General features: G+C 39.8%; 2 protein-coding genes and 1 long non-coding RNA gene across 5 annotated transcripts; 2 read left to right on the forward strand and 1 right to left on the reverse strand.

Annotated features, from left to right (window-relative positions):
* Positions 1 to 10,570: 10,570 nt before the first annotated feature.
* CDK19 (cyclin dependent kinase 19) lies at positions 10,571 to 181,003 on the reverse strand. 2 transcript variants are annotated; one of them, XM_047733062.1, is made up of 14 exons: positions 180,624 to 180,745; positions 136,315 to 136,376; positions 115,096 to 115,171; positions 60,357 to 60,467; positions 58,044 to 58,184; positions 36,745 to 36,802; positions 31,710 to 31,841; positions 27,389 to 27,532; positions 27,150 to 27,219; positions 22,689 to 22,761; positions 22,185 to 22,282; positions 20,976 to 21,054; positions 20,017 to 20,283; positions 10,571 to 14,924 (listed from the first exon to the last, which is right to left on the reverse strand). In XM_047733062.1, exons 3-14 carry the CDS (start codon positions 115,117 to 115,119, stop codon positions 14,793 to 14,795), a joined length of 1,329 nt encoding a protein of 442 aa, XP_047589018.1. In that variant the 5' UTR covers positions 115,120 to 115,171; positions 136,315 to 136,376; positions 180,624 to 180,745; the 3' UTR covers positions 10,571 to 14,792. The 2 variants fall into 2 exon arrangements, with proteins under 2 accessions (XP_047589018.1, XP_047589017.1); XM_047733061.1 differs by lacking the exon at positions 136,315 to 136,376 and having other exon boundaries at positions 180,624 to 181,003.
* Positions 181,004 to 181,254: 251 nt separating this feature from the next.
* LOC125102689 (uncharacterized) lies at positions 181,255 to 231,407 on the forward strand. The gene is made up of 3 exons (XR_007128172.1): positions 181,255 to 181,355; positions 201,676 to 201,802; positions 231,231 to 231,407. It is a non-coding gene; the product is annotated as an uncharacterized LOC125102689 (long non-coding RNA).
* A 2,687-nt stretch (positions 231,408 to 234,094) lies between these two features.
* AMD1 (adenosylmethionine decarboxylase 1) lies at positions 234,095 to 255,407 on the forward strand. 2 transcript variants are annotated; one of them, XM_047733585.1, is made up of 9 exons: positions 234,095 to 234,549; positions 247,812 to 247,898; positions 248,863 to 248,989; positions 250,018 to 250,120; positions 251,209 to 251,251; positions 251,357 to 251,501; positions 251,609 to 251,701; positions 251,781 to 251,936; positions 252,333 to 255,407. In XM_047733585.1, exons 1-9 carry the CDS (start codon positions 234,440 to 234,442, stop codon positions 252,471 to 252,473), a joined length of 1,005 nt encoding a protein of 334 aa, XP_047589541.1. In that variant the 5' UTR covers positions 234,095 to 234,439; the 3' UTR covers positions 252,474 to 255,407. The 2 variants fall into 2 exon arrangements, with proteins under 2 accessions (XP_047589541.1, XP_047589542.1); XM_047733586.1 differs by lacking the exon at positions 234,095 to 234,549 and adding an exon at positions 234,863 to 234,951.
* Positions 255,408 to 282,958: the final 27,551 nt, after the last annotated feature.

Here is a 282,958-nt window from a genome sequence, read left to right on the forward strand (position 1 = left end):
CCAGGGATTTCTAAATTGGTTTCCACAGAGCATTCTTTGGAGGTGCAAGAAATAAGAGGTCTTTGGTCAATTAAGTGTGGGATGGGGTGCATTAAATCATCTTCCTGGGAATTCACAATGTCATCAGTATATTAAAGGCTCTGAGAAAACCTGTAGTTCATGTTAAACCCAGAATTTCCAGATGTGTGTAAACTTTTGTTTGTGAAAACCAGTGAACAACCCAACAGGAGTAGTGTTTCATGAAACGCCTGTTTGTGAGACACTGGGTTGGCTATTGGACCCTTGTTCAGCTTTTGTAATATTTTAAGCTGGATTTAGGTGTTAATAAGTTTTATGTGTCAATGCACTTATAAGAAAATTTTAGACAGTTTTATTTTAGAATGTTTTGCTACTTTTTTAAAAGGCCTTAAAAATGTTGCAGAATTCATTTGTTCCCTTCTCCAAATTAGAAAGGGTGTGGTGGTGGTGGTAGGCTGGAGACCAACTTGTTTGCTGAAACTAGATCTGGTGTAAAGATCTAGATTCTAGATCTATTGTTTTCATTCTTAGCCTCTGGAGCAAACAAAAGTTAATTCTGTTGGCCAGGGTAAGCTCCAGATAAGCTGCCCAGCCCTTCTGATATTTTGTTTTCCCACAGAACACAGGGTCAGGAATAATCCAAAGAGACTATCCAAGTCACATGGTAATAGCCCACTCCAAGGGCAATACAATGGTTAATAGTTTCCAAAATGAGGGTATGTGGCCCCGCTTAGGTTCACTAACCACTTAGAACAGTTTCAAACTTAGGAAGTTGCTCTATATGCTCAACCTGATTCTTTACAGCTCACTCACAAATGCAACTGAATGTTGACTATGTGTGTAAGGCCCTGGGAATTTCCAAGGTGAACAAAACCAGAAGCATGGTCCTTGCTTTAACAAGTGCACTATCGGGGCGCCTGGGTGGCTCAGTCAATTAAGCATACGACTCTTGGCTTCAGCTCAGGCCATGATCTCATGGTTGTGAGATCGAGCCCCACGTGGGGCTTTGAGCTCAGCACGGATTCTGCTTGAAATCCTCTCTCCCCCTCTGTCCCTCCTGCTCGTGCTCTCTCTCTCCCTTTGAAATAAATGAATAAATGTTCAAAACAAGAACAAAACAACAAACAAGTGCACTATTTAGTTGATGTCAAGATACAAGTCCAAATGTTAACATGATACCAGGATAGCTAAATGATGCAGGCAACTTCACCAGAGAAGTCACCAGAGAATACTAATTAAGACTACAGGAGACACACCCTGAATTGCTGTCTAAAAACTTATTTTCCTTTGTCCAATTTTCACTGGAAATAAAGAATGTGTTTCAACAAATTGGACAAGAATTTTCACATAATTTCGTTGTTGGAAACCCCCACTTAACTAGTTCTTTGGATCATTTTCCTATGAAAGTTCCTATGAATTACAAATGAGTAATTACATATGAAAACTATGTACACACATATATTACAATCAAAGCTAAGCTCTTTTATCATCATATGGATGGGGAAACAAATATAAACCTATTCCTTGTTTATACAGAAAGAAGTACGTGGGATTTTTTAAGCTACTGGAAAATCAAGAAAGTGGTTTTTGAAAAGATTTTTTAGATGCATGTGTACAACTGAAGTGCTCATGATTAAGAGAGCTTAATACATTTCTACAAATACCTTAGGGGGAAAATGCCTTTGGATTTTCTGGACCCATCTCCTCTGCTCCATGCCCTATTTTCATTTGGACCTTCTCTTTCCTTTTACAATGTAGCCTAGGCCCTGCTCAATTTGGATGTTGATGGCTTTCTAGAAGGGAACTTTGTTTTATTGGTTTGGAGTTTGGGCTCAGATCGCTCCCACTCCAGCAGGCCTTTCCTCCATGTCACTCCCCAGCAGACTGGAGTCTCACCTGCTAAGGGCTGCTCTTCTCAGTGGGACCCCTCATGTTGTCTAGGTACAGAGAGAGGATCTCTTTCCCTTTCTTTCTTCCCTCCTGCCCCTTGAGTGCCTCATACCATCCAAACTCAGCCTATAAGGGCTAAAGGGAAAAACCCAAGAGCTGTTTTTATTCCTGGTGATCTTTCTCCAATGAGTGATACAAAAGTGTTGGTAGTGGAGGGGTTTTGCCAGTCTCTGGACTGTGTCTTTGTGAGACGTGATGATTGGGGAATTGGAAGTACAAATGGTAACTTATAAGAACCACAGTGAGGAACTGGAGGAACTATGTTCTCTTTGGCCCTAGATTTTGTGGTTGGCTTTTGCTTCATGTTGCAATTTCATTTCCAGAAAAGATAGTTGCTCTCATTGGTGTAATCATAGCTACAGATGGTATAGAAACAGTATCTAATGCATTTATTCTCTCCTTTTTAAGTTTTTATTTGTTTCTTTAAGATTTATTTATTTTAGAGAGTGTGTGAGTGCATGAGAAGGAGGAGGGGCAGAGGGAGAGAGAACCCTCAAGCAGACTCCCTGCTGAGCATGGAGCAGGTCACAGGTCTTGGTCCCAGGACCCCAAGATCAGGACCTAAGCCAGAACTAACTGAGCCACCCAGGGACCCCTAAATTTTTTATTTCAATTCCAGTTAGTTAACACAGAGTATAATATGAATTTCAGGTGCACACTGTAGGGAAATGTGGGAAAGCAAGAGAAAAGGTGATAGGTAATGCCATCAAAATACAGTGAAAGAGTCCCTCATCTTTTGATGGTGTTTCCATAACGAATGAACCCAGATGCTTGTTATAGAGCCCCCTGCTTCTAAGAGTGCTCCTTGGCACAATGGGTGGTGTCTTTGGCATTCAAATAGCTGACCAGTAATCTGTGCAGATATAGACGTCATTCTCTGTACAAAGAGAGAGCATCAAATAAAGAAGATGAAGGGTAGTAAACTTCCTATTTATACTAGAAACACATTCAAGCACATAGAAATTTCAGAGGAAGGAGAAAACCAACAGAATCCACATTTACTGAGAGCCTACTATGGGGCAGGCATTCTTCTGGGCACAACACATATTAAATGATTTAATTCTTAAACTCTATGAGGTAGATGATTTTTTGCATCTAAGATCAGAGAGGTTCAGTAACTTATCCAAGGCCACATAGCTCAAAAGAAGAAGTGCTGGGTTTCAAGCCTAAATTTGTCTTCAAAACTCATGTTCTTTCTCTCATGCCATGTTGATATGACTGATTATCACAACTCAGTAATCATTAGAGACTATAAATGGAAATTATCCCAGTAATTTTTAAAGTAATCTTTATGCCCAACATGAGGCTCAAACTCATGACTCTGAGATCAAGAATCCCATGCTCTACCAACGGAGCCATGCAGGTGCCCTAGCCCTGTGATATTTAACCAGCTCAGTTTTTATGGGGTCTTTTCTGCAATGTGGTGAAAATATAATGGGAAACACCATGAAATCAAATCATGGGGACCTTTGGTGAATTGAGGTTTTTCTGTTCTTGACATGAAAAATATATTCCCTTCCCCTGAAATGTCAAGATCAGGGATTAGGTTCCCCCAAACACTTCTGAAGCTGTCACATGGGGTGACTACGAATCTCTTTGCTCCTACACCTACTGTCCTCATTGATATTCAGTGCACTGGCACCACAATTGCACAGAATTTCAAGGAAAATACACATTTTAAAAAAGGACTGTCATTAACAAAAGCTGAAGAAGACTTTGTATTTCATGCTCAGGAAACAAAAAAAGATTTTTATATTTATGTAAGATAACCTATTTGCTTCTCCCTACTCCTAAAGAATGAGGTTCATTTAGTACTCAAGCACCACATGGTTTCCTGGCAAGGTTAGAAGCCGTTAGACTTGAGAACCCCAAAAAGGAAGGTCAAAGGAGTCAAAGGCCATGCAGAAGACAAGAGGCCCAAGCAGAGCAAGAGAGGCAAGAGAAACTGACTCATTGGAAAGAGAACCAAAATACCTTTTTTTAAGGAACGAGACAGGGGTGCCTGGGTGGCTCAGTCAGTTAAGCATTCAAGTCTTGATTTCAGCTCAGGTCATGATCTCAGGGTCCAAGATCAGTAGGGAATCTGTTTGAAGATTCCCTCCCTCTGCGCTCTTTCTCTCTCTCTCAAATAAATGTTTTAAATTTTATTTATTTATTTATTTATTTATTTATTTGTAAAAGGAGTCAAGACACTATTTTTTGCCTATCAGATTGATACATAATTTAAAGACTGCTCATAATGAATTTTGGTAAGGCTAAGGGACAGGGGCACTCACACAAATTACTGGTGAAAATAAATTAATCTAGCCTTTTTAGAAGGCAATTCAGGAGTATATGTAAGAAGAGTATGGTACAAGTCTGGAGTTCTCAAACTCTAGCACGCATCAGAATCACCTGGAGGTTCATTACAACCAAATTGCTGGGCCCCACCCCCAGATTCAGAAGTATGGGGGAGAGTCAGAGAATTTGCTTTTCTAACAAGTTCCCCCATGATGCTAATGCAGCTGGTCTAGGGAATACACTTAGAGAACTACTGGTGTAGATGACTGGGAATTTGGCTCTGATGTTTGTCAGTTTTGTGACCTACACAAGTTACTTAACCTCTCTCAGTTTTTTGTTTTTTGTTTTTTCATTTATTAAAAATGGGGATGACAGGGTACCTGGCTGGCTCAGTCAGTGGAGAGTGCAACTCTTGATCTTGGGATGGTGAGTTTGAGCTCCACGTTGGGTGTAGAGATTACTTAAAAATAAAATCTTTTAAAAAAAAATGGGGGTAATAAATAGTGCCTACTTCAGAGAGTTGTGAGAATTAAAAGTTAATAAATGTAAAGTGCATGTGGGAAGTACTCACACTAAATGTTAGCTCAATAAATGTTTTAATTTTGGGGGCACCTGGGTGGCTCAGTGGGTTGAGCCTCTGCCTTGGGCTCAGGTCATGGTCTCAGGGTCCTGGGATCAAGCCCCACATTGGGCTCTCTGCTCAGCAGGGAGCCTGCTTCCCCCCGCCCCCCATCTCTATGCCTGCCTCTCTGCCTACTTGTGCTCTCTCTCTGTGCCAAATAAATAAAATCTTTAAAAAAATAAAATAAATGTTTTAATTTTTTATTAAGATTTTATTTGTTTGAGAGAGAGAGAGAGTGCATGTATGTGCACAAGCGCACACGTGCACCAGCAGGGAGGTGGGGCAGAGGGAGACTCCGGAGGAGCAGTGTGCCTGATGTGGGATTCTATTCCAGGACTATGACATCAAGACCTGAGCCAAAGGCAGACGCTTAGCTGACTGAGGCGCCCAGGTGTCCTTCAATATGTTTTCTTAATTAAAAAGTTCATTCTTTTTGATTTGACAATTCCATGTCTAAGTATATATCTCCAGAGAAATATTTATATTACAACCTAGATGAAATAAATTCATTTAAAAATATAGCTTAATAAAATATTCTTGACTCAAGAAGAGAAAATCTGTATAGCTCTATAAATTTTAGAGTAATCCAACTTATAATGAAAATGTTTCTCATAAAGAAAACACTGGAAGTCCTCACTGGTGTCTTCTACCAAACTGTTTAAGGAAGAAATGATATAAGTATTGTACAAACTCTCTCAGACAACAGAAGAAGATAAAACATTTCCCAAATCATCTTATGCGTCCTGCATAACGTTGACACTAAACTTGACCAGGACATCACAAGATAATTAGAGACCAATATCCTTCATGAATATAGATAGAAAAATTCTTTCTTTAAATACAAAAATTCTTAACAAAATATTAGCAAATCTGTTGTCAAAAACCGACCTTTGTGCTCTGGAGCCAAAATATGTAATGCAAAGACAGAGTTTGGGTATAAGGAGGAACAATAGCTTTATTGCTTTGCCAGGCAAAGGAGGTTGCCTTCAAAACTGCAAACCCGCCCAGAGGAAGGGGCTGGGAGTTTTACAGAGAAATACAGGATCTAGCCAGTTTGGGTAGGAATTGTGTACGTGTTGGCAGCCTCCCTTGCCATGTCTTCAGGGTGGGATCAGGTTCCCGAAACAAAAGGCTAAGATGGGAGGGGAGGTTTGCAGAAGAGAGGGAAAAGGTTATTTAAAGGCTTATGCATTTCTTTGAGAGAGAGAGTGTGCACGCACACATGTGCAAGTAGCAGGGAGGAGCAGAATCTTTCTTTTTTTTTTTTTAAGATTTTATTTATTTATTTGACAGACAGAGATCACAAGTGGCAGAGAGGCAGGCAGAGAGAGAGAGAGAGAGGAGGAAGCAGGCTCCCTGCTGAGTAGACAGCCCTATGTGGGGCTTGATCCCAGGACTCTGGGATCATGACGTGAGCCAAAGGCAGAGGCTTTAACCCACTGAGCCACCCAGGTGCCCCAGGAGCAGAATCTTTCAAGCAGACTCTCCAATGAGTGTGGAGCCCCACTCAGGGTGCTTGATCTCACAACCATAAGATCATGATCCTGAGATCTCGACCTGAGCTGAAACCAAGAGTAGGATGCTTAACCAACTGAGCTACCCAAGCACCTGGGGTGACTTTAAAATCGAGCTTTGCTGAAGCCTGAGTGTAGCCATTTTGATTTTGTTCCACTTTATGCTTTTAAGCAGTTTCAAATCAAACCTAGCAAATTAGAAAAAATGGTAATACACCGTGACCAAAATCTGTATTGGTTTCCAATGTTTGTTGTAACAAATTACCACAAACTTGGGAGCTTAAAACAACAGAAACGTATTCTTTCCCAGTTCTAGAGGCCAGAAGTCTGAAATCAGTGATGGCAAGGCCACATATCCTCCAGAGATGAAAAGACAATTCATCCTTGCCTCCTCTAGTTTCTGGTGACTGACAGCATTCCCTGGCTTGTGGCTACATCACTCCAGTCTCTGCTTCCATCTTCACATCACCTTCTCTTTGTGTCGATCCCAGGAACGCAAGGCTGTTTTAACATCTAACAAACAGTCCATGTCCACATCCTGCATAATTCCCCTCACTTGGTCAGGGCTTGTGGAAAGGATGGAATAGTCATATTGGTGATTACATTAGATTATATAAAATCCCACTGCAACAGACAAAGAGGAATTTTCCTGGTGGCCCTAAAGAAGCCAACCACTATGTTTTTGAGAAGGCCACATGGCAAAGTACAGTCTCTAGGAGCTAAGAATGACTCTCCACAGACAGATCCTACAACCACAGGAGCTGAATTCTGCCAAAAACCAGTGATCTTAGAAGACAACCCTAACCTTAGATGAGCTCAAAATCCCAGTTGCCACCTTAAAATCTGGTGAGACCCTGAGCAGAGGACCCAGTCAACATAGGACCACACTCCTTACCCACAGAAACAGTGAGATCATAAACTTGTGTTGTGCTAAGCCAAAAAAAATTTTTTAAGTTTATTTATTTATTTATTTAAGTAATTTCTCCGCCCAACATGGGGCTCAAACTCACAACCCCAAGGTCAAGAGTTGCATGCTCTTCTGACTGAGCCAGCCAGGAGCCCTTGGCCAAACATATCTTTTAATGTAATTCATCATATTAACAGCATAAAGGAGGAAAATCATATAATCATCTCATATGCAGGAAAGGCATTTAACAAAATTCAGCACCTGTTTGTGATTAAAACTCTTGTCAAAACAGAAGTAGAGGGCGCCTGGGTGGCTCAGTGGGTTAAGCCGCTGCCTTCGGCTCAGGTCATGATCCCAGGGTCCTGGGATCGAGTCCCGCATCGGGCTCTCTGCTCAGCAGGGAGCCTGCTTCCCTCTCTCTCTCTGCCTGCCTCTCTGTCTGCTTGTGATCTCTGTCAAATAAATAAATAAAATCTTTAAAAAAAAAAAAAAAAAAAAAAAACAGAAGTAGAAGGAAACTTCCTCCATTTGATTTTGGGCATCTATGAGAAACCTTTATCTAACATCATACCTAGTGATGAAATATAGCATAGTTTCTAAGACTGAGAACGTTACAAGGTATTCACTCATACCAGTTCCAATCAACATTGTATGGGACCTGCTATCCCATGCATTTAGGCAAGAAAAATAAATAAAATTCCTTTAAGTCAGGGAGGAAGCAGTCCAACTGTCTTTATTCACAGATGACATGATTGTATATGTAGAAAATTGAAGGGAATCCTCTCATATTAGAACAGTGAATTTGGCAATGTTGCAACAGGATATCAAGGCAATATGCAAAAACCGATTGTATTTCTCTATATAGCAACAAATAATTACAAAGTGAAATTTCACCCCTCCAAAATTCTACCTTCCATAGAACACTAGAGAACAATTGGCCATGTTCTTTGCAACTTTGTAACAAGGATTGCCTTTTCTCCAGTTTCCAATTACCTGTTCCTCATTTCCATCTGAGATCTCATCAGAATGGCCTTTATGTCCATATTTCTACAAACATTCTGTTCATGATTACTGATGTGTTCTCCAAGATGGAAGCTCTCTCTCCCGCTCTCCTTTTTTCTTTCTTTTTTTTTTTTTTTAAAGATTTTATTTATTTATTTGACAGAGAGAGATCACAAGTAGACGGAGAGGCAGGCAGAGAGAGAGAGAGAGAGGGAAGCAGGCTCCCTGCTGAGCAGAGAGCCCGATGCGGGCCTCGATCCCAGGACTCTGAGATCATGACCTGAGCCGAAGGCAGCGGCTTAACCCACTGAGCCACCCAGGCGCCCTCCTTTTTTCTTTCTGAGCCCTCACCCAAATTGCCTCTAACATTTCTCATTTCTACCATGCACCTCAGACTCCTCCAGCCTCCTGTTATCCCCCGGTTTCAAAGCTGCTGCCACGCTTTTAGGTACTTGGTACAGCAGCAGCCCATTTCTTGGTACCAAAACCTGTATTAGTCTGCATGAACTGCTGTGACAAAATACCGTAGACTGGGTGACTTCAACAACAGAAATTTATTTTCTCACGGTTCTAGGAGGCTGGGAAGTCCATGATCAAGGGCTGGCAGGGTTTGGTTTCTGGTGAAGGCTATCTTCCTGGCTTGCAGATGACAACCCTTTTTCTGTGTCCTCACATGGTAGGGAGAGAAGGCTGTGGGGAGAAGGAAGAGAAAGTCGGGGAGGGAGGGCGCAAGGTAAAAAGGAGAGGGAAAAAGCTCTCTGGTATCTTTTCTTACAAGGAAATTAATATGATTAGATCAGGGTTCTGTCCTCCCCCCACCAACCACCGTCTTATCCTTATGACTTCATTTAACTATAATTACTTTGATAAAGGCCATGTCCAAATACAGCCATAAATACGGAGGATAAGGGCTTCAACATAAGAATTTTGAAGGGACACATTCGGTTCATAATAGCACCTTGATGTGAAAAAATTCAGTAGTATTTTCTGAGAAAAAAAAATCTAAGCAGCAGAAAAAGTCTGAAAAAGCAGAATGTACTTAATACATCTTAATGTTGTAAGTCAGTATTTTCATCTCTTTCCCTTATATTCTCTCATTTATAACAAATGAACAAATGTTTCTGATGGGCATATGTTTTGCTGGTCCAAGATGGCTTTCTACTGCCTGAGAGATAAAATGATGCTATTTGAGGTGTTAAAATGGAATATGATCCAGGAATTCTATGCCAAGGTAAAAAAAAAAAAAAAAATGATGCAAATGACTTGCCCTATTAATTGTTCTGTGTCGGGTATCATGACAGGTGCTGGGAGTGCAGGAGGAGTAAAACCCAGGGGGCTGCCCACAAAAAACTTACAGTTGGCCAAGGACACAGACCTGTCCTTTCAAAGTGATTTCCCCGGGAGTGGTAAGGGGCTTGTACAGTCTTCCACATTCTCTTAGTCAGGTGGCTGGTAAGAAAGGCACCTATGGTCAAAGAATAGTCTTCCAAGGGAAGCTCTACTCTCCAAATAGCACCATATTGAATATACATATGGTCTGTGCCAAGCTGTGAAGCCTGGACATGTGCAGTATCTATTTTATTTATTTATTTATTTATTTTTAAGATTTTATTTATTTGACAGAGAGAGAGATCACAAGTAGGTAGAGAGGCAGGCAGAGAGAGAGGAGGATGCAGGCTCTCCGCTGAGCAGAGAGCCCGATGCGGGCCTCGATCCCAGGACCCTGGGATCATGACCTGAGCCGAAGGCAGAGGCTTTAACCCACTGAGCCACCCAGGCGCCCTGCAGTATCTATTTTAAATAGAAATGCAAGTTTTGTGTTTGTGCCCCTTAAACATTCTTCAGTTAACTCCATGATGTCCTTGACTTTTGGAGTAACCATGTTAGGTTCATCAAATAAATTATAAGGGGCAGCCCGGTAAAACAGAGTGTTCTTGTAAAAAGAAGTAGAACCCACTGCCACTCTACTCACAAAATGCCGTGTATTTGTTTTTTTTTTCTAAAAGGCCATTCTCATCTTCCTTTTTTAATAAAAAGGATGTTTTCCCGAGAAATGTTTTAAAAACTGTGATTTTGGTTCAGAGGCATATGTAAGCAGTGTGTCTGTGGTTTTGTGACATCATAAGCATCCTGAATAAAATAACATATTGCAACTTCCAGGGAGACTTTGCATCTCTGCAGGACGAGTTTCATCTGAAAAGCTTCTAGGCATGCAGATAAAATTTTGACACAAAACTTATTCACAGTTGTCCTAGACTCAAAAAATCCACCAAGAAACAAAGTCAATTAAATTTTATTCCAACCAAGAATATAAAATAAATGCAATGTAATTTATTTTAGCTTTAACAGTCATCTCAAGAAGGGTGTGAGGACAACTCAAATGCGGGGAAACACTCTGGACTCCAAAGTGGCCGCTCTCCTGCCCCCCACGGAGCTCACTTGCTGGGGGGACAGCTGGCTCTGAGTGCACACCTCGCCGCAGAGTGTGGGAAGCGTACACGGTCATCTCTATAATCATAGAAAGAGGGGTGCGTGCAGAAAATGCCTGAAAGAAGAGATAAGACAGGCACACTTCACAAACAGGAATTATGGGCGTTACACACTAGGCAGCTGAGAAAGGATATACTACATAACATATATAAAAAGTACTTTAAATTGCTGTTAAAAAGGACATCTTCAGTCCAGATTTTGTGTAATACTTTTAGTGTCTACACAGACAAATCTTTAAAAAAATTAAATAGTATTAATTTACTAAATATTTAGGAGATAACAGTGCATTAAGGATTTTTTTCAATATAATACATACATATCACTCCTTTGCAGTGATAGCATAGAAGAGTAAGTATGGCCTTAGGTACAACACATTTCTTTAAAAAATCCTAAAACAATGAACTTTGCTTTATGGTATCTGTGACTACTCTTGAAGATGATGGGGGCCTAAACTGCTAGGTTTGATATAAAACATTACTTAATCCTTGAATCCTTCGAGCCTCCTTCAGGCTAACTGCTGTCTTATTGCCTTTCTCCATTCCCTTGAAAGATATCGCCGGAGAGTTAAGGATTTCCAATTTTCCTAGAATTTTTCCTTCATTGTATAGCTTCTGCCACATCGTTTTATTCAAAAGCAGATTAAGCTGCAAATCTTTTTGTCCGACGATTTTTTCCTATTCCCTGGAGCAGAGAGAACAGCTTCGTTTCAGAGGCATACACCCAGCAGCGGCTTCACCATGAGTGAGGCAATGAACATGGAGGTAAACGTCGTCCCTTTCCATTCTTCAATGTCAATTAGGTTCACAAGAGCGAAAGAGTAGTGCAGAAGGCCAAAATTCTAAGTACTAAAGTTTTAAAACCACACAGATATAAAAATATACATGCCCTTGGTTTTCATATGTTACTGCACGACCTACTATCATCACAAAGATTGCTTCAGCCTCGTAGAAACAGCCCTGCCACCAGACTACCTTACCCTGGAGCTGGCTCTCCTGAAACTAGAAACCCTTTTCCCAAACACACAGCTCACCAGAAAGCTAATTGGAAACTGATTTGTAATATGGAGGGCAGAGTACCTTCACTTGTATTCCTTCCTTCCTTTCAAATAACCTCCCTCAGTTTGGGTATTCTCATGGGCTTGGGGAGGGGGGCTCCCTGCGTTCTCAGGGAATAAGACAGTAATGCGTCTTCAAAGAGAAATGAGGTCATTTGGGGACCACAAAGGTAAATTTTAACCTCAAAAGGCGTCATAGAGCTCCCTCGAGGTCCCACAGTTTAGGGTCCATAAGAATGTTAAAGGCTTTGTTCCCCTTTGCAGGGAAAAGGAAATCATGAGTCTTAATTATTTCAAGGGTACTGGGCCCAACTGGCACCCCCAACTCCGAGGCAAGAATGAGAAGAAAAGGGCCAGTACCAGCACAGTGACCAGAATAATGCGGGCATCTGCCTGTATCCTGGAGAACACCATGGACTAGAAAAACGGGTGGTATCCCCTCAGGGTTTCTGCATCAGTTCTGCCAATAAAATTAGCCATCTGCAAGGAAAGCAGGGTACTCCTGTGATTACATAAGCACGTATCACAAGAACAGTATATCAAAGTTGCTTATAAAGTATGAAGGGGCGTGGTATTTTGGTCTACGCCCGTAGGTGGGCTTTCCTCTTATTAACTCTAAGTGCCCCCCCCACCCGCCCAGGGCAGCCACGGAGCTTCTGTTTTCCCTGTAATTTCCCACAACCACTTCAGAAGTGCATTCTGTTTATAATGCCACCAACTGGTGTTGAGAGGCTGCTGTGAACATTTCAAAGCCGCATTAATGCCTGTTGTGATATTAATCACTGGCCTTCTCTAAGGTCGATAGAAACCTCTCGATAACACTGTCTATCACACAGCAGCTTTGGAAATGATAACTATCCAAGTGAGTTTAGAAGTAAACAAAAGGACCCTCGTACTCTTACGAGCCAGTCCTCTCATCCCAGGAGAACTTGTGGTCGTGGAATGGATCCTAAGCTCCTTAAGGACAGGAAGTATGTCTTGCCCTTTGAGTCTCGCAGCCGGAATGGCCCTGGGCACGTGGTCATGGTGCAGTGAGCAGCTGATGGCCAATAACTCTGGACAGTGAGGCTTCAGGGCACAGGAAAGAATTTTATACAGGCAGCTATGTTATGCAAAGGGCTATTAATTTCCCATTAAAAAAAAAAATGGAAGGGGTGAATTACCATTGAGACAATCAGAAATTCCTTCCAATGGAGCATGCCAACTGCTTCATTTTCCATGTTCATGAGTGTCACTATATAGCTTCTATTATTAATAAGCATTATTATGCTGAGATCAGTAAGGTCCTTGCTGGCTACAGTATCACATTAATAGTGCAAAATGTATACTGGCTTCTGTCTAAAATCTTATTTGTGTATGGACCCAGAGTATCATAACCAGGTAGATAAGTTCACAAATAGTTTTAAAAAAATGCATATAGCTTGCATATACAACAATCAGCTATTTCTTCTAGCTCAAGAAAACATTTAAAACAAGGCTGGTGCTGCTAGTAGCATTCAGAAGAACACAAATTTCTTGCCCCTTACATTACAATGGGAGCTCTAAGTCTTTACATTTCCTGTGACTCTGGGAAGTGAGGGGCTCCTTTCCCTGGCTGAGAAAGAACTCAGCCTCTAATTCATAGATCCTGGAAATGTATAGTCGTGTATACTATCTGCCCATAGTTTTTTAGGCACAATTATTAAGTTTTCTCCTAGGGGCAAAGAAAGCATTCAGTGCAATGAAAAGATTCTTGATAGAATTAAGTTTCAGTTAACAACAGCAAAATTATGCATACATAATACATCCTCGAAACATGAATAAAACCTAAATTTTTAACATGCTTTAAAAATAGTCACTCTATGTCTAATGCAAATATGAATGGAGAACACTGCTCTTTATTTTAAAAGCAGGTTAAGTTGCAAATTAATTTGCAGGCTTCTGTTTGAGTACTCTTGATTATGTAAGAAAGTTACTCAAGCTAATCCCCGACGTGAAGAAACCAACAGTTCTTTAGAGAAGCCAACTTTATGTACAATACACACCAAAAGCTTTTCCTTCAAAGGTAAGTAACACATCCTTTGATCGACGTTACTCCTTAAAGAAACCCTAGTGCAGTTAATACTCTCTTCTGCTTTCTGGTGTGGGGCACCAGAGGGCTGCAGTTCCTCAAAGCTCTTGAAACCCTTTTTAAGGTAGACTTAGCTACGTGACGGTTAAGTGAGAATTCTTCAGTACTGAATACTCTTCAGAACAAGGTGATTCTGGGAACTACGTTCCATATGAGTGATTGATTATATAAAAACTAGCACATACTTCAGTTCTTCGTAGCATAAAGCATAGTAACTGTAAAGATCTAGGCTGTTTTTGGTTGTAGGTTCCCTCTGTCCCACCATTTGTCTTTTTTTTTTTTTAAGACCTTCCCTGAAACTAGATAAATAAAAATGTAATAGTAAAGTACTTTGGGACAGTAATAGTTCCTGTTTAAGACTTCCATGAGCAAAACAGTCATATTCTGTGAAAACAACGTAGTGCTTTAAAAGGTGCATTTTTACCTGTGTCGCTAGATCAGTTCATGACGTATAAAACTATACACCGCTGGAGTCCTGTTTCTAAAACATTAAAATCCTATTAAAAGAGCTTTGAAAAGATAAATCATAGTGATTGCTACAGCATGAGAAAGGTGCACCAGGAAATCCTTCCAAAAAAATGCTGAAGGTTACAGAAGTGAAGTGCTAGGATTAGATCAGACGCTGGATGAGAGTCGCAATGGAACACATGCGGGGACAGAGTGCTGGGGAAACTTCACAAAAATCTTCTTGAAGTCCATAAAGAAGACACATCAGTTAGTCCTGCAAAAGTCAGGATGGAGTCTTCCTCCTAAGTGGAGGAGTTTGAGATGGCATCGTAGTTTGCATTTTTTGGTTCTTTTCAACGCGGACATCATATTGCTGGAGTCTGCGCCCTGGGCTGCGGTCAGTAGCGGTGGCCCGGGTGAGACGGGTGGTACTGCGCGCTCTGCTGGGACGAGGATGAGTAGCCGAGGGTACTCTGGGACTGAGAGGATCCCTGAACGCTGCTTTGGTAATTCAGGCGAGAACTGGAGTGCTGGGGGAAGGAAAGGGAGAAAGTGAATCACTGGGGGAGGCACGGAATGGCTGAGGTGTTCATCCCGACAGCACGGGCTCCTGGTTCAGATCCATGGTAGCGGACAGCAGACGTAAGCTCGTTAATACATTTTGCGTATTTGAACCCACGGCCTGCCACCACTGGGACAACATGTTTTGGCAGGCGTGAAGCGTGGCTGGATTTCTTTGGGGCATAAACCGCAGTGGCAAAGAAAGGCAGAGGGGAAACGCAGGCTGACCCCTGCTCTTGATACTAACTATGCTCAGACTGAGATTTGCAAACAAGAATGATCAATCTGGCACTGAATTAGTGGTATTCGTAATGTATCTGGATGTGCTGTTAATGTCCTCATAAGAAACAAGAAAGTGATGATTAAGAAGTCATTTCTAGGGACGCTTGGGTGGCTCAGTTGGTTAAGCAGCTGCCTTCAGCTGGGGTCATGATCCCGGTATCCTGGGATCGAGTCCCACATCGGGCTCCTTGCTTGGCAGGGAGCCTGCTTCTCCCTCTGCCTCTGCCTGCCACTCTGTCTGCCTGGGCTCGCTCTCGCTGCTCTCTCTCTGACAAATAAATAAAATCTTAAAAAAAAAAAAAAAAAAAGTCATTTCTAGAGGCACCTGGGTGGCTCAGTCGTTAAGCGGCTGCCTTCGGCTCAGGTCCTGATCTCAGGGTCCTGGGATCGAGCCCCACATCAGGCTCCCTGCTCGGCGGGAAGCCTGCTTCTTTTTCTCCCACTCCTCCTCTTGTCTTCCCTCTCTCACTGTCTCTCTCTCTCTCTCTGTCCAATAAATAAAGAAAATCTTAAAAAAAAAAAAAGTCATGTCTAGAGAAGAGAATTTGCAGAGGTGGCGGCTACAGTGGCCTCAGCAGCACCACCCATAGGACAAAACACAGCAGGGTGGGCGGGACGGGCAGCAAGAAGTGCATTGTATAAACCTCAGGTAACATTCATTTAGAATGAAAAAAAAAAGTTCATGCATGAGAATGCCCTCAAGAGAAAGCAGAAACAAATGTATTTCAATTCAATGTTTTTTTATTACCTTAAATGAAACATTCATCTTCATGGTACCAAGAGCAAATACGAAAGATACGTTTAAAAAACCATCTATAGGGGCGCCTGGGTGGCTCAGTGGGTTAAGCCACTGCCTTCGGCTCAGGTCATGATCCCAGGTCCTGGGTTCGAGCCCCATATAGGGCTTTCTGCTCAGCAGGGAGCCTGCTTCCTCCTCTCTCTCTGCCTGCCTCTCTGCTTACGTGTGATTTCTCTCTGTCAAATAAATAAATAAAATCTTAAAAAAAAAAAAAAACCCATCTATAAAGGCACCTGGGTGGCTCAGTCAGTTAAGTGGCTGCCTTCAGCTCAGGTCATGATCCCAGGGTCCTGGGATGGAGCCCTGAGTTGGACTCCCTGCTCCACGGAGAGCCAGCTTCTCCGTCTCCCCCTGCCTGCTGCTCTGCCTATTTGTGCTCTCCCTCTATCTCTCTGCCAAATAAATAAATAAAAACCTTTAAAATAAAAAATAAAAAATCCTCTATAGAATAAGAACACCTGTCTAGTTAAAGATACGCATAGCTGGAACCAGTGTCTTTAGCTAAGCTCGGAAGGCTGGTTTTTCCCATGAGCAAAGTGTGAAAGAGCTTACTAATAAAACCATTACTCAGAGTAAAAAATGTAAATGACCTTGTGGTGGCACTGAGGGTTTAAGGAAGGACATATCAGCAGGGTCCCCCCGCTCAGTGTGCAAAGGCTGCCAAACCGAACTTGGAACATCTGGTCTAAGACAGCAGGGCCAGAAGATAGTCTTGGTGAAAAACAGCTCTGCCTGGCTTCTTCCCTGTTACAGAACTCTGGCTAATTGCAGAGAGCAAGATGGAGTCACTCATGTCAAGCAGCCACTAAGGGGCCGCAGCTACCAGATATTGCCGAAACCAGCACCAGCTGATAACACTGCAGAACTCATAGATCACCAGATGCAGGGGAGGCTGGCAGGGGCCCAAGACTCACTAAATCCCTCTAAAAGGGGAGAATTTCTACAGCACACTGTCCCACTCCTCAGACACCTACCCCTCTATGCCCAACCACTTCAAAAAGACACCTGCATCCGAAGGCTCTGCCCAACTGATCTCTGAACAAAACTGAGTGCCGAGCGCGCACCCCGACTGGACCGAGACCTCATCTCCGCGCCCCCAGAACTGACCTCTGGTTTGGTTCGGTAACTTCCTACCCTCTATTCTACCTCGTTTGTTGTGTGACTTGTCTTACGTTCTGCTCTGTGTGCCGTGTGAGGAGCCAAGGTAATCATGCGGTGAAAAGTCACCAAGTCTGGAATCCTGCATCTGATTTACAATCATGTGAGTGAATAAAGCCGACATCGTGGAAAGACGCCTTCCTGGCGTGCTCGTCACACTAGATGTGTTAGTGTAAGCCTTTCAGGCTTCCAGATTCCCATGTTTTATTTTTAAGTTTATTATGAAAAACATGTTCTTTCCACTCACAATTGCTAGGCTGGCTATGATCACTTTACTTTAGCAGATTAGATTCAGCACGAAGGTTCCTCCACACTCGGCAAAGAACAAACATGTTGAAATGTGAGTCATGCGTAGGTGCAAGGGGCCCTCCCACCTCCACATCGCACAACCTCTCCAGCTGAGGCACTGCAGTATCTACCCATTCCATAGATCACGCTGTTTTATTTTTAAGTGGATAGCATAGTATGGGAGAAAGAAAAGCAGCTTAAAGAATTCTTGGATTTAAAAGGAATACAGTAGGGTAGTAATCTGTCCGTAATGGACTATTCTCAGGTGAATATAATACAGTCAGAGACACAAAGATGAACCAGTTTATAATAAAGTTTTGGTGCTCCCATAATAGGAATAAACTACTGTTGGGGCAAAACAGAATTTATAATAAAATTCAAATATGTTCATGACTACTACCCAAATAGCAAGCTGTTTTCAGTACATCAAAATGAAGCCTTGATTAGTTTCATTGTGTTTAGAGAAGAAAACCACAGGCTCAAATGGCGTCACTTAGGCCAAATCACCAAACCAGAGCTTAATACCAAATCTAATTGCAATTTCAACTTTCCCCAGAAGTGTAGTTTACCAGGTCAGCCAGGAAATTTTCTGATGGGTGCCAAAGAGTCTGCCACCTGGGCCCTCTCTATTCCCCCCAAAGGAACAGGAGGTAATTTGCATGTAAGACCCCTGGTCTCTCCCCCTAAGGGAAAGTGATCCAGCCTGGAACAATCTTTTCTACTCTTTAGCTACTCACTTTCTTACCCAGCTTTCCTTCCTAGAAAAACCTTCCATTTTATATAACTCCTAGGAGCTCCTCTCGACTTGCTAGATGGGATGCTGCCAAATTCACAGATCATTTAATAAAGCCAATTTGATCTTCAAACGTACTCTGTGGAATTTTGGTTTTTAGCCTGTGGAACCAGTGTCAGTGCTAGTGTGTACACCCCTGCTTGCACGGACTCTTCCAAAAGAAGTTTTCGGAGAAGACGTTGTGTGATAACACATTTGAGGGAGCTACTTATTATGTCTTTCTCATTAATGTTTCTCTTGATTCCCATTCCTTATCAGTGAGTTTATGGCTCCCTTGCCTGAGGGTTTTGTTTTTGTTTTTTTTTTTTAATCTCCATCCTCTTTCTCCTCTTCTACCAGAACCCTGAGAGTCTTTTTTTTTTTTTTTAAGTTTTAAGGGTGTTTTTTTTCTCCCCACCCCCACCCCCAACTTCCTAGATCTTAGCTGGTTACTCTCCTTGAAAATGAGGACTTTAAAAAAAAATAAAGAAAATGAGGGTTTTGTGGGTTTTTTGTTTTTCATTTTTGCAGTATTCCCTATGGTTTTCACAGGTATTTTTACCTCCCTCTTCCCAAATACTAATTATCCTTAGACTTTTTTTCCTTTAATTTCCCAAATTAGTAGTACCATCTGTAGAGGCCACTTTTAGAGAATAGGCTTGAGCAATGGGAACTTGATCAAGGCAAAAGGGCCCACAGCAACCCACTGGCTGAACACAGGCCCCTCAGGGGACCCACCTCAAGGATCCACAGACCCCAACTGATCAGTGCGCTACTTACAACCAGGCACAGTTAGCGGAAAAAAGGAGAATTCCATAGTCACCATACCTCCTCACCTTCCCACTTTTAACTACACCCCCTGACCCACCGCCTCCTGGCACACAGCCTCTCCTGTGCTGTCCTCCACGGCTCCCTGGTGGTATACTCAGTAAACTTCTATCTCCTTTGTTACCCTTCCACCGCCAGGACCACCAGCTGCCACTGGTTTCCACCCATCCCTGCCCCACACTTGGGAGCCCCCCTCCCATCGAGAGAGACACCACATTTAGACAGATACCACACAACTGTAGGGTGTTTTTCATCTTAATAGTAAAAAGTATCTTCAATTCTCAAGAATACTTCCAGTGTGACTTAACAGTGATTCTGAAAAGTCTCAATCTTAATACCTTTCTATGTTTACATGGCTACTTACTGATTATCTCCTCTCAGTGAGAGCAAATCTTTCTCAAGTATGCAGCTTATTTTGTCCAAAATAAGCCACCGCTCCTCTCTCTCAGTTGCTTATCTAGTTATCTTTTTCTGACCCAAAGCTGACAGGCAGCTAGAAGGATAATAGGAGAGATTTTCTTTGAGGAGGGAGATGCCTATCTCACCTTCGAGGGAAGGCAGGGAAAACAAGGCAAGAATGAAATGTTTTGCAATTACATGAAATATGATCAAAAAGTTCATTTTCATATAATGACCTAGAAATAGGATTGTAGCATTTGTACAGTCGAACTTTAGAGTTAGGTACTACGTAAGTCTAAACTGACCTCTGGGTTGCCTGGGTGGCTCAGTCCGCTGAGTGTCAGCCTTGGCCTCAGGTCCACATTCTGGAGTCCTGCGATCCAGCCCTTCTGTGGGGTTTCCCACCTGCTTCTCCCTCTCCCTCTGCCTCTCCCCATTGCTCGGGTTCTCACTTGCGCTCGCTCTTTAAAAAAAAATCCGACTTCCCATTTCACAAAATGTATGGCCATTAACAAGAAAAAACCAAGTTGAGTACCTGATAATCTGAGGGCAGAACAGGCCCGCCTGAGTTTGCGCCCGAGGGCCCCAGGCGGGGCTTCTTGTTCGCAGGCACCTGACTGAGGCCGGAGTCCTGACTGTGCTGCAGGCCGGGCCCCGCACCCCCGGTGCCCGTCCCAGTCCCGCCCGCAGTCCCATTGGTCTGCGTGCTGTTCTGCTGTGGTGGGGGTGCCTGTGGGGGGGCTGCCGCCTGCTGGGGGGGCGCTGTGGGCTGCTGATGTTGGTTCTGCTGCTGCTGCTGATTCTTGGAAGAAAGAGAAACAGGTCAACTCGGTATGGAACCACATGAACAGGACGGTGCTTTCTTTTCCTTTTCCTTTTCTTTGTAACAGGACACCACTTTGAGAACTTGATAACGCACACCTGACTGCCCACCGAGCTGGACTAGGTGGGCCACGCAAGTACTGTAGCTGGGGAACGCAGCATCCCCAAAGGCCAAGAGTCCCGAGTGGGATTCAGTCTCTGAAGTTCGTTTAGGATTGCGCAGTCATCTTCCACCCCAGTCCCAGACACCCCGCTGGAGAGCATGCGGCACCCAGGAAGCAGTTCTGCACTCTTGGAGCGGTAATGGTCTCCATCATGAGTATGGAAAAGCAGAGGAATAGGGGGAAGGCCTGATATATTCAATTACCAGCTAAGAGAAAGATGCTTTGAAAGCAGGTGGCACAAAGTGATGGTGATGACATCCAACAAACAAAATGCACAATTAAGAATTGGGGAATAAAACAGGCTCTAAAACAAATCAGAGGTTCATTTATCTGTAAACTTATTATATTTCAAATCACAAAGTACAGCTGCAATCACTTAATTAAAGTGATTTAATTAATACTTAATTAAAGGCAGTTAAATACACAGGAATCATTAAATTATACTTCCCTAAATTCTTTCTGCCTCCTTTACTCTCTGGACGTGAAGCATATACTGTGTAGCTTATACCTTGTCACCTTTCTCTTCAGGTTCATCTTCATTAAGGAATTCTCGTTTGGGGTATGGAATCTGGCAGCCAGCAAACACACTACAAAATCATTTAAAAAAAAAAAGAAAAGAATATACATCATGGCCTAAAGTCTACAATATCAGTGATCTTGTTAACTTGAAATTCCACTTTTTTTCTTAACATATTTCCCACTCTTCATCTATAACTACTATTTGCTAGATGCCTACCAAGACAACTCAATTCAAGCAAATCAGAAAAGAATTTGGGGTGTGCCTGGGTGGCTCAGTCAGTTAAGCTCCAACTTTTCATTTTGGCTCAGGTCATGATCTCAGGGTCGTGGGGTTGAGCCCTGTATTGGGCTCCGACCACGCTGGGCATAGAGCCTGCTTAAGATTCTCTCTCTCCTTCCGGCCCTTCCTCCCCTCTCTCTCTCTCTCTTTTTTTTTTTTTTTTTTAGATTTTTTTTTTAATTTATTTATTTGACAGACAGAGATCACAGTAGGCAGAGAGGCAGGCAGAGAGAGAGAGCAGGAAGCAGGCTCCCCACTGAGCAGAGAGCCTGATGCGGGGCTCGATCCCAGGACCCTGGGATCATGACCTGAGCCGAAGGCAGAGGCTTAACCCACTGAGCCACCCAGGTGCCCCCTCTCTCTCCCTCTCTTAAAAAACAAAACAAAACAAAAAAAGACTTCATTGCCTACATTTTTAAAATATTTTATTTATTTGAGAGAGACAGAGATAGTGAGAGCGAGCATAAGTTGGAGGAGGAGGAGAACCAGGCTCCACACTGAGCAAGGAACCAGATATGGGGCTCGATCTCAGGACACCGAGATCACGACCCGAGCCAAAGACAGATGCTTAACCGACTGAGCCATCCAGGTGCCCCTGTTGTCTACGTTTTATGCCCAATTGTATAAAATCATCTGGCTGAACTCATCTGGCTGACTGATCTAAAAGTCCCACCTGTTCTCAGCTTGAGCTTTTTTCTGTAATACCAAATAACGGTGATCCTAAAACACTTGTTTTCACTCACACCTCTCTATCGCTTTGCCTGTTTCAGAATACACGCCCTTTCTCTTGAGGACTTTTTCTCCAAGGCAGTATTCATGGAGAACTTCCGTAAGGCTGCGGTAAAGTTCTCTGACCTTCAGCCACCATCAAACACCCCCAACCTGGAGCAGAGGACACAGAAAATGTAGGATACATACTCTAATGTTGGCAAGGGGTCCTCCTGAAAATAGGGATCCTGCAGAGCCTGTTCTGAGGTAATTCTCTTGGTGGGATCCATAGTAAGGAGTTTCTGAAGCTAGAGTAACACATAAGAAATTGATAGCAAGTGGAAAGATCACTTATAAGTCAATGTGTTGACTTTTGTATAAATGTTTAGCAGGATAAATATCAAACACCATTTTGTGGAGCTCACCACGCTATTAATACACTACATGCATGTATGTGAGATTGGCAGAAATCATTAGTGTTAAAGCCCTTTAAGAATGTAATTTTTTTTTTCCTGCTGATAAATCGCTGGGAAAAATTAAGTCTAGAAGTCAAGGGGGACATCTCAAAAGAAATAATGTTTAACTTTGCCTCAGCATCCACCAATTTCTTTTTTTTCTAAAGAGGAGGAGTAGCTAAGACAATTCCGTGGTGAATGGAACAAGGCGGGCCTGTGCCATGGACCCAAAGTCCCCATCGGGAAGACAGGCACCTACCAAGAGGAACACTTTGCTGTCAGGCTTGACCTTGTGTTTCTCCATGTACTTTATGAGGCTACTGTTGGCGTACCTGCAAAGACATGACAATCACACATCACTGGGAACACTCACACATTTCATAAAATGTTTATTACTGAAGTACAGTTTACACAATTTGTATTTTTTAATGGAAAGCTCCCAGATGGGTTTTCCTATAAGGCACATGTTTAGACCATTGTTTTTTTCTGATTAATCAAAGAACACATTGGTTATGTGTGAAGAAGCAGAAATTGTTAAACAGCCCACGTAAGAGTTTCTATTGTTAATGATGGCTTTGGAAAACAATTATACATTAACCATTAGAGTTGAAAATGTGAACGAACTAAAATCTAGCAATTCCTCTCCTAGGTACATACTCTAAGAGATTCCTTTGTGCATGGATATCACAGGATACATGAAAAAGAATGTTCTTAGCAGCATATCTATAGCAGAAAACACTGTAAATAACACAAATGTCTACCAACTAAAGAATGGCTACATTGTTTCATATTCACAGAATGGAATGTTACACAATAGTAAAAATGAATACAGAGGCTGAGTGGGGAATAAAAGCAAATAAAAACAGACTATAATATAATTTATATAAAGTTCAAAGGTATCTTAAACTGGAACAATAATCCATTTAGAGATACAAACATCTGTGGCAAAACCAGAATAAAAAACATGGAATGAACAGGAAGGCAGGGCAGAGGGTACACAGAGCACTTCGGTAATCTTAGTAATGTTCTAATTCTTCTGTTGAAGGGTGAGTAGAGGACTATTTGTTTTATTATTCTAAAAAGACTATGTATCATATTTTTGTCACATATGTTCTTTCCTAAATATGAAATATTTCATATTAAAAAGGTAAAAAATAAGTAATATATATGTTTATGGTAGAAAACTTAGAAAATAAAGTATAGAGAAGAAAACTGAAATCACTCATGGTCCAGCCATTCAGTGATTTAAAAAAAAAAAAAAAAAAAAAAACACAAAAAAACCACTGTTGAGATTTTGCTAATTTTCCTGTCATTTTGGCTACATATCTATATATGATACAAACACAGCAGGGGTTTGTTTTATTTTTATAAAATTGGGATCATACTAAACAAACTCTCCTACCTCTTTTCACTTAATAATAATAATGTTTCATAAACATTTTTCCTTGTCTAACGCTACCTAAACTACTAATCTGCAATGGTTTTACATTCCTACTGTTATTGATGTTGTTTGTTTCACAACAGTTAAGATATATGGGTCCTTGTAGGTTAATCTGATCGGCATAATAGGAGACAGTGCTGCACAGCCTGTGAGAATCAGAGACCCCTTCCAGACCCTGACTCTGGCATTTACCAGCTGTGTGATCATGGGCAGTTCATTAACCCCTGTGAAAGCCTTAGGTTCCTCCTCTGGAAACTGAGGATTACAATCATACCTATCTTACAGGGTTGTCGTGAAGACCATATGAGAAAATGTAGGTAATGGCTTAGCACCAAGCCTGACACATAGTAAGGACTTAGCCAGGCGTGGCTGCTCTGATTGCTTCCATAGGAAAAATTCTTGGATTTATTAGGTCAAAGGATACGTACAGTTCAAAGTCATTTGTATGTGCTCTAGAACCTTGCTACACAAATCCGGCCCTCAGATCAGCAGCATGGGCCCCTGAGAGCCTGCATTTTTAACAAGGGCTCCAGGTGATTTGTATGTACATTAAAGTTCGAGAAACACTGAGAAACAAGGAAGCATGCCCATTTTATCATACCCTTGCCAACCCTAGGTATGTTCATTTTCAAAATCTCTGCCATGTACATTAATTTAAAATTTTCTCAGGGTGCCTGGCTGGCTCAGTCAGTAGAGCATGTGACTCTTGATCTCAGGGTTATTAAGTTCAAGCTCCATCGATCATTATAGAGACTGCTTAAAGATAAAATAAAATAAATTTTTTTTTACATTTTTGCTCCAACCCCAGAAATGTTTTTATTAGCAAGGTAAACACTAAGTTTGTTAATGGGAAGAAATTTTAAAGTTTATATAGAAATGGAGTTTGTCTACATACACATCTTTGGACTTTATGTTAAATCAACTGATTTCCTGGGTTAACTCCAGATTCTAAGTTATTTGTTTCTATCATAATATCGGGCCATGCTTACTGGAACATTCAATTTGAAAGTCAGCTTAGAGATTTCCTTTTAGTTCCACTTTCACCTTGCCTTCTACTGAGCTAATAATCCTGAATAGATTACAGAAAAAGTCCTATTCACTATCCTTCTCAATTCACTGAAGAGTAATTTTTTGGTTCTTTTCATCTGATATAATGAAAGCAAGTTATATTACTTTTTATGTCATTTCAAGTCATGTTTTCTGGAATTTTTAAATTATATTTTACTTTAGTGACTTGTATGTACTCCATTAGATTTAGCTAATTTTTAATATATTCCTTTCATCATATGTATCAGCAGTCTGCTTTCCCTGGGGTAGAACCATTTGCGTTAGACATATGGGCTCTTATCACTGAGCTTTTCCTATTACTTTTCCAACTGAATTTCATTTATCTTTTAAAACGTCTCTCCTTTTATTTCTGGTTACTGTAAACACTATCATTTTATGCGAAAATTTTCCTTTGGTCTTTAAACACTAAGTAAATGTTAAGTGCTTACATTAATTTTCTCCATCTTTGATGCTATTAGCGTGTCTTCAATTACTTGTGCCACTTCCATTAATACCCATTTGACAAGTAACTAATGAGCATGAACTATGTGCCAGGCCCCGGGGATACATAGAACAGTGTATAAAGTAGACACAAGCCATACCATCTAGAGGGAAAGGCAGGTGAGCATTGAAAAGTGAACTGTAGGGCAAAGTCATCAGTGCCGAAAGAACAGCAAGGATGCTACGGGAGTACCAAGGGGAAGTACCTAACTCAGTCACAGAAGGTCAAGGGAGACCTCCACAGGCAAGCGATGCCTAAGCCAAGACCTAAAGGATAAGGAGAAAGGAAAAACAGGAGTTAATCCGAGGAGTTAAAATGAGTGGGAGGAAAGTACATCCTCGACTGAAGGAACAGCGTGTATAAAAACCCAGAGGTCAAAAAAATGCTCTGGGTTTTTCAGATTCTTAAAGAAATGAATGATGTCCAGATTACAGAATACAAAGTGGACAGTGGTTTAGTAGATGAATTAAACGAGCCTTAAGAATTGAGAGCAGCGGTGAATTAAGAGCAACTAGGAGACCAACATGATCCAATTTGCTTTTGGCAATGACTGCAGTGTAGACAATGAGTTGGAATAAAGATTGGAGGTAGAAATACCACTTGGAAGGCCACAGCAGGATCCTACGTGAGAGACGGGGGTGGTCTGGACTGTAATAGTGGCAGAGTAGATGGAGAGAAATACAAAGAACTGACTAAACTTAGTAACTGTTTCTATCCCACAAGGTCGATTGGGAGAGAATGGGATAAGAGAAGGAGCAGGGATATCTCAGGTCTTGGGCTTGAACAACTGGGTGAATCATGGAGTCATTTCCTAAGATAGGAAATATAGCGGGAGGACAATGTGGGATGATAGAGGATGAGTTCAATTTTGGACATGTAACTGAAGTATTTATGGAACATTCAAGTTGGGATTCCATAAGGCAATTAGACAAGTGGGTCTGGAACTTGGAAAAGAGATCTGACTCGGATGCATAAACTGGGAGTTACCAGCATAATCAATGGTAAATTGTGGCCAATAAAATCAGAGAAACTGCCCGAGGAAAACGTCCAGAGTGAGAAGAGAGCCCAAGAAAGAACCTTGAGCAATACACGTGTTATTTTTAGGAGACAGATAGAGGAAAAACACCCCACCGGGACCATTTACAAGAACCGCCAAAAATGAGGACTGCCATTTCCTGCTTTGCTTTATCAGGTCTGCTTTTGTTCCTACAAGCCATCCTGTCCTGAAATCTTCCTATTCAGTTGAGAGAACCTCTTTCGCCTTTTCCTCCAGGCATGTGCATTGATAACAAACTCCTCTCATGCTGTCACCTTTATTCTCTCATTTCTGCTCAGTATACACCAGTGTGTTCTACTTAGCTTCTGGGCCATGCGTTTGTCCTTCTGCTATCCTTCCAGGTGGCCTCACCCAGCATTTCCGTCACAGTCATTATTCAGATAAAGATAAAATCACAGTTGCGGCCTTGAACTCAACCCTCATTACGCTAAAATAGGAGAGATGTTTAAACACTATATTGACCCTTAAAATTCTTAAAGGTTTGTAAAATACTACAGCCTAAGCCTGACATGTACATTTGCAACATCTGGGACATCATCTTTCAATCAAAAGCATAATTAATATATTAAAATCTAAATTTCTGGTTTAAATGCTAATCTATATGTTTTTTAAAAGGATTAATTTAAATATTCCCACTGAAGTTACTACTTATATTTAATATGAAATTACTTACGTTGTTCTTCTAAAGTCTTTCTGAAGTGTGGGGTATTCTGGCATCTTTCTAATATCTTCCCAATCTTTATCTTACAAAAAAAAAAATCGAATATTATTATAGAACATAAGGTTACTTACATAAAATAATCTACTTATTTGAGCTTAAAAAATACATAAAAATACTCAAAATATGCTTTTGAAAATGAATTAGTTATGAAATATTACTCCAATATTATTTTGAAAAGAAAAATAAATTACCTGCAGGAAACCCCATGACACTAAATATCCGATCTAGTTGATCATGATGAAAGGGATTGCTTGTTTTTATATCTTCCTGACGACAGTGAAAAATAGGTTCTGAAGTCAACAATTCAGCAAATATGCAACCTATTGCCCATATATCTATGAAGGCAGGAAAACATTTATTATATTTCTTGGGTTATAATTCCTGAGTATAATCACAACCTACATATAAAAATACTTTTCAGTGATGGAATATACACAGTTTGACAACTATATTAAATATATATATATATATATACATATATATACATATGACATGAAATAGCTGTATCATCACATAACAGATTAAAAGCCAAATAAAAAACATTTACTTATAAATTTCCTAAAGAAGATACACTTGGGAAACTCAATTCACATTTACATGAATTTACATTTAGGCAAAAGCCTTTCTAACAACTATTAATAATGTAGTCACTAAAGCATTCAACTGATCATCTAGTACAGGGTTAAATACTCATGACCTGATAGACTAAAACAATATCAGCATCAGGTTTAGTGATATATTCCTTCTTAAAAATATATTCCTTTAAAACAATCAAATGAATAATGATAGAGCATAATTTCTGATTTGTGAGTAGAGACAGTACAGACCATAAAAAATGATTTGGAAAAACTCAACTTTTGTATGAAAGACTACCAACTTCAACATTTTCAACAAATTGTAAGATCTAGAAGCTGATAAACACAAGTATCTACAGACACAACATGACACCCATAGAGATCTATTTCATTTTAATATATTCACTTGGATTAAGCTGCTCCAACCCTCCAACACTCCAGGACAAAGTTAGGCATCTTTAAAAGTTCAACTATTTTAAATCACCAGTTACAGATTATTCTATTTGGATTTTACACGTTGAAAACTGTAATTTCAATTCTGACTATAATATTATATTCACAACGTTTTGCCAAATATACAAGCGAATTAATTTCTGTAAGATATATATTCATACTTGCCCACTTAAATAAATGCTATTTAACATTTTTTTTTAAATGCACAGACCATGGTATAGGATAGAAAAGCACAGTGTTCAGTAGCCTACTAAATGTAGAGGCTACATACTGTAGAGAAGCTAAATAAGAAAAAAGTCTGATTATGTCCATTAGCTAGAATTAAAGTTGGTATGCTATTTCATAAAACAAACTTCCAAATGACAAAAAAAAAAAACCCATAGAGTAATGTCTTACATAGCTGACTCCATTCAGAAGCGGCTTCCTTTCATGTAAGGTAGACTTCTGGATAATGGAAACATACCCCTTCAATAATCGTTTTTTATTACACTATTAGCCGCCATCTTAAGAGGCTATAAAATATAATTTAATCTTTCTTAATGACTCAGAAGCGTCCTCCTCAATATCCATCATGAAAGAGTAGAGTACTATTACTCTATAGTACTCTATTAGTACTCTTCAGTGTCTACTTTTAAATTGTTCTCTCTCTCCCACATCGCTTTGTTGTCACTCTTGCCCCTGAGGTAGCTCCCTCTGACACAGTCCCATCTCTCCTCCTGCTGGCTGCCTCTGCTATGCAGTCAACTGGGACTGGTACTGCATGTTCCTGGTTATGCCAGTTCCTGGGTTGCCTTCCATTTAAAGGACGGAAGCCAGGATCTAGATTCCCCTGAGCACTGCTAAGAGAAGGAACCTCAGGGTAGCAGGTAATGTTGAGTTCTAGGGTTTCTTGCTTCATATTAGCCTCTAATTTTAAATGGTCATCTGGCTCTTGTATCATCTATAACATTTCTCAGCTCTCCCTCCTTTGTCAATGACTTGTTCCTCCCTCCCTCTACACACACACACACACACACACACACACTCACACACACACAATTGTTGTCACTCCCCTCCCCCTCTAAATGTTACTCCATAAAATTTCACTGATATCAAATCATCAAACTCTTATAGTCTCTGAATAGAAATAATATTCTGACATGAACCAGGTATGGAGGAGAGTAAGAAGAAGTGAATGCATACATATTTATTATATTTATAATGTCTGCTATGACTATATTTGAAATCTAAAAATAACTGATTTGGGGATTTTTTTTTTATCTTTTTTCCTAATTTCTACCCAGAATGGATAATAGCAACTTGACTAAAATTGGAAGTTAGTGATTATATTTTTAATCTTTATCTGTAAGTTGCAAACTGGTTTAAATTCAATTTCGGTTGTCCTTGCTCTGAGGAAACAGGAAATTCAGTTGATTTCCAATTCATACCCAATTATCTTTATTCCCCCCCCCAAAAAACATCTAGTTTTATTTCAAGAGTAGAACAGTTAATCAGAAAATATTCATAGAACTATGCTTCTCAAAGTGTGGACAAAGTGTATGGACCACATACACAGAATCATATAATGGCACTAATCAAAAATGGGACTTACTACCATGTGTTTGCTCTATAAGAATCTCTGACAGTAGGACAGACTTTGGTGGGGAGTCATTTAGTTCAATGGAAGGTTTTGGCAGAATGTGCCTTTTCTTACTGGAAATCTCTCTTTTGGCTATAGACTCTATGGAGCTTGGTAGGAGCCCAGCGCATGTGGATTTCTACTGTTACCATGTCCTCTATCCCTGCCTTGTGTCCTGGGTTATCTCATCATCAGGTCTGTTCTGAGGCACTGCCTGTTACTTCCCGGCTAATACCCCCTTTCTCTGGCATATTTTCAGTCTCTTCCGATCCCCTTGTTGCCTTCTGAGATTGTCTAAGAGATTTCACTGTTCATGACTGAGAGATCTAACAGAAAATATAGACATAATTTTAACAGTTGCAAAGATATAGCTCCCCAGTGAAAATCACTCACTAGAATGTAAGCAGAGTCAGGTTCTGATTTTAACCCCTCACTTGAGAGCACTCCATTCCTTCCCTCTGCTTGTGTGGTTCTCCCCACTCCAGCCTTCACAGACAGCTGCCATGGACCGGCCCAACACCAAGAGCATGGCCTTGGTGGCCTCCGAATGGGCCTTACTCTGGGCTCAGCTGCTCACAAAAGGGTTGAGGGTCGGTCTCACACTGTCAAACACTCATAGGCTTTTTCACGAATCTAATAAAATCTTTCAGCAATATTCATAAAGTATAACAAAATGCCAGCACCATCCCGGCATCTCAACCCTTGGACAAAGGATAAATGTGTGCTGGGCGTCAGAATTCTGCAGAAATCAAATCTCCTGATGAACAAGGCCATCGCTATAGTTTAATCTTTGTTACTCCTTTTGCCCACAAATAGGTTAATGATCGGTCTAATCTTTTTCAAACGTAGGAACTACCTTTGTCGTTCTTTGCATGCCATCAGGCTTTTTATAAATTTAACAGAGAGGCTTGTGCTCATCTATTTTTCATAATTTTAAAGTGCCTTAATTCAATAGAACTTAACCAGAGCAGCTAAACATAGTAAAAAATGATACTAGTCTAATACGAGTAAATGGAAAATTCAACAAAAGGGAAATTTCAAGAAATACAACCTGGCAGATTTCGGTACCTTATAGAACTAGCCCATCACAGTGAGAGAACTATCTACCCTTCTCTGTCCTCTCTTTTTAACCTCATTTAAAGAAATCTCAAGGTTTGAGGAGAGCTCGCTCTTCCTGACTTCCCCCAGTTCATAGCTGGGCCCTCCCGCGGACACTGGAGTGATCAGGTAGCAAAATCCCCGCTGTCACTGTTCGGAAGCAGACTTTAAATCCTACAGAGGGTGTGTTTGTAACAGGTTTTCTTACTCCATTTTTTCACTTAGTGAAATGGCAAGATGCTGAGCACAGCTAATGCACCCAGACTCTATTTCCTGCTGTAATGGGGAAACCGCCATTCTGATAACAGTAATGGCAGGAGAGAAATATTAGTCGCATTATTTCTTGTTGAGGGAAGGACTGACTGATTTTTCCCCAGACAGAAGGGGTTCTCTTCCACACCACACTCTGCCTGGTTTCTGTTTTTCCTTCTGTGGAGAAAACAATTCTAAACCTCTCTCCAGTTCTTCTGATCAATGGCAGGTAAGTGCAAAATAAAATTAGCGCATTATCATCTCCATAGCAACTCAACAGGATCAGATAACTCTATTCTCTAACAGAAAATACTTTCTTCTTTTTAAAGAACCATTTCTCCTATAAAGTTAAAAATCCTAATCTACCAGAAAATAATATCTAGGAATACGGAAAACAATGGGACTTTTGAAAGAAGTATAAAAGTGGTTTTTACAAAGCAGCTTCGTTATTATTATACCATTTGGTGTTCATGATAATTCGATGCTACGACAGTACATCATTTTAGACTAACTTACCAATGGCCTTTGTGTAATGCCTTGCACCAAGCAGAAGTTCAGGAGCCCGATACCAAAAAGTCACAACTACTGGATCCAAATCTGCCAGTGGCTTTAGAGGAGAATTGAATAATCTGGCAAAACCCATGTCAGCTAAAAAAATGGAAAAATTAAGATAAAACTCAGTTTGGCATGCTACTAGAACCATGCAAGGTTGAGGACAATAGCCACTAGCCTTATAAAAACAATCCTTTTCCTCCCTTTTCAACCAGGGGTCTGCACCAGGCACCAGATCCCCCCTTCGGAGGTAGGTATTACTACTGTGCCTATTTTACTGAAAAGGAAACTTGGGCTTAAAGATAGTCTGACTTGCCCAAGGTCATAGAGCTAGTAAATGACACAGAGTCATAATGAGACTCCAGGTCTGACTTCAGACCCCTGGCTTTCAGAAACATTGCAATAATCTTAAATTATTTTATAAAATCGAAATAGTCTACAAGTTTCCAGGATTAATTACGACCCCTGTATGCCTGTGCATCTAAAGACTGACTGTATCTTAGTTTGGTGTGAGCTGGAGTTGTCTCATGGGCACATGAGAGCCAATGTGCACACATTTCTTCCCAATTCTGAATTCACTGATGTCATGCTGGTGACTGGAAATTGGCTATGATGGAATATCTGCATCCTGAAAAACAGCAAATGCTACAAACTGGGACTTTTTAACCTCAGAGAGTCACTGCTGTATAATTACCAGCACTTCATAAACATGTTTCCAAGAACATTCCATAGAATATGTAAGACATAATTTGTTATAATCCAGGATTTAACAAAGGTCTCTATCAAAGCTAATGGATTTAGATTAGAGATGTACACAAGTAGTAAAAAGAATAGTTATTACTATAGTAAGTTCCTGGAGACTATCTAATTTTCTTAATATTTCATAAAAAACAAATACCTTTTATCTATCAAGCACTTCAGAGTTTAAAGATGGTTTTCACATATATCATCTATCACTTCATCTGATCCTCATACAAATGCTGGCTTAGTAAGTATTTTGTTCACCACCTCTGAGATGAAGTTCTAAAGCCCATGGCAGTGAAATGACTTGTCCCAGGTCACAGGGATAGACAGTAAAAACGTACTCAAACCATGTTATAATTTAGCACCTATATTCTTAATCATTGATCTGACATCCAACAGACACGCCCATGTCACAAAGGTAAAATCATGAGAACAAAAGACCTCTATGACTTGAAATACATAATACACACAGTATATTTTGATTGCATAAGGAATAATGTACATTCTTTAATAGCACATTAAGGTTTCAACTATAGAAATCATTTAATCTAAAACTAACATGCTATGATATACATGACAATTTTAACTTAGAGTGATTTTGTTTTTTTTGGAGTTTTAATAGTTTACAAGGCTTTCTGAAAATGCTTTGGAGAACACAGGTCATAAAACAGAAAGCTATCCAAGGAAGACTGTGCTAATGCCTGCTCTTTCTTAACTAAATTGTCCTAGAGCAAACAAAAACATTCAAAATCATTCTACCAATATTACGCCTACTTAAAGCACCGCCTTATGTATTTAATAGATGCTGATTGTTACTGATGGCAAAGTTATATGAAAAGCACGTATTTTTAAGTAAAAGCTGTATTTCTCCCCTTATTCTCTATCTTCTTAGTTTTATATAAGCCTCATCGATTCGCTGTCAGATGAAATTAAGTCCAAAGGAAACAATAAGCATTTTTCGAAAATAATTTTTGTTTATCATTTGGACTTTAAAGGAGTTTCAAACCCTTTCTCAAATAATCAGTACTTTAGGGGTGCCTGGGTGGCTCAGTGGGTTAAGCCTCTGCCTGCAGCTCAGGTCATGGTCTCAGGGTCCTGGGATCAAGCCCCACATCGGGCTCTCTACTCAGCAGGGAGCCTGCTTCCCCCCCCACCCCGCCTACCTGTGATCTCTGTGTATCAAATAAATAAAATCTTAAAAAAATAATAATAATTAGTACTTTAGACATAAGTAACCAGCCCAAACATTATTACTAACAGTTGCTTCCCTAAAATTAGATATGAGTGAAACTGTCCAATTCAATGGACTGCAGAAATAACATTCTGGTGTGAATGCTAATTAGATAGTATCAAATGAAGGAGAAAAACAGGAAAAGGCAGTGTCTACCACTAAGGGACTTACAGGAGGCTGAGGTGACAAAATACACGGAGGAGATAAAAACAAAAAAGGGTAAGGGCTGTAAAGCTAAAGGCGAGTTGCCATGGCTTCTACTAGACTCAATGTCCTTTGACGGGAGGGCTCACGTCTCCTTCCTGGCTTTAACTGGAACAGTGTTTGGCAAACCTCTGCAGCGCTGAGTCCCACACTGAACGTGGGACTTGAGCTGTATTTCTAAAGGGTGAGCCACTGTGAGCAGTAAAGGGAGCAAGCAAGCATTTCAGGTGAGGCCTGAAGTCTTTAGGCTGCTGGGGCAGGGGCAGCTCAGGTGCAGCAAAGGGCCCCATGCATTTTCCATTGCACTTTTCAAGTCCTTTTCAAAAAAGGACTATATTAAAATGTTAAGCATAGGCATCCATTTCTAAATAAAATTTAGAAACAATTAAATCAACCAGATTGTTGACTGGACTGTTGGCATTGCTTATTGCTTATTTTAACCCTGACTTTATCCCTAATCTTGGATAGAATTACAATCCTAAAACTCTTAACAGGAGGGCAACTGATGGGCCTGGCTGGAGTACAGAATTTATGCTGAGGAGAACTAGAGAACCCTAGGAGTGGTGAGAAGACAGCAAGTGCGGTGGATGAGGATAAACGAGACAACTGATACAAACAAGGGAGAGTACGGGATGGTGATGATGAATTTGGTTTGAAACAAAGGAGGAGAGGTTGCCAGCAACAAATAAAAGTAAAGATAATATCAAAGTAAGGATTTCGGCTAGGGTGAGAGAAGAGAATCTGAGATTCAGATTGTAAAATGATTTGTAGAGAATCCATGATTTTAAGGGCACAACTTAGCAGTTCCTTAAAGAAGTAATTGTAGAGGGAGGCCATGCCCCAAGCCAGTGCCTAGGGGATCTTGAAACAAAGGCTAATAGGAGTAAAAACGAATAATAAATAAAGTGCAGAAGAAAGAGCAAAAAGAGTAAATAGAAAAATAGAATTCTGTGATGCCACAGACCAAGGGAAAAGACAGTCCTGAAGTCAGACTAGTCAGAGGAAGGAATGACTAAGGCAATACAGGAAAATGGTGACTCACTATGGGCCACTGGCTCTGGTGAGACAGAGGTCATAGGTGACTGTTGGGAGAGCAGTTTTGACAGAGGGATGGAATTAGAGGACAGATTATAACAAATTAGGGTGAGTGGAACCCATGGGTGAACACTGTGTGTTCTAGAAGTAGAGAAACAAGGGGGAGAAAAATGAACACATGGTAGAGAAAACACAATGGATATGAGAAGATTTATTCTAGCATTGGGAATAGGGTTATCAATGTTGAAAGGTGACAAGGAGAAACCTGGGAAGCGGAGAGTGGAGACACAGCAGTGTGAGAACTTAACTACAGCAGGAAGATATTTAGAACCTGGGGGTGGGAAGGGGAGGTCACCAGCCTGCACTCAGGAGGGGAGAGTCCTCTGATGGAGACCCTTTCAAAGGCTGACAGAAGTGGTTGGTAAGGGTAGAGCAGACATCTTTGATATGGCTGAGCAGCAGCGCTGGTAGGGAAAGAGACGCCAGCCAGATGTGGAATTCAAGTTCTCAGAGAGGCTGCATAAGCTGCAACCTCTCTAAAGCCAGCTCCCTTACTCGCTCACATCCACCAGGCGGGGGGGTTGAGTAAAGTAAGTGAGGTAACATGTCTTGGCATTTACTACTGGATGGTGAACTGTCTACGTCACTGTCCCTCACAGGGAAGGCTACCATCACTACCCTTTCCCTTTCACCAATGTCTAGCAAAAGGTAAGGACTCAAGTACCTATAAGAAAAAAGTGTGAACATGAAACAGGAGCAAGTGAGAAGTGGTGGAAAGGGGGTGGGAGTGGGTATAAGGGGGGAAGGGAAGGAAAGCAGCTACTTGGTTCTTAGTGACCACAGACAATGTTTTTTAGGACTATGAATCTCAGTAAACTCAGTGTAGAGGTATAAAGAAAGGGAAGTTGGTTTAAAACAGCTTTTTCTGGAACTGGGCTAGCAAACTAATTGAAGAAGGAGAAAACCAAGGAGCAGGCAGGCTCGGTTGCAGTAGGACAGGATGGATAGGTAGCAGGTCAAGTTAGCACGATTTCACATCACCCCTAGTATGGTATATTCGAACAGCAAAGAAAGCAGGTTGATGAAACAAAATTTCTTTTAAAATCTTCCTAAAAACCATTGAACATTTAACAAATGTAATTTCTATTTAAAAAAAATCAGAATAAAGCATTTTTTTAGCTCATTTTTTTCCCCAATATGTCATGGGTATGAATGATGCCAATTTCTTTTAGAACAACCTTCAGGGTTGCAAAGGAAATTTTAATATATAGATAGGATTCCTGCTGGTGCCTTAACCTAAGACCACCACCAAGTAAGAGTCTATAACGATATGTATTCATTTGGAAAAAATATGTTGGTACCTGGCCCAGGGATGCAGGGGGCGGGGGACAGGTATCTGGGAAGATGTGTGTATTAGGTCAGGTGGCAGAGGCATTCAGGAAAAGAACACTGGTGAAGGTGAGACAAAAGCAAGACTTAGCAGATTATGTTTAGGGTAATGTGCAGAACAGTAATCACAGCATAAACACAAGCTTAGGTACTGTATGGGCATGAAGTTTTCGTTTTGGGCTTGCTTGACTGAGCTTAGAATCACAGAACCTTCTTTGGGGAATAAACTTAAGGAGTTTTATAAATTAGTTCTCTACATTCCCCAACATATTTCCTAAAAATATGATGAGGAAGTCATGTGAAAATTAGCTACTTAAACAAGAGTCTTAAAAGGGGGACACCACCATTGCAGCCGCTTCAGTTTCTTAACAAATTATTTTAGAAATAATTACCTACCTATTTTGACTCTCCCCCTTTCAGGACCTTCTCCCATTACTAGGATATTTGCTGGTTTCTAGAAATAAAAATAGAGCATTCAAATTACTATGTTTATTCTTTTGACATGCTCTAAAATGGAAAGAAGTTCTTAAAATAGGAAAATACCATTTCTATATTTGCATCAAAATCATAAGAGAATATTAAGTACCCTCTATATAAAAGCATTTGACATACTTGAAGTTAGCACTGAACTTCTATAAACATCGCTGCTTTGAAAACATCTTATTTTCAAAATTATATCATACAACTAATTATAAAGAAATTGAAGCTATCATTTCTGTTTACTCCGTGGAAGTACCAAGTAATAATAATTTTTTTAAAAACCTACAAAGATTATAAATTGCTACCCATAACAGAGAGTTTTTGTGGTTGAAAATTTTTATGTAAAATTTCCACCCACAACATCACTGCCTTCATTTAAATGATTCAAATGGAATATTCCTTGCTCAATATTTCTAAACTACTAGAGGGAAGCATGATCAACATTCATGAGACTCCATTAAAATCTGTATGCAAAGTGAGAAATTCCAAATAGAATTTCAAGATGTAGGAAAATAAAAACCAGGGCTAATACAGAGCTATATAAAGAAAAGAATGAGCTGCAAATGTATCCACCGTTTTTTAAGTCATCCTCATTTGTAAATCTTTGGAAACAGAGGAACTGTGGAAACAGGCTTTTGGGCAAGTCAGTCTCCTCTGAGAAAATTTATGATTTTCTCATAGGGAGAAAATTTATGATTCATTCATTCAATCAATGAATATATTTTTAGCATCTTCTAGGGAGAAAAAAAATATTAACAATTAAAAGGAAACACAAGCGCAATGATGAACCAAATTTCTAACCTCCAAATGCTCATTACATAAGTAGAAAGAAAAAACAAGAGCTCTGTATCTTAAAAGCTAATGTCATTTATGAGTTACAGACAGAAGTGAGGTCTTGGGTTAGAGGTTAAACCAGATTACTTTAAATCCCCTCCAATTTGCTGGCTCTTTTCGAAGTTTCAATGAAAACAATAAGCACTTAAAAAAAAAAAAAAAAAACAAAACAGCTCAAAGTCGGAAGTGACTAACCAGAGTTTCCATTGTTGAAGGAAATATTCATTGGAGGTGAGGGCAAGGGTGCTTTCCATTATCCAGATCCTGAAAAATGAACAGGAACTAGCATGGTAGAGTAGAAAGGCAAAAAAAGGATAGGAGGTGAAAAAGGCTATGAATGAGGTAGGCTTAGGAGACAGTAACCTGGACAGAACTCTGGACAGAAACCAAAGGACTCATGTTGGGGGTAGTAAAGTGAACCTAGACTTGGGACAGTTCTAAATGCCAGCTGAAGTAATCCGACCTTTATGTGACAGGCGTGAGGTGATAGGAAAGGGGGTATTATCAGAACTAGGCTATGTCCAAGGTCTTCTCGGCTGAAACCGAGTAGAGGGTGTGGAGCTGAGGAGTAACACTGTGAAGGAGAAATTAGCAGGACTTTGCATCTAGTTGAAGTCAGAAGACTAAGACAAAGGGTGATAAAAAAATTTTCAGCAAGGTTTTCAGTTTCTGCAACTGGAAGCATGATGGTGCCTTTATTATGGAAAAGCCATGAGAGGTCCTGGTTAGGGAGGGGAAAACAATGTGAGATGCCCAAGTCCCACTAGCCAGGGGAATGGAAATAGGAAGGTTTGGATTTGAAAGTCACTGTCACTGGAGTATGATGACTGAAGACGACATGAGACAAAATTAGTTTATCACAGCCAAAATAGAAAATAGCACTCGATGAAACCCAAACCCGCAAGGTTCAAGTTTGACAACAACTTATCAACGATCCATTATAGATAAAACACAGTACTGCAGACTTTCTGGGAAGAAAGAAAAATAAAACGTGACGCTCTTAATTTCAAAGAGCTTTCAAATCTAGTAGGGAAAGACAGACAAACTGCTTTTTAGAATATCAGGCAGGTTACAAAAAGTACCAAAATAAACCAAAAGTAAGTAGAAGTAAAAAGATAATGGTACGGGCAGAAATCTATGAACAAGACGGTGTTTATGAAGCCTCTAGGACAACTACTTCAAGAGAAGAGAAGGTACAAATAAACATTACAAATTACAGGAGTGGCCATAAAAACAGGTCCAATGGAGGTTAAAAGGATAAAAGAACCCCACAAAGAACTTTATATCGACTAATTTTAAAATGTGTACAAAACAGACCAAATGAAGAAAATGTAACAAACAAATTGACTCAAAATGAATTATAAAAGCTTAAGAAACCAATATGTGCTAAATAAATTTAAAGTTAAAAATCTTCCTACCAAGAAAACACTGGACCTCAAATCATCACAAAAGCAAGTTCTCCAAATTTTCGATGAACAGATTGTTCAATCTATTCAAACATTTGCAGAGAATAGAAAAAGAGGGAATGCTCCCATTACATTCTAGAAGGCCAATATAATCTTGGTAGAAAACCCAAAGTATGAGAAAGAAAAATTTCAGGCCAACTTCATAAATATAAATACAAAAATACTCATGACTATAGATATAAAAATATTAAACAAAATATTGTTAAGTCAAAAGCTACTAACAGGAATTCCAGGATGGCTTAATGTGAGAAAACCTATATATGTCCTTCACCCTATTAGCATATTAAAAAAGAAAAATAATATAATTATCTTGATAGAGGCTCAAAAAGCACTTGACAAAACACCCATTCGTGATAAAAATCTCTCAGCAAGTTAGACTAGAAAAGTACCTCCTTAACCTGATAATGGGTATGTATCAAAAACTAAGAAGAAGCATGGGAAGCATTCCCTTTAAAATTGGGACTAATGCAGAGATACCTACCATCACCACTTCCAAAATCAACATCACAATGTAAGTCTAGTGCTATAAAGCATTAATTAAAAGAATATGGATTGGAAAGGCAGTAACAAAATTATTCTCTGAGGATGATATAATTATTTACATAAAAAATTAAAAGTATTTACATACAAATTATTAGCAATAGTAAGAGAGTTTAGTAGGATGTTTGTCTAACTGAACAATATGAAAAAGCCAACCGTATTTCTATATATCAGCAAAAAAAAAAAAAAAAAAAAGGTAGGAGGGGCGCCTGGGTGTGTCTGTGGGTTAAAGCCTCTGCTTTTGTCCCAGGGTCCTGGTGTCGAGCCCCACATCAGGCTCTCTGCTCAGTAGGGAGCCTGCTTCCCCCGCTCTTTCTCTGCCCGCCTCTCTGCCTACTTGTGATCTCTGTCAAATAAATAAATAAAATCTTAAAAAAAAAAAAAAAGGTAGGAAATAAAATTTTTGAAAGGGAGCACTTCTATAGTAATAAAAAACTATAAGGTTCCTAAGAATAAATACACTAAAGGAGGTACAAGATTTTTATACAGAAAATCTTGAAACTCGTTCTTAAATGATATTAGTAAGTCCTAAGTAAATTAAGAGGCCAGCTTATAGATAAGAGGACTCCATAAAGACATCAATTTTCCCCATACTTATCTGTAAATTCAATGCAATTTCAATTCTAATTCCATCTAAGGGGTGTGTGTGTGTGTGTGTGTGTGTGTGTAAACATGAAAACTGATTTTAAAATGCGGAAAATAAAATGTAGGATTAAGAGCAAAGACCTAAGGTTGGCCAAGACAGTCATGAAGTGCTAGAGGAAACAGGATATCACAATTTATTTTAAAGCCAGCGACTAAGACGGTGTTATACTGGTAGAGAGAGAAAGAGAGACATATAGATCAATGGGATAGAATGGAGAGCCCAGACAGAACCATGATACTGGGAGAAGAGGAACTTCAGGTCAGTGAGGAAAGGGGAACAATTTATTAAATGGTATTGGCACAACAGGTCATCCAAGTGGGGAAAAAATAAATAAAATGAAAGCTCACCTCATACCACACACACAATTTCAGGCAGATTAAGGATTTAAACATGAAAAACAAAATTTTAAAACTGTTGGAGGGTAAGAGAGAATATCTTTCTGACATAGGAAAGAAAGATATTTCTTTCATGTAGGAAAGAATTCCTTAAACAAGATTAAAAAAATAATCATAAAAGAAAAGACTGATAAATCTGGCTATTAAAAATAACTTTCGGGGGCGCCTGGGTGGCTCAGTGGGTTAGGCCTCTGCTTTCAGTTTGGGTCATGGTCTCGGGGTCCTGGGATTGAGCCCTACATCAGGCTCTCTGCTTGGTGGAGAATCTGCTTCCCCCTCTCTCTCTGCCTGCCTCTACCTACTTGTGATCTCTCTCTCTCTGTCAAATAAATAAATAAAATCTAATAAATAAATAAATAAAAATAAAAATAAATAACTTCCATGGTGCCTGGGTGGTTCAGTGGGTTAAGCCTCTGCCTTCAGCTCAGGTCACGATCCCGGGGTCCTGGGATCAAGCCCCGCATTGGGCTCTCTGCTCAGTGGGGAGCCTGCTTCCCCCTCTCTCTCTGCTGCCTCTCTGCCTACTTGTGATCTCTGTCAAATAAATAAAATCTTTAAAAAATTTAAAAAATAACTTTTAACCATCAAAAATAAAGAAAATAAAAAAACAAAGCACAAACTGCCAGAAGTATTTGCAATACACATCAGTAACAAAAATTTTGTGTCCAGAATAAAGAACTCCCACAAGTCAATATAAAAACAACCTAATAGAAAAATAAGCAAAATATCCGAACAGGCATTTAACAAAAGAAGAAATATTTTACCCGTAAGCATATGAAGATGCTCAACCTCATCAATCACGAGGGAAATGCAATTAAAATCACAGTGAGATACCATTTTACACCTAATATATGGGTTAAAAATTAAGAACTATTGAGTAGGAAGCGGGTCAGGGGGAACTCCAATACATTGTTGGTAAGAGAATAACTTGGTACAACTTCTTTGGAAAGCAATTTGGCATCATCCTGCAAACCTGAACAATTACATACCCTTTGACTCAGTAATTCCATTTTTAGATACACCAGAGAATGTTCATAGCAGCATAGATTGTAACACACACACACACAAAAAATCTGGACACAACCCAAATTTCTAGCTAATAGAAAAATGGAGAAATTAATTTTGGTAGAATCATACAATGAATTTTAAAATAGCAGTGAAAATTTGGCAGTTACTAATAAGGTAAAAAAAAAAAGTCTGAATCTTGGAAGCATAATGTTGAGTAAAAAAAGCAAGTTTAGAAGACTATATACAGCAGAATGCCATTTTCATAAACCTTAAAAACCAAGCAAAGCTAAAGAATATACTGTACAGGAACACATACAAACGGGATAAACCTATTTTTAAAAAAGGAGTGAATAATGGATTCAAAACTTAGGATATTTGTTAACGTCTTCAGGAGACAGGAGGTTGGGATGGGGGGAAGCATAAACAGAAGCAAGCTATCAGTAATGTCCCAGTTATTGGGGTAAGTGACAAGTTCTCAACTGTTATGCTTTTGTAAGGTACATAACGTTCCAAATACTCTTTTGTATATATCATAGATTAGGACGATAATGAAGAGAAAAAACAAAGCGAGGAATGGGGATATGCATTGCTGGGAGGGTGTCATTTTCAAGAGTAATAAGCACTATTTAAAATGGCTCAGAGAATGCCTCCTTTTGAGAAGGGAACTTTTGGGATAAGACCTGAAGAAAGTAGAGTAATAAGCTGCTGTAATCTAAGGGAAGAGCCGTCTAGGTAGAGGGAAGGGGAAACTGAATGGTTAGAGACAGGAGCTTGCCTGGTGAACTAGAGACCTGCTAGGGAGAACAGTGGGCATCAGGAAGCACAGGATAAGGCATTGATGATTCTAGAAAAATCTGGAAAGCCAACAGAAGGCTTGCTTGCTGTTCCTGATGGTTCTGCTTTTGGCACAAGTCATCGGAATACCAGAATTCGGTAAGTTCTTGAGCACCGTCTGGTACATGCTCTGAGAGTAGGTGAGGGCTCCCACAAGATTTGCAGAAGGGCAAGGTCATGGTGTAGAGCAGTGAGGAGAAGCCTTGGTGAGCTTGCAGGCTGGCTAACTGGAGAAAGAGCGAAGAGGTCAATGTGGCTGGAGTCAATGAGACAGTAGGAGAGTTAGCACAGGAGAACCAGTGGAGAGATACAGTGAAGCTTATCAGTCATACAGAATGACACAGGAACTTGGAAAGACAAGGTTTTACATGACTAGAATTCACATCATTCTATTCTATATTACCTTTTGTCCTACCCATAATTCTCATAGGTTGTATAATATGGATTTTGCCATTTTGCCAAATCTCTGATTGAAGGATATGGAGAGACTATCACTTTCTATAACACATATTTCTATAATGTTTGACTATGTATTTTTTGGTATACATTAGAGAAACAGTTTTTATTATTTTTTTAAAGATTTCATTTATTTGACAGACAGAGATCACAAGTAGGTGGAGAGGCAGGCAGGGAGAGAGAGAAAGAGAGGAGGAAGCAGGGTCCCTGCTGAGCAGAGAGCCTGATGTGGGGCTTGATTCCAGGACCCTGAGATCATGACCTGAGCCAAAGGCAGAGGCTTAACCCACTGAGCCACACAGGTGCCCTGAGAAACAGTATTTTTTAATAAAAAAATAAATAATGCTGAGAGAAATAAAAGGTGCTTTGAGGAAAACAAGCAAATGGAAAACCCTGTGAAGGAGCAACTAAGGTAAGAAAATAGCATTAGGGTTCTAGAAGCTAAGAGAGTTTGAAAAGGAAGAGGTGGTCTTTAGGTGCAATAGAATGAAAGATGGGAAGAGACAACTTCTGCCCATTTACAGACACCATAAATGAGACCCTAATAAGCAGAAAGAAGGTAAAGGCAGAATGAGAGTATACTGTTGAAGGCCTTAGTAAGAATAGACTCTCCGGGATATAAAAATTCTTCGGGGGTCTGGCTGGCTCAGTCAGAAGGGCATGCAACTCTTGATCTTGGAGTCATGAGTTCAAGCCCCACATTGGGTACAAAGATTACTTAAATTAATAAAACTTAAAAATTATCAAATTATCAAATAAACCACCTTACATACCCTTTGCTACATTATTTGTAATTCCTAAATTTTGAGCTTAAACCTTTCAAAATAAATCTGTAAGATAAAAACACAAAGTATGTGATGTGGAAGCAAAGCTGCTTCACATAAGAAATGAAAATATATTATGAGCCTTCGAATGGGAGAAAAGCAGGAAGCTGGTCTCCGATCACTGCCAGCTAACTCTCAGAAGTTTGTGCAGTCATGCTCTATAGAAACAGAGAATATGAGCACCACAATGGAATGAGGTTACAGAGAGAGACAGAGAAAAGAGGATTCTAGCTGGTACCGAAGTTTGTGAGGAATACCTTTTATAGAAGATACTTGAAGCCTATGGAAGCTCTAAGTGTGGAGTCCCCCCGTAGAGTGTGAGCTGAGGGCAGAGGCAATGACGTGGTTGCGGGGAGCAGTGGCTATAAGTTCTTTTGTACAACCTAAGAAAGGAACCCAGGGCTTGGCAGTATCCACGGAGAAGGACTGCCATAGTCAAGTTAAGACCCAGAATTGCACAGGAAGTCATTTTTAAATACATACCCCTTAACTGGGATTACATGCCCCCCCCAGAACAAGTAAATAAATATTCAGGTCACAAGATATGTGATTCTTTCAAAATAACAATGATAACAACAAAATAAATATTATAAGCATCATTAAAATGCATTTACATTTTCAAAGCATTTTCATATCAATCATTTCCTTGAAATACTCAAGGGGCTCCAGGTCTGGGGCAAGTCTCAGAGCCTCCACCTGATCCTCAAGGTTCCAAACCAAGTCACATTTACAGATATTATGCTTCATTTTCAAAAGACTAACTTTAATAGTGATTACTTTAAGTGAAAGTATATGCTTTAAAAAAAAAAAATTAAGCCAACTGCAACTCAAGCGCACGCACCCACACCCACGCACAACCTGAAAGAACGAAGAGAGGATACCAAAGTTGTTCTGACCTACTTACATCCCAATTAACACAGACTACGCTTTACTAAAACTCCTCTTACTGTGAACACAAAATGCCAGCTGTGAAAGAAAGTGATACTGCTGGGTTTGCACACTTTTGTTACCATAGCAACAGCAGAAATGGCAGGAGTTGGATGTCCCGCATTTAAGTTATCAGCAATAAAATCGGATAGACAAATCAAGGCTACAGGGTTCGTTTCGGTTAAATTGTACTTTAAAGGCAAAAGTCAGGGAGATCATGTGACAATGTGATTACTTAGAAACTATTCTCGAAATAATCAGCATTTTAGCAAAATTTGGCTAATTCTGAAGTTACATGCAGGATGCTTTGCATGTACTTTGGATTTGCTTTCTCCTTCTATAGAATCAATTTTCTCCCCACAGGTTTAAATTTATTTTAGTTAATTGGCACCTCATAAAAGAACAGCCTAAAGATACACAATTATCCTTTACTATATTTTCTTTGTACTCCCCACCCCAGGACATTTGCAACAAAAAATATGAAGCCACAAGATGACTCTTACCAGGACCAATAAAGAAGATAGGAAAACACAAACACAATTGTCTACAATCCTGAATAATAGGGACAAAACCAATCAGAGTATCAGTCAGGCTCATTTCTGAACAATGAATACCGCGGGCTTCATATGGATGGCTAGAACTATTCTTTTACTTCAATATACTAGTGGCACCACTCTCCTTACATTTGATATGGAAGTACATTCCCGGGAGAAAACCTTCCATTTATGTTCTTTATACCGTTTTCCATTGTTCACCCTGAACAAGAAAGATTCTGTGTTGTAACAAATTGCGCAAAGAATGAGTGAGATATATGTGCTTTGTTTCCTTAGCAAAGACAACAGTCATTTGCTAAGAGCCTCGGTTTATCATAACTGTTTATGCCTTAAAATAACCTTCTTGATAGTATAAAAAAAGCAATACCTGCTTTTTCTAACTGAAAGAAATACGAAGATTTCGCTTTTACAAAAAAAGGTGAGAAGCGAAGATCGTGACCAGCTTTGTTGCACAGGAGCCCTCGTGGTGGCCGTGGGTCCCGCGCAGGGAGAACGGCTTGCCAACTCCTTTCCCCACGCAGCACTCAGCATCAACCTGCCATCGCTTGCAACTATAAGCATCTGGGCTTTCTCTGGATTTATTGTGTGTATCTGGTAGCAAGATGTGTCCTAAGGTATCAGAAATGCCTGAGGGAGGTTATTTCTTGGGCCTAGGAAAGCTCAAAAACGTCCATAAAAATTAATGGTTACCATTTCTTTACTCCATTTCAGCCTACAAAAGATTTCATAGGAACACTCTACTTTGGGATACTGGTAAAAACCCATAGAGGTTTTTTAAAAAATCCCAATTTTAGTTTATTTTAGAGTTTTGGCAACCATGCATATGCTAATGACACTCAAATCTATAACCACAGGTCTCTAAACGTCGATATAGCTTAGAGTTAGGTCAATGGTAGGTTGGCTGTCTCCAAAGTCATCTCCACTTGTTCAGATTTTTTACTGCCTCTTTTTCTGGTATTCTTTTCTCAGTCAACAAAAGCAGAAGTCTGAACACCCTGTCCTTTATCCCTCAAATCAAAATCTCAGATCTGATTATCTCACTTTCTAAATATTCAGCTACTATTTCCGCTCCTGTCTACCTTGATTACCTCTGCCAGGTCTTCGTCACCTCACCACCACCTGATTATGTATCTGCCATCCCGGCACCCTCACACCAATTCTCCAAATCCCTGTCTGAGTGGTCTCTCTTAAGCAAAAACCTGACCAGCTCGGCTCCAAGCGGTCACAGGTGAAGTCCACACTTCTGAACATGATGGTGAAGAATCACCACAGTCAGGTCCTTACTCTTCCTTTCTGCTTCATCGTTCACTACTTCTCGCTTCGTTCCAATGATACCAACATGCTTGCAGTTTCTTACCCCATTCTCTTACTCCTGCTGTCTCCTCTACCTGGAATGCTGCCCTGCGTCTCTCCCCTTTCATTTTATAAATTTCTATCCCTCCATTAGAGTCAGCTCAGTGTGAGTCCTCTCAGACCACTCCCATCCCAAATGGTCAGACATCCTCCTGTGTTCACTACCTTACGCATAGCAGATTCCGTGACTATTTCTCATAATGTCTTTTTTTTTTTTTTAAAGATTTTATTTATTTATTTATTTGAGAGAGAGAGCACGTGCATGGGTGAGTGGGGGGAAAGTAGAGGAAGAGGAAGAAGCAGATTCCTGCTTGAGACAGGAGCCCAACACAGAGCTGGATCCCAGGACCTGGAGATCAAGACCTGAGCCGAAGGCAGACACTTAACCAACCCAGGCCCCTCCATCATGTTTTTAAGCCTTGTTGTTATGTGATGATCCATCTGTGTTTCTTCCCCACCCTGCCTTCACTGAGGGAGGGGACTGTATTTCATTTATCTGCGTAGTCCCAGCGCCCAGCATAATTCCTGGTACATATTAGAAGATCAAAATCTGTCTGTAAAGCAAATATTCTGAGTCTGTAAGCCACCACTTCCCCCACAGAAATTCAGTTATAAATGAACCATCTACTTACAATGACAATTAGGTTCCATAGTTCTATAAGCGTCCCACTTTAGCTATATTGTGGGTGAAACAGGCCTTTGTATTCAAAGAACCTAACCACTGTTCGAACTGCTGTTTCTAAGCAAAAATGCCTTCCCAGTTCAAAATTATTTATCTACAACGAGATGCAGGCTATCTGTAGCTCAGGAGCCGTCTGCAATATCAAATGCTGTGATTCATTTCATTTTGCCTTAAAATGGTCTGGAGGCATCTGTAATAGGTTAATCTGAATAACCTCTGTTCATCAAACCTTGGTGTTCACAGTAAACAATGCCTGCCAACCCAGCCAGCACAACAGTTAACAATGCACTTCTTTGTTTTTGCCTTTTAGGAGTGGTTACAGGCCTGGACAGCAGAGATAAGGTTTTCTTTTCTCTAACAAGAACCAATAAAAAGCAGCCATTATGAAAAGCTTAAGGCAAGACAAACAACAGGTATCTAGAAGACTACTTAGCTAACTGCAAGGTCACTAAGAGTACAATCAAGATAAATCCTACATTGATGGCAATGCCAGGACTAATGCTGCAAAGACACTCAGATGCTATCCTTCTCATTAACGAGTACAGTCTGTCCTCACAGGAGCCATGCCGGTAGGAAGAAGTTTTCTATGTACATCTGTGGCATTCATATTTAAATCAAATAATTCAGTCTTACTCTCATGAGACACTAAGAATGGCAAAGGCCCCGCTCCTCGCTCCGTTTCTCCGCCATGGTGGTATGTGCAGTTGACTGTTCCTGGCCGTGTCTTCTCACCAGACTTTCAGGATCAAGCGCTTCCTAGCCGCGGAGCAAAAGCGGAGTCGTCCCACGCCCCATGGCATTTGGATGAAAACTGGTGATAAAATCTGGTGCAGCTCCAAGAGTAGACATGAGAGAAGAGCCAAGCTGGGTCTAGAAGGGACGGCACATGAGACAGCACGTGCTCACGCTGCACGCAGGTCACGTGTTCACGCTGCACGCAGGTCACGTGCTCACGCTGCACGCAGGTCACGTGCTCCCATCCTCTCACTCTGTAAACATCACGCCTACCTCACAATAGACATGTTTTATAGGGGAGGGTGGATGACTGTTCTCTGCTGGTTCAGCAATAAATAGGGGCAGCCTTTGGTTTGGGGGGGGAAAAAAGGTCAGAGGTAGAAATTATGAAACTGAGCCCTCTCTTGTGACTCATGAAGGCACGCAGGTGAAAGACCTACGGCCTTACCCAAGTCCTATGTCTCCCTGACACTGGCAGACCCAGGCAGGATCAGAACTCAAGTCTCTCAGAAATGCACCACAGACTGGGGTTATGAGAACAAAACCACATCTGGAAAATGTACAACACTTGATTTATGGCCCTCACCTCTAGAAGCCTTCTACTAAGATGAGTGCTTAGTTGAGAATATGGTCACCCAAAATAATCATCATATGCAGTCTCCCAATGAAATAAATCAGCAGTCCGTGCATGTCAGATCCCCTTTTGATGAAAACACCATCACTCTCAATGAGGGATCCTGAATGACCCCAGAGTGCTAGTCACATAGGATGCCTGTGGTAGTGATTACCTTGGTATACACATTTGTCCAAAGTGATCAATTTCTAACTAAAATGGATACACGTTATTATTTGTGAATGTTACCTCAGTAATACTAATTTAATGAAATAAGATACCTGAAATGATGCTTCAGTTTTAAACACAGGCCTCAAAGTGTTGGGGCTCCTGTCTGTAGCTCTTGGTTCTTAACCAGTCCCTTCCATTCCTGCCACTGTGGAACATATCTTGACTATTGCCTCTCGGCGACTTTGGAGTTAGTTTGGCAAACCACTCTCTAGATACACGTGTTTATCAGTACAAGCTACTAAAACTTCACGTAGAAGTCAGGGATCATCACAGGAGCCTGTCCATGAGCTGAACCTGAAGAGGTCTCAACCCCTATGAAGTGGGCCCTCTTGGAAGTGTGATTCTTAGTGTGTATCACCTGTCTATGGAACAGATGGTGCAGCATTTCACTCCAGCTCACACCGACAGATGTGTAGGACTGTGCAGAAAGCTCCTGTGACTGGGGTATGGGTGTGCATGACAGAAAAACCAGTCATGCCCCCCCCCAAAAAAAAAAATCACAGCCCGGAGGTGCTTGGGTAGCTCAGCCGGCCAAATGTCCAACTCTTGATTTTAGCTCAGGTTATGATCTCAGGGTTGTGAGATCGAGCCCCATGTCCGGCTCCATGCTAGGCATGGAACCTGCTTAATATTCTCTCTCTCTCTCCCTCTGCCCCCTACCCTACTCATACACACTCTAAAAAAAAAAAAAAAAAAGAAAGAAAAGACAATCAGAGCCCATATCTAGAAAACACCTCAATAATACTTTCTCACATTTTAAGGTATCCAGAGCACCCTAAGAAACATTATCTCGCCTCGTCTTCATAAGGCCTTACGTACAGGCAGAATGGGAGTCACTGCACAGGGGAGACATCACTACCATCAAAGGCCTTCGGGCTGTAGACATGAATTGCTAAGCTACAGACTCTCGAGGACCCAGCCCCAAGAACCAAAGTTCACCAGCAGGATCCCCAATATGACTCACCAGCATGACAAGATCTGCAATCGTCCAAAGTCACCTAAAATCGCAAGTCAGAAAATAACCAAGCCATATTTTCCTTTTTCATTGTTAGCTCTGCATTCTAAAAGAAATTACGGTGATTAAGTCATATTAAAATAAATGCTACTTTCTGCCATAATTCTTCAAAGTAGCATGTTAACTTAATAAACCAAATAAAAAATAATAAAAGAAAGTCATTCAATCAGCATGATCATTAGAAGGAAAAGTAAGTTATTTGAGGCTCTTACTCATTTTGATTTCACTTAAGCAACTGTTTTTAACTGATATTTTTAAATATGAAGACTCGGCAAAAAATATTAGCACTGTTTAAATATAAACAGGGTGAAACACAGTTTACTTTTTTTTTTTTTTTTTAAAGAATAACACCAGGAAGCATGTTCACATGTTTCTAATAGGGCTCTACACTGTAAAGCAGAAGGGGCTAGAGTTTTAGGCTAACGGAATTATGGCAAAGAACGCAGTTAAAAGAAAGGGCATCCTTGGATTACTGATGGGATCCAGAAGCTTCTACAGAGGGAAATTAGGAGGAATTCAGGAATTCTTGTGCTAAGACTGGGAGACCAACAATTGTACAAAGTACCTATCATTATTCTCATTTTATAAATGAGTAAGCTAGGGCTTACCGATCAAGATTAGCTATCTTAGAAATAAATTTTTTTAAGTCTAAGATCTCAAAGTTCCCATTTCATAAAAACTAAGCAAGGCTAAACTCTAAAACATTACTAAAATTCTTCAAAATGCCAGCATGATAGCTGCAATGAGATTTTAAGGGGGTTCATTGTGGTATAAAACATTCACCTTGTCAAGCCCTGTTTAGCACAGACAAAATTAAAAGACTTGATGTATCTCCTTGTCAGACAAGGTATGAAGAGAAGCTGTGCTGCATACAGAGATTTCTAGAAAATTCTCCAACCACCGAGCACTTATTTTAATCAAACCTTCACAAAGATGAACAGTACAATACTTCTTCTCCAGCTGAGTGGAAACAGAGGCCATCTTTTACTTTTGTACATTGGTCTTTCATACAGCAATGTTCCTAAGTGCCTTCAAATGCTCTCTCTTAGTTAAAGGACTATAGTATTTCATGCCTCCACATGGTGTCCTTTTACTGCTTCTCAGCCACCTATTACAACTCAGCAGCACTACCAAATTTTGGTACTGGGAAATTTAAATTTTTCTTTGCATTTTTGCCTTCATTTGACACAAATGCATGAAAAATAGAAATAAGAAAGTAGTAGTGATAAGCATAGGCCTCAGACTGTATAACAAAGATGGGATCTCTAGGTACATTCAAAGTGAAGAAATCCTGGATCTCAGTTGAACACATCATCCAGATTTAAACAGACTAGACCTGTGCTTCAATAATGGGGAATGGAATGGAGGGGACAGGAGAGGAGGCGAAATGTAAGGAATATATACCAAATGCTCAAAACAAATCACTGAAGAATGTTTGTAAAGGGGAAGGGATAACTAGTACATTATAATATCTTTTAGCTCTTTAGAACCAGAACTATCCCCAAACTCTTGCTACTCAAGCCACTTTTCAACATGGAGAAAACGATATATGAAAGAAGGGACTTCCTGCACTTTCTTATGTTTCCACTAAATAAACAGAGTAGTAACAGGATCCAAATACCATGTAAAAGACTCTTAGAGAATAGCACAGAGGACATTGGGAGAAAGAAGGGGAAAATGAAGCGGGGATATCGGAGGGGGAGATGAACCATGAGAGACTGTGGATTCCAAGAAACAAACTGAGGGTTTCAGAGGGGTGGGGGTAGGAGGATTGGTGAGCCTGGTGATGGGTATTAAGGAGGGCACAGATTGCATGGAACACTGGGTGTTATATGCAAACAATGAATCAGGGAACATTACATCAAAAACTAATGATATACTGTATGGTCACTAACATAACATAACATAACATAACATAACATAACATAACATAACTAATATAAAAGCCTTAGAGGTCATGGTAAGCAGCATTGGACATGGTTCCCAATATACACTCCCCCCCAACACCGCCACACAGCACACACACCCTTGTGTAATCACTCCCCCCCATCCCGAGTGTGGGCTGCACAGATGACTTCTAGTGAACAAGAGACGGCAACAGTAATGGGATGTCCCTTCCATGATTCACTAACAGAACACTATGACTTCCGTCTTGCTAACACACACTCTCTTGCCTTTTTGTTGGCTCACTCTGGTGAAGAAAACTGCCATGTGCAGAAGCCTACAAGGCAAAGAACCAAGGGAAGCCTCCACCTATCAGCTCATGAGGAAATGAATCCTGCCAACAACCACATGGACAAGATGCTTCCCAGTCGAGGCTTGAGATGATGGCAATCTTTTTTTTTTTTAAAGATTTTATTATTTATTTGAGAGAGAGACAGTGAGAGAGAGCATGAGCGAGGAGAAGGTCAGAGGGAGAACCAGACTCCCCATGGAGCTGGGAGCCCGATGCGGGACTCGATTCCGGGACTCCAGGATCATGACCTGAGCCGAAGGCAGTCGTCCAACCAACTGAGCCACCCAGGCGTCCCTGATGGCAATCTTTTAAGGAGACTCTGAAACAAAGGATCCAAATAAGCCACACGGAGATTCCTGAACCACAGAAGCTGTGAGATGATAAATGTTGTTTAAACATATTTAAAGCAACTAAGTTTGGGGCAATTTGTCATACAGCAGTCGGTAACTGATACAGACTTAAAACATACACAGCCAACAGGTCATAAACAATCAAAAATGCTGTTGAAAATCAAGTATTCTGCCTGAACAAGCTGGTGTCACAAGGAAAAAAGTACCAAACCAAAACTATATAGCTCTCTGTCAGTTAGTATGACAAAGTATCCAGAGTCATATATTACACATTTCTCTGTAGCTAGAATATATATGATACCATTTTCTTTAATCAACTGAACTATATCTGACTCTAAGTATTGGCAAGCTTATTATAATTATTATTATTATTATTACTATTAACCTCTAATAGAACAAATAAGTCGTTAAGTCTGTAACCGAAGTGACTTTTTGACAATCCTAAAATATTTAGTAGATGTTAACCAATAACTAAACTCAAAAGATTACTGGATACAAAATTATCTTCTCCTACAACTAGATCTTACAAAATTTCCATGTACCATGTTTGCAGATAATATAGTTACTTGTGTCCATAGACTTCAAAAGAGTACAAATTCACCCACTACTGTGAATGATAACTACCATTCAAACCCGAAGTTACAGAGTTTTAGGATGGGGCGCCCACAAATATTTTTTTAAGATTTTATTTATTTATTTGGCAGACAGAGATCACAAGTAGGCAGAGAGGCAGGCAGAGAGAGAGGGGGAAGCAGGCTCCCTGCAGAGCAGAGAGCTCGATGCGGGACTCCATCCCAGGACCCTGAGATCATGACCTGAGCTGAAGGCAGAGGCTTTAACCCACTGAGCCACCCAGGTGCCTCCACAAATATTTTTTAAAAGACAGAGCAGGTCAGGTCCCTGGGGGGGTTTACTTAGATCTTTCATTCCGTAAAGACATAGCCTTTATCATGTGTTAGGTACTGAGATATGAAAGTGACAGAGATAGTTTAACTTAGAGTCAGTTTATGCCACTGATCCAGTAGCAATACTGAGAACTAAGGAGCCATAAATCCTAACCACACTATAACTTAGCTAGTATTTCCTCTCTTTGATAAAGAATAATAAGCAATTGCCAGATGCTTTGCTGAAATGCAATTCAAGTAACTTAAAACACAAACAATACACCAACACTAGGAATATAAAAATTAGTAAGATATGATCCTTGCTCCCCAGAAGCTCATAATTTTGAAAAAGGGATAAACTGTATCTTGGCATCCTTCCAGCCTACCAGAATAGTCATCTAATAAAAGTGAGTCATCCTATATTTCATCTTCTTACTCTTAGCTATATCCTGCTGTAAAATTAAAATACATCTTTCTTCCCTTGGTGTTTACAAGTTCCAAATATTTATAGACTCATGTCTCTACTTCGCTGTCTCTCAGCCAAGATGAATATCTTTAGCTCCTCTCCTCCTTTCCTTTTAAAGCAATTCCTTAATATAAGTAATCTTTTTAGTGACTTATTTAATTCTCTATTTCTGTTTTAAATTCTGGGATCCAAATGACACAACTAAATACTATTTCAGATATGTAATCAATCACAATAAAAACCCCAATCTTCTTTGATGATATAATGCCTATGTTGTAGAGTCCAAAACACTGATTTTTTTTATTTACTTTTTAAATTTGGGGGGTTATACCATTACATTGCAAATTTGTATTGACTCTAATGCCTTTGATTGTATGGATCTTGCAGGTTTCTCACATCAAATGAAAATTTAGAGATGGTACATACTCTGAAACAGTTGTAACCAACACATAGTATAAGGCAAAATTTCTTACAATAGGAAATGAAGCATTAAAAAAAAAAAAACAACACTCCTGACTAAAACACAACTCTATTAAAATAGGTTCACACACACAGAAATTTTCCAAATGTCCCCATCATGTTTCTTTTTTTTAAAGATTTTATTTATTTATTTGACAGAGAGAGATCACAAGTAGGCAGAGAGGCAGGCAGAGAGAGATGGGGGAAGCAGACTCCCTGCTGAGCAGAGAGCCCGACCCATCATGTTTTTAAAAACCACATTCATATTTGATATACTTCATATTTCTATACTGACTTCAGAATACATCTAAAGTAAACATACAATTTAAATCTTCTACTCCTAAAAATACTTCGGCAGAACCATGACAATACGGTCCAAGTATCAGGATTCACGATCACTGACAAGAACCGAGCAGGCTGACACGGGGCAGAGTCCTACTGATTCAGAGTTTCCAATATTATTAGTTACTTACTTGAAGAAAAGAGGCATTCAGTGAATGCAAATTATGAATATGCTATACAAGGTCAGAACCACATTCAGAATATATTTTTTTCAACATCATGCTATGGTTGAGGTAATAATAAGAGTGGCTTCCATAATGGGAAAAAAATTTTCATTCTGGGAAAAAAATGTTCATTCTGTTGTTCCCAATTTTTTTTTAGTTAACTCTACACCACATGCAAGGCTTGAACTTGCAACCCTGAGATCAAGAGTTGCATGCACTACCCACTGAGCCAGCCAGGCACCCCTGCTGCTTGCAAACTTTTAGCACTTAAGAACAAACAAACTCCCAGGGTGCCTGGGAGGCTCAGTTGGTTAAGCATCTGCCTTTGGCTGAGGTCATGCATGATCCCAGGGTCCTGGGATCGAGCCTCACGTCAGCCTCCCTGCTCAGGCAGGGAGCCTACTTCTCCTCCTGCTTGCACTCTCTCTCTCTCTCTCTCTTTGTGTCAAATAAATCAGTCAGTCTTGAAAAATAAATAAATAAAATCTCCCTAGCCTGGTATCTTTGGCTTCCTTGATCAGGTTCTAACCAATATCTTTCTGGTCTTAACCACATACTACCACAATTTACTTACCCATATTGGAATCAGACAGAACTCCATACTCTTTCTGGGACAATTCAAGAGCTTTCTCCCCTCAAAAGATTTTACACCCAACACTCCCTTAGGTTACCCTCCTTTCTCAAATCTCTTTATAGCTGAGAGAGGTCTTAGGTGCCAGACTCAAGCTTCACTTCCTCAAGTCTCTATTTCGATTCTACTTATCCTTCAATGTCTAGCTCACGTGGCAGTTCTGTGAAGCTTTCCTTTCTCCTTCTGCCCCTCATAGCCTCTTCTAACCTTGAGGAGCATTTAGTCTGTGCCTGTCACATAGCCACGATCACGTTCTTTCTCATCTAGTTTACAGCACAGCTGTTTGTGCCCATGGCAGATTTCTTCTCTCAGAGTAAAGTCCTGAGGAGAAGCTCTTCCACGCAGTTATCTCTGTACTGTCCCCATCCCTCATGCTTTAAATATACAAGGTAATAATAAGTGTTTATTATAGACAGTGTGTTGAAATATATAAATATGTTACTTGATCCAAAAGCATACCATAATAATCAGTATTCTTACTCACATTCACTCACTGAGGAAATATTTACTCAGTACCTGTTGTGTACTCAGGTACTACTAGCGTGCCAAAATGAATCATAGACCCCGCTCTCTCAAGAAGTATATGGTCTAGAAGATGTTCTAGGGTACCTATATATACTGCTACCATACTAACAGATAAGTATCATAAGAGAAGTAAAGAAGTACAACAGCAACCAGCAAGAAGGAAAGATTATTTCCAAGTAGGAATGGATACGAGGATAATTTTTAACATTTGTCCAAGTCCTCAAAGACAGGTAGTATTTGAATATGAAGAGATGGGGTAATAAGTAAAGGCCATTCAAGCAGGAAATTTCCGGACACAGGAAACAATCAATAGTTTAATGGTACAGTGTAAATGAAAGATGATAGGGATAAAGAAAAATTCTAAAGGCAGTTAGGGCTATATCTGTTATAACCTTGAAAGCCCAATAAGGAATTAGAGCTTCAGTCTGTAAGCAATGAGGAACTATCAAAGTTCTTGAACAGGGGCTGTGTAGTTATTTAGATGGTCCAAACCGGATGGAAGGGAAAGAGACTGCAAGGAGACAAGTTGAGAGGCTAGTACTATCCTTCAAGGAAGAGATAATAAAGGCCTGAACTGAGAATGAGGCACTAGGGATGGAAATGGCCAAATGGAAGAGATATTTTAGAGGTGAAACCAACAACACTAGGCAAGGTCTAGATGTATAGTGCAAGGGTCTGCAAGGGGTAAAAGAACCTTCTAGGTTGAAAGGAGGGTGATCCCATAAAGAAGATAGACATGAAAGCAGCAAACCGACTAGGAGAAAACCGAGTCCTAGTCATACTGAGTTTTCGTACAGGTGGATACTCATGTGACAAGATCAGAAATAAAATCTGTTAATCTATGCTATTCAGAATAAAATATACAACTTTGTGAAAAAAGAGAAGAGCTGAAATTAATCTTCAATAAAATATTCTGATCAATGATTCAAACATGATCATGAACTCAAAAATAATTCACATCAGTTATATTAAGCACACAGCAAATTAATATTTAAAAAAACCATTTATGAAGAAGGTTTTGAACTGGAATGACCTCATGTACCCATGTAAAAATGTGCTGATTCTGTGGTTTATAGTAAAATGACCAGGTGAAAGTCTTTGGGAACAGTTCGAAATTATGAGGTGAAATGCATCTACTGAATTGGGAAGTCCATCTTTGTGGTTACCTTTATTGGGCTTCAACTTAACTTCAATGTCACAGCAAGAGATGGTAAAGTCAGACAGCAAGGGGTACTAACTAGATGTCCTTTTGTATTCATTCCTCTCTATAACAAATACTTCTCCTCAATTAGTAAAACTGAGTCGACCTAGATTTATCCCTACCATATCCCTAGAATTGCCAAAAGCCTAAGAAATAATGATCATGGAACCACTTTTCTGAGGAGAGTTGGGGAATAAAATTTCCAATTATAAACTCTCATGGGTATTACTATTCAGTAACTATTCAGTAACCATGTTTCCTCTCGAACCAAAAAGATCTCCCCAACACAAACTAACGTGACAATAATGCAAAGATAACCAGAATTTAACATTAATAAATGTTTGTTACATGTGTACTGAAAAAAAGGTATAATCAAACATTTGATTTGTTGATAATACTGATAACATTTCTTGATAATACTGATAACATTCTGTTTACTGGATGCAATGTCATTATTTCAATTTAGCTCTTAAGAAAAAAAAAACAATGAGAACTCAACCTTTAATTATTAATGTTTTTACTAATAATGAGCAATAATACAAAAAAATGGATTGAAAGGTACTTATTTCACATATGACTATTCCATTAAGATTATACCAATCGTTTGTTGAAAACCACACATTTTATAGCTATGCATAAATACAATGGAAGAACATATACCAAATGTTCATAATGGTAATCTTTTAACTGTAGGCTTATGGGTGATTTTATTTCCTTCCCTTTTGCTTATATGTGTTTTCAAAATTTTCTACAATAATGTTTATAATAATTGCACTAAGAGGAAAAAATATTTTTTAAGAGAAGGTAAAAAATCGTATTGATGATTTAAAAGAAACATACTTACCAGATCTCTGTGAAGCACCCAATTTGCATGGAGGTAATGGATACCATCAAGAATCTGGTAAAGTAATGATTTAACCATAGATCTTGGCAACTGCATGGGCTTTTTATTTGCTTTTGATGCACGGTGAAACTTAATAATATGCTAAAAATTTAAAAAAAAGCATTCAAAATAATATATAGTATTTGCTAATATTTATATCAATAAAAACAAGTCTACAATAAACTCTCTACATTTAAAAATTACTTATTAAATGCCAATAATGACGCAAAGAAAAATAATTTGAATACTAAGGTCAACCAAATAGAACCTATATTTGTGGTCAGTCAACGTGACAATGTTATTGAGGGTATAATGACTAGATTAATGAAACCACAAGATTTTCATTAAATAAAACTAAAGGATAAAAAGCATTGATACTTAAAAGCCTACATAAAAATAGCACTAGTTGTATTCTCTATTGACAGAATGAAAGACTAAAAAAAAAAAGAAGACCCTGTGAATCTTTACTGTCCTTTTTTTTTTTTTAAAAGGAAACTCCATGCCACACATGGGGCTGGAACTCACAACCCCGAGATCAAGAGCTGTATGCTCTACTGACTGAGCCACCCAAATGCCTCTATATCTTTACCATACTATATAAAGTTAGCACTTAGAGCATTTGTGTAATGTCACTGACTATACATTTGAATTATTAGAAAGTTCTACCTTCTTTGGCACAGTGTGAAATTAGGTTACATTCCTAGTAGTTAATATTAAATAGGAAATCACTAGGAAGGAGGAGGGAGAGAAAAATGGGAAATCCAATCCCACTGAAATAAATACAACTGCATCAACATATTCATATGTTTATGTCCATATGCTATTTTGTAGGTCATGAAAACATTATAATGATAGGGAAGAAATGCTACCTGTCCCCCAAACTTGCATCTACATCTCTACCTCACCCCAATGCAAAACATGACATAATGGGTATTAAAGGCCATTTAAACCCCTATTAAACAACAATGGAAACATTGCTCCACTAACTTTAAAATGGTCAGATGGCATGGAAAAATTTTAAGCTATTTACATTGCTTTCTTATTTTTTTTTTATAAACTGTTCAACAATATATACTTTATTTAAAGAACTAATAGAAAATTAAGGATTATACTATAGCAACAGTGTCCAAAATATATATATACAGTATGAACTTTCAACTTTCAACTTTTTATAGCCACATCAAAAAAAAAAAAACCAAGTAAAATTAACGTAATGTATTTTAACTAACACAGCATATTAAAAACATGATCATGCCAACATACAGTCAATATAAAACATATTAATGAGATTTTTTCATTTTTTTCCTACTAAGTCTCCAAAAGTCAGTATGTATTTATATTTATAGCGTATCTCAATTTAGACCAGCTACACTTCCAGTGCTCAACAGGCACATGCAGCTGGGGACCGCCATGTTACAAACAACAGGCCTACAGGACCTGATACTCCAACATGCTACATGTTTTTTCCTCACATCACTGATATTCAAAATGAATGTTATCAAATAAACCTTGGGAAATATAAAGGATACAGAGAAATGGAGAAAACATAATTCTTATGATCAGCTATGAGAAAAATTCACTGGACATTCTTGTCAATATCCTATAATAGCATAATTCTTAAAGTTCCTTCAAGACCTGTAAGTCTGTTAAGTTTCTCCAAAACAGATGTGCCATTATTTAGAAATCACACACCACACTGTTAAGTCAAAACTTAACTACCAAAAATTTGGACTTACTGCCAAGTCTGAATATTTTATACTTTTAGCAACTCCTTGGGTAAAATGTTTAAATATCCTGATTTCTAACATAAAAAATTTGGAATTAGAGTTTTTGGCTAATATTCATAAAACTATACATATATACTTCTATATAATTGGCAAAATGCTGCAAGAGACTGACCTTAACTTAGAAAGGGAAATTATTCACAAGTACATAACTGGTGAAATTTGAACTAGTGTGTGTACCACAAAAGAAAGCAATTTTCACTACACATTATCAGTAAACTGTCTTTGATGACTTGCCTAAAATTAGTCTCACACACATTAACACTTTTGAAGTGACATTTCTGAATGTTACAAATACCATCTTCTCAGTATATGACAGCGTTTATTGCTTGAGTTCTCTTAAATCTGCATTTGCATTTAATACTTATTTTAAACTCTGGTCAACAAAGCAAGTTTTCCTTCATGTGCATTAGCAATATGCAGCATTACATACATCTGTTTCTCCGTACCTAGATGAAGAGTCCTAAAAATAAAGCAAGTTTAGACTTACCCACAAATCATGTTCCGCATAATCAAAGAGCAGCCACACCTTCCTGTCACTGTGAGAAAGGAACACCTTCTGCAAGGCGATCACGTTAGGGTGCTTCAATTCTCGCAAAAGCTGAATGCAAGAGGAAGAGAGGGAGTCACTCTCCTGTTCGCAAGCAGGGGGAAAATGACGCATTTTCTAGTGAAATCTTTGAAAATTTAGACAATCCAAATAAGCAAAATGAAAGAAAAAAAAATACCCCTCCTCTGAGATAAGCTCTGCCCCCTCTCGGTACATACCCTTCAAATTCTTTTTCCACATGTATGTGTGTGTTTTCAAAATGGGATCATTTTAAACAGTAAATGTAAAACAGTAAACAAAAGTAAATATCGTATCATGAAGTAATTAAATATAATTTGGAATGTGCTTTTTTTTTTTTAAACTATTGAGGGGCAGGAATCATGTATTAATTTGGTTTTTTCTACCCTAGCACAGTAGGTACTCAGTAAATATGTGACAAAAGAAGGGAAGAAATTTAACAATCTCTATACTTACCCACGCCTAGAATACATGTTTGAGGTTTTTTAGAAAAGCAGTGAGTATAAGGTAATGACTCTCATTCCCACTGATTTAAAAAAAAAAAAAAAATGGTGTGGAGAAGAGGTCCCATAAATATAGAGAATAAGGAATAGGCCCTCACAGAGTAGAAGCTGGACCCTGATAATAAGAAGAAAATCATAAGAAGACAGACCAGATCTGCAAGTGAAACCTTAGCCCCTGGCACGTACCAGGCTGCTGCTTGATAAATTACTTAGCAACAACTTTCGCTGTTGGAGGGCAAAGCCTTATAAACACGCTTGCCTCGGGTGTTCCTTAACCAGGGTTCAGATTTAACACTAACATGCTCAACTTGCTATTTTGAATGTCTTTTACACTTAAAACTCTGTGGGAGATACAGAAAGAGGGAACAAAATTTCTACTGAATACTTTTTGCATGTGGGAAGATTAGATATACATGCTTCTCTCCTTTAAACCTTCTAACAACCCTCTGATCCACATGGAACCTGAGGGCCAGTGTTATAAAAAATAACTTGACCAAAACCAAACATCTAGAAAGAACAGCAGTTTGCATTTAAAGAGATCTGCCTAACTCCAAAGTCCACGCTTTGTGGACTATGGCTAAAGCCCTTGTCTTCATTTCCTACAGTGTAACAGGCAAGACAGACATACAAATTTGATCAATGAGGCAAGAGAAAAATTGTTTATCCATCTTAATAACTTTATTATTTTTTTCCTAAGTGCCTGAGCTGGAATCCTGTTAAAAAAAAAAAAAAAAAATTGTATGGGACGCCTGGGTGGCTCAGTGGGTTAAGCCTCTGGCTTCGGCGCAGGTCATGATCTCAGGGTCCTGGGATCGAGCCCCGCATCGGGCTCTCTGCTCAGCAGGGAGCCTGCTTCCCCTCTCTCTGCCTGCCTCTGCCTACTTGTGACCTCTCTCTGTGTGTCAAATAAATAAACAAAATCTTTCCCAAAAAAATCATGTGAATTCCATCTCTGGAAGTTTTATAAATTACTTCCCAGTTGCTAAATTCTTTACTACTTTCAATGCTGTTTCCCAGTCCTTCAATTCTCTCAGTTTGGTTCTGTCCTTCAGCTTTTTCTCTTGGCCTGCCCTTTGACCACCTTGCTGGAAGGTGGCGCTCTACCAGGTATAATTTGGGCATGGTTCCCGGATAGGACTCCCTGGGTTCTCCCTCAAGCCACCTGCCCCAGAACACAGCTAAGAAGCAAGAGTTAGGATGGGCCGGGCTGCCCTGAGACACCCTTCTACTTTGCACAGTCTGCCTCAGGGTTCTATGCACATTTCCTATTAGATCTAGGTAGGAAAGGAGAGCTGGAAAGAAGTGTCCAGGGAAGACATAAAGTCCTACTCCCTTGGTGAGCAGGGAGGGCAGGGGCCGTTAGGCGAGTGCTCAGCTATCGGCTGCTGCCTCTACTCCCACTGCCTAAGAAAGGTGAAACAATCCCGCCTCTTGCTTCAGATGCATATGTTAGACATGATACGCCCCTAATCAGTGACTGTATCAGAGAAAGTGGGGGGATGCAGAACTATACCCAGACAGTTTTCCTGTTTGTGAATGGTTTAGGCTCCTAGACTCAGTGGGTTAATTTAATGACCCTATTTGCCATGGTCAACCTTCAAGCACTTGGACCCTGGTGAGAGGCCCTCCTGCAGAAGCAATGTCTTATCCCCTCTCTGACTCTTGGTATTAATGAACTTAGAGAGTTTGGCTTGATGAAGTCTCTACCCAAACTACGTTCTCTTTGTTACCTGCAAGTGGAAGGGAGGTGAAACTCACTTCTGCGTCTACACCAGGCTCTGACTCGTCCGAGGGGAAGGGAGATCACATGCAGCAATATTTCATCCATATCTCTAAAAATTTAAGTTTTCTGTGACTACAAATTGGTGATCCCTCTACAATGCAACCAATTTAGCTCCCATGTTTAAACATTATTTTGAATAGGTAATATATTTACATGGTCCAGAAATCAAAAGTACATAAAAGGATATACGCTGAGATGTCTCATTACCATGCCTGGCCCTGCTGACCATAGTCCTCTTTACCTGCCAGAACTAACAACTTTTATTAGTTAATCCTTCCAGTGTTTCTTTATGCCAATAAAAGCAAATATGAATATATATTTTTATCTGTCCTTATTTACTCAAAAGATAGCACTTAACTTTCTTTCAATACAATCTATCCTAGAAATTCCCTCAACTATCAGTATACAGTATTAGTAGGTAGAAATCTTTCTTTTTCTTTATCACAGCAGCAATGTATTTCTAAGTCTTTTCTTTTCTAGTTCTTTTTTTTTATTGTGGTCAAGTGTGCATAACATAAATTTACCATTTTAACCATTTTTAAGTGTACTGTTATCCTTTGATACTCATTTTGCAGAAATATCTCGCTTGTGCTAACATGAAGCTGTTACAGTCTTTATTCATTCAAGTAAGGCAAGGGGTACGGCAAAGGCCAAGTAATGGTGAGCCTTGTAAGCCATGCGGAAGTGTCCCCAGCAAAGGTCTCTAATATCACTGGAAGTTTGCTAGGCACAGGGGGTAAGTGAAGAAGCCAGCGGATATTAAAGGTCCCACACTTTGACTATCCTGTGCGTGTCTCATGGTCAGGTCAACCAAATGAGGAAGTCTAAGGGTGATAGAATTTAAGACAACTCCCAGATTTGGCTTCACGGAATCATCTGTATTTCAGGTGTATTTATACTGGTATATTTTTATACTGCTTTAACTGTTTAAACTGCCCCCCATTAAACCTCGAGAACAATGTTTAATGTATCCCTGTATCCCCAGGGATGAACGCAGAGCCCGGCACATAGAAGAAGCCCTGTTTTTAGAAATCTCATCTAGCTGGAGGGCTTTCAATGTCACTGGTGTGCAGGAACTCCCAAATGTTTTTCTCTCGCCTGCACATCTTCCCTGAACTCCAACGATGTGTATCCAACTGCAACATCTCCACTTGAATGTCTAAGGACCCAAACTGAGGTGGTGCTCTCCACCTCCCCTGTCCTCTGCCCCAACTGTTCTTCCCCGGGCTCAGTACTTAGCAGCCTCATCATTCCAGGACTCAGGTAAACAACTTCATCTACTTTAACTCTCTTCACAATGGCCCCTTCTCAGCGAGTCTTTCCTGGTTCTTCTATTTGAAATTATAACCGCCCTCTGCACCTTTATTTTTCTGCAAAGCACTATCACTGTCGGAAATATTACAGCTCTATATTCCTTATCTATAATTCTAAAGAGCTCAGAAAACAAAGGCTTCTAGGAACTCATGTAGGAAAAAAAAAATTAACGTCAATGAAAAAAAAATACACTGGCAAGGGCACACCCTTTCGGGTTATCAGATTCTGATTCTACAACTCTGTACGTTAGAGACAACTGATAACAATGCAGGATAATACTTGTCTATACATGTGCAAACTGTCCTGTCCAGGAGAGGTTCACTGACTTCCCTCTCCCATTATGGAAAAGGTGAGTTCTGCCTCAATTTGCCCATCATTTTAATATTCCTGGTCTATAAATATGTCTAAGAATTCTCCTTTGAATGGGCTATACCATCTACTGGTTTCCTTCATTTAACAAGTTAAAGAAAATCTTCAAATATGTTCCCTTTATATCTGTATCATATCATAATTCTACCTTTTTGGAAAACTATCCTTTGATACTCGTTTTGCAGAAATATCTCACTTACACTAATGTGAAGCTGTTACAGTCTTTATTTATCCAAGTGTGAATGATCATACTTCTATACTAAAGAATATTAACAGGTTTGATTACTGCTTCCCTGGGTGCTAGGTAACATAATATATATACCATATTATCTTTCTAAAATCTTTTTAAATTTTTTGACTCTAAAACACATCTGGTTCCTAAGGCTTCATTTAAGGAATTGGGGGCCTAGGTATTGTTTGTTTATTTTATCTTGTTTATTGTCTCTCTCCATTAACCTATAAACCCCATGAAGGCAAAGTTTTTGCTGGTTTTATACCTCCCGTGCTTAAAAATGGTGCCTGGCACATAGTAAGCACTCAATAAATATTTGTCACAAGAATTAATCTACTGAACTTACTGAACTTACCTAGTTCCTACAGAATAAACCAGTAAATAGCTTGGGATATTATAAAACTTCAATATCCTTCCAAAGGTGTTTTTTTGGGGGTTTTTTTTGGGGGGGGGTTTTTAAAATTTATTTATTTGAGAGAGAGAGAGATCACAAGTAGGCAGGGAGGCAGGCAGAGAGAGGGGGGGAAGCAGGCTCCCTGCTGAGCAGGGAGCCTGATGCGGGACTCGATCCCAAGACCCCGAGATCATGACCCGGGCCGAAGGCAGAGGCTTAAGCCACTGAGCCACCCAGGCGCCCCCCCAAAGGTGTTTTGAATGCTTTTGTTTTTAAAAAATTGAACAGACTATGTCTAATATGGTTTTTCTAAGGATACTGACTTTCTGCAAGCTACATCTATTTTAAGCTTAAGAAGGAATAGTTCTCTCTACTAGTGCCCACACTACCGAAGCAGAAGAGAGCTGCCTTGATGTGAAGAGCAGACACATAGCTCTTAATAGCTCAGGGTGAGGTATTTCAGCAGCACAGAACCTGAAACGGAAAAGAGTGCTACGAGAGTGTTTCCTGAAAGGACTACGAATGAAATAAGTGCTACAAAATTCTGAAGAAAATGCACACAGGAAAAGGGGACGGGGGGACACACCTGAGGAACAAAACAGAGATGAATCCCATCACTGGTTAATTTCAAGGCTAGTTTGCTAACAGAAGGCTAGACCTTAAGTAAGTGCCACACAAGAGTATATTCTCTACCCCGATTTACTGAAGCCGACAAATGAAAAAAAGGGAACTTCTCTACCACTCATTACTGAAGAAACAAATGTCCAATAATAAAATAATAAGAAAGCTAATAAGTGAATTACAGTATATCCACATATTGTAGCCTCTTACGCATATGCCAAGAATTTTTAAATACATGAGAAAAGACTTACACTATAATATTGTCATGTAATATAAAAAGACTGCAAAATATTGAATGTCTATAAAATGGGAACTACATCAAAACATTAATATAGTATCAGGGTGGTAAGATTAGGTGTGATTTTTACTTCTATTTTTCTATTTTACAAGTTTTCTATAGTGAACTCCCATAATTTAAAAACTTACTCTTATCATTTAAAAACTCACATAAAAAAATAATAAAAATAAAAATAGGGGTGCCTGGGTGGCTCAGTGGGTTAAGGCCTCTGCCTTAGGCTCAGATCATGATCCCAGGGTCCTGGGATTGAGCCCCGCATCGGGCTCTCTGCTCAGCGGGGAGCCTGCTTTTCCCTCTCTCTCTGCCTGCCTCTCTGCCTACTTGTGATCTGTCAAATAAATAAAATCTTAAAAAAAATTTTTTAAATAAAAATAAAAACTCACACACATGTATACACACACACACCCCCTAGAGACAGTCCTTTCTCTCCAGAAAGATATGTCCTGCTAAGATACTATCAAATTATCACAGTTTCTTATGTGATTGATCTGTAAAGGGAGTCAAAGAAAGAAGGAGATGGTCATACTTGTACTTTCCTTCATTCTTGGCAATATCACATTTTACCAATGGACTTGGATTTCTTGTCACACAAATATTTGTTCAACATGACATCATGCAACTACAGATATGCTTTAATCGTATCTAAATAACAGTTAAGCATAATGTGATTTTCCTGTGAAAATTCCAAACTAAATGATAACACCTCCTGTGCAGATACTCGGAGTACTAACATTATCTCAAAGGAGCCTAATGAAGAATGTACAATGAACATCCCAAGATTTTATCTGATCTTCCTTCAAGGGCATATTAGTGACTATAAAAAGTATCCAATTTTCACTATCCCAAACATATAATAATTCAAAGTTATAATCCTAATCTTTTTTCTCTAAGGCACTATTTAGGATCCTGACTCACTTTGGGGAGGCTTGGGCTAAACTACCAATTACAGAACCCATCCTTACTTTTATACACACATCCTTCTTCCCCTCTTACCCCTCTTTCTGTTCTCCAAGTCTCTGATGCCCCCATGGTTCCAGATTCCTCTTTTAGGGTATCTGAGTGGAAAGGGTCCTCTTATACTTCAATAACTCACTTATCTCAAAGTAGATTCAATTTTTAATTCTTTTTCTTTTTAAGAGAGGGAGAGAGAGAGGTGGGGGATGGGGCGGAGAGAGAGAGAATCATAAGCAGGCTCCATGCCCAGTGCAGAGTCCAACACAGGGCTCAATCTCACAACCCTGAGATCCTGACCTGAGCCGAAATCAAGAATCGGACACTTAACTAACTGAGCCACCATTTTGCTATTCTTATTTGCTATTCTTATTTGATCCATTGAAAGTAACTATATGATTTATTTGACTCTCGATCTTTCCCATGGTGAAAATGGCTTTACTTTAGGAAACACTGAGTGTATTATTTTTTTTTAAGGGTATGACCCCCACCCCACATACACAAAAAAGGAAGATAAATAAAGCAGTTTATCTTTATGGCAAAGAGGGGACTCTAAAGTGCCGCAGTATTCCTAAACTGAAATCTAAGAGTTAGCATTTTGAAATCTGCCATGTCCACATCTGTGACAGCAGCCCTTTCGGAAGCCAGTCCTTCCAAGAGCGTGGATGCATTATAACCTTCCAGCAGGTGGCACTCATACTCTGAAAAGGGGTCTACAAAACAGCAGCCCAGCTCTGGTTCCAGGTGGCCCTAAATTATTTGGCTTCATTTTACTCTAGGGACGCTGCATTACCAGTCATAAGCTTCAGGAAGGTCAGTGCTCCCACTGCCACAAAGCAGAGGTGACAGTGAAGCAACAGGCCTACGCAAAAAGTACGGGTTTTAGGATTCTGAGATCTGAGTTTGAGTCCTGATTTATAAATGTATGATATAAAGCAAGTTAATTTCAAAACCCCTCCGGGCCTCATGGAATAATGATATCTACTACGCCAAACAACACAGGATCTGTAAGAATTAAATGAATAAGTACATTGACTGTAACACAATGCATAGGACATATTAAGTACTTGATATAGTTATTACTCTTATTAATTACCTCTTATTAACAAGAATGTGATGTGGACTAAATGACATAATATATGCAGAATGCCTCCTGGCATCTAAGTTCTTGGTGAATAATAGCTGTTATTGCTCGTATGCCTAAGTGGAAGCGATCAATCAGTCTGGACAGTCAGAGAACCTGATTAAAAGGAGATGTGGTGCTAGGGCGCCTGGGTGGCTCCTTAGGTTAAGTGCCTGCCTTTGACTTAGGTCATGATCCCAGGGTCCTGGGATCAAGCCCTGCTTCAGGCTCCTGTCTCAGAAGCAGACTGTCCCCTGAGCAGGGAGCCTGATGCCAGGCGGTATCCCAGGACCCCGGGATCATGACCTGAACTGAAAGCAGATGACTATGAGTGTTTTATAAGCACTGCGAATAGAAAAAGTTTAAGTATGAAAAACAAAACCAATGCAAGTCAAAATAAAGAGTTTACAAAGTAAAACCTATGGGAACTGGAATTACAAGGGCTTTCTGATTCAATGAGGGGTAATCAGAAAATCTTTTCTTGTTTCAATGCTCCTAGTTGAAAATCTTCCCAACCTCCACAATTACTGAAACTAAATTTGTCTTTGACTCTGGACATTGTTTTAGAGTCTTGGGGTTTCAACAAATAAACTAACAAATATTTATTTTCTTCTCATCTACCCTTCTGTTTTTGTCCTAGAAGTAAAAGGAGGAAGGGGGAAAATCTAATTTAAAAACTCCTTATTTAGATCCTTGCTTAAAAAGAAAAAGAAAAAAAAAAAAGAACTTATTCTCATAATTCTATCTCTGGTTCTCTTTTCCTTCTCTATTCTGCAGTCCCTCTCGACATCTTACTCATGTGTCTGAGGTTAGCTACTACTTTATGGAGAATCCCAAATCTTAATCTCTATCTCTAATCTTGCCCCTAAACTCTGATATAAATTTCCAACTATGCATACATACATACACATGAAATCCCACTGCACCTAAAAATCCACAGATCCAAGACAGAACATCACTTGCCCACCTCTACCTCTTAGTGTGTCCACTATTCCTACAGTTACATTAATATTTCCTCACCAATAAGGTAGACTCAAAACTTATAATCAATCAGTGTTCAGCCACTGAACAAGTAAGTGCTACATACTCTGCCTTTCCCATATCACTCATGAATTCTCATCTTTACACATGTGCTCCTGTCTCTGCCTGGAAAGATCTTCCCTATCCTCTTTGTCTGATGAACGCCTACTTACCGTTTTAGAAAGGCAGAGTCCTTTGTAAAGGACAAAGGAGGAGTTTATCACTGCTTCTAAGAAGTCTTCCCAGAAACTCCTAGTCAGAACTGGGGTATCTCTCTTCTGTTTCCATCTATCCTGTATTTCTTGTTAACACACACTAATGAAATAAATCATGATGTAGTTTAATTCTCTATCTCCCTTAATAGATTTAGGTCCTGGAGTACAGGACAATGTCTTCTATCTCCGTCTACATTTCCATTGTCTTGAACAAGCCAGACACATGTAGGTGTTCCATAATGCTGGATGAATTAATGAATGATGATGTAATGCCTATCTCTTCTATTTTTTTATAAGATCTTTTTACTTATTTGAGAGAGAAAGAAAAGCACACGAGTAGGAAGAGGAAGAGCAGAGGGAGAAGCAGACTCCCCGCCAAGCAGGGAGCCCAATGCAGGGCTGGATCCCAGGACCCTGGGATCATGACCTGAGCCAAACGTAGACCGCTTAACCGACTGAGCCACCCAGGCGTCCCTCTCCTATTTCTTCTAATACATTCTATGCACTGACATCAGAATATCTTCCTAAAATAAAATGTCTGATAATGTTAACATCTCCCATTCCAAAATCTTAAATGACTTCAAAGTTAAAACTCCTAAACACAACATTCAAAACCAATCCACAACAAACGGGGGATGGAGTGCCGGGGGAGCTGAGACTCAAGAAAAAAACTGCATTGTAAATGAGGCAGGTGGATAAGATCCAAATTAAGGAACAGCCAGCTTTTACCTGGTAAGGGAGTATGATCACTGCCATATGTTGCGGCCTTCACCATAAGGATATTCCCTATGCCATCATCACGAATGGGCTCCAAGGTCTCAGAATTCATCCCATTACCCCATACCTCCCACAAAGCCCTTGCCCTAGACATGCAGATGAGGCAGAAGTATGATAGAAAATACCCGGCAGCTAGCAATGACAAAGAAAGAAAAAAAGTCAAAATTCCTTAAGAAACATGAGTGCCTAGCCTGCTGCAGGCACAGGGAGCCTCCGGTTAAGTTTACCATGTTATAGAGACCAAAGAGGAGAAAGAGTAAAGAAATAATTTTTAAATTGTAATTATGATGAAGCTACTAAGAAAAATACAGAATATGCATACACAGCAAAGCTCACCTGCTCTGGAAGTCAGAGAAGGTGCTCCTAAGGCATGCTTGTTGGAAAGAGAACTGAGAAGTCAGAGTCTCCACCAGCCAGCAAGTGCACCATGTCATGAAGACACCAACTCTAAGAACTCCTTCCCCAAGGCACATGGGTGGTTCAGTGGGTTAAGCCTCTGCCTTCAGCTTAGGTCATGATCTCAGGGTCCTAGGATCGAGCCCTGCATCGGGCTCTCTACTCAGCAGGGAGCCTGCTCCCCTCCTCTCTCTGCCTGCCTCTCTGCCTACTCATGATCTCTCTTTCTGTCAAGTAAATAAATAAAATCTTCCAAAAAAAAAAAAAAGAACTCCTTCACCATTCATCTTTTAGGAGCACATATCAAACGAAACTCCAACTTTATTCTAAATTTGCCATAGTAGACTTCTATCACTGTGTAACAGAGATGTGTCTTTTCTTTCCAGATGAAATATTTATAAAACCACCTAGCCCAGGACCTGGCACAAAGCAGACATTCGCAAGTTTTGTCGAATGAAAAAAAAACAAAAGCAATAGTACATGAACTGGTTTTCAAATATGTTGGTTAAATCACATTATTCCACATGGAAAAAATAATATTTTCAAACCAAGAAATAAAATTTCTAACAAGGGAATTTAGTAAGCCTGAAAATTGAAGTTGGTATTTGATGAGTTAAAAGCCAATAAAGTAATACTTTTATAAATGGCCATAATAAACTTTATTTTTACTTTAGTGCACTCTCAAGCTATCTGGGTTCACACCTAACCTGTACCTGTATAGCTTATACTTCTAAAATATATGGTTTAGCTTTTCTTTAATACAAGCAGGCAACCAAGGAGCCCTGAAAGTGATCCCCTGCCAACTCCCTCCCTGCCTGCCATCTATATGGTTCCGGGTGGAGATCTTCAGGGAGAAGGAGAGGGTTTCGCTTTCTGAAGGAGCTTGTTTCATTTGTAACTGATATTCTGCTTTTCATAATGACTGATGTCATCAGTGGTCAGACACCCCTCCCATACAACTAGAAGAAAGTGTACTAACGTTTACAATTTATAGCTAAAGGTTTTGACTAATTATTAATAGCTAAAATACCAATACCAGTAACTCAACATATTTCACATCTCTATGCTTCCAGGGAAGATAAACACAATGAAGTCAAGGCTCAAAGATATTAATCATTTATAGCTCCTGAAGACCTCACGGGAATTTAAACAGTAGTAATAAGTAAAGCTACTAAATGATCTGACCAAAATGTAATCCAGGAAATGTCTACTGTATTGTTTCCATTAAACAAAAATCTACTTCCTTCCTACTCTGCTTAAAAAACCTTTGAAGGCATTATAAGCAAACACAGAGGGGGGTGAGTTTCCACAATGAAATAAACGACTTTTTTCATATTAAACACTACTAGAGATAATAAATCCTAAATATTTCCAGTGAGTTTTAACTTTGGTTTTTTAAAAGAGCTACACTGTGACATATGTGACTTTTAGGAAAATATGTTAAAACAATGGGGGGGGACCTGGTAATTACTACATTATAAAAATGAAAGATAATTCGGGGTGCCTGGGTGGCTCAGTGAGTTAAAGCCTCTGCCTTTGGCTCAGGTCATGGTCTCAAGGTCCTAGGATCGAGCCCCACATTGGGCTCTCTGCTCAGCGGGGAGCCTGCTTCCCCCCCTCTTTCTGCCTGCCTCTCTGCCTACTTGTGATCTCTGCCAAATAAATAAATAAAATCTTTAAAAAAAAAGGATTAATTCAAAATACTATAACTTTCAATAATACTGTGTTTAGCAAAGCACAGATGCAAAAAAGAACATTAATTTTAAGGTAAGCTTTCTTTGAATAATCCTGGAGCTTTGAAATGTCTTCATTCAAGGCTGCCTGTAAAATACATATAAAATGTCAAATCTCACTAGACCCTCCTCTTTGAAATGTAATTCTTCAACATAAGTTCTGGTCATACTTAAAATAAACATCTGCTATAGGGAAAAGCTCCTTTTAAATAAAATTCACAAGGAAAAGGTTAATAAAACTATCTTGTTCAGAAAATATATCCCAAAGTCAAAAGGCCACCAAAAAATCACCAAATTGTAAGACATTAACATTAAAGCGCTAATTTGCTTAATTTACAGGGCTTATAAAAATCATTAAGAAAAAAAAACACTTCAATAAAACAATGGGAAGAGAATATGAATAGACATTTCACAAAGTGAAATACAAACTAAAATAGTAAAAAATTGTATGAAAATATGACTATCTCACAATATAAAAATACAAGCTGAAGCAATGGAGATATTTTTCATCTACGAGACTGGGAAAAATTTTTAAAGCTTAAGAGTTTCTAAATGGTATCAATAGGAAACTGGCTGAATAAATTAAAGGCCCATCCCTATGGTAGAATATTATATAGCCATTAAAAAGAATGCAATAAGAATTAGATAGATCTGTATTGTTGGTATGGAAAGAGTACCAAGATAAAATGTGAAGTGGCATAGATACAACAGAATATATAACATCTTTTGATACTTTTAAAAAATACAGGGGCACCTAGGTGGTCCAGTCATTGGCTGAGGATCGGACTCTTGGTTTAACCTCAAGTCGTGATCTTGGGGTCATGGGATCAGCTCCTTGTCAGGGTCCATGCTCAAGGCAAAGACTGCTTGTCCCTCTCCTTCCTTCTCTGCCCCTCCCCCCACTCACACACACATTCTGTTTCTCTAAAATAAATGAATAAAGAGAACCTGGGTGGCTCAGTCGGTTAAGCAGCTGCCTTTGGCTCAGGTCATGATACCAGGGTCCTGGGATCGAGCCCCACAATGGGCTCCCTGCTCACAGGGAGCCTGCTTCTCCCTCTCTCTCCCCCCAAAACTCACTCTCTCTCACACAAAAATAAATAAAATCTTTTTTAAAAAATAAAACAAAATAAAATGAATAAAATATTTGAAATCTTTTTTAAAGACAGAGATATATATGTGCTAATATATATATTACAATACATTGGTAAGGCCAAAAGGAACCATTTATAGTAGCTACTTTTGTACAGAAGCACCAGGCTGAGAAAGAGGTTTAAATTTTTCATTTTAATCTTTAAATATTTTTTGAATTCCTATTATATTATACTGTTTCTGCATTTTTCAAGTTAATTTTTGTAAAAAAACCTACTCTAAGACACAGTTTTTCAAAGCTGCACCTTATAACCCATTAAATGGATTAAGAAATCAGTTTAGTGAGTTTGCAACCAGCAGTTCCCATCCACCAGGGAGAAATCACCTCAATTGGGAACTGGAGAAAAAAAATAATTGAAAACACCGTGTACCTCATAAGTTATGAGTAAGAGAGAGCCAGACATGAGTGGATCACAGTTCAAAAAGAGCTTGAAAACCACTGCTCTCAGATATTAGATGTTAATACTATTTTTAGTCAGGAACAATCCTACTGACCTTATCATTTCTGGTCCAAAGCCAAGAACCATCTTATATTAAGCTAGGTTTTTATATGTCATTCTTAGTATGACCAAGTTGAAAAAAATATTATTAGTTGAAATGATAATGAAGAAAAAAATATAATTTCTGGAAATCTAAAGAGATGTAATTACAAGACACTATACAATGTACATGAAGACTTGGATGAATTTTTTTAAATGAGTGAATTTTTAAAAAATGAATCTATATACATTTATTAATGACAACAGCCCCACATTTTAAGTTCTAAACATTAATAATCTCTGAATTGATGAGATCAAAATTAAGAAGTTTGGTTAAGACTGTTTATCTATTAAGAAATCACCAAAATAACGGGCTTTTTAAAAAATGCTAGGCTATCTGAGAATTTCAGAATTTTGACAGAAGACTATATATCTCAAATACATATACAAAAGATATTCGCAAAGTCATGTATTTTAGGATCTTTTTGGTGTCAAAGGATGTGTTTATTCTGGTTACAAACACAATCTATTGCCCAATCACCTGTTTGATGAGGATAGATAAATAACTAAAAAATGATTAGCCAGGATTAGGAACATAGTTCAGTCACCATAAATTAAGTAAAACTGAAGAACTACAGGAGAATGAAATCAAAAGACTTTTTTTTCACGAACATGGCAACTAAACTCTATACATTATGCAGTCAGTGTTTTTTTAATTTCACAAAATTTAATTTCATGTATCTTTACTCCTTCCATCTTTTTCTCCCTTTCAGTCATGCCCCATCCTCCACTAAGCCTTGCTGGCTTTTTGCTTCCTTTGTTTCTTTCCATTCATGAAGGGCTTTACTATCAATGATCTCTCACTCTTCCAAATCCCTATGGCAATTATATACACCACTCATTTCGAATTTAACATTGATTACTTATATTATCTACCTTTTATATAGATACCTTAATACTTTTATATATTGTTATATACTTATATTAACTCTTTGGTAAACTATATGGTCATTCCATATGATGAATATAGTAAATATCAATAAATTGTTTTAGTTATATTTTTAAGTTCTCATATAACTTAGAAGTCAAAAGTTGTTCCATGAACATGGGCATGAACATGTCTAAATAGATTCTAATAATCCACATCCCTCCCAGGAGCATGGGGTCATAGGCCAAAACTAATTTTGGAAGCAGCTTAGTCCAATAAGTCTTTTAAAAAAGAGATAGTAGGGGCGCCTGGTGGCTCAGTTGGTTAAGCAACTGCCTTCAGCTCAGGTCATGATCTCAGAGTCACGGGATTGAGTCCCACATTGGGCTCCCTGCTCCACGGGGAGTCTGCTTCTCCCTCTGACCTTCTCCCCTCTCATGCTCTCTCTCACTGTCTCTCTCTCAAATAAATAAATAAATAAATAATCTTTTTTTTAAATAGAGAGATAAGTAGAATATTCCTCAGCCATCAAAAAAAGTGAAATCTTGCCATTTGCAATGACGTGGATGGAGCTAGCAGGTATTATGCTAAGTAAAATAAGTCAATCAGAGAAAAACAATTAATATATGATTTCACTCATATGTCAAATTTAAGAAACAAAACAGAGGATCATATGGGAAGATGAAACAAAATGAAATCAGAGAGGGAGAAAAACCTTAAGAGACTCTCAATCCTAGGAAACAAACTAAGGGTTACTGTAGGGGAGGGGAGTGGGGAGGATGGGATTTTGGGGTGATGGGACTTTAAGGAGGGCATGTGATGTAATGAGCACTGGGTATTATGTAAGACTGATGAATCACTGACCTCTACCTCTGAAACTAGTAATACATTATATGTTAATGGAATTTAAATTTCTCTTGAAAAAGAGACAAGGAGGGAGGATATTACTGGACACGAACAATGGCAATAAGGATAGAAAGGAGGTCAATAAAAAGAGGGCTGGGCAGAATTAATATGATACACTAAGGGCAAATGATCCAGGATGACACAAACCACAGAATAGATAATGGTGTTATTTCTTTTTTTTTTTTTAAGATTTTTTATTTATTTATTTGACAGACAGAGAGCACAAGCCGGGGGAGGAGAAGAGGGAGAAGCAGACTCCCTGCTGAGCAGGAAGCCTGATGCGGGGCTCTGTTCCAGGACCTGAGCCGAAGGCAGACACTTAACCGACAGAACCACCCAGGCACCCCTGATAGTGGTACGATTTAGAACCAAGGAAAAGCATTACAGCTTTGAGGTGGGGAGAAATGTTGATGTTCCTATCAAACATAATTGAGCTTGAGATATTCATGGGGCACCTTGCCAGCAGTCTTGGATATGTGGATCTGGAACTCAGGAGAGAGAGTGTGCAATTGGAGACAAAAAACTGAGGGGTCATCAGCACAGGGATAAGATGGGCCCAGAAGTGTTTTCATGTACAGGTGAGAAGGGCAATTAGTAGAGAGCACTTTTGGGAAACAAAAGCATTTTAAAGATTTTATTTATTTGACGGAGCAAGAGAAAGAGAGTGCGCATGCGCATGTGCAGGGGTAAGGGTAAAGGGAGAGGGAGAAGCAGGCTCCCTGCCCAGCAGGGACTCCATCCCAGGACTCTGGGATCATGACCTGAGTTGAAGGCAGATGCTTAACCGAGTGAGCCACACAGGCACCCCAAAATGAAAACATTTTAAGAGTCTAAGAAAGATTTAAGAGAAAGAGGATCACACAAAGGCTCAGAATGTATACTCAGAGGAAAAGCCTCCTTCTCAGAGGAGAGAGGATATTGGTATAAAAACCGGAGGGTTTCCCTTCTCTCAGAAGGGAAAATGGATAATGATTTCGAGTGTTGAAAGAAGTGTGTATCTGTTAGATTTGTCAACCTCTACTGGAGGTATTTAGGAAGCGTAGGAAGAACAGTTTTCTCCACTGACACTTTAAATTCCAAAGGAAAGGTGTCATTGCTATCTTATTCATTTGTTATTTACCGCATGGAGAACAAAGCCAGTCATTTGGTGGACACTCAACAAATTTTCTTGTGGAAACAAAGTCAGATTGCAACAATAGCTAGGCTGCTCTTAACAGTGGTGAGGAGAAACCATCAGGCCACGAATGGGAGCACTAAGGGCTCAGAAACGTGGTTTTATATTGTTTTGCTTTGTGTGGTAGGAGAATTTTCAATATTTTTTAAATATGGAGAGAGAAGAATCCACAGGGCAGGAAGAAAACATAAATATCTGCTTAGACTTCATATATGACCCTTCCCAGAATTATCGGCTAACTTTAGCCCAAATGAACATATAAATGGTTGAAAACCTGAAACACTTTGTTTTAATGAGTAGGAAAAAAACAACATAGGATTATGATACAGAATAGCCTCCTTATAAGTGAGCGAGTATAGCGAAATCAGCTACTGAACCACTACATATCTTCCCCAGCTTCCTGTCTTCCTCTACTTCTAACTCACAAATTCTTTTTTTTTTTTAAAGATTTTATTTATTTATTTGTCAGAGAGAGCGAGGGAGAGAGAGCGAGCACAGGCAGACAGAATGGCAGGCAGAGGCAGAGGGAGAAGCAGGCTCCCTGACGAGCAAGGAGCCCGATGCGGGACTCGATCCCAGGACGCTGGGATCATGACCTGAGCCGAAGGCAGCTGCTTAACCAACTGAGCCACCCAGGCGTCCCTCACAAATTCTTTAAAGGTGTCCCTATAGCAGGGGCAACAGGACTCTGTGGGAGTCAGAGGTTGGTACAGGTGTGATGGTAATTAGGGGAACTAAGGGAATATGGAAGGAAGGAGGAGGAACTGAAAGAACCTTCAGGAAGGCTATTGTTAAATCACAATAACATTTGTGATTTAACACAATTTGTGATTGGTAAGATCCACATCATTTAAAAAAGGAGGAGGAGGAGGAGAAGAAGAAAAGAAAAAAAAACGAAAAGAAAAACCATGATCTCACATAAACGTCCATGGTTCAGAAAACGTCAGATCTGGGGCGCCTGGGTGGCTCAGTGGATTAAAACCTCTGCCTTCGGCTCAGGTCATGATCCCAGGGTCCTGGGATCGAGTCCCGCATCGGGCTCTCTGCTCAGCAGGGAGCCTGCTTCTCCATCTCTCTCTGCCTACCTCTCTGCCTACTTGTGATCTCTGTCTGTCCAATAAATAAATAAATCTTTAAAAAAAAAAAAAGAAGAATGAAAACGTCAGATCTGAATCTATGGCATCTATTAAATGTGAGCATTTTTAAAAGATCTGATCAAACAAAAAAATGGTCAGCAGTTTCTCTTATCCTATACCTATTTCTGAAAACATTGACACTGGAATTCCTTGACCTCACTGGCTGGCCTCTGGCTTGTATTCTACCTCAAGCCACACCAACCCACTTTCAGGCCACCTAGCGCCCCATGCTGCCTCAAACCACAGCTGCTTCACTGCCAGAAGGGCCTTGACCCTATCCTGCAAATACTCAAGACACTCCCCTTCAAGATCCAGCTCCATAACCTGGCCTTTTCTTGATGGCCCCTTTTTGCCTTTCTCAGCCCACCACCCACCTTCACTCAAAATATAACTGACCACTTCTCCACTGGTACCGTACCGTACCCGCTCACTTTTATCATACCCACCTTTAACATCTGACTGTTCTGGTTGTGTAACTGCCCACCTGGCCAGACAGCCGCCTTTCCTGTTCATCTCACTCACTCCCCAGAGTCTAGAACAGAACCTGATACATGTAAATGCTAAGCAAAGTGAAATATAAAAGACTACTGCCATCCATTTTGGAACTACAAAATTAAGGCCCTCCACCAAAGCAATACCCTACCTAGATGTCTATAGCTTCGCCAACCATCTACAACACCATTAGAGCAACTGAACCCCATAAATAAGCTATCACAAACAAAACCATTTCCGAATAGAGATAAACACACTGTTTTTGCCCAGATTATGAAGGATACAAGTTAAAACAGAACTTGTCTTAGTCTCCCCAGATGTAAATGTGATTAAAACTATAATTCTATATTTTGGAATGTGTTTCAATTACACTACTACATTTCCAACGCCCTGAATTTTACAGATTTTCTATAACCACAAAAATAGTTGTGCATCTCTAAAGAGAGTGATGACGCCCATATTATAAATCTGCATCATAAATCTTTCATCCACTTATCATGAGTCATTTTTGCTTAACTGGTATTATCATATGTTAATTACTTAGGCACACAGAAAGTTGTGTGGGTTTCTTTGACAATTTTTATTTATTTGACAGAGAGGGAGCACAAGTAGGCAGAGGCAGAGGGAGAAGCAGACTCCCCACTGAGCAAGGAGACTGACGCAGCACTCGATCCCAGGACTCTGGGATCATGACTTGAGCTGAAGGCAGAAGCTTAACCGACTGAGCCACCCAGGCACCCCAAAAGTTTTAAACATTTTAAAATTATAGAAGTAATATATGCCCAAATGCAATGCCAAAATCCAAAAACATAGAAAAGCACGAAGAAGAAAATATAGGTCACCTGCAATCCTACCAGACAACTTGCAAGTACTTTTTATGTCCTCCCAAACTTTCTCCCACACACATATACATATGATAACAATAATAATCACCATGACCACGAAAAAGCTGCTGCTTTATGTGATCTTATCACAGGATGACACAGGCATCCTGCTAAGCAATTCTGCCATGTTATTTCATTTAATCTTTAAAACAACCCAATGAGATAGGTGCTATTTTTTTTTTTAATTTTTTATTTTTAAAGAGAGAGAGAGAGAAGGAGGCAGGCTCCCTGCCTAGCAGAGAGCCTGATGTGGGACTTGATCCCAGAACCCTGAGATCAGGACCTGAGCTGAAGGCAGAGGCTTAACCCACTGAGCCACCCAGGCAGCCCAAGATAGGTGCTATTTTTAATCCCTCTTTTACAGTGGAAAAACTGAAGAGGCTGAGAGGTTAGGTAACTCACACAAGGTAAGAGAGCTAGTTAAGTGGCAGAACGAGGATTAAGAGAAATATTGGGATGCCTAAATCCCAGATCCTATTTACCTATGTATGTGTTTACATACACACACACAATCTTTTCAAATATTTACACAAAAATATGGAACACACTAACCACATGGTTTTGGGACCAACCTCCTCTCACTTAACATATTGGAAAAACCTTTTCTGGGCCCATGAATGTCTATCGACATCAGCAGTCTCCCGGCTGCACGCTCTCCCACCGCCAGGGGATGAAACAGACTGAACCGGCACGTTTACGTTACTCTGGTATTACCTATGCTTTTTAATATTAAAAACAGTGCTGTGACGAATAGCTTTCGTCTGATCCACTCTGATCCTTCAGAGACAAATAACCGAAAGAAGAAACACTTTTTAAGGCTTTTGGTAGTTATTAGGTTCTTAGCTCCATTTCAAGGGCTCCAAAGCCCTGTGACTAGTGGCCACATACTGGACAGCCCAGACATTTGCCTGACCGCAGAGTTCTATTGGACTAGTCTACACTGTACTAGATCATGTGATCACTGCTGAGTTCTTGAATAGGTCACAGCCTCCCCGTTCAGCCCCATTCAAGGTATCGGCCACTCTGACCCCACAGCTACCGCACTCAGGACATACACTGGAGAGTCAGCGCCCCCCTGCGGCTCCACCTAGGGTAGTATAGAGATTTTACTACTGACATCACTGGTCCCATTTTGTCTCCAGCCCTAGCTCCCGGCCTGGACGTGTTACCAGGTTTACAGGGAGAGGCAGGCTTTCTGATCAACCTCCTTAGCCAATTTCTCCTGAATGGGCTGGCTGGCAAGGGGCGGGCTGACATATACCCTCACCCGCTTTTAACTGTATTGTTTCCCACCACATGGGAATGTCTAATGTTTATAGACATTAGAACAGTTTTAAATAACAACTTGATATCTCAACTATCTCTCTTTACCTTTCCATTTAGAGACCTCTTAAGAAATAAGTACCTAGGGGCGCCTGGGTGGCTCAGTGGGTTAAAGCCTCTGCCTTTGGCTCAGGTCATGATACCAGAGTCCTGGGATAGAGCCCTGCATCGGGCTCTCTGCTCAGCAGGGAGCCTGCTTCCTTCTCTCTCTCTCTGCCCACCGCTCTGCCTACTTGTGATCTCTGTGTCAAATAAATAAATAAAATCTTTAAAAAAAAAAAGAAAGAAAGAAAAAGAAATAAGTACCTAGTGATGTAATGAGCACGGCGTAGTAAATAAGACTGATGAATCAATGAACTCTACCTCTGAAACTAATAATATATTTTATGTTAATTAACTTAATTTACATTTAAAAATGGTTTAAAAAAAACAAATTTAAAAAATAAAAGAAATAAGTACCAAGGAAAGGTTTGCCTTGGTAAAGTATCAGAATACATTAAGCAAGAAATAGTAGATTGTCACAAATTTACTACATAAACAGCAACTAGACTTTACATGGAATCTTTATTCATGGCAATGCAATTTCTTTGAGGTAGAAAGAAAGGAAGTATTTTCCAATGTTTTTACATAAGAAAATAAATATCAGCCCACATGTAATTACAGAACGAAAAAGCAAAGACTTAAAAACAAGAATTGAAATTCTCAGTTCTCACAATCATGCTAGAAAGCCTTTTTTAAAGATTTTATTTTTGTTTATTTATTTGAGAGAGAGAGAGAAAGAGAGAGAAGGAGCATGAGTCGGGGGAAGGGTGGGGGAGAAGAAGACTCCCCATTGAGCAGGGAGCCAGACCTGGGGCTCAGTCCCAGGACCCTGGAATTATGACCTGAGCCAAAGGCAGACATTAACTGACTGACCCACCAGGCACCCCATAGAAAGCCTTTTTAAGAAAGCTATATTATTCTTTAAATTTTTACATACCATCAAAATATATATAGAAGAGTAGAATCTGACCAAAAATAATATTAAAGATAAACTTCTGGTGGACAAATCATCTGTTTGCTACTGATATATATCTGTATATCATTACATGTTACTATTTTTCCAAAGAGACAAATAGGGTTTTGACTTTAGGAATTCATCATCTCACACAGACACACACAAAAAGATTACAGTATCAATTCTAATTTCATTTTCAAACTCCCTCTAATTCAGACAACAAAATATGTACAGAATTGAAATTATGATGCCCTAACAGCCAGTAGATCACAGCTAACAAGGCAAAGTACAAGACACCATTTGAGAAGAAAGGCTGCTTGTGACTAGAAAAAGCAAATACAAGAGAAAAACATTAATTTCTAAGCAAACAAAACTAAAATCAGTCTTAAAGCCAACTCAAACAAAAGCAGAGCTGTCACTTCATGCTTTGTAGAAGTGCCAAGACAGTCTTGTGAGAGAAGATCTGTTCTGGTTCATCAGGCACTCATCTGGGAGTCATTTCTATTTCATCTGGGAGAAGCTCTGAAAGCAGCATGTTCTAGCACTGCCAGACATGGCTGACTTGTGGGGAATCAGGAGCCAACCACACAGAAACAACTCTGAACAGAAACCGGGGTCACCAGCCAGAAGACAGAGCAGGCGATCTAAATGAAAACATAATACACCCCTAAAACACTCAAGAGGAATCCAATCCACAAGGTCATAGGCTTTATTTCCCCATTAGATTCAAGCACCGGGCCTAAAATAACAAAAAAAGGGGGGGGGGAGCAAGCCACAAGAATCTAATTTTATTCCATCTATAATAAGAGAGCCTCACAGATTATTGATGAATATAAGCGATATCTACTATAAAATTCTCAAGAATAAGAAAGAATGAAATGAGAGGCATACGATAAGAGAAAAGAAACTCAAGAACGTGAAACGACTAAAACTTTTTAAAGCTAAAATCCTACACTAATTACACGTAAAAGAGAAAAAATGATACCTACTGTGTATTTCTTAGGAACACACTATGATACATAATTTTAATGTCTCTGTAGTTATAAGTTCATAATGGATAAACACTGAGTGCCAGCTGTTTCTGTAGAGAAGAATTAACAAAGTAATGAATTGTGCTTTATTAATTATACCTACTATACCCAAGGCTAATTATTTTTAAGAAAGGGCCTGTCTTAACAAAAATCCGTGGTAAATGAAAACATGACTTGGCTTTCAACGGGTGTTTGAATTAGACAGGTCTGAAATGTTAGAACAGGATCAACAAATATATGTACTACAGCTTTAACAGAGCTGTTTACTTATCATTGAAAACTGGGAATGTCCTAAGTGCTTTAGTCACCCTTCCAAAAAAATATTTTTATAAGCTTAAGTAAGAAAGAGCAAGAAAATCACTGAAAGACAACAATCTGACACTATCTGACACAATCTCTATCTTGATAGAGAATTTACAGGATAACTCTCTCTATATGATGTATGTTACACAGAACATATGAAGGACAGGTAGTTTTTGGTACTAGCTGGTCAAAGTAGCTACTTTTTGGAATTAAAATAAAAACTTAAATAATAGAACACTGTATGTTAACTAACTGGAATTTAAATAAGCAAATAAATATAGCTACTTTCTTTAAACTGCAGTTGCACAAATTTACAATGCTCTAAAACAATGTCTTCCCAACTGATGTTATTATGTGAGATATTAATAGCTATGTTGTTCCTGCCCTCCCCACCAAAAGTTCTAGGTTCAAATAAGTTTGGAAATGCTGAGTCAAACAAGTTTCTTGACTACGTTTCAGGGCCCTTAAAGGCTTGGGTGTTCTATGGACCTCCAAGAGGGGATAAGCAGCGTTTTCTAAATATATTTGACCATGGGATACTCCCCCTTCCAAAGCAGAACCTCTAGTAATATTTCCAGGGACTAGTACTCTGTGGAACATATTTTGGGAAAGAAATAACTACCCTCAAGACAGCCTACATGTTCTACGCTGAACAGAAATGCAAATTTACTAGATAAGCTATACCATAAACATTAAGTAATGTTTGATTTCTGGAAACAGCAGGCTTGTATGAAACCACCCTGCTCACATCTATGGACAATTCCTCTTCTAACAGATTTCACGAAGAAGACAGAGCCTTTGTTTCATTAGCTCTCATTCACCCTTCCCCCTGTTTTTGTCTTTGGGGTCCTTGCTGTCCAGGTTTCCTTGGTAAAGTGGAACAAGTGAGGATGCTGAAAAGTAAGATTATCTAGGTAACTGAACAGGACCACCGTGAAGCAAGATCAACAAGGCGTTTATCCAAAGTGGCTGGAAACAGTGTCAGTGAAGGAGAGTAGGTTAGTTAACGATAGAGACCTTATTAATGCTAATTGAGCGGTATAGAGTTTCATGTAAGAAAGGCATGCGTGAAGCTCACAACAGTAAGAAGTCAAGCAGATCTAGAAGAAGATGGCAAGGAAAATGTAAAAGGTTGAGAGACACTGCTCATGACCAAAAAGAGGGCCAGCCAGTTAAAAAGCAACATACTAGTCACAGTATCCAGCGTGAGACTGCCTCTTAGTGACTTACTCAATCCAGCAAAACCCCTCTGAATGAGGCCCAAAACACACATACCTTGTACTGAAACCTGCTCTAAAGAATATTTATTTTAGGGGCACCTGGGTGGCTCAGTGGGTTAAAGCCTCTGCCTTCAGCTCAGGTCATGATCTCAGGGGCCTGGGATTGAGCCCCACATCGGGCTCTCTGCTCAGCAGGGAGCCTGCTTACCCCTCTATCTCTGCCTGCCTCTCTGCCTACTTGTGATCTGTCAAATAAATAAATAAAATCTTTTAAAAAAAAGAATATTTATTTGACTTCATACATATTTTCACTAAATATGTTTTATAATTTTTCTAAGCACAAAATAACAATATTGAAAAAAAGTTTTGATTTTAAAATTCTTACTCTACTATTTCACTGAGAATTATAATTACACTGAATATTCTTTTTTACTGAGCTAAAATGCCTATAATATAAACCTTACTATTTTAAAGTTTATTTAAATCTACTAGAAGTACAGTGACTTCCAGGATATTCATAAAGTTGTGCAACCAGCACCACTGTCTAATTCCAGAAAATTTTCATGAACCCAAAAAGAAACCCCATACCATTGAGCAACTACTTCCCATTCCTTGTGCATCCCAGCCCCTGGAAACCATTAATCTGCTTTCTGTCTCCACAGATTCAACTAGTCTAGACTAATCATTTCCTTTAAATGAAATCATACAATATGTGGCTTTGTACATCTGGCTTCTTCCACTTAATATTATTAAGGTTCATCCATATTGTAGCAAGTATCAATACTTTACTCCTTTTCATGGCTGAATAATATTCTATTGTATGAATATACCACCTTTTGTTTATCTGGTCATCAGAAGATAGACAACTGTGTTGTTTCTCTTTTTTGGCTATTATGAATAGTGCTGCTATAAACATTTGTGCACCCGTTTCCAGTTCTCTTGGGTATTTACCTAGGAGCAGAGTTGCTGGGTTAGATGGCAGTTCTATGTCCAACTTATTGAGAAACCACAAAAATATTTTTTACAGCATCTACACTATTTTACATTTTCACCAGCATTGTATGAGGGTTCCAATTCTCCACATCATCATCAACACTTGATATTTTCCTTTTTTAATTACTATTGCCATTCCAGCGGATGAGAAGTGGTATCTCATTGTGGGTTCCTTAATAACTAATGATGCTGAAAATCTATTCATGTGCTTATTGGCCACATGAATACCTCCCTGGGAGAAATGTCTATTCAAGTCCTTTGTCCATTTTTAAATTAGATCATCTCTTTTGGTGAATACTCATTTTTAAATCTATCAAGCAACTATCTTCTCTTTAATTTCTCATGTCTATAGACTGGTTTCACCAATATTTGGTAGGACATTTTCCTCTAACACTTAATATTTCCCTCTAATATTAATATTTTCTTCACTGTCCTCCATGTTTATATCTCACAATTACCTTCTAGGGCAATGAGGGCCAATTCACAATATCTAATATATCTAAGGGTAGCTTACTATGTGAAAAAGAGAATATTATGCTACTAGGTTAACAGGTCAAGATTCACTTTGTCATTTAAACTCAGCCAACATTTTCTGAGCTTTGTTAAAGTACTTAATTATAAGTCTCACGTGTACTGAAAATCTTCACAATGGTGGTACCATTCATTTCATGTGTTCAGTTCCTTGGCAAAAACTTGATTTAAATGATCTAATCAAATCTCTGATCTCTGAAATGTCATGTAGTCTGCTTTTCATAGCACTTTTATAAGATTAAGTAATAGACTAAAAACAATGGAACATCTTTCTAAGAATAATCAAAGTATTCTGGAATTGTAAATATTTTTATTTTAGTATCTTAAAAGAGTTGGCACTACTCAATGACATTCTTCATGAACAAAAGCATATTACATTCATTTAAAAAGTATATATTTTCTCTATGGAAGGAAGTGTAACAATACCAATTGTGTTTTAAATCCATGGGGACCATTAAAAAGAGTTACATAAATAATACTGTGGCTTTTCTGAGCTTTAGGGGAGGCAGATTATGAAAAAAAAAGATAAGATATTTAATTTACAGATGTAAAACATTTCCTTCATTCCACATTTAACGCTCAACTTTTAAGAACTTTTTTTTTTTGACAAAGATCATAAGTAGGCAGAGAGGCAGGCAGAGACGGGGGGGGGGGGGGGAGCAGGCTCCTTGCTGAGCAGAAAGCCCAAGGCAGGGCTCGATCCCAGGCCTCTGAGATCATGACCTGAGCCAAAGGCAGGGACTTAACCCACTGAGCCACCCAGGCACCTCTTAAGAACTTTTTTTTTTTTAAAGATTTTATTTATTTATTTGACAGAGAGAGATCACAAGTAGACAGAGAGGCAGGCAGAGAGAGAGAGAGAGAGAGAGAGGGAAGCAGGCTCCCCACTGAGCAGAGAGCCCGATGTGGGACTCGATCCCAGGACCCTGAGATCATGACCTGAGCCGAAGGCAGCGGCTTAACCCACTGAGCCATCCAGGCGCCCCTTAAGAACTTTTTTAAATAAAGAAAGCTCAAGTATAAGGAAGTCATAGATATACCAACGTATGTTGGTATACATATCATTTTTATCAGAGTATTTAACATTTTATACCATAGAATTAGTAAGTACTCCCTGTATAAAAAAAAAAAAAATCAAGCCATAAAATTCATACTTCATCAATTTATAAAAAAGTACACCTTACTGGACCACCTATCAGTTCAAACATTTTATCAAACGTTGGGGCATCTTGTCTGGTTCAGTCAGAACTTGTGACTCTTGATCTTGGAGTCATAAGTTTGAATCCCACTTTGGACACAGAGATTACTTAAATAAATTAAATTAAAAACAAAGTGCCAGTCCAAATATTTTATCAAACTTCAATTTAAAAAGCATGACTTTAATTTAAAGGAAAAAGCCTGGATGTTTCAGTTGGTCAAGCATTTGCCTTTGGCTCGGGTCATGATCCCAGGATCCTGGGACCAAGCCCTCAGCAGGGAGCCTGCTTCTCCCTCTCCTCCCTGCTTGTGCTGTCTCTTGCTATCCTCCGTCTCACTCTCTCTAGTAGATAAGTAAAACATTTTCTTTTTTAAGTATGACAAATAAGAATATCTAGTGAATGACAAGGGAACGATGTACACAGTATAACCCCACATGATGCTGGTACTGAGGATCTAGGAACCACACTCTGAAAACCACTACCTTAGATCATGGCAAAAAGTCTTTCTATAGAAAGAGTCATTTAAAGAAGTATTTTAAAAAATCTTCCAAGACAGTTAGTCTTGTCTAGGGTTGCAGGCTTTGACAGACTCAAGTTAAACAAGAAACAGGAGCTCAATGGTATCTGTCCACAAACGTTGTGTATATGACAAAATGGCACTTTCAATCTCTCGGGCAAATAAAGCAATCAGTCAATCAGTCAATAAGAACCTGGAGCTCTGGACATATTAAACACTTCATCTAACATTTAGAATAGCACTCTGGAAACCTCCTAACACAGAGAAATAAATCTCCTGTTTTCAAGACTCTCTCATTTTTTTGTTTCCTACTGTTAAATACATGTTAAATGGTGAATCCAAAAAGACAAAAAAGAAGATTCCCAGGTGCCAGAAACAAAGAGAAAACTCTAAGCAGAGCCAAAAGAATAAGCTGGTGTATAAAGCCTATGGAGATGTGCAACCTGGATACAGGCCCTAGAAGCTGAGGTTCTAAATCCCCACTGGAAAATGGAAGATGACATCTTAGGTATCTAAGATTGGGGTACTGGGATAAGCCCCTCCACAGAACCCTGAGGCCAGGAGGCACCACAGTGAGAAGTCAGTGAAAAGAGGACCAGAAATTCTATCCTCTGGCTGGAGAAGCAGTAAAGAAGTTTGCTGTATATCCTGGGCCTTGTGTTATACAGTAAGCAGAACATGTCAAAGGCAAAGGGAAAACCTTAAAATCAGAGAGAAAACAGATTACCCAGAAAGGTGAGACCATGACGCTGACAGCAAACATGACATCAGCAGGAATCAAGCCCAAAGGACCAAGAAGAAATCTTCCAAGTGCAGAAAAAACCCAACATTTAATTCTATATCTACCTAAATGATATTTCAAAAGTGAGGGCAAGACACATTTTCAGCCAAAGACTAAAAAAACCTGGTTAAACAAGTCCTTGATGAAAGAACCACTAAAAATACACCCCAATAAGGAGTATATGCAATAAAGAACCATAAAATAATAATAATAAGTAAGCCTAAATAAGTCCTGACTGTAAAGAAACCCAAAATATACAAAGTTGGGGGTGGGGATAAGGAAGAGTAAGTAAAAAGAAGGTAGAACTAAAATAATAGAAGTAACAGGAGGGAGAAAGCTGAGTTAAAGAGGTTTCAAGTCCTACCACTTGCAGGAAACAGGGTAAACTCGAGAATTTAAGTCAAATACACATGTAAAAATATAAGAATAACTGCTAAATTAGAAAAAAAATATGTGATTTTCAAGCCAGATGTTTAGAAAAAAGAGAAATAAAGGAAACTCAACCAATACTTTATTTTTTTTTATTTTTATTTGACAGACAGATCATGAGTAGGCAGAGAGGCAGGCAGAGAGAGAGAGGAGGAGGAGGCAGGCTCCCTGCTGTGAGCAGAGAGCCCGATGTGGGGCTCGATCCCAGGACCCCGAGATCATGACCTGAACTGAAGGCAGAGGCTTTAACCACTGAGCCACCCAGGTGCCCCTCAACCAATACTTTAGAAGCCAGAAAAAAAGGGGGAGAAAAATCAAAGCATGAGACATAGAAAAGAGGAAAACTAAAAATAAAAAGAAATATATGAATAAACACATTAGGGTAATGCATTAGGGTAAACTCTCCACAGTTAAAAAGGATACTGAGATTAGAAAGGAAAGGGTATTAAATTTAAAAGAAAACTAAAATTAATTCCACAAAAATCAATTCCATTTCAATTAGAAGAATGCTAGCTTTTCTTTGGAATAAAGAGCTAAAATAGTAAGCAGAATGGTTTTTAACATGCCAGTGGTTTTAACAATCCATTAGATTACTACAAGTGTTCTGAAAACTCGGATTCACAAAGTTATGTAACAGCACATGGCATCAGAATTCCCCAGTGGTCTGAGACTTATTCTTAGGAGAATCAATGAGCTTCTTTGCAACAGAAAACAACCTTATATTCCACTCCCATCTCTCAAGAGAAGGTCTAGACAAGGAAGTGATTCAAGGCCCTGACTGGGATAAAGTGTGACTTTCAAGACCTTGGACAAGACTTCTTTCATGATCTTTGGCAGAGTCTTCGATGCTCATGTAAAAGCAATGATTCATGGGGACCTATGGAGCTTCCTTCTTCACGAAAACAGCAAAACCAGATGTATTACCAGGTATGCCATCAGTTTTGATGGCAAGCCACTTTTCACTGTTTTCTCTCTCAATGGTCTTTCCAGTGTCCAAAATGGGTTCACAAAACAAGAATCTTGATGGCCTCAGCATGCTCATAAAAGACAAAAAAGAGCAACCAGCTTTACTAAGGAAACAGCAGAATCTCATTTGGTTACATGCTCAAAGAAAATGGCTAGCAGCCAATGCCTTTAAAACCTTGACTTGTGAGAAAACAAGGGGGAAAAGTCAACCGTTCTAGAAGAAGAATGTCACCTGAAAAAGGCCTTCATGGTTTGGCCTCTGGTTACAAACCATCAGGGGTTCAGAGATCTTCACTAAGACCTCTCCAATCATATCACTACTTTTACTTACCAGATTTTATAAGATAAGGCTTTTTGGTGCTGGGGTAAATCCAAAGTTTGGTGAGGTTCAAGCCTTTTCAGAATAAGCCACCTTCTTGTCAAAAGGAGTCACACTATCCAGTATGTTTTCTGGCTGGGCAGACATAAAGGCATCTTCAGCTGTGTGGCTTCATTAGCAAGAATTAGCAAGAATCTTGCTGGAGAAAAAGTAAGACTTTGTATCTTTGCACATTCAGCCTTTAGAGTAAGGTCAGAGGACACACAAGTTTTCTCCACTTTCTTTTTCTTTTCTCTTTTTTTTCCCTTTCCTTGTCTTTTTAATTTTTTTTCTTTTTTTAAGATTTTATTTATTTATTTGTCAGAGAAGGAGAGAGAGAGAGAGCGCGCACAGGCAGAGGCAGAGGGATAAGCAGGCTTCCTGCTGAGCAAGGAGCCTGATGTGGGACTCGATCCCAGGACACTGGGATCATGACCTGAGCCGAAGGCAGCTGCTTAACCAACTGAGCCACCCAGGCGTCCCTGTCTTTTTAATTTTTAATTTTTATGTAGCCTCTGCATCAATAATACAGACAGCATGGTCTGTATTGATTCAAAAGAATCATTGATTCTTTTTTTAAAATTATTTTATTTTTTTATTTGAGAGAGAAAGAGAGATAGCAAGAGAGAGCACAAGCGGGGAGGAGAGGGGCAAGCAGATTCCCAGCCGAGCAGGGAGCCCGATGTGGGGCTCGATCCCAGGACCCTGGGATCACGACCTGAGCTGAAGACAGATGCTTAACCAACTGAGCCACCCAGACGCCCCTGTTTTGTTTTTTAATAAAACCTCATACACTATGCAGATCACATTTGCTGCATTTTGTTGGTTATAAATGTGTGCATATGCACACCCAGAGAGACTTCACCTCTTGCTGGGAGGGTGGCAAATTCTAGGAAAGCATTTGTTACCGGAGATACTGTTATGGCCATCTTTGAAAAATACAACCTGCCACAATAGTCAAGTCCAATATTTGCTAACATTTTTTTTCATTTCAAATGCATATTTGTCATATTTCATATTTCAAATGAATTTAGAGATAAAAGACCAAGAATTCTTTGCCTGTTTACTTGAAGGGAATTTAGGACTTTAGGAGTCTGTGAACTGAAGGTTGAAAACATTAAAAAATAAAAGGTTTTAAAAAGTATGTTTTTCTATTATTTTGACAATTGGCTTTTTAAGAACATTTTTTGTCCCCCTTCAAGTCAAAATTGCTTAGGTATTTTTTTCTTTCTCTTACTTTAAATAAGTTCAGTGTCCTGGGTCATTAGTGTAACCAGTTAGATTATGTTCAGTTTTCATTGTTGATGCATGTGGAGACAATGTCAGACACTTTCCCATTGATAAAAATCAATGGATTTTTGTTTTGTTATTAAAAAACAAAACAGGGGCACCTGGGTGGCTCAGTGGGTTAAGCCTCTGCCTTCAGCTCAGGTCATGACCTCAGGGTCCTGGAATCGAGCCCCGCATCGGGCTCTCTGCTCAGCAGGGAGCCTGCTTCCCCCTCTCTCTGCCTGCCTCTCTGCCTACTTGTGATCTCTCTCTCTCACTCTCTGTCAAATAAATGAATAAAATCTTTAAAAAAAAAAAAAACAATGCAACTTTCTCCCCCTTCACATTAACACTTAAGCTTGATTTGACTATGCTGAGACCACCATGTTGCACAGAAGTAAGGCCACACACATGTACAGGTACTCTGGTCAACGGTCCTAGACTCTTCAAGTCTTCCCAGTCCCGATGCCAGATATGGTGGTGACAAACTTTCAAATTGTGAAATGATTATCCAAATTATTCCAGCCCCTAACAGTTGATCCCAATCTTCAGGTTTTCCCAACTGAACACCCATCATCATAAGAGCTGAGAAAACTATCCCCATTGTGCCTTTTTGGAGTTCCCAACTCACAGAATCTACGTGCATAATGAAAAGTGTTTTATGCTACTGAATTTTATAATAGGTGTTAGAAAAAAAAAATAATAATAATAGGTGTTAGGCAATAATCCTAACTAGATCTCAAGTGGGAAAAAAAAGAGGCAGGAAGAGAGAGAGGAAGGGAAGCAGGCTCCCTGCTGAAGAGAGAGCCCGATGCGGGGCTCAATCCCAGGACCCTGGGATCACGACCTGAGCAGAGGCTTCAACCACTGAGATACCCAGGCGCCCTGTAAACTCCCATCTTTTTTAACCTCAACAAAAGGAGTCTTCCTATCTACAAAAGATTGGGGAAAATATGATAAAATTATACATGGGCTTGCTCTTGTGTCTACCATCAAAACTTTTAAATAAGTAAATCAAAATTTGGGCTCCTGGGTGACTCAGTTGGTTAAGCGGCTGCCTTTGGCTCAGGTCACGATCTCAGTGTCCTGGGATCAAGCCACCCATCAGGTTCTCTGCTCAGCAGGGGAGCCTGCTTCTCCCTCTCCCTCTGAGTACTGCTCCCCCTACTTGTGCTCCCCCTACTTGTGCTCTCTCTCTGTAAAATAAACAAAATTCTTTAATAAAAAAGATAATAAATTTAAAAATAAATAAATAAATCAACCAAAATTTGTACTAATCCCTCCTGATTTTCACAAACGACATTAAAGGTCTTATTTATACTTCAACTCTTAATTAAGTCCTACAGAAATTACATGAACAGGCTCATAGCCTAGATGAATTGTTTATCTCAACTGTGATTTCTTTTCCTTTGTGAGAATTAGAAGAATATTCACTTCCCACTTTTTAGAAAGAATGATTAACACAGTCCAGCAATACCTAGTATGTCTTCTATACATAGTCTACAATTGATAGTGATCATTTATTGCAGAGGCTAAGAGCGTGGAAAACATACAAACATTCTAAACAAACTAGTTTTAAAAGAAAATAATCCAAGCCAGCCATTATAAATGCAACAAACTAGATGAAATCTTACTGAAGCACAAACACTGACTCAAGGCAATAGAAACTAGTTCTGAAATAACCTGTCTAGAATGATTATTCAGAAAATTCCTTTTACCTCTTCTATACTCTGGAAGTAAAAATAAAGAAAAAAAAATACATATCAACAAAAGTCCATAACCTGGTGAGGAGTGAAAAAGCATGACTTACCACAGCCCTGCTGATCCTCAGGGACCCCCAAGGTTGCCCCCCCCCCGCGCCAAAATCTTAGTGTCTGGTTCTTATTCTAGCTAGAAACACTATGGAGCAGGGAACTAATATGACCACATCTATAGTTTAAGAAGACCAATCTAGTGGCTATGTTTGGGCCAGGAGAGGCAAAGAGAGAGAGAATACTACTGCTAAAGTTTAGGCACAAAGAGGGCTTAGACAAAGGTAATGAAAATAAAAATAGAAAAGGTAAAGATGAACAACTTTTTGAAAGAAAAATTAACAAGATTTGGTAATCCAGTTGGGTAAATCTTGAACTAGTACAAAAAAAATACATTAGAGAAGACGTGTATCTAGATAAGATTAAGTTTTGGTTTCTATGCCTGAATTAAATATAACTGAAACTATAGTGCAACACCAGGAGTATTAATATATAGACATCTAGCTGGAAAATGAAATATACGAAGTCACCCAGAATTCTAAATTATATGGAAATGGAGAAGGTATCAGCCAGTGGAGTCTTTCAAATTGGCACTGTGAATATAGAGATGAAAAGAGCCAACTGAGCAAATGCAGAGAGTGTTCACAAAGCATTCAAAACAGTTAAGTCTTGGGAGGGGGTGTGGAAAGACAGGGTAACTGGGTGATAGACATTAAGGAGGGCATGTGATATAATGAGCACTGGGTATTATATAAGACAGATGAATCACAGGCCTATACCTCTGAAACCAATAATCACTATATGTTAATTAATTGAATTTAAATTTTAATAATGTTCTAAAAAAATAAGTCTTCAGCTGATATCCACTAGCTGATATCCGTCAGCAATTTTTTTCACTATTATATCTCCACATCTGGAATTTATTGACTGAATCAGTAATTAAAGTACATTAAATACAACCTCCATAAATATATCTATGCCTCCAAAAATATAACCTATGGTAACATCAAAGGATTTCTTACGGATCTATAGCTTTCAAAAACTCCAGCAAGAGAATGGAAAGGAAAGAGCATGGTAGCCAAACTAGAACATATGCTTCTGGAATTGTGAAAAAGCCAGAAAGACTGAGTTAATAGGAATTAAACCAAATTTAGAGCAAGAAAAGTAATTAGAGATTATTAGGCTAAATGAAATAAGTTACTCAGAGAAAGACAAATTCCATATGATTTCACTCAAATGTAGAATTAAACAAAACAAATGAGCAAAAGAAAAAAAAAAGAAAGACAAACCAAGAAACTTAACTGTAGAGAACAAACTGATGGTTATGGTGGGGGGCGGAGGGTGGGTTATATAGGGGGATGGGGATTAAGGAGAGCCTAGGGCGGTGGAGGGATGGGTTATATAGGGGATGGGGATTAAGGAGAGCCCTTGCTGTGATGAGCACCATGATGGGTAACAGGTGACATGTGGGACTTCTGGGTGGCTCAGTTGGTTAAGCGGCTGCCTTCGACTCAGGTCATGATCCCAGAGTCCTGGGATCAGGTCCCACATCGGGCTCCTTGCTTGGCAGGGAGCCTGCTTCTCCCTCTGCCTGCCACTCTGTCTGCCTGTGCTTGCTCGCTCTCTCTCCCTCTCTCTCTCTGACAAATAAGTAAAAAATCTAAAAAAAAAAAAACAGGTGACATGTGACATATGGAACTGCTGAATCACTTTATTGTATACCTGAACCTAATAGTCCATTGCATGCTAACTAACTGGAATTTAAATAAAACCTTTTAAAAAGAAGAAAAATGGGTTTAATAATTTGTTATAAATGTCTTCCCTAAACCTTCTTGAAAAAATAATGAATTAAATTCTGAGATGAAACTGAGTATTACTAAAAGCCAACAGATAGTAAGAACCAGCTCAAAATGGATGATATAACTTAAAAATTTAAATGTAAAAAGATTTAAAATTACTTGACATTGATTTTACAAATGAGTAGACCAAAAAAAAAAAAAAAAACCAAAAAAAAAAAACCCTACAAAAACAAAAAAGAAAAGAAATCAGAGGAACAGATCCTGAACAAAATCCACCATGCAGCCTAAACGTTGGAAAATCATTACAAGAGTATTATGAGCATCGCTCTTTGCGCTAATAGTATTTCTTTTAAGATTTTTATGTATTTATTTGATAGAGAAAGAGAGACCACCAGCAGGGGAAGCAGCAGAGAGAGAGGGAGAAGCAGGTTCCCCCTTGCTGAGCAAGGAGCCTATGCTGGGCTTGATCCCAGGAACCTGGGATCATAACCTGACCTGAAGACAAGCTCTTAAAGGACTGAGCCACCCAGATGCCCTGCTCTAACAGTCTTATAAGCAGCCTACAAATTACTGGATACAGGCACTGTGTTTAAGCAGAACTTACAAATTATTTAACTGAAATTTGACAAGATTTCCATTTCTTATTTAAGCTGTTCAAATCTTATTAACAGGAAAAAATGTCAATTTAATACAAATTCAAAAATGAACTTTTCTATAAGCAAGAAACTCACTGGGAAGCTCACATTACATTGATGTGTAAAATCCTCTGTTACAGTCTGCTTAAAAATGCTTTCTTAAAAATAAACAGTTATGTTCTGTTAGCTCGATTTTATAAATAAACTCTTACTGAAAGCATTTCTCTTTTTCAACCCAACTTGTGAAAGATGCAGCGTTTGCCATAAGAAATCGGTAAGGTGTTGCTATGGGAACAATATTTTAATATTATTTTAAAACACCAGTAGCTTCAAAGAACAATGAAGTAAAGAAAAACTAAGGGAAAAAGGGGCAAAGAGTACCCTAATAGTTCACGATACAACCATTATTAATCATTCTGCAACAGAACTTCATATACCTTTTTTTTTTTTTAAGATTTATGTATTTGAGAGAGAGAAAGAATGAGCAGGAGGAGGAGGAGGAGCAGAGGGAGAGAAAGAAACAGACTTCCTGCTGAGCAGGGAGCCAGACATGGGGCTCGATCCCAGGACCCTGAGATCATGACCTGAGCCAAAGTCAGAGGTTTAACAGACTGAGCCACCCAGGCCCCCCATATACCTTTTTCTTTATGTACTTGTAGGGAAAGTATCAGGAGATACCTAAGGAGATAATAGGAGAAAGCCTAATAATGCCAGCTGTTTTGAGTAAACAGCTATAATAGGTCCTTCCTCCAAGAGTTAAAGAAGGAGGGGCACCTGGGTGGCTCAGTGGGTTAAGCCTCTGCCTTCGGCTCAGGTCATGATCTTAGGGTCCTGGGTTCGAGCCCCGCATCGGGCTCTCTGCTCAGCGGGGAGCCTGCTTCCCCCTCTCTCTGCTGCTCTCCCTGCCTGTGCTCTTTGCTCTCTCTATCCAGTAAGTAAATACATCTTTAAAAAAAAAGAAAAAAGAAAAAAAAAAAAGAGTTAAAGAAGGAAAGGACTCATGTGTGAGCAAAAACTATTAAAGGGCCATAATTTTGGAAAGCCCTCAGAATCAAAGCGTAAGTGTTCTCAACAACTCAAGCCTGGAGAAAATGAGGCAGGGGGAACTAATTAAGTAATAACTGGTAACAGGTATGGCCTGAAAATATTCCCTGCCTAATTATAGATACATAAGTGAAGTTTTTCTTATCTTTATTGGGTAATTGAGAAAAATGTTTTAAACTACTGAGTTAGGTTTATTTTATCTGTGTTAATAAAGAACTTCTTTTTTTAAAGATTTTATTTATTTGAGAAAGCACAAGCAGGGGGGAGCAGCAGAGAGAGAAGCAGACTCTCCACTGAGCAGGGAGCCAGATGGTGGGCTCAATCCCAGGACACTGGCATCATGACCTAAGCCTAAGGCAGATGCTTAACTGACTGAGCCACCCATGGACCCCAATAACTTTATTTTTGTTTATAGCAAACTATAATTAAGTGGGCAGGAAAGGCACTATATACTTCCAAAATATACCTTGCCTACAGAGAATGAAGCTCTTCAGTCAGACCCCTAAGACAAAGACTTAGGAGGAAAAAAGTCCACTGATGGCAATTCTTTTGCTAAAGAACAAAGAATATTTACTTCTAGATTCTAAATAGTAGCATGAAACATTTGGAAGGGTTAATAACAATAATACTTTGCATTAGCATAAAACCATAAAGTCTACAAGGTACTCTCACATAAATTAAATTGAATGCCATTTTTCCCCTAAAATATCAAGCTAGAAAGGATAGCCATTACTACGTGGCACATCTGAACAGGTCAACAATATAATACTGAGTTTAAATAATAAATAATATGAACTTTTCAATAAGTAGGAAAGATGGAATCATACAAAATAGAGTTACATTATATAAGACAATTTCTCATGATGGATATCAAGACACATCATGCAAGTCAACCAATATATAAAAGATTCTTGGTTGAATTGTGATTAACACTAATCTAACACTAATATTATCTATGAAGCTTTGAGAATACCATGTCCAAAGTGGCCTCACTCCACTTACTCTACTATTCTTCCAAAATGTATTCATTCACAACCTTGTAGCACTAATTATATTCAAAAATGTATCTTGTGGGGCACCTGGGTGGCTTGGTTGAGCATCTGCTTTTGGCTCAGGTCATGATCCCAGGGTCCTGGGATGGAGCCCAGCATCTGGTTCCCTGCTTGGCGGGGTGTCTGCTTCTCCCCCTCCCTTTGCCAATCCCCCCCAACCTCATGTTCTCTCTCTCTCTCATTCTCTGTCTGAAATAAATAAATAAAATCTGAAAAAAAAAAGTGTCTTGTCTTCCCAACCAGCATATGATCAGCATGGAAGCTCCATAAGGGAGAGAACCATGTCATGGATTGCTATCTTTGAACAGGATCCCCAGGCAATATACGGGCCCATAAAGTTTGAGAATTTCTGGACTGTAGAATGACCGGCTGTGATAATAATGGAGATAAGCTGATATAGAAAGGATACAGGCAAATCCATAAAGATAGAAAGTAGGTTAGTGGTTGCCATGGGCTGAGGGCAGTGCAGGGAAGGGACATGACTACCACTGCAGGGTACAGGGTTTCTTTATGGGGTAATGAAAATGTTTTGGAGTTAGTAGTGATGGTTGCACAACTGTGTGAATATACGAAAAATCAATGAACTGTACACTTTAAACTGATGAGTTTTATGGTATGTGAATTATATCTCAATTTTAGAAAAGAATATAATAGCACTGGACCCTCTGCAGTCCCTCCCCTGAAGGAGTCTGATTGCTTCAATACTATATGGTTGACTATTAATATTAAATATAGAGAGTTACATGGAAAACTATTCCCTTGAATAAAAACACCCAGCTTTCTCTACTTGTATAAACTATACTTTGTTCACTAGTTGTATTTTATATAGATTGTGAATGGCAAATCATCTATGTCTTCATAAAGAGAAAAGAGAAGAACGGGTAATGAAGAGCTTCGGCAGAAAGTCTTAATTATAAGACTGTAATAATTTTAGTCTAATTATATTACTATTATATCATCTTCTGTATCTTTCCCAAAACTAAGCAATCAAATCTGTGAAATTCAGGTCAACCTCTTGCCTACCTCTGCTCTTTTGCTCAGTCATCCACCAAGCTGATCAAGAGAGAAATGCTGTGGTCAGCCTTGTCCTCTCTTGCATTCCCCAACACTAAATGTCTGCTTCCTCCAATCCCTTTATTATGTTCCAACACAAACCACTATCATCTTTCATTTTGCCTTCAGCAAAAGCTTCTCAACAGATATTCCTCCATCCATTCTTGCCCCCCCCCATTCCACTGAAAAGGCAAGGATAGTTTCTAAATCGAACTTATGGGACACCTGGATGGCTCAGGCGGTTAAGCTTCTGCCTTCAGCTCAGGTCATGATCCCAGAGTCCTGGGACTGAGTCCCACATCGGGCTCCTTGCTCAGCAGGAAACCTGATTCTTCTCTATCTCTGCCTGCCACTCCCCTGCTAGTGCTCGCTCTCTCTCTCTCTCTCTCTGACAAATAAATAAATAAAATCTTTAAATAGATAGGTATATAGATAGATAAATGAAATCGAATTTAATACTGTCTCTCTTAAAAACCTTCAATGGCTTCCTGATACTCTTAGGATAAGCCTTAGTAATTTACAAAGCCATTCAAGATGGCCCAGCCCTGTTAACATAACATTCCTATCCCCAACTCTTTCTCTCAACCCAACCATATTAGACTTTTATTCCCTTAATGCACCAAACTCTCTAGTCTTTATTTTGTATTTTTTATACTACTAGTATTTTATTGAGGTAGAATTTACATATAGTAAAACACACAAGTCTTAAGTGATCGGCTTGAATTCTGACAAACATAGACATCTATTTAACCATCAACTAGATCAAGACAGAGAATATTTTCATCACTCCATAAAGTTCCTATGTACCATTTCTACCCAACGCCATGCAATCACAATTCTGATTTCTATCACAATAGGAATTTCTGTCATTCCTGAATTTCATATGAATGAGATCATATCCATATATATTCTTTTGAGTCTGGCTTCTTTTATTCAACTTAACATTTCAGATATTCATCTTTGTTACTGTATCAGTTTTCTTTTTTAGAGTTAAGTAGTAATCTTTCCTATAGATATACCATAAATTGTTTATTCATTCTCTGATTGATGGACATTTGAACGGTTTCCTGTTTGGGGCTATTATGAATAAAGCTTTTATGAACATTCTTCTATAAGTGTCCTATGTTTGTATGCATTAACTGCTCTTGAATTATACACCTACAGATGGAATTGCTGGGTCAGACAATGTGTCTATGGATAAATTCATCAGAAACTGCCAAGTTTTTTCACCAACGTGTCTCTACCATTCTACACTTTCACCAGTGCCAGTTACTACATATCCTCACCAACGATGATCACTCTTCCTAATCTTAGCCATTACAGTGGATGTATAGTAACTCTTAATCTAATTTTTTAATCAAAATGATATATTTATAATTTTCAAAAATAAGACAACATAGCAGAGATTATAATCTAACAATCCTCTGATCATCCCTCCCCTTCCCTATATACAACCACTTTTAACTCTTTCTGGTTTGGGTTTCCTATCTCTAAGCGTTTATATCACTATTCTTGACTTAACTTTAAACGTTATTGGGTTTCATGTATTATAGATGGAAGTACAGTTCATTTACCATGCTCCATCCCCATGTTCCCTCTTTATCTTCTTATACTCAGATGATCCTTTTCAGTTCATCTATTGTTTACTTTAAAAATTATCCTTAACACAAATTTCTTGTTTCAACTTTGGATAGCGAATTTATCATTCAGACATTACTGAAGGTGACCCTGGCTACAGTAGTAATTAAACCCAAAAATTCCAGTTGCTTAACACAATAGAAATTTATATAATGCTCTTGCAATAACTAATAATTTAGTAGGCTTAAGAGAATTAAAACAGTGTACTTTGAGAACATACTTGTTCATAAAATTAAGAGGATCCAGGCTCATTCTCTCTCATTTCTGGGCCTTCCCACCTGTTGTTTCCTTAGGCCAAATGCTCTTCCCCACTTCTTCCCTTCTTTACCCCCCCAGCTCCAAAGTGTCTTTCAGATTTACACAACCACAAAAATCCCTACAGAGCCCTCCAGACTCCCTCGTAAGGGCTATGTGTTCTTCCAGCATTGTGCTTAACTGTCCTAACACTGATTACATTGTGTTGAAATCTGTGTTTTCTTATCTGTGTCCTTCAAAACTATAAACTTTTTAAAGGAAAAGGAAAAATTTTGTTCACTGCTTCTTCCTCGATTACAACAGATACTCAAATATTTCATGAAAAATCAACTTATTTAAATAATTATTCATATACATATTATTTCTGTCACTTATCCATTAAGTCACACACAGTTAGGGGAAGGAGAATCAGAAGGGATCCCAAATTTTAGGTAATACAAATAGTCCACAAAGTTTAATTTTATATTTCAAATAATAATTGGCTTAAGCAGAAAGCTTAAAATCTTCTAATACTGGGAAAACTTCAGAACAAACACAATTGTTAATACTGTTAATGTAACAAATTCAAACTATTGCATTTATTCAATAATTTATTAAGAGGCCACTTTGTTCCAAGCATTGTACTAAACAGATTCCAAAAATTCAAGAGTGAATATATCAGACACAATCCCTGACCTAAAAATTATGAAGGCAGAGTGAATCTATACTGAAAATACCTTTAATGTATTATGAACAACAAAAAAAGAAACCCACAAAAATGAGAATCTCAACTTTAAGAAGTCCAATGGCTTATTAATTTGTTTTCAAAAAAGCACTTCAAATTCTTAATTAATAACTTAATTGAGCAACTGTTTATATAATAAAGGATTTCCTTATGCCTCTGGGAAAATTCTGAGTAAAAACCTACATATCTTGCATAACTGAACAGACAGGAAGACAGTCCCAAATAAGAAGAAAACAAGCATAAAACAAGCATAGTCTTTGTGGCTACAGTTGTGGAACAGATCTACTTTTGGCAAAGAGCAGAAAAAAAGAAAATACCTAAGAAATAAGGCAGAAATAAAAAGAGAAATATCAAATAGGATAAACAATAGAAGAAGTAGTAAGTGAAGTGAAAAATCAAATGACAAGATAAAAGTATTATCTAATGTGCTAATGAGCTTCACTCTTACATTCCAGATTCAAGGTAAAAATCTGGGGAATGAGAATCTCCTACGGCACTGTGAAGCCCACAAGTTAATCAATTTATATACACCACAATATACGTTAGCACAACACAAAAAACAGTGCTAATTCAATGGTACCCAAAACCACACACTGCAACCCAACTCCATGTCTCATAATTAGGTATGCATCTAAGATCTGATTAGCATTTAGATATCATAATAAAAATGCCTGATTCTGCAGCCTGCGTGGCTCAGTAGGTCAAGCATGAGACTTCTGATTTCAGCTTAGGTCACGATCTCAGGGTGGTGAGATTGAGCCCCACCATGGGCTCTGTGCTGGGTGTGGAGCCTGCTTAAAATTCTTTCTCTCTCCCTTTGCCGCTCCCCATCTTCCCTCTCTTTAAAGAAGAAAAAAAAATAGCCTGATTCTTATACATTTAAATATGTTATTTCATTACAAACTACTTTCTTTTGCTTTTTTCATAATAAAGGTTTATCATTATCATTATGTTTTTAGTTATGCATGAAAATAGGTTATATTATCTATAAATTTCAGTTCAGGATAGTAAATAGAACTATACAATAATTCTTATAAAGGGGGAATTAATTAGGTCAACTGGCATTAAGGAGCACTACTACAGCATCTAGGAAGGAAGTTATTGGATAACAAGGCATGTGTATCTTAACTTTACTAGATATATAAATTATTTTCCTCAGTGCTATAATATAATAATTTACAATTCTACTAGCACTATGTGACAGTTTCAGTATTCCAAATCTTTGCAAATACTGGATGCCGTTACCAATCTAGTGGGCAAAAGCATACCTTATTATGGTTTTAGTTTCTGTTTCTCTGACAAGTAACATAATTGAGCATCTTTTTTATTTATTGGCCAATAATGTTTCACTTTTTTTAAAGTTCTTATTTAATTCTTTAGACGCCTTTTCTATTGGATTAAAATTACCTAAGATTAGGGGAGCCTAGATGGCTCAGGTGGTTGAGCATCTGACTCTTGATCTCAGCTAAGGTCTCCATCTCAAGGTTATGATTTCAAGCCCTATGTTGGGCTCACGGGGGGGGGGAAAAAAAACCCTAACTTTAAGAATTCTTTCTGAGGGAGAATAACTTAAACACCATACACCATGCCAGCAACATCCAAAGGCCAAAACAACAAATAAAATTGGGCTTCTTGGGGCATCTGGGTGGCTCAGTGGGTTAAGCCTCTGCCTTCAGCTCAGGTCATGATCTCGGGGTCCAGGATCGAGCCCCGCATCAGGCTTTCTGCTCAGCAGGGAGCCTGCTTCCCCCCTCCTGGCCCCTCTCTTTATCTGCCTCTCTGCCTACTGGTGATCTCTGTCAAATAAATTTTAAAAATTGTTTTTAAAAAATAAAAAAATTTTAAAAAAATAAAATTAGGCTTCTCAATCAGATTCTTTTAATATAAGATGGTAGGGCACACTTAGCAGATAGACAGACAATCTGGAAGGGAAAAAAACTTTTTTAAATTAGAACTTAGAAAAAAAGGTGACAAAGCAGTTTGTACTCAAATCTGTTATTACTACTATGAAAATAAGATTTTCAAATATCTTTTTCTCTTCTTGATATGGTTTTACTATGAAGAATACTTAGCATTATCTTGGGTAAATTTCAATCCTCTGGCAGTTATTCAGTTGCAAATGCTAATTTACCATCAACTATTCGAATGCTGTATTGTCTAATAATATCAGTAAAATCTACAAACTGTAGAAATTCCAGTTAGAATGAATTTCTCCTAAGTAGCCTATTCAAACCTCGAAATTACTGAGTTGCTGAGTATGTTCAGAAGCCTGTAAGCCAACATTTATGTTTAATCAGTTCATCCCACTCCCATTATACACTGCCTTTTATAATAATACCAAATTATCTAGGGATGCCTAGGTGGCTCAGTTAGTTGAATGGCTGACTCTTGATTTCAGCTCAGGTCATGATCTCAGGGTCCTGGGATGGAGCCCCACGGTAGGCTCCACGCTCAGCAGGAGTTAGCTTGTAGATTCTCTCTCCCTCTGCTTCTGCTCTTATCCCCTTCCCCCACTTAACACACATACACACACACACTCTCTCTCTCTCTCTCTCTAAAATAAATAAAAATCTTTAAAAAAATAGAATTACCTGTTTCTGAATAATAATCTTCCTCCTTTCAATATGCAGTCTATTAACTCTAGTTTGTATCTGTTAAAGTTCTATTTCTCTTTTTTTTTAAGACTTTTATTTATTTATTTGACAGAGAGAGAGAGATCACAAGTAGGCAGAAAGGCAAGCAGAGAGAAAGGGGGAAGCAGGCTCCCTGCTGAGCAGAGAGCCCAATGAGGGCCTCAATCCCAGGACCTTGAGACCATGACCTAAGCCGAAGCCAGAGGCTTAACCACTGAGGCACCCAGGCGCCCTAACATTCTATTTCATCTTAACAAACCATCAGAATGGTGCAAAGTCATTTAAGTCAAAGACCTATATTAAAAATGTGAACAGGGACGCCTGGGTGGCTCAGTTGGTTAATCGGCTGTCTTCGGCTCAGGTCATGGTCCCAGCATCCTGGGATGGAGTCCCGCATCGGGCTCCTTGCTCAGTGGGGAGCCTGCTTCTCCCTCTGCCTCTGCCTCTGCCTGCCACTCTGTCTGCCTGTGCTCACTCTCTCTCTGACAAATAAATAAATAAAAAATTTAAAAAAAAATAAAAATGTGAACAGCTTATGTCACCAGAAAAAGAGATATAAAGCCAAAGTAACCGAACAGTAATATGAGACTATGTCATTATGATAATCCACTGGTACTTGAAGTAACTAAGCTGCTTTGCCTAATTATACTAAATTCTTAGCTATCATGTGTTATTGTATCAAAACCCTAATTATGGGCTCTCCCTGTTTCTGATCCCTATCACATTAGATTACCCCATTCACTAGCTCTCTACTGACTCAAGACAGCTACTGACTGACTAAGAACCTGCATGCCTCATTTACCTGGTTACTTCCTGAAACCTCAGCTGCCTCCCACGTCCCCAGTCTTCTCAGCTCCCTCATTATCCCTGCCCTCCTTTATTTCTCCCAGGCAATATCCTAGTCCCCAATCCTCACTGTTTGGATAAGACAGTTTCTTTCCCTTTTTTCTGGTTGCTGTAAAGCCCCCTAACCTGTGACATGGCTAATCTTCCCTAATCCCTACTCTAGTTTCTAATGCCTCAGACCCCTGGCCAGTGACCTGGATGTGAAGAGCATATTTCCTTTTAGGAAACTATGACAAGGCAAGGTATAGCCTAATATATAAGACTTTAATTATGAACATGTTTCTCCCTCAAAACAATGTTATAAGTAGTGCTCAGGTATGGCAGTACTAGAGTCCCACAGCTCAGTTACCTACGGGTAAACAGGTGTTGGTACAGTAGACTGGTAACCTGGGCATGACTTACATCAGTGTTCCCTGAAGCAAATGACATTTCAAACAACTGGCTTAAAAAATAAAGACTTAGCGGGGCACCTGGATGGCTCAGTAGGTTGAGCGTCTGACTCCTGGTTTTCACTCAGGTCATGGTCTTGGGGTCATGGAATTAAGCCCCATATAGGGCTCTGCACTCAGTGCGGGGTCTACTTGAGATTCTCTCCCTCTGCCCCTTCCCCCACACTCACATGCGCTCCTCTCTCTCAACTAAATAAACAAATAAATCTTTTTTTAAATAAATAAAAGACATCCATCTTCCAAAAAAAACCCTGTTCTGTATTCTCTCAGCAAGCAACACTATGTTACAAAGAGCAGTGATCAATTTCTGTTAATTGACTGATATATTTGAAGGAATGGGGGCATGAGGGCAAAATCATATCTGCTGCTACAAGTACGTTTTAAATATAATCCAGCATTCACAGACAACAGTGAAGTAATTGAATTTTTACAAGTGTATTTACTGGCCTCCTGTTTTTATTACTGATCAAAGCTAAGGTCACTAACAACTTACCTTTGCATCACATTGACAAATTCAACTTAAGAGAAAGGAAGAAACCTAACCTTCACTGAGAACTGATTATGAACTAAAACGTTTATATGCTTTAAAAATACTGTGATAGTAGGTACCATTAATCCTATTTTAGACAGGAAGAAACTAAGGTTCACAGAAATTAGGTATTTCAATAGTTGGGTTATGAATAATTTTTATTAGGCCAAAAAAAAAAAAAAAAAGAGAGAGAGAGATTGGATGTTTAATTCCAAATCCAAATAAATCAGAATAAGTAGTCTGAAGGATGAACTAGAAACATAATTAGAAACTAGCCGTATTTTAACCCAAGAGCTTAGAGGCCCATATAGTGTACATCACTAAATATATGCTAAGGTCAGACTCTGCTCTCACAGGCAACTCCTCCCTCCTAAGAACTGTTAAGATTCTTGAACATATCTGGAAAAAAGTATTTGTCCAAGTATTTCGTGTGATTTAGCTGATATTCTGGTTCCACAGTACAGCTGAGAATGACCTGGAACATAAGCAAGAGACTCAGAGGCTCAGAGAATCTGAGAAATCTGGGCAATCTGTGGGCGGCTGCATGGTCGGCTTCCTTGGAAATGCTAGCCCTAGAGGCAACTCAGGACAAAACCCGACTCCCTGTTCAAATAGCTTCATTTTTAAAATCCCGATTATACGTCAATATAATTAATTTAATTAAAATAGCTTCATTTCTACAGCTACCTAGAAAATGGGTCCTTGAAGAGCAACGTGCCCAAGACATACAGAAGTAATGGTGAAGTGCAGATATGACTCCAAGTCTTTCTGAATCGAAAGTCCATATTCCTTCTCAGTTTACAATCTGAAGCCAAAGCCAATTTTTTAAAAAAGTTTTTGAAGTTTTCCTACTTTGATCTCTTATTCTGAATCTAAGTTACTAAATTTAAGTTAAATTTTATAATTTAGTATCTTCTATAATATGCTTCAAAAATTAAATGTATAGAGCCTTAAAAATAATTTACTTTGACCAGTGAAAACAATTTCAACTAAAAATTATATTTTCTTTGATTAGAGCTTAAATAGGAAAAAGTTGTTACTGTCAGTAATAGTAATAATAGTAATAAGAACCATTTACTGTACATTTACACTCAGGCTGTAAGATAAGCCCTTTTCATACCACTATCAGATTTATTTTCAGTGATATTATTTTCAGTGATATTTAGTGATACTAAATATCACTAGTATAATTTTGATTCAATATTATTTAAGAGAAAAAGAAGCAACACTAAAAAAAGGGAATAGTCAATTAAATCTAATCTAATTAGAGCAGGAAGATGAAATTAATCATTTTATATTTTTAGAATTGAAATAACTAATTTATTTGATTTATTTAGTAGGGAGGATACTGATACAGCAAAAAGCCAACTCTTCCAATTACACACCCATTCTTCACAGACAGAAAGGAACTACAGAAACCACAGGCCCCTAAAGGCGCTGCTTCCAACCAACTAGTCTATTCTCCTAAACAAGAAGACTGAAAAGTGAGTGAGTTTTCAGTTACATATATGACCCATGTTACCATACCAATCCATCTTCCCTCACCATAACACACACCACACACACACACACACACACACACACACACACAAACATACACACATTAAAAAGTGGTGAGGAAAACCAATTTTATCTTTTCCAAAACTGTTCCTTCTCACCTTAGTTACCTTTATTTAAAAAAACTCAGAAACTACATGACTCGCCTCTTTTCTAGCACTGGAAACAATAGGTATTTATTAATTATTTTTTTTTTTAAGATTTTATTTATTTATTTGACAGAGAGAGCAAGAGAGTACAAGCAGGGCAAGCAGCAGAGGGAAAGGGAGAAACAGGCTCCCCGCTGAGCAGGGACCCGATGTGGGACTCGATCCCAGGACCCGGGGATCATGACCTGAGCCAAAGGCAGATGCTCAACTATCTGAGCCACCCAGGAGCCCCAACAATAGGTATTTAAGTCAGCTTCTGAGAATACAAAGATTCACTGCTAGTCTTCTCAGAAGAAACAAAGTGGATTGAAATAGAAGTACACACAAACAGATAAACACACACACACACAATGATAAATTATAAGAGACTCGTGACCTAACATATATAGTAAGGCAGACAGATCCACCACAAGACTGAGGAATCTGCTTGTCACTCCTCTTACCTCTCCCTTCTACCTTCTCAGCTCTTGAAAGGAAATGAAAAGTGCTATACATGGTTCCTCCCTATCAACTGACACTATATCCATTTCCCAGATTCATCCTAAAATAATCCCAAACCCTATCCCCAACTCATACAAGATCCTATTTTTCATTGTAAGAATCACCAAGAATATATTTATTTTGCCAAGAAAGCTAAATATATTATACATACATATGAGAAAAGTAGTAAATATCACTATTCAATCATTGCAAGAAAAAAACACATTTTAAAAAGGAAAAAAAAAATCTATGCTGAGTCTTCAGTCCCAAAAGTAAACTTTTGTTTGTTTCTAAGGAGAACACAAGGACCACACCAAAGAACAGATTTTGCTCAAAGGCAATTTCATACATAATTTATTTAGTTCTAGTATCCTAAAATCATGCCAAACTTTTTATATAGTTATTATATAAAAATAATTATTAAATAATCATGTTAAAAGTCTACTGGGAAAAAAAACTTTTCTACTTTTAGTGGTTTTCACAAAAACTTAGTATTATAGTTTGTTTTTGTCTCCTTCATAGAAAGGGTAAAATACCTGAATTACACATCTATTTCCACAAATCTATACCTCTATAAAGTTGGACACATATATAAGGAAAAATTTGTATTCCATGCAACATAAAAGCAATTGAGAGGATATAATTAATCTTGATGAGAATAAGCAGGTATTTCTCAACCTTCAATATAAGAAACTTTAACAAAATAGTTTTAAGGTTGATAAAAAGAAATATATTAGTAAGAACTGGAACCTTCCTCATAGACATTTTAAAGTTCTTCTCAAGGAATCCACAGCAAATGTACATTTTATCAATTGCATTTCACACATTTAAAAAAGCAAAAGCTTATTCTTTGATGACAGGGGTAAGTTTCAGGCATTCCACTGAAGTTTACATAGTGGCCTATTACACCCCATAGTGGCAAGAGAGGTGAAGAAATGGTGGCAAGTCTGTTAACTGCCATTCCACCCTGTCCACTCTGTGCTATGCAGAAAAACTGCAAGGGACAGTACCTTACAGCTGATCCCATCTGTCACCTGTCACCATGGAATCATCGGTGCTGGGTGCTGGCAGTTACCCAGAGTCTGGACAAAACTGTGCAGAGGTGAATGAGGAAATGGCAAATGAAAACCAGCAGTCAAGAAGATAGCAAGAATGATAGGAAGTCAGGTTTTCTCTATTTCTCTTCCCTCCTCAGCCTATGCCTCTGCCCTGCTTCCCTGACTAATTTTCCTTTCCGTCTGTCTTCACTTTCTTTAGGAACAGCTCTATTTTTTGAAGAGTACTCAGGAGTTATATATATATATTTACATTTATATATTATATATATGTATATATATATATATATGTATGTATATAAAGATTTTATTTTTAAGTAATCTCTACACCCAACATGGGGTTCAAACTCACAACCCTGAGATCAAGAGTCACAGACTCTGGGCACCTAAGTGGTTCAGTCAGTTAAGCAGCTCAGGTCATGATCTTGGGGTCCTGGGATGGAGCCTCACATTGGGGGCTGGGGGGTGGTTTATGGAGTTGTCTACATTCTCCTGGATCTACAGTCCAGTCCCTCTTCACCCGCCTTACACTCTCTGTCCTTCTACCATATCAAACAGAAAAATCCAAATCTGCCTTCTCACACAGGGTTGCTAATGAAGAGAACCATACAGTCATGCAGACTGGTCCCATGACTCATCTCCTCCTTTAGGTGGACTACAATGCTTCTATAATCTTATCTTTGATCAGCAAATTTTCACATATCCTTCATCAATTACCTCAAATGCTCATCACTTGACACCACACCCACAAAAAAAGAGGCACCCAAGAATGTAACTACCTCATCATCTCCCTAGCAAACTGACATATGTTGACATCAACATTTCTTCTCTCACTGCAGTTTCTGAGGATAAACTAAGTATTCCATTTCCTATTGATGGCCCATCCTTCCAGCTGGGCTATGATCCACTAATTTTTACAAATCCTTCATTTATAGACCCTTTATCCACTAATAAACCCATACAGCTTTACTGATTTTCCTCCAAATTTACTGAGATATAATTAATGTCCAATAACCTGCACAAATTTAAAGCATACCATTTATGAGTCTTGACATAGCTGCACACCCAGGAAACCACCATGACAATTAATATGATGAAGACTTACATCGTCTCCAAAGATTCCTCATACTCCTTTGTAATATTTTCATTTCCATTTCACTCTCAAGCAATCACTGATCTACTATCTACCACCATAGATTAGTTTGCATTTTCCAGAATTTTCTATAAATGGAACCAGGTAGGAAAGAGTGCAACTAGAAAAAAAAAATACTGTAACTATGCCCATGTGCAAAACTGTGGGCATGTCCAGGAAACAGATAAAAAAGGCTCCAATTTCTTACCCATTAAGGCTATACAAGCAGGATATGAAAGCTAAAGCAGAGTCCCAAATTAAACAGCAATAAGATACTTATTAGAACAGCTAATATCCAGAACACTGACAATAATAAATGCTAGAAACAAGAAATGTAGAGCAACAGGAACTTTCATTCATTGCTGGTGGGATTACAAAACCGTACAGCCACTTTGGAAGATGGTTCGGTGGTTTCTTCCAAAGTACACATACTTCTACCATACAATCCAACAATTATATTCCTTGGTGTTTACCCAAAAGAGCTGAAAGTTATGTCCACAAAAACATGCATATGTCCATATGTGCATGTACTGTTCATAGCAGCTTTATTCATAATTGCCAAAACTTGGAAGCAACCAAGATGTACTTCAGTAGATGAATAGACAAATGCACTACGATACACCCAGACAATGGAATACTATTTAGTGCTAAAAAGAAATGGGCTATCAAGTCATAAAAGACATGAAGGAATCTGAAATGTCCATTACTAAGTAAAAGAAGCCAATCTGAAAAGGACACATACTGTATGATTCCAACTATAGGACATTCTGGAAAAGATAAAACTATGGAAACAGTAAAAGGATCAATGGTTGTCAGGGGCCAAGCAAGGTGGGAAGACGTATAAGACAAATATGCAGAGCATAAGGGATTTTTAAGACAGGGGAAATATTCTGCATGATACAATAATGACAGATACCTGTCATTAAATATTGTCCAAACCCACAGAATATACAATACCAATAGTGAAACCTAATGTAAACTATGGATTCTGGGTATCAACATAGGTTCATCATTTATAACAATTGTACCACTCTGGTGGGGGATGTTGATAATGAGGTAGGCTATGATAGGTGGAGGAGGGAATATATGAGAAATCTCTTTAGACTTTCTACTCAATTATTTATAAACTTAAAACTGCTCTAAAAAAGCCTATTAAAAGAGACACAAAGTAATTTTGGGGTTGAAAAGTACAACAACTAAAATGAAAATTTCAGCAGCATATCTGAGTTGGCAGAACAAAAAAAAACAGCAAACTTGAAGGTAGGGAATTGAAAGTATCCTGTCTATAACAAATACAAAAAAATAATAATAATAATTAGGAAAAATAAGCAGTCTCTGAGACCTGTGGGACACCAACAAGCCTATAAACATGTGCATGTTGGGGTCTCAGGAGAAAACAAGAGAAAGGGGCAGAAACAGTATCTGAAGAAATGATGGCTAAACATTTTCCAAATTTTATTGAAAAATATTAACCTATACATCCAAGAACACAACAAATTCCAAATAGGATCCACACTTACACACATAGTCAAATTGTCAAAGGAGAAAAAAAAAAGAATCTTGAAAGTAGCAGGAAAAAAACTCATTGTGTACAAGAGATTCTCATAAATTTATCAACTGACTTCCCATCAGAAACCAGGGAGGCCAGAAAGCAGTGGATTAATATAGTCAAAGTGATAAAAGAAAAACACTGTCAAATAATTCTATATCCAGCAAAACTATCCTGCAAAAAATCAAAGGAGAACCGGTGAGGAAAGAAAAAAGAAGAAGCAAGTAAGACATTCCCTAATACAAAAGCTGAGACAATTCATCACTAGCAGATCTGTTTTATAAAAATTATATTTTCAGGGGAGGTGAACCATGAGAGACTATGGACTCTGAAAAACGATCTGAGAATTTTGAAGGGGTGGGGGGTGGGAGGTTGGGGGCACCAGGTGGTGGGTATTGTAGAGGGCACGGATTGCATGGAGCACTGGGTGTGGTGCAAAAATAATGAATACTGTTATGCTGAAAAAAAATAAAAAAATTAAATCATGGCAAAAAAAATTATATTTTCATAACTGGAGACCTTCAGGTAAAATGAAAGGACTACAGACGGTAATTTATCTACACAAAAAGTAAAGGGCACAGGTAAAGGTAAAAACATGGGTTTAAAAAAAAGAGCATAAATGTATTTTTTTTTATTTTTTTATTTTTTTATTTTTTTCAGCATAAATGTATTTTTATTTGTAAATTTTTTCTTGTACATGATCTAAAAAACAACTACATAAAGTAATAATTACAAAACTGTGTTAGCAGGCTTGTAAGGTACAAAGAAGTATGTATTCACTTAGCCATTACATAAGAACATCCATGCTCAACTTACATCAAAATTGCTATCACACTGGAGCTAGGTCATTCAGGTAGTGATAAAATACTACTCAATCTAGAAACTACGTACTTTCTAAACATCTATTAAGCAAATTCTCAATAAAACTATGAAGACTGTGAATGGGTCATGCTTTTCCAGCTTCTGCACAGCAAAATAAACAAAATGAAAAGGCAACTTACAGAATGGGAGAAAATATTTGCAAACCATATATCTGATAAAAGGTTAATATCCAAAATAAAGGGGAGCCTGCATGGCTCAGTCACTTAAGCACCTGTTCTTGGCTCAGGTCATGATCCCATAATCCTGGGATCAAGCCCTGCATCCGGCTTTCTGCTCAGCAAGGAGTCTGCTTCTCCCTCTGCTCTACCCACTCACGGCCCCCATGCTTGCTCACTCTCTCAAATAAATAAATAAAACATTTTAAAAGAAAAAAAAAAAAGAATATCCAAAATATATCAGAAACTCATACAACTCAATAGTTTAAAAAGAAAATCCAATTTTAAAAAATAGGCAGAGGAACTGAATAGACATTTTTCCCAAGACAACAAACAAATGGTCAACAGGTAAAAAAAGGAGCTCAACGTTACTAATCATCAAAGAAATGCAAATCAAAACCTCAATGAGGTATCACTTCACACCTATATAATGACTATCATCAAAAGACAAGAGATAACAAATGCTAGTGAGGATGTAGAGAAAAGGGAACCCATGGATTCCTCATCATAGAGAAGTCTCTGTTTCAAAAACAACATCTACAACTAGGCTTTCATTTCCTAATAACTAATACCTTAAATATCAGCTTTTTTTTTTTCCCGGGTGCCTTGGTGGCTCAGTTGGTTAAGCAACTGCCTTTGGCTCAGGTCATGATCCTGGAGTCCTAGGATAGAGTACCACATCAGGCTCCCTGCTCAGCAGGGAATCTGCTTCTCTCTCTGACCCTCCACTTTCCGTGCTTTCTCTCTCTCATTCTCTCTCTCAGATAAATAGAACCTTTAAAAAAAAAACAACTCTTTTAAAAAAAAATCAGCTTTTCTCCTAATTAACTCATAGAAAGTAAATTAATACTATAGTAAATGATGGTACTCTAAAATAGCAAAATTGCACACTATATTCATATTGGTTGAGATAATATGTTTAAGAATTTTAGGGAACTAAAAAATCACTTACCAAATGCTTCATAGAAAGCTGCCAAGCTAAAGTTTTTTAAACAATATATTTATATTCTAAAGCAAACTTAGGATCATGGACTGCTAGTAGAAATTTTTTTTGTTCTGTTTATTCACTTATTAATTCAACAAACATTTATGGATCACCAGCTATGTGCCAGGCACATAGGAACTGGGGATAAAAAGACAGTCTCTACCCCTTAAAGTGTGCACAGTCTACAGAAGAGCTCCCAATCCGAAAGCAAAGAATTTATGACTAGAAGAGACTTTATAGTTCCATTATTTCACAAATAAAGAAACCAGCATTCGTGGCTAATAAGCCACTCAGGCCAACAGACACTCAGGTCTACAGATTTCCTGCTCCTGTGCTCTTTGCACAACACATTTTCTCTGACTAAGTGGTGATGGAGTCCTTCCATGTGGGTGAGGCAGAAACATGGAACTGGGAACAATATGTGGAGAGTTACCAAATTAGAAACTGAAACACCTGATGGACACAGATAATATAAATATTTAACAATTTAGAGACAGAAATCCCTAATAGATCTGATATCATATAAAGCCTGAAAAAGAAACTAAAGAACTAAAATAAGAAACTGAACTAAAATGAGGTAATATAATGAATGGTAAGCCTTCAAAGCCACAATTATGGCTTTGCCTCTGTTTACTGATAATGTTAAAAGGGGATATTAAAAGTACTTATTTCATATGACTGTTGTGAAAAGTAAATTAAGTCTTGAAAGCACTTAGTAAACCTAATAAATACTCAGTAAACGTCAGCTACTGTTATAGACAATCTTTTTTTTTTAAGATTTTATTTATTTATTTGACAGAGATCACAAGTAGGCAGGCGGGGGTGGGGGGCGGGGGGGGGAGGAAGCAGGCTCCCCGCTGAGCAGAGAGCCCGATGTGGGGCTCGATCCCAGGACCCTGGGATCATGACCTGAGCCAAAGGCAGAGGCTTTAACCCACTGAGCCACCCAGGTGCCCCTAGACAATCATTTCTTAAATGTACAAGTATGTCATATAAAGACAAAAAAATGATCTTTCTTTAAGGATTTATCTTATTATTATAATGATAGCCCTATTTTTCTAGCACTCAGTAAAATCTAGTATTAAAACATGTATTTAAAAATATATATTTAATATGCATAATATCTAATATCACCCTTTCTCTGTAGGCATATATCAGTCCTAAAATTACAAGAATAAAGTTATTATTTTATTAACAATGAACTGTATTAATAAAAAGTTCTATTGATTAATTATATTATTAATTATATTAATTCATAATTTAAATTAATTAAATCATCTTGTAGTTCAGTATTCCTAAGATTATAAATCCTAAATATCATTAAAAGAATGTTGAAAGTGACTTTCAAGTAATTAAAAAATTTATGCAGCTTTTCTCATCTTATATAAAACATCACTGAACTAATCGATATCTTTGAAATAGATGGAATACATCAATGAAACTATTTCATATTAATACCATTCATCATCCAATATCAATAACAAAATAAATAACATATTGATATCCACTTACTGCAATCTCTCTGCAAGCCGACATGGATATCCCTGTGCCTTCAATTTGCTTCAGTGCATATTCCTTTTCATCTTTTCTGCATATAAACAAAAAAAAATTATTTTTTCTAAACATTATTTTCAGATTCAAAATCATACAAAAACAATAAGTATACACTAGCTTCTCAGTGATATATTGACACTCTAACTAGGCATGCATTGCTTACTGCTTCTGATAATATTACAACTACAGAAATATGAAATACCAAAAAAATTCATGTTACGATGAAAACAGTAGACAGAGCCAAATCACAAAATTCAAAATTGAAACAGGATACTAAACACAGCACTACTTTCAAACAGTAAACAAGCATAAATATGAGCATATTGCAAGATAATTCTACTCCTGTCTTAATTATCTGCATCTATGAAAGCATTCTGTTCTAAACATTAACTACAAAAATAAATGACAGATGTAAACTTCTATATTTGATTAAAGTAATTTCAGAGATAAGAACCACTTAATAGGAGGGATGGGCTATAGAAGAATATCGACCCACCCTAGGGTCACCCTCCTTCTGACCTAGAATAGTGAACATTCAAAAACCTCAAAACCTCAACCAAAAGCCTTGGAAAGTCTTTAAAACTCTAGCCACCAATATCTCATTCTCAAGAACTCTAGGAAAAACCTAGTGTTACAGTGAATTTTCCAAATAATGTAGAGAGGGTTAGGATTTCTGCGAAATCCCAGTAGTTACCAGGGTGCTCAAAGGAAAACATCAGTTCAATAACGGTGATATAGTCCATAAAAATATAGTATTGCATGAGGGGCGCCTGGGTGGCTCAGTCAGTTAAGCGTCTGCCTTTGGCTCAGGTCAGGATCCCAAGACTCTGGGACTGGGCCCCACCTCGGGCTCCCCACCTCAGGCTCCCCGCTCTGCTGGGAATCTGCTTCTCCCTCTCTCTCTGCCTCTGCCTCTCTCCCTGGCTTGTGCTCTCGCTCTCTCTCTCTCAAGTAAATACATAAAATCTTTAAAAAAAAAAAAATAGTATCTTTAAAAAAAAAATAGTAACCCAGTGGCTCAGTGGGTTAAGCCTCTGCCTTCATCTCGGGTCATGGTCTCAGGGTCCTGGGATTGAGCCCCACATCAGGCTCTCTGCTCAGCGGGGAGCCTGCTTCCTCCTCTCTATCTGCCTGCCTCTGTCCCAACTTGTGATCTCCCTCTCTCTGTCAAATGAATAAATAAAATCTTTAAAAAAAAAAAAAAAAAAGGTATCATATGAGTACAGCAACACAGAATCCTCAGGATATTGACACCAGAACCAGACACAGCAAAATGTCAGAAATGTGGTTCATGTTGTGGGTTGTTCTGAGAAGAGGAATATAATCCAAGCCTCTGAGTTTTATCTTTTGATTATATTGGAGCCTCAGCAAATTTTCAACACACCATGATGGTTTTCTCAAATGATAGCACCTAAATGGTGCCACATCTGTCCTACTTACCTATTCCTTATCTTCCCCATGTGCATTTATTAGCAGATAAAGCAGTTTTTTAAGTAGGCTCCACACCTAGCACGGAGCCCAACATGGGGCTTGAACTCACGACCCTGAGATCCTGACATCGAGACCCAAGTTGAAATCAAGAGCCACATACCTAACTAAATGAGCCACCCAGGTGCCCCCACAGAAAAAGCAGTTTAAGAGGTTTATTTGTTATATGCTTTTTAAAACATTTTACATGCCTTTTGAAGATTTTCACAATCATCTATGGTTTGGGCAAATAAGTGAATTATAGTTACTTTCTCTCACCATCAGTTTGACAATTATATCCGTTAAGGAGCATTTTGACAAACAGAAAACACACCAGATATATCAACAGGATATAGACTGTTCTGCAATTATTAAAATGATAATCATGACCATCATCAGAAAATGGAAAATGTTTACTATGTATTAGCGAGAAAACACACACATTATACCAGATAAAAATAAACATACATCTAGACATATGCTGAAGATGACTTAAAAAATAAAAATCAGTTGTATTAAGATGTAGGAACATATGTTAATTAACTTCAGTGCTAATATTATATTATATTGTCTGTTAAATTAGAATTAGAGGGAAAAAGAGAAAAGCCAAAATAATTTGACACCCTGAAAATAGTCACCTACTAAAATAATCCTTAGTATCTTCAAAGTATTATCTTAGACATGTTTTAAAAAGCGAAGTCAAAACTAGGGAAAGCTTAAGTGATCAGTTTTTCCTTTTTCTCTATACTGTTTCCTCCAAGTATAAAACTAGACTTTTTCCAGCCTACCCAGAAGCCACTAAGAAGTACAAACACCAGGTAACTGAATGTAATTTAAGCCAAATGTTCCCCACCCCCAATCTTAAATGTACATGTGAACATATGTGCGAGAGCACTTATGCCTGAGATGTTTAACACAATGCTCACAATGCAAATTTCACACTTAATAATTAATTTAACTACCAAGTACTATTGCTAAATATTTAAGAAATTTGTTAAATTCTTAAAACGAAATTACATAAGCTCTCTGGCAAAACTTTCAATGAAATCATAATTTTTTAAAACACAAATATTTCAATCCCCAGTTCCCCTAAATGAAGTGCTCCAGAAGCTCATGTAATTGCATGGTTTTATTTTTAATACTGTAAAGAATATTACACAATCTGGATAGGTTATTGTTACTATGGAAACCATAAGTAGTTGTGGTTTTTTGCAGTAAGTCAAAAAGTGCAAAATTAACACATCACATTAATGACATTTGAATTTCACATCCAGGCTGTCAAAAGAATTTGAAAGCTTGAGCAGAATAAACTGAAGCATAGGCCTTTGCTCTGAATTACAGGATGGGATCTAGGAACAAACCCAGTAATTATTTCACTTAATAAGTTTAAATATAACTTCCATCTGCTAAATTAGCAAAATACTCGAAGATCTGCAAACTTAAGGTTTATCTGCAGCTTTGACATTGAGAGTGAAAGAAAGTGGATTATCTCATGGCCATTTCTCTTGTATATTAAGTCAGACGATGAGTGATAGATAAGGTGGCACCTCGGAGGTTTCCCATATGAAGAAGCGGCAGATCCCAGAGGGCAGGCAGGACTCACTTTCACCACGGTGCTATGTCAGTGCCAGTCTTTGGTCAGATGCTGACACCTTAGTTATGGAAACTGCAGATGCTTCCTTTCCCACAATGCCCACAAATACTTCAAAGATTAGCACGTGGGGCATGGAGGCTTTGTCGCTCTCAACCTATGGGAGTGCTGCCCCTCTTGGAAGCTTTCTCCAAGTGGTAGTGACGATTCATACCCCACAGCTTGTGTGTCTCAGGCACACATAATATTAAGTATCATGAAGGAACAATTTGTTCTTTTACGTGACAAGGCTGAAAAGCAGGTACACTTGCCCTTCCTACATTGCTACGATAACCTGGCTTTTGAGGCCGCTTGTTCTTTCTTAAAACGATCTTATTTCTAAATTACTTTAACTTCTAAATAAAAACCTGTACCCCTGAGACAAATAATATATTATATGTTAATTTTAAAATAATAAATAATAAAATAAAATAAAAAATAAATAAAAATACTTTATTATTTACTGCAATAAAGACAGACAAAGCAATTCCAAAGCCTTCAGATAAACTACTTTCTAAATTTTAGTGCAAATTAGACACCATGGTTAGAGTAACTGCATATTCATAATAATCAAAGGTTACTAAATAAATCCAGGAGAATCAAAAACATGTAACTTTTTAGAATAAACATGCATATATTTAATATGTACTTTTTTTAAAAAAGACATTTCTTCTATATGGCTGTAATGTCTATCAAAACCATGTGGGCTTCCCTTTCAGCAGTGACAAAGAAAAACAATTATTCAACAAGAACATTATGTAATAACAAAATAGAAAAATAAATTTGGAAGACACTGCAATTCTATTAAACTTTCCATCTGAGACACTATGTTCTAGAAAACTCATGATGCAAGCAATTCTATGCATAGTAGAAAATATAAGCAGCACATATTTGTACAAGTTGTAGAAAATGCTGCCTTAAAATGAAAGCTTTATCCCAGGCAGAAAACCAGGCTCAGTGGTAGAATTTAAATGTAATTCAGGAAAGAATTTCTCAAGTTTAAAGAAGCACGTTCAGGAACATTTCTTGAATGAAATATTAGGAACCGGTTTAATGGAAATGGTAGTCTCATGCCTTTCACTAATGTCCAAACTTGGTGACCAGCCTCCAGTCACTTTTAGGAAGGTAAAGTACCATTTGGCAGCCTGTATGTACAAGTGTAGGCCAAAACCCCATCTGTTATCATCATCATTAGGCCTAAGGCTTTTTTGACTCCCATCAATTCTACTACCAAGTATCCAGATCAGCCCTGGGCCATCTTTGGTCTCAAGGATCTATGACAGACAAAAAAAAAAAAAAAAAATTAGAAGCATCTTTCAAGATAAGATGAGGAAATTCAAGCTCAAGCAAGGCTGAGATAAAATTGTAATCTTCATGGGGTGCCTGGGTGGCTCAGTCCAATGAGTGTTTGACTCTTGATCTCGGCTCAGGTTATGATCTGAGGGTCCTAGATCAAGCCCTGTGTGGGGCTGGCTCTCTGCAATGGGGAATCTGCTTGAATATTCTTTCTCTCTCCCTCTCCCTCAGCCCCTCCCTCTGCTCGTTCTCTCTCTCTCTCCCAAATCAATTTTAAAAAAAATTTTTAGTCTTCAAACTAATAGGGTTAAAATGCTTTTCTTACTGTTTATATGGAAAACAGAGGAGATTTATTATTTTATTTTACATCAACCAACAAAAAACTACTGAGTAAATATTGTATGTCCCAACACTGTGCCAAACTCCAAGGATGAACAAAATTAGAGACTGACAATCCTAGATATCCTGAAGTTCACAATCCACCTGGAAAGAGATTCTGGGTGAGTGGGAAACATTAGCTGAGCTTCAGGGAAGGTAAACTCCATGAGTGATGGCTTAAAGGGAGGAGCCCCTCAAGCAGAGAAGGGATGAAGAGGTCAGAGAATTGCAGACAGAAGTACAGCATGAGAAAAATAATAGAGGCACATTCCAGAAACTGCTACTGTACGTAGGGCTGCAAGGTGGGGCATGATACAAGGAGCAAGAGACAAGGTTAGAAAAGTAAGGGGAAGGGATTATGTGAGTCCTACGAAAAAGTTTGTGTTTTGTATGTCAACAGTGAGGAACAAAAGGTTTTTAGAACAGAAAAGGCAGTTAACTGATCTTTGCTCAGAAAGATAACTCTGGTAACTAGAAAGGTGGCAGACCAGACATCTGGTAGTTTGCGTCAAATGTCCAGATAAGAGAAGATAAAGAGCGAGATTAGAACAGTGGCAGCAGAGAACAAATACAGATTCAAAAGACATTTCTGAGGCAGGACTGACAGAATTTAGTAACCAATTTGATTCTGAAGGTGAAAAAAAGGAAGACTCTGAAGACGGATGGAGAGAACACCACTAACCAGAGAGATGATGGTATGAATAAATGGAGACCAGGAAATATAAGATTTTACTCCACAGGCAATGAAAGTTACATATGAAGATTAATCTCATTAGGAAGAACTGAGATTAGAGGTGTGAAAAACAATGAGGAAGTGATAGCAATGTAAGTGTGAGCAAGTAGGGACCCGGATTTATATAATCGAATGTTAATTCCAAAACGGGTGTAAAATGACCCTGTTAAGCCCTCCTCATTTTAAAGATGAAGAAGCTAGGCAAGCAGCTGAGAGCAGAGCTGAGACAAAATCTTCCAGTTCCAAGTCCAACATTCTCCGTAACAGAGTGGTAACAGTAAGACTGGAGAAAAGAAGGAATCTTTGTGACGGAGTTGGCAGGACCAAGTTAACAAATAGTGAAGATCAAGGAGGCTGAATCAAGGAGAAGTCTTGAGGTTCTGAATTTGCTGATGGGGAAGACCATACCATGAAGAACAAGACTTGGGCAGATCTCAGAAGGTCCTTCAGCTCACAAACGACTCTTTTCAACAGAAAGAAAAACTCCAACCAAAAATGAAAATATCTGAGAAGTTCAAAAGGGAGATGCCCTAAAGGTGTTCACTGAGAAACTACTATAGTACTTTCAGACTAAAAAGACTTGAGCCTATATATATGTTACCAAATTAAAGGAAGTAGCACAAAGATGACCTTATTGGTGTCTAGAAAAAAACTCAAGGCAAGAAGGGGAAAAGGAAGAGAGACAGAGAAGGAAGAAAATACAAAAGGCAGAACAATCTCTGAACACTTTTTCTCTCACATCCTTTAAGAAGACAAACTATTCTATGAATTGGTCAAATTTCCTTTTCCAAATCTTAAGAATAGAACTCAAATAATGAAATCATCAGAGATATAGTATCCAAGATGGTACGATATTACCAGGTTTTTTTTTTTCAGCGTAACAGTATTCCTTGTTTTTGCACCACACCCAGTGCTCCATGCAATCCATGCCCTCTCTAGTACCCACCACCTGGTTCCCCCAACCTCCCACCCGCCGCCGCTTCAAACCCCTCAGATTGTAAAATAACATGGAGGACAAGGGGAGTTAGAGAGGAGAAGGGAGTTGGGGGAAATTGGAAGGGGAGGTGAACCATGAGAGACTATGGACTCTGAAAAATATTACCAGTTTTTATAGATAGGTTTTATCAATAAGTTATCCTTCAAACAATACGACAACCCAAGTCTTACCAACAAATTTTTCTTCAAGAATGTGGACATAAATCAATATCCTATCCCTTTTGTTTAATATGGGATGATTAGGCTTAACAGATTAAGAGGCTTCCGCATCCCACAGGGGAAAACATAACTATATGGAATTTTAAAAAACTGGAAAAACAAAAACCAAAAAAGATCACTCAGGTTTACATTGGTATCATTCTGAGTTATTCAATATTATGAACTCAGTATTCAGCCAGCCTAATGGTAATGATTCTTTACTGGGGAACTCTTTCCTTTGTTATAAAATACCATAATATTTTAAATTTTTTTATCATGAAATTTTCTAAAACTGAACAAAAAAATAAATGACAGTGATATTCTATGTATCTGTCACATGGCATCAACATATGGCCAGTCTTATTTCCACTGCCTATCCTCCTCTTGATTATTTTGAAACAAAACCCAGATACCACACCATTTCACTCATTAACAGTTCAACCATAATATCAATCACAGTATCTTTATATATCAATATTCAACCATAATATCTTTAATTATCAGGAATTTTTGTTTAAATGATAAAAGACGTTTAAAATAATTCTGAAATATTAAAAACCTGTTAACACAAGTTACTCTATTTGGTATTCCCTTATTAATGAAAAATGTCAAACAGTACTAGCACCCTCTTAATGTCTTCATCTATCAAACGTTTCATCTACTCATTCTCTAAACATCACCAAAATACAATAATGGTCTCCTCATTGAAGTTTGGGATTCCCTTGCAACATGGAAATTTGACAAGTTTCTCTTTTTGCCTTCATTCATTTGAAAAATTGCCTTTATTCGGGTTTTCTTAAAAACTGATCAATGTATCTCTTTCTCTAAAAATCAGTCTTTCATGTTATACTATGTCCATTCAGAATTCCAATTCCAGATAAACATTTACTAATTCAAAGGCTCTAAAATGATAAAATTTCCAAAACTCCTATTATGGCAAATTTGTATGGCCCAGAAGTTATTTTAATTAAAACAAATATACTTGCGGTAATACTTTAAGACATAAGACATCAGAGTGTTAAGTTCTAACAAATAATTCAGGATTGTATTACACAGAAAGCAATCATTAGCAAATATGTTGTATAAACCAAATTGTTAATATAAAATATTATCTTCCAGGTGCCTGGGTGGCTCAGTTGGTTAACTGGCTGACTTCAGCTCAAGTCATGATCCCAGGGTCCTGGGATCGAGCCCCCCCCCATCAGGCTCCCTACTCTGCAAAGAGCCTGCTTCTCCCTCTCCTTCTGCCCCTCCCCCTACTTGTACTCTCTGTGTCAAATAAAATCCTTAAAACAAATTTAAAAATAAAATAAAATATTATCTTCCCAGGAGAATTCTTGAATCTCAAATCAAATTTACTTGCTACAGAAGATAATATAACAAGTAATGCCAGACTCTCCTTTGTGCATGTGCTGTGTGCCAGGCCTTGAGTTGGGCTCTAGGAACAATAGGAAGAACAAGATGATCCTTTCCCTTGTGAACCTTTACACTGAGAGGCACACCAGCAAGGGATACAATCTGATAAGCAGTACCACAGATGTATATGCAAAGTACATCAGATAAAGAATGGAAAGGCTTTGGCTCTGGTGGAGGGGAGAGACAGAAGGCTATCAGGTATATAAGTTCAAAGGGAACATCTGAGTGGTCCTTGAGAGGTGAGTAGGATTTCATTAAGCAAAAAAGAAGGCTCAGGGTCTTATGGACACCAGAAATATATGGACAAAGTCTGAAGATTAAAATCTATGCTACATTCAAGAAATGAGCAGAAGACTTACATAGCTGGAACACGAGACATGAAATAACACAAAAAGAGCAAAGTAGAATTAGCATAGTCTTATACGGTATGCTAATAAGTTGGCATTTTCCTGTATAATGAATGGGAAACCATCAAAAGTTTTCAAGCAAGAGAAATATATGATTGAACAGGTACTCCCAACGAGCAGACAGTGTACAGGATGGATCAGAGGACTTAAAAGCAGAGGTTGAGCAAATAGTGTAAAAACTCTGGAAAAGGTTGATAAGGACCAAAATCAGGGTAAATATAGTTAAGAATGGGAAGAATGTATGTAAGACGCATTCCAGAGATAGACTCATCTACCGTAGCCAAATGGGCACACTGAAGGCATTAAAGAAATACTTGATTGATGCGTAAATGTGTACGCACACCTGTGTATGTGTATGAGAGAGAGTTCAACAGCCAGAGAAGCAGCTTAAGACAACTGAGGTTTCTCGCAGAGTGTTGTCTCAGTAAAAGTAAGGCCATTTACACTATCCCTTCTACACTCCCTCCCTCCATAAAGAATGCTGACAACAAGCCAGTTCACAAGCAGAGAATCAATTCATTTTGGACCTGGTGGTTCTGAAGGGGCTACTAGATAGCCAGAAGAAGATGAACCAAAGGAAATAAAACAAATGGAATTTGGAAAAGAAAACATCACTACACCAGCAACTGTTAAAACCATAGAAGTAAATGTGATCACAAGAGAAAGTGCTTAGAAGAAAAAAGGGCTGAAGATGGCAGTCATTATTCTTCATATCATTATACCAACCTATCCGTGTAAACTAACAGTGCTCACAGCAGAGGTCAAGGGATTCACAGGCTTCCAGGGCCCCAAAATCCACTGATGGCCAAAGAACTTAGAGATTAGGAGCACCTGCATGGTGCAGTTAGTTAAGCGTCCAACTCCTGGTTTCAGCTCAGGTCATGACCTCCTGATCACTGATTGAGCTCCGCATGGTGCTCCCTGCTCAGAGCAGAGTCTACTAGAGATTCTCCCAATACCCCTCCCACTCATGCTCTCTCTCTCTTTCTCTCTAAGAAATAAATATTTTTAAAAAAGAACTTAAAGAATTAAAAATAGAACCCATAACCTATTCATAGCACCCATGCCACTGGAGTTGGTAAGTCCTCCTATAATTAATGCTGCCCTCCAATAAGGTACAGGAAGAGAAACTTTCAAAAGACCTTGACAGGCAAATCTAGATACTAGACACTCTATAAGAAAATTGGCCTGGCTCCTAAAAAGAAGGAGGAAAAAAAAAAAAAAGATTCATGAAAAAGGTAGATGAGGGTGGGGGTAGTCTATTCAAGACATGTAATAACCAATAATGTGCATGAAAATCTTGAGTAGACTGTAGTTCAAATAAAAACAACTAAAAAGTGGGGCCCTGGGTGGCTCTGTCAGTTAAGCACCTGACTCTTGATCTCAGCTCAGGTCTTGATCTCAGGGTTGTGAGTTCAAGCCCTGCACTGGGATCCATACTGGCCATGGAGCCTACTTTAAAAAAAAAAAAAAAAAAAAGCTGAAAAGGTTTATTAGTGGGACACCAGTAAAAATTTAATTTATAGACTAGACAATTTTATTATTGTTAATTTAATCTTTTAATTTTTATTCTATTATTTTTCTTTTTTTTAATATTTTATTTATTTATTTGACAGAGAGACAGAGAAAGAGAGCACAAGTAGGGAGAGCAGCAGGGAGAGAGGGAGAAGCAGGCTCCCCGCTGAGCTGGGAGCCCTATGCAGGGCTCAATCCCAGGACCCTGGGATCATAACCTGAGCCAAAGACAGTCACTTTAACTGACTGAGCCACCCAGGCACCCCTATTTTATTAATTTTCCTAAGTAGAGGATAATCTATGGTGATTATGCAGAATATCTTCATTCTCAGGAGATACAGGTTCAAGTATATTGGGGTCTCATGTCATGACACTTGCAATTTATTTAAAATGGTTCAACAGCAACAAAAGACACACACACATGTATATATATACAGAGTGAGAGATAAAGAAATACAGAAAAATGGTAACAAAATTGAAATCTAGGTGGAGGGTATGTGGATATTCACTATTCTACAATTTAAGGTTTTTGCTTTTTTTTTGCCTTTTTTTTTTTAAATCATGTATTTATTTGTCAGAGGGAGAGAGTTAGGGAGCACAAGCAAGGGGAGCAGCAGGCAGAGGGAGAAGCAGGCTCCCCGCTGAGCGAGGAGCATGATGCAGAACTCCATCCCAAGATCCTGGGTTCATGACTGGAGCCGAAGACAGACGCTTAACCGACTGAGCCACCCAGGAGTCCCTCAACTTTTTTCCTTTTACAAACTTTTCTCAATAAAACAAAACTGAGGAGGAAAATAACTAATAGGCAGCAATTCGAAAGTTAAAAGAAAAATAAGGAAGTTGTACACGGAAGCTAAAAGACAAGTATTAAAACATAGCTGGGCAACGGTGGCAAAATAAGAAAGGAAGGCCAAGATCAAGAAGACTGTGGACTATCCTCTCAAATACTGTCTCCAAAGGGCTGAAACTACTTCCAAGTTTATATAAAGAAAATATGGGGCAAAGGTGGGTGCGCACGTGCAGGCAGGCAGTGAAGGTCATACGGATCGTGGTCATGGAGTCAATCACGACGGGGGTCTTAGAAGCTCAGGGCAGTCCTTGCTGCTTCAGGGGGTAGTTTCAGTTCCCATCAGGGGATGCTCTGCCCTCAAGGTCCAATGCCTGAGCCAATAGACAAATAGGAAAGAAAAACCCAACTAAAAAGTTTGAGTCAAAAGGGAGGCAGCTGAAGTCCTCTATCACGATTCAAAGCCAACACTTAAAATTTAAATATGTATCAGTTTTTCACCATACTACTGAGTTTCTACTAAACCTAGACCACTCAGGAATCTTCTTTTGATAAAATTTAGATTTTGCACGTTTTCCTGGTTAACCTTAACTACTGTGATGATAGAAAATGTGATACTGTGATAGAATAAGAAATACGTACTTTGGTCTTCCTCCAGGGTTCCTGGCTCACATCTCCTAAAACCCTTGTAATTTCTTAAGTGTTTAGAGCATAAAAGCATCTTTTATTATAATATCTGGGTTTTGTTCCTGGAATAGCTCCAGGAGGATAAAAGTAAAAGAAATTTTTTTGTTATTCATAACAAGTCCCTTTCAACCAAACCTGAGTTTATATAATGAGGCAATGTTTAGAAAGTCTCTGGATAACGACTGGATGGCTGGTCGATACGGGGGGAAAACTAGGTGACGATAAATTTCACCCCAACCCTCAACCTCACCCATATCCCCAAGAAGGGGGCTAGAGGTTGAAAATCAATGGTCAACAATTTAATCAATCATGCCTACATAATGAAGCCTCAGCTCTGAAGTACAGAGTTCTAAGAGCTCTAGGCAGGTGAATAAGAATACATATACTTGGGGCACCTGGGTGGCTCAGTGGGTTAAGCCTCTGCCTTCGGCTCAGGTCATGATCTCAGGGGTCCTGGGATCGAGCCCCACATCGGGCTCTCTGCTCAGCATGGAGCCTGCTTCCCCCTCTCTCTCTTCCTACCTGTGATCTCTGTCAAATAAATTTTAAAAATCTTAAAAAAAAAAAAAATTAAAAGAATACATGTACTTGCCAAGAGGCTGGGATAGCCCAAAACTCCATGCGGATAGGCGCTCCGGTGCTTCAGACCTTCCAGACACAGACCAAGCTCCATCTGTTCTTCATCTGGCTGCTCATTTGTATTCTTTAATATATCCTTTGTAATAAACCAGTAATCTAGTAATTAAACTTTTCCTGAGTTCTGTAAGCCATTCTAGCAAAAGACTGAACTTGGCGGAGGATGTCACGGGAACATCAAATTTGTAGTTGAGCTGGACAGAAGTTGTGGGTGACTTGGGAACCCACCAATTTCTATGGGGGTCTGAAGCTGGGTGCAGTCTTGTGGGGCTGAGCCCTTAGTCTGTGGAGTCTGCACCAACTTCAAACAGTTAGTGTCAAAACTGAGTTAAATTGTAGACTATTCAGCTGGTGTTGCAGAACTGGTCAGTATGAGAAATCAATCACACATCTGGTATCAGAAGTGTTCTGGGAAGTGTGGGTTTAAGTAAATAGAATTGTGAATAGAAAAAAGAAAAAAAAGAGATTTTCCTTTTGGAGAATCTATTTAATAATATAGTAAGTATACCAGGTGCCTGGGTGGCTCAGTTGGTTAAGTGACTGCCTTCAGCTCAGGTCATGGTCCCAGGGTCCTGGGATTGAGCCCTGCATCAGGCTCCCTGCTCAGTGGGAAGCCTGCTTCTCCCTCTCCCACTCCCCTGTTTGTGTTCCCTCTCTCACTGTGTCTCTCTCTGTCAAATAAATAAATAAAATCTTAAAAAATAACAATAATAATAATAATATAGTAAGTATCCCTGCTAGATCCCAAGCAAGAATTATAATTTGAACCATTATAATCCACAATCTTTGAAATACACTTGAAAGAAAAAAGTGAAATCCTTTAAAGGACTTTACTCAAAACTTTAATCAGCTTGGCACATAAATCATAAAATAAAAAGTCAGCTAATTATTAGCTATTAAGAATTGATTTTCTTTTAAAAGTTGCCATAGAGGGGGTGCCGGGGTGGCTCAGTCGGCTTAGTGTCTGACTCTTGGTTTCAGCTCTCATGATCTCAGGGTCATGAGATTGAGCCCCGCATCAGGCTCTGCATTCAGTGGGGAGTCTGCTTGGGATTCTCTCTCTCCCTCTCCCTCTCCCCCTCCTCCCACTTATGTACTCTCTCACTCTAATAAAATAAATAAATAAAATCTTTTAAAAAACTAAAATAACATAAAAAAATAAGTTTCCATGGAGGTTTACCTGAATTAGTTTGTATAAAAATCCAGGTAAGCCTAATGTTGTCAAATGATCCACTTCATACGAATGTCAACCTAAGACCAAATTTTAGTCACTAAAAAGCTAAAAGACAAGAAGTTAGGAATATAAAGCTGCTTCTCATCCAAGAAAAAAGATAAATAGCAATTGTAAGAACTAGCCCATCAACTCGTAATTTATGGGGAAACAACGTATTTTTTTTCTGTTATCATTAAATCATCCTAAAAACATAAAAAGTAATACCATCCAATAGCACAACACATTTATAGTAAGCATTATAATAATGGCTATATTTATATGGTCCTCAGTATGAGGCAGGCACCTCTTGAAAAGCCTCACTCTACTAACTCTTTCAATCCTCACAATATGCTGTGAAGCAGATACTATTGCCATTCAGTCATACAGATGAGGACACTGAAAGCAGAGAGGTTAAGTAACTCACTGTAGGTCACACAGCTAGGTAAGGGGTAGACTCAGGATTCGCCTGAATCTAGGAAGTCTGTCTTCAGAGTCTGTGCTTTTTTTTTTAAGATTTTATTTATTTATTTGACAGAGAGAGAGATCACAAGTAGTCAGAGCAACAGGCAGAGAGGGGGAAGCAGGCTCCCTGCCAAGCAGAAGAGCCCAACGCAGGGCTCGATCCCAGGACCCCGGGATCACGACCCCAGCCAAAGGCAGAGGCTTTAACCCACCGAGCCACCTAGGTGCCCCCAGTGCCCCCAGAGTCTGTGCTTTTTAATCATGACAGCTTCATGTCTTCTTATTCCCCTTCTGGAAAAAAGGAACAGCATGTACTGCAGGCAAAAGAGTACTACGCCCTTGACGTTCAGTAAGGCTGATGTAGAATAGGGGAAAGCAAGAAAAAGCTAAAGAAGGAGGAGGCACGGCCAGATCAAGCAGAACAGGCAAGCCACATTAAAGAGACTGAACGTTTTTTTTTAAGATTTATTTATTTGAGAGAGAGAGAGTCTGGGGGGTAGGAGGGTGGTAGGAGGAGAGGAGAGAGAGAGAATCCCAAGTACACTCCCCACTGAGCACAGAGCCTGGCACGGGGCTCAATCTCAGGACTCTGAGACCATGACCTGAGCAGAAATCAAGAGTTGGATGCTTAACTGACTGAGCCACCAGGTACCCCAAAGAAAATGGACTTTATCCCAAGAAAAAAAGGATTTTAAGCAATGTGTGTGTTTGTGATTTGATGTTTTTGGTAAGTTGAAGTTGAGAGGACTGTGGTGGTGTCTAAATGGAGATGCCCAAAAGGCATTTGGGTGAACCAATAGCTTAGAAGGGAGACTGTGGGCTGGAGACGGAGATGTAAAAGCATTTAGGAAAGGAAATCTTGAGACTGGAAGAGAGGACAGAACCCTGAAGAGCATGATTTAAGAAAAAGGATCCTACAGTATTAACACTGTAAACAACATGATTTGGTGCTTAACATTGCTAAGTGGTTTCTCATTATTTCCTTTACTCTGGTCTTCCCAAACTAAACACTAAGTTCACTGAAAACAGTGATACCTCCTCTTGCCTTTACAAATCCACAGCCTTCAAATATTAAAGGCTATCTGTGGGGTACTTAACCAAATGAGATATGAGGAAGGGATAAATAAAACATACTTGATTTTAGGAAAATATTTTTTTTAAAGATTCCTTTGATCTCCCATTTCTCCCCGGCTTTTGCTCTCTCTGCACTAGCCACACTGCTTGCTGCAAGACAAGGCTGGGGACCAATGACATGGATGCAGTGGTTCTGTGATCTACTCTCTCATACTCAAAACCTGATAAGCAAATCCAGTTGAAATGATTTTAAGAGAAAAATGGAGGATAGGAGTTCTCATTTAAAATAAAAAAGACAGGGGTGCCTGGGTGGCTCAGACAGTTAAGCATTTTGATTTCAGGTTACATCTTCTGATCAAACCCCTAGCAGGCTCTGCACTCAGTGTGCTCTCAATCAATCAATCAATCAAGTCTTTAAAAATAAATAAAAGACAAAATTTGTTCTATGGCATTTTACTACTACAGCAGGAATTTTTCTTATATTTTTATATTGTCATATCACAAAATACTTCCTATTTTTGACTGTCTTTTCCATGGTGATGGATCTCCCTGATCTCTCTTCCCACTTATTACTCCTATCCATTAGACAAGCTTTCCGAAAATTTTGTAACACTCTAGTCTAAGGCCAAAGCTCTCGTCCCTGCATTCACCAAGCACAACTCCGTATTATACACATGACATTCATCATTCACCACTTTGTATGGTACTTTTCCATGATGTATGACTTAGAGAGCATGGGATATGGAATTATACACCTGTTATACTAAGTCACACAGTTAATAAGTTACTTACACCCTCAGATTATCAGTTTTTGCATTTGTAAATTGAGAATAATAGTAACAACACCACACAATTGTTTTGAAAATAACTGAGATCACATATGTAAAGTCCCTAGCACTGTGTCCAGCTATAGGTTCAATAATTGTCAGTTCTTGCATCAAAATTGTAAACTTTTCTTAGGATAATATGAAAGAAGTCCATGAATAGGCATTTCAGTTAAAATGCTTGGGAAGAGGGTACCTGGGTGGCTCAGTTGGTTAAGTGTCTGATTCTTGATTTTAGTTCAGGTGATGATCTCAGGGTTGTGAGATCCTGGGTTTGGAACCTACTTAAGATTCTCTCTGGGGGCACCTGTGTGATACAGTTGGTTAAGTGTCTGAATCATGGCTTCTGCTTGGGTTGTGATCTCAGGGTCATGATCTCAGGGTCGTGAAATTGAGCCCCATGTCAGGCTCTCTGCTCAGAGCAGTCTGCCTGAGACTCCCTCTGGCCCTTCCCCCATCCCTCTCTAAAATAAATAAATCTTTTAAAAAAAAATTTAAAAAGGATTATCTTTCTCCATCTCCCTCTACCCCTCACCCCCCAAAAAAGAATGCTTAGGAAGTAACACAGGAATATGAGTTTTTGGCAAATATTAGCCAAAACAAAACATAACATTTGAAATTAACCTTTCCTATATGGATAATAAGTTTCCGGAGAGGAGGTATCATTATCATGTGTACTTTGTAGCCATCACAATACCTAGCAACTAACAATCAAGTATCTTATGGATTAATTGATTAGAGGACTGATGTTACTGGTTATCTCCCTTTCTAATGGAGGTTTATAGGAGAGCCAAGGTAGATGTTCAACCTTATCTGAGTGCCCCTAATCCCATCCTACAGAAATTTCAATGAGGGGAAGGAATCCTCCTATGATCTAATATGAATAGTAAATTGCATCTCTTGTACTACTGATTAGGATATTCTATCGAGATTCCTTATACTTCATGAAGAGAAACTAGATGGTTTTCCTGCTAAGATCAGGAATAAGGCACTCCTATTCAATATCACACTGGAAGTCCTAGCTAATACAGTAAGATAAGGAAATAAAAAGTATACAGATTGAGAAGGAAGACATAAAACTCTTTGTTCACAGATGGTATGGCTGCTTTTGGAGAAAATCCTAAAGAATCAACAAAAAACTCCTGGGACAAATAAATGATTATAGCAAGGTTGCAGGATACAAGGTTAATATACAAAAGTCAATCACTTTCTTATATACCAGCAATAAAAGTTGGAATTGAGGGGCGCCTGGGTGGCTCAGTGGTTAAAGCCTCTGCCTTCAGCTCAGGTCATGATCTCAGGGTCCTGGGATCGAGTCCCGAATCGGGCTCTCTGCTCAGCAGGGAGCCTGCCTCCTCCTCCTCTCTCTCTCTCTGCCTGCCTCTCTGCCTACTCATGATCTGTCAAATAAAAAAAAAAAAAATCTTTAAAAGTTGGAATTGAAACTGAAAACACAGTAACATTACATTAGCACCACCCAAAAATGAAGTACTTAGGAAGGAATCTAACAAAACATGTACAAGATCTATACAAGCAAAACTGAGGAGAGAAATCAAAACAGATCTAAATAAAGGATAGATAGATATTCCATGCAGGTGCCTAAGAAGACCCAATATTGACAAAATGTCTGTTTCTCCCAATGTTATCTATGGATTCAACAAAACCCCAATCAAAATCTCACCCCGTTATTTTGTGGGTATTGACAAAATGTTTCTTAAGTTGACATGGAAAAGCAGAGGACTCAGAATATCCAACATAATATTAAAGAAGAAGAGTGCAGAACACTGACATTACCCAACTTCAAGATTTACTAAAAAGCTAGAGTAATCAAGACAGGGTAGCACTGGCAAGAATAAGCATATAGATTAATAGAATGGAACTGAGAGCCCAAAAATAGACCTATATAAATATAGTCAAATAATCTTTGACAAAGCAACAAAGGATAGCATTAGAGAAAAAATAGTCTTTCAACAAATGGTGCTTGAACTAATGGACATCCACATGCAAAAAAATTAACCTAGACACAGACCTTGCATCCTTCACAAAAATTAATTCAAAATGGAACATAGATCTAAATGTAAACTATAAATCAATAAGACTCCTATAAGATAATGGAAGAGAAAATCTAGAATGTCTTTAAGTTTGGAGATAACTTTTGACTAAAATTTAAAACTTCTGCTCTGCAAAAGACATTTATGAGACTAAAAAGACAAGCCACATATTGGGAGAAAATATTTGCAAGATAGTGTCTATTAAAGGACTGATATTCAAAACATACAAGTTAATATTGTTTAAACTAGGGGCACCTGGGCGGCTCAGTCGTTAAGCATCTCCCTGGGCTTGAGTCATGATCCCGAGGTCCAGGAATGGAGCCCTGCGTCGGGCTCCCTGCTCAGCGGGAAGCCTGCTTCTCCCTCTCCCACTCTCCCTGCTTCTGTTCCCTCTCTCACTGTGTCTCTGTCAAATAAATAAAATCTCAAAAAAAAGCAAACCTCAACAATGCGGAGCACCTAGGTGGCTCAGTTGGTTAAGTGTCTGACACTTGATGTCAGCTCAAGTCTTCATCTCAGGGTCCTAAGTTCAAACACTGCATTGGGCATGGAGCCTACTTAAAAAAAAAAAAAAAAAAAAAAACACCTCAACAATAAGAGAAGAAATAACTCCATTTTAAAATGGGCAAAAGATCTACACAAACATCTCACCGAAGAAGATATGCAGATGACAAATAAGCATATGAAAAGATGGTCAACATCACGTGTCATTACAGTTGCAAATTAAGACACAAAATGAGATACCACTATACACCTATTAGAATGGCTAAAATCCAGAAGATCAAATGCTGAAAAGGATATGAAACAATAGCAAAGCTCATTATTGTTGGTGGGAAAGCAAAATGATACAGCCACTTTGGAAGAGTTTGGCAGTTTCTTACAAAACCAAACATTCTTTTATCATATGACCCAATAATTACACTCCTTGGTATTTACCCACATGAATTGAAAACTACATCCACACAAAAATCGGCACATGAATGTTGATAGCAGCTTTATTCATCATTGCCAAAACTTGGAAGCAATCAAGATAACCTTCAGTAGGTAAATGGATAAATAGACTATGGTATATCCAGACAATGAAATGTTACTCCGCACTAAAAAGAAATGAGCATCAAGCCATGGAAAGGCATGGAGGAAGCTAAAATGCTTATTACTAAATGAAAGAAGCTAATCTCAGGCTACATGCTGTGTGATTACAACTATGCCATTCTGGAAAAGGTAAAATTATAGAGATGGGAAAAGATCCAGTGGTTGCCAGGGGCTCAAAGAGAAGGAGCCAGGGATGAATAGGTAGAGCACGTTCAGGGCAACAAAATTATTCTGTATGATATCATATTCGTGAATACATTGATTGTACATCTGTCAAACCCACAGAACATCTACAATAAAAAGAGTGAACTGTAAGGTAAAGTGTGGATTTTAGTTCAAAATGATGTAACAATACTGGCTCATCCATTACAACAAATGTACCACACTAAAGCAAGACATTAATTAATAGGAAGAGGAGGCAGTAAGGGGATATATGAGCGCTCTCTGTACTTTCCACTCAATTTTTCTGTAAACCTAAAACTGCCCTAAAAAATAAAGGCAATTATTTTTGAAAAAAACACTTTAAAAGCCATCCATGTCACCACATCTTTCTCACCACCACACCAGCTGGGGGATGAGGACCTGGGGAGGAGAGTCTTTCTCTGCCTTGACAGAAGCAAAACTTTGTATCTTTTATACTAGTACTTAGAATAACTTACTGAGATTCTCAACTGGTAAGAAAATATACCACACTCCAAGAGTTAATTAAGCAAATACAAGGCTGTAGAGCCAACTAGTCTGAAAATGAAGCACGAACAGGCCTTCAAGAAATTACATCCACTATTACTGGTAAACAGAAAATATCCTCCAACTGGCCACTGAAAATAGTAAAGGAAAGGAGAAAGGGCCTAAGAGGTAAAATTGCAACTAACCACAATAAACAGTCTGAAACTCATCTATCTTCTCATTAACTCTCTCCCTGTTAATAAAAGAAGCTTCTCTGAATAAGAGGAAAGTGAAAGAAATAGTTAAACTCAGCTGATTTTAAGATGGAGTCTGTGTTGGGCACAGAATAGAAATTTAAAAGAATATGTACCACCCTAAAAAAAAAATATATATATATATAACCTTGACTTTGTGTAAGGTATACAACCTGCACATAAGGTGTAATGTGCAGCCCCACAAATAAAACTTCCAGAAGACATAAGGAAATCATTCCTTTGATTCCCATTCAGATTTCTCTCTAAAAACTAGCCACATTATGAACTTTATGTCTAAGAATACATTTTGTTTGCGGCTATAGATGGTTAAACAAAACAAACAACAATGGGCACCCGGGTAGCTCAGTGGGTTAAGCCTCTGCCTTCGGCTCAGGTCATGATCTCAGAGTCCTAGGACCAAGCCCCGCATCAGGATCTCTGCTCAGCAGGGAGCCTGCTTCCCTCTCTCTTTCTGCCTGCCTCTCTGCCTACTTGTGATCTCTCCCTCTCTCTGTCAAATAAATAAATAAAATCTTTGTGTATGTGTGTGTGTGTGTGTGTGTAAATAAATAAAATCTTAAAAACAATAACCACAACAAAAAAAAAGCCCCTCTATACAAGTGTCATCTGAAGAAAGTACATAAATGGTTTTATGAGTTCACAGAAAGTAGTAGTTATCATACCTGGCACATAAAAGGGAAAAATGTTTCTATTAAAAAAAAAAAAATTAAAGAAGCATTGCCCAGGAAAGGTATGTCACATTATTTTCTTAAAAAGTAACTCATTAAGAAGGTCTCTATAAAAACATATTTTACAAATATGTGGGATGTGTTTGTTTCTCTAATGAAACAAGAACTAACTTGAGAGAAGGGCATATTAACACATTCTGAAAAGAGAGGTAATTAACATATTGGAAACTAACATTTTTGGCACATGGGACCTACAGCAAGAATGTCTATCCTCTAGTCATGAGTCATGGACTAGGCTGCGTCTATTGTGAAACAATCTTTCAGTAAAAGGAGCAACAGGGAAGAATACAGCAGATGAATAATGACTTGGACAACTTCCCAGGAAGAAATCATCATGAAGCTAGGTCTGAGACAGCTAGACAGTAGATACTATACATTATGCTAATACTCTCTTTTCTTAATCACCCCTACTGTTTAGTTAACAGCAGAGGGTGAAATTCAGTCTTTAGTTCTGTCTAAAGTTTTCTATTTGGTATGGATTTTAATAATACTGAATAAAATTATACAACTTGTTCTTAAATTTTGTGAATTATTTAATGCATCATTATAAATTATTTGTGATGACATTCGTGAAGAGTTCTCACCTGTCACATACCCACCCCAGCACACACACACAATGACACCAGAAGGCAACACTCTGCTTTACCTTCTGCTGAAAAGTCTGCTACCTCCAACGCTTGAGGTCCATACACGAAGCCCTCCTGGTATCTATGAACACAGCAGAGGCAAAAGGCAGAGAAGTTTATGTAGATTTAAAGTTACACTGCCCAAAACACAAAATGCCAAATGCCTATCATAAGTCTATATATCTGCCAAGGAAATTGGATTTTAGATTTGACAGCGAGCACATCAATAATATATTGATAATATTCAGAGTTCATTATATATTAGGTAGCTAATTATGTAGAAAAAAGTAAAAGTGAAGCCTTAATTAATGTATACTCCCACCAACAGAAGTGATTTATAGTCTCTGAAATACTAAAAGAGCAACAAGTATGAACTCATATATGGTCAAAGCACAGTTTAATTTTTTAAATTATGTGAGAGATGGGGCACCTGGCTGGCTCAGTCGGTACAGGATGCAACTCTTGATCTCAGGGTGGTAAGTTCAAGCCCCATGTTGGGCACTGGACGTACTTGAAGATAAATAAATAAATATTAAAAATAAAATTATGTGACGAGCCAATACACACATAAGAATATGAAAGAAATTACGTAGAAAAATATTCTTCACAAAATGGAGTGTGATAGACCCTACAGCTCAAAGTAAATTCCGTCTTAGGACATGAGTTTATTGGGGATACTGGAAAAAAACAACCAGAAACAGACCTGGAAGAGGACAAGGTAGAAGAAAAAGGGAAAAGTAGAACCGAAAAGATATTCTAATGCCAAGTTTGACAGTAATTTTGAAATGAGCAAGGTACTACACACGCTAGGCAGTAAGGGGAGAAATCTACCTTGTTCCAATATTACAAAATAAATATAAGCATGAAACATGAAAAGCTCTTCAGAAAACTTCCATGTAAAAAACTAAGTATGTCATCAGGTAAAGTATTTAGAACTCAGATTTCATCTCATTCTTTTCTAATGATAGGGATAAAAGATTGTAAAATGCAGCTTGGGTATGAGGGAATCAGATAAATTTTAGCAGCTATTAAATTTAAAAGAGGGCAGATGTTATCTTTATGTAATATTTAGAGATCCTTAAAAATGTCATCAAATAATTAGGAAAGAAGATACAAACTATTGTCTTAAAACATGGTATGTCAAGAAAGAAACATAGCATTACAAAACATTGGCCCTAAAGTCAGGTGGCTTGAGTTCAAGTTCCAGATAAATCATTCAGTTGCTTTGCAACATCAGGCAGCCCACTGAATTTCTTAGTACAATCAGAGTTGTTCCATGAGGGCTCCTTTACCATCTCACAGATTTACAAGTAATATCAAAAGAAAAAAGATTTTAAAAATCACAGAATGCTATATTTTGTAAGAATTTATATCAGTGCATTTGACTTAAATTAACAACTTAATAAAAGTGGTCATATAGGGGCACCTGGGTGGTTGAGTCAGTTAAGTATCTGCCTTCGGCTCAAGTCATGATCCCAGAGTCATGGGATCGAACCCCACATCGGGCTCTCTGCTCAGCGGGGAGTCTGCTTTTCCCTCTCCCTCTGCTGCTCCCCCTGCTTGCACTCTCTCTCACTCTCAAATAAATAAATCTTTAAAAAAAAGAAAGAAAAAAGTGGTCATACAGAGGGAATACAGAGTGCCAAGCCAAGGAATTTGGAGAACTGGATGGGGAAGATGGCCCAAAGCCAAAAAGACTGAGTTAGCCAGAAGAACCTAGAGTACTTGTCAGAACTAAATGGCAGCCAGAAAGGTCACCGTCCCCAAGAGAGGGTTGTATCATATTACTGATTTAGCATTTTGCCCGGCACTATCTGCCTCGGATTTATCTTCTCTTAGGTCCCAAACAATCTTAGAGACTGCGCCCTTCTTTAAAGTGCTGCTTGTGACTGTCTAAACTGACAGGATCTGAGACACAGGAACTACCTGCGTATTGTATATATTTCTAAAAACCAAACAGATAATATCCCACCCGATAAAACAATAATGGCAGCAAAGTCTTCTATGGAACGTATGATGTGCCAGACACAATTCTAAGAGCTCCACGGGCATGAGATCATTTGGTCTTCATAACTCGGAGATTTTACCCTCACTTTACAAATAAAGAAACTGAGACCCAAGACCTTAAGAAGCTTGCTTAAACGTACACAGCCATGGGGCACCTGGGTGGCTCAGTTGGTTGGGCGACTGCCTTTGGCTCAGGTCATGATCCTGGAGTCCTGGGATCAAGTCCCACATCGGACTCCCTGCTCGGCAGGGAGTCTGCTTCTCCCGCTGACTTCTCTCCTCTCATGCTCTCTCTCTCTCTCTCAAATAAATAAAATCAATTTTTAAAAAGACTACACACACACAGCCAGAAGTAGCAGATGTGCAATTCGAACACACTACTTCAAGAGCCACACTCTTCGTCACTGTGTCATATAGTCTATGGAATTAAAAATCATTCAAGCCAGGCACTTATCTACTGTAAGAAACCACATAATAATAAATATTCAATTTCTTCATAAATGTTCAATTGAATTCAGTGTAGTCAATCATGCTATATAGATCCTTTAGCATTTGCAACATTTCCCCGGAAAATTAAAATTCAAATGATTGTTGTAGAAAATATGTAAAAAAAAAATGAGAAATGCTTATCAGCCCAGTCATGAGATAGATAGATAGATAGATAGATAGATATCTCTAAATAACAGTAAAATAATACTGGTGTTAGACTAGCAAGATTGAGTGATTTTGTTCAATTTTTTAAAATTACTGCCATGTGGGACACCTGGCTGGCTCAGTCAGTAGAGCCAGTACTCTTGATCTCAGGTTGTGAGTTTAAGACCCATGCTGGATGTGGAGCCTACTTAAAAATAAATAAATAGGGAAACCTGGGTGGCTCAGCCAGTTAAGCATCTGACTTCTTGATTTGGCTCAGTTCCTGATTTCAGGGTCCTCAGAGCCCCACATCAGGCTCCCCACTCAGCAAGGAATCAGCTTGTCTCCCTCTCCCTCTGTCCCTCCTCCTGTTCTCTCTCTTTCCCTCTCTCTAAAATAAACAAATAAATATTTAAAAATTAAATTGTTGCCATGTGATTATATTAACTCACTCTTAAACATTTTATAAGTTTCAAAAAAATTCAACATAATGAGATAGTACCACATGCCCATTAAGATGGCTACTACCAATTTTTTTTAAAGGAGGAAAATAAGTGTTGGTGAGGATGTGAAGAAATGGGAACCTCTGTGTACTGTTGGAGAGAATGTAAAATGGTGCAGCTGCAAGAGAAGACAGTATGGCAGTTCCTTAAAAAATTAAAAATAGAATTACCATATTATCCCACAATCCACTTCCAGGTAGAGCCAAAAGGATTCAAAGCAGGGATTCTCAAGGAGACATTTATTTGCCTCCATGTTCATAGCAGCATTATTCATAATAGCTAAAAAGTGGAAGCCACCCAAGTCTCCACTGGTGGATGAATGGATAAACAAATTGTGGTATACTTGGGACATACCTCCTGTAATCTCCAATGATGGAGGCACCCACTTGACTGGGAAGATCATACAAGCCCTAACGAAAGACTTGCAAACTTCTTGGAATTATCATTGTCCGTTTCACCCTCAGTCATCAAGCAAGGTTGAAAGAATGAATCGGATCCTCAAACTTAAAACTTCAAAACCTGCAAAAACTACTGGACTTCCCTGGCTAAGCAACTGCTTTTGATCTTGCTGACTGTTCCCAGTATCCCCTTAGGGAAATGAATTCATTCCACATAAGAAAATCGCCAGCAGACCAATGTCTGGCATACCACCTTCCGCTGATCCCTTGTTGCTTCGGGCTAGTATGACCAGCTACTGTAATGACCAGCTACTCTCTAATGTCTCACGCTCAAGCCTATTATCAACAGGTAAAGCCATACCAGATCCCAATTCAAAGGATCCTGTTGGGGGGCGCCTGGGTGGCTCAGCGGGTTAGGCCGCTGCCTTCAGCTCAGGTCATGACCCCAGGTGCTGGGTTCAAGCCCCACATCGGGCTTTCTGCTCAGCGGGGAGCCTGCTTCCTCCTCTCTCTCTCTGCCTGCTTCTCTGCCTACTTGTGATTTCTCTCTGTCAAATAAATAAAATCTTTAAAAAATTTTAAAAAATAAAATAAAAAAACAAAGGATCCTGTTGGTCACAGTCTGGTAATGATGAATTCCAGAAACATCACCAGGGGATCGCAGCCCTAAAACCTTACTGCAAGGGATCTTACCAAGTGCTCCTGATGACTGACAACAGCAAAATTAAAAGGCACTAAACCTTGGATACACATCTCACAGAAGGCTCCAGCCAACACCCACTACGTACAGACACTAGAGATCTCCAAATCAATTTGACGAGGAAGAGAAGTAGCTGACATCAAGGTAGACTATTTCCACCCAAGATGATAGATCAAGACTTCATACTTTAACTAAACATGAAACTTTCTCCTCTTCCTTTCCTTTCCTCTAGCATTGGCCTGGAATGATTGTGCCCTCATCTTTATCTCCCAGGTCATTGCTAAGGGAGTTCTGGTAAGTAGAACAACCTTTTGTTTCAGGCTAGGAGAAAATCTAACTATGCCCCTAATTTTGTTTTTTTGTTTTTTTGTTTTTTTTTTTGACACAGAGAGAGAGATAACAAATAGGCAGAGAGGCAGACAGAGACAGAGGAGGAAGCAGGTTCCCTGCTGAGCACATAGCCCAATTCAGGGCTCGATCCCAGGACCCTGAGATCATGACCCGAGCTGAAGGCAGAGGCTTAACCACACTGAGCCACCCAGGCACTGCCCCCCAATTTTTTTTTAAAGATTTTATTTATTTATTTGACAGAGAGAGAGATCACAAGTAGGCAGAGAGGCAGGCAGAAAGGGGGAAGCAGGCTCCCCGCTGAGCGAGAGCCCAATGCGGGGCTCGATCCCAGGACCCTGAGATCATGACCCAAGCCGAAGGCAGAGGCTCAACCTACTGAGCCACCCAGGCGCCCCCCCTAATTTTTTTTTAAGGTTTTATTTATTTATTTGACAGAGAGAAAGCACCAGTAGGCAGAGAGGCAGGAAGAGAGAAAGAGGAGGAAGCAGGCTCCCTGCCAAGCAGAGAGCCTGATGCGCGACTTGATCCCAGGACCCTAAGATCATGACCTGAGCCGAAGGCAGAGGCTCAAACCACTGAGCCACCCAGGAGCCCATATGCCCCTAATATTTTACAAGCAAAATGAGACATCTCATTGGAAGGTTCCCCTCAACTTACACTGCTAATTTAAAAGGGACCTAACAGGAGATAGTCATGATTCTGGATCCACTTCTTTGACAGTTCCCTATTTCCCTGGTTAGGGATAAATGTAATGAGGCTATGATCAAGAACTTCTTCATTCTTAAAATTATTGCAAAATCTGCTGCTAAAGTAATAGCTGCCCACCCCCCCCAAAAAAAAATCCTTAGACTTTCTAGTCAAAGTTGTTCTTGATAACAGGATAGTTCTTGGTTATCTTTTAGCTGAGCAAGGAGGTGTTTGTTACAGCCAACACCAGCAGTTACACCGGGATTAACATTTCTGGGGAAGTTGAAACATCACTACTAAGATCACTCAGCAGGCCACTTGTCCAAAAAAGGTGACTCCTTCAGGGGGTCTTTCTTTGACCTACATGATTTTGACTTGTTTGGGTCTTGGGGACCATGGCTTTGAAATGCCCTGCAAACACTGGAAATTATCCTGTTTACATTAATCATAATACTCTCCCTGGCAAATTGTATTCTCACAAAGGCTCTAAGTTAAATGACTGCAGCCACTAACCACCAAGCAAATGATCTCCTCAGAAAAGGAACAAAGAGAATGACTGACTTAAAAACTGCAAACCTTAACTTGTTACTTGTGCATATCACAAAGATTAAGCAAAAAAAATCATGACCTATGAATACCACACAAAAAAACTGCAACAGCTGTGGGAACTTTCCAGAGCAGTAACCAAGAGTGCTACTCATGCCTTAAATTATGAACACATCTCTCAGTTAAATCATGAGTGTGATCTCTAGGTGATAAGTGTTAAAAAGAAAATCAAGGGTGGGGAGGTGGCCAAGTCAGTTAAGTGGCTGAGTCTTGATTTTGGTTTAGGTCATGATCTCAGGGTCAATGAGATGGAGCGCTGCCTCAGGCTCTGTGCTCAACAGGGAGTCTGCTTGAGGATTTCTCTCCCTCTGTCCCTTTTCCCCTTCCTTGCACATATGTGCACGTCCTCTTGCTCCCTAGCTCGCTTGCTCTCTCTCTCTCTCACCCACTCTCTCTCCAAAATAAATAAATCTTAAAAAAAAAAAAAAAAGAAAAGAAAAAAGAAAATCACAGGCCCCCAAATGGCATCACTTTGTTTAAGGCCCCCAAGTCAGTAAACCAGGGCTTAAAACCAGATCTAATTGTAGTCTCAACCTCCAATGTCTTTTTTCTTTAAGATTCTATTTATTGATTTATTTGGGAGAGAGCGAGCGAGCAGGGGGAGGGGTAGGAAGAGGCAGACTCCACACTGAGCGCAGAGCCCAACAAGGGGCTCAATCCCAGGATCCTGAGATCATGACCTAGGCTAACCAACTGGGCCACCCAGAAGCCCCTCAACCTCTAGTGTCTTAACTGGTCCATTATAAATTTTCTGACCCCCACCAATGAGGTAATATGTGCCATGGGCCTTCTCTATCCCCCAAAGGAAGATGAGGTAATCTATATAATATGCCCCCAGCCCATTCCCTTAAGGGCATGTTGTCTTGCCTGAAACAGTCCTTTCTTCTCTTTTCCTTATAACTTCCTTGCCCCATACTCTTTCCTATAAAACTTTCCATCTTGTTCTACTCCTTAGAGCACCTCTCCACTTGCTAGATGGGATGCTGCCTGATTCATGAATCATTTAATAAAGCCAATTAGATCTTCCTTTTTTCTGACACACGCTACAACATAGATTAACCTTAAGAACATACTAGATGACATAGTAAGTCACAAAAGGGCAAATACTATGTTATTCTACTTCTATTGAGGAACCTGGAGTAGTAGGCAAATTCATAAAGACAGAAAGTAGGATGGTGGTTGCCAGAAGCTAGGGGAAGGGGAGAAATGAGTTAAAAGAGAAAATGAGAAAATGAGTTAAAAGAGAAAATGAGAAAAATGAGGGTTTCAGTTTTGCAAGATGAAGAGTTCTGTGAAGGATGGTGGTGATGGCACACAAAAATATGAATGTACTTCATGACACTGTACACTTAAAAATGATTAAGATGGGGGTGCCTGGGGGGGTCAAGTCAGTTAAGCGTCAGACTCTTAGTTTCAACACAGGTCATGATCTCAAGGTCGTAAGACTGAGCTCCACACTGGGCTCCATACTCAGCCCAGAATCTGCTTAAGATTCTCTCTCCCTCTTCCTCTGCCCCTCTACCTAAGGGAGAGGATCTCAAGCAGACTCCACACTCCACAAGGGGCTCAATCTCATGACCCTGAGATCGCAACCGGAGCTGAAACCAAGAGTCACTTAACCAATGTGACACTGAGGCACCCCTACCTCATCTTTTAAAAAAGTAATATGTGCTAAGTGTATAAAACTTAAAGTATAAAGAAGAAAAATAGAAACATTATTTCCTCCCCCAGAAAAATTATAAATCCCCTTTTAATGTATATTACTACCCAGTTGAAAATGTCATGCAATTTTTTTAACATAATTTCTATTGATGCCATTTTTATCAGTGTTCATCCTCTTTAGCACCAAAATACTTAATTTTATGAAAAGCTTAGTTGGAAAGAATCTCTTTAACTCAAGGGTTAAAATAATTTAAGCATAATTTTTGCTCCCAGAACTTGAACAGAATGGTATCAAAATAATGGCTTCAGGAGAACCTGGGTGGCTCAGTCAGTTAAGCATCTGCCTTCGGTTCAGGTCATGATCCAGGATCCTGGGATTGTGTCCAGCATCAGGCTCCCTGCTCAGCAGGGAGTCTGCTTCTCCCTCACCCTCTCCCTCTGTATGCTCACATTCTCTCTCTCTCTCTCTCTCTCTCTCTCTCAAATAAATAAATCTTTAAAAAGCAATAATAATAAAGGCTTCAATCTTCTAGTTTTCCCAGAATACATTCTCTACTTAGTTACCAAACACATTCTTGCATTTCTAGACTAGCAATTAACTCTCTTCTGTAAGATACTGCAAGTATTACTACTTAGCTATTGTACTAAATTGGTCTCCCCAGCTCCATTCTCAATCCTCTTTGTGGCAGATACTGCTGGCTGTCTCTATATCCACTCTCTCTCTTCTCAGTAACAGACCCCGGCTTTATTCTGGGTCGCATGCCCCCAGGTAAAAGTGCCCCCTTTCCGGCCTTCCCAGCTGCTACAACTTGTCAATGAGCTGGAAGTAGAAGTCATGAATGTGACTTCCAGGAAAGTTACTTGAAGGGAAGTGACTTAGTGGGAGTGTGTCCGTTACTGGGACATGATGGATAGCAATCCAGTAGTGATTTTGTACCACAAGATAATGGAAGAAATGCCAAAGGACAGTAAAGCAAACAGGAAGAACCCAGTCCTTGACAATCCCAGCTTCATCTTACAAACAACTACTTGTAGCCTTCTCGTACCACCCTGCCTTTGCATAAGCTGCTTGCGATGTCCTTTTCCTCAATCTTTCTCCACCTATTCTTCAAGTCTCAGCTCTTCCAAAAAGTCTGTCTGATGCACCTGCCACTGACACAGGCGCAGACAACACTTTCATGCACCAGCTATGAACAGACAGTCTTCCTTTTCTGTGTTCGCCTTTTCTAGGCAGGTTCTGTAGAATTTTTCAGTGATAATGTAACATTGGTTTTCTTTTGTTTTTTTTTTTATTTTTTTTTTAATTTTATTTATTTATTTGACAGACAGAGATCACAAGAAGGCAGAGAGACAGGCAGAGAGAGAGGAAGGGAAGCAGGCTCCTGGCCAAGCAGAGAGCCCGATGCGGGGCTCGATCCCAGGACCCTGGGATCATGACCTGAGCCGAAGGCAGAGGCGTTAACCCACTGAGCCACCCAGGTGCCCCTAACGTTGGTTTTCTTATCTGTCTTTGTCCCTGAGGTCAAAGTCCCTGAGGACAGAAACCCTAAGCAATTCTTCGGTTTTCCATAGCCCTTAACACAGGGTCTAGAGTACACAAGTACTCAGTAAATGTAGGGTGAATGAATGAAGTTCAGAGAAACAGTCATTCGCAAGTCCTTTAAATGTAGGGTGAATGAATGAAGTTCAGAGAAACAGTTATTTGCAAGCCGTTTAAAATTGTAATATCCTCATTTTTTTTTTTTGGTGGGCAAGTAGGCAAAGTTTATTGAATGACAGTACAAGCTCCAGAAGAGGGAGGGGACCCACAAGGGTTGCCCATCCTCAAACATTTAAAAGCACACTGTTGCCTTCATTTCAAATCACAAAAATTCTGATATCATGGAATATATCAGAAGACATTAGGATTTTTTACCAGTTGGTAACAGTGTACATAATTTCCTACCTATAAAATATCATTTCTCTTCCAAAACAAAACAAGTATCTTGAGTGAATAAGTAAATCTACACAAGTAAACAACTTGCGAGGTGTTCAAGAGAAAAAAAGCAATAGAGAACATTTTCTCTCTTTGCAAGATATCCTTCTAACACATACTGAGGACTATTTATGTGCCAAGCATTATACTAGGCAGTTACAGAACAGAATAATGAGCTCTTTGAAAGAGAAAAAGCCCCAAGAAACTGTGAGTGCATCTATCCCCATCTCCACGCAATGAGAAGGCTTAACGGAGATGGCCTTTAGAATTTTATTTTTAGAAGAGAGACTTTAGTTTTCCATCTTTTTATGAACTCGAGTTTGTTTTTAGGTAAGACAGAAGGAGCCAGCGTCTTTTAGCACCCACTATGCAGCACCGTTCCAGGTTCCAAACATACATAATTTCAACTAAGCTTCACAAAAGTTCCGTGAGATGGTTCTTCACCTCCTTTTAAAGACTAAGTAGTACCTGATCTGTGAAAGTTAAACAGCTAGGATCTGAACTCAGAAATGTGTACCTCTAACAATGGTTGTCCATTACATGCTCGCTCTTAAACTCTTAGATATAAAATATAGGAGCCAAGAGAAAGTTACCAATAAATAACTCACCACTTAACTAAGCTTTCATATGCTTCATCACTATTTACAACATTTTGGTTGGGTGCAAGGAAGCAACTTTTTTTTTTTTTTTTAAGATTTTATTTATTTATTTGACGGAGATCACAAGTAGGCAGAGAGGCGGGCGCGGGCGGGGGCGGGGGCGGGGGCGGGGGCGGGGGGAAGCAGGCTCCCCGCTGAGCAGAGAACCCGATGTGGGGCCAGATTCCAAGACCCTGGGATCAGGACCTGAGCCAAAGACAGAGGCTTTAACTCACCGAGCCACCCAGGCGCCCCAGGAAGCCACTTTTTAAATGATGAGAAAAAAACTAACTTTGAAGAATGCCTAGCTGGCTCAGTCAGGAGCGCATACAACTCCTGATCTCGGAGCTGTGAGTTCAGGCCCCACACTGGGCTGGAGCCAAATAAATACATATAGAAAGATAGATAAAACGACTGATAGAACCAAATCTATTTCCAACCTCCATCCCAAGTGCTTACACCAGCTGTCCTATATTACTTATTGCTGTTTCTTCTTATCATAATTTTATACATTTTTCTTCTTCTGTGTAGAATACAGAGATGTAACAATAATTTTGATTCTGTTCCTAATAGTCAAATTGCCTCCCACTGGTAGTTATGATAAAGTCTGTAATCTAAGAAGAATAAATTCTCATTTATCTCATTTTGTACACGCTATTCCTATTATAGCCTACAGTCCCACAGCTATACCAAGACACTAAATTCTTTTCTTCTAATCAAGGAAACTGATGTTTTTAAAAGGATAAAATAAGATGATGCTTTGTATCCACAGCCCACGAGATGATATTCGAGGAAGACAATGCAGAGTACTACATGTGGGAAGGGGATGGAGGAGTAAAGAAAAACAAAACAAGGACCCTGGATAAATTTGCAGCATAATTTTTCAGAGTACGAGACCTTTACCTGCAGTAGTATAAATTTTCTTATCAAGTAAAAGCATAATAAAGTTAAATTGAAAACAATGGGAATACCCACATTACTTTCCGTCCTTCTTTTAGCATGAAAATTCCAAAGTTGGCCACTTCTTTAAAAACACATAATTGGGGGGGAGGGGGAGGGGGGGTGGGGTTATGGACATTGGGGAGGGTATGTGCTATGGTGAGTGCTGTGAAGTGTGTAAACCTGGCGATTCACAGACCTGTACCCCTAGGGCTAATAATACATTATATGTTTATAAAAAATAAATTAATTAAAAAACACATAATTGGCTTTGCCTTCCTTCAGTTTCTTCTACCACGTAACAAGTACCAACAATCAAATGGAAATTAGACACTATGTAAACTCTTCTTCTGATTATAAATTACATGAAATTCTCTTTCAAATCATATAAAATACAGAAACAAAGCCCAGATTTATAAAAATACGAACCAAACACATGGAAAAAAATCAGAATGTTCTTTCATTTCATTGTGTAATTGGGTCAAATGAAAGCAGCAAACAGCACTATCCAATACAGACTTCTACCCAGAGAAAAAGATAGGGAGGGCACCTGGGTGGCTCAGTTGGTTAAACGTCTGCCTTCAGCTCAAGGTCATGATCCTGGGGCCCTGGGATCGAGTTCCACATCAAGCTCTTTGCTCAGTGGGGAGCCTGCTCTCCCTCTGCCTCTGCCATTCTCTCTCTCTGTTTCTCATGAATAAATAAATAAAATCTTAAAAAAAAAAAAACTTTTTTAAAGAAAAAGATAAGTAAAGAGGAACAGGGATAGAAACAGTTCATTAAGTACAATGGTTGAAGAGCAAATCTAAGGATTTTCATACTTTTTGTGCCGCATTATACAGTCTCGGTTCTATTAAAAAGAACAAAACTATAATGTTCTTAGCTGTGATGATGATATTATGGTTATGCAGCAGAATGTGCTTATATGTGGGAGAGGCATGTTAAAATATAAAAGGCTACAGTGCCATGTTTAATCCCATCTGAAAAAGCAAGAGGATAACATTAATGACCTAAGTCTTTCTCACTTCCCTGTGTCCCAGAACTCAGAGTCCATGCTAACACTGCATTACTGTGAAGATGCCAGTGGGCCAAAGTTTCACGTCATGAATTCTACAGCCTTATTTCCAATGAGGAGAAACAGAACAGAATCTGGTGAAAGCAAGATCCTACTCAGAGACCTGGAGAGCCCTTAATTAGGAGTCAAAGAACCTCTGCCAGTAACTTGCCCAACTGTCCCCTTTACCCCAGTCCAATCCCAGTTCCTCAAAATAAAAAGTTAAAGACTGCAACAAGAACTTTGTGAAATGTAAAAATTAGGCCTCAGTTACACACCAACAGAGAAGCTGCTAACCTTAAGTAATTCGAGAGAGGAACAAATAGTAAGACAAAAGGGCAAAGTATAATATATAATAGCTCTTATCTGTCAAAATAGAATTGAATTCTTATGTTTACCCTCCCCTTCTAAATAAGCCTGGAAACACAGGATAAAAATAAGAACAAAGGACACACTTTCCACTAGAATGATGCCATTGGCAAAACTGCTATTTTTCCTTTTATGCCCCCTTCAAATGACCCCACAATTTGGTCCCAAGTTCTCACACCTCTGGTCCTCTCTGCCATCCATACCAGTGCAAAACTCATCATGAAATTCCCCACCATCAGTCTACACACCTAACTCTTGGCAGTGGAGATCTCTCAGGAATGCCTACATTTTATATTAATTGTCTGCACTTTACAACAAGTATGTTTCCTTTTACGGTCAGGAAAAAAAAAAATTACTATTTCCATTTGGGGAACTATGACAATCTATTCCCTTTGGAATCTATTACTCCATGTCTCCATCAGGTTAAAGGCCAAGTTCTGAGGCCAGGAACACGATGATCATGCCATGATCATTAACTTAACTTTGAAGTGGTTCAGAAATACATAAGCACATTTACAGAGAAAGCAAATACAGCAATCTGTTAACTGTTTAATCTGGATCTGGGAATGGCAAACTACAGCCCAGGCCAAATCCTGCTGTGCCTGTTCCTGTAAATAAAGTTCTGTTGAACACTGCCATGTCCATTCCTTCACCCGTTGTTTTGGAGACTGGATGGTCTCCAAAATCTAAAGTATTTGCTGGCCCTTTACAGAAAAAAAAATTGCTAACTTCTGATCTAGACAGTGGACATACAGGTGATCATAAAAGGACTAAGTCTTTAATAAAATTCCCTGTATGTTGGGGCCCCTGGGTGGTTCAGTCGGTCAAGTGTTTGCCTTCGGCTCAGGTCATGACCCCAGAATCCTGGGGTCGAGCACTACACGGGGCTCCCTGCTCAGAGAGGAGCCGGATTCTTTCTCCTGCTTCTCCCTCTCCCTCTGCCTATTATTCCCTCTGCTTGTTCTTCTCTCTCACTGTCAAATAAATAAATAAAATCTTCAAAAAAAAATTTCCCTGTGTGTTTGAAAGATTTTATAATCAAAAGCCGGAAATATATACAACTTTATACATGAGTCTTTTGATTTCTCAAGAAAACAGATGAATACAGAAAGAGATCTTTGAGACAGAGAGCTTGGACACAACCATAATAGTGGTATGATACTGCAAAGAGTTATTATGCAGATTTTGGTGCAAAAGGGAGAACTTTTTTTAAAACAGCATTTGATGATATCTATTTCCAAACACAGCTACCCTAGTAGAGATTTATGCTACAGAAATACGCAAGTATGAAAAGATTAATAGTGATAGCACAGCTTGTCATCTGCCAGAGCCTGTTGCAAGCACTCTACGTGTCACGCAGTCCTAAGATACAAGTTAATTTGCCCAAGTCAAACACCTAAAAACTGGTACAGATGGGATTATGAATCCAGATAATAGAACTTCAAAGTCCAATCTTAATTGCCAAACACACTGCCTTATGAAAAAAGTATAAGGAGGAAATGAATGCGAAATACCCAAAAGATGAATATAAACAGTGAATTCACAAATGAAGATGTTAAACTCCCTGGTGATAAAATAATAATAATAATATCAATAAAGGTGAAATATCCTAAATGCCTAGGAATTTAGGTAAGTGGGCAAAAGCCAATGTGGGCAAGGACAAAAATAAAGAGAGAGGACTGAGCCCATTTGATGGTACAAAATTGGCTCAACCTACCTGGAGAAAGAGTGTGACGATACAGTCCTAAATTTGAAACAGGCATACCCTGTGATCCAACAATTCTGCTTCTAAGAATTTATTTGAAAGAGATAATCAGACAAGTGGGCAAACATATGATGCATTATTCAGTGAAAAAAACTAGAAACCACCTGGGGCGCCTGGGTGGCTCAGTGGGTTAAGCCGCTGCCTTCGGCTCAGGTCATGATCTCAGGGTCCTGGGATCGAGTTCCGCATCGGGCTCTCTGCTCGGTGGGGAGCCTGCTTCCCTCTCTCTCTGCCTGCCTCTCTGTCTACTTGTGATCTCTCTCTGTCAAATAAATAAATAAAATCTTTAAAAAAAAAAAAAAACTAGAAACCACCTAAATATTCATAAATAGGGGATCAATATTAAAATATTGCCAATGAAATACAATAAAAAAGATTATACAGATCTATGTTCCTATAGATGTATAGAAAGATAACCTCATAAAGCATTTAGATTAAAAAATAAGATTAGGGGCGCTTGGCTAGCTCAGTCCATAGAGCATGTGACTCTTGATCTCAAGGTTGTGAGCTTGAGCCCTAAACTGGGTGTAGAGATTACTTAAAAATAAAATATTTTTTTAAAAAAAGATTAAAATTACATATGTAAAATGATCTTACATTTATAAATTGTTTTTCTAAAGGCAAAATGTGTGTTTGTGTACATACCACAAATGGATAAAAAGATATCAGAAAGAAAATGCACCAAAACACTAAGTAATTATCACATAATGGTGGGATTTTTAGTGTTTCTTACTTTCTCCCTTATAGCTTTCCTTACTATCTAATTACTTTTACAGATTATGTACTTTTATAACTATTTTAAAAACCATAGTCAATTGCTTTTTACAGCTCAATAATCACCATCGCCTTATTAATAACACACGTATAACCATTTCCTTGTTTAGAGTATGCAGTGTATATTTAAGCAAGAAATTAAGAAGAAAAAAAAAAGAAATTCAGAACAGTTTGTTCTTAAGGACTTCATGATGACCTAGAAATAAAAAGATACTGAAAAACCAATGATCATCAAAATTTCTTGTTAAAAAAATTAATGGCAACAGGATTAACCCATATATTATTTATAGTATAAAAGCATCACCTTCGTTAATCCTCACAATTCATAAGGAAAAGACACTGTCCTACAGATTTTTATTTTCAGACCCTAATCCTTTCCAGTTCCTCCCAAGGTATTAAAAAACTTTTTTTTTTACATTTTATTTATTTTTTCGACAGAGAGAGATCACAAGTAGGCAGAGAGGCAGGCAGAGAGAGAGAGGAGGAAGCAGGCTCCCCGCCAAGGAGAGAGCCCGATGTGGGGCTCGATCCCAGGACCCCGGGATCATGACCTAAGCCAAAGGCAGAGGCTTTAACCCTCTGAGCCACCCAGGGGCCCCTAAAAAACTTTTTATACACATTTAGAATTTATCTGGCCCACACAAGAACTGAAATCTCCTCCAGATCTCTGAGTTCATTTCTTCTTTCGCCTCTATACGATGCATTTACCACTCATCTTACTAAACTAAAAACCACTTCTCTGTCTGGCTTACTCTTTGGTCTTCGAAATTCAGTTATCATGGGATTTCCCCATACTGGGAGGGTTTCTCAAGCACCCAAACCCTCATGGATCAGTTCAGTGTCCCTCCTAGTAACCCCCACAGCATTCCATACCTAGCTATATAAAACAATTCATAGCCCTGTACTGTAATCTATTTTTCTCTAGATCGTAAGGAAAGGAACTACGTCTTTTATTCTCACACTACTAATTCCCAAATAGGGTTTTTCAGTCAGTGCCAAATAAATAAGTGAATAGTACTGCTAATTATGCCATATATGTCTAGTTTATTTATTTATTTATTTATTTTTAAAGATTTTTATTTATTTATTTGACAGAGAGAAATCACAAGTAAGCAGAGAGGCAGGCAGAGAGAGAGGAGGAAGCAAGCTCCCTGCTGAGCAGAAAGCCCGACGTGGGGCTCGAACCCAGGACCTGGGATCATGACCTGAGCCGAAGGCAGCGGCTTAACCCACTGAGCCACCCAGGCGCCCCCATATATGTCTAGTTTAGCCAAATACACTGTAGTCCTAAAAGGCTGGAACCTTGTCACAGGTCCCCTACACTGAAAAAAAGAAAACACTGCCAGACCTACATGTAAGAGCTGAAACGACAAAATTCTTAGAAGAGAACAAAGGAGTAAATCTTTGCAACCTTAGATCAAGCAGCAGTTTCCTATTACAAGAAACAACAAAAGGCATAAACTGGACATTATCAAAATTAGAAACTTTTATGCTTCAAAGGACACCACCAAGAAAGTGAAAAAGCAATCCAAAATGAGAGAAAATATTGACAAATCATAACTCACACAAGATCCTAGTATCCAGAATATATAAATAACTCTTACACCCAACAACAATAACAAAAATAAAAAGAAAACCCAATGAAAATATGAGCAAGGGAGTTGAATAGACATTTCTCCAAAGAATATACACAAATAACCGAAAAGCACAAGAAGATATTCCACATCATTAGTTATTAGGAAAATCAAAACAAAACCACAATGAAATGACAGTTCACACCGACTAAGGATGACTAAAATCAAAAAGACAAGGGGCACCTGGGTGGCTCAGTTGGTTAAACGTCTAACTCTTGATTTCAGCTCAGATCATGATCTCAGGTTATGAGACTGAGCCCCGGGTTGACCTCTGTACTCAGTGGGTAGTCTGCTTTAAATTCTCTCTCTCCCTCTCTAAAATAAATAAATAAATAAATATTGTTCTTAATTAAATAAAAATAAAAAATTTAAAAATAAAAGAATGATGTACAGTTGACCATAGAACACAGGTTTAAACTACATGGGTTCATTTATAGGCAGGTTTTTTTCAATGAATATATGTATAGTACTGAAAATGTATTTTCTTTACAGTTTTCTTAATTACATTTTCTTTTCTCTACCTTACTTTCTTACTTTCATATATAAAACATACAAAATATGTGCTAATCAACTGTTTATGTTACCAGTACAGCTACAGGTCAACAGTAGGCTATTCGTGGTCCAGTCTTAAAGGAATCAAAAGTTATATGCAGGGCGCCTGGGTGGCTCAGTGGGTTAAGCCGCTGCCTTCGGCTCAGGTCATGATCTCAGGGTTCTGGGATCAAGTCCCGCATGGGGCTCTCTGCTCAGCGGGGAGCCTGCTTCCCTCTCTCTTTCTCTGCCTGCCTCTGTCTACTGTGATCTCTCTCTGTCAAATAAATAAATAAAATCTTAAAAAAAAAAAAAGTTATATGCAGATTTTCAACTGCATGGGGATTGGTGTACCTAACCCTGGCATTGTTCAAGGGTCAGCTGTATTCATACATTGGACAGCATGAGTGAACTTTGAAAATACTATGCTAAGTCCAAGAAGCCAGACACAAACCACGTATAGTAGGATTTCATTTTTATGAAATATCCATAATAGACAAATCCATAGAGCCAGAAAGTAAAACAGTGCTCCTAGGAGCTAGCAGAATGGGGAAATAGAGAGTGACTGCTAATGGGTACAGATTTCTTATGGAATGATGAAATGTTCTAAAATTAGATAGTGGTAATGACTACACAATTCTGTGAATATACTAAAACCACTGAATTGTTAAAAAAAAAAAAAAAAAAGCCTCTGCCAAGGTAGACCTAAATAAATATCTCACTGATGAAAATGGCAGTACTTGTAAATCAATATCTTAGGAAGTTCTCATTACCTTTATATAAGACTTTTTACAGATAAGAATGTTGGGGTAGGAATTAGAAAATAACAGAAATATACCAGACACTGAAATATACCATGTGATCTTAAGGGAGGCATTAATATTTCTGGACTTATTTTAAGGCAAGTGATTTGAACAAGATATAAGTTTCCATGAGTGCTAAACACTTGTGTTTTTACTGCGAGCAGTAAGTACATCCAGGAAGAAAAATTTTTTTTTAAGATTTTATTTATTTAGAGAGACGGGGGGTGGGGAGCGGGCATGTGCAAGCAGGGGGAGGGGTTGGGGGAGAGGGAGAAAGAGAAACCCAAGCAGACTCCACACATGGAGCCGATGCAGGACTTGATCTCACAACCTAGAGATCATTACCTTAGCTGAAACCAAGAGTCAGTCATTCAACCAACTGAGCCACCCAGGCACCCCAGGAAGAAATAGTTTTAAGTTTTTAATTAAATTATGTAAGTCCTTAAAATCCCTACTTCATTCATTCAGATCAATATAGTAATACTAGGAAACACCAGTTCACTTTGAAGTTTTCTGATGGTGATCTCCATTTTAAAGTCAAATAGTTCAGCCCATTTTGATTTATGTATTCTCTCCTTTTCACTTTTATTTTTCACTTTAAAAATTCCCTCTCATGGGGCGCCTGGGTGGCTCAGTGGGTTAAAGCCTCTGCCTTCGGCTCAGGTCATCATCCCAGGGGCATCGGGCTTTCTGCTCCACAGGGAGCCTGCTTCCCCCCTCTCTCTCTCTGCCTGCCTCTCTGCCTACCTGTGATCTCTGTCTGTCAAATAAATAAATAAAATCCTTAAAAAAAAATTCCCTCTCAGAAAACTAAAATTTTAACTAAATATCCATTGATCACAGTGCTGTTTATAATAATAAAAAGTTATAAACAACATAACTATCAATCAATAGAGTAACTCAGTAAACAAATAATGGTACATCCATACATTGGAATATGATCCTTAAAAATATAGTGATTTTCTAGGGAAGGAAGATCAGAAAGCAGACTTTATACCAACACCCTCAAGAATAACTGCATTTAGGGGCGCCTGGGTGGCTCAGTGGGCTAAAGCCTCTGCCTTACGCTCAGGTCGTGATCCCAGAGTCCTGGGATGGAGCCTCACATCGGGCTCTCTGCTCAGCAGGGAGCCTTCTTCCCCCCCACCCCCCGCCTGCTTCTCTGCCCACTTGTGATCTCCGTCAAATAAATAAAATCTTTAAAAAAAAAAAAAAAAAGAAAGAATAACTGCATTTAATTAATGATATTCTTGGTGGAAGAGCTGTCTATGTAAAAGGTATAGATTTTCTTTAAAACAAAACCACTGGGGCACCTGGGTGGCTCAGTGGATTAAAGCCTCTGCCTTCGGCTCAGGTCATGATCCCAGGACCCTGGGATCGAGCCCCACATCAGGCTCTCTGCTCGGAGAAGAGCCTACTTCCTCCTCTCTCTCTCTCTGCCTGTCTCTCTGCCTACTTGTGATCTATCAAAAAAATAAATTAATTAAATTATAAATAAATAAATAAAAATAAAACAAAACCACTGCTGGGGCACCTGGGTGGCTGTCAGTTAAGCATTGCCTTCGGATCAGGTCATGATCCCAGGGTCCTGGGATGGAGTCCCGAGTAAGTCTCCCTGCTCAGCGGGGAGTCTGCTTCTCTCTCTGCCTCTGCTGCTCCCCCTGCTTGTATTTTCTCTCTCATATCAATCAATCAGTCAAATCTTTAAAAAAAAAAATTTTTTAATTTAAAAAAGAAAAGAAAACCACTGCTGGAAAAGAACATTAAATGAAGTGGGAAAAAGCCAATATATAGAGAGAGATAGGTATCTATATATATTTTAAAGATTTATGTATTTATTTATTTGACAGAGAGATAAATCACAAGTAGGGAGAGAGGCAGGCAGAGAAAGACAGGGAAGCAGGCTCCCTATTGAACAAAGCGCCCGATGCGGGCCTCGATCCCAGGCCCTGAGACCATGACCTGAGCTGAAGGCAGAGGCTTAACCCCTGAGCCACGCAGGCGCCCGCCATTATATATTTTTTAACTGAAAATTCAGGTTACTAAAATTGTGTGGAATACAATCACATTCTTGAGAAAAGAAAAGCTTATATTATCCAGAGAAACATACAGAAAAATGTGTACCATACCATTCATAGTGTTCATCTATGAATTACTTTTTTTACTTATCTTAATTTTTTTTCCAGCTTTTAGATATAACTGACGCATAACATTGTATAAGTTTAAAGTATACAATGTGATGATTTATGTTTGTATTGGGAAATGATTGCCATACATCTATAGTTAACACATCTATCATCTCAAAGAGTATGTGTGTATGTGTGCTTATCTCTTTTTTCTAATTTTTCTTAAACATGTTCTATTTTAATGAAAAATTTTAATCTGGGGTGCCTGGGTGGCTCAGTCAGTTGAGTGTCCAACTCTTGATTTCTGTTCAGGTCATGATCTCAGGGTTGTGGCATCAAGCCCCATGAGGGGGTTCCATGCTCAGCATGGAGTCTGCTTGTCCCTTTCCCTCTGCTCCTCTTCCTGCTAGTGCTGACTCTCTTTTTCAAATAAATAAATAAAAATCTTTAAAAATATAAAAATGAAAAATAAAATAATCTAATAAAAAAAATAAGGTTATCCTGTTTTATATGTTTTATTTTGAAGGATTAAAGTAAAATAGCCCATCAAAGAACCCATTTCTCTTTTCTAAAACAATAAAGTTTATAACAACTCATTGTAAATGGGGAGGAAAATTCTAGCTCCCTACTAACCCTAACAAGATTAATCCTTTTCTCAAAACTAAGGTGACTATAATTTTTACTCAGTACCTACCTATTTGTTAATTTAATCTAAAGGGAAATTTAGCATGGAAATCCCCTTAATATATCTGGAGAATAATTAAACCAATACATGTTAGGGATTTTTATACATTATGGTTTAATTACTCCTCACAGCAACCACATGAGAGAGTAATTTATTGTCATACAAAATTTAACAGGTGGGGAAATTAAGGTTCAGAGTTATTACCAAAATCTCAAAGCTAGAGAGTACTAGCTCAAACGTGAGGGGTTCCAGTTCCAAGGTTTCCTGACACCACAGTTGTGCCTTTCATTTCTATGTATATTATTGAGAATCAGAAGCAAAAACCCCTCAGTGAGAAGGGACATTCAAGAAGTTATTTAAGAAGGAATAAGCTGGGGCACCTGGGTGGCTCAGTGGGTTAAGCCTCTGCCTTCAGCTCAGGTCATGGTCTCAGGGTCCTGGGATCGAGCCCCCCATCAGGCTCTCTCTGTTTGCTTCTCTGCCTACTTGTGATCTCTCTCTCTCTGCCAAATAAATAAATAAAATCTTTTTTTTTAAGATTTTTTTATTTATTTGACAGAGAAAGAGATCACAAGTAGGCCGAGAGGCAGGCAGAGAGAGAGAGGAAGGCAGAGAGAGAGAGGAAGGGAAGCAGGCTCCCTGCTGAGCAGAGAGCCCGATGCGGGGCTCGATCCCAGGACCCTGGGATCACGACCTGAGCCGAAGGCAGAGGCCCAACACACTGAGCCACCCAGGTGCCCCTAAATAAATAAAATCTTAAAAAAAAAAAAAAAGAAAAGAAAAGAAGGAATAACCTTTATTTAAACTCAAAAATACTTTGCTTATTCAAATACCTTTGTAATGGAAAATGTTTTTCTGATAAAAGTACTGAATTTATAACCCCAATAAACTAAACAAAGAAGTTTAGTTGGCCTAGAGCAAAGATCACATGTAAAATTTAGTATTACTAAATTCTGTTCTCATTTAAGTCCCAAATTTCTCTGTTGTGTGTAGCCATTATGTCATATGGCTCTACTTAAAAGCCCATCTTTATCCATCTAATTTTAAGCTTTATATGGACTTGAGTATCTACAAAATTTATTTTGGTTAATTATGGAAAATCTTTATATAGTATGGGAGACAGTGACAGTTCACAAATTAATCATTAAGTACTTGGGTGATAGCTAAGCTTTGTTAAAAACAACAGGCCCAAATGGAATCACTTATGCTAAGCTGCCTATCACCCAACCTAGCTCTATTTAATTAGTTTAGGCTCTCTTAGAAATGGAAACTTGAACCAGTCAAGAATCTCTATTCAGCATTAGTTAGAGATAATCTGCCTGATAGACCCTGCCATGCCCTAAAGGAAAGTAACCTTGCCAAAACCAATCTGCTTTTTTGTCTACTAGAACTTTCTTGTTCCCTCTCCATTTGGCCTCTAAAAGTCTTCATTTTGTACAGCTCCTAAGAGCTCCTTTCTATCTGCTAGATTGGATGCAGCCCAATTCATGAGTTGTTGAATACAGCCAATAAGATCTTTCAAATTTATTTGGTTGAATTTTTTTTTTAACAGTTAAAAATGAATTCAAAGGTTTCTTTCTCCTTCACCACCTCAAAGTGAACTCTTCTTCCACAATGTGTCACAGATTATTATCAACTAGCTTCCCAAAAGCCACTCACAGTCTGCTTTTCCTTTGCCTTCTGCTACACTAGAGAAGGCACTTGCTTACCACTTGGTTGGCACAGCCCCTTTTGTCTTTCAGCTTTTGCCTCTTCCCCTTGCTTCCTGCCTAGAACCTGGAATCAGTACCTGGAGATTCAAAACCATCTGACCATGTGTACAAAAACCACAAAACAAAGGAAAGGAGGTGGATCTCTTGTAATATTATTGGCTAGCTGCACCAGCACAGTACTCTCCAACTCTGGACTTTTTGATACAAAAGAAAACAAATGCCTTACTTGTTTAAGTACATTATTGATTGGTTTTTCTGTCACATGAAGCAACAACTGACACAAAAACACACATTAACATGTGTTCTTTCCAGAATGTAAAGGACGGCTAGATCTACCCCTCTTTCCAGTAGTTTGAAATTTTTTTTAATGCTTTTTGACCATTTCTATATGTAAAACACATCATACGGTTTTCTTCAACACACAAGTAGGAAAAATGTGGATGCTAAGATTACATAAATACATAGTTTTCCAAAGGGAGAAAAATGCTTTTCATATGTCAAAAATATTTATTAACTATAAACTGGATAAATACTGGTGACACAGATAGAAGATGAACTACAATACCTAAGAAGCTAAAGAGAGATGTAAATTGTACAGCTGACCAGACCTTTATCTGAGTTTCAGGAAAAATATAGAAAAATAGCTCTAATTCCTATCAGGCTAAGACAGAAATGATTGTACCTATCAAACTGTGATAATGAACATTCAAAGCATGAAAAGTATTTGAGTTGGCTCAGAACATAGAAGAGTAGGAGGATCCTAAGCTCCCCTAGTGCCACAGACACAACCAGGTAACACCAACACCAGCTTCAATAACCAGAAAAACAACTAGAAGACTGGCAGAACAAACTCCACAACTAAAACTGGGGAAGAGGCCACATCAAAGAACATAGGAAGGGCGAAGACACAGTCTGGGAGCAAAACAGACCTTGGTCATCCTTGATGGGGAGACAGATGGTGGCATGGAGAGAGGCATAAAAATAAGGCTTTCACACTAATGAGGAGGACAAATCCCCATATTTGCCTTTGAAAGCAAGAAGGGCCAAATTTCATTAGTTCTTACAACAGTAGAACTTAAAGCCTGGAATTTTAAAATCTGTGGGCTCCACTTTCGCAGAGCCTGGATGATGTGAGGAAGCAGAGTCCCCAACCATAAAGAGACAGCAGACAAACAACCCATACAGATACAGTATAAAACCAGTAATTTGAAAACTGCCAGGGGCAGACAGAAGGGAGAGTGATTTGTTCATCTCAGAACATGGCCTAGAGAGAGAGGGATCACAGGGAGTCCCCTCCAGGAACAAAGGAGACGGCGGGTGCTATTTCCCTCCCCCACCCCAAAGCATAAACAGCCACCTGTGGGAACTAGCACAGTGTAGACACTTACTACTTACCTTGCTTACACCAAGCCTTGGCCCCCTGCGCATTAGTGGATCCACCAGTCCCAGGCATGCTCCCCTTACTCCTGCTGTGTGCCCCTCACCAAGAAAACCAGCACAAATTACGCCATCATCCCCTCTCCTGATCACCACCCATTACAGGACCTCAGTTCTGGTTTACCAGCACACTACCACACACCTTGTTAAAACACACCCCACCCATGCTAGGAACCAAACACTGCTCCCAATAGGCAAAGAGAGGCTCTGCAGACAACTGAACTGAAAGGAAAAGAGTCCCAGACTCAACAGCAAAGCACACACAACACACATAGGAGATATTCCTTGAAGTGCTAGGCCCTGGGGAACAGGGGACACTGCACTGCTAGGCACTACAGGACCTCTTCTTCATAAAGCTATTATCATTAAGAGCAAGAAAAGTAGCTGACTTTCCTAATACACAGAAACAGGCACAGAAAGTCAGACAAAATGAGGAGACAGAAAAATATTTCCCAAATGAAGCAACAGAACCAAACCACAACAAGAGACCAAAGTGAAACAGATATAAGTAATATGTCTGATAAGAGAATTTAAAGTAACAATCATAAAGATACACACTGGACCAGTGTGTGTGGAGTGGAGGACATCAGTGAGATCCTTTTATAGAGATTAAAAAAGAACCAATCACAGATAAAGAACACAAGAAATGAAATGAAAAATACATTTGATGGAATAGCAGTCTAGATAAACCAGAGGAACAAATTAACAACCTGGAAGACAGAGTAATGGAAAGTAACCAAGCTGAACAAAGGACAGGGAAGAAAATTATGCAAACTGAGAATAGTCTTAAGGAACTCAGTGACTCCATCAAGCATAGTAACATTCACATTATTGGAATCTCAGAATAAGCGACAGAAAAGGAGGCAGAAAATTTATTTGAAGAAATAATAGCTAAAAACTTCCCTAATTGGGGGAAGGACACAGATATCCAGACACAGAAGGCACAAAGATCACCCAAAAATTAAACCAAAGAAGTCCATATCGAGACATATAGCAATTAAAATGGTAAAAAATAGCAATAGAGAAAAAAATTTTTTAAAGATTTTATTTATTTATTTGACAGAGATCACAAGTAGGCAGAGAGGCAGGCAGAGAGAAAGGGGGAAGCAGGCTCCCCGCTGAGCAGGGAGCCCAATGTGGGGCTCGATCCCAGGACCCTGAGATCATGACCTGAGCTGAAAGAAGAGGTTTTAACCCACTGAGCCACTCAGGTAACCCAGAGAAAATTTTTTAAAGCAGCAAGAGAAAGGGGTGCCTGGTGGCACAGTTGCTTGAGCATCTGACTCTTGCTTTTGGCTCCAGTTGTAGTCTTGGGTCATGAGATCGAGGCCAGCATCAAGATCTGTGCTCATCTGCTTGGGACTCTCTCTGCCTCAGCCCCTCCTCCCCCTGCTCTCTCTTGCTTTCATAAATAAATAAATAAATAAATCTTTAAAAAAAAAAAAACAGCAAGAGAAAAGAAGACAGTTACATAAAAGGGAAACCACATAAAGCCATCAGCAGATTTTTCAGCAGAAACTTTGCAGGCCAGGAGAGAATGGCATGATATATTCAAAGTGCTGAAAGGGAAAAATCTGCACCCAGGAATACTCTATCCAGCAAGGCTATCATTCAGAATAGAAGGAAAGATAAAGAGTTTCTCAGACAAACAAAAACTAAAGGAGTTTATGATCACTAAACCAGCCCTACAAGAAACATTAAAGATGACTCTTTGAATGGAAAGGAATGACCATAAGTGAGAGTATGAATAGTAAAAAACACAAAAGCAGTAAAAATAAATATCTCTGTAAAAATCACTGAAGGAATTCATAAAGTAAAAGGACACAAAGGGCACCAGGCTGGCTCAATCAGTAGACCATATGACTCTTGATCTTGGGATCATTTGTTCAAGGCCCATGGTGGGCGCAGAGTTTACTTAAAAAACAGCAAAAGAAGTATATAAAATACAACACCATATACCTAAAACATGATGGGGGGAGGAGTAAAGAATGGGTTTAAATTTAAGGAAACATCAGATTAGTATAGACTGCTAAATGCAGAAGATGTTGTATATAAACCTAATGGTAATCCCAAATCAAAAACCAGTAATAGACATGCAAAGAATAAAGAAAGGAATTCAAGTATATCACTAAGGAAAGCTAACAAACTATGAAAGAGAGCAAGAGAAAAAAGAACCAGAGAAAATCTATAGAAACAACCACAAAACAGTAACAAAATGGCAACACATATCTATCAGTACTTTGTAAATAGACTAACCACTCCAATCAAAAGAAATAGGGTGAGGGAATGGATAAAAAAACAAGACCTATCTATATCCTGCCTACAAGAAACTCATTTCAGACTGAAAGACACCTGCAGATTGAAAGTGACGGGATGGAGAAACATTTATCATGCAAGTAGATATCAAAAGAAAGCCAGGGTACCAACATTAATACTGGACAAAATAGGCTTTAAAACAAAGACTGTAACAAGAGACAAAGAAGGACACTATATAACACTAAAGACAACAATACAACAAGAGGATATAACAATTGTAAATTTTTATGCACCCAACATGGGAGCAACCAAATACATAACACAGTTAATAACAAATAAAGGAAATAATCCATAATAATACAATAATAGCAGGGGATGTTAACACCCCATTTACAATGATGAACAGATCACCCAAACAGAAAATCAACAAGGAAACAGTGGCATTGTGCATGTGCTGCCAAAGTGAGCAAAAGGAAACAGTGGCTTTGAATGACACACTGCACCAGATGGATTTAACAGACATATTCAGAACATCCCATCCTAAAACGGTGGAATACACATTCTTTTCAAATGCACATGGAACATTCTCCAGAATAGATCACATATTAGGCTGCAAAACAAGTCTCAACAAATTTTTAAAAAATCAAAGTCATACCATGCATCTTTCCTGATCACAATGCTATGAAAGTAGCAATCAACCAGAAGAAAAAATCTGGAAAAACCACAAATAACATGGAAGTTAAATAACATGTTACTACACAATGAATGGGTCAACCAAGAAATCAAAGAAGAAATCAAAATTTATATGGAAACAAATAAAAATGATAACAAAACAGTCTAAAATCTTTGGGATACAACAAGTGGTTGCGAGTGGGTAGTTTACAGCAATACAGACCTACCTCAAAAAACAACAAAAATCAAATAACATAACCTTCACTTAAACAAGATACGAAAATAAGAACAAATAATTAATCTTTAATAAAGGAGGAATTGTATAATGGAAAAAGTCTCTTCAACAAATGGTTTTTGGAAAACTGGACAGCAACATGCAAAAGAATGAAACTGAACCATTCTTTCACCATACACAAAAATAAACTCAAAATGGATTAGACCTAAATGTGAGACCTGAAACTATAAAAATCCTTGAACATAGGTAGTAATTTTTCTGACATCAGCTACAGAAACATTTTTCTAGCTCTGTTTCCTAAGGCAAGGAAAATAGCAAAAATAAACTATCAAGACTAAAAATAAAAATTTTCTATACAGCAAAGGAAACAATCAACAAAACTAAAAGACAACCTACTGAACAGGAGAAGATATTTGCAAATAATATATCCAAAAAAGGGTTAGTATCCAAAGTATATAAAGAACTAATGTTACTCAATACACAAAACACAAATAACCTAATTAAGAAATGGGCAGAAGATATGAATAGACATTTCCACAAAGACATACAGATGGCCAATAGATACACAAAAAGATTTTCAACATCACTTATCAGAGAAATGCAAATAAAAACTACAATGAGATAACACCTCACACCTGGCAGAAGGACTAAGAACAAAAACACAAGTAACAACAAGTGTCAGTGAGGCTGTGGAGAAAAAGGAACCCTCTTCCACTGTTGGTGGGAATGCCAACCAGTGCAGCTACTATGTAAAACAATATGGAGTTTCCTCAGAAAATTAAAAATAGAATCATCCTACAATCCAGTGATCACACTACTGTGTATTTACCCAAAAAATACAAAAACACTAATTCAAAGGGATACGTGCAACCTTATGTTTAGTGCAGCATTATTTATAATAGCCAAACTATGGAAGCAACTCAGGTGTCCATCAGTAGATAAATGGATAAAGAAGATGAGGTACACATGCACACACATACACAGAGAGAGTATTATTCAGCCATAAAAAAGAATGAACTCTTGCCATTTGCAACAACATGGATAGAGCTAGGGAGTACAGTGCTAAGCAAAATAAGTCAGTCAGAGAAAGATAAATACCATATTATCTTATCTTACTCATATGAGGAATTTAAGAAACAAAACAAACAAGCAAAGAAAAAAGAAAGACAAACCAAGAAACAGACTGTAAAGTTTTTATTTTAATTCCAGTTAGTTAACATACAGTGTTCTTTTAGTTTCAAGTGTACAATGTAGTGATTGAACAATTCCAGTGCTCATCATACTTCTTAATCCCCATCACCTATCGAAATAGATTCTTAACTACAGAGAACAACTGATGGTTCCCAGAGAAGAGGTAGGTAGGAGGATGGGGAAAATAGAAGATGGAGATTAAAGAGTACACTTATGATGAAAAAATAAAATGATTTTTAAAAAAGAAAAAAGAATCTTTAGAGCTACTGAAGATGAGAAAAGAGGGGCACATGTATACTGTATGTGATGGTGAATGAAACTACATAGGAAAAGCAATTAGGAAATATCTATTAAGAGCCTTAAAATGATTAATATACTTTGACACAATGAATTTCTTTATAAGACTACTGTAAGAAAGAATCAGATATATGAACCAAAATTTACATACTAAAACATCTATTAGTCTTATCTGTAATATCAAAATACTGGAAAAAACTTAAATGTTCAATAATTAGAAAGAGTTAACTAAAGCATTACAAATCCACATGATAGAAGAATATAGACATCAATTATAAATCAAGTTTTCAAAAGAAATTTAATAATATGGATAAACATTCTTTACATCTTAAATAAGAGGATCCCAAACAACTTATACAATCTTAGTTATCTTACTAACTTGTTCATGACGCCTCTAGGTCAAGAGATACCTAATAATTCCTGAATGGAGTTTCCTCAAAAAGGTAAAAATAGAACAACCATATGATCCAGAAATTCCATTTACTGGTATATAGCCAAAAGAAATGAATCACTATCTCAAAATTGAATTGCTAAACACAGCAGCATTATTTACAATAGTCAAGACATGGAAACAACCTAAGTATCCATTGGTGGATAAATGGATAAAGAAAACATGGTATGTATATACAATGGAATATTTTTTATTCAGCCATAAAAAAGGAAAGAATCCTGCCATTTGTGACAATGCAAATGGACCTTGAGAGTATCATGCCAAGTAAAATAAGTCCAAGGGGGGCACCTGGGTGGCTCAGTTGGTTAAGCGACTGCCTCTGGCTCAGGTTGTGATCCCGCAGTGCCAGGATCAAGTCCCTCAACAGGCTCCCTGCTTGGCAGGGAGTCTGCTTCTCCCTCTGACCTCTCTCCTCTCATGCTCTCTCTCTCTCCCAAATAAATAAATAAAATCTTTTAAAAAATAAAATAAGTCATAGAAAGGCAAACACTTTATCATCTCACTTATATGTGGAAACTTTAAAAACTAAAATAGAAACAGAGAACATATTAGTGGTTACAGGAGTGGGAAGGTGGAGAAGAAAATTAAAAGTAGTCAAAAGGTATAAATTTCCAGCTATGCGATAAATAAGTTGTAGGGATGTAATGTACAGCCTGATGACTATACTTAACAATACTGTATTGTATATTTGACAGCTACTAAGAGAGAAAATCTTAAATGTTCTCATCACATGAAAAAAAATTGTAACTATGAAGTAGTGGATATTAACTAAACTTAAGATAATCATTTCACAACATATACATGTATCAAATCATTATGCTGTACAACTTAAATTAATACAGTGTTGTATGTCAATCACATCTCAATAAAACTGAGAGTGGAAAAGGAGAAACCCAGAATGAGAGAACTACTTTACACCCACTAGAATGGCTAACAAACAGAAAATAGCAAGTGTTGGTGAGGATGTGAAGAAATCAGAACCCTTATATACTACAGATGGGAATATAAAATGGCACCGCTACTGCAGAAAACATTTGGCAGTTCCTCAAAAAAGTTAAATATAGAATTACCATATGACCCAGCAATTACACTCCAAGAGAACTGAAAACATGCTAAAACAAAAACTTCAGGGGCGCCTGGATGGCTCAGTGGGTTAAGCCTCTGCTTTTGGCTCAGGTCATGATCTCAGAGTCCTGGGATCAAGCCCCACATCGGGCTCGCTGCTCAGCGGGGAGCCTGCTTCTCCCTCTCTCTCTGCCTGCCTCTCTGCTCCTCGTGAGCTGTCTCTTTCTCTGAAATAAATAAACAAAATCTTAAGGGGGAAAAAAAAAAAAACTTCACAAATGTTCATAAAAGCATTACTCACAATAGCCAAAAAGTGGAAAACCACCCAAATTTCTGAGTGGATAAATGGACAAACAAAATGTGGTACATCTATACGACAGAATATTATTCAGCCATCAAAAAGTACGAAAGTACTGATATTCATCACAATATGGACAAACCTTGAAAATATGCTAGGGGCACTTGGATGGCTCAGTCAGTTAAGCATCCAACTCTTATTCCAGCTCAGGTCATGATCTCAGGGCTGTGGACTCAAGCCCTGTTTCCTGTGGCTGGCTCCACGCTCAGCAGGGAGTCTGTAGGAGATTTTCTCCCTCTGCCCTCCCCCCACACATGCATGTGCTCTCTCAAATAATAAACAAATAAATCTTTTTTTTTTTAAGAAAAAAGAAAGAAAATATTATGCTAAGTAAAAGAAACCAGCCGCAAAAAGCTCCAGTGTATGATTCCATTTACATGAGATATCCACAATAGGCAAACCCATAGCAGAAAGCAGTTAGTGGTTACCAGTATCCAGGGGAGGGGAAATCTGAGTGATTGCTTAACAGGCAAGCATGGATTTCCTTTTGGTATAACAAAAATGTTCTAGAACTATCTTAACTTCTTTAGTAAGGAACAAAGTAGTGGTAGTGGTTGCACAATGTTACAAATGTACTATAACTCACTGAACTGTAAAACTTTGAAATGATGAACTTTATGTTCATCAATCAAAATTTTTATTGTATCTTTATGAGATGACAGAATGAACTAAACATATTATGGTAAATCATTTCACAATATATATAAATAAAACCATTATACTATACACCTTACCATTATGTTATACATTTTTTTTAAGTTTTATTTATTTAAGTAATCTGTATATCCAACGTGCAGCTCAAACTCATGACCCCAAAATCTAAAGTTTCCGGGATGCCTCGGGGGCTCAGTTAGTTAAGCGTCGGCCTTCACCTCAGGCCTCGATCCCAGGGTCCTGGGATCCAGTACCGCATTGAGCTTCTTGCTCAGCAGGAAGCCTGCATCTTCCTCTGCCTGCTGCTCCCCCTGCTTATGTGCTCTCTAATAAATAAATAAAATCTTTTAAAAAGTTAAAAATTTAAAAATTAAAAATAAGGGCATTTGCCTTTTTCCCATTAGTTATATATACTCTACAGTTTAATGTTTTACCATTTTTAAAGATTTTTTTATTTATTTATTTGTCATAGAGAGAGAAGCGAGAGCGAGCACAGGCAGACAGAGTGGTAGGCAGAGGCAGAGGGAGAAGCAGGCTCGCTGCCAAGCAAGGAGCCCGATGTGGGACTCGATCCCAGGACGCTGGGATCATGACCTGAGCCGAAGGCAGCTGCTTAACCAACTGAGCCACCCAGGCGTCCCATTATTTTACCATTTTTAAAGATTTTTTTTTAAAGATTTTATTTATTTATCAGACAGACAGAGATCACAAGCAGACAGAGAGGCAGGCAGAGAGAGAGAGGGAAGCAGGCTCCCTGCTGAGCAGAGAGCCCGATGTGGGACTCGATTCCAGGACCCCGAAATCATGACCTGAGCCGAAGGCAGCGGCTTAACCCACTGAGCCACCCAGGCGCCCCAAGATTTTTTTTTTTTTTTTTTTTACTTACAGACAGATCACAAGTAGGCAGAGAGGCAGGCAGAGAGAGACAGGAGGAGGAGGCAGGCTCCCTGCTGAGCAGAGAGCCCGATGCGGGACTCGATCCCAGAACCCTGAGATCATGACCTGAGCTGAAGGCAGAGGCTTTAATCACTGAGCCACCCAGGCGCCCCTGTTTTACCATTTTTAAATAGGTAATATAAATATAGTAAAATAAATACGTGGATATTTTTCGTATAATGCGAGAGTATACACTTTTTTCTTTTCTTTTTTTTTTTTTAAATGGGGACTGGCTGTGGCCAGTTTATTTTTGTTTTATTAAGATTTTATTTATTGGGGCGCCTGGGTGGCTCAGTGGGTTAGGCCTCTGCCTTCGGCTCGGGTCATGATCTCAGAGTCCAGGGATCGAGCCCCACATTAGGCTCTCTGCTCAGTGGGGAGCCTGTTTCCCCCTCTCTCTCTACCCGCCTCTCTGCTTACTTGTGATCTGTATCTGTCAAATAAATAAAATCTTAAAAAAAAAAAAAGATTTTATTTATTTATTTGGCACTCAGAGATCACAAATAAGCAGAGAGGCAGGCAGAGAGAGAGGAGGAAGCAGGCTCCCTGCCGAGCAGAGAGCGCGACGCGGGGCTCGATCCCAGGACCCTGGGATCATGACCTGAGCCAAAGGAAGAAGCCTTAACCCACTGAGCCACTCAGGCGCCCCAAGTATACACTTTTTTCAAAAGGTCTTCCTCTCAACCCTATTTTTCTTCCTGTAGACAATCACAATTAGCAATTTGTTATGATACTTCCAGTCTCAGTTTTTGCAGCCTGAGATTACATCTCATTTAATCCTGTATACTCATTACCTATGGCACAATACTTGGCTCAAGGAAAGGAATCAAATGATAAATACTAAACAAGGGATAAATGAATGGATACCAGAAAAATGAAGACAGATGAAAAGAGATAATAGACGGACAGAAGAAAGGCAGGTGGAGGATGGATGGATGGAAATTTGGACCGAGATAGGTTGATGTGAACAGATGGATGATGTTGATGTGAACAGATAGATGTTGTTGAGAATTTACTATTATATTAAAGTGACAGCAAAACCAATATAATTTCTAATATGTGAAAACAGAGGGGCACCTGTCAGTTAAGTGGCTGCCTTTGGATCAGGTTACAATTCCAGGATCCTGGGACTGAACTCCACATAGGGCTCCCTGCTCAGTGGGAAGCCTGCTTCTCCCTCTCCCTCTGTCCCCCAGCTTGTACTCTCTCTCTCTCTCACTCTATTTGAAATAATAAACTATTAAAAAAAAAAAAGCATTAAGAAAAACAGAAAAATATTTCCATTATCTTGGTCTAGCACTCAGATTATAAGAAAAATATAAAAGAGGAAAAGCTAAAAACAGCACATGGTTGGGGTGCCTGGGTGGCTCAGTGGGTTGAAGCCTCTGCCTTTGGCTCAGGTCATGATCTCAGGGTCCTGGGATCAAGCCCCATATCGGGCTCTCTGCTCGGCAGGGAGCCTGCTTCCCTCTCTTTCTCTGCCTGCCTCTCTACCTGTGATCTCTGTCTGTCAAATAAATAAATAAAAATCTTTTTAAAAATTAAAAAATAAAAACAGCACATGGTACATGCAAAAAAAATTACTTCAGAAACACTAGAAACAAGCTAAATATTAATAAGGAATTTATTTACTTTATTAAACCAATGCCCTATTAAGCTCAGGCAGTCAGACTCAGACCGAATAAAAGAATAGTAACCCCCACCAAAGACCAAAGTGGTAATCTAGAAGATTAAATAAAAGAAATCTTCCAGAATATAGAGAGAAAAAAAGAATTGCAATTTTTGAAAATGAATTTAAGAGGCATGAAAGATAGGGCCTAAGAGGTCAACATTTGTTAATAAGTATATCTGAAGAAGAGAACAAGAAAGGCAACAGAGGGAGAAGAAAAAAATACTCAAATAAGTAACAGGAAATAAAAATTGCCCTAAACCAGGGCGCCTGGGTGGCTCAGTGGGTTAAGCCTCTGCCTTCGGCTCAGGTCATGATCTCAGGGTACTGGGATCAAGCCCTGCATGGGGCTCTCTGCTCAGTGAGGAGTCTGCTTTCTCCTCTCTCTCTCTCTCTCTACCTGCTTCTCTGCCTACTTGTGATCTCTCTCTGTCAAATAAATAAATAAAATCTTTTTTTAAAAAAATTGCCCTAAACCAAAGACAAAAGAAAAAGGCCACTAAAAGATCCATAAGAAAGTGGCAAAGGGAGTGAAGGAGTAGGGAATGAAGCAGAAGGAATGCTACTAGACTAAGTATCATTTTTTACCTTTGAAGTTCAAATTAGATGCATACGTTACCTATTCAAAAAAAAATACTCTGTTAAAGACACAGAAACATAAGCACATAAATTTAAAAAAAAAAAAAAGACCTACATTTTCTAGACAGAACTTTGGTGAAATTTTAGAATGCCTAGATAAAATGAAAAATCCTAGGTCATTCCAAAGAGGAAAAAAAGCAAGCTTCCAATAAAGAAATTCCCATGAGCAACAAGAAATACCAGAAGAACAGCAACAGTTTTGGATTCTAAGACAAAAATTATTCTTAATATAGAATTCTATATTCAGCCAAACTATTAATCAAGTATGAGTATAAAACACATTATCTGACACACAAGAACTCAGAATATGTACAAATCCTATACGAAAAACCTACTCTAAAAGATGTCCTCAACTGAACCAAAACAAGGAATCCAAGAAAAATCACAAATGAGATGTAAAGAAATGCTATTAGCTAAGTAAGCTCCAAAATATTTGAAGAAAAGGCAGAATAACTTAAGAAAACTCATTAGGCCTTAATACCTGAAAGTCTGTTTTAAACAGCAATTACTTAATGCACAGATTACTTTTCCTTCTCCATGAGTCTTAATATACTAATTCATCCCACAATAATTTCATAATCACATTATTTTAAGGCTATTATATGGCTTTCAGTGTTCGCTCTTTAGAATCAACTCACAGGGACACCTGGGTGGCTCAGTTGGATAAGTGGCTGCCTTCGGCGCAGGTCATGATCCCAGAGTCCTGGGATCGAGCCCCACCTCGGGATCCCTGCTCAGCGGGAAACCTGCTTCTCTCTCTGCCTCTGCCTGTCACTCTGCCTGCTTGTGCTCTCTCTCTCTCTCTCTCTCTGACAAATAAATAAATAAAATCTTAAAAAAAAAATCTACTCATAGACAAAAAGCAGGGTGCTATAAAAATTATACTTTAAATATAGGCAGAATGAGAAAAAAAGTGGGAGAAATATATTACTTTCCTTAATATTCACATCAGGAAGATCACAAATATCTAAACTGACAAGTGAAGAAAAAAAATTTATGATCTAGAGTCATAAAAGTATTCACTACAAAAAATCTAAAATAACAAAGGTAATAAATTTGAACATTGAGATGGGAAAGGGGAAAACAGGAGGTAATAAGACTTCACAAAATTGTTCAGCTTTCCTAATGGAAAATCAACAAAAAACATCTAAAGTTGATAAATCAAGTAACAGAATTATAGTGGTGTCCAGGTGGCTCAGTCAGTTAAGCATCCGACTTCCAGCTCAGGTCATGAAGTCAGGGATGGAGATGGGATCAAGACAGGATGGAGCTCAGCTGGGCGTCTGCCTGTCCCTCTCCCTTTGCCCTGCCCCTCTTGCTCGCGCTCATGTGCACTCATACTCTCTCTCTCAAATAAACAAATAAACATTTTTTAAAAAGAAACAGAATTATAAGTGTATTATTGTGTTAAGCACCAGTAAAACTTAAAACAAATAGTTAACACTGGTTACCTCTGAGAAATAAGCAAAGCTTGACAGTGGACAACAAGATGGAAGGCTTTTATTTTTCATTCTATATACACTTGTACTGTTGGGAGTTTTAATCAAGTACAACTATTACTTAATAAATTTTAATAGCATAAAAATAAAAATATTTCCACTTTAACACAAATATACCATAAAGATCAAAAACTGCTGAGAAATTAGTTAACAGAACTCTGGTTTTCTAAGTTACACAACTTTACAACAAAATAACATACAATTTTTTTCAGAAAAAAGGCAGGCCAGATTTTTTTTTTTTTTTTTAAGACTGTATTTACTTATCTGAGAGAGAGACAGAGCAAGAGAGCACAAGCCAGGGGAGAGGCAGAGGCAGAAGCAGGCTCCCAGCTGATGTGGGACTCCAAAGGTCTCAGGATCATGACCTGAGCCAAAGGTAGACGCTTAACCGACTGAGCCACCCAGGCGCCCCAAGGTCACTTTTTCTTTAAACTTTCACTTAAATCCAAAACAATAAGATTCACTCAGTGTTTAAGTCACTCTTAAAATGCAATTATAGGGGCACCTAGGTGGCTCAGTGGGTTAAGCCTCTGCCTTTGGCTCAGGTCAAGATCTCAGGGTCCTGGGATCGAGCCCCGCATTGGGCTCTCTGCTCAGCAGGGAGTCTGCTTCCCCCCCCTCTCTCTCTGCCTGCCTCTCTGCCTACTTGTGATCTCCATCAAATAAATAATTTTTTTAAATTGCAATTATAATAATTACACTGCAAAAGGGAAAGCGAAATAGGAAACTAACTTCTGTCAAAAGCAACATGCTTTGTGCCTCAGATCACAGGATAGTTTCATAGGTGAACTTATTTAACAACCATAAAGAAAACTATAACTTTCCTACAGAAAGATGCAACTAACCTATAAGCAAACTAACCATATGTAAAGCAAAAGTTTTACCTGCTTTTTCCAGCAGCCTTGGATTCACCTTTCTGTCCAAATGTAAATATCTACAAAACAGTTTGCCATGATATGGTTTTGGTCTGTGGTCACAATACAAAACAAAATTAAATCCATTTCCTAATCAAGTTCTCCTTGGTAACGGAGATCATCAACCACAAAATCCACTGAAATAATATTTTTTTATAGAAAACACACAACAGGGGCTACCTGGGTGCCTCAGTAAGTTAAGCATCTGCCTCCAGCTCAGGTCATGATCAAGGGGTCCTGGGATGGAGCCTCGCATCAGGCTCTCTGCTCAGCTGGAAGTCTGCCTGTCCCCCTCCCTCTGCCCTACTCATGCTCTCTCTCTCTCCCAGTCTGTCTCTCGAATAAATAAATAAATAAATAAATAAATAAATAAATAAATTTTTAAAAAGGAAAGAAATTAAGAAAACACACAGGGTTAAATCCTCTATAAGGAGGGTTTATATCTCCATTAGAAAGACTCATTATATTAGAAATTAAAGATATTTTTAAGGATACCAATTATTTGAGGACTTTACAGATTTTTCTCTTTCATCCATCACTTACTTTTGGATAAGAATTCAAACCCTCAATAAAAAACTACTGCTGCACACTTGTTTCCTGAATTACATCCTGTCTCCTCTCTTGAGATTCTCTTTCATCCTGCACAATGCGAGCTCAAAAGGGCTATTACAGGAAGTGTTGAACTATCAGCTATTTATAAGTGGACAAAATCTTCAAATAGCTTTGTCAGTTACTTCTTCATGGTTCTAGACCTTAAAAACTACCTGTTTTTAAAGAAACAGTCATGTTAACGACTCAAAACATTAAAATGCTCTCTGGGGAAAAAATATCTTGTCCCTTCGTTTTGGGATTCAAAAGCAGCACTAACATTACACAGTCCCAGCATCACAAGATAACGAACAGGTTGATCTTCAAAAAACACATTAACCAAATAGCCTTACTCTCATCACTTACCACCAAGAAAATTTCGAATTGTAATATATTGCCTTCAAGTCTTCTATACTGATGTCTAAACTTCACTGTGCTACATGAGCATTTTGCAAAACAAGCACACATAATACCACATATTAACTTTTTATCCAGCATATTCAGTCCAAACATAGTACACAGAAGTAAAAATCCTTGATTCATCAATACTGACATCCATTACATCAAAAAAACCTTTCCACAGATCTACTCTTTTCCTATATGAAACTCAGGAGACATATCTTTCCCATGCTGCTAAAACAGTAACCTGCACATCCTATAGCAAACTAATGACTTAAAACTCATTTTTAGGGCCACCTGGGTGGCTCAGGTATTAAGCGTCTGCCTTCTGCTCAGGTCATGATTCCAGAGTCCTCGGATCGAGCACCGCATCAGGTTCCCCACTGGGCAGGAAGCCTGCTTCTCCTTCTCCCACCCCACCTGCTTGTGTTCCCTCTCTGTGTCTCTGCCAAATAAATAAATAAAACCTAAAAATAATAATAATAATTTTTAAAACCCTCATTTTTATTTATGAATAATTAACTCTTAAAGCCTTAATTATTTCTTTTCCTTATTCTCAGCCTTCTTATCCCCATTCTTTTGAGATTTAGATCTCATATATCAGCATGCTAGCAAATCATTTCAAGCCAGTACTTCCAAAGGTAAACAGCTTACAGAAATTTTAATTAGCTACATTAATATGTGCAAAAACTGTACCTACTAGGATATTCACTGTAGTATTAGTACTAGCAAAATACTGGAAACAGCCTAAATGTCTGACCATCAAGAGGGATGGTTAAATAAATTATGTAAGTCAATACAATGGAATAGTGAAACTATTAAGAGGAACTAGGCATCTCTGCATATCGGTTATGTAATGATCTTCAAATTATATTTGTTTAAAGATAAACGTAAACTATATCATTAAATACACACAACCCCAAGAAAATCTAAGATGGAAAACCAAGAATGGCTGCCTGTAGAAAGGCAAAAGGGTGGGGAAAGGGAAGGCTTATATAGTACTTTGTGTATCTTTTTATGCACATGCACTTACTACTTACTGAACACACACTTCTTCTTTTTTTAACAAAACACTTTTTTGAAAAAGTGATCAGATATCCTTGCTTGTATTCACAAATTGACAGTTTTTCAGTTCAGGTATCAGTTTGCATTATCAAACTGTTTCAGCCTCAAAATCCTTCCTATAACTTGAAAGACATGAGCTTTTTCCTATTTCACTTGTCCACACCGTCATAAACACATTTTTATTAAATGGTCACCTCAGGGGCACCTGGCTGGCTCAGTCAGTGGAGCATGCAACTCTTGGTCTTGGGGTCGTGAATCTGAGCCCCACGTTGGGTGCAGAGATTACTCAAATTTAAAAAGTCACTTCATGGATTTGAAAATTGTGTTGCTAAGCCACTGATTCCAAAAATTCGAAACCTTCCCAGTCCAGTATCACAGGGTATGGCCATTTCTCAGCCACAGTAATCACATCCCTTGAGCCACATGTGGCTAGTGGCTACTATACTGTAGAGCACAGATATATCTGCATCATTGCATGAAGTTCTACTGGACATCACTGCTCTAGACTAAGGATTGGTAAACTAAGCAGGGCAAACTACAGCCTCCAGACCAAAGTCAGCTGACCACCTGTTTTTGTAAACAAAGTTCTACTAGAACATAGCCATTCTAATTTAAGTTCATTTACATATTATTTGTGGATATTTCTGCACTATAACAGCAGATTCAAGTACTTAAAACATATATGTCTCACAAAGCCCAAAATATTTAGTATCTGCCTCTTTGGGAAAAAGTTTATCTGTCACTGCTCTAAACAATCAAATTTCATTGAAACGAGCATTTATTTCCCTTGGGCTTCAAAAATAAAGTTCTGAAGGCTTGCACTGCATAAATGAAGAACCAATTAAACATAAACCAATGACCATTTGATTTACTAAGTGCTAAAGATACTAAGTTTATTAACATAAACCCATCATCTCAATAAATTTCCTAAAGTATGCTTAGATGCTGACATTTTCTAAGCATCTCTATAAAATAGCTAGTAAAAGCACAGAACAGGCACCAGGGGTTGCTCAATAAGTTAAGCTTCCAACTGTTGATTTTGGCTCAGGTCATGATCTCAGAACCATGAGATCAAGCCCTTCAGGTTATTATTTATATTGATATCACACATCTAAGAACAAAGAAGAGCAGAATCACATCTAATGAATATACTTGGTGAGTAAGAAAAGGCTTCTAGAAGAAAAGCTATTTGAATTGGGTATTAAGGATGAGCAGGAGTATGCCAAGTTAATGGGAGTGAGGAGAAAAGGGACGGAGGAATGGCAGAGCAACACCATTATACTTTGAATGCAGGGAAGAAAAAATAAGATATGAAAAGGATTTACCAAGTCCTAGAAAATATGAATTCAATGCTACAGAAGCATGGCTTGAAGACTCTGGAATAAAGGAGGGAGTTGGTGGCAAGCATAAAGGCTGTAAAGACTAAAGACTTTACGATCTGAATGCAAATGGCTTTACATGCTGAAATGAGGAACTAAGATTGGATGTGATGGTTTGAACCAGAGAGAATGCAGTTTTCCAAGATGTGACATGATTAATTTTATTTTGTAGGAAAAAAACAAGTCAGGCAACTTGGATCTTGGGCTATCGTGAGGAAAGACTAAGATAATAGCAGAGACCAATTTGTCTACTGGGCAAATCAGAGATGGTGGACAAAAGTAAGACAGTGAGAATGGAGAGAAACCAGATAAAGAGAATTACAGGCCTGCACTTATACTTTTTTTTAAATGTCAATGTGATATCTTCCCTCTTCTGTATTTGTTGGTATAGATGTATCCTTTGCATGGATAAGGTTTATAGAATAAGACTGTCAAAACTGGAGGTAATGTGGCCTTTTTTGTTTTACCTCCTTTGGTATTAAGAAGGAAAACACGTTAGAAAATGCAATAACTCAGTGTCGAGATCTGGATTACTGTCTTGTAATTTGCTGTGAGGCTTGTCTTTGTTGTGAGACTATGGTCATGACAACCTCTAACAGGTCTGGTTTTCTCATTTGTAAGAAGAAATGAGACTAAATGATCTTAAAACTCTTGATAGCTTTCTAAAATGTTATGATCATACTGCTACATCTTTAACCCCCATAGATCTCCAAAAAAAAAAAAAAAAAGGAATGCAAATACTATCATCTATTTTAACTACAAACCAAATATGAAAAATCTATCAAAACCAAGCTGTTATGGCCATGCCTATGTGTGTCCACGTGTACCTAACAAATTTATTAGTGAAGGATTTCATGACCTACATTAAGACATGTAAGACACCAATTACTCATCTGTAACTTCATACATTAAGATACATAGTCACCAACTACTCATCTGAAACCCTAAGGCAAAACTGAAACTGTTGTCAGCCATTTCACTTTCAATTAACAAGTATCTTTCAGACATCTCCAAAAAGAAGCATTCTTTGATTGGAGTGGTTCAAAGACTAAATGAATGTCTGCAAAGTTGAACAGTAGTATTGTTGGGTACAACAGTTTTCAGACATAACACTATCCTATGGAATCAAGTTTGTTTGAACCTCTTATTGACAAAAGAACTTTTTAACAATATTCCTTTATCAATCAAAACAAAGTTTTTCAAATTTAAGAAATATGGTCTTGAGATTTGTAACCATAAACTGTTATATGTGACTTTTTACTGTTAAAAGAAAAACTATCACAAATTCTTGCTCATACTAAAAAATCTAGAAATATTCTGAACTTGTTTCTCAAGAATAACTTTTAAACCTGATTTTATTTAAAAAGAATGGTTGAGTCAAAAGATTCTCTTCCTTCAAAACAAAACAAAACAAAAGGACAAAAAGAACAATTATCATTTTTATTGAAAGTGAAAAACCCAAATGTAATCTTTCATTCCCACTCTTATAAATTTACGTAGTGTAATTAACATAGCCTAAGTTAAAGTCATATTTCAATGACAATTTTCTAAGGTTTTTTAAACTGTAACATTAAACTACAAGCAGAGGCTTTTCTAGTCATGCTTTGTGCTACATTACTTCTTCCTGTGTTTCTCCAAAAGACCTGAATGATTTTTTGGTTATATACTACATTATATACATCAGAATAATTTCTCTTTAATGAACCCATGTGATTTTTTTCTTGCTCCCTAAAATAGCACTATACATTTTTTCTGAATTAACCAAAATAAATTCTGTAAAGAGCTAAACTGTAATTGACCCTGATCAGAGTAAAATCCTTTACTATGGAAATGTACATCACAGTTTAGAACCACTACTAAAAACTTTCTATTCTTTCAAATCGCTGTTATCAATGAACATAAAACTAATCCTACCAACCCACAAGAGATTTGTGTTTACTGTAAGCCTCAAATCTCAACTAGATCCTTGGTCCAAGAAAACCTACCTTTATAATGATTTTTCTTACAAGTAATACAGTGATATCAACTTGTGCTTTCAGATCCTACAAGTTTCTTTAAAATGTATATTTTGAAAATACACAATTGATCTTATTCTATTAAAGAAAACTTCATTAATTCTAATCAAACAAATTTCACTCAAGAAGAAACTGTAGTCGAATCAAGAACTTTATTAGAGGGGAAAATATTCAAATAGAACAATTGGAAGCAGGAATTAAATTATCTGTTTTCTGTTATAGTCCACGCTATCGAAATACAATTCAAAAGCAGAATTTTCAATTTTTCTCAAAAGTTGCCTAATAAAGGGAAGCTATTTTAACAAGAATGAAAATACATTTTAGAAATTCCAGATTAAATGTATTATAAAGTTAGCATGAGGAGTTTGAAAAACATCTTGTTACTTGTTTTGTAATGCCAATGTCCAGATAGGAAAACTAGATGTTCTCTCCCCAAATATATGTGATAAGATTCCTACAGGGACACCAGTGAAACAAGTAAAGTTAATATTCCAAAAACAAAACACAAGTTAATTATAGTACCTCACATTCACAAGCTATGAATCCAAGGACACTTGGCAATTAACTAAATGAAAGTACTATGAGAAAAGTTTATAACTGAATACAATGGGGCCCGTTTAGTTATAAGACAAAAATTACTTGCAGTAACAATCCTTTACACGTGTATAGTACCTGGTGATTTCCACCATACTTTATGATAAGACAATTTGTAAAGTTGTGCTTTCTCGTTCTCTGTACGAAATTAGCACAGACTCTAACGACTTTCATCCTAGAGTTCACAAATCAACTGTATCAGAGTGCGCAGAACGGTAGGCAGCACTTCTAATCTTACTAATGTCATTATGGCTGATTCTCACTTCATCCAGAAATGTTCCCTTACAACCCTAAAACCTCTCTTTCATATAGTTTTTGAAATCTAAGTCTTTGAAATCTAAGAGGGACAGGTAGATAGACGTTTCTGGACTTCTAACTCTGGGGGAGGAGAATTCCTGCCAGGAAGGGCGGTGAAGAGACGATTGGTTCAAACCTATCCTTCGCAGGCAGGGAGCTGGTTCCACCTGTCCTACAGCACGAGCCCGTCTACCCTACAGGACGGAGGACAGGCGCTCTCAATACTTTATCCAGCTCGACTTCTCCTAAGAGAACAATCAATAAGGGCTTCCTAGGAGGTCATTACGGTTCTCCCAAAACTCTCAGGAAAACAAAGATTCACATTCCGTTCTGGACAATCTAGGTGCTAGATAAAGCCCAGCACACAGTCATTTAGCCAGGAAATGGAGTGGAGGACATCGGAATATCCAAGGTGGGGGGGGGGGGGGGGTTGATTGATTTACCAGAGAACTAGGCGAACTCTTAAGTTCTGCGGGTAAAACGCGGTTAGTTTCCCAGGAGGTCCTACATTCGAGGGAAGGTGCGGAATTCGGAAGGTGAAAAAGCGAAATCAGGGCAAATGAGGAGGGATCCAGAAGTCGCCGGGTCTAGGCAGGGACCGGGGGCTGCGCTGAGGTGTCAATCGGCTGGCTGGCCCCAAGGGAAGAGGTGCCCGGCGGGTCAGACCCGTGAGGCTGGCTAGGACCCCAGCGCTCGGCCGCGCGACCGGTTCCTCGGCTAGGTTTCAAACCGCCGCCCCCGGGAGGCGCTCAGCCGATTGGAAGTTCCACAACGACCGTCACCAGCCCAGGGCCGGAGCGGCAACTCCTCGGCAAAGCTCTCCCAGCCCTCCGCGTCTCCCCAAGAGACCAGACCCCACAAACTCCACCTCCAACCGAGGTCCCAACTCGAGTCCCGTCGCCAGCTCCATGCACGCGGAAGGCGCCCTCTGGGACGGGACCGACGCCCCCCGACTGGGCTGCGCCGCGGGAGTTCGAGGGGCGCGACGGGGCCGCGCGGGGGGCAGGCAGCACCAGCGTCCCTCAGTGCGCGCTGGGACGCGGCCCCGCGACCACCTCCGCCTCGCCCCTCCGGAACGGCCCGACCTGGCTCCGACCCACCCATCCCGCGCGGTCGCGGGCAGGGCGAGGACCCAAGCGAGCCTACTCCCCCCGCCCCTGCTCTTACCCATCTTTCCGCCTCGCCTTGTAGACGTGCCCGTAGGTGCCGCGTCCCACTTTGCACCCTTCGTACTCAAACAAATCCTCCACCCGCTCCCGCTCCGCCGCCAGCTTCGCCTTGAAATCATAATCCATTGTCTGCTTTCCCCATAGAGGCACCGGGACGCGGGGGCCGCCGCCGCTCAGTCCCTCCTCCTCCTCCCCCCGCGACCGCCGCTCCACTTCTCCAACAGCCGCCTCTCGGGCGCGCGCGCGCCGCCCGCCGCCCCGCGGTCCGCCTTCAGCAAGGGACTCCTCGGCGGCCGCGGCAGCCACCTCCTCCACCTCCTCCTCCTCCGCGGCGGCGGCGGCGGCGGCTCCCGCAGGCAGCCCCAGTCCCGCCTCCCCCCTTCATTTCCTTGTTTTGGAACCTGGTGGGCCGCGCCGCGGTTTCCTCAAGCTCATTAACGAACCATCCCGCCCACCCTGAGGTCGCGGGGGCTCCTGGGAAATGTAGTTCCGAAGCCTACAAAAGAGGTTGAGTTTTGCCAGCAAAAGGAATACAGCACCCAGGTTGCTGTGGGCCGCCATAGCCCCGCCCCCACGAGGCGTGCACGCCTGCGTACTGGGGCCGCCCCTCCCCCTCAGGTAGCGCCGTTCTGCCAGTTCCTGTGAAGGTAGAAACCTCAAAGTTGCAGTATTCTTTCTGCGAGTCTGTGGGAGCTGGTGAAAAGAAGGCCCTTGTTCTGGTGTGAGGAAGGTACTCCACTATAACTGCTTCCAGGCGAGAAGGAGAGTGGAAAGCATTTGGCAAGTGCTTTGCTCAGGAGTTTGCTCCAGCGGTTTGAGAGGCGAGGGCTGTGGTTAAGGCAGTTGTACTGCAGATTGTTTGTTTTTTGTGACAATTGGTCCTCCTGTTACCCCGCCCCCTCCCCTGTCCAGCCGCTCATTGGCTGAGACTGGAGAATGACGTCCTCGTTGGTGCGTGGGTATCCCCAGGCTTTGGCTTCTTTCCCGCTCCTGATTGGTAATGGGGTGTGCTCGGTTGTTTCTGATAGGTTAATCTTTTTCCTTTACGATGCAAAAACCGTATTTCAAAAGCTGAACCATCAGCGGTTTCCAAGTCCTAGCTTCGGTCTGAGGAGAACTTCTGAGACCTAGCAACCAATCATCCTTTTCCTCGCGCTCCAGTCACGGTCTCCTCCTACCATATGCGGTTCCCACAGCCAAGCTTTGGCCATCTGTCTAACGGCAGTTAAAGTGCCAGGAGTGGGGAGCCTGGGTGGCTCAGTGGGTTAAGCCTCTGCCCTCCGCTCAGATCATGATCTCAGGGTCCTGGGATCTGAGCCCGCTGGGGCTCTCTACGGGAGCCTGCCCGCCCCCCCCCCCCCCCCCCGCCTGCTGCTCTGCCTACTTGTGATCTCTGTGTCAAATAAATAAAATCTTGAAGAAAAAAAAGAGTGCCAGGAGGATAGATCGTTTTTTTTTTTTTCCCCTCCCCTCCTCCCCTGTTCCCTCCCTGCACCTGGATAGATCGTTTTTAAAACAATCATCAGGTTTGGATTTTAAAAGTCTTTTTATGGTCTATGCATACTGATGACATTCTCCTAGAATATTTAAGAAAGTCTCCTTAAGGGGCACCTGGGTGGCTCAGTGGGTTAAGCCTCTGCCTTCGGCTCAGGTCATGATCTCGGGGTCCTAGGATCGAGCCCCGCATCGGGCTCTCTGCTCAGCGGTGATCCTGCTTCCCTCTCTCTCTGCCTGCCTCTCCGCCTACTTGTGATCTCTCTCTCTCTCTCTCTCTGTCAAATGAACAAAAATTTTAAAAATTTAAAAAAAAAAGAAAGTCTCCTTAAAGTAAACATGGATTCATTTAATTATTGCGTGCTTAACGTGTCAGATGCTTAGGATACAATCTTAAACATGATTGCTGCTAGGATAGGACTAATATACCGCTTTTAGTGGGAGCACAAAGGAAGAAATGGTCACTTTTATCTAAAGTGGTAAGGAGAGTTAGTAGTGAGTGACCTGCCCGCTAGGTTTTGGGAGAAACCTGGAAAACTTGGGGTGGGGGGAGGGATGGAGATCGTTTATTTACTACAAGAGTAAATTTCTTGGGAAACTTCTCAGATCTTGAAGCCAATCAAAAAGTATGTGAGTTTCTCTTATTTCCAGGAACCGTGATAAGTGCTGGAGATACCAGATGAAATTGGTCTTTTTCCATCCGGGGAACCAAAACCTACTGAAGAAATAAACATGCAGGCAAATAAAAAATAAACCCTGTGGATACAAAAAGCAATGGTAGAATAGGAGGACTACTAGAGGAGTCAGGCTAAGCTTGGGAGGTCAGTTTGACCCAAAATTTTAAGAACCTTATGTGAAAGGCAAGTGGGAAAAGAGCAGGAAATTATTTAAGGCAGGATGGCAAATACATATATCAAGAGAGAACATGATATATTCTGAGAAATGCAACTAGTTTGAATGTTACAGATTAAAGCAGGGAAAGGGGATATCTAAAAAGACGTTAGGTAAGAGATCAGATTATGAAGAGCAATATATGTTAAGTAAGTTTTAGATTTCATCATTTTATAGGCAATAGGAAGCCATTAAAGACTCTTCAGCTAGAGAGTATTATCATCAGTGCTGTGTATTCAAAAACTCCTCGTGATGACAGTGTTCAAAATAGATTGGAAGAAGGTAAGAACAGTAAAGCTATTGCCTCAAGGCTCCTGGCCGGCTTCCCAAGTTGGTAGAGCATGTGACTCTTGATTTTAGGGTCTTGAGTTCAAGCCCCATAGCATGAATCCTATTTTAAAAAAGAAAAAAGAAGAGGAAGGAGCTATTGCCTTAATACTTATAAAATACAGGGATAGATGGGCATAGATGAACAATAGATGGGCAGTGCTGATCATGAGAAAAAGACAGATACCAGAATCATTTATGAATCAAATTCAGCAGAATCTAGTGGTTAATTAAGTGTGGGTTTAAGGAAGAGAGAATAATCCAAAATGACTCTCAGAGTTTTGACTTTAATAATAAGGTAAATATGGGGTGCCTGGGTGGCTCAGTGGGTTGAAGCCTCTGCCTTCAGCTCAGGTCATGATCCCAGGGTCCTGGGATGGAGCCCCGCGTCGCGTCCGGCTTCCTGCTCAGCGGGGAGCCTGCTTCTTCCTCTCTCTCTCTGCCTGCCTCTGCCTACTTATGATCTCTGTCAAATAAATAAATAAAATCTTTAAAAAAAAAATTTTTTTTAAAAGAACAAGTAAACTGTTGAATATTTTTACCTGCTGACAAGATGTCTGGCCTAAATGTATAGATCTGAAAATCATCAGTGTAGAGTATGGAGAATATTTTTTGGTTGATTTAGAACATTTTTTGGTTGATTCTTTCTTTTTTTTAAGATTTTATTTATTTATTTGACAGACAGAAATCACAAGTAGGCAGAGAGGCAGGCAGAGAGAGAGAGGAAAGCAGGCTCCCTGCTGAGCAGAGAGCCCGATGTGGGACTCGATCCCAGGACCCCGAGATCATGACCTGAGCCGAAGGCAGCGGCTTAACCCACTGAGCCACCCAGGCGCCCTGGTTGATTCTTAACTATGGAATTTTGCATTCATTTTATAGTCAAAATATCCCTATTAAATTTCTTGATTTATTGTTATTTTACATATGAACAAACTGAGCTAGTAAATTAAAGAGACAAGGCTTAATGAGTATGTACTTGGGCGTATATGAAAAGTGGGAAAATGTGTAAGTAAAAAATCAAATATAGATTATGAAGAAGTTAACTAAAAAAAAACGAAAGTTTTACCACACCCTGTGTTAATAAGGAAATGAGGAAATATTCTTCTACATTGCTAGTGAAAGTGCACATTCACAAAATATATACCAGTATATACATTAGATTTTAATCTTGGCAGCATCTATCCAAATTACATCGTAGTTTCCAAAATAATAATAATAATAATAATAATAATATAATAATAATACATAGTAGTACCACTCCTTGGGGTGGGTGCTGTGATGTACCCCACAGAATGGATAAATAAATTATGGCACATCCATCAGTGGATTATTATGCAGCCCTAAAAATAATATGAAGGCCGTGAACTATTCCTCTCAGATCTTTCCGTCCAGGGAGGCTCCATCTGCTAAGCCCTGATTCTACCACTGCATTTGCAATGAGGCTGCACTCCCCATGGACTGCTCCCAGCCGATGACTGAGCATAGCAGGATGTTCAGGCAGGTCCATTCCTGCAGGATGCAGGATTCCTCTGATGTGTGACTTTGTCTTAAGGAATCCCCAGGTTTAAGCCTGTCTGAAACTTTCTTAGAACTATGTTGCAGTCTGAGTCACTACTACCCCAACCCTCCTAACTTCCCACCCGCCCCCCTTCATGGGGCTCAAATCAGCATCACTATCTGATTGTCTCCAGCTCCTTTTCCTCCCTCACAGGCATTTCCTCCAGTAAGTTTCTTGCATGTCTAATCCCATCTTGGCAGCTGCTTTTGAGAACACTTTAACAATGAGGAAATTGTTTACGCACTGATATGAAAAGACCTCCAAGATATATTTTTAACTGAAAAAAAAAAAAAGCAAGGATCAGAAGAGTGTCTGTAATAGGCTAAAATTTTCATACAAAAGGAAAAATGTGTATTTGCTTATATATGCATAGACTGATCTCTAAAAAGACCACAGGAAACCATTTGCTCAGGGAAGGTAAATGGCTTGAGAATCAGGGATAGGAAGGAAAATTTGTACTGTATGCCTTTTTGAATTTTGATTCATAAATGTTGCCTTTTCAGAAGGTGAATAAATATAATTTAAATGAAAAAAAAGTAGGGGCACCTGGAGGGTTCAGTCAGTTTAGTGGCTGACTCTTGATTTCAGCTCTGGTTTGTGACATCGAGCCCCACCTGGAGGCCCATCTCAGACTCCCTGCTTGGTGGGAAGTCTGCTTGAGATTCTGTCTCCTTCTGCCCTGCCCCACTCCCCCCATTTGTGCCTGTGTGTGTGTGTGTGTGTGTGTGTGTGTACGCGCACACGTGCACACACACATGCGCTCCTTCTCTCCCTCCCCCTAAAATACATAAATCTTTTTTTTTAATATTTTATTTGTTTATTTGACAGAGAGAGATCACAAGTAGGCAGAGAGGCAGGCAGAGAGAGAGAGGGAAACGGGCCCCCTGTTGAGCAGAGAGCCGGATGTGGGGCTCGATCCCAAGACCCCAAGATCATGACCCGAGCCAAAGGCAGTAGTTTAACCCACTGAGCCACCCAGGTACCCCAATAAATACATAAATCTTAAAAAAAAAATAGGAGCTTGTCTAAGAAAGGAGAAAGGTAGAATTGAACCTACCATAGTCAGAAGTTCAGAGTTTAGATCTGTTATTAGTTCTTTTTTTTAATTTTTTTTTTTTAAGATTTTATTTATTTATTTGACAGAGGGAGAAAGAGCACAAGTAGGCAGAGAGGCAGGCAGAGGCAGGCAGAGGCGGGGCGGCGGGGCGGGGCGGGGGGGGGGGTGGAGCAGGCTCCCCACTGAGCAGGAAGCCCAATGCGGGACTTGATCCGAGGACCCTGGGATCTTGACCTGAGCCGAAGGCAGTCGCTTAGCCAACTGAGCCACCCAGGTGCCCCTGTTATTAGTTCATTTTTAATAGGAGGAAGATTTTCATATGCTGAAGGAAAAGAAGTGGTGGAGAAATAAAAGGTGAAAACATAGGAAATATTGGAGCTAAAATACGGAACTTCTAGGGGACAAAACCAAAACACGTAGCTTCACACAGAAAGGGAGAAATCTTCAGAAGGTGAGTGGGGAGAGTAAGACTAGGCCCTCATGAAGGAAAGGAATTGAAGAACTGAGAGATTCCTAGCCTCATTATAATAAAAGTAATAACTTCTGTATAACATGGGAAGCATGATCAAATGCAGAGGGAAAAAAGCAATGGGGCTTGAGCAGGGGGCTTGAAGAAGGAATGAGGATTTTGGCTTTTTTTTTTTTTTTTTTTTTTGGCAAGCAAGCAGAGTGGGAATGAAAGTTAACAATTATTGAATCCTAGGCATTTTATATAAATTAGCTAATATGAGCCTTACAACCATTCTATGGGCAAGATATGTATTATCTCCATTTTGCAGATTAAAAAAACCCCGAGGCTCTAGGAAGATAAATTATGGAGTGTTACAGTTAGTGATAGGATTTAACCCAAGGTTTCTAAGACACTAGAGGACAATACTGTCAAGGATTAACAGGGCCATTTATCAAGATCAGATGATCCTACTGAGACATTCTATCCTCTTTGTCTTTTTTTTTTTTCATCCTCTGTGTTAAACTCTACTTTGTATATGTTAAAATCACTACCTCTACTTTCTTTTTCTTCCTATGTGGTTGATAACAGTCATCTGTTTCCACTTTCTCAGTGGGTGGAATAGCCATAGGGCTTATGAAGTACAGAGACTGTAGCATTGCCACAGCCCTTGAGATGTTCATTGTGTTAGTACATTAAAGAGGCCTTCCTTGCCTTTGCTCTTCCACTCAAACAGCAACAGCTTTCTGGCCAATCAGATTTCAGGGTATGAATCGCCATGTAAATACCTGTGACTCTTCTGGGAGGCATATTCAGACTATTTAAACATTGATTAAAAGTCTGAGAGCAAAATTCCATTTAATAAGGATGGTCTAAGTGAAAAGCTTAGAATCTTTAGGACACAGTCAATGTCAGGGAAGCTGAGAAAAGAGGAATGAGAGGCAGTCGGAGTTAAGAATCAGACCTCTTCGGGTGCATGGGTGGCTCAGTCGGTTAAGCTTCTGACTCTCGATTTTGCCTCAGGTCATGATCTCAGGATCGTGAAATAGAGCCCCCAGGTCAGACTGTGTGCTCAGTGTGGAGTCTGCTTGAGATTCTTTTATCCCTCGCCCTTTGCCCCTCCCCTGCTTGCATGTGGGAACTCTCTAAATAAATAAATAAATAAAATCTTTGAGGGGGAAAAAAAAAGAATTAGACCTCTTCCTGCTAGAACTCCCAAACTAAGGGAGGGATACCCACCTGCTGGTGACAGGGTATGGAGAGGAGCTGAAGGCCTCTGTCAGTTTAAGGCTGCTGTGAACAAATTGCCACAGGCTGGGTAGCTTAAAAGAACAGGAATTTATCCTCTCACAATTCTGGAATCCAGAAATCAAGGTATACCAGGTTTGGTGCCTTCTGGGAGAATCTGCTGCATGCCTCCCTCCTAGTTTGGTGACTGTCAGTAGTCCTTGGCGGTCCTTGGCTTTCCTTGGCTTGTGGCAACATAACTCCAGTCTCTGCCTCTGTCTTCACATGGCCAACTTCCATTAATCATACTGGATTTAGGCCCTACCCTAATCCTTATGGTACAAGTTACCACCTCATCATAACTTCTATGCATCTACAAAGATCTTACTTCTAAATAAGATCATTCTCTGAAGTTCTAGGTGGGCATGAATTTGGGGGGAACACTATTCAACCAGGAACCGTGCTCAGTTTTTACTATCACTGAATGAGGGACCATCCTGAAAAAAAGGAAGAAAATGATCTTTTCCCCTCATCCATACAATATTCAGCGGGAATGAGAGGGTCTTTTTGGCATCCCCAGACTGGGCTTTCTTATTTATATTTTTCTTTTCATAAAGGGGAGTCTAGGGGCACTGGGGTAGCTCAGTCAGTGAAGCATCTGACTCCTGATTTAGACTCAGGTCATAATCCCAAGGTTCCTGGGATCTAGCCCCAAGTCTGGAGCCTGCTTCTCCCTCTGCCCCTCCCCCTGCTCTTGTAAACAAGTGCTCTTTTTCTCTCTCTCACATGCTCTCTCTCTCAAATAAATAAAATCTTTTAAAAATAAATAAATAGGGGCACCTGGGCGGCTCAGTCATTAAGCGTCAGCCTTTGGCTGGGATTGTGATCCTGGGGTCATGAGATTGAGCCCCATATCAGGCTCCCTGCTCAGCAGGAAGCCTGCTTCTCCTTCTCCCACTCCCCCTGCTTGTGTTTAATCTCTTGCTGTGCCTCTCTCTGTCAAATAAATAAATAAAATCTTAAAAAAAAAAAAGAAATGTTTTAAAATAGAAAATGAAGGAGAGTCTAACTACAAGAATATTGTTAAAACACTCCTTCTCCTTCTTTTAGCCAGGTTTCTCTGCTCTGATGACAAAAACATGTCATGGTGAATGAGTCTGATCTTTAAAAATTAGCCTTGTAGGGGTGCCTTGCTAGCTCAGTTGGTAGAGCATGCAACACTTGATTTCAGGATCTGAGGGTTATGAGTTCAAGCCCCATGTTGGGTGTGGAGTCTACTTTAAAAAAAGGAAAAAAGTAGCCTTGTGAACAGGTTACAAGATCTTCTTGTTCTTACCAATTTTTTAGTAGATAAAGTGTGTGAAAATATAGAACTTTTCAAATATACAGGAACTAGAGTGTGCTACAAAATAACAATGAAGTAGGTTTATTCAGCTGATGCTTATCTCAAAGAGAATTGGGGACATTTTTATTTTCATTCAAAAAAGAATTCCAAATAGGAGCAAGGCTTCATAGCTACCTTATTTGTCTTTTTGGCTTATAAAAAATAGGAAGAAAAAGAAATAGGAAGTTCACAAATATGACTTTGCCAACTATCTTTTCATTCTTTAAACTTTTTAGCTCCAATACAGCACAAACCATTCTCTGATATCTGAATGTAGCCTGCCCTGGTATCTAAGCAAAAAACAAATAAATGATAATCACACAGAAGTTAATAAGACCTAAATCACATGCCAGTAAGGAATTTGAAAAGTTTGGCCTACACGTTTAAAAAAACTGAGTTCATTTGACACAGGTAGAGAATCACAGTGAAAGAAAAAAGTAATGGTTTCAACCATTTGCTCAAGTCAGAAGGAAAGGCAGGTGTGCCCCACTTCCAATGGATTAGTCATGAGGAGAACTAAGCTGCACATCTTGCAAATCAGGTACAGTGCATATATGATAGAAGGAGTGAGCAAAATCATGACTATTTTTTAATGCTTATACCCTTAGTCATGACCAGTTATAAGCTATGTGGAAGCCAAGTTTGAATATGGAGATAAAATTTCTCTTATCACAGTCTACTCTAGGTCAGGGAAATTTATTGAAGAGATTTACCAAGTTGTTTCCTTATGGTTCAAGGCTTAACTCAGGATCATATCTTCAAGAAATCTTCTATGGCTTCCCCAGACTAGGTTGGGTGCCCCTCTCCATGTTGGTAACACCTGTGAGACCTCTTTACATTTTCTTACCTTAAGCATATCATATTTACCTTTCTTCCCAGACAAGCTGTGAGCTCCTCAGTGAGCAAAGATTAGATTGGTGCTCTCCAAACTATATATTTGATTATTTTTTCACTGAATATACAATTCCAAGTTAAAAATGAAATTTCCTCAGAACCCTGAAGGCATACCCCCACTATTTTCTAACCTGGGATCAGGTCCCTCATTGGGCTCCTTGCTTGGTGGGGAGTCTGCTTCTCCCTCCGGCTGGCATTCCCCTGCCTATGCTTGAGCTCTCTCTCTTGCTCTCTCTCTCTCTCTGACAAATAAGTAAATAAATAAAATCTTAAAAAGAGAAAAAGAAAAGAAATCTGTTTTACCCCCGTACTTTTTTTAAAAAATGATGTTTTTAAAAGATTTATTTATTTGAGGGGTGCCCGGGTGGCTCAGTGGGTTAAGCCACTGCCTTCAACTCAGGTTCATGATCCCAGGGTCCTGGGATCGAGCCCCACATCAGGCTCTCTGCTCAGTGGGGAGGCTGCTTCCACCCCCACCCCTGCCTGCCTTTCTGCCTACTTGTGATCTCTGTCTATCAAATAAGTAAATAAAAATCTTTTTAAAATTTTTAAAAAGATTTATTTATTTGAAAGCACATGAGCTAGGGTGGGGAAGGGCTGAGGGAGAGGGAGAGGAAGAGAATCTTCAAGTAGACACCCTGCTGGACATGGAGGCAACACCGTTGATCCCATGGCCCTGAGATCATGGCCTGGGCTGAAATCAAGAGTCAGGGGGTGCCTGGGTGGCTCAGTGGGTTAAAGCCTCTGCCTTCGGCTCAGGTCATGATCTCAGGGTCCTGGGATCGAGCCCCACATCGGGCTCTCTGCTCAGCAGGGACCCGCTTCCTCCTCTCTCTGACTGCCTCTCTGCCTACTTGTAATCTCTGTCTGTCAAATAAATAAATAAAATCCTAAAAAAAAAAAATCAAGAGTCAGACTCTCCACTAAATCAACTACCCAGGTGCCACACCCCAAAGAAGATTTATTTCTAAATAATCTCTATCAGTAACCAATGTGGGGCTCAAACTTAACAACCCTGAGATGAAGAGTTGCATGCTTACTGACTGAGCCAGCCAGGTGCCCCTAGGATCCATTCTTTAATGATGGAAATAGAGTATTTCAGGATGTGTCTGGGATGGGTAATTTGAATGCATTTTGCTCTCTTATTTTCTCTTTGATTTTCCTTTCTCCTCTTCACTACCATCACATCACTACTCCTTATTGCACCCTTTTTGAGGACACTCATTGACTCTCATGTTGGATCTCTTAGATTTTTATTTTTTTTTTTAAGATTTTATTTATTTATTTGACAGAGATCACAAGTAGACGGAGAGGCAGGCAGAGAGAGAGAGAGGGAAGCAGGCTTCTTGCTGAGCAGAGAGCCCGACGCGGGACTCGATTCCAGGACCCTGAGATCATGACCTGAGCCGAAGGCAGCGGCTTAACCCACTGAACCACCCAGGCGCCCAAGATCTCTTAGATTTTTAAACTAACTTGTATGCCCAGCATGGGGCTCAAGCTCACAACCTTGAGATCAAGAGTTGCAAGCTCTTTCGATTGAGCCAGCCAGGCACCCATCTTAGATTGAGTCTTAATGCCTCTTAATCAGTTCTTTATTTCTCTATCCTCTGATAAGGGCCTTAGCATTTCTCTTCTCTTAGAGAACACTCCTGATTTTGGCTTGGTGCTAAATGTCTGATGCCTTTGGTCTGGCAGTATTTTGCGCACATGAAGAATGGAGCAGATAAGGGAAGGTCAACTATTCTATATGCATTTCTTCAATTAATATCCCAGCTCTAACGTCTATTGCTGTATTTCCTTGTGTGCCAATTCCAGTAGCGCCAACATTTAGAGGTTTGTGGCAAACTGGTCACCTGCATCTCTCCAGCCTTGTAAATGGGGCCTGTAGCTTCCTCATTCCATGTGTCAGAATAGTCTTGTAGAAATGTTTTAGGGGTGCATGGCTGGCTCAGGCAGTGGAGCATGCAACTCTTGATCTCAGGGTTGTACATTCAAGCCACCCCACCCCGTCCCAGGCATAGAGATCACTTAAAAAGAAATATTTTTTTAAAATGTTTTAAAAGTTCATTCTCTGATTTCTTCACTACTATTTTTTCTTCTTAGTGCTTCTGAATCTCTATTTCAGTGATGTCATAAGAGGGATAGGAAGGAAAAAAAAGAAAAACGAGGGACAGGAAGGAAACATGTTTACCACCCCCATCTTTAACTAGAAGCAAGAATTGGTACAAGGGCATAAGGCTATGTCTATTTTACTTACCAATAAATAACCAATGCCCAGTGGTTTATAGTATTCCATACACACTTAGTAATTTCTTAAAAAAGAGAATGCTTCAGGTATCCAAAGAGTTTATCCTTCTTTTGTATGACTTACCATCTACAGTAGCCAAGTGAATATAGCAACAGAATTGGGGATGTAGCACTCAACTTTTTGTTTCTTTGCTTTGTTTTTGTGTTTTTAATAGGCTTTATTTTTTAGAGCACTTCTAGATTCACAGCAAAATTGAAAGGAAGAAACAGAGATTTCCCATGTACTTTCTGTCCCCACAGATGTGTAACCTTCTCCATTATTGGGGGATATAGAACTAGTTTAAGGATTCAAATACATCTAGAGAAATTAAAGATGATTTTATCCATGTAGGGGAAAAAAAAAAACAGTGCTTCAGGTAGCCTACCCAGCAAGTGGTAGTTTATTAAAGATGATTACAATGTAAAATCTGAAACCAATAGCAATGAGGTTTTCATATTCTATTATCTAAAAACTCAACATTGGTCTATCTTGATATTGAACGTATCTTTTTCTCACACATTAATCTGTAACATCACACATTAGTCATTTGGAAAATGTTTCCCAGAGTTATGCAGGTCTAATAAATGTTGACATATTCCATGATCATAAAAATCATATTTGTTAATATCACCATGGATCTCATCAGGAAACTCTTTTTTTTAATATTTTTTTATTTATTTATCTGACAGAGAGAAAGATCACAAGTAGGCAGAGAGGCAGGCAGAGAGAGGGGGGAAGCAGGCTCCCTGCTGAGCAGAGAGCCCCATGCGGGGCTTGATCCCAGAACCCTGAGATCATGACCTGAGCCGAAGGCAGAGGCTTAACCCACTGAGCCACCCAGGCACCCCTCATCAGGAAACTCTTGAAGAATTGGGAAGATATCGAGATGCCTGAGTGGCTCAGTGGGTTGAACCACTGCCTTCAGCTCAGGTCATGATCCTAGGGTTCTGGGATCGAGTTCTGCATCAGGCTCCTTGCTCAGTGGGGAGCCTGCTTCTCTCTCTGCCTCTGCCTGCCACTCTGCCTGCTTGTGTGTGCTATCTCTCTCTCTCTGACAAATAAATAAATAAAATCTTTAAAAAAAAAAAAGAACTGGGAAGATATCAAGCTCACAATGTCAGATCAGTTTTTCAAAATACTAATTTTTGCTTGAGAACTCAACTGTTATCATTGGTAACAAATGCCATCCACTCTTTTCCTTGAAGTAACAGTGTCACTTCATTCGTGTCCTTTTTTTATCCTTTAAAGATTTTTTTAAAATTTTTTACATAATCTCTAAACCCAACATGGAACTTGAACCTACTGCCCTGATATCAAAAGTCACACATTGTACTGACTGAACCAGCCATGCACCCCACTTCTTTCATTTCTAAGAAAATGCCTAGTCTGAATAATCGTAGTTTTTCAGGCAGCTCTTCTTTCAAGCAGAAGTGATAGTCTATGGGAAAAGGCGCCTACTTGAGCTCACAGTTCCAGTGATTACACAAATGTTTTCCTCAAGACAGCCATTGTACTTCAGTATGCCATGGAAGTGCTTTGTTAGCCAAAGCACTTGTCACACAAAATATTAAAAAGATGAGTACTCTAGGGTCAAGATTTAATAAATCTAATAATTTTTATGCTTCTTCAGGGACATTCCTATACAGACTGGCATTTTCGTTATCGTGAGTATGGCAGTGACGAATGCAAGAACTACTAGTACAGTTTGGTGCCATTATCTCATATATGTTGAGACACCAACAATGATACCCACCATTGATTGCTCTCACACCATTATTGAAACAAACACAGTTTAAAAAAAAAAAAGGCAAATAAAGTCTTACTATTACTATTACTATGAAAATACTTTTGGGACACCTGGGTGGCTCAGTTGGTTGGACGACTGCCTTCGGCTCAGGTCATGATCCCGGAGTCCCGGGGTCGAGTCCCGCATCGGGCTCCCAGCTCCATATGGAGTCTGCTTCTCCCTCTGACCTTCTCCTTGCTCATGCTCTCTCTCACTGTCTCTCTCTCAAATAAATAAATAAAATCTTAAAAAAAAAAAAAAGAAAGAAAGAAAAGAAAATACTTTTAACCTTGTAGGCTTCCAGAAAGGGCATTAGGGGTGCCCAGGAGTCCATGAACCATACTATAAGAACTGCTTGATAAATAGCTAGCGCCCTACCTCACAAGTTCCCGAGGGCTGCTGTAACAGAATATCACACTGGTTGGGCTTAAAGCAACAGAAATGTATTCTCTCACAGATCTGGAGGCTAAAAGTCCAAAATCAGGATGTCAGTAGGGCCATGTTCCCACAGAGGTTTCTTCCAGCTTCTGGTGGCCCCAGGCGTTCCTTGGTTTATGGCAGCATAACTCCAGTCTCTGCCCCCATCTGTATATGGCCTTCTCTGTGTGTCTGTCTGTGTGCTCTCCTCTTTTTATAAGCACACGAGTCATTGGATTTAAGGCTCACTGTAATCTAGCATGAATTTGTAGGTGAGGAAAAAGTTTTCCTTGACCCTCTTAGGGTCCCTCGCTGGGTCTGAAAATAACTTTTATATGACACGGAAGACCTTCGTAAGGAAATGAAGACTCATAGAAACAGACCTGAGATTTTTATGCTAGATTTGATGAACAGTAGACAGTTGTGATGAGTTAAGGAGATATGATATGTTAAATTAAAGATAAGTTAAAGAAAGTAAGTGTAGTAACTTGAGGAAAACTTAGCAAGGCCTGTCTTGTTCATATTCTTCTTAGGATCCCTTTGCTTTCCTTCAGACATAAGGCTACTCCTTTTCCCTGGGATGTAGGGAGGCCACCTCTCACATGAGTGTTTTATGATCTCTTTCAGAGGGTGAGAGGGAGGTGGTCAGGATGACTTTACTGCTTCTGCTGTTTTCTCCAACTCCTTCAGCTTAAAATATTCAGTATGCCAAGGTGCCATATTTTGGGGTAGTGTGTCCTAACTCCTATCAACCTCACCTTAACTAATTACATCTACAAAGAACCTATTTTCAAATAGTATCACATTCTGAGTTTCTGGGTGAATGTGAACTAAAGAGAACACCACTCAATTACTTGACTACCATACCCACCAGTATTCCCTGCTGGAAGGTACACCCATCCCAGAGCTGCTATGAGTCTTGGCAGCTTAAAGTCCACAGGTGTCCTTTCTCTAGAGTCTAGAGAACTGCACTTGACAAAGGTAACTGTTTCATCTAAGAAGATGGTTACCCCCTCCCAGAGGCAGCTCACAGTTGGCCTTCTTACCTTGAGGCAGTACCTTTGTGGTGCAGGTCATATACCAAAGTCCCCTTGGGATAAGGCCGAATGAAGCTAGTTTCCAGCTGAGATGATAACCTGACTTAACTTTTCCCCCTACTCCATGCTACTCCCCTCCCTTCCTTTTTTTTGAGAGTATAATCTAAAATAATTCCTGAATCAGTTTTCACCTCTCTGATTGGCAATTATATAATGATTGCTGCTTTTCACTAAAGATAGGTAAATTGGACAATGTTATGCATTCTCAGTGGGAAGGTAAACTGATATAATCTCCCTTGAATGCAGTTTGGCAAAATGAATTTAAAAATTTACATATAGGGGCACCTGGGTGGCTCAGTGGATTAAAGCCTCTGCCTTCGGCTCAGGTCATGGTCCCAGGGTCCTGGGGCTCCCTGGATCGGGCTCCCTGCTTGGCGGGGAGCCTGCTTCCTCCTCTCTCTCTCTCTCTGCCTGCCTCTCTGCTTACTTGTGATCTCTGTCTGTCAAATAAATAAATAAAATCTTTTTAAAAAAAGATTTACATATATATCCCCTTTAACCTAACAATTCCACTTTTGAGAACTCTTAGGAAAGTAATCCCAGGAAAGGGGGGACAAAAAGTAATCCCAAGCAAGTGTGTAAAGATACATGTACAAAGATGAAAATGACTATGGTTTTTTATGATAAAAAAAAACTAAAAAACAGTTTAAATATTAGTTAAATAAGTAATACTATATCCCTTCAGTGGATTACACTATAGACATTTAGAAATATGGTATAGATCTAGTTTGTATTAATAGGGAGGTGTTGGGTCCGTTATCAAAGGAACGAGACTGAGACAAAGTTACGCAAAGCCTTATTCTATGCCAAGCATTAGAAGTTAGACTGACCAGCCAGGCTGAGACAAAGTGAAAGTTATGTAAAGCTTTATCCTATGCCAAGCATTAGAAGTCAGACTGACCGGCCAGGGCCGCCTCCGAAGAGAGCGACACCCCTTGGTCTTACAGGCTAGTTTTTATAGGGCACAATCGCAGGCATCTACATATGTGGCTTTGGCTGATTGGATGTCTCCTACCTGTGTGTTTTAGTAACTGTTACCTGGAACCGATACTAGTAACTGTTGAGGCGTTTATTAAACAACAAAATTCCCTTGTTTTAGGTATGTGTTTTAGTAATAGTTACCTGGAACCGATATAAACAAAATGGCCTTGTTTTGGGTGTGTGTTTTAGTAACAGTTACCTGGAACTGATATCAATAACTGTTGAGGCATTTATTAAACAACAAAATGTCTACCTAGGCAACATGGAGTCACTATGGCTAAGTAGGCCCAGGCAGGCCCTAGGGGGTTAACATGTTTTAACGTGGAATCGACCCCAACAGAGGGATGCCCATTTATATCACAGAGTAAAAAAAAAAATCCAGAAATTTCGAAAATATTAAAAACAACACAATAGATCCTAAAAAAACTTGCCAAAAGGGAGGTGGGAGCGGGTGGGGGAAGCAGCATAAAAAGAAAAAAAAAAAAAAAAACTTGCCAAAATATTCTTCATTTAGGACGTCTCCCCAATATTTCTGATCATGCATTTTTTGTTTGAAACTATTAAGAAATTAGTAGGAATTCTATGCTATTTTATTTTTAAATCATTATACAGGCACTTGGCTGGCTTAGTCAATAGAGCATGCAACTCTTGATCTTGGGTTCAAACCCCACATTGAGCATAGAGCTTACTTAAAAAAAATCATTGTAAAACATAAGACATCAACTGGCTTAAGTTTTGTTTTAGTATATATATGCCTTCATTTATTTTACTGGGAATGAATCTAGTGAAAAGAGCAAGAGAATATTGATAGGCTAAAAAAGAGTTGGTCCCTTGTGGCACCTGGATGGCTCAGTGGGTTAAAGCCTCTGCCTTCGGCTCGGGTCTTAGTACCAGGGTCCTGGGATCAAGCCCCGCATTGAGCCCCACATCGTGCTCTCTGCTCAGTGCCCTTCCTCCTCTCTCCCTGCCTGCCTCTCTGCCTATTTGTGATCTCTGTCTGTCAAATAAATAAATAAATCTTTAAAAAAAAATAAAAAAGAGTTGGTCCCTATTGGGGGGAAGAAAGAATATTTTATTCCAGTTGTCTACATACCTCCTACAGGTTAGAAAAATTCTGAGTGACGTTTTACCATGCCTATAACTGATACATAAAATATTCCTCTGATTGTGTAAATTAATTTTCCAAGAATTATAGATAATCCATTTCTAGAGAGCTTATTAAGGAATTTTTCTTTCAGCCTCTGATGGTTTTTAGCAATTAAGGAAGAAGAAAAAATTCTGCTTAGATTCCATCTATCTTTAATCCTCAAGTATAAAGGAGCAGAGATCCCTTAAAGGTCACATTTTTATTCTCTTAGCAGCTACTTTCCAGTTGTACTATTAAAATATATCCCGTTAAACTGATGCTGCTTGGATAAGGACTCATGCAGCACGTTCCTCTTGGACCTTACTGCCAAGGAAATTGTCTCTGGAAGGGGCGCCTGGGTGGCTCAGTGGGTTAAGCCGCTGCCTTCAGCTCAGGTCATGATCCCAGGTCCTGGGTTCGAGCCCCACATCGGGCTTTCTGCTCGGCAGGGAGCCTGCTTCCTCCTCTCTCTCTGTCTGCCTCTCTGCCTACTTGTGATTTCTCTCTGTCAAATAAATAAATAAAATCTTTAAAAAAAAAAAAAAAAAAAAAAAAAAAAAGGAAATTGTCTCTGGAATAAGTTCCTTATGTAAATACTGAGTTTTCCTCTCTGCTATGGTGATTAGGAAGCTCGGTGTTACATTTCAAACTTGCCTATGGTAACTGTGATAGACTACATGGTAGGTATTTTTCTTACTCAGCTTCCAATGATATTCATTTTTGTTTCATTTCTGTTTTAAGCATTTTTTTTAAAGATTTTATTTATTTATTTGTCATAGAGAGAGAAGCGAGAGTGAGCACAGGCAGACAGAATGGCAGGCAGAGGCAGAGGGAGAAGCAGGTTCCCCGCCAAGCAAGGAGCCCGATGTGGGACTCGATCCCAGGACGCTGGGATCATGACCTGAGCCGAAGGCAGCTGCTTAACCAACTGAGCCACCCAGGCGTCCCTGTTTTAAGCATTTTTTAAAGGTTATTGTTTATTTGACAGAGGGAGGCACAACAAGAGAAGGAACACAAGCAAGGGAAGTGGGAGAGGGAGAAGCAGGCTTCCCGCTGATCAGGGAGCCCCATGTGGGGCTCGATCCCAGGACCCTGGAATCATGACCCAAGCCAAAGGCAGACGCTTAACAACTGAGCACTCAGGTGCCCCTGTTTTAAACATTTTTGTATGTATCTCTTATAAACCCTATTTCATCATTTATGGAAACTTATAATTTATATCTTACCTATTCATGAATTTATATCTTACTTATTCATGAATGACATTTCTTTAAAGCCTTTTTTTTTTAAGATTCTGTTTCTTTATTAATTTGGCAGAAAGAAAGAAATCACAAGCAGGCAGAGCAGCAGGCAGAGAGAGAGGGGGAAGCAGGCTCCCCACTGAGCAGAGAGCCCGGTGCCAGGCTTGATCCCAAGACCCTGAGACCATGACCCAAGCTGAAGGCAGAGGCTTAAGCCACTGAGCCACCTAGGTGCCACAGTAACTGACATTTCTTATGAATTTATAAAAACTACTTTCTACACATTTTTTTCTAACATTTTATTCATCTGTCAGAATGAGAGAGAGAGAGCAAAGCAGGGGGAGAGGCGGGCAGAAGGAGAATATGGCTCCCCGCTGAGCAAGGAGCCTGATGCAGGACTTGATCCCAGGACTGTGGGATTGTGACCTGAGCCGAAGGCACACGCCCAACCAACCGAGCCACCCAGGTATCCCTATTTTCTACACACTTGAATGACAGAGGGAAAAATTATTCCCTCTAGGCAAGACATGAAAAAGGAAAGAAAATAAACTATTGCTTCATACCTACTATATGACAGGTGCTGTCATAGGCACTCTTTACATTATCTGTTTTTATTCCTTTAACAATCTTGTGAAATAAGATCCTACATATAAAAATGCTAAGTGATTTGTTGAAACTTACACTGTTATTCAGGAGTGGACCTCAGAGTCTGATTCTTAAAACCATGCTTTCTACATTGTATTACACTTCCTCCAAATTTTATGACTGCTGGAGTCATCAGCAACAACTCTACCTTCTTCAAAACATTTTTCTAGGGCAATCCCTCTCAAACATTAATGCACAGGACCACCTTGGTTGCTCGGCTGGTTAAGCATCCAACTCTTGATATCCCCTGGGTCATGATCTCAGGGCTATGGGACGCAGCCCAGCATCAGGCTCTGCACTCTGAGCTCATCAGCGAGTCTGCTTCTGTCCCTCTGCCCCTCTGTGCCTCTGCAACTGTTCTCTCTCTCTCTCTCTTTCTCTCAAATAAGCAAATAAATCTTTAAAAAAAAATTAAGGGGCGCCTGGGTGGCTCAGTAGGTTAAGGCCTATGCCTTCGGCTCAGGTCATGGTCCCAGGGTCCTGGGATCAAGGCCCGCATCGGGCTCTCTGCTCAGCAGGGAGCCTGCTTCCTCCTCTCTCTCTGACTGCCTCTCTGCCTATTTGTGATCTCTCTCTCTGTCAAATAAATAAATAAAATCTTAAAAAAATAATAATAATAAAAAAAATTAAAAAAATTAATGCACAAAGGAACCACCTGGAAATCTTGTTAAAATGCAGATTCTGATTCAGTAGAGCTGGAGAGGGGCCTAAGAATCTTCATGTCTCACTGCACCCAGGTGGTATTCATGCTGATGCTGTTGATCATGGGCTCACTTTGCATAGCAAGTTTCCAGAGTCTGTTAACCCTGGAGTGGTCCAAATAGTTGCTATATCAAAGCTATGAAATTGAAAACCTGCAATAGTTCTAAAGTTGCCAACAAAATAATCGATGCAGCTGTGCAGAGAAATATACAACTTAGAGATTCCTGAGTCCCTGCTTCCTGTGTATAGCAGGCTTAAGTGGATATAACCCCCCCCAAGCAGGTGGTTCTTTAGATAACGGGGTGCAGGGGAATCCAGTTAATTAAGACATCTCATTTCCTAATTGTGTTGGTTAAGTATATTCTTTCAAACCTGGCAGCTTTCTGGGTGAATTCAGCATTCATACAGGTGACTCACAATACCCTAAGCTCCAATTATGATTACCTCCCTGCATTTCAGCCACCATGGCAGTACAGGAGGTTAGAGACACAGAATAGCCCTCTCATATAAATAATAATAATAATACTTTTTTTTTTTTAATAACAATACTTCTTGGGCGCCTGGGTGGCTCAGTGGGTTAAGCCGCTGCCTTCGGCTCAGGTCATGATCTCAGGGTCCTGGGATCGAGTCCCGCATCGGGCTCTCTGCTCAGCAGGGAGCCTGCTTCCCTCTCTCTCTCTCTCTCTGCCTGCCTCTCCATCTACTTGTGATCTCTCTCTGTCAAATAAATAAATAAAATCTTTAAAAAAAAAAAAAACAATACTTCTTTAAAAAAATCTATTGGGGGTGCCTGGGTGGCTCAGTTGGTTGGACGACTGCCTTCGGCTCAGGTCATGATCCCAGAGTTCCGGGATCGAGTCCTGCATCAGGCTCCCAGCTCCACGGGGAGTCTGCTTCTCCCTCTGACCTTCTCCTCGCTCATGCTCTCTCTCACTGTCTCTCTCTCAAATAAATAAATAAAATCTTTTTTAAAAAAATCTATTGAAATACATTTCTGAGATACTAAAAAATTAAGGAATAACCAGAGGCCAAAAATCAAGTGAAAGTGGGAAACAAGAGGTAAGCAAGCACAAAAGGAAGATTTTATGGGGCTTGGGTGTCTTCTGAACTCTAGTGAGCTTGGACTAGAGTTCTAACGACTATGAAGGGTGTAGGGACAAGAGACAAACCCAAGATTCCAGCCAAGGTAGGGAGTGTAATAGGAGATCCTTAACCCACGCAACATACTCATACACAAACTAGAACACAAAGGTCTACACTTTTATCAAACAAAACCACCTGCCTTACACCATAGGACAGCAAGAAAATTTATCTGTCTCGATCTTGGCTCTAAATAGAAGGGGGATAAACTATCCTAATAATTGACCAAAACACAAGCATGGGTTCATGGCCCAATTCAAAGTATCTTTTGTTAGAAGACAATTCTTCATGAGTTGCTCAAGTTTCTGCACATCTTGTGAACAGAGGCACTGACTCTCTGTGTTCCAGACTATCTTTTCAACAGTTTATGTAGTAAGCAGTCTTGGAAGATACTGATGGTGTCTCCCTCTGGACCAGAGGCAGGTTTGTGTACAGCCTTCGAAGATAGCCATAAAATCTACCTCTGGAGAAAAAGGTAGGCATGCTTACTGCCTATTATAAAATATGCATGTTCTTTAAGTTCAGGGTTCCCTTCCTATAATGCAACCCACCGGCTGTAAGATGTCACCTGGCCTGCTTTTGTGTTGCCTGTGGGAATTCGGCCTTGGGGAGCCAACACAAATCCTGAAACTCTGGCTACTGCTATTGCTTTGAGTAATCTGTCCTTGGTCTCTGACCCAAGAGTAGTGTGTCTTCTGCCAAAATCCATGTGATTAAAAGAAAAAAAAATCCATGCAATTATGGTAGGCTAACTATGGCAGAGTAAAATCTCAATCTTTCACAGTTCTTAGTGTGTAGGTGGTGCCACCAAACACCTTAGGCTTAGGGGTGGCTGGCTGGCTTTTGGTAGAGCACATGACTCTTGATCTTGGGGTTGTGAGTTCAAGCCCCACGTTAGATGTAGAGCTCACTTAAAAGGGGAGGGGGGAAGGAAGAAGAAAATAAAAAAAAAACCTTATGATGAAAATATATTTTAAATTGGTCCATGGGCATCTGGGTGGCTCAGTCTGTTAAGCATCTGCCTTTGGCTCAGGTTATGATCCCAGGTCATGATTGAGTCCCACACTGGGCTCCTTGCGTGGCAGGGAGTCCACTTCTCCCTCTGACCCTCCCTGATCTCATGCTCTCTTTCTCTCACTCTCTTTCAAATAAATAAATTAAATCTTTAAAAAAATAATAATAATAGGGCGCCTGGGTGGCTCAATGGGTTAAGCCTCTGCCTTTGGCTCAGGTCGTGATCCCAGGGTCCTGGGATGGAGCCTTGCATCGGGCTCTCTGCTCAGCAGGGAGCCTGCTTCCCCTTCTCTCTCTGCCTACCTTTCTGCCTACTTGTGATCTTTGTCTGTGAAATAAATAAACTCTTTAAAAAACAATAAAATAAAATAAATTGGTCCTAAGTTTGTCATACCCCTAGAAAGCTAATACAGTTCTCAATTTATGATGGATTATGTCCCAATATACCCACCACAAATTGAAAATATTATAAGTTGAAGACACATTTAACACACCTACCTAACTAGCCTACTCTAAACATGCTCAGACCCTTACATTAGCTAATAGTTGGGCAAAATCAACTAATACAAAGCCTATTTTATAATGAATGTTGACTATCTCATGTAATTTATTGAATACTGAAAGTGAAAAACAATGGTTGTGTGGGTATAGAATGGTTTTAGTTTTTTGTTGTTTCTTAAAGATTTTATTTATTTATTTGTCAGAGAGAGAGAGAGAGCACAAGCAGGGGAGCAGCAGGCAGAGGGAGAAGAAGGCTGAGCCAGGAGCCCAAGGTGAGACTCAACCCCAGGACCCTGGGATCATAACCCGAGCTGAAGGCAGACACTTAACCGACTGAGCCACCCAGGCATCCGTGGTTTTTGTTTTGTTTTGTCTTTGTTTTAATTTTTGTTTTTTTATTTAAAGTAGTCTAGCCCCACAACATGGTGCTCAAACTCACGCCCCTGAGATCAAGAGTATCATGTTCAACCAACTGAACCAGTCAGTCACCCCCAGAATGGTTTTAAGTGTATTGATTGCTTACCTGTATGACTGGGTAGGTGAGTGGGAGCTGCAGCTCACTGCCACGGTCCAGCATCACAAGACAGTGTGTACCACATATGACTAGCCAGGCAAAAGACCAAAATTCAAAGTACAGTTTCTGCTGAATGCATATTGCTTTTAATAAACTGACAGTGAAAAGTCAAAAAATCCTAAGTCGAACCATCATTAAGTCAGGGACCATCTGTATAAGCAAGAGAAAAACCTCCCTGGAAGAACTGAGACCGCAGACAGTTCCAGAGATAATGTACCAAGGAACCGTGAGCTTTTAGTCAGTTCATCAAACACATAAGAAAATAATGTACCATGAATCACTTAGAAGCAGTTAGAATCAGTTTCACAAAAACTTCAGATATTAGAATTATTATTAGGTACAGAATATAAAATAAAGCACCTGGGTGGCTCAGTTGTTAAGCAGCTGCCTTGGGCTCAGATCATGTTCCCAGGGTCCTGGGATTGAGACCCAAATTGGGCTCCCTGCTCAGAGGGAAGCCTACTTCTCTCTTTCCCACTCCCCCTGCTTGTGTTCTCTCTCTTGCTGTGTCTCTCTCTGTCAAATAAATAAATTAAAAAGAAAAATCTTTATAAATATAATAATATAAATTTAATAAGTAAATAATATATAAAATATAACTATAAAATATAAAGATATAAAATATAAAAATAAAATATTAAAAAATAATAGATTAAAAAGAAAAATCTTTAAAAAATAGTTTAAAAATATATGCTTAAAGAAATAAAATTGAAAATTGGAGTAAGAAACAAGAGGTGGTTTAAAAAATGAACAGTCAAGTTTACCAAGGAACCAGATAAGACCTCTAGAAAAGAAATATATAGTTGTTGAAGTGAAAATTTTAATGGATGGGTTAAATAGCAGTAGAAATGTGCTGCAGGGGCACCTGGGTGGCTCAGTTGGTTAAGCGTCCAATTCCTGATTTAGGCTCACATCATGATCTCAGGGTTGTGGGATCAAGCCCCATGCCAGGCTCCAGCATAGTGCAGAGTCTGCTTGAGATTCTCTACCTCTAGGTCTACCTCTGCCTCTGCCCCCTCTCCTGCCCCACTCACTCAGACTCTCTCAGATAAATACATAAATCTTTAAAAAAAGAAAAAGAAATGCTGCTGCAAAAAGAATGAGTACACTGAAAAATAGATCTGAAGAAATTACCTAGAATGTAGTTCAGAGCAAATATGAAAGCAAGATTAGAGCAATAATAAGATAGAGTTAAAAGGTCTATATATGGGATACCTGAGTGGCTCAGGTGGTTAAGTGTCTGCCTTCAGCTCAGTCATGATCCCAGGCTCCTGGAATTGAGTCCCACATTGGGCTCCCTGCTTAGCAGGGAGCCTGCTTCTCCCTCTGCCTCTGTCTCCTCCCTTGCTTGTACTCTCTCACTCTCTCTGTCAAATAAATAAATAAATAAAATCTTTAAAAAAAAAAAAAAAAGGTCCACATATGTTAAATCAGAGTTCTAGAAGAAGAGAAGAGAAAGAATGAAGAGGCAGTATTAAAAGTTACAATAACGGGGCACCTGGGTGGCTTAGTTGGTTAAGCGACTGCCTTCCGTTCAGGTCATGATCCCAGAGTCCTGGAATCGAGTCCCGCATCGGGCTCTCAGCTCCATGGAGAGTCTGCTTTTCTTCTGACCTTCTCCCCTCTCATGCTCTCTCTCACTCTCTCTCTCTCTCAAATAAATAAAACCTTTAAAAAAATAAAAAATAGGGGTGCCTGGGTGGCTCAGTGGGTTGAGCCGCTGCCTTCGGCTCAGGTCATGATCCTAGGTCCTGGGTTCAAGCCCCACATCGGGCTTTCCGCTCGGCGTGGAGCCTGCTTCCTCCTCTCTCTCTGCTTGCCTCTCTGCCTACTTGTGATTTCTCTCTGTCAAATAAATAAATAAAATCTTTTAAAAAAATTTTTTTTAAATAAAAAAATAAAAAATAAAAGTTACAATAACGGCCGAAAATGTTCCAGAATTGATGAGACTGTATTAGTTTCCTATAACTACTGTTACAAATTACCGTAACAAATTACCATAACCATTACCATAACTTACAAATTTCAATCCTATCATTACTGTCACAAATTACCACAATTTACCATAACTTGTTACCATCACCATAACATTACCATAACCAGAAAAAGACTGTATCAGTTTCCTATCACGACTGTTACAAGTTACCATAATTTACCATTACCAACAACACAAATTTATTACCTTACAATTCTGTAGGTAAAAATTCCAACTTAGGTCTCATTGGGCCGAAATCAAGGTGTCGCCAGGGCTGCATTCCTTTCTGGAGTCTCTGGAGGAGGATCTGTTTCCTTGCCTTTTTCCAGCTCCTAAAGGCAGCCTGAATTACTTACTTAGCACATAGCCTTCGTCCTCTGTCTTCAAAACCAGCAGGAGTAGGTAAAATTTGTCTCACATCACATCATTTCTGACCTCCCTTCTGCCTCCCCCTTCCATATTTAATCCCTTTTGTGATTATATTGGGCCCACTTAGATAATCCCAAATAATCTCCCTATTTTAAAGTCATCAGATTAACAATCTTAATTTCATCTGCAACCTTAATTCCTCTCTGTCATGTAACTAAAATATTCACAGGTTCTTAGGATTAGAACATGGACATCTTTGAGGTGCTATTGTTCCAAATACCATAGAATCTACATGTTCCAGGATGCTGATCAATTTTTTTTTTAAACTTTATTTTAAGTAATCTCTACACCCAACATAGGGCTTGAACTTACAACCCCAAGATCAAGATTCACATGCTCTACCACCTGAGCCAGACAGTGCCCCCCACCATCAATTTTAAGCAGAATAAAAAGAATCCATATCTAATCAAAATCCAGACCTAGTTATGTCGTAAGGAAACTCGGAATGCCAGCAACAAAGAGGAAATATGAAAACAGCCAAAGAGAAGAGAGATTGCCTACAAATGGGCAATAATTACAGTTGACCTAACAGCTACAACTAAAGTCAGAAGAAAGAACCATAATATCTTCATTCTGGTGAGAAAAACTGATAGCTAATCTAATCAAAATCCAGATCTAGTTATGTCGTAAGGAAACTCGGAATGCCAGCAACAAAGAGGAAATATGAAAACAGCCAAAGAGAAGAGAGATTGCCTACAAATGGGCAATAATTACAGTTGACCTAACAGCTACAACTAAAGTCAGAAGAAAGAACAATAATATCTTCATTCTGGTGAGAAAAACTGATAGCCATTCTACACTTATTTACTGAAAAATTATACTCTAAGAACACGTGACAAAGAAATATATTAATTAAGTGTAAAGTCAGAAAATTTTCCACTCAGAGACTCTCAGGATGTTCTGAAGGGCAAACCTTAGGCTGAAAGAAAGCACACAACAATCTGAAAGGCAAGAGGGAATGATGAACAAAGAACTACAGAATATGCATTAGCCATACTTTTACTACAATATGCTGTGTAACAAACCACACCAGAAACTCAATGGCTTACCAACAAGCATTTATTCTCATGCTTACTGGCTCCGCAGACACACTGTGGTTTAGCTGATCCAGGTTGACTCACCTCTGCAGCAAGCCTCAGGCCACAGGTTGGGCTCAGGTTTGCTCTTGTCTCATTCTGGGAGCAAGGGCTGAAAGGTAACTATTACTTAACCAGTGTATGTGTCTCCCACTAGATCACAAGTACTTTGGGAAATGGAAAGAGCATTCTTTATTCACTGTCGAATTCCTGGTAGCTAATGCTTTGCCTAATACTAAGTGGAAATCCAAGAAGTTTTTGCTAAAGAAATTCATAAATCAACCGCACTGGCCATTATGAATTACAATTATGAATGGCACTCTTAACTGCCAAAGAGCCCAGCAAGTGGTAAGTACTTAGTAAGGGTTTAATATTTTTAACCACATTAAAGGAGAGAGGGAGTGAAGAAAGAGAAATGAAAGGAGAGAATGAACTTTGATCAGTTTTTAACGTGACTCTAGGCAGACAGCCTCTCCTCTGCTGTCCTGCCCGCTGTTCCCTTGTGGTATATTCCATAAACTTCTATCTCCTTTAAAATAAATAAATTAATTAAATAAAGTGAATATATCTAAAATGAGTTATACTTACCTATTAATCCTTTCAATTCATTCAGCCTGTGGATAACAAGATAAGTTTTATTGTTATCATGGCCTTTTGAAAATAGCTCTACAAAATACAGAGGCATTTTTTAAAATTCATAAGTTATTCATCTGTTTCTATATTTGAACCTCAGAGTTTTTTTAAAGTTTTATGAGGAGTTCTGAAATTGGATTTTATAAATTTACTTTGAAACATGACTAGTTAGCCTGAAGGTTTTTTTGAAATTAAAAAGTTTGAAAATCTAATTTTGACTTTTCTCTAAGCAAGGTTTTTTAAAAATTTGGTTTAACATTTTTATAAAAATCTATATTAAAGCTACCTGATTTCTCACAGGATCACTCAGTGTGAAGGTTTTTTCCTCTCTACCCCTATTCCCCCTCCATTTATCTTTCACAAACATTCCCCCCCACACAATAACTCTATGGCACTCCTAATTCCTTCTTGACAGCTACTCCCTGAAGACCCAGGCTTCACAGGCACTGACCATATTTTCCTTACATAGTAAACAGACCCTCAAGAAGAGGATTTGGGGATTGGGTTCCTCATCTAGTACAGCATAAACAAAATGAAATTAGGATACTAATCATGCATGCAGGACTGCTTCGTGGGCTTATGGGCCTCATCTTCAGAAAGGCATCAGACTTAATTTTATTTTTGAATTTGTGTTTTGCAATTGAAGGTCTCACTAGGGCAATGAAGCATTCCTGTGAGCAACGGAAATACACTGGGAGGGAAGGGGGCAGCACAAGGGTTCAGACCCCTGGGCACAGCAGATAGCCTGGGTGTTGAGCAGTTGACCCGGCAACCCAGTGCTCTTCCCACCTTTGCCTGGGCCAAGGTCTGGGTCCAGCCTGGTGTAGGTGATGATGGCAGCCACAGCACAAGCTATAGAGGTGGCAGCATTGGCCCAAATACTGATTGTCTGGCCTGAGTCCCCAGCAGTCTGGCAAGAAACACATCAACGAATTATTACAAAATGAGTGTGCACGTGGATATTATAATAAATCATTTCAGAGAGTTATCAGAATTCTTGAGTTTAAATTCCAGAGCTTTAAAGATGACAGTATTGCAAAGCAAGTATTCATGGTTTTTACAAATAATTTAAAAGATTGTCACATGTGATGGAAAAGAACACTATTTTCTTTTTTTTTTTTTTTTTTTTTTTTAGATTTTATTTATTTATTTGACAGAGAGAAATCACAAGTAGGCAGAGAGGCAGGCAGAGAGAGAGGAGGAGGCAGGCTCCCCGCCGAGCAGAAAGCCCGATGCGGGGCTCGAACCCAGGACCTGGGATCACGACCTGAGCCGAAGGCAGCGGCTTAACCCACTGAGCCACCCAGGCGCCCCAAGAACACTATTTTCATATGACGCTGTCAGTGAGCACACTGAGAAGGAAGAGAATTTGAAAATTAATTTTTTCCTTTTAATTGGATGCACAATAGGATGCATAAATAGCCACTTTGAGTTATTTGCAAATCACAAAGCCACTTCCAATTTCTTGTATGACCGTTACAAATTACTGGAAATGTCAGAAGAAACATTAAAATGCCATTGCATAAATTTACATTTACAATTAAATTCAAGCTGGGGCGCCTAGGTGGCTCAGCTGGTTAAAGCCTCTGCCTTCAGCTCAAGTCATGATCCCAGAGTCCTGGGATCGAGCCCCGCATCGGGCGCTCTGCTCAGCGGGGAGCCTGCTTCCTCCTCTCTCTCTCTGCCTGCTTGTAATCTGTCTGTGTCAGATAAATAAATAAAATCTTTTAAAAAAAAATTCAAGCTTACAAGAAGCTGATATATAGAGAGAGTTAAATCTTTTTTTTTTTTTTTTTTTTTAGTTTATTTATTTTTTTTAGTAATCACGACACCTGGGGCACCTGGCTGGTTCAGTCAGAAGAGCCTGCAACTCTAAATCTCCAGGTTGTGAGTTCAAGCCCTAAGTTGGGTGTAGAGATTACCTAAAAATATAAATTAAAAACTCTGAAAAAAATCAGTACACCCAATGTGGGGCTGGAACTCTCAGCCTCAAGATCAGGAGTCAAATGTTATTCTGACAAAGCCAGCCAGATGCCCCTTAAATCTTTTTTTTTTTCTTTTAAAGATTTTATTTATTTATTTGACAGAGAGAGAGAGATCACAAGTAGGCAGAGAGGCAGGCAGAAAGAGAGAGGAGGAAGCAGGCTCACTGCTGAGCAGAGAGCCCGATGCGGGGCTCGATCCCAGGACCCTGAGATCATGACCCGGCCGAAGGCAGAGGCTTAACCCACTGAGCCACCCAGGCGCCCCGCCCCTTAAATCTTTTAGAAAAATTACTTCATGTGAATCATTAGCTCTAAGTGAATTAAAATATACATTTTTTGGGTCCCTGGCTGATTCAGTCAGTGAACCATGTGACTCTTGATCTTGGGGTTATGAGTTCAAGCCCCTCACTGGGCATGGAGCCTAAATATATATATATTTTATAGAATATATATATTTATAATATATATTTATGTTTTTAATAAATATATAATACACGGGGTGCCTGGGTGGCTCAGTGGGTTAAGCCACTGCCTTCGGCTCAGGTCATGATCTCAGGGTCCTGGGATCGAGTCCCGCATCGGGCTCTCTGCTCAGCAGGGAGCCTGCTTCCTCCTCTCTCTCTCTGCCTGCCTCTCCATCTACTTGTGATCTCTCTCTGTCAAATAAATAAATAAAATCTTTAAAAAAAAAAAAATTAAAAAAAAAAATAAATAAATAAATATATAATACATATATGTATATAAATACATATTTATAATATATATTATATAAAAATATATACTTATATATGGGACCTATATAAGTATAACATAGCTTATATAAATATATTATGCATATAAGTTATATTTATATTTTCATTGTAAGTTATCAGAAAATTACCCCAATGTTGTCAAAGTCTATGAAATACTCTTAACAGCTCCAGTAACAGTTGCATCAGCAGAAAGATCCTTCTTGAAATTTAAAATTACCAAAAATTATTTGCAGTCTGACATTTGCCGAGACCAACCAATGTTACTTTCAATTATATTGATTAAAAAATGAATTTGCTAAAAGTATAAATTTTGATGACCTAACGAATGAATTTTCAGGCAAGCATGCCAGAAAAATCTTATGACCAATGAAGAGATCACATTAGTTAAGTATTTATTTAAAATTATGACACCAAAAATACATTTTTATAATTAGTAAGTTTATGTTGTTACTCGTGTATCATTGCCTCCATGTTTTATCAATAGTAAAATATTTTCAAAGGAAAAAGTTTTATGTTTTAGTGTGGCACTTGTTTACTGCTTTTTTCTTTATTTCCTGCTTTTTGTTTATTTTCTTAAAAAAATCCCCATTCCACTTTGTGATTGTATTTTCTTTTTTATTTTGAGGGGCGTGGGTAGAGGCAGAGAGGGAGAGAGACTCTTAAGCAGACTCTAGGCCCAGTCTCACAACCCTGAGATCATGATCTGAGTGGAAACCAAGAATCAGGTGCTTAACCAACTGAGCCACCCAGGCACCCCTGTTTCCTGCTCTTCTAATAAGGGTCTCTACATTTTCATTTTGCAGCGGGCGGAACAAATTATGTAGCTAACTTTGAAATGGCATGTGTATCAGGATTCTGAGGTACCAGAGGAACAGAATCAAATATATATATTTCTCTAGTACATTTATAAATATGTATATTTCAAGGAATTGTTACCTTAAGCAATTTTGGGGACTGACTAGTCAAGTCTGAAATCTATAGGACAGGCAAGCCCTCTGCCTAGAAATTCAAGCAGAAACTAAAGCTGAAGTCCATTCAGTGGAATTTCTTCCTCACATACTTTGCTCCTTTTTTTTTTTTAAGATTATTTATTTATTTATCTGAGAGAGAGAAAGCAAGATACAGAGCACGAGTGAGGGGGAGGGGCAGACAGAGAGGCAGAAGCACACTCCTCGCTGAGCAGGGAGCCTGACTGACCACCCCACAGGGTTCAATTCCAGGACCCTGGGATCATAACCTGAACCTAAGGCAGATACTTAACCGATTAACCAAATGAGCCACACAGCTGAGCCAATACTTTGCTCTTAAAGGCATTCACCTGATTAGATAAGAATAATTATCCAGTTAATAATAATAACAGGGTAATCTCCTTAAAGTCAACAACTGTAGAATTTAATCTCCATCCCACCTACAAAATTCCTGGATTAGTGTTTGATTGAATAACTAGGTACTATAGTCTAGCCAAGTGGACACATGAAACTAACCATTACAGCATGGGATGACATCATAATTTCTTAAAATATGATCTCTCTGAAATGGAGGGCCTGAAAAGGGCAAGGCTTTGAGAATTCAAGTACTGGCTAGTCGAGTATAATGATAAAGATGGCTATAAGAACTGAGAGGTGAGATTCCTTCTAGTTATACTAGTGATTAAAAGAATATTCAGTAAAAATAAGAAAATGTCAAGACATTGAGTTCTGAGCTCAAGAAATAGGTAGAAAACCAGAGAAATTCTATAACCTTTAAAAAAAAAAATAGATCTCTTGCAAGTGCCTGGCAGAAAAGGCCCCAATTTAATTTTGCAAATGACAGAATTACAGCAGAACACAAAACTTGACCAAGTCTTTCTTTTTTAAGTTTTATTTATTTAGGTATTCTCCACACCCAATGTGGTGCTCGAACTCGTGACCCCAAGATCAGGAGATCAGAAGTCACAGGCTCTTCCAATTGCCCCTTCACCACGTCTTATGTTGAGAGTAGGATATTAGTTGAGGCTTGAGTTGGATATATTTGGATGGACTAAGGCAAAGCTGACAATCTTAAACACAAATTCCCCTGAACCTCCCTTGCAAGTAAAAACAGAATCTCTTTCTCTGCCTGAGGAAACCGATTTTCCTTGTTAAAGGACTCTGTAAAACGTTGCCTAAGGTTGTGACTTTAGTAGAGGATGCCTATTTTCCCGAAGATTCACTCCCATCCGTCCCTTCCTGTCTCCAGAAACCAGTTAATTTTTCAGGTCACCCCCCGCCCAGGGGAAATCTGCACTTCTGTTCCAAGAAGATATGGCTTTGCATACCAAAATAATTGCAAAACCATGCAAGTCTGTATTAATAGGAAACTGGGAAGCATGTAGGAATGGATTCTAAGAGTGTTACAGCAAATAAGATAGAATATAACCCCAAATTGGGCACAAGTTATCAATATCCAGGCTCTGACTTGAGATCTTGAATTTAGTGTTCAAATTGGAGTACCTGAGATGGCTCTAACAGTTGGCTTGATTAGTTGACTGAAACCTCGTCTAAGCAGTGGTTATTGTTGGGAAAGAAGACATCCTGATTTTAGTTCTATTTGTGATTAATTTTTAAAATATTCCTATGTAGTTTTTTTTCTAAGTAGTTTTGAAATACAGAAGTAACATGATCATTATAATACCATTCCACTAATAAAAAGTTGTCTAATATTTTAAAAATCAAAATCCAGATTGGATACCCCCAATCTCATTCCCTAGAAGTAGCCACTGTTAACCATTTGGTGTATATTTTCCAAAAAATTTTAATGTAATGCAAATGTAAATACATACTGTTTGAGAACATTTCTAAGGCAGAATTATACGGACCGAGATTAGGAATAAATCATATACTACCAGGAGTGAAAGATCAAGAGTGAAAGGAGGGTCATAGCTACAGGGATTATACATACATCCCAAATTTTCTGAGCTGAACCTGGTTTCAGTGTCCTGCCCTGTTGTTGAACTCTTATTCAAATCATATGTCCGAAGCCTACATTTGGAGAATATAGTTATCATAATTAGGTCTCAGAAACAAGAAACGTTGGGGCGCCTAGGTGGCTCACAGTTGGTTAAGCAGCTGCCTTTGGCTCAGGTCATGATTCCAGGGTCATGGGATCGAGCCCCGCATCCAGCTCCTTGCTCAACAGAGAGCCTGCTTCTCTCTCTCTCTCCCTCTGCCTGCCTCTCTGCCTACTTGTGTACCTCTCTCTCTGTCAAAATAAATAAATAAAAATCTTTTTAAAAAATGAAACAGGGGGGCGCCTGGGTGGCTCAGTGGGTTAAGCCGCTGCCTTCGGCTCAGGTCATGATCTCAGGGTCCTGGGATCGAGCCCCGCATCGGGCTCTCTGCTCAGCAGGGAGCCTGCTTCCTCCTCTCTCTCTCTCTGCCTGCTTGTGCTCTCTCTCTGTCAAATAAATAAATAAAAAATCTTTAAATAAATAAATAAATAAATAAATAAATAATAAAAAAATGAAATGGGGGGGGGCCTGGGTGGCTCAGTGGGTTGAAGCCTCTGCCTCCGGCTTGGGTCATGATGGCGGAGTCCTGGAATCAAGCCCCATATCGGGCTCTCTGCTCGGCAGGGAGCCTGCTTCCTCCTCTCTCTCTCACTCTGTCTGCCTGCCTCTCTGCCTAATTGTGATCTCTGTCAAATAAATAAATAAAATCTTAAAAAAAAAATGAAACAGGAAACATACTTAAGCAGAGGGAGTAGGTAAGTGAGTATATGATGAGTGAGATTAAGTAAAATGAGGCCAGGCAATGAAATAATAAACTCAGAAGAGTTTGTGCTTGATTTGTTAGGTGCTTTGGAATTACTAAGAGTATGAGAAAGGATGTAGGTTAACCAAATTCATCAGTTATGAAGCGTCTCTGGGTCCAGGCCCTTTTATGACAAAAGAAATAGACTAACCTCACAAACTCCTGCGCATTGAACCTCGTAAGCAGGGCTCAACGAACAAACTGTGAACTTCTGAGCAAATTTTTAATCTCTGTAAGCTTCAAAGAGGAATTCCGTAAGGAGGAATCCTTAATAAAAAAAAAGGCTAATAGCACCCACCTCACAGGTTTAATGGAAAGAACAAATGAGAGGATATTTATGTGAAATGGGAGTTAAAATGTAAATAGTCATAGAAAAAGAAGTCATTGTTATCTCAATATTACTTTATGTAATAACTAACATTGAGTGCTTACTGTATGCTATGTACCCTTCTAAAGACTTTACGTGTATTAACTCTTGAAATTAATTAACACAAGGCATGAAAAGCTACTCAACAGCTAATTACTGTGAAGAATCTATATTAATGATCTCATTAACTCTTCAAAGCAACTCTGTAGGAATTTATTACTAATACAGTCTCCATTTTGCAGATCAAGAAGCTGAGGGATAGAGAAGTTAAATAACTTGTACAAGATCACCTGGGAAGTGGCAGAGCTGGGATTTGAATCCAAATCCTACAGTACTCATCATTTTGTGTGCGAATTATATGAACCAGAAATCCTGCAAATTTTATTCTGTATTCTATGTTGTGCTTGATTCTGTAATGTTCCTGTTAACAAGTAATTTATTTGGAAGTATTAGAAAAATAAGCCAAACTTACTTATTTTTTTTTTAAAGATTTTATTTTTATTTATTTGACAGAGAGATCACAAGCAGGCAGAGAGGCAGGCAGAGAGAGAGGAGGAAGCAGGCTCCCCGCCGAGCAGAGAGCCCGATTCGGGGCTCGATCCCAGGACTCTGAGATCATGACCTGAGCCGAAGGCAGCGGCTTAACCCACTGAGCCACCCAGGCGCCCCACAAACTTACTTATTAAATGATGTCATAATACAAGCCTAAATTTCTGAGCAAGGCAGACACTTAACCGATTGAACCACGCCGGTGTCCCCCATTTCACATTTTTATGCACAACTATAAATCAAAATGAGACACTAGTTTTTTCTTTATAGTTAAGAGTCTTTTTTTTCTTTTTTCTTTTTGATCTGTCTCTTTTTTTTAAAGATTTTATTTATTTATTTGAGAGAGAGAGAGATCACAAGTAGGCAGAGCGGCAGGCAGAGAGAGAGGGGGAAGCAGGCTCCCTGCTGAGCAGAGAGCCCAATGTGGGGCTCAATCCCAGGACCCTGAGATCAAGACCTGAGCCAAAGGAAAGGCTTTTACCCACTGAGCCACCAGGCACCCTGATCGCTCTTTTTTGCCTTGTATGTTTGTTTTGTTTCTTAAGTTCCACATGTAAGTGAAATTGTATGGTATTTGTCTTTCTCTGACTGTTTTACTTAGCATTATACCTAAGATCCATTCATGTTGTTGCAAATCACAATATTTCATTCTTTTTTAAAGCTGAGTCATATTCAGGCACCTTGGTGGCTCAGTGAGTTAAAGCCTCTGCCTTTGGCTCAGGTCATGATCCCCCCTGGGATCAAGCCCCACGTTGGCTCTCTGCTCAGCAGGGAGCCTGCTTCCTGCCCCCACCCCCACCCCCAGCCTGTCTCTCTGCCTACTTGTGATCTCTGTCTGTCAAATAAACAAATAAAAATCTTTAAAAAAAAAAAAGCTGAGTAATATTCCATTGTGTGTATAGATACCACAGCTTCTTTATCCATTCATCTACTGATGGACACTTAGCTTGCTTCCATATCTTAGCTATTGTAACTAATGCTGCAGTGAACATAAGGGTGTTTATATAACCTTAATTTTACTATTTGCAAAGTGGAGATAATGACAGTATCTACTTCTTAAAACCTAAGTGAGATAAAGCATGTAGTATTTAACATGACTCAAGGTTGTATAAATTAAGCAGTCAATAAAAATTATCAATATTCATATATTTTAGGCATATTAAGTTTGCCAGGAAAAAAAAGGAAAGTTATACTAGACAAAGAATATGGGCTGAATATGCAAAAATAAATAACAGGTACAACTCCCTTTAGACAATAATGTGCTTTTGTGTGTATGTGAGCTCTACACTCTATACTCCACCTATTTTTTAAAGATTTATTTATTGGGGCGCCTGGGTTGCTTAGTGGGTTAAAGCCTCTGCCTTCGGCTCATGTCATGATCCCAGGGTCCTGGGATTGAGTCGAGCATCGGGCTCTCTGCTCAGCGGGGAACCTGCTTCCTCCTTTCTCTCTCTCTGCCTACTTCTCTGTGATCTCTGTCACAGATAAATAAATAAATAAATAAATAAATAAATAAATAAAATCTTAAAAAAAAAAAGTTTTGTGTTTTTTTTTTTTTTTTAGGGTGAGAGAGAGCACAAGGGTGAGGGGAGAAAAAAAGAATCCCACACAGACTCCACAATCAACATGGACCCGATAAGGGGCTTGATCCGGAAACACTGAGATCATGACCTGAGCTGAAACCAAGAGTTGGACACTCCATGGACTTTGCCACCCAGGTGCCCCTACACCCTCTTTAAAAATAATCTCTACACCCAACGTTGGCTCAAACTCAGGACCCTCAGATTAAGAGTCATGTGCTCTTTCAAATGAGTGAAGCAGGCACTCCAATGTGCTTTATTTTTTTTTAAGATTTTATTTATTTGAGAGAGAGAGAAAGAGTGCACAACCACATGAACAGGAGAGGGGGCAGAAGGAGAGAGAGAGAAACGGGCACCCGGCTGAGCAGGTAGCCCCATGCAGGGCTCAGTCTAGGAACCCAAAATCATGACCTGAGTCAAAGGTAGACACTTAACCAATTAAGCCACCTAGGTGCCCCTGCCTTTTTTTTTTTTTTTTTTTTAAGATTTATTTATTTGGGGCATCTGGGTGGCTCAATGGGTTAAGCCTCTGCCTTCGGCTCAGGTCATGATCTCAGGGTCTTGGGATCTAGCCCCACATCGGGCTCTCTGCTCAGTGGGAAGCCTGCTTCCCCCTCTCTCTCTGCCTACTGCTCTGCTTACTTGTGATTTCTTTCTCTGTCAAATAAATAAATAAAATCTTTAAAAAAAGAAAAGAATTATTTATTTATTTTAGAGATAGAGGGGTGAAGGATGGGCAGAGGGAGAGAGAATCTCCATCAGACTCCCCACTGAGTGTAGAGCCCTACAGAGGGCACAATCTCAAACCTGAGCCAAAACCAAGAGTTAGAAGTGAACCAATGGAGCCACCCAGGCACCCCTTTAAAATGTGTATAAATTGGGACTCCTGGCTGGCCAAGTCAAGAAATAGCATGCAACTGTTGATCTTGGGGTTGTGAGTTTGAGCCCCACATGGGGTGCAGAGATTACTTAAGTGAATAAAACTTTAAAATGTATATAAATTGATTAAAGTCTAACTGAGAGCTGGTATTTAAATTCTATGTAAATTCGGGGCGCCTGGGTGGCTCAGTGGGTTAAGCCGCTGCCTTCGGCTCAGGTCATGATCTCAGGGTCCTGGGATCGAGTCCCACATCGGGCTCTCTGCTCAGCAAGAAGCCTGCTTCCCTCTCTCTCTCTCTGCCTGCCTCTCCATCTACTTGTGATCTCTCTCTGTCAAATAAATAAATAAAATCTTTAAAAAATAAAAAAAAATAAAAAAAATAAATTCTATGTAAATTCCATGACACAATGGATTTTCTTTTTTTTTTTAAGATTTTATTTATTTATTTGACAGAGAGATCACAAGTAGGCAGAGAGGCAGGCAGAGAGAGAGGGAAGCAGGCTCCCCACTGAGCAGAGAGCCCGATGCGGGGCTCGATCTCAGGATGCTGCGATCATGACCTGAGCCAAAGGCAGAGGCTTAACCCACTGAGCCACCCAGGCGCCCCTGGATTTTCTTTAAAAAAAAAAAAGAAATTTAAGATTTTATTTATTTATTTGTCAGAGAGAGAGAGAACACAGAAATAGGGGAAATAGGCAGAGGGAGAAACAGGCTCCCCACTGAGCAGGGAGCACAATGTGGGGCCTGATCCTAGGACCCTGGGAGTGTGACCCAAGCCAAAGGCAGCTGCTCAACAACTGAGCCACCCAGGCACCCCTGGATTTTCTAATATGTGTTATGTAGCTACTCATGTTTAGACTTTCTCCCCACCTCCCTTCACAGTGGGTAATACCTGTTTTGCAACTCATAGGCCTATCAAATAAAGGCTTGAATTCTAACCTTATCTCCAAAATAAATGCAACAATAATAAATGATTCGAGGAATTGCTGATTTTGATCTCTATACTTGTTCATTTTTATAACAAACGGCTTATGGAAACCTCACACTATTATTATAACAGTCCCAATTTCAACAGCAATAGGTACTCAGTGAATAGTTGCTGAATGAATGATTGGATTAATTGGTTAATTAATTCATGAATACATAAAAATGATTCCTAAACCTAGATATGTTCTGGGGAAAAAATAAGACAAGAAAAATTCATAGGCATAAGTAACCATGTCATTCTTCAACCACCTGAATTTCTGGACTAATAGTTGAGGTTAGGAACTCTGTTTTGCCTCTCTATATCTACATAATTTTGCATCTCTTTAATTACATTGTGGAATGATTGTAAGCCAGCACAAAGCTCAGGGTTGTCTCATCTGATAGGCCCACCGCACATCTGCACGCCGTGTGTTACTTAGCAACATTTCCCTGCTCCCCTCTCCGTCTCCTGTTGGGAAACCCACTCGGAGGAGGCGGAACTTGACAGGGGTGTGAAGGAAAATCCAGTGACCAATCCTTAACGTCCAGGAATTTTCAGACACTATGGATGACTCTTGGTTTTGGATGGTGAGTTTTGTTCTTTTTTCTAGCTTTTTCTCCCCCCTTATTTAAGGATTAGAAGCTATATATTAGAAAGTTTGTTCCACAGTGGAAGATGCAGAACAGAAACGTGTTTGACTGGAATAGGGTTCCATAGCACTAGGGATGCCACACCTTAATTGCTAAAGACACGGCTGTTGAGAAACACGGACACTCCCCTTCTCACACTTTGGGTTACAGTTAAGCAAGACACAACTTCATACCGGAGACTGAATTTAAATGAGCTACAACTTTTATGTAGGTCAGCAAGGTGCACGAAAAGGAGAATAAATGAGTACAAGGGAGAAAGGAATCACTTCTTTCTATATAACTCCTTGGGTGGAAGTATAATGTGAATGGACAAAGTAAATTCTCCTTCAGTGTAATTATAATTCTACGTGGCTGAAGTGTATACATCAAACCAGCCTATTGGGACAAAACTAAGCTATAATTACTGTAATCCTTTGTTCACATAATTGCTTTCTTTAAAAAAAAATTAAGCTTTAAAATACTCAATGGAAAATAAAAGTAATAAAGTGAAGTGATTAATTACTTCCTTATATATTGTTTTTCTTAGGAATATTCTTAAGGAAAACTAAGCTTATAAGCAACAAAAAGGTTATATTCTTTTTAGGGCTTAGTGCAAGTAATACTTGATACGAAATAGGTTATAGAAATATCAAAATTAATGGAAAACTTTCACATTTCATTTAGATATGAAACTAAATAAATAGTACTGTGACTTCACTATTCAAAGTAGATAAAAATTAACTTGTCATACACAGTTAAACTCATAAGATATTCTAATTTTTAATTACCCAAGTGTAGAAGCAATCTATTTTCTTTCATCCACTATAATGATTATTTTCATTTTTGGTCCACCTTAAATAAGGGTTTAATGACTGTAAACACTGTGACTGACTTATAAATAAAGGTATGGTTTTTAGTATCTCAGAATTTGCAAGTCATTTAAAAAGGAATCTACTTTAAAAACAAGTACTTTGGGGACGCCTGGGTGGCTCAGTAGGTTAAGCATCTGCTTTCGGCTCAGGTCATGATCCCAGGGTCCTGGGATTGAGTCCCACATCGGGCTGCCTGATAGGCGGGGAGGCTGCTTCTCTCTCTGCTGCTCCCCTGCTTGTGCTCACTCTCTCTCTCACAAATAAAATCTCTCAAAAATAAAATTAAAATTAAAAATAGGGGGCCCCTGGGTGGCTCAGTGGGTTAAAGCCTCTGCTTTCGGCTCAGGTCATGATCCCAGGGTCCTGGGGTTGAGCCCCGCATCGGGCTCTCTGCTCAGCGGGGAGCCTGCTTCCCATTCTCTCTCTGCCTGCCTCTCTGCCTACTTGTGATCTCTCTCTCTCTCTCTCTGTCAAACAAATAAAATCTTTTAAAAAATAAAATAAATATAAATAAATAAATAATAAATAAAAGTGCATACTTTGTGAAAAAGGAAAAAACAGGGCACCTGGGTGGCTCAGTTGGTTGAGCGACTGCCTTCAGCTCAGGTCATGATTCCGGACTTCCAGGATCGAGTCCCGAATCGGGCTCCCAGCTCCTTGGGGACTCTGCTTCTCCCTCTGACCTTCTCCTCTCTCACGCTCTCTCTCACTCATTCTCTCTCAAATAAATGAATAAAATCTTAAAAATAAATAAATAAAAATTAAAAAGGAAAAAACATGCTACTTTGTGATATGACCAGATATGAGAGTATCCATAATTATCTGATGTTTCCCTATACAAAAAGTTATCTACTCTTCTTAACAGTGTAATTTCCCTTACTTCAAATTTTTGTAATTCTTTCATTCTATGGAATGAAATTCATTAGTTGAATTTATACTGAGATGTATAAATTCCTAGTTTCATGCATTTTCTGTTCAGTCCTTTGAAAGGTCCTCATCTTGTGTTTACACATAGTCCTAAGGACACAACAAAATTTTGCTAAGTTGAAAACTACACTTGCGAATTTTGGTTTTCTTTTTTTTTTTAAAGATTATTTATTTGAGAGTGAGAGCACAAGAGGGGGGAGCAGAGGGAGAGAGAATCTCAGACTCTGCACTCAATACAGAGTCTGACATGGGGCTCAGTCCCAGGACCTTGAGATCACAACCTAAGCCAAGAGTTGGATGCTTAACTGACTGAGCTACCCAGGTGCCCCTACAATTATGGATTTTGAATAAGTTATACTAAACTGGTTCTGTTAAAAATGTGAAGATTAACCTGTATCCCTGGGGCAAATAATACATTATATGTTAGTAAAAAAATAAAAATTTAAGAAAAGCTGAAAAAATGTGAAGATTAGGTACACTTACAAATATTTACCTGGGGAGGTTCTCTCTATGTTCTCTGAGTACATGGCTAAAAATTCTCTGTTTTGACAATTTCTCAGGAGAGACGTTCTCAAATAGAGATCCCAGTACTTTATTTGTTAAAATAAAGTTTCAACAAGGACCAAGAAAAAACTTCACAAAAAATATAACCTTACCTTTTTTGAAGATTTTATTTATTTGAGGATGAGAGAGAGAGCAAGACCATGAACAAGCAGAGGAGGGGAAGGAGAGAGGGAGAAGCAGACTCCCCACTGATCATGGAGACTGGCGCCGGCCTCCATCCCAGGACCCTGAGATCATGACCTGAGCCAAAGGCAGACACTTAACCAACCAAGCCACCCAGGCACCCCAAACCTTATGTTTAAAAAAAAAAAAAAAAAAAACAAGAAAATAACTACAGGGAAATACCTTTTTTTGTTGTTACTAAAGATTTTATTTATTCATTTAACAAAGAGAGAGACAGAGAGAGAGGGAACATAAGCAGGGGGAGTGGGAGAGGGAGATGCAGACTCCCCACTGAGCAGGGAGCCCGACATGGGGCTAAATCCCAGGACCCCAGGACCACAACCTGAGCGGAAGGCAGATGCCCAAAGACTGAGCCACCCACGTGCCCCACCACAGGGAAATATCTTGAGGTAACTGGCTAGCTCGGTTGGTAGAGTATATGACTCTTAATCTCAGGGTTGTGAGTTCAAGCCCCATGTTGGGTGTGAAGCCTACTTAAAATTGAGATAAAAAATTTTTTTAAATAAGTGAAATATTTAACTGTCATGGGGAGCAGTATTTTCAACATCTGATGGTGAGAACAAGAAAGTACTATTGTCTAGCAAAGCGTTATCAGTGCCATTGATTATGGCAGTGTACAAAGGAGAGTCTTATCTTGTTTATAGACTTTAATTTACTGAATGTATTAAAAGTACAGTTTTATTTTTTTAAAGATATTTATTTATTTACAGGGACTGTGCTGTGCTCCCAAGCAGGGGGAGGGGCAGACAGGGAGGGAGAGAGAGAATTCCTTCCAAACAGACTCTGTACTGAGCATGGAGCCCTAGGCAGGGCTTGGTTTCATGACCCTGAGATCATCACCTCAGCTGAAACCAAGAGTCAGACACCCAACTGTCTGAGCCACCCAGGTACCCCTTGAAGTTACAGTTTTAAACAATAACTTCCTTCATTTCAAATTCCCCGTTACTTTAGAATCTGGTCTCTCTAGCAGATAAAGTCTATTTAGGTTGGTAATTCAAATTCATGGCTTTTGTGAAATTCCTTTCTTTTTTCAGATTGTTAAGAATCCTGAGATCAAGGAAATAAATGAAAAATTTCTAAAAATGTCTATGTATACTTAAAGTACTGTAATTATATGTATTAAATCTGTTAAAAAAAAAAAAAAAAAAAAAACAGGGGCATCTGGGTGGCTCAGTTGATTGAGCACCCAACTCCTGATTTCAGCTCATGTCATGATCTCAGGGTTGTGAAATTGAGCCCTGAATTGGACTCCTCACTCAGCAGAGAGTCTACTTGGAATTCTCTTTCTCCTTCCTCCTCTCTTCTCCCCTCCAAAATAAATAAATAAATCTTTTTAAAAAATAAAATAAATCTATAAAAAAACCTGATAGTTAAGAATCTTGCAACCAAGATGTAATAGCTTTATTTTATAAAAGAGTGCTGAAACAACAATAAACCATAACAAATCTATAACAAATCTTATAACTTTTATTCACAAAATATGTTTGATATAATTCTAAGTCAATAAGTGGCATCGGATTATGTAGATTATTCATTGGGTTCATCCTCTGGTTTCTTCCAGTATCTATCAGAACTGCTGAAGAGCAGGCTGGGTACTGAAGGGGTGATCCTTTAAGTACCTCCAAATCCCTATAACTAGAAAGACCCAGGCATCCCTTCTGTAGGACATTGCAAGGAAATGTCTTTTCTTTGATAGTTCCATATTCTCAAATAACTTAAAACATATTGGGGTACCTGGGTGGCTCAGTGGGTTAAAGCCTCTACCTTCGGCTCAGGTCATGATCCCAGGGTCCTGGGATCGAGCCCTGCATCGGGCTCTCTGCTCATCGGGAAGCCTGCTTCCCCCTCTCTCTCTGCCTGCTTCTCTGCCTACTTGTGATCTCTGTCTGTCAAATAAATAAATAAAATATTTTAAAAAATACAGAGGACCTGTAGAATCCAGAATCCATGGTTAGAGAGGTACAAAAAGGCAGAGTCATAGGTGCCAAAAATGAACTTTTAAAAACTATTGAGTCAGGGATTCTTTGGTTACAAGTAAAAGGAAGCTATCCAAATTAACTCAAGTAAAAAGGAGGTAATTAGAAGTCCCAGAGAGGAAGGGCGCCTGGGTGGCTCAGTGGGTTGAGCATCTGACTCTTGGTTTCGGCTCTGGTCATGTTCTCAGGGTCATGGGATTGAGCCAGGCATTGGGCTCCACACTCAGGGCAGAGTCAGCTTGAGATTCTATCCCTCACCCTCTGCCCCTCCCCACACTTGCATGTGCATGTGTGTATGATCTCTCTCTCTCTGTCTCTCTCTCTCTCTCGAGTAGATAAATCTTAAAAAGAAAAAAGAAAAAAGAAAAGAAAGAAAGAGAGGGAAAAAAAAAAAGTCCCAGAGAAGAACTCTTGTGGTTCCCAACACAAATATAGAAATGATGTAACTTGTCAGACCATTACTTTCTCTTTCTCTAGAGCTGTATGATTTCTGCTTCCTTTGGCACATCCAGGTTATGGCATATTTCTGAGGACCAGATTTCTCAGTTTATTTGCATGTATACAGCAAAAAATGACCACCACTCCTGAGCCTACCTGACCTTGTAGTTCTAGTTTCCTCCAAAGAGTTACTGACTCAATGTCCAGGTTAAAATAATCAAGCAAAAGAACTTGACTTGGTTGGGTATTCTCCCCTCATCCAATCGGCCACGGTTCAGGAGACAGGGACTAATGGAAGTAGGCTGCCCCTTCCAGGGACTGTGAGTTGGGCAGATTCTCTGAGAAAGGGATGCGAACGGGGATGAAACGATTAGTATCTCAAGTTACCAGATACCAGATAGGTTGAAGTTGGACTTTCTCAGTTGTTTTTAAGTCTCCTTCAACTTGGGAGTTCAGGCTGCGGAGGGCAGAAATGTCAAATCGTATCAGAATATTCTTTATTACAAAACAAGGTAGGATTTGGTTTGTGGCAGATATAGTTTGTTCTATTAAAAATGGGAAGGGGGGGACGCCTGGGTGGCTCAGTTGGTTAAGCAGCTGCCTTCGGCTCAGGTCATGATCCCAGCGTCCTGGGATCGAGTCCCACATCGGGCTCCTTGCTCAGCAGGGAGCCTGCTTCTCCCTCTGCCTCTGCCTGCCACTCTGTCTGCCTGTGCTGGCTCTCTCCCTCTCTCTCTCTGACAAATAAATAAATAAAATCTTAAAAAAAAAAAAAATGGGAAGGGGGAGGGGTGCCTAGGTGGCTCCATGGGTTAAAGACTCTGCTTTCAGCTCAGGTCATGATCTCAGGGTCCTGGGATCAAGCCCCACATCAGGCTTTCTGCTCAGTGGGGAGCCTGCTTCTCCCTCTCTCTCTGCCTGCCTTTCTGCCTACTTGTGATCTCTCTCTCTCTGTCAAATAAACAAATAAAATCTTTTTTAAAAAAATGGAAAGGGGGAGCAATGGCTCAGTCAGTGGAACATGTGGCTCTTCATCTCTGGGTTGTGAGTTCGAGACCCATGTTGAGTGTGGAGATTACTTAAAAATAAAATTTTTTTTAAAAATGAAAGGTTCTTGGTTCCTACTTAGCTCTCCAGCTTCCGGAATGAGTGGAAGATTTGAGTGACCAACTAAGACCTGTTTCCTGGTACCAGAACAACTCTTATTCTCCAGCTCTAAATAAATACATCCTAAGAGAGATCACATATTTATAGTGATAGATTATAGCTCCAATTCTTCCAGTTTTGTCTTTCTCAAGTAAGGAGAGTACAAGAGAATAAGCCATGAAAAAAAACTTAAACACTTCTCTTTTATTTTTTAAAAAGAGTTAATTTATTTGAAAGAGAGAGTGAGTGAGAGAGAGCATGAGAGGGCAGAAGGAGGAGAAGCAGGCTCCCCACTGAGCAGGGAACCCGATGAGGGGCTGGATCCCAGGGCCCTGGGATCATGACCTGAGCCAAAGGAAGATGCTTAACTGACTGAGCCACCCAGAGGCCCCTGTCAGAGGTTTCTTAATTTTTATTTTTTTTATTTATATTTTTGTGGAGCCCAAGGAAGGGCTTGAACTAACAACTCTGAGATCAAGATATGAGTCAGACACTCATATGATATTAGATAAAGAGTCAGACACTTGACTCACTGAGCCACGCAGGTGCACCAGGGATATCTTCAAATTTAACTCCCACCTTTTTTTCTTTTTTTGGTCAGCTAAACTATTTTTAATTTTCAAGCACTCTCTTTTGTTCTTTGGCCATTTTTTATTTATGTAGTATTCTGTTTTTGTCTGTTTTGTTTGTTTTGGTGGGTAGAATGATTTTTCCTGCCCCTATGGTGTATACTTATGGTCTTTTTTCTTGGAAGTTTACTTCTATTGACTACAGTATTTGTTTCCTCTGGTTTCCTTTCTTTCCTGTTTACCTTGCTCTCTCTCTAAATGTTGAAGGAAAGTTTTCTTCTAATATCTGATACTTGGCCATAAGCATTTAAGGACTACAAAATGGATTGTAAGCTCTTGGCTTCTGAACTTGGCTTCACCATAGAAAGACCAAATGGAGGGTGTGGTTTGGGGGTGGTTGGTTTTTGGGGGGAGTGTTTGTTTGTTTGTTTGTTTGTTTGTTTTTGAGAGACAGAGAGCACATGCATGAGGTGGGGAGGTGGGGCAAAGAAACAGACTCTTAAGCAGGCTCCTTGCCTAGGACTAGATCCCACAACCCTGAGATCATGACCTGAGCCATCATCAAGAGTCAGATGCTTAGCCAACTGAGCCACCCAGGCACCCCAAGGTTTTTCTTCTCTTAAAATGAGCCTCAAATGTGAGTATATAGAGTTCTTTGATTTAAGAGGTATTCAGCTTCTTTAAAGTATGAGTCTCCAAACTCTGAGAAGTTTTGAGTTGCTTCCTGAAATTAGATGTTTGACCTGAGGGAGGGAGAGAATGGGGTTAATTTTTCCTTAGAACTTAAAATTAAAAACTCGAAAGAACTTACCTCCCATAATACTTGACTTAATAATTTACCGTAAACAATAGATACAATCACTGAATTTCTGTAAATATTTTCCCTCAGTGAATGTGGGCTTTTTTATTTCAGTAATCTCTACACCCAATGTGGGGGCTCAAATTTACAATGCAAGATCAAGAGTTGCATGTTTTACCATCTAAGCCAGCCTGGCATCCCAGGGGCTTTTTTATTTCAAGTCTGACAGATTTTTCTGAGATAGACTGGTTGGTGGGACCCAAAAGATTAAAAACTTCTAAGAACACTTCGCCTACCTTAGCCTACTGGTGGCATGGAAAGACTTGCTACAGTCCAGAAGTAACACTTCTGTAAACTCTGGAATCAGTACCTTAGACCCAGCAAGAAGGACCCTGCCCTTGCATGTCACAAGTAAATACTCAAAAACCACTTATTAAATAACATCTGTGTACCTGTCACTTGAAATTCAGGGCACATTGTTGGCATACTGTGATGCATAAACTTAAATATCCACTCCTGGAAAAAACGCCAATCAGAACCCAAGGAAATACTTTTTCTTATCTCTTGCCCTATGTTCACTATGCAAAAAGCAACTAAGTACAAATGCCATTAAGGTTTATGGTTTACGGTGCTGTTGACAAAGAAGAAAGACCTTTGGAATGTGGGGAGGATCTGAAGAGCAGAAACTGATAAGAGAAGAGACAAAATAATTGTCAAATTCTGCCTCTTATTGTGAATGCGATTTGGGCCTCGTGAAGTATCTTTTCCTGGTGCCAAGTATCCATTTTCTTGCTTCTCTCAGGACACCAGAGATACTCACAAATTAGGGTGAAAATTCAGAGTTGAACATGGTGGCTGAGGAACATCTTGCAATACTGAACACTTTCATATTATCCTTCAATTTATGTAGGTGCACCTGGGTGGTTCAGTCGTCAGACTGGATCTAACTCTGGGTCTCAGGTCTGGATGTCAGGGTTGTGAGTCCAAGCCCTGTGTTGGGTGTGGAGCCTACTTTAAAAAGAAAAAAAAATTATGTGTAGGTAGGCATAAGCATAATATACAGGAAATGTGATACAGACTCTTTACATTAGTAGCAAAATGGACATGCTATACGAGAATTGCAAATAGTTTAACTTTCATAAAAAGAGTTTCATAACTTTGTAAAAATTACATTTAAAAACTTACCTTTAGGGGTGCCCAGGTGGTTCAGTCGGTCAAGAGTCTGCCTTCAGCTCCAGTGATGATCTCAGAGTTCTGGGAGGAGGGAACCTGCTTCTCCCTCTTCCTCTGCCTGCTGCTCCCCCTGCTTGTGCTCTCTCTCTGTGTCAAATAAATAAATAAAATCTTTTTAAAATAAAATAAAAAAATAAGCCTACTGTTATAAATTGTTAGTAATTATAATTCATATATGTATTATCTTTAATTTTAACATAACTACACATTTTGAAAAAATAACTTTTTGTAGTATCTTAAAATAATGTTATTTTATTCAAAAAGGACTTTTAGGGGAGCCTAAAAGTGGCTCAGTGGGTTAAAGCCTCTGCCTTCAGCTCAGGTCATGATCTCAGGGTTCTGGGATCAAGCTCCACATCAGGCTCTCTGCTCAGCAGGGAGCCTGCTTCCCTCTCTCTCTGCCTGCCTCTCTGCCTACTTGTGATCTCTCTCTCTCTCTGTTAAACAAATAAATAAAATCTTTTTTTTAAAAAGGACTTTTAATTTGTGATATTTTTACCTTTAATTTATATTTTATACACATTCAGAACTTACTTTTTTAATCCTTTAGATGACAGAATGAGTACAAGTTAAGATCATACAGAAAAAGAAAACACAAAAGTGGAGCTCAAAAACAGTAAGAAAAAAAGTCTCAAAAGAAAAAATTACAAAACCCTTGAAGAGGCTATCTGCTTAAATATTTAAAAACTAAAACAAAGTGTTTATGAACCACATGAAATTTGCTAACAGCACATTACAAATTCTTTGCTTACTGAATATTTAAATACTGATGAAAACAAGAAAATTATTTTAGCGTATTTTGCCAGGACATATTGGCCAGGACAATGGCCAGTACATTGTTCATAAATGGCTCTGCCCATTTCCATTAAGGTCATTGTCAATCTTTTCTTATTTTTAAGTTTATATATGTGGTTAAAAATTTAACTCAGCCTAGGAAACACCATCACTAAATTTGACACATCAGGTATTACAGTACTGTTCCTTTCCTCAGTACTTTTGTTTCTGCATTTTGTGGTGATAGTGCCATGTCTTAGCTTGTATGCGGTTCTACAGTTTCCAACCCACTTTTATCACTTATAAACCCACAACAGCCTTGGGTGGTGGAACTCATGTTTATCTTAGAGAAAACCATGTTTTCAACATCACGAATGTGACAGATTTGGGACCACCACTGGTATACTGGTAAACGTTTAATAACAGTTATGGAGAACCCTAACTGTAGAGTTTAGCAATTTCCTTGAAGTAAATGCTCCCACCACGGCCAATTCAACCTACCTCCTTAAAGTTCTGAAAACTGAACAAATGACTCTTGCAAACAGGAAAAAGCCAGCTCCGGCACACCCCCCAGTCACTTTAAATTCAATCCAGGGACGCCAGGGGGGCCCAGATCATGCTCAGCAGGGAGCCTGCTTCTCCCTCTCCCTCTGCCTGCTGCTCTGCCTACTTGTGCTCTCTCTCCTTGTGTGTCAAATAAATAAATAAATAAATAAATAAATATCTTTAAAAATAAATAAAATAAATTCAATCCGAAAGTTTATGAAAACTTACATATGTGCCTTGTTCTGAGATTGGGTTATCAAAATAGAAGATATGGATGTGCCAGTTTAGTTGGCATATTCAACCAACAATGAGGCTATTAAATGGCAAATTATGTGGTCTTAATTACTTTTGTTTAAAGATTTTATTTATTTATTTGACAGGCAGAGATCACAAGTAGGCAGAGAGGCAGGCAGAGAGAGAGGAAGGAGAGCAGGCTCAGAGCAAGCTCAAAGAGCCTGATGTGGGGCTTGATCCCAGGGCCCTGGACCACAACCTGAGCTGAAGGCAGAGGCTTTAACCCACTGAGCCACCCAGGCGCCCCATAAGCTCTTAATTATAAATGCTTCTGGAGGGGCACCTGGGTGGCACAATCAGTTGGGCCTCCAATTCTTGGTTTCTGCTCAGGTCATGATCTCGGGGTCTTGAGATCAAGCCCCACTTTGGGCTCTGAACTCAGTGGAATTGGCCTGGATTTCTCCCTCCCTTTCTTTCTGCCCTTTCCCCCTCAAATAAATAGTTAAATCTTTTTAAAAAAATTAATAAATGCTTCTGGAGTTCCCAGAGGGTAGTGAGTGTGATAATAGGTAGGTTCTAAACTGGCTCTCAGTGATCCCTGACTGGCAGTATTCACACCCTTATGGAATCCACTTCCCTTCAGTGTGGGTAGAACCTGTGACGTCATTCCAATTTTCTTAACCAGTAGAATGTAACAATGGTGCAAAGCTGGTGGGATGCCACTCTGTAATTACGTTATATTAGATTGTAACTTCTGGTTTACTAGCATACCCTGTTTCTGTGTTTGGTGAAGCAAGATATGGCAAGGACCTATGGGAAGACACTGAGGCTCTCCGTCCAGTAGCCTGCAAGGACCTGAACCATGGGAATGAGGAAATAGCTCCTTTCCTAGTCAAACCTTTAGATGGGACTGCAGCACAGGCCAGTATCTTGACTGTGGCCTTGTGAGGGACCCTATACAGAGGACTCAGCTAAGCTATGTGCAAACTCCTGACTCACACAAACAGTAAGATAATAAATGTGTCCTGTTTTAAGCAACTAAGTTTGCGTATTTTATCAGGTACCCAGAGATAATACAGTCAGTGTGGACTAGAGTACTGTTCTAAAGAATGTTATGTGGAATTATAGCTAGTATTAGAAATTGAGTAAGATTCTCATAGTGTGAAGAATTGGGGGAGGGGCTTTGAGGGAATGTTGGGAGATAAGATTAGTTTGAAAGAGGGCGCCTGGGTGGCTCAGTGGGTTAAGCCGCTGCCTTTGGCTCGGGTCATGATCTCGGGGTCCTGGGATCGAGTCCCGCGTCGGGCTCTCTGCTCGGCAGGGAGCCTGCTTCCCTCTCTCTCTCTCTCTCTCTCTCTCTCTCTGCCTGCCTGTCTACTTGTGATCTCTCTCTGTCAAATAAATAAATAAAATCTTAAAAAAAAAAAAAGATTAGTTTGAAAGAGCAAGGATCTATTAGGAGGGCACTTAAACATTCATGTTTTCAGCTAATACTGGTTGAATACATTATGCCAAATACTTTTTGGGGGGCAATGCTCTGCAGGTTAAGCAAAGACAAACAAGCTTTTACATAGCTTAACAATGTTAAGCTGACAATCAACAAATAAGTAAACACAAGAGAACAGTAAGAATTATGCAGAGAATTAAAGCAGAATGATGTTTTAAGGAGTATCTACTTGGCTACTGGAGATTAGAAAGTAAAGAAAGGTGTGGCAGGCCTGGAGAAAGGCCCCCACATCCGTTCTCTCCCGTTTCCTCTTAAGTAACAGAATCGGCCAATTTTTGCCCAGGCAACTAGCTACCCAAGTAGGAACCCTACTTTCCAGCATCCCTTGCAGCTAGGCGTGAACATGTGACTACGTGTGCAAAACTGATATTGCAATTTCTTATTTTTATAAGAAAGGTCTTATTTTTATAAGAAAATTGTTTTTCTGCACTTTCTCTTTTTCCTTTTTTTCCAGGCTGGAATATAGACAGATGTGGATGAGCTTTAATCATGTGAATGAAGATTGCATGCTGTGATAAGAACAGACTAGAAGGAACCAGGGTCCCTGTATGATCTTCCAAAGCAGGGTGCCCACTCACCCTTTATCACCTCCCTGCCTCTGGATGTTATATGAAAGAGAAATAAACTTTAATCTTTTCCTCAAGTTACTGTATTTGGGGGTCTCTTTGTTATCTTAGTTTAGCCTATGCCCTACGACCACAGGTGACCTCTCAGAGGAGGGGAACATTTAAGCTAATTGCTGAGTGAAAAGGATGAAAAAGTTATACAAAGTGGAGAGAGAGCATTTGAGACAAATGAAAAGGACCTAAAAAGGGAACGGTCAGTATGCCTAGGGCATAGAGAGTAAGCAAATAGTGGAGATGGGCTTGGAGAAAAATTAGTTGAGAACCATAAAAAATAAAACAGGGGCACCTGGGTGGCTCAGTGGCTTAAAGCCTCTGCCTTTGGCTCAGGTCATGATCTCAGGGTCCTGGGATCGAGCCCCACATCCGCTCTCTGCTCAACAGGGATCCTGCTTCCTCCTCTCTGCCTGCCTCTCTGCCTACTTGTGATCACTCTCTGTCAAATAAATAAATAAGAATCTTAAAAAAAATAAAAAATAGGGGCGCCTGTATGGCTCAGTTGGCTAAGCGACTGCCTTCGGCTCAGGTCATGATCCGGAAGTCCCGGGATCAAGTCCCGCATCGGGCTCCCAGCTCCATGGGAATTCTGCTTCTCCCTCTGACCTTCTCCCCTCTCATGCTCTCTCTCACTCTCTCTCTCAAATAAAAATAAATAAAATCTTTTAAAAATAAATAAATAAATAAATATAAAAATAAATAAATAAAATAAAATAATCACTCAGGCTTGCCCTGTGGTAAATCATCTGAGAGAGCCAAAGGTATGTTTTGGACATACTAAGTTTAGCAGAATATTCAAATGAGATTAACTGACCAACTTAGTAATTAGTACAAGGGACTTTGAGCCTCAAAATAGTAATGATGCTTGAGAAAAATAATATATTTTACAAAGGACCAATCCAATTGGTAGACACTATTTAAATATCCTCTACCAAATTAACAAGGACTTACCTTGCCAAGATTCTTGGCACTTTTATATTAACTTAAATTGCATTGGGAAAAAGCATAATAGTAATTGAAAAGCAACTAATTATAAGCAATTATAAGCCAAATTATGTTTACACCACAATTAGTGTTTGAGGTGGTTTAGTAGACAGATTCATTTCAATAAGCAAGCATCAAATAATTGAATAGCTTGTAAAACACAAATACTTCTTTTATCTTTATTCCAAGTATAACCACCACATTCTCTTTGAATTATTATTATCATAAAATAAGCAACATTTACCTTTTGTCCCAATTCCCAGCTTGAGTTGGATGCTTTTAAAAACATGGCAAGAGTAGTCTATGTACCTACCACACAACATAGCTTCTTTCAACAGGTTTCATGGAGAAATGTGAGCAAATTTACGTTCTTGTAAGACAAATACTACCCTGGAGGGAATCTAGAGTGCAAATTCAAACCACATCTTTTTCATTAAGTTTTTCATGCTTAAAACATTCTCTCATTTCACTTTCAGTTGAGGGAAGTCTTTCTCTAAGGATGATAAGAAAGTCTTTTGTGTTGTGACAATGGTAATTTTTATGTCAGGCTGGGTTTTTTTCTCCCATAATCCCGAGGAAAAAGTCGTAACTTTGTTGCCACAATTTTGCCACCTCGGGTTAAACTTTGAAAACCACAACTTGCCAACTATTTTACAGTTGACATTGATTACTTAAGTATTACATTTATGGTTCTTTATTTTTTTTTTTAATTCATGGTTCTTTAAATCACCGCTAGTGATAGGTCAGAATGCCTGTTCTATGAATTTCCAAATTCTTCTGAAGCACGTGAGATGGTATCACTGTAAATTTGTGGTGGGGGGGCACCCCTTTCAACTCGTTCATCAGTTTGAGACATTCAAAGAAAAAAATTATCAAACAATTTCAGATTATATTTAATAAACCAGTTTCTAGAAATAGTTTTGCAAAATAAATTCCCACCAGTTGACCTAATCGAGCACGGAATTACCAGTGCTTTCAAAGCAGCTGCCGCACTCGACCAACTCCAAGGCTTGGCGAGCCACATGGTGGAAGGTAGGTAGAGCCGGAGCCCTCCGAGGCTGGGCGCCACGTTGCTTTTCTCTTTTTAAATGGGGAGACATCGCTTCTGGCTATTGTGTAAACGGGTCGAGAATTGCGTTTACTCGTACATCAGCTAAGGCACCAGCAGAATTAAAGTGCCTTCTAATCCGACTCTTAGCAACATGTGAGTCACGGACAAATACTGAGTTTTAACGCGTGGCTTCTTTCGCCTTGGGGAAACGCACTTTAGAGAATGGCCAAGTACCTCAGCAATCGCGGTGAACTGCACAGGATCAAAACCACCACGCCATCCCAGGAGTGGCCACCGCCCCCGCCGAACCCCGCCAACCCTTCCTAAGGATCCACCCATGTTCTGTGCTAATCAGTTGTTTAACGCAGCACGGCGCAGACTTTCCTCACTCCCTTCCCGTTCTCCCCACCCATTCTGCATTCGACCCCAGGTTTCTAAACCCCAGCGTGACCACACAGCGCCGTCTCCCGCCTAGGGGACAGCTCGAACCCGAACCGCAGCGCGGCGGGTATCTCCCCGCGCTCCTGGCAGGCGGGCCGCCAGCCAGCCGCAACTCGCGGCTGTTGATTGACAGGCGGCAGCAGCAATGAGCCTCAGGGGCGGGATGCTGCGTCACTTCCTGGCCTTTCGGGGGAGACGGAGTATATAAATGCAGTGCTCACGCAGCGCTCTCGCTTCCACAGTATGGCCGGCGACATTAGCTAGCGCTCGCTCTACTCTCTCTAACGGGGAAACAGCGGACTACAAGAGACTGAACTGTATCTGCCTCTATTTCCAACAGACTCACGTTCAACTTTCGCTCACAAAAAAAGCCGGGAAAATTTTATTAATCCTTTTTTTTTTAAAAAAAGTTAATATAAAATTATAGCAAAAAAAAAAAAAAAAAAAAGGAACCTGAACTTTAGTAACACAGCTGGAACAATCCGCAGCGGCGGCGGCAGCAGCGGGAGAAGAGATTTAATTTAGTTGATTTTCTGTGGTTGTTGGTTGTTCGCTAGTCTCACGGTGATGGAAGCTGCACATTTTTTCGAAGGGACCGAGAAGCTTCTGGAGGTTTGGTTCTCCAGGCAGCAGCCCGACGCAAACCAAGGATCTGGAGATCTTCGCACCATCCCCAGGTGGGTGCTGGGGGCTGTCGTCGCCTCGAAGGCATCAGCCTCGGGCTGGGGGCGGGGGCCGTGTGCCCGCAGCCTTCAGGTGGGGGCACGTCCCCGGGTGGGGCTCGTTTCGGGGGGCTCTGGTGGGGCTGCGATGTTGGGGGGGGGGGAGCGGCCGCGTCCACGCGGGGCACGAGCCGGCTCCTCCCGTCGCCGTTGCTGAGCCGGGCGCTGCCCGGGGGGAGGGGAGGAGGCCGGCGCGCCGCGTGCTCAGGTAACGTCCCCCGCGCGGCGTGCGGGGCGGCGGGCGGCGCCACTCGGGGTGGTTTGTGGGCCCGCGCGGTCGGGCTTTTCCCTCCGGAGTTGGCGGTCCGGGGCCTCGGTTGGGGACGTCTTGGGGCCGCGCTGGCTGCCTCCCGGCAGGTGTGGCTCAGCAGGCTTAGTCAGGCGCTAATTTGGGCGTGCCCGTCTCGGGGAGCGAGGAGGGAGGGAGTGAGTCCGAAGCCGGGCTGGTTCTCCCCTCGTGCTGCGGGAGGAGGGGGCTCCCCCGCTCTCGGACCGAGGGTCTGGAGCGCAGGCCTCCCTCCCTCCCGCGGTCCGCGCTGGCAGCATGTGGCGCCCGGGCGGAGGGGATTGGGCGGGAGCAGTGTCGCAGTGGCTGGGCCCCACCGCCGCCCTAATGTGCTCTGCACCAAATCCTTTTCTGGGCGGCCCCGGGAGACGGCCTCGGAGCCCACTGAAGCTTGCCCCGGAGACTCTTGACCTTGGGTGTGTAACCTGTTAACCGCGTCGGCGGGTTCCGGGCGAGGTGCGGGGTGCTGGGAGGTTTGACTGCATTTACGGGCTAGAGGCCCGTCTGAGCCAGGACATAATACCTTTAGTGCCTAAGCTTGCAAAGGAATCTGGGGCCCCGGCCTCCCACCCCGGCGGTCACGCGAGAGAGCTTGGCTGATCGCACAGAAGAGAGAGGACTTCTGGTGGTTTGGAGAAAGCCGAGCGCAGATAAAAGCGCAGCCGGTTGCGAAGGTGCTGGGCCTTTCGTCGCGGCGCTCACACCGCTATCCACCGCTTGCCTTGCCGCGCACAAGTGCGGCGAGTGTGGCAGTGTCGCGGAGGAACCGGCGCGGCTGCCTCGTTGAGGCGACGACCAATGAGCTCCTGGGCCCGAGCAAGAGCCTGGCCCCAGGGTGTGGGCCAATGGGCGTTTCAGGAATGTAGGCTGCGCTTGCCGCCGTCCCTGACAAAAAGCAACTGGAGAAGGGGATCCAGGCGGACACGTGCTGCCGGGACTTTTAAGGCAGTCTATCTTGAGGGATTCTCCTGCTGGAAAGCGTCCTGTTTGCTAAAATGTGACAGGGCTCATTTTTCAGGCTTTGTGCGTCGCATAAAATGTCTAACGTAGCCCTTTACTACGTGCCAGGCTGAGCTTTAAACACTTAATATTATAGGAAGCAGTTACTTACAAAAACGGGGAAGCTTAGTATTTCCTCCATTTCACAAAGGGGAGAATTCGCTGGTGGTGGTGGTGGTTTGCGTCTGATTAAACAATTGTGATTAAATAATCCTGTCAATGAAGAAGACTTACTAGTGTGTAAGTCTTATAAGGTGTATAACAAACTGTTTTGCTCTGGCTCTTCAAATGTTTGGAAGCTTTAAATTTGTAAGCTCGCATTCTTAATAAAGAGGGTTTTTCCTCCCTCCAAGTGCTTGGGCAAAAATGCCAGAATTTAAGCTTCGGCTTTTCTGGTTAAGTTCGGAGTCAAGGAGCATGGAGAAAGGCTTATAAAAGGGTAGCTTGTTTTCTTTATAGGTTTGAGAACCACTTTTCCTTTGTACTTTGGGCAGCTGTAATTGTTTTGCTTCCTCAATGTGGCTTTTAAAATGACGGCAAAAGTTAAACCTTAAAGGGCAGAATATTGTTTTGTTTGTGAATTTAGTGCCACAACGTCTTACAGACATTAAATATTCGTTAAGTCAGATTTGAGAGTTTACATCACATTTCAGCTGTTGGAGATAGAGCAGGTAAGAACTGAAAAATCTGTTGCATTTAGCTGAAGTTCATTGGCATCCTTGGTAGGGACTTTTCTCTGTGACCTGTCAAGCAAGGATGTACAGGTTAGGTTATTTACAAGGAGGTAAAAAATAACGTGAAAAATAGTAGATGCTAGGTAAATCATCTAAAATTAACCGCCTGGCCAGAGGGATCATTGGCCTCTAATCTGTTGAGTTGGGAGTTGCAGGGCCCAGAGGAGGATTATAATCTAGTAAGTAAAGCATAATGAAATGGTTAAGTACATTGCCATATAATATCTAAGTTTTAATTCAGACAGCATTTAATAATTAGCTGTTTGATGTCTCCTCATCTCTAAAATGAAGATAATAATGGCGTACCTCTCTTTGTATGGTCTTTTGTAAGGATTAAGTGGGTGGGTATACGTAGAATACTTACGATCTGACACAGGATAACCACTCTATAAGTATTACTATCATCTTTGGGGGAAGTTGTTTGGTTTGCCTTTAAAGACCATCTGCCCCCCACTCCCCGCACCTTTTTTTTTTTTTTTTTTTTTTTAAGATTTTATTTACAAGAGCGCGGGTGCGCAAGGCGGCAGGGGTGGGGGAGTTGTTCAGGAGAGAGTGAAGTGGACTCCTGGCTGAGCAAGGAGCCTGGCATGGGGCTCAATCCCAGGACCCTGAGATCCTGACCAAAGCTGAAGGCCGACGTTTAACCGACTGAGCCACCCAGGCGCCCCTCCTTTTCTCCTTTTTTTAAGCAAATAGGCTGTTAATTGTTAATACAAGTATGTTGCTATGAACAAGTATGTTCATAATAGTATGAACACTAATACGTCATTTAGTATACCATATTGTGTGAGCAATATGTATGTGTTTCTGTTACATACACACCTAGGAGTAGAATTGTTGAGTCATAAGCTGTGCATATATATATCCAGCATGAGGGTGCTAGTTGCTCCATATCTTCATCCAACACTTGGTATTATCTTTTTAATTTTAGCTATTGTGGGTGTATAATAGTTCATACTTCCCATCGGACTAATAGAGTTGAGCATCCTTTCATATCTTTATTTGCCATTTGGGTATCTTTTGTGAAATGCTGCCTGGTTTTGTTTTTTTTTTTTAATACCTTTGCAGTTTGTAGGAGTTCTTAATATATTGTGGATTAATTCTAATATGTGTATTACAGATATCTTTCACCCTCAGTGGCTTCCCCTTTCACTCTATTAGTGATATCTTTAGAAACAGGAGTGCATAGGTTTTGTTTTGTTGGGGGGGGTTAAGATTTTACTTAGGTGTTTGAGAGAGAGCATGAGCAGTGGTGAGGGGCAGTGAGGGAGAAACGGACTCAGCACTGCGCAGAGAGCCTGAAATGGACCTTGATTCTGGGACCCGGGGATAGTGACCCAAGCTGAAGGCAGAGGCTTAACCAACTGAGCACCCCAGTATTGCATAGTTTTAATGTAATCCAACTTAGCAATATTTTCCCTTTAATGGTTAGGAGGGTTTATATGGTTTTTTATTGTTGTTGTTTCAGGTTTTTTTGTTTTGTTAATTTTTTTTAAGTAACCTATATAGGCAGCATAGGGCTTGAACTTGATCAAGAGTCTCCTGCTCTACCAACTGAGCCAGCCAGCTGCCTCTGGTTAGCAGTTTTGCATCCTATTTAAGATAACCTTTGCTCATTTTAGATTAATGAACATGTTCTTTTTTCCTCCTAAATTTCATTTTGCTTTTCATATTTAGCTCTGCACTCCATCTGGAATTTTATTTTTAATGCAGTATGAGGGAATACAGTGCACTTGAAGCAAAATTGGCTCATCTTTCCAAGCTTTAACTCCTAAGTCGATATGGAACTTCTCTGTTGAACGTTTCCTGCTCTCCTGTAGGCCATTTAGTGGAATTTACCTTACTTGTAATCTGAACAAATTACAGAACACTGAGAATCTTTTTTACTAACTTATCAAGGGAGACAAAGTGCACATTATATAGTTGTTTTTGTTGTTTTGAGAGAGTACGAGAAGGGACAGAGGGAGATTTTTTTTTTTTTTTTTTAAGGTTTAATTTATTTGGGTAAGAGGGAGAGGGAAGGCAGACCCCCCCCACCACCACCACCACCAAGTACAGAGCACAATGCAGGGCTCAATCCTCAGGACCATGAGACCATGACCTGAACTGAAGTCAAATGCTTAACCCACTGAGCCACCCAGGGGCCTTGGGGAGAGAGAATATGAAGCAGGCTCCATGCTTAGCATGGAGCCCAATGCAGGCCGGATCTGGGCTGAAATCGAGAGTCAGTCACTTAACCAACCAAGCCACCCAGACGCCCCTTCTTGTTCTTGGGTTGTGAGATAAGCCCACATCGGGCTCTAAAAAATAAATTTTAAAAATGGAAAATCTTCTGTGGCTCAGGTTGAAGAATAATGGTTAACGATATGTTGAAGAAAAAGCTACAGTCCAGTGTATCCATATGAATAAAGGAATAGATGATATAATGTTCCAAAATTATTTCACACATTACTTGAATTTGAATGTGAAAGGAAGGATGATATATTAGGTTTAACCTGCGGTTTTTCAGATTTCAAAAGGACGTGAACAGAAATCGGTGATCATATATTAAAAGGTCTTAGGGTTGTTGGACCAAACAAAAGCCTTTTATGTTATAGGAAATGGCAGCTATGGGGAGGAAGTCTGTTAGAAAATAAGAAATTTTCCTGAGAAGAAAGATTTTTGCTTTTGAATTTATAACTCTGAGGGACTATTCATAGTAATGAGGTGCATTCAGATGGGAGATTGTAGTGGAGGTGAAGAGAATAAATAACTGTGGGAAGGTTAGAGGTGTATTATTTGCACACTTACTGTGAAACCATAAAAACTGGAATCTATAGTGTTCATGTTGGAGAAGACATTTAGGATTAGTGGGATGTTTTGGCTGTTTTCAGGTTTTGTGAGCTAAAATTTAATTTTTAGTGAAGGATTGGGGGCAGTTGGAAAGATTGTAATTTACACTTCAACATTAACTTTCCCAGAACTCTGCCTTGCTTAACCACATCATTGCACAGTATCAGTGATTTTACATTGACGAAATTTACAACCCATTGCCAAGAAACCTTTTAGTGTAAATGGGGGGGGGGGTTGTAAATTTTTTTTTTTTTAAGATTTTATTTATTTATTTGACAGATCACAAGTAGGCAGAGAGGCAGGCAGAGAGAGAGGAAGGGAAGCAGGCTTCCTGATGAGCAGAGAGCCTATATGGGGCTCAATCCCAGGACCCTGGGATCATGACCTGAGCCAAAGGCAGAGGCTTTAACCCACTGAGCCACCCACGTGCCCCTCGTATATGTTTTGAAGTTAGAAATCTTCATATTGAATTAAGCTTCCTTACATTCTTAACAAAAGTTTCAAAAAAGTTTGAACTGCTATCCCAAAGCACTCATTTTAAAGAAGTATGCATTGAAAGTAATAATCAACTGAATGTAGCAGTGTTTATACTAATAGTGATTAAAATTTTAAAGCTTGATAGAGAATTTAATATTGGAATTAAAATTAGCAGTGTATTTTCAGTTGGTTTCTTTGAACAAAAGGGGAAGGTGTTTTTCTGGATATCTGAACTGCCCTAATTCAGGGAAAGGTATACTCAGAATTTAACTTCTGGTCAGTCTAGGCTTTGCTGAAGAATGATGTCCTATTTTAGGATGCTGTTGACCCAAACAAAGACTAATGTTTTGGGTAAGATACGAATGTAGTGTGGTAAGGGAAAAGTCTCTAAAACAGACCGATCAGGCTGTTACCTAAGGTCACAGCTCATGGAAACTTCATGTAGTTGTGTGACTTCTGGGTAAATTACTTGGTAACCCTGAAACCAGTTTTTATTCGCATGGAAACCTTTTAAATGCAAATTTCTGGGCACCATTTGCAGCATGTCTGACCTACTGGATCTGACCTACTGACCTACTGGTATATTCTACCAAGGATCCAACTCATCAGGTGATGAGAGTGATTACTCTGACGGATTTCTTCCACCTGCCAGCAGCCTTGTTCCATAGACATTTACTTTGTAAAACTGTGATTTGAAAGAATCTGAACACTGGAACTCCTGGGTGGCTCAGTTGATCATGATCCTGGAGTTGTGGGATCCCACAAGCAGCCTGCTTCTCCTGTCGGCTGCTCACCCTGCTTGTACGTGCACGTTCAAATAAATAAAATCTTTAAAAAAAAAAAAAAAAAAGACTAGCATTTTTAACCATTTTTAAGTGAGTAGTATTCTAAGTATAGTCACATTGCTGTGCAACAGGTCTCTAGAACTTTTTCATCTTACAAAACAAACTATACCTATTAATTGCCCCTTTCCTCTTCCAGAGTCCTTGGCAACCATCTCCTTTAGGATTTTGACTGCTTTATTAGGTACTTCATAGGAGTGTGAGTACCTCATAAATGGAATCATACAGTCAGTATTTGACCTTCCATGACTGGCTTATTTCATGTAGCTTATTTCAAGGTTCTCAAGATTCATCCGTGTTGTATGTATATATAACACTTTATTTATCTAGTAATCCTTTGGTAGACATTTAGGTTTCTTCCATCTCCTGACAGTTGTGAACGACAACACGGGTGTACAAATACCTCTTCCAGACCTTGTTTTGAATTCTTTTGGATGTGTACCCAGAAGTGGAATTGCTGGATCGGTCATATGGTATATTCTATCTTCAGGGTTTTGAGGAATGTCCATACTGTTTTCTCTAATGGCTTTACTATTTGATACTTTCACCAGTGATGCACAGATGTTAAAATTTCTCCGCATCTTTGCCAAAACTTGTATTTTTAATAGTAGACATCCTAATGGATGTGAGGTGTTATTTCATGGGTTTGATTGGCATTTCTCTTAACTATGTGATTTGAGCATCTTTACATATGCTTGTTGGCTGTTTTTAGAAAACTGTCTATTCAAGTCCTTTGTCAGTTTCTTATGGGGTTAATTTATTTAGTTACTTATTTTAAGATTTTTAAGTAACCTCTGTAACCAACGTGGGGCTCGAACTCACAACCCCATTTTAAGAGTCCCACACTCCCACCTACTTAAATAGCCATGTGCCCTATTGAGTTATTTGTTTTTGTTCTTGGGGAAGTTCCTTAAATATTCTGGATATTTACCTTTTATCGTCTATATGATTTACAAGTATTTTCTCCTTTTAGTACTTTCCTGTGATGTGCAAAAGTTAAGTTTGGTGTAATGTAGTCCCTTTTGTCTGCTTTTGTCCTTTTGGCTGTGTTTTTTTGTGTCCTATCCAAGAAAGCATTGCCAGATCCAGTGTCCTGAAGCTTTCCCCTATGTCCTAGGTCGGTCTTAATTTTGGTCTTTAATGTATTATTTTTTGTAGATGGTGTAAGGTAAGGATACAACCTCATTCTTTTGTGTAGACATCCAGTTTTCTTACCACTGTTCAGTGGCTCCCTACCCCCCCCCCCCCCCAATTTTGTACTCGTGGCACCTTTATTTGAAGGTCATTTGTCCATTTTGGGTTTTGTTGAATCACATGACCTAGAAGTCTGTCGTCTTAGTGTATCTTTTCCCTTGTAAATGTTCCAGCTTAACTCTGTTTTTATTAAATCACAGATTCTTTAAGAAAACTTCAAATACACTATACTGTTAATGTTTTGCTTTCTGGCATGGTGACCTAGTATTCAGTCCATGTACCGTTGGTGGTAAAGAGCATCCTATTTTGGAGAGGGGGATACTTACCATGATTTGGGTGTGGCTATGATCCCATAAAGCTTTATTTGCAAAAGGAGGCTTATTTTCCTGAAAAAAGTGTGATAACATAATAAGCTGAAATTCTCTGCTGTTTTTGATGTTGGTTTTTTCAACTTTTTTATATACATGTATAGCATTGTATTGGCTTTTTCGGTTTTCTCTCACATCTTGCCCCTGGATTTATTCTTTTTTCGAGCCTATTGGTTCTCCTGATGCTGTCTTTTTGGTTGATCATTCAGCTGTGTTTTAAGGTGTTTTAAAGCAGCTGCATTCTTTCATACTGTGACTTCGAAAAATACTAGAGGATTTTTTTTTTTAAGATTTTATTCATTTATTTGACAGACAGAGGTCACAAGTAGGCAGAGAGGCAGGCAGAGAGAGAGGAAGGGAAGCAGGCTCCCTGCTGAGCAGAGAGCCCGATATGGGGCTCAATCCCAGGACTCTGGGATCATGACCTGAGCCGAAGGCCGAGGCTTTAACCCATTAAGCCACCCAGGTGCCCCAGAGAATTTTTTTTTTAAGGTGAGGAAGAGTTTGGTTGCAAAATTTATTAACTAATGGTGAATGAGTGCAGGAGCATTTTGGTTTCCCTCAGAATGGAATGCACACTGCTTTCTTTTGGATTTACTAAAAACCTTGGGCAGAGTGCATGGGACAGCTGAGGACTTTGAAAAGTAAATGTTGGCAGGTGATTTAAGGAAACCATAACTCAAAATACCCCTGAAACAACTGTGATTTCCCATTTCTTCGTGCCCCCCCGCCCCCCCCCCCCCCCCGCCTCCTTTTTGATTATCTCTTGGGGTCATCTGAAAAGCTGCCAGAAGCTGGTAACTGCACACTAGTTTCAGACAAAAGTGGTTCCAGGATAGGTCCTCTTTTTCTGGTCTGCAGAGAAAGAAAGGGGGCTGGCTCCTTTGGGTCAGAGAGAGTAGGGAAAATCCCTTTTTTGTTTTTTTATTGCTTTGCTTGTGTGTGTGTGTTCTGCCCACAGCGCAGGCAGCCCTGTAACCGTTGTGGTGGCCAGACAGATGCCTAACACTCTGGGTGTAGGAGGGGGAACCGCTTTTTGACCAGAGGCACTGTGGTCCCAAGAGTGAAGAGCATCATGGATATTCCTACTGCTCTTTTCCTTTTTTGTAGCCCAAGTTACAGATAGTCACAGGCAGCCTACTGCAGGTGGACAAACTAAAGCCTTGGGTTTCTAGCCAGAGGACCCAAGATTACGGGAAGGAGAGAGGTGAAGTAAGTGATCCCATAAAGATTTAAAAACACCCCTGAGCTGCTCCTATATAGATCTGGTCATAAACAGTATATTAAAGGCTTTTGAAAACTAATAGATCACCTTGCAGTCCCAGTCTGGCCAGTGGGTGACACAGAAGCAGGACAGATCTGAATACCATGTCAAGAGCTTTCATAACTAAACTGGAACCATAACATAACCCAGAGAAGCTGGATAAAAAACTTGAAGACTGAACCCAAGCATTCCAACTGCCTGCTAAAACTTTTAAAAATCAACATGCTCCTCAGGATTTAAACAAGATTTAAAATTACATAACATCAAAATGTTCAGGATGCAATCATTAATTGCTCAATTTATGAATGAGAAGTTTTCAGCATCCCTCAAAGGAAAAAGACAACCTCAAGGTGATTGTAGGTAAAGCTTTACAAACAGCTGTCCATAACCATTCTATAAGAAGAATGAACACTCTTAAAAGGAAAAGATAAAGGCTTAGAGAAATAGAAGATGGAACCGGACAATAACTACTGAAATAAAAAGTTTCCTGGGCAGGCTTCTAGTATATTGGAGATGACAGAAGAGTGAGTGAACTTGAAGATAGATCAGTAGGAATTACCCATTCTGAACATTTTGAACACAGAAAAAAGATTGGGGGCAGCAAATAGTCCCACAGGTCCTAAACAGTAAAGGAGCATGTAACAATTTTAGATTTAAAAATTTTAAGGCTGTATGGGGCGCCTGACTGGCTCAGTCAGAGCATGCGACTTTTGATCTTGGTTGTGGGTTCAAGCCCCAGAGATTACTTTTAAAAATAACAAAAAACAAAAGTTGTTGGTTTTTTTGTTGTTGTTGTTGTTGTTTTTTGTTTTGTTTTTGTTTTTGTTTTTGTTTTTGTTTTTTTTTAAGATTTTATTTATTTATTCGACAGAGATCACAAGTAGGCAGAGAAGTAGGCAGGGGAGCAGGAAGCAGGCTTCCTGGTGAAGCAGAGAGCCCGATGCAGGGCTGGGCTGGATGCGGGGCTCGGTCCCAGGACCTTGGGATCATGACCTGAGCCGAAGACTGAGGCTTTAACCCCCTGAGCCACCCAGGCGCCGCACCCCTTTGCTTTCTTCTTTTATTGTAGATGTGAGATAAAGGATCCCAACTAAACTTTCTGTGGTAATCATTTCACAAAAGTGTAAGTCAAACCATTGTGCTGTGTACCTTAAGCTTAGAGTGATGTATGTCAGTTATAAAATGGGGTGAAGGAGTCTGCATGAATAGTGAATATAACTGAGGAGGTAGCGTTTCCAGTGGGTGGAAGAGACTATTTGCAAGAGTGCTGACTTCTAGTGAGAAGTTATTAAGACCTGAATTAGATAAGCTCTAAAGAGACCCGTAATTTTATTACTTACCTACGTATCCAGTGCTTAAATTCTTTCCATCAGGTAGGTAAATTTTGTATGCATTATGTAATTTAATCTTTATCAGTCATGTGAAGTAGGTTTTAATTGCCGGCCAGGTATAAAGAAACAAAGCCCAGAGACAATTAATTGCAAGAAATGTCACAAAGTTGGCCACCTGAGTGGCTCCGTCGGTTAAAGCGGCTGCCTTCAGCTCAGGTCATGATCACAGGGTCCTGGGATCGAGCCCCCCTCACCAGACTCCCTGCTCAGCGGGGAACGTGCTTCTCCCTTTCCCTTTCCTGCTCCCCTGGCTTTGCTCTCCGTCTCACTCACTGTCAAATAAGTAGCATCTTTAAAAAAAAAAAAAAAAAGAAAAGAAATGTCACAAAGCAGAAAAGCAATAGCTTCTTTTAGAGCCCCATTATTCCTTTTTTTTTTTTCTTTTCATTAAAGATATCATTTGTGAAATACAGTGGGTTCTGAAATGTTCATACATTAGTGAACTTTGAGTCTTAGAAATAGGAAAGGCCAAGCTATTGCATGACCACCTACAATAAGAGAATTAAAATAACAGTTCGTGTTGCTCAGAAATGCATCTTTTTTTTTTTTTTTAAGATTTTATTTATTTATTCGACAGAGAGAGATCACAAGTAGACGGAGAGGCAGGCAGAGAGAGAGAGAGAGAAGCAGGCTCCCCGCTGAGCAGAGAGCCCGACGCGGGCCTCTATCCCAGGACCCTGAGATCATGACCCGAGCCGAAGGCAGCGGCTTAACCCACTGAGCCACCCAGGCGCCCTCAGAACTGCATCTTAATTGTAACTTTTTTCTTCCTAAACAACAAATTGTATAATTTAAAAAACTTGAAACAGGGCGCCTGGGTGGCTCAGTCATTAAGCATCTGCCTTCAGCTCAGGTCATGTTCTGGGGTCCTGGGATCTCCCTGCTTGGCAGGAAGCCTGCTTCTCCTTCTCCCACTCCCCCTGCTTGTGTTCCCTCTCTAGCTGTGTCTCTATCAGGTAAATAAAATCTTTAATTGAAACAAACTGCCAAGATATGGCCCACTCTATTGTGTATTTTTTTTTTTCTTTTAAAGATTTTATTTATTTCTTTGAGAGAGAATGAGATAGAGAGGCTGAGAAGGGGGAGGATCAGAGGAAGAAGCAGACTTCTGGCAGAGCAAGGAGCCCAGTGTGGGACTAGATCCTGGGACTCCAGGATCATACCTGACCTGAAGGCAGTCGCCCAACCAACTGAGCCACCCAGGTACCCCAAATGTGTATCTTTTTCTTTAACATAAACAGTTGGCACCTTTTTAAAAATTTAAAAATTGCTTGGCAGGGGCTTTTAGGTGATTCAGTCAGTTAAGTGTGTGACTCTTGATTTTGGGCTCAGGTAATGATCTCAGGGTTGTGAGATCAAGCCCTATGTCGGGCTCCACACTCAGTGGGGAATCTGCTTGAAATCATTCTCACTCTTTCTCCCCCCTCTCCTCCCACTTTCCATCTCTTAAAAGTAAAAATAAATTTAAATCTTTTTTTAGATTTTATTTATTTGACAGCACAAGCAGGGGGAGCTGGAGAGGGAAAAGCAGGCTCCCTGCTGAGCAGGGAATGGAGTGTAAGGCTCAGTCCCAGGATCCTGGAATTACAACCTGAGCCAAAGGCAGATGCTTAACCAACCACCCAGGTGCCCCAAAAATAAAAATAGATTTTAAAAACTCCTTGCTAAAGTTTTAGGCAAATAGGCTCTATAATCATTAGCAAGCCTAGGGCACCTGGGTGGCTCACTTGGTTTAAGTGCCTGCCTTCAGCACAGGTCATGATCCCGGAGTCCCAGGATCAGTCCCGCATTGTGCTCCTTCTAGCTCATCAGGGAGTCTGCTTCTCCCTCTGATCTACCCACCCCGCTTCATGTGCACTTGTGCGTGCGCTGTCTCTCAAATAAATAAAATCTTGAAATCATTAGCAAGCCTAACTAATCTAAGTTTTTTCAGGTAGGTCTCCGTACTGTTCAATTTAACCAATTTACCCAACATAGGAATTATGGCTTTCTGTGATTAGTCATATAGTTTCTTTTAGAAAATGATGAAACAGGCACAAAATGCTAGCAGGATTGACTGGTACTATGCTTGTGGGGTTTTGTTTTTGTGTTTGTTTTGTTTTGTTTTTAATTTTATTTTTTTTAAGTTACCTTTATACCCAACATGGAGCTTGAATTCACAGCCCTGAGATAGTGTTGCGTGCTCTACTGGCTGAGCCAGCCAGGTGTCCCTGTGCTTGATTTTTAATACAAAAGAATATTTGATAGGCAAAGACTCATTTTGACTTACTTCTTCGCTTGCTTGTTGGTGAAAGATGATTGTCCTTGGTTTGTGGGCTTAAATTTCCTCTGTGCATGGCTTATTCATTTCGTCATTTGTTTTTTCTTAGTAAATTACAAGTACCTTAAAATTTCCAGTTTTCCATTTTGCTCTCTGTTGGTGGATATGTCAATATAGGAGACTTTTTTTTTTTTTTTTAAGATTTTATTTGTTTATTTGACAGAGATCACAAGTAGACAGAGAGGCAGGCAGAGAGAGAGAGAGAGAAGCAGGCTCCCCGCTGAGCAGAGAGCCCGATGCGGGACTCGATGCGGGACTCGCTCCCAGGACCCCGAGATCATGACCCGAGCCGAAGGCAGCGGCTTAACCCACTGAGCCACCCAGGCGCCCAATATAGGAGACTTTTGAAATAAAATTGTTACCCAGAAGCTGGAACAAAAATGTGACAACAAATATAAAATGCAGGGTGTAAATTGTGTTAGAACACCAAATTGTAAAAGCTTTACAATTTTTATTCAAGTAGGCAAGTACTGTTATGACTTAATCATCTTTTTTGTTGTTGAATAATAGATCTGAGTGGGACATTCTTCTGAAGGATGTGCAATGTTCAATCATAAGTGTGACAAAAACTGACAAGCAGGAAGCTTATGTACTCAGGTAAGTCCTGCCAAAACAGGTGTTAGCAACCTGATTTCAGTCTGAATCATACTTTGCGTGGAATAGCAAATTGTTCTTCTGGATCCTAGTACTATAATCATTTTTACCTTACTTTGAAAAATAATAGTATAAAACAAAATGTTCAGTTTAAATGTCTGCAGTGTATAGGAGAAAGAAGAAAGCCATTCAACATGTTTATAGGTACAAAGCTAATTTATCCAATAAAAGCATTGGGGTTTTTTGTTTGCTTGTTTTATTTTTTTTATGTGAAAAGGGGTACACAAGCAAGGGGGTGGGGGCAGAGGGAGAGGAAGAAGCAGACTCCCCCCTGCTTATCAGGGAGCCCGACGCAGGGCTCCATCCCAGGACCCTGAGATCATGACCTGAGCTGAAGGCAGACACTTAACCAATGGAGCCACCCAGGCGCCCCAGTAAAAACATTTGTTTCTTATACATATTATAATGGGCCTTGCAGGTACAGTATTTAACATGGTTGCATAAAGTGCCTGGTTAATTACTAAGCTTATGATGTGGCCAGGCCCTAGGAATATAATGGTGAGTAAAAACAAATTTCTTTCCTCATGGAGTTTATTATCTAGTAAAAGAAGTAATGTTTACAGAAATACTTGTGAGAGTCCGTGCTACAAGCTGAAGTAAAGTATGACTTCAGTAAATAATAATGCTAAGATAGGTGAGGTGGGGAGGAAAGTTTAGTAGTAGAAGAGGGTTTGTGTAATGAACTAGTATGTTTTATGCCTAATACAAGGCCTTTCTGTGGGTTCCGGAACCTTAAATTTGGAGTTCTCTATAATAGAGAGGAATACTATAGTGCCTTTCTTTGCTTCCTTCAGATCTTCACATTTAAAATTAATAGCCAGATTTTACATTGTAAATAATAATAGATTAATTGCATCTCAGTAATACATAAACCTCATTATAACCTTGTGACTTTTTCCAAATGCAGTGAGAGTAGCATGTTTGTCTCCAAGAGACGTTTCATTTTGAAGACATGTGGTACCACCCTCTTGCTGAAAGCACTGGTTCCCCTGTTGAAACTTGCTAGGGATTACAGTGGGTTCGATTCAATTCAAGTAAGTAACCAAACACCTAATCTTTTTGTTTTCCCCTCCAGGCAAACATTAGGGCTCTGTGATAACGCATATGCCTAGTAAATAAATTTGTATATTTACTGCTTAGTTGTAATGGGTAATCACTGACTCTCCAAACTAAATGTACACATGTTCTCAGATTATTGCTTCCATTCCTGTTTAAAAGCTCAGAGCTTAAATAACTGCTCCAGAAATAATTAATGTACCTTGTCTCTACAGTTGTTGTGACCATCATGAGTAGATTGGTATTTTTTTAGTTTCCAGAAACTCACAGATGGGATCTGCATTTTTAATGCTTTCTTTCTTTCTTTCTTTCTTTCTTTTTTTTTTTTTAGATTTTATTTATTTATTTGACAGAGAGAGATCACAAGTAGACAGAGAGGCAGGCAGAGAGAGAGAGGGAAGCAGGCTTCCTGCTGAGCAGAGAGCCCGATGCGGAACTCGATCCCAGGACCCTGAGATCATGACCTGAGCCAAAGGCAGCGGCTTAACCCACTGAGTCGCCCAGGCGCCCCTTTAATGCTTTCTTGAGATTCTTCTCCACAGCTTAAAGTTGCCCTGTGTAACACTCTCTCATGGATGTTGGTCTGGAACCTTGCTCTGATGCAGTGGCCTTCATTTTTTGTTTATTGGCCAGCAAAAGACCACTTACCTTTTAAACATATTAAAGGGAAAATATGTTAAATTTCATTGGAGGAAATATTGATAGATTTGATTTTGGTATACATGTGCAAAAAATTGTTGACTAGGAAAGGTGATAGAATCCTACATATAAAGTTATTTGTCTTGGGGCGCCTGGGTGGCTCAGTGGGTTAAGCCGCTGCCTTCGGCTCAGGTCATGATCCCAGGTCCTGGGTTCGAGCCCCACATCGGGCTTTCTGCTCAGCAGGGAGCCTGCTTCCTCCTCTCTCTCTGCCTGCCTCTCTGCTTACTTGTGATTTCTCTCTGTCAAATAAATAAATAAAAATCTTTTAAAAAAAAAAAGTCTTAAAGTTATTTGTCTTTTTCAGAGCTTCTTTTATTCTCGTAAGAATTTCATGAAGCCGTCTCACCAAGGGTACCCACACCGGAATTTCCAGGAAGAAATAGAGTTTCTTAATGCAATTTTCCCAAGTGAGTTTAAATAGAATTGAAACCGTTTCCTTAGAAGATCTGTCCTTTCAGAGATCTTTTTATATATGTGAAAGCATGTGAATGCAAATATGGTGGGTTATAATTAAGATAAAAATATCAGTAAAGATTATAAATTTTAGAATGTGCATGCACATCAGGTCATTGGTTTTGAAAAGATGATCACTTGCCGGAGGGAGGGATCATGCTCTAATTTATATCTTAGTGGTTTGTTCATCCAGAACAATGCATAGTGTCTTCATACACTCATGCTAAGATGCTGGTCCATGTTAAGAAACTCTGGCCTGCCATTCTATTCAGGAATTGAGCTGGCTTAAAAATGATCAACACAATGAGATCATAGTGTCTCTTCAAACAAATTGGCAAGATTTTCTTCCATTTACTAAGCTTTTATTTATAGACCTTCTCTTTTTGAGCTTCAAGGTCAGGGAACTAAAGGTTATCTAATCTAACACCCTTAACACTCTTATATCCTAGATGTGGCTGAAAACCTAGGATGATTTTACTAACTTCGCACAAAACCACTGATGGGCAGGATTTAAGATTTCCGTCCCCTCCTCCCTCACAGGCATGGAAAAGAAAGTCCGATTTTTATCCTATTCTTACCCATTAATAAGATACTACACAAGGCTGTGTCAGTGATAAGTATAATTTAGTATAAATATCTCCCAGTTAATTTATTGTGTTGAGTGAGGCTTTGGAACAAAAATATGGAAAGAATGTATTACATAAAATTATTTGTACTTCCTTGGGAATGTAGATAAATGGGTGATCAAATTCCATTTCCTTAATGGAGTTTTAGGGGAGAGTGAGCCAGAGTTTTCTCAGCACTCAGACTAATGCACTAGCTGAAGTATGTCTCTGAATAACGGTAAAATAAATAGTTTAGTGAACTGTTTTTTTTTAAGGGATGACAGAGGGCATTCTGCCTACTTGTGAACTCACTTCCCTTCACTGATAACATTTCTGATAGGAGGCAAGCACTATCACCCTAACCAGTGGAAGGGTGGGGGCAAAGCTATTCTACCAAATGGAGCTGTTAAATTACTTTTCACTCTCTCCCTCAACAGATGGAGCAGCATATTGTATGGGACGTATGAATTCTGACTGTTGGTATGTTGGACACAGTTTTATGGATTTTTTTTTTCTTTGTCTCTATAGAATTTATCTTAAATTGCCATTTGTCCTTATTAGAAACTACTTTTTACTTCTGTATAGGTACTTGTATACTTTGGATTTCCCAGAGACTCGGGTAATCAGTCAGCCAGATCAAACCCTGGAAATTCTGATGAGTGAGCTTGACCCAGCAGTTATGGACCAGTTCTACATGAAAGATGGTGTTACTGCAAAGGATGTCACTCGTGTAAGCAGTTTCAAGAATAATTCTGGATCCTTCCTGGGGACTAAATATTTTAACTCATTCTCATTTTTCAAATTTCAAATTTTCAAATTCACTCTTTCCTTTCCCAGGAGAGTGGAATTCGTGACCTGATACCAGGTTCTGTCATTGATGCCACACTTTTCAATCCTTGTGGGTATTCGATGAATGGAATGAAATCGGATGTAAGTGATATTTTTCTTAATAATTATTAAATATTCAAGAGTATCCATTCTATTATTAACATAAAACTGTTTCTTTAAGGGAACTTATTGGACTATTCACATCACTCCAGAACCAGAATTTTCTTATGTTAGCTTTGAAACAAACTTAAGTCAGACCTCCTATGATGACCTGATCAGGAAAGTTGTGGAAGTCTTCAAGCCAGGAAAATTTGTGACCACCCTGTTTGTAAATCAGGTAATTTGTTTTATTATTGACAATAAAATCTTTCAGGAAATAAGGATAATCATGTTATCAAATGTATTCTAAGATGGCATATATAAGATATCTAGAAGTACTACTGTTAAGGTTACTGGTAGAGGAGATGCTTTGTATCTTTGATTAGACTTGGTCCTTACTTTATATGTAGTCCAGTTGATGGGTTCCTTCTGTCTTGTTTTTCCTGTAGATAGATGGACAGGTCGGGGGATAACATAAGATACCTCACTCCATCCACCCATGAGACAGCTGAAATACTCAAATGCCACAGTTTTTCTTCAGACAGTAGTCTTAAATACTTACTAAGTGACTGTTTTGTTTGAAAATATTTGTTCAGATTGGAAACACTAATGCTTTATTTAATTTTCTCCCCAGAGTTCTAAATGTCGCACAGTGCTTTCTTCACCCCAGAAGATTGACGGCTTTAAACGTCTTGATTGCCAGAGCGCTATGTTCAATGATTACAATTTTGTTTTTACCAGTTTTGCTAAGAAGCAGCAACAACAGCAGAGTTGATTAATAAAAATGAAGAAAAAACGCAAAAAGAGAACACACATAGAAGGAGGTGGTGGCTGCTTTTTAGATATTGATATCGGGGGCCATGCTTTCCATAACCACCACCTTGTAGCTGCAGAAAGCCCTAGATGTAATGATAGTGTAATCATTTTGAATTGTATGCATTATTATATCAAGGAGTTAGATATCTTGCATGAATGCTCTCTTCTGTGTTTAGGTATCCTATGCCACTCTTGCTGTGAAATTGAAGTGCATGTAGAAAAAAACTTTTACTATATGAAACTTTACCACACTTGTGAAAACAATTCAATTTGGTTTACGCACAGTGTAATATTTCTCCAGGTATCATCCAAAATTCCCCACAGACAAGGCTTTCGTCCTCATTAGGTGTTGGCCTCAGCCTAATCGTCTGGGACTGTTCTATTAAACTGCTGCCAGGATTTTACGTCCAGTTACCTCCACTTTCTAGAACATACTCTCTACTAATATTACTGAAACCAGTTTCTATTTCATACAGATGTTTTTTGCAACAGCGATTAAAGTTTATCTTCCATGAGTCAAGTCCTCTTAAGAAAATGATTGCAGTTTTCCATTTTGTGTCTTACTATTTTGACATTATTGCTTCCTGTACCTGTACTTCCTTTAATTGATTTTGTTCTCATCATGGTGTCTTGCCTCCCAAACACCCCTCCCCCCCAATAAAGCAATACACTGTTACACTGTGGGTTTATACTAATCTTATACCCGGGAGGGGGAAGGGAGAGTGGACCCTGGGCTTAATTTTCTTTTTAAAGTCAAGCGAGTTTGGCCTCCTTTTATATTGACATGGGCTCTTCTGGGAGATAGTGACAAAAATAAACCTGTTGTTGATGAGCAAGGAAGACACATACGTTTATATTAGGGTATACTGGCAGAACTGTTCCAGAAACTGCCATTCTCTGTTCCCATTAAATGAGATTAGCTTCTCATGAGTACCATGCGTTTAGTAACTTGCTAGTAAGTACTAGTATAATTTTACCACTTAAGTCTATTAGCAAGGAAATTAAGAATAAAGGTTGTATTTACAGGATTTAATAAGTCAGCTCAGATGATTTCACCTTAACTTTTACTTTAGTAGCTATCTCCAGTCATCTTCATTCATAATATACCATAAACTTTGGTTGAAATGGAGTCTGTCCTTGTCCTCTTGTGACTTAAAGTTCTTGGACTTTGTAATGCATTATGATAGTGTTCTGACTTGAACTGTTTCTCTTCCTGGTGTTGCTTTCACCATGATTTCATAGCATCAGGTGAAACTTCCCAGAACGAGACCCGTTCAGGTTATTCAGACATACACAATGAAGCAGAATGCTGTCCGGAATACAAAATTCCAAACTGGTCAATGGGAAATGACTAGAAATAAAGGCTTTGAGGAGTTGGCATCTTTTAGCTATATTTGCAATACGAGATTTGAGCAGCTGAGAAAACAGCAAAGTTGACTAAATTTTTTATATTCTTGTCCTCACAAAAATTTTTTTGATTCTTTCTGGATTGATGCAGTGATGTTTTTGTTCCTTCTGTATTTATAAATGAAACACTTTTTTTTAGTGTTTCTAAACATAAAATCTACTTGGTTTGAAATCAAGTGGTTGGAACACAAATTTTGACTTTTATTTTAAGCATGTTAATTCGAAGTTTCATTGAAGAAACTTTCAGTCAGTGGATCAGTTTGATTCTGTAATTAGCACACGGTACCTGATGTTTTGGTACTATTTTGAGGACCAATGCTCAAAGTGGATTTTGTTCTTGAACAGTGTCCCAGTAGATTTGATGACATTTGTTGGCTTGAGGTCTGATCTTTTTTTTTCTCCTAATAGATCTCTATCTAATGTTGAAAGACTGCACAAATTTGTATGGAATAAAGCCTAGAAAAATTAAAACTATAGATTAAATAGTAATTGAAATTAATCCTAGTGTGTATGATAGAAGAGGGAAAATTTTGGTGCCGTTATTTCTCTCTTCGTGGTGTTGGACTTAAATCAGTTGAAATGTATTTCTGTACCACAATTTAAGCTTCAATAAAAGTTTGCTTAATTCATTGTCCAGTGACATTCAGAAAGTTTTCTGTTTTCTGTTGTTGACATTCAGAAAGTTTTTGGTTATGTATACTATTTTAAAAATACATCTAGTTTTTGTGATTTGAGGAAATTTATATTTAATGGTTATTTTCTAACATTTGGGAGAGTAATCATGAAGACATAAGATCTTTAAGCTCCTGGGAGAATAATTTATACTCAGATTTAAGCATTTTTGTTAGGGGTTTCATAACTGAAGCTTAAAAGAAATAGCTGGGTTCTATATATGTATACTGGATATCAAAGAGTAGGAAGAGTAAGTAGTAAGACTAAGAAAGTGTGTTTGTGAATTGGGAGTTAAACCAAAAGTTTGGAGGTAAAGTGTTCAACCTTTGTTGAGGAATAGACGCGTACTGGTGACCGCGGGGAGGAAAAAGTTGTAAACACTTTATTTCATTCACCGGTATTTCTGTTAACTAGAACAGAGTTAAAACCTTGATGATTTTTTGCCATGTTAGGTACATATCTCATTTATTTGGCAAAATTTTGGTTAAGTTTCATGGTCTACAATAATCTGAAAGTCGGAGTCTTATAAAAATGTATACTCAGATCTTTCCCAGGAAAAGCAGATTAGAGAATATTTTCTATGATGTGAGTGAAAAAGGATGGGTCCTAGAAAAGTAAAATGTTGTCACGTAGCATAATACTGTCAACACCAGGTTCTTTTACAGGAACAGTTAAGTGACGAGATTCAGACATCTGAGTCGCAGATGCAGTATTACACTATGAAAGGTAAAGGACCTTACTTGCATTGTCCTGGCCAAATAACTCCAATTCCTGACTCCCCACCTTCAGACTAGAGGTTTTCTCCCCCCACTCCTTTTTTCTTGTTAAAATGGAAAACTTCTTTGGAGTCTATCCCTTCTACTGTGAGAGATTTTGTAACTGAGCTCTGCAGGGATTAGCTAGTACCTGAGAAAATAGATGAGATTTGTAATTAAACATTTCATTTGGAGAGTATTTAAAATAGTACATTGAATCTTCATATCCTACCTTAAACTGTCCTCAGTCATGCTCTGTTAGATCCATCTATCTACTGTACATCTTTTTTAGGGAAGATTTACAAAGTTGAATATGCAAATCTTAAACTACAGTTCCAGAAAGTGGATACATTTCTTAGTGCACAGCCATATTGGGACAAAAGTCTAATTTGGCAACTCAGTCTACTTCCACCCCCTAGCTAACTACTTTTCCAATTTTTTTCACCATAGCATGGGGTCCCACTGGGGACCCTGCCCCACTTAAACTTTACATTAATTGAATCAAGGTATATACTCAGAGCTTTTCATTGGATATGAGGTTTTTGAGAGGTTAAACCCTGTATTCCTTTTGCCAAGTAGGAGCCGTTGTATATGAATGTACTATAGTGTGTTTATCCATTCTGTTAAACATTTTATTGGTTTCCAATTTGGGGGAAACATGAATAAAGCTGCTATGAACATTTGCATACAAGTGTTTTTGTGGCTTCTGGATGTGTAGTGGTACCTTGTGTTAAATCTGTTTCTGTGAGTAATGAATATGTTCTCATATCTTTATCCACCATTAGTGGACTTCAAAAGTGTTAAGTACATTTAAATTAGGTTGGCTGTTTTGCACACAAGTTTGTTATTTAGTGTTCTGCAAATGTTTTATAGTTTTCTCTCTTCATTTTCCTAATAGCGACTTGAGAAGTTCTTAATCTCAAGTCTTGATTTACCAACATTTTAAATGGATCTTTTCCTGTCAATAAATCTATCTAGCCTCACATTTTGGTAGTGGTGGTATTGTTTTCTTGTGAAAGCCTCAATTTTTGGCTTTCACATCTGTCCTCCATCTCCGGTTTGTGTGTGCGGTGAGGTAGGGAATGAAATTTGTTTTCACCCATGTGATTGTGCGGTTACTCTGGCACAATTTGTACTGTTTCTATTGAATTACTTTTGGTGCCTTTTAAATTCATTTGATCAGATCTTGACTGCTTTGACTATTTCATGATTACTTGTATTTCTGTGTAAATATTAAAAGAAGCCTGTTGGGTTTTTTGGGGTTGTTTGTTTGGCAAGCTCTACACTGAGGTGGGGCTTAAACTCCCAACCCCCAAGATCATGAGTCCCATCTTCCACCAACTGGACTAGTCAGGTACCTTTCAGTTTCCATTATTAAAGAGCCTGGGTGGCACAGTCTCTTGAGCATCTGACTCTTGGTTTTGGCTCTGGTCATAATCTTGGGGCTGTGGGATCAAGGCTGTGTCAGGCTCCAGGCTGATAACAAAGTCTGCTGGAGTTTCTCCATGGTGCTCTGCCCCTCTCCCCCAATAAATCTTTTAAAAATAAAGAACCTGGTTATATCATTGGGATTGGATAGAATCCATTATAATTTTCTCTAATGTTTTGTGTGCTGTTCTGTATGATTTGATGAACTCAAGTATTTTAGGTTCACTGATGGTGTCAATTGAATTTTCTTCACAGTTGCTAACTTGTAAGTAATTTATAATTTTTAAAGTTTTTTTATAGGACCTTGCAGAGCTCTTTAGAATACATTGGTTAGGACCTCTAAAACCTGTTGAATATAGGTGGTCAGAGCAGACCAGCTAAGGTGAGGTTGAGACACCTAGGGAGCAGAATTCACAGAGGTACTCTGCAACGGAGCCCAAGTAGACATTTAAGGGTACATCGTGGGTGGTTGGGTGATGGACATTGGGGAGGGTATGTGCTGTGGTGCGTGCTGTGAAATGTGTAAGCCTCACGATTCACAGACCTGTACCCCTGGGGCAAATAATACATTATATGTTAATAAAAATAATTTTTAAAAGGGTACATCCTTTCCCTTTTGTCAACAAGGATTTGGCTTGCATGAGGCTTACCCTAGTCTCTTGTTTCGGTTTTAGGAAGGAAACCCTACGTATTCCATCAGGAATGTTCGCTGTTGGTTTCTATGTATAGATACCTTTTTACAAAGTTTCCTGTCAATAGTTTGCTCATCTTCTCAGGAACGGGTGATGTATTTTATCAGACCTCCTCTCCCCCTTTTGGCACACATGAAATGATCCTGTCTTTAAATCTGTCAATATTCCTATTCTTGGGGGAGTTTAGTAATAGAATTCTATGACTGAAGCAGGCTCCCAAACACTTTGCCCAAGGTTTCACAAGTAGAAATAAGCCTTCAGATTCACTTCCTCCCACCCCCTGCCCGTTTTAAAAGTAGGCTCCACACCCAATGTGGGGCTCAAACTCAACCTAGAAGTCAAGTCACTCTACTGACTGAGCCAGCGAGGCACCCCTTCTGACTCATTAATCACCGTGTGGTCTCAGCTAAGTCTTTTTAATAAAATGTTTCCTTTTCACGGCTGCCCTAAAAGTTGGGAATTCAGTTATTTCAGTCTTTATTTACAACTCAGTTCCCCACCCTTAATAGCACATTTGCCTATTTAGTGGTCATCTTCAGCATTTGGTAGTAAGAAGTTGAGGTAACCCCTGGAAGTTAAAGCATTCATTAACCTCTTGATGTCCTTGACCCCGGTTCTCTGAAGTGGTTTCCTGGTACCTCCTCAACTATCTGACCAGCCTGATCATTTTGCAGGGACTCAAAGCCTTCAAAATGAGGTGAAATAATGAAATCTTAACACTGGCAAGGCTTTCTGAAAATAACACTAACTCATTGATGGTAGTCTGAATAATAGTTCTTAAGGAGAATAATCTGACAGTCTATTTTCAGGTTTGTTTGGGGTTTTTTTTTTAAGATTTTATTTATTTAGGGCACCTGGGTGGCTCAGTGGGTTAAAGCCTCTGCCTTCGGCTCAGGTCATGGTCCCAGCGTCCTGGGATTGAGGCCCGCATCGGGCTCTCTGCTCGGCAGGGAGCCTGCTTCCTCCTCTCTCTCTGCCTACTTGTGATCTATCTCTCTGTCAAATAAATAAAATCTTAAAAAAAAAAAAAAATTTATTATTTGACAGATCACGAGTAGGCAGAGAGGCAGGCAGAGACGGGGGTGGGGGGGAGCAGGCTCCCTGCTGAGCAGAGAGCCCGATGCGGGACTCAGTCACAGGACCCTGAGATCATGACCTGAGCCGAAGGCAGAGGCTTAACCCACTGAGCCACCCAGGCGCCCCTCTATTTTCAGTTTTGAGAAAATTTTTCCAAAATGTGTTTATAGTCCTACAAAATTGCATGTAAAAACAACCTGGATGTCAAAAATTAGAGTGCTGGTTTGTTCATTTGGGCATGTCTATGTGACTGCATTCAATTTTTTAAGGGGCACCTGGGTGGCTCAGTTAAGCATCTGTCTTAGTTTTGGCTCAGGAAGTGATCTCAGGGTCCTGAGATAGATGGGCTCACCAGGGAGTCTGCTTGGGATTCTCTCCCTCTGCCCCTCCCACCTCCTCATTCTTGAAATAAATCTTTAAATAAAAATATGTTCACTGTACAAGTAAAACTGATGTTAAGCCAAAAATTTAGAGTATGAATTAAAAGCTGGCCATAATGCTAGATGCTGAGAATACACGAATGAACCATCATCCTCCCCCTACCCCCTTGAGGGTCTCATTCTTAGAGAGGAGGAAGATGCGTAAATAGAGGTATGATGCAAGAGCATTGAACAGAGTCTGCCTCTTCCCTGGGAAGGTTGGGAAAGATTTAGTAGAAATCTTATCTTTTTCCCAGTTGTGGGAATTAACAAAAAGCAAGGACAGATCTTTCAGAGAGAGAAGGTGAATTGGTCTAGAAATCGCAATAATCTGCCTGGAGAAGCTGAATGGGCAGAGGAGGAGAGGTGGTTGAGATGGCGGTGAATGCTGTGGTAATAAACCCAGATTTCCTACCCCCCCCCCCCCCCGCAATCAATCCCCTGCTCCCAGGACCAACACATTAATTTCCCTTACTTCCCAGGAATATTGGCTACTGACAGCTCACACCTGAGCCCTCTCAAACACCTCTATGATGAACATATTTGAAGAAGCAATGTGGGTGGGGAGAATTTAAAAATAATTCTCAAAGGAGCTTCAAAATGGATTGCAGAAGGTTAGTCTAGATTTCCGGAGATAAGTTAGCCTCTGCAGGAGATGAGGTAAATGGGACAGCTAACGTGGTGAAGTCACAATAACGGAAAATGGTAGGAGACGTGGAGTTTTTCAGCCTGGTTAAGGGAAAGGAAGAGGATTGGGCTAGAAGAGCGTAAGTTTGCTTTTGGATATGTTGAGGTTAATGAGCCAAAAGGTGGATAAAGAATTTATCCCAAATCCCCAAATAAAAAAAATTACCCAAATTTGCTATCAGTACTTTCATAAAGAATGTCTACCCTATTCTCCCAAATTTTTAACATTTGTGATTTAAAAATTGCATCACACAGGCAAAAACTGGGCCTGGTTAGATAATACGTTGAAACACATTGAAGCTATCAAAACTCATGAATATTGGCATGTCTGGGTAGTAAATATGAATAACAACAAAAAGCATTCCTGCTGTTGGTCACCAATTCCCTTGAGCCTCCAACCGTAGTCTGCACTGTGCAGGGATAGTGTGAATGAGAGTCTCCCACCGAGCAGTGCAGCACTATGAAGGCCTGCGGAAATGAGTATGCTGGACTTCAGCCCCGATGCAGAGATGGAATGGAGGCCAAGGTTACAGTAGGACTAGGTGCAAAGACTGAGGCCACTGGCATTCACACTTTCAAAAACACAAGGCTGGACTGATGCAGGAATTGGCGTTTTTTTCTAGAGGCATCAGAGGTAAAGGGTCATCTAGAACAGTGTTTCAGATTTTTTACCTAAAGGACTAGATTTCCAAATTCTCACAGCCTGAAGACTGTACACTGTAAAAAGCCAAATGCAATGAAAATGGAATTTTAAAAGATACAGTGTGATTGAAAAAAAAAGTTATTGGGATGCCCGGGTGGCTCACTCAGTTAAGCATCTGCCTTTGGTTCGGGTCATGGTCCCAGGGTTCTGGGATTGAGTCCCACATCAGGATCTTTGCTCAGCAGGGAGTCTGCTGCTCTCCCTGCTTGTGTTTCTCTCTCTCTCTCTCTCTCTCTCTGACAAATAAACAAAATCTTAAAAAAAAAAAAAATTCGCCTGACAATCACTCTGCCATGTAGTTCTAAAAACTCGAAATGCTTGCCCTCCGTTTCTGTATGGGGTCATAAGCTGGTAACAGTTTGGGGCTGATAAGCAGTCAGCAAACATTTGGTAGCACTGATCTAGCTAGAGCTTTATGCACTTCTGAACGTGAAAACTAGAGTGGGACGGGGAAACCTAACAAGGGTCACCATGCTGCCCTGATAAGGAAGAATTCAAATGGTCTTTGGGGACAAGAGCCACCCCCACGACACAACTCATTCATTAGGTTCATCCAAAAAAACATTTGAAAGTTGGTATTGCCTGTCCTGAGAGAATGAGCTCTACACTAAAGGCAGAATAATTCTGGGTAATTTTTAGAATTTATTAGACATTTGTAAAACAATATTAAAATACATAATAAAATACAACGCTCACTTCCTAGAAGAACAAAAAGGTCTTAGAGCCGAAAAGTAGATCATCCCATGTCAAATAATCATTATCATTGTTAACATAGTGGGAGGCAAGATTTGTTCAAGGACAATTGTAGAACCTGAAGCAATTGCTTCACAAGTCAACCTTTCTTGCACCTGGTCAAAACACCCTAACTGTTCTACAGCCTGGAAGGAAATTTGATCCAGTTCTTAACAAACTCTTACAAATTACCAGGTCTTAACATTGTTTTTTTAAAGTAGGCTCCCCGGGGCACCTGGGTGGCTCAGTCATTAAGCGTCTGCCTTCGGCTCCAGTCATGATCCCAGGGCCCTGGGATCGAGCCCCACATCGGACTCCCTGCTCGGTGGGAAGCCTGCTTTCCCTCTCCCACTCCCCCTGCTTGTGTTCCCTCTCTCACTGCGTCTCTCTCTGTCAAATAAACAAATAAAATCTTAAAGAAAACAAAAGTAGGCTCCCACCTAATGTGGGACTTGAACTCAGGATCCTGAGATCAACAGTCTCATGCTTTACCAACTGAGCCAGTCAGGTGTCCCTTAACATTGATTCTCCTTTTAAAAATGCTACATTTTGGGTTCCTGGGTGGTTCAGTGGGTTAAGCCTCTGCCTTCGGCTCAGGTCATGATCTCAGGGTCCTGGGATCGAGCCCCGCATCAGGCTCTCTGCTGAGCAGGGAGCCTGCTTCCCCACCCCCCTGCATGCCTCTCTGCCTACTTGAGATTTCTTTGTGTGTGTGTGTGAAATAAATAAAATCTTTAAAAATAAATAAATAAAAATAAAAACGGCTACATTTTGAGGCCCTTGGTTGGCTCAGTTTACTGACTGACTTGATTTCTACTCAAGCCATAACCTCAGGGTCATGAGATTGAGACTTCATGGGGTACTGCTCAAAGTCGGCCCGAAATTCTCTCCCTCTGCTTCCACCCCTCCACCTGCTCCCGCATGTGCTCTCTCTAAAATAAATAAAATCTTTTAAAAAACGCTACATTGTCACTAAATTTGTGATGTACTAATCATTGGTCATAATTAAAAAGCTATCAAGTTTCATCAGTAATCAAAAGGAAAGCTTTAATTCCATTCAAAAGAATGAGCCAGACACTGGGACTGAAGGCCTGTTAAGTACAGTACGGGAGGCAATCGGTGAAGAGAATTTTGCTTCCCGAAGCTTGTTGTCAAGATTCATTAAATGACTACTAAATGTGGGGTGCCTGGGTGGCTCAGTGGGTTAAAGCCTCTGCCTTGGGCTCAGGTCATGATCTCAGGGTCCTGGGATCTAGCCCCGCATAGGGCTCTCTGCTCAGCAGGGAGCCTCCTTCCTCCCCTCTCTCTGCCTGCCTCTCTGCCTACTTATGATCTGTCTGTCAAATAAACAAAATCTTAAAAAATAATAATTAAAAACTATTAAAAATTATTTTTAAAAAATCACTACTAAATGTTTTTTAGGAAAGCATGTGAATTATCTTGGTGGTATTTCTAAATTGTTTTTTAGCTATGTGGTAAAGTCTGAAGGTTCTGCTAGGTCTTGTCTGCCTCAAAACATCTTCCCCTGTGCCTGCCCTGGGGCCACCGACAGTTGTCACTATCAGTATAAAACTCTTAAGTCAGCATCTTCAATATGGCTCCCACGGAAATCAGTCCATAAATATTTACTGAACAGAAACCTAAGACACAGAGGGAATGAAGAATACAAAACCCTCTGCTCAGAACCTTCCAGTACTTCCCCATTTCAAGCTAAAGTTATTACAGTGGTTTATAGGGACTTTTAAGATCGTCCCCTTCCTCCTCTTTTTTTTTTTTTTTTTTTTTTTTTTTTTTTGAGAGAGTCAGTTAAGTGCCTTTGGCTCAGGCCATGATACTGGGGTCCTGGGATCAAGCCCCTACTGGGCTCCATTCTCAGTGGGGAGTCTGCTTTTCCCTCAGCCTCTCCCCTCCCCCACTTATACCTACTCTCTCTCAAATAAAATTTTTATCTTTTTTTTAAAGATTTTATTTATTTATTTATTTATTTAACACAGAGAGAGCACAAGTAGGCAGAGAGGCAGGCAGAGAGAGGGGGGAGCTGAGCAGAGAGCCCGATGTGGGGCTCCATCCCAGGACCCTGAGATCATGACCTGAGCCGAAGGCAGAGGCTTAACCCACTGAGCCACCCAGGCGCCCCATAAAATCTTTTTTAAAAAGAGATTTATTCATTCTAGAGAGAGTGGGGGAGGGACAGAAGGAGAGAAAAACTCAGGCAGGCTCTGCGCTGCGTGGAGGGTGGAGTCAGACACAGGGCTCCATCTCATCACCCCAGATCAGATCTGAGCCGAAACCGAGAGTCAGGAGAGAACACAGGCAGCAACCTCTGTGACCCTTGGGGGCAGCAACTTCTTGCTCGACATGTCTCCAGAGGCAAGGAAAACAAAGGCAAAAATGAACTATTGGGACTCATCAAGATAAAAAGCTTTTGCACAGCAACGGAAACAGCAAAACCAAAAGACAATCCACAGGATGGGAGAGGATATTTGCAAATGTCTTATCAGATAAAGGGCCTGTATCGGAAAATCTATAAAGAACTTGCAAATTCAACATCCAAAAGACAAATGATACAGTTAAGAAAATGGGCAGAAGACACGAACAGACATTTCTGCAGAGAAGACATCCAGATGGCCAACAGACACATGAAAAAGTGCTCAGCATCACTCGGCATCAGGGAAATACAAGTCAAAACCACAGTGAGACGCCACCTCGCACCAGTCAGAATGGCTAAAATTAACCAGCCAGGAAAGGACAGATGTAAAGATGTGGAGAAAGGGGAACCCTTCTACACTGTTGGTGGGAATGCAAGCTGGTACGGCCTCTCCGGAAAAGAGTACAGAGGTTCCTCAAGAAGTTGAAAATAGGGATGCTTGGGTGACTCAGTTAAGCATCTGCCTTTGGCTCAGGTCATGATCCCAGGGTCCTGGTGTCGGTCCCGCATCAGGCTCCTTGCTCAGCAGGGAGCCTGCTTGTCCCTCTGCCTGCCCTTCCCCCTGCTTGTGCAAGCATGCACGTGCTCGCTTGCTCTCTCCGACAAATAAATAAAATCTTAAAAAGAAGTTGAAAATAAAGCTATCCTACATTCCAGCAATGGCACTAACAGGGATTTACCCCAAAGATACAAGTGTAGTGATCCGAAGGGGCACTTGCACCCCAATGTTTATAGCAGCAATGTCCACAATAGCCAAACTGTGGAAAGACCCCACATGTCCATCGACAGATAAATGGATAAAGATGTGTGTGTGTGTGTGTGTGTGTGTGTGTGTGTGTGTACACACACAGTGGAATACTACTACTCAGCCATTTAAAAAAAAAAATGAAATCTTGCCATTTGCAATGACAGGGATGGAGCTAGAGGGTATTATGCTAAGCAACATGAGTCAATCAGAGAAAGAGTTATCGTATGACTTCATTCATGTGGAATTTAAGAAACAAAAAGAGAAAAAAAAAGAAACAAAAAGAGGATCATAGGGGCAAGGAGGGAAAAATTTAAAAAAGATGAAATCAGTGAGGGAGACAAACCATAAGAGACTCTTAATCTAGGGAAACAGGGTTGCTGGAGAGGAGTTTGGGGGGATGGGGTAACTGGGTGATGGACATTAAGGAGAGCGTGTGATGTAATGAGCACTGCGTATTATATAAGACTGATGAATCACCTCTACCAGTGAAACCAATAATACATAATATGTTAGTTAATGGAATTTAAATTAAAAAAAAAAAAATATATATATATATATACACACACACACACAAAAAGAAACCAAGAGTCAGACACTCAGCTGACTGCGCCACCCAGGCCTTCCCCTTTCCTCCTCTCTGCCCTCATCTACTTTCCCCTTGCTCACCCCTGTCCAGGAACATTGACTCCTCAATTTTTCTAGAACATACCAGGCATGATTCTGTGTCTGAAACTTTGCACCAACTGTGCCCTGGAATGTTCTTTCTTTAGGTACTTCCATAGGTCACTCCCTCACCAACCAAAGTTTTCGTTAAAATAGCTCAATGTTAAATTTTGTAAAAATAGAGAACTCCCTATTTTTCTATTTCATTTTAGTTTTAAATAATCTCTACCCCTGACATGAGGCTTAAACTCATGATCCCGAGATCAAGAGTCGAATCCTCTACTGACTGAGTCAGCCAGGTGCCCCTGAACATCCTATTTTATTTTATTTTTATTTTCTAAAAGATTTATTTGTTGTTTGACAGAGAGAGAGAGAGCACAAGCAGGGGAATAGGGGCCAAGGGAGAGAAAAAGCAGGGTCCCCACTGAGCAGAGAGCTTGAAGTGGGGCTCGATCCCAGGACCCTGAGATCATGGCCTGAGCTGAAAGCAGATGCTTAACTGACTAAGCCACCATGGTGCCCCCCGAACAACCTATTTTAAATTACAACCTGACCCCTAAGCAATGTTAATGTTCCTTAATCTTTTTTTTTTTTTTTTTGACAGAGAGAGATCACAAGTGGACAGAGAAGCAAGCAGAGAGAGAGAGAGGAGGAAGCAGGCTCCCTGCGGTGCAGAGAGCCGGATGTGGGACTCGATCCCAGGATCCTGAGATCATGACCTGAGCGGAAAGCAGCGGCTTAACCCACTGAGCCACCCAGGCGCCCTAATCTTTTTTTTTTTTAAGATTTTATTTTTAAGTAATCTCTACACCCACACGTGGCTTGAATTTACAACCCCAAGATCAAGACTCATATGCTCTACCAACTGAGCCAGGCAGGCACCCCTGTTCCTTAATCTTTATTCATTTTTTCCATTAGATGCTAAGTAATTTATCACATTTATTGTCCAGATGCTTCCACTATAATGTAAGCTTTGAGGGCAGAGTAATATGTCTGTTTTTTTATTTCCAGAGCATGGAGGCCAGCTTCCAAGATGGCCCCTGACTGTTCTCACATTGATAGAGCTGATTTAAGCAGCCAATGGAATGGTATAGAAATCATCAAGTGTGACCTCAAAAGAAAGGTTGTTTTTTTTTTTTTTTTTAAGGTTTTACTTATCTGACAGAGATCACAAGTAGGGAGAGGCAAGCAGAGAGTCGGGGGGAAACAGGTTCCCTACTAAGCAGGGAGCCCCATGTGGGGCTCAATCCCAGGATCCTGAGATCATGATCTAAGCCAAAGGCAGAGGCTTAACCCACTGAGCCACCCAGGCGCCCCAAAAGAAAGGTTTTAAACGACATCTTAGAAAGAAATCCTCTAGGCCCATAAAGTCTTCGGATGACTGCTCCTGGCCAACATCTCTTCCGCAAGTTCATGACACCTTAACCTAGAACCAGTTAAGGGGCTCCCAAATTTCAAATTTATTTAAACTGCGAGAGAAAGTTTACTGTTTTAAACTGCTAAATTTGGGGGTAGTTACCTCATAAGAAATAGCTAATGTACCAAGGATCTAGAACAAATACCTGGTGGGGCACCTGGGTGGCTCAGTGGGTTAAAGCTTCTGCCTTCGGCTCAGGTCATGATCTCAGGGTTCTGGGATCGAGCCCCACATAGGGCTCTCTGCTCAGCGGGGAGCCTGCTTCCCCCTCTCTCTGTGCCTGCCTCTCTGCCTACTTGTGATCTCTATCAAATAAATAAATACAATCTTTAAAAAAAAGAAAAGAAAAAAAAAGAACAAATGCCTGGCACATAGTAGCCATTTAATAAATATTTGAGGAAGGAACAAAACTGCCAGAAATAACCTGACTTTCATCAGTATTAGGATTATTGCCGCTTAGCAGAAAGCAGTATGATTGGACACTTAATTTTTTTTAAAGATTCTACTTTTAAGTAATCTCTACACCCAAGGTGGGGCTCCAGAGATCAAGAGCTATGCTCCACCCACTAAGCCAGCCAGAAGCCCCTCTGATTCTACGCTTGAGATGAGTGAATTGTATGACACGTGAGTTATATCTCAAAGCTGTATTTTTTAAAAAGCCTGGAGTGTTGGAGAGAATGTGTAGCAACTGGAACTCCCATACACGGGTGGTGGGTATAAACACTTTGAAAAAGTTTGTCCGTTACTTAAAAAGTTCAGAATATACCTACCATAGGAATCAGCTACTCCATTCTTCTTTTTTTTTTAATATTTTATTAATTTATTTGACAGAGATCACAAGTAGGCAGAGAGGCAGGCAGAGAGGCAGACAGAGAGGTGTGGGGGGGAAACGCAGGCTCCCTGCTGAGCAGAGAGCCTGATGTGGGGCTCGATCCCAGGACCCTGGGATGGTAACCTGAGCCGAAGGCAGAGGCTTTAACCCACTGAGCCACCCAGGTGCCCCTACTCCATTCTTCTGTATTTCAACAAGAAAAGAGAAAGCATATGTTCATATAAAGACTCATACTTGAGTTATTCATGGGAAGCATGTGACTCTTGATGTGGGGGGGGCTGTGAGTTCAAGCCCCACGTAGAGCTAACTCAAAAAAAAAAAAAAAAAAAAAGACTTATACATGAATATTTACAATAGCCTTATTTTTAACAGTCAAAATCTGGAAACAACCTGTAAGGGCCTATTCAGCCAGAGCAGCCCCACCCCGGTTGAACTGCCATTTTGTTGTAAAGCTTAAATTGACCTTGGCCACCCCCCGCAAGGGAAACTTACTTAAAAGCAAGTCCAGGAAACCAGTCCCACGTAACAAAGTCCAAGTACAAGGGTGGGTCAGGCCAGGTGGAGGCATTCAATCAGTGGGGGCGCATACTGTCTCCTAGCTACCAAGGAGTATGGGACCCCGCCCTTTGGGAACCTTGTGGCGCCAATCCTAACCAAGGTGTGATAGGCTGGTTCAAATGTCTATTTGACATTTCAAATTCAAATTGTAATTTGAACTCAAATTGTAATTCAATTGGTCACCTAGCATCACTGTGGAGATTCCTGTGTGTGTTACAATCTAACTGGCCACCTGTGTGTGGCCAGGCCCAACCACATGGCCTTTGCACTATAAAAGTTAGTCTGGAAAGTAGGAAAGGGTCGTCCTCTCTGGACGGGCGGCCCTGATCTGTCTCTTTGACGGTCGGTATGATTCCTGATGCTTGGCGCAAAATAAAGCTTTGCTTGACCTTCGCTTTGTATCAGTCTCGCTCCTTTAATCACGGACCCATTATTGGGGTACCCAATTTTGGGGGGACCCAACAAACCCAAATGCTCATCAATAGGTAAAATGAATGAATCAATTGGGGCGTATTCATACAACAGAATACAACTGAGCAGTAACATGGAATAAACTGATTTGAGGGGGGTGGTTGGGAGGTTGGTGAAGCTATAGAGGGTAACATGAGAATCTTGCAGTGAAAAAACTCTTGTATCTTTAGTGTGGTGGTGGATACATGAACCTACATGTAATCAAGGTGTGTAGAACTAAAAATACTCAAAGGACAGTAAGATGCATGCATTATCATGTCTATATCCTGGCTGTGATACTATAAGGGAGTTTTTTGGTGTGTTTTTTTCCATTCATTTTTTATTTTTCTTAAAGTAAGTTCTAGACCTAATGTGAGGCTTGAACTCACTTTTTTTTAAGATTTTATTTATTTATTTGACAAAGATCACAAGTAGGCAGACAGGCAGGCAGAGAGGGGGAAGCAGGCTCCCTGCTGAGCAGAGAGCCCATGGAGGGCTTGATCCTATTGGGTCCATGGTCAAAAGAGCAAGACTGATAAAAAGTGAAGGTCAAGCATAGCTTTATTTCTCGCCAAGCATCAAGAATCAAACTGACCGGCCAGAGCCGTCTCTTACAAAGAGGCGAAGACTCCCTGCCTTACCGACTAACTTCTAAAGGGCAAGGGCCATGTGGTTGGGCCTGGCCACACACAGGTGGCCAATGAGATTGTAACACACAGAGAAAGCTGCACAGTCATGCTAGGTCACACACGGGTGGCCAACTGAATTACAATTCACCCCATAGTAGCTATTTGAACTAGCCTATCAACCTTGGTCAGAATTGGCACCCAAAAGGCACCCAAAGCGCAGGGCCCATATCCTTGGTAGCTAGGGAGACAGTATATGCCCCCACCGATTGGATACCTCCACCTGGCCTGACCCACCCTTGTATTTGGGCTTTGTTACCTGGGACTGATTTCCCAGACTTGTTTTTAAGCCCTGGGGGCAGGGGAGGGAGGGACAGTTTAAGTTTTAGTGCATAAACAACAAAATCACTGTTTAACCGGATGGCATGCTCTGGCTAAATAGGCCCTTACAGTCCCAGGACCCTGGGATCATGACCTGAGCCGAAGGCAGCGGCTTAACCCACTGAGCCACCCAGGCGCCCCTTGAACTCACTTTTTGACCCTAAGAGCCAGAGTCACATCCTTTACCAACTTAGCCAGCCAGGCTCCCCAGTTACACTATAATTTTACAAGATGTTACCACTGGAGGAAACAATGTAAAAGGCACATAATATCTTTTTGTATAATTTCTTAAAACCACATGTGGACCTATAATCACAAATTTTAATTTTAAAAAATTGGTACATATAACAGGTGCTCTCTAAATAACTATGCTAAGTGTAAGAAGCAGAAAAAAAAAAAGAGTACATGTTATCTTACTCCGTTTGTGTAAACTTCTAGAAAATGCAAACCACTCGAGAGAGAAAGCAGATCAATGGTTGTTCAGGGAGGGGAGAGGGTCTGGAAGGGCAGGAGGAAATTCTTAAGAGGTGATGCATTTGTTCCTTATCTTGACTGTGGTGGCAGCCGTACCCATACCAAAATTTATCAGATTGAACCCTTGGAGTATGGGCAATTTATTGTATGTCAACTATACCACAACAAAGATGTTAAAACCGTGAAAGTTATATCTGCAACAAAACTACATTTTCTAGGGGCGCCTGGGTGGCTCAGTGGGTTAAGCCTCTGCCTTCAGCTCAGGTCATGATGTAAGGGTCCTGGGATCAACCCCGCATGGGGCTCTCTGCTCAGCCCGGTGCCTGCTTCCCCCTCTCTCTCTGCCTGCCTCTCTGCCTACTTGTGATCTCTGTCTGTCAAATAAATAAATAAAAAATTTTTAAAAATCCTCAAAATGTGTGGAAATCTTAAGGCAACGGCCTTTAAAAAACAAACAAACCAGGGACGCCTGGGTGGCTCAGTTGGTTAAGCAGCTGCCTTCGGCTCAGGTCATGATTCCAGCGTCCTGGGATCGAGTCCCGCATCGGGCTCCTTGCTCAGCAGGAGCCTGCTTCTCCCTCTGCCTCTGCCTGCCATTCTGTCTGCCTGTGCTTGCTCTCTCTCCCTCTCTCTCTGACAAATAAATAAAATCTTAAAAAAAAAAAAAAACACATTTTCTAATCACGATTTCATCAAATTGGCCATCCTACTTCTGTGAAAGATCAAGGGGTTTCATGATCCAAATTTTGGTGAAGACTGAATGGATCCGTTCAGATGCAGACATAAAGTCCAGTATAAGCAGTCCTGTCAGGGTTAGTTCTACAAGAAAGCACAAAATCCCTGAAGCCTATGGGCGGAGGCTGGCCACCCGGGGAACCCGTTTCAACAGTGTGTCTATTGTATGAAGTGAAACTGCCTTAGGCGGTTTGTGAACGCTTTTATCTAGAGAATTTTGATAACTGAGGAGTTTTTCCCACATCAGCCAAAGGCCAAAACATTTCAATTCTCTTATTTTCACCAACACCAACATTTTTTTTGGAGGGGGGAGGGTTCCCCCTAGGTTGCATGTGTGCACATACAGGCATATTTTTTCTTTGAACCCCTGAGGAATCTTCTCGCTATCAGTTGTGAGGACAAACAGCTCCGTGGAAAGACAAGGAAGGCCATGTGACATAATGGGTAGGAACACTGGCTTTTGAGTTAGCCTGCCCACGTTCACAGTCCAGGTCGGCTACTCAGAAGCGGTGGGACCTTGGGGAAATAAAGTCACTTTAACAGGTGATCACGTCTCTTCCTGCACAATAGAGGCAGCAGCGCCTCCTTCATGGGTAGTTGTAAGATGAACTGGGCTCATATGTGAGGACTTAGGTGTGCGCATCTGACCCACAGTCCGTGCTCGCGAAATGTTAGCGAGCTGACATCAGCAGAGCACAGGGGGCCTGGGTGGCTCAGTCATTAAGAGGCTGCCTTCGGCTCAGGTCGTGATCCTAGAGTCCTGGGATCAGCCCCCATTAGGTTGCCTGTTCAGCGGAAGTCTGCTTCTCCCTATCCCACGCCCCCTGCTTGTGTTCCCTCTCTCACTGTGTGTCTCTCTCTCAAATAAATAAGTAAAATATTTTTTTTAAATATTAGCAGGAGGGGCGCCTGGGTGGCTCAGTGGGTTAAAGCCTCTGCCTTCGGCTCGGGTTGTGATCCCAGGGTTCTGGGATCGAGCCCCGCATCAGGCTCTCTGCTCAGCAGGGAGCCTGCTTCCTCCTCTCTCTCTGCATGATCTCTGTCTGTCAAATAAATAAATAAAATCTTTAAAAAAAAAAAAAAAAGAAAAGAAAATATTAGCAGGAGCACCTGGGTGGCTCAGTGGATTAAGCCTCTGCCTTCAGCCCAGGTCATGATCTCAGGATCCTGGGATCGAGCCCCGCATCGGGCTCTCTGCTCAGCAGGAGGCCTGCTTCCCTTCCTCTCTCTCTGCCTGCCTCTCTGCCTACTTGTGATCTCTCTCTGTCAAATAAATAAATAAAATCTTTAAAAAAAAAAAAAACTAATGGGATACAGACCCAATATGCTAAGCCGCCTGAGTGGTCTAAAAAATAAGTCACCATCAAGGGCCGTAACAGCCAATGAGTGTTTCACAGAAACAGATGAACCTGACCTAAGCCTTGAAGAAAGGGTCCAATGTTTAACACGCATAAGGCAAAGCTAATATTTCATGTGAAATGCCACCTAAAAACTCAGTTTCAATATTATTTTGTAGACAGATGATTGAAATGGCATGTGTTGAGTATCTGCTATCTGCAAAGCACATGCAAAGGTCAAATGGGAGATAGACGTGAAGAGGGGGTGACCCCTGCCCTGGATGAGGGTACAATAGAGTGGACAATACCAACACACAAACACCTGCCCAACCACTCACAGAATGATGGGAAATCGAAAGCTGGAACCCTGAGCCTGGAACAAAGATTTCCTGACCACCACACGGTTGTGTCTTCTAGCTCCAGAACACAGCAAAACCCTTTAATGCCAAATCTGGGCAGGATGTTGTCATCGTGGAGAGGCTCAGGTGAATACCACAGCGTCTGGCATTGGGCTACGGAAGTCCACTGACTGGCCTGGCTGAAGGGTGATACTATATATGACTCCAGCGCCGTCCTTATCGTTATTCTTAAAATAACTGTTTTTTTGTGGGGTTTTTTTTTGTCAGTTCCTTGTCTCAGCCACAAGAATTTCTGGTTCCTGAAAAAGCGTGAAGCAAGCTATGTAGGAGGGATCTTAGTATTATTCAACCCAATTTTCTCATTTTATAAATGAGGCAGCTGACATCTGCTAAACCATTTAAGGGCCATGAGGCTTTTTCTTCCATTCATTTTCTTGATGACAAAGGCACTTATATTTAAGTTTTATACTGTAATTTGTCATTTTTGGACATTTCTTCAACTTCCTATCTAATGACTTTCTCCAGAAGGTGACCTCTGTGACAGTAAGTTAGCACCAGTATGATGAAGCTCTCTGAGCAGCTTCTCTGCCCATCCCCTCATCCCCACGTGAGCTGTGGGGAACTTCTGTTCCATGCTAGTCAAGAAGGAGCCTTAGTTTTTTCTCCCAGAGAACATCAATGCTGTCAAACAATCATACGCATGAATTTTGAAATTAGTTTTTGTTATAGTTTATCTTTTTTTCCAACCTTTCATTTTTATTTTTTTAAGATTTTATTTTAAAGTAATCTCTGTACCCAATGTGGGGCTCAGACTCACAACCCAATCGCAAGAGTTGCTCACTCCTGGTGCCTGGGTGCCTCAGTTGGTTAAGCCTCTGACTCCTAAATTTGGTTCAGGTCATGATCTTGGGTAGTGATTTCACAGTCATGTGACTGCCCCTGCATACCCATCAGGCTCTGCACTGGGGTGGGGGATCTGCTTGGGATTCTCTCTCTTGATCTCCCTTTGCCCCTCCTCCCACTCACATGCACTATCTCTTTCTCTCTAAAAAAATTGAATAAATAACTAAAAAAAAAAAAGTTTCATGCTCTACTGACTGAGCTGGCCAGAAACCCCTCCAAGCTTCAACTTTATTTTATTATTATTATTTTTAAAGTTTTTATTTATTTATTTGACAGAGACACAGTGAGAGAGGGAACACAAGTAGGGGGAGTGGAGGAGGAGAAGCAGGCTTCCCGCTGAGCAGGGAGCCCCATGTGGGGCTTGATCCCAGGACTATGGGATCATGACCTGAGCCAAAGGCAGATGCTTAACAACTGAGCCACCCAGGTCCCCCCAAACTTCAACTTTAAATGACACCCGGTTGGATTAGGTAACATACTTCTGAATAGAAATATATGTGATTTTCATCTTAGGAAAGTTAGAAAAACTAAGGTCAGTTTGCTTCCCCAAGGTAATCCTTTTTTGCCCTTATGTACTGAATTTTTACCTACAAACTGGCATTTTGTAATGAATTGCTCCATTTCATCAAGTGTATATCAATATCCTACAGTGTATGCAGCTTTAATGCTTAACGCCAAAGGACATGCTAATAAGTGACACGTGGTCTCTTACTCTCCAGTTGTTTATCAGCTTCTGGACAGTGTTCCATGGATAAGTTCACAAAAGATAAATAGATGCTGTTAATTTAGCATAATGTGAGGGGGTGCCAACTCTTGATCTCGGGGTTGAGTTCAAGGCCCACACTGGGTGTAGAGATTACATAAAAAAAATAAAATCTTTTTTTAAAAAAGTGAACATAGGGCCACCTGGGTGGCTCAGTGGGTTAAAGCCTCTGCCTTCGGCTCAGGTCATGATCCCAGGGTCCTGAGATCAAGCCCCGAGTTGGGCTCTCTGCTGTGCAGGGAGCCTGCTTCCTCCTCTCTCTCTCTGCCTCCCTCTCTGCCTACTTGTGATCTCTGTCTGTCAAATAAATAAATAAAATCTTAAAAAAAAAAAAGTTAACATAATGTGAGTAAACTATTTTTTCTTCTTTCTAAAGCTGTATGTAAAGTTATCAAGAGGGCCCCTGGGTGGCTCAGTCAGTTAAACGTCTGACTTCCCCACAGGTCATGATCCCAGGGTCCTGGGATTGAGTTCCACGTCAGGTTCCCTGTTCCTCAGGGAGTCTGCTTCTCCCTCTGCCTCTCTCTGTATCTCTAATGAATAAATAAATAAAATCTTTTAAAAAACAAAGTTGGGGCGCCTGGGTGGCTCAGTGGGTTAAGCCGCTGCCTTCGGCTCAGGTCATGATCCCAGAGTCCTGGGATCGAGTCCCGCATCGGGCTCTCTGCTCAGCAGGGAGCCTGCTTCCCTTCCTCTCTCTCTGCCTGCCTCTCTGCCTACTTGTGATCTCTCTCTGTCAAATTTATTTATTTTATTTTTATTTATTTAAATAAAATCTTTAAAAAAAAAAAACAAACAAACAAAGTTATCAAGAGGCTTCTGAAAAGCTACTGATGATCTTCATTTGTGCTCCCAACCTACCAGAGTGACTTCCACATAGAAAATGACATGAGGCATGCAGAAAAATGAAACTGGACCACTTCCTTACACCACACACGAAAATAGACTCAAAATGGATGAAGGGCCTCAATGTGAGACAGGAATCCATCAAAATCCTTGAGGAGAACACAGGCAGCAACCTCTTCGACCTCAGCCACAGCAACTTCTTCCTAGGAACCTCGCCAAAGGCAAGGGAAGCAAGGGCAAAAATGAACTATTGGGACTTCATCAAGATCAAAAGCTTTTGCACAGCAAAGGAAACTGTCAACAAAACCAAAAGATAACTGACAGAATGGGAGAAGATATTTGCAAACAACATAACAGATAAAGGGCTAGTATCCAAAATCTATAAAGAGCTTATCAGACTCAACACCCAAAGAACAAATAATCCAGTCAAGAAATGGGCAGAGGACATAAATAGACATTTCAGCAAAGAAGACATCCAGATGGCCAACAGACACATGAAAAAGTGCTCCACATCACTAGGCCTCAGGGAAATACAAATCAAAACCACAATGAGATCCTACCTCACACCAGTCAGAATGGCTAAAATTAACAAGTCAGGAAATGACAGATGCTGGTGAGGATTTAGAGAAAGAAGAACCCTCCTACACTGTTGGTGGGAATGCAAGCTGGTGCAACCACTCTGGAAAACAGCATGGAGGTTCCTCAAAAAGTTGAAAATAGAGCTACCTTATGATGCAGCAATTGCATGACTGGGTATTACCCTAAAGATACAAACATAGTGATCCAAAGGGGCATGTGCACCTGAATGTTTATAGCAGCAATGTCCACAATAGCCAAACTTTGGAAAGAACCTAGATGTCTATCAACAGATGAATGGATAAAGAAGATGTGGTATATATATACACAATGGAATACCATGCAGCCATCAAAAGAAATGAAATCTTGCCATTTGCAATGACGTGGATGGAACTAGAGGATATTATGCTAAGCGAAATAAGTCAATCGGAGAAAGACAACTATCATATGATCTCCCTGATATGAGGAAGTGGAGATGGCAATGTGGGGGATTTGGGGGATAGGAGAAGAATAAATGAAACAAGATGGGATCAGGAGGGAGACAAACCATAAAAGACTCTTTTTTTTTTTTAAAGATTTTATTTATTCATTTGTCAGAGAGAAGGAGAGAGAGAGCACACAAGTAGGCAGAGAGAGAAGCAGGCTCCCCGCTGAGCAAGGAGCCCAATGCGGGTGTGGGAGGCCACGGTAAGGCTTGAGACGAGGACCAAACCAGGCCCTGACTTGTGCCTCCTTTAAAGGCTGAATAGCTGAACAAAAGGCTTAGGTCGATAAAGTCGAGTAGCACTGAGAAAGGGTCTGTGCTATGTGTTGTGCGCTCGCCTACGTGACTTCCCACACGTTTGCTAGTCAGATAGAAATGATTCGGTTGGGTCATAAGTTCGTGGCTGGTCCTTGCTGCCCTAGTACAGCCCATAAATTACTTTCAGGTTTGCTGTATCAATACAGAACAATTGTACTGGCATCAGCCATTTGGCGTCATGAGGTCTGCTTATAGTCAATGGTGAAACTTATTACGGGAACTCGTGGTTGTTGTTGTTGTTTTTTAAGATTTTATTTATTTATTTGACAGACAGAGATTACAAGTAGGCAGAGAGGCAGTCAGAGAGAGGAGGAAGCAGGCTCCCTGCTGAGCAGAGAGCCCGATGTGGGGCTCAATCCCAGGACCCTGGGATCATGACCTGAGCCGAAGACAGAGGCTTTAACCCACTGAGCCACCCAGGTGCCCCCAAGAACTCGTGGTTGTTTAACTAGACACAGGTGTATTGCTTCTCCTATGGTAATAGCACTATATATATGGCCTTAATGCTTTGAATAAACTTAGCACTGTTGGACATCCTCCTCAGTGATCCTCCTGCCCCCATCTCTCTGCTTCTCTAGTTCTTTTCTTCATCCTCTTACCCTCACGTTCCTGGTCGATTTGTGGTGCTGGCCTCGACATGCGGGACTCGATCGATCCCAGGAGGCTGGGATCATGACCCGAGCCGAAGGCAGCAGCTCAACCCACTGAGCCACCCAGGCGTCCCCCATAAAAGATTCCTAATCTCACAAAACAAACTGAGGGTTGCCGGGGGAGGGGGGTAGGGAGAGGGTGGTGGGGTTATGGACATTGGGGAGGGTTTGTGCTATGGTGAGTGCTGTGAAGTGTGAAAACCTGGCGATTCACAGACCTGTACCCCTGGAGCTAATAATACATTATATGCTTATAAAAAAAAATTAAAAAATAATTAAAAAAAAAGAAGAAAATGACGTGAGGATTCATTATAGGAGTTCTATAGAATTGAAGTAAGTGCCTACCTCCTTAAAAATAACAAATGATTTTTTAAAAGATTTTATTTATTGGGGTGCCTGGGGAACACAAGCAGGGGGAGTGGGAGAGTGAGACACAGGCTTCCTGAGCAGGGAGGGATGTGGGGCTCAATCCCAGGACCCTGGGACCATGACCTGAGCTGAAGGCAGATGCTTAATGACTGAGCCACCCAGGCAGCCAGCACATTTTAGTCCTGAACTTACTTCTTTTCCTTAGGTACACCCGAATCAGAAAAAAGTAGTCGTAGTAAAAAGTAGTAAAAAGCTAGAAATAAAGTCCCTTTCTCTCTGCTTATTCCTATCTAGTTCATTAAGTATTCATTACTTTTTTTAAAGTTCATATTCTTAAAGTGCTTATATTAATGCATTAATTAGAGGTTTTTTTGGTTTTACAGGAATTCTTTTCAAAGAAGTCAGATTGCTCTTTATTTATGTTTGGCTCCCATAATAAGAAGCGGCCAAATAATCTAGTAATAGGTAAATACCATTTACTTACTTCTTTTTTTTTTTTTTAAAGATTTTATTTATTTATTTGACAGAGAGAAATCACAAGTAGGCAGAGAGGCAGGCAGAGAGAGAGGAGGAAACAGGCTCCCCGCTGAGCAGAAAGCCCGATGCGGGGCTCGAACCCAGGACCTGGGATCATGACCTGAGCCGAAGGCAGCGGCTTAACCCACTGAGCCACCCAGGCGCCCCACTTCTTTTCTTTTTTAAGATTTTTATTTATTTATTTGAGGGAGGGAGTGCGCAAGAAGGAGGGAGGGAGAGAGAGAGTGAGAAGGAGGAGGAACAAAGGGAGGGGCAAAGGGAGAGGGAGAAGTAGACTCCCCACCCAGCGGGGACCCTGATCCTGGGCCTCCAGGATCATGACCCGAGCACAAGGCGGATGCTTAACCATCTGAGCCACCCAGGCGCCCCAGTCACTTACTTTCTAATATTGTTATTTACAGAGTCAGTTTTGTGACTCAGGTTAATTGATGGTGTTGAGGATTCAGGAGTATCAAGTAAGCTCTAAGCTAGTTTTTAAAAAAATTTTCCTTGTGATTTTGAATAAACTTTTTTATCCACCAGATTGCAGGTAAACAATAGGCATGTAAATATCACTTTACCTAAAGTTGCAGATATTTTCCTACTGTAAAATACATGTACCTTAAATCAGTGTTAGAGGAGAAAAACACAAAGTAGCATACCTACCACATAAATGAACCCTTCCCTTGTAAGTATTGCACTTGGTCTGGCATGGTCACTGGTGTAGGCAAGTCCTTTTCCTTCTGTGAGCCTTTATTTCCTCTTATATAAAATAAGGGAGTTTGGCTAAATTTCCAAGATTCTTCCAGGGCCAGGATTGCAACAATCTGTTCTAGGTAGAGTTGAAAGTTTAAGAAAGAGGGGACATGTTTGGTGGGGTATGAGAGGAAAAAAGAGACAGAGACTAACACTTTGAACGTGCAGATAAGTGGGTACATATAAGATGGCTGTTTGGGAAAAATAAATACTTAAAAGAAAATGTATTTTCCTTCTAGGTCATATGTATGACTATCATGTGCTGGATATGATTGAATTGGGTATTGAGAAATTTGTCTCTCTGAAAGATATTAAGGTAAGATACTAAGCATAAAAATAAAAGGCATTTTGGGGAGACCTGGGTGGCTCAGTGGGTTAAGCCTCTGTCTTTGGCTCAGGTCATGATCCCAGAGTCCTGGGTTCGAGCCCCGCATCGGGCTCTCTGTTCGGCGGGGAGCCTACTTCCCTTTCTCTCTCTCTGCCTGTCTCTCTGCCTACTTGTGATCCCTGTCAAATAAATAAAAAATAAAATCTTAAAAAAATATATTTTATTTATTTATTTATTTAGAGCACAAGAAGGGGGAGGGGCAGAGGGAGAAGGAAAGAAAATCCAAAGCAGACTCTGCACTGAGGAAAGAGCCCCACGCAGGGCCCGATCTCATGACGCTGAGATCGTGACCTGAGCCGAAATCAAGAGTCGGGTGCCCAACCCACTGAGCCTCCCAGGTGCCCCCCAGAATAACAAATGATTAAAAAAATAAACCAACCAACCCAGGGGTACCTCGGTCGCTCAGTCAGCTTAAGCTTCTGCCTTCAGCTCAGGTCATGATAGCATGGAGCCCGTTTCAGGCTCTCTGCTCAGCTTCTCCCTCTCCCTTGGTCTCTCACTCTGCTTGTGCTCTCTCACTCGCTCTCTTTGTCAAATAAATAAAAAAATCTTAAAAAATAAAAAGAACACAGAGTGATGAGGTTATAACTAAGTTTAGATATCTTTCACAGATTTGTCCTCTTAAATACGAGAAATAAGTGTGGAATAAACAAGTGCTTAAAATAAGGAATAAGGGTCTGCATGCAAAAAAAAAAAAAAAAACTTGTTGCTATAAACTCTCTTGCTCATAGAGATGAGCTTGCCCCACAGCAGGACAGTTTGCTGTCTGATTATTTATGTTGATCTATACAGCAATAACTAACTTCCTGCTTTGTTCACAAAGGATGGCACTGGAAATCCAGTGGGCTTAAATAAATGCCAAGTATTATTATTATTTTTTAAGGATTTTATTTATTTATTTGACAGAGAGAGAGAGAGCACAAGTAGACAGAGAGGCAGGCAGAGAGACAGGGGGAAGCAGGCTCCCCGCTGAGCAGAGAGCCCGATGTGGGGCTTGATCCCAGGACCCCGAGATCACGACCTGAGCCGAAGGCAGAGGCTTAACCCACTGAGCCACCCAGGCGCCCCGCCAAGTATTATTATTAACCTGCTGTCCCCTTTTGCTACTTGGAGCTCCTGCAGCAGTTTTAAATAAGAGGGCACCTGTATTATCCACTGTACCCATGATATGATCTCATAAAATCTATGGTTATTGATGCCAGGGGAATTGGGATTCACATGGAGATGTGGATAGAATGTATATTCAAGGTGACAAGCGAGGGGTGCCCGGGTGGCTCAGTGGATTAAGCCTCTGCCTTCAGCCCAGGTCATGATCTCAGGGTCCTGAGATCGAGCCCCACATCAGGCTCTCTGCTCGGTGGGGAGCCTGCTTCCCCCTCTCTCTCTCTCTGCCTGCCTCTCTGCCTACTTGTGATCTCTGTCTGTCAAATAAATAAGTAAAAATTTAAAAAAAAAAAAAAGGTGACAAGCGAAAAGATTTCCTTAGTGCTGAAGCATCCGCTGAGTGTTAACGTCATTTGGAAGACAAAGTAACAGAAGTTAAGAAAAAGAAATTTCTTTTTTTTTTTTTTAAAGATTTTGCTTATTTATTTGACAGACAGAGATCACAAGTAGACAGAGAAGCAGGCAGAGAGAGAGGAGGAAGCAGGCTCCCCACTGAGCAGAGAGCCTGATGTGGGGCTTGATTCCAGGACCCTGACCTGAGCCGAAGGCAGAGACTCTAACCCACTGAGCCACCCAGGAGCCCCAACAAAGAGAAAGTTCCTAAAGACCTATTTGACATCCTTCAATTTCATTCCAGCCTCAGCAAAACCAGAAATGGTTGGCACAATAATGAAACTTCAGAAAACAACACCTAATTCGTAGTTCAGAAATGCTCATTTTAGATAACTGATGTGATCCTTCAACCCTTCATCTATAAGCAAACACAATTTTATTTTAAGTCCTCTTCTCACCCTGAAAAAAAATGCTTCAGTGTACAAGGAGAAAAATAAGGCAGAGAGAGAGAGAGAGAAGGAGGGAAAGAGATAGAGATGAGGGAGGGAGGGGGAGAGAGAATTCTTTGTTGAGCTTAGCATCTCTAAAATGAACGAAATATGGACATGTTTTATCTTCCATCCATTAGGGCACTAAGGTACTGTTCAGCAAATATCTATTGAGTGAAGACTATATTAATTGTTCTTACAGCTAGATTTTTATCTACCATTGTTCAAGTCAGAAGATGTACAATTTGAAAATGATGCTATCAACAATGATTATTATCTGACTGAGTGGGTGTTGCTGAAAAGACCGATACTGGCTGACTCTCTAGTTACTGGGTGTGGTATATTTTTTTCTAGTTAAGAATTAAGGTTAGAAGGGCATCGTGTCTGCAACTTATTCTTGAGGGGCTCAGAAAGAAAAAAAATTGTATATAGAAATATATATAATGTTATAAAGTGAACACTGGGTGTTCTTTGCAACTTTTCTGAAACTTTGTTTCCACTCAGGTCGTGACCTCAGGGTCAGGAGATCAAGCCTTGCATGGGGTTCTGCGCTGAGTGTGCAGTCCACTAGAGATCCTCTCTCCCTCTGCTCCTCCCTCCACTCCCCCACTCTAAAATAAATAAAATCTTTAAAGAAGATCTTAAGTAAAGCTAAGGTTCATAGAAATTAAATATACTTTTTATTTTTTTGCCCACCCCCCCACTTTATTTATTTATTTATTTATTTTTTTAAGCAAGCTCTATGCCCAACATGGGGCTTGAATTCACTACCCTGAGAGCAAGAGTCACACACTCCACCAACTAAGCCAGCCAGGGGGACCATAATGAAATAATTCTTTAAAAAGTGATTCATGGGGCTCCCAGGTGACTTGGTCGGTTGATTGTTGGGGTCTTGATTTCAGCACAGGTCATGATCTCAGGGAAGTACGATTGAGCCCCATGTAGGGCTCCATGCTGCGCATGGAATCAGCTTGGGATCCCCTCTCCCTCTTCCTCTCCCTGTCACCTTACCCCCTCTCTAATGAAAAATAAATAAATAGCAATAGATTCATTAAAACATCAATTAAAATTGGGGGCACCTGAGTGGGATAGTCAAATGAGCATCTGACTTGGCTTTAGCTCACGTCAAGATCTTGGGGTCCTGGAATTGAGCCTCAGGGCTCTGCACTCAATGGCATCCACTTGGGTTTCTCTCTCCCTCTGCCCCTTCCCGCCACACTCTCACTCTCTCTAAAATAAAAATTTTTTAAAAAAATCAATTAAGGGGCGCCTGGGTGGCTCAGTCAGTTAAGCATCTGCCTTTGGCTCAGGTCATGTACCCAGGGTCCTGGGATCAAGTCCTCCATTGGGGCGGGGGGGGGGGGTGTCCCTGCTCAGCAGGGAGTCTGCTTTTCTCTCTCCATCTGTGTGCTCTCTCTCTCTCTCAAAGAAATAAATAAATAAAACTTAAAAAAATTTTTATTTTATTTTTTTTTTAAGATTTTTTATTTATTTGACAGAGAGAGATCACAAGCAGGCAGAGAGGCAGTCAGAGAGAGAGGAGGAAGCAGGCTCCCTGCTGAGCAGAGAGCCCGATGCGGGGCTCGATCCCAGGACCCTGAGATCATGACCCGAGCCGAAGGCAGCGGCTCAACCCACTGAGCCACCCAGGTGCCCCTAAAAAAAATTTTTAAACAATCAATTAAAATTATGATTCCAAATTATTATGGAAAAATATGTATCTAAAGAAACTTGAAAAATTCTATGGCTTATGTTTAATAGCAAAGGTTCAGGTTATAGTCTCATTAGATGAAACATTAGAAAATAATTTTTCATGTTTTTTTTCAGGAGCTAAATGGTCATAAATAATACCAAAAAAGTAAAATACCGATGGCATTTAAACGTTTGGCTTTCAAGCAAAGATCTCAGTAGTTCCTCAATTTTAGTCCTTTGTCAATAGCTAAATTAACTACATTCCACAGGCTTTATTTCGGACCCAACTGCTTAAGAGCTCTTTGACCTTAACTAAGTCCCTCAACACCCCTAGATCTAGCTTCTTCATTAACATTTGAAGAGTTATGTTAAGTCATCTAAAAAAAAAAAAGTCCTTGTAGTACTAATATTCTAATGTAAGTTCCTTTTTACAAATAGGGAAATAGAAATTCCAATCTTAACTAACTTTCCATAAGTCACGGGAGAAGAAAGCCCAATTTAAAAAGAGTCAATTAATTATATCCAGTCTGGATACGTAAACCAACAAGGAGCCCATTGTGGAAAACTATCCTAAACTTCCCAAGTACACCGGCTGTCAAGGCTCATCTCACTCTGAAG

Source organism: Lutra lutra, chromosome 6 (assembly GCF_902655055.1).
Source record: "Lutra lutra chromosome 6, mLutLut1.2, whole genome shotgun sequence".
NCBI lineage: Eukaryota > Metazoa > Chordata > Mammalia > Carnivora > Mustelidae > Lutra > Lutra lutra.

What these genes read in the sequence shown, in the direction of transcription:
- CDK19 (XM_047733061.1), bottom strand. Translation starts at nt 180,751, where the DNA reads ATGGATTATGATTTCAAGGCGAAGCTGGCGGCGGAGCGGGAGCGGGTG. An exon ending in CGGCTTGCAGAGAGATTGCA is followed by an intron (nt 60,468 to 115,095) that starts GTAAGTGGATAT and finishes TCTTGCATTCAG; the next exon opens with CTTTTGCGAGAATTGAAGCA. An exon ending in GACCCCTTGCCAACATTAGA is followed by an intron (nt 21,055 to 22,184) that starts GTATGTATCCTA and finishes ATGATTTTGTAG; the next exon opens with TGTGTTTGCTGGCTGCCAGA.
- AMD1 (XM_047733585.1), top strand. Translation starts at nt 234,440, where the DNA reads ATGGAAGCTGCACATTTTTTCGAAGGGACCGAGAAGCTTCTGGAGGTT. An exon ending in GTGGGTTCGATTCAATTCAA is followed by an intron (nt 248,990 to 250,017) that starts GTAAGTAACCAA and finishes TGTCTTTTTCAG; the next exon opens with AGCTTCTTTTATTCTCGTAA. An exon ending in CGTATGAATTCTGACTGTTG is followed by an intron (nt 251,252 to 251,356) that starts GTATGTTGGACA and finishes ACTTCTGTATAG; the next exon opens with GTACTTGTATACTTTGGATT.